Source organism: Salarias fasciatus (genome assembly GCF_902148845.1).
Source record: "Salarias fasciatus chromosome 7 unlocalized genomic scaffold, fSalaFa1.1 super_scaffold_4, whole genome shotgun sequence".
Lineage (NCBI taxonomy): Eukaryota > Metazoa > Chordata > Actinopteri > Blenniiformes > Blenniidae > Salarias > Salarias fasciatus.
Window position 1 is genome coordinate 10,495,849 of NW_021941229.1, and position 288,358 is coordinate 10,784,206.

General features: G+C 40.6%; 1 protein-coding gene across 1 annotated transcript; it reads right to left on the reverse strand.

The window, feature by feature from the left end:
- Positions 1-103,774: 103,774 nt before the first annotated feature.
- Positions 103,775-219,688, reverse strand: LOC115383032 (leucine-rich repeat transmembrane neuronal protein 4). The gene is made up of 3 exons (XM_030085040.1): positions 218,861-219,688; positions 208,504-210,065; positions 103,775-104,151 (listed from the first exon to the last, which is right to left on the reverse strand). Exons 1-3 carry the CDS (start codon positions 218,862-218,864, stop codon positions 103,828-103,830), a joined length of 1,890 nt encoding a protein of 629 aa, XP_029940900.1. The 5' UTR covers positions 218,865-219,688; the 3' UTR covers positions 103,775-103,827.
- Between the last annotated feature and the right edge of the window lie 68,670 nt (positions 219,689-288,358).

Consider the following 288,358-nt stretch of genomic DNA (forward strand, 5'->3'; position numbering starts at 1 on the left):
ATGTATTAAAAGATTTTAACAAGAGAGTACCTCTGATATATATATTTGGATACATCTACATACTTACAGTTTTGAAAACCTTAAGTTTTTGCGGATGCAGACAATAGAAAATGGGAAAAAAATCCCATCACCACCTCTGTTCCTCATCTCCTCTTCATGGAAGTCATTGCCTTTCTGGCAACGATGCGTAACACACCCATCATGAAGATGACTACTTGACGGCTTGATTAGTGGGCTTTTTCTATGCTTATCATACATATTTATTAATATGTCCTTGAAGTCAAGCCTTTTCTTTTGCCCACATTGTCTAATTTCACAGAAGTGCTGATTGCACAGATTTGTGTGGCATCTATCTATATGTTCATGCTAAAGCATCAGTACCGCGTGACACCCTTGGATAGATTGTACTTTTTTTTTTTCTGTGTTTGCCTTAAAGGAGAATTTCTACCTCCCTGACACAGGGACAATTAATTTGATTGAAGATTGACATCACCTTCATGAATTGTTAATGGCGCGCAGCGCACCTAGATTAACTGTCACGGTTTGGACTGGAGTTTAATTTGCACCTCCATCAAATGATAATGATACAAACTTTTGCCTTCAAAAACATGCAACAGTCCATTACATGTTTTATTAAATTTACCAAGTAAATGCGTTCATAATGGGAAAATGAAGAATGAATGGCTCAAAACCCCACCAAAAAAAAAAAAAAAAAAAAAAAAAACTTGCATGCAAATAACAAAACCCTGTGTGCAAGAGGTAAAGCAGATTTGTAACAGATGTTGAATAAAAATCTGGACGATGTGTGACTCAACTAATTTTCTGCAAAATAATAATCAGTTCACCGTGTTTCACTGAAGATCATGTTGTCCTCCTCACTCTCCTCACTTCCAAAAGAAAGAGAAATGGTTGAAATCTACTTTGGGAAGTGGATAAAGAGAACTGAGATGTACTGGAGCCTCGGCTGGTCAACAGTTCCTTCTATAAAATATGATGCACTGTCTGTGGGACCTGAAAGGTCAAGGACAATCAACAGGTCCATCAATGCTCTATTGCTGTCAGGATGAGTTTATGAAAACATTTCACTCCATTTTGCAAGAGAGGATATCATTAGCGTTGGCTTTAAGATGAGATTGTGTTGTTTCTCCTGAGTAATTGTGAAAGTAGATGTTTATTGTATGCTCTCTGCCACAATAGAAAAAAAAAAAAAAAACTTCAAACACCACTTTCCCGGTCTGGCCCACTGTATGTGAAATTGGTGGGTGTGTGTGCATTTCTGTGAATTACATGAAACAAGATGATGTAATACATTACGAGTTCATTTTAGTCTGTCCTCAGTCCATTGACCATGGATGGATGCTTCATGGATGTTCTTCTTTGCCAGAACAACATGCCAAGCCAGCACTTGAGCTAAAAGCTAAAGCTAACCACAAGGAACATAATCGCAGTTCTGGGAGTTGTACAAAAGGCAGCCTAGACACTACAGCGACTGTCACACAATGCACAAGGGCAATAGTAATCAAATTGAACAGACTGTACCTGTAAGTACATTTCATGGCTCGCAAGTCAAGGACAAATGAATTGCTTCCCCTTAGCTCCATGAACAACATTAAGGGGCTCTTCACAGTCAAATGCAAATGTCTGCTTCTAAGAGCTGTTTTAGGAAATGCTTGACAAAGTTCTTGTTTGCCTACACGTTCTCAGAATTAATCTCCATTCAAAGGGCCATTCAAGTAATGCAATGTGGTCCAGCCTGTGCAAGATTTCCAGTTAAATCCCCACCTGGGCATTAGAATGCTAATATTTGCCGCCGCTTTCTTCAATAAAAGACTAACAAAAAAAAAAAAAAACAGTGGAGAGTAAAAGGCTGCCCCTGCAACAAAAGCAGAACTGATATTACAGCAGTGGTACCAAAATTGCGCAGATATTTCATTTTCAGCATAAAATCAGGCTAGCTTGAGCCTCATTGACCTTGCACAGCTAAAACTCAAACACCCGTTCATTTGGATATAATACATACATTTCACACATTTATTTCCTCCCTCTGAGAATAATTTATTTAACTGAGATATACTGACCTTCACATTAGAGATTAGAGTCCATCTCGATTTGGCCTCTGCTAAAGTTCAACGAGAGCCAATGCTAATCCCATCACACTCTGCTAAGTCACTAAGAGTCATGTGCCTTGGCACAACAGTGTGTGTCTTTGTCCGACTCTATATGTATGTCTGTGCCGCGGAAAAGTCCAGTGGCAGTGATTTAAGTGGGATTTAAAAGCATCAAATCTTTACGTCTGAAAACCAACGCCTCGGGAATTTGCCACCTGTCAAAACATTGTGCGGGACTTAGGTCCTCCAGATGGCCATTTCTGCTCTCAAAGGACCTTTCAGAAAAAGAGGAGGAAATAAAAACTGAACAGGGCACGAGAACAAAGCCGGCCACAAGTATATCCCATGATTCCTTCATGTCAGACCTGCCCCGGCTGAAATCCGCGTGCTCTGCCCCCCGGTGATCATTCACTATTCCGTCATATACAGTGCAGAGAGCGAAGGGGGGCAAAAGCGCAGCTCATGCATCCCTGCCATCGAACAGCTTCCCAGGCACTACTACATAATCATCCGGTTCTTTTTCTGCCAAAAATACCTCATCTGCATTGACTTCATCACAGCTGATTCATCTTATCTTCGCTGAATTGATTTGCTTTGAACGGCCGGGGATGGTACCTCTGATATAATCAGGCTTACCTTTACTAAATAGGCAGGAAGACACGATGCCTGAAGTAAAACATTCGTCATATGATGAAAGTAATTCGGTGAATTGTTTTAATGACTGCCCACTGGAAGCAATTGTTCGAGGATCCTTGCATATTTCATAATCTAATATTTAGGTCACCTGCATTGAGACCATTTAAATGTGGATTTTTGGAGTTGCAGCCGGTTACATTAAATAATACATAATGTTTATTGTGTGGGAGGATACATTTTGCATTTAAATTTGAGTCACTGCAAGTAGGACGTTCAGTAAAATCCACAGGGTGTCATTTATAAAGACTTTTGGCAACTGTCTTTGCAGCCAAATATCACATGCAGACGAAAGACGATTTCTTTGTACCACCAGCCCAGGATGGTTAAAGGGTGTAGATAGGGCTTGTTTTCTATTGTTAGAAGCCATGTAGTTATTTCCAGCAACACTGATCTTCTTGTGAAGCCCCTCAAGAAAAGATATACCACTGAAACCGCTTTGGATGTCACTCCTTTTGTGTCGACTTTTATAGCTTTTCAGCCGGTGCATATTTTCAGCCCTTTTTAGATGTGCTGCTTTTGGAATAACTTTGAGATTAATCTATATCATCGGTGTCACAAGGATTCCATTGAAGCGGCGTTCGTCTCTTTAAGCCGTTCTCTCTAAAGCGATGTGTCAGGCCTTATTCCCTCACCCAGCAGGTTGTTGTTTTTCTTGATGGCTCACCAACAGGCACGTCACCAGCCCTGGTTTGACGCCGTCATTGATGTACCGCCCCCGAGCCGTTGCGTTCCTCTGTTCACAGTTCCTCACAGTGTTATGCGTCATGTAAAAAGGGCGTACACCTCTTGTCCGAGCCGGCTCCTCGGGGACCCAGAAGGTAAAGTGTGGAGGGGGGGGGCGACTGAGAGATGGAGGCGGCCCGTCTGGTGGCTGTCCCCGGGAGACGGATGGGCCATGGTCACCCCGCGACGTCCCCAGACATCCGCAGATGTTCCCGGACCTCATGCGGCCAGAGTGGCTTGACAGGCCCGAGAGACGCGGAGTCACAGCGTGATTAATCGCCACACACGCTGCAGCAAAGCAGCTTGGCGCCCGCTGGCCCCCTGCCGAATAACTGCCCCGCTGCACGGCAAAAACATCCCCACCGTGCAGCGTGGGGGGGGGGGGGGGAGAAAAAAAGAGTGAGTAATGGAGAGATATATTTCATTTGAATTCCTGTCACTGAGATCTCTTAACAGGCATAAAAATCAGGTCACCAAAAACAATCTCGAAATTCAAGAAGTATATTAACAAGAAGGGTGAAGGGGGGGGGGGGGATAATAATTTCAAAGCATTTCTTAAATGACTCCCTCCCTCTTCAACTAATAAACGCGACAGAAGAGTCTTGAAAAGCGATGAGCGCATGTTTCAGTGATTTGCACTCAGAAGTGGCAAACACATTCACGTCCTTTAAATAAGTAGGACGATGGATACTCGTGTGCAAAAGGATTATTTCCAGTAATACTGATTTGACTCAGGCCCTGTTTATGCAACAAAGAAGTGTTGCATTTACAAAATGTTTCAAAAGAAAATGCCTCGTTTCTGCATTTTCCTTTCAGGAAAGTGTCGGATTCACATCACAACATTTTGAAAAACATGCATTTACACGCTAACAGCTGAAACAATGAAAAGAGTATAGCTTCAGTGTTGGGGTGCTTGTGGATGCTGTTGTTTGTGTTTTCACTTGAAAATGGGGCTAAAATTACTTTAAAGGCGAGGTCCCGCCTGTGCTACTGGATTCTGATTCCAAATTTTGAGAACGAGGCAAAAACTATGACTGCAGGTAAGATCATTTTAACAACAGTCAAACACAAGAGGATTTTTTTGTTTGTTTGTTTTTTGTTGTTTTTCTTTTTTCTCTACGCTTTGGACTCAACAAGTTCCTTCCATGGTTTACTTTCCCTGTTGTTATGCCTCTCAAGTAAATGTATGGAGGAAAACTTAAAGCCACCAGAAAATAACTGTTGAATCTGAACGGTGTAGATTTTTGAAGAACTGTATTTTTTTCCAAGCTTAAGTGAGATGTTAAGGTTACAGTCAACAGTGAAAGCACTGCTATGTGAATTCTGTTCATATGAATGAAATAGCATGATACAGAATGAAATAGCACACATTTCAATTGTCTATACTAAATCATCCCTTAAAAAAATATTTAAAAATATATACATTTAGATAATGATATGGAGTGGTTGTTCATGAAATGCATTTTCGTCTGCATTAGTAAAGTGTATCAATGTTCAGAAAATTGGCACATTCCCGTTTCTCCTTTTTTTTCTCCTCTAGACTGTACTAAAAAGAGAGAGAGAGCTCAGGTAAGAACACCAACTACTCCAGAGAAAACGTTCCTGACTTCACTGATTATCTTCCAAACTGCACAGCTGCAAAGGTCACAAACTGTGACTTGTACATTTGATGATGGAAAGTGACAGTGTCACACAGACCTCTACTGTATGCATTTTTTTGTGCTCACTTGATGCTGCCAGCTATTCCACATCCCCTTCAAACACGTGTGGGTGGTTTAAGCTGTCATTCCATTTCAGGGGGCAGTTTGAGGTCACGGAAAAGTGAGCAGAACCGGATAGAAAGCTTGAGCAAAGTGTTGAGCGCTCGCGGACGGTCTGATGCCGCTCGCCTACTCTGCCGGACTTCAATTGCTACTCTGTCAGCTAATGAGTTTCTTCTGGTTTATTGGCTTTTTGCTTGTCAAAAACCCTGGCATTTGCAAGGGTCCACTTTAGAGGATAAAGACAAAATCTGAAGAGGTGACATGATGATGTGCTTATTTTCGAGAGTTCGTTTCGAATTACTCTCTGAAGGGCTTCAAAAGCTGAAAATATCATTGGTGTTTATCTAAGTACAGTACAAATGCATTATTTAAATGTGCATATCTTGTAACCCTACAGAAAAAAATCTATAAATTTAAATGGATAAATGTAGAGAAGAACATTCCTCTGATTCTAAAATCCCTGCAATTATCTCTAGAATTACGAGTTAGGCCAAAAGGTTGTTGTTTTTTTTTTTTAAATCATAAGTTCTCCCTGGTAACATGACAATTTGATAAAGCAAAATTAGTTTGAAACCAATATTAATTTGGATTAAACATATCTTTAGAACTGAATGCAATGATTGTCGAGACAGATTAAAATGTAAATTCTAAATTATACATTTTCACGTAGATCTTTTCAGGAACGGACCCTGTATATATATTTATTACCATACATTTCTAAGTTGCAGGTCAACTTTTACATTTTTTCAAAGAAAACATTGTTTGTTTCTTTGTTTTTTTTAAATCTCACCAATGCGTGTAATTTGCCACCTGCGTTTCCGGGCTTCACAGTGTTAATGCATTTCACTTTGCTTCAGAGAGAAAATCCCCAGCGGCAGCCCTGGTGTTATCCTTTTTTTCTGTCATTACTTACATAAGAGCAATTGTTTTCTGCCTTATTCTACATGTGGTGCTCTCCAGAGGACTGTATAATGTATGGCGAGGTGATAACACATCATCTGACAAAACAAACGAGCCACAAGGAACAGAACTGGATCTGTAATTGACAGTTCAGTGACGGCTCATTATCCTGTTATTGGGTTATGCAGTATAAGATGCTGAAGAGAGACGGGCTGCTGCGTTCAGGGTCTCCCTGCCCGTTTGTCCACTGACTGCAATTATAAACAATCACATGCAAATGTCTCTGAGCACCGCATTGTGTTTTTCAGTTCAACGCCACTCTTTCAATCTTCACAGGTCTTTGTGCGTACCTGGGTGACCAATTTAAATGGGTGAGGAAAAAGCTGCTTTTTTATGTTTTTGAGGATATTTTGAGGATATACTTGATATGTTTCCTTCACTGGATCAATCACAGAACACGCTGTAGTGTAAAAGCTGCATTTTATACCATGTGCAGGGAGCTTGAATCCTCAGAAATGTCTGGAGGGTTTTCAAAGAGTTGTGTTTTTCAGTGGCTCTGAGTACAGTTGTCATGTAAATAGACGCCCCAAAACATTTTTGATTTCCCTGTTGCCCTGTGAATAGGGCATTTGTGAGGGCAGCTTGATCTTTTTTCTTTTCTCTAACACCGAGCATCGACGTGCCAGTGGCCTGCCGTAAAAGGATCCTGTCGCTGCCATGTATCTGAAAAAGTCATCCATATGAAGGAAAAAAAAAAATCCAGCTTGCATTAGAAAATAAAATTGCCAGTCAACATTGTGCTTTGTCCTGTCAGGTCACTTTAGATATGTGCGTGATAAAAGGTCAGCCTGACCCAGATACCACTTTAGGATGAGTGAGTGGAAGAAGTGGAGTTCACAGAAATGGAAAAAGCAAATGTGTCAGAGTGGAAAAAAGAGCAAGAGACAAGGACGTAAACGGGGCCTGATGTCCGCATTTTGAACCATCCTGGAGCCATTCCAGACCCTGACCCCAACCAAAATCTTATTGGCTCTTTCCAGACTGAGATGTTGGATGGCCTGTAAATACCCTCTTCTTCTAATTTGGCCAATTTAAGAGGAGAATGTCTCTGACAGAAGTGCACGGAGCTTTGACATGGTGGCAGAATATCTGTTCCCACAAACATTTCAAATAAACCACTGGGGGAGATTACTATCATTTCACATGTCTCAAAGAGACAGATGCAATCTGCAGAAGAGATAATGCCTCTTAAAGGCAAAAAGAAAAAAAAAAGAAAAAAAAAGAAAGATTAACATTGTGGATGTGTGTGGGGGAAAAAACACTGATATTAGTTCACCACTATTATTTACTTTCAAAACACATTAGTAACCACTGTATACAGGAAACATTTTATAGGATCATGTGTTTTGTCAACAAAATGTGTCAAAAACTTTTATTAAGGATATCAAAAGTAGATAACTCAATGGCAGCCGGTGCAGTGAACTATGTGGTGTTCCTAAATTTCTGCTATTCTGAAACTACATTTAATCATTTTGAATTGGAATTTGTGTTTTTCTGCCTATTTGTTTTTCTTTCAATATCAGGGAGCATACAGTAGTTGTGAATAAACCCCACTTTTACTCCAGTTTTTTAGGTTCTGTACGTATAAAAACGAAGCTCTGCTCAGTTTTCTTGAGCCTCAGTTTAATTTTTCTGTCTGCAATTGATTTTTGTCACAATTACTGCTTGACTAATGCACTGAAATTGATCAATTCTTGAAAAAAAAAAATGCAAAGTTGTACTTTAGTTGACAGGCCGTACCGGTGATTTATATTTGCTGCTCTTCCCGTGTGACTGTGGCCATGGCTGTGGCTGCTATGATTACCAAGGCTGTGACACATTTAGCTTACAATGTGGATTCCACAGGGAGTCTGCGCTTCGCCGAGTTGAGAACACCATCATAAAAGATAACAAACACTGACAAAAACATTTCAACGAGAGGCCCAGGATAATGGACAATTTTTCTTACAGTGACAATTTCCACAGAGGGGGGAGGTCGGGATGGTTGAATACATCTACGGAACATTTTCTCTTCTCATTCAAAGGAATGTTGTTTGTTTCCCATTTCTATCTGGAAGAGAGCCCTTGTCATTTTGAAAGGTTCGACCGTGAAGTTTCTCCAAATTCCTTCAAACATCAAGTCAAATAGAATAAAAGATGTTTTTCAATAGCAGTTTGTAAGACGCAAAGTATGCCGCCTCGTTGAAAGACGGGTCAATTTCGCCCTATATGAATCCAACCCTTGGGATTTGCTCTTCACATGTTAGGCCCATCAAACACTTCATCCTCTTTCAGCGTCTCATCTTGTCGAAATAAAGTTACTTTCAAAGCAATTGCAATTTCACTTCATAAGGTAATTTAAACCTTGGTTCGCTTTTCTTTCTTCATTGAAGTTTGCATAGTTATCATGCCAAGCTCTGAAGAGCCCTTGAAGACCTTTTGGAAGAAAGGTTACGCATGCCTTGCAGCTTTGTAAGGGATTTAGAAAGATGTCTAAATGTTTTGAAACGTGTTAATCCTCTCTGAGGAGACTTATCTTCTCATGTTGAAAATTCGAAACAACTGACAATTTTCCAGGGCAATTGCCTTGACAAATTCAGCTCACAAGTCAACAATTTGTTTGATGCAGAAATAAGTATCTACGAACCTGAAGCTTGTATATGAAGATTGCAGACATTTGCCCTGCATGAGAAGCCTGCTTTGGGGAATAGTATCGTTAAGTATCCAATGTTCAGATGTATTCAAATATTAATGTAGGGAATAGAGGTTTTAGTTTCTCTGACCTGCCTGCTTGGAAAACACTCCAAATAGAAACAAAAGTGACTGAATAAGTTTCTTTGAGTCTTTTTGGTTTATTTTCATGCAAAAAAGAGTGAGTTTGGATCAATAAGTGTTTGTACTTTTATCTTCTACATAATCTTTTACAGTGATCAGTAATAACATCTTGCTATTACAGTTTATAGGGTTTTATAAATAAATTAAAAAAAAAACTTTTTGTGGATAAGCGCAAAAATGCAAATAATGAAATAAATCAAAATAGTATTTTATTGAATTTAAACTTTTCTCTCTAGTGTGATGGGTAGAGGAATTCTGAGGTCCTTCAGCATATCGTTTTTGTTTTTTTTCAGAATCATGAAAGGTATATGAAGGATAAAGAACTGAATAAAAGAGGAAATTCAATGCAAGAGTACAATGATAAAGACACAGTGTAATATTTGGTAAATTGTTTCAGTTCAAGGCAGCAGCAAATCGGTCTTTCAAACATTTGATGAAAAAGTGTAAGTTGTGTTTTGGACCTAAGCTGTTCACGGTTAAAGAACCGACACTGAGGACAAAATGTGCTGCAAGGTTAAAATAATATAAAAACAAAAGAATCACAGGGAAAAAAGTCTGAAGCAACATGGCAGAAATGAAACAGGAATACACAGAAAAACCATCAAGACAGTAGGCCAGACTGAGGGCAGAAATAGGAGGCAGGGCTTGACCAGACACTCTGGCAACAATCAAAGGTAATCAGGTTCAGGACAAGGAGCACAGGATGGAGCAAAAATACTCTAAATCCAGGCAGGGAGTAAATGATCATATCACAGGAAACATTAGCGAAATAAGGGAAACAACAACAACAACAACAACAACAACAACAACAACAACAACCAGGCAAAGCAGAGAAATAAAAACGAACTGATTCAATAATTGTCTTATTGACATTAAAAAAGGTAAAATTGTAAACAGGCTGACCTCTTTTTGGTGGGTCGGTTGAAGCTGTGAAGGGATAAGTCCTTAGTTGTCTCACTCTCAAAATCTTATCAAAATGAAACTTTCAGCAGTGGAACTGGGGGTGAAAAATTAGCAGCAGTCCAGGCGGAGGATGTGAAGGTGAAGGAGGCTTGCGATCTGAGTCCTGGGATGTCCACTCTGGTTTCAGTGTGTAATCAAGCCACATAACAATGCCTTTCTCCTGCACTGTTAATTGGCCCTCTGGCAATAAAATCTGATCTGAAGAGATATTTTACAGATTTTGTCTATTATTGATAATATATATATATATGTGTATATATATATATATATATATATATATATATATATATATATATATATATATATATATATATAAAATGCTCCAAATCCCCAGTTGATATTCTCATTTCCACACAGAATTTGTGTGCCTTGTGAAAAACCTGTGATTTGTAAAAAGCATAAGAGATGCATTCATATTTATAGCTTTTCAAGATGGAATGATTGACACCAAAAAGTGCGCAAAAAAGAACGAATGCATTGTGAAAGACTTTAAAAAATTAGACCACCTTGACCGATTTCACCAAGGACTCCAGACGGCAGCCTGAGATATATGACGGATAATTTAAAGGTTCTTCATGACCTGCAGGCATCTCGGTACAGCACTTATCCTCATTTTCCTTCTTTGGCGTGTCACTCACACACAGTGCAACATCTTTTCAGGGAGCTTGATCAATTTCACGGTCGTCTGCGGAGTTCTCCGAGAGGAAGTTAGTTTGGGGGGCTGATAGCATCGGGTGTCCCCCTCCTCGCCCACGCCGGGGCTGTCTAATCGGCCCTCCAGCTGCATCCAGCCAGATGAAGGGAGCCCTGTTGACTCCTAATCTGTGTCGCCCGTGATCCGTTCCCCACCTCGGCGGCGCGTGGAGCCACTGGGCTCAAGCCGAGAGAGTCGGGGAATATCCGTTTGTTTTCTTCTTGTCATCGTGGAGGTTAATGGAAGCAGAGGCATGAACCGCTTGAGGAAACAGAAGATAGAATGTTAGGTTTCACTTTGTGCCTGATCTCTTTTTTCCAGTGGTCTCCTCCACCTCTCTGCATCTTAGATTGTTTTTTTTTTTTTTTTGGTTCTCATTTCATTACTAGATTTGCATTTCTCATGTGTCACTCAGATTTATCTCTTCCTTCAGACGGAGGGGGAAAAAAAATTGCATGCAACCATTTATTTTGCGCTTAATACGAAAGTGAGGCTTGATTTAGCCTCTCCCTTTAATCATTGTGCATGTGCAACTTTGAAGTCAATGAATTCAGCCAGCTGTTCGTGTGGATGATGGGGGTGGTGACTGTTATTTCAGCAAATCATGGAATGATGAATATGTCATAATCAGTTCCACTTTGGTGCACTAATTAACAAAATATGTTTCCAATGTTTCACGGCTTCATAATGAGAGGCGCGCAAGGTTGAATTCAAGATTTTCCAGCATTTGCGCAGAGGATTAATCACTGAGTCATGAATTAGGCGTCAGCATGTAGCATGTAAAACATCAAAACATTTTTAGCTCGCTTCATTTATCCCACACTTTTCCCTCTGCTCTCAGTTAACTCATTGCTGTTGTGTTTCCATATTTATTTCCTCGTTATCTGCATTATTTTCAACACTGTATTCTGTTCTCCATCCAAGTTAACATCATCATTTCAATTACCTCCAGTACAATTTTGCACATTGAAGAACACTCAACACTGGTCATTGTATTATTCATTTGATAAGAAAGTGTTTCATTATCACAAGAAATCAAATTTAGCTATTAGATTTATATAAAAAGCTTTTTAAAAGCTTTTGTGCCTCTATTGGAAGTTTTGAAGTTTTGAAAATGGCAATTACTATGTTTTAGCTTGTGCATAACTATCACTAAAACATTATTGTTGGAATTATTAAGCTAATTAGCAATGCAGCTTTTTGGGCAGACACACAGTTTGAAACCTCCCTCAAAGTCCTTATGTTCTGTTTATTGGTTATTTACAACAAAAGAAAGAAAGAAAAACAGATGCAGGCTGCTGTAATACGCTGAGATTTTACTGTAAAATATTACTGCCAGTGACGTTCTAAATGAGGTCTTGACAATAATGAAAAAGAAAAGCAAGGAATGATTTTATATTTTCTAGTCAGAAGAATGCAAGGCCTCAGTTCAATCTATGCTGAAGTGCTGTCTGACTTTGAGGACCTCAGTCATTTTACCAGCATGCTGTGAGTTCAGCTGTGAAAGCATGACCAGCAGGTTACATTCAAGCGTCGATTCAGTAAGGACAAAAAAAAAAAAAAAAACAATGTTAAAAGAATCCTCTATTTCTAATGGGGAAGCAAGAATAAAAAATAAAAAAATCAAAAAGTCAATGCAGTTCTTTTTTAAGAAATAAATTAACTAATTTCAAGAAAAAATTAAATCACATCATAGTTGTGTGAAACAGATGACTATTTTTTTGTCAGTGTCATCTCCAATCATATAGGCATTTCCCCCACATTAACACATGAAATAAATCCCGATTCCAAGATAATCTGCTCACATGACATCATCATTGCTGACATTGCTTGGTTAAACCAGGGTCACCATACAGAGCTAGTGACTAAAGTAGTTCTTCTCAGTCAAACTTGGAGAGAGCAACATACTGAAATTGGGTAAATCCTGCAGAATACAGACTTTATGTACCTCAAATACATTTTTGCTTAAGTAGATAATATTGCAAGATGACGCAGTGGTTAGTGCTCTTACTTTGTCACAACAGGATTATGGTTTTGAGTACTGGCCAGACATTTCTGTGTAGTGTTTGTATGTTCTCCCTCTGCATGCTGATTTCCTCCCACAGTGACCTTGACTGATGTCCTTAAGTTGCCAACAGGTATGAAAGTGAGTGTGAGCTTGTCTGTCTCTCTGTGTCTGACCTGCGATGTTCTGGCAGCCTGATCTGGATGTCCGGTGTCTCTGTACGGCACTTTGGCGTTCCTGTTGTTGGCCAGGACATCGTTGAAGGGTCTGAGAGACATAGTTCAGGATGGACCTTAGTTTGGACCACTTCCTCTTCTCTGAGACCACCTTTGCTGAGTTACTGAGCACTCTTCCTGACAGGCAGTCCTGCAGGCACATGTCAGTCAGGTAGTCGACATTCAGGGACACGAGGGGAGGCATCCACCTGTGTCGCGACAGCTTCTCACCACACAGAGCCACCCTGATGTTGGAGAAGGCACTGGAGTTGTCAAAGGGCATGAAGATGATGGTGTCCTCTATCCTAAGTCGCAGTCAGCAGAAGAATTGGTGGGGGCTCAAGTGAGGTTTGGAGAGTGATCTGAAACAAGTCTATGCAGGGTTTTTAATGAGGGAGAACATCAAGTCACTGGTCTGTTGTTATTCAATGGTTTATCTGGCAGAGAAACGATGCAGGACGTCCTCCACATCATGGGCCCCTTTGAACCTTGTGGCTCACATTAAAGACATGCTAAAGGACTGCAGAGCTGAACTTCACAAGTCTCTAGGATGCAGTTGGGAACTGGCAACATCAAGCCATAAAACACTGAAATTGTATTTGATGTCTTATGAGGATATTTACAGGAAGACGTGTATTCCTAAACCCTAATGATGTACTACTCATACCACTTTAATTCTCACAAAGAACGAAGTATCATTTTAACTTTTGTTTGTGGCTGCTATCATGAAATGCTTTGCGGGTATTTGTCGCTTGTTAATTAAATTGTTTGGTATAATAATTCTTTTCTACTGGAGGCAAAGACAAGCCAAACACAAACCCACTGACTGTGTGGATATTTGCGGCTAGAGGCCAGGCGGACAGAAGTTTTAATTATGCGCAGCGTTTTTTTATTTGCTTATTTTGTGCAGCTGTGAAGCGTTGTGTGCCTTTACTGTGTTCTTTATAATACGGATCATAATTTTACCATTTTAAACATGGATTTGTAGATAGGGTTGGTTCCTTATTCAGTTTGGTGGTCTTCATATTGTGCTGGTGCTTTCACCTACCAGTTTTTTTTTCATATTCTAAAATATGCGTGGAACACTCCAAGACCCTTCTCAACTGCTGAGGAAGTAAAAATACAAAACTAGTAAGTCATTTTTGACTCATGCTTCTGTTAGGCACAAATTGATTAAACACCAGTAACTCCAAGTAAACACCAATCTGCATTTTTTTTTTTTCTTGCTAAACCCAGACCCCCATCCAATCATTTTATCAGGAATGCGAATAGAAATGTGGTTCAACTCTGGAGTCCATCAGAAGACGAAAGACAGTCTCGGTGACTCCAAGTTAGGGCACTATTAAAATCAAAAAAGCATGTTGTGGGATATTTGATGGAAGCTAAAGCACCTTGGAAAACTCATGTAAGTGCAAAAGGAACATGAAAAATCCACATCAAAAGGTCAAATCTTCTCAATGACTGACAAATTACACCCACTCTGGTAATGTGCCCTTCATTGTTACTTTTTAATAAATAATCATGTTCTAATGAAGGGATTCACTTTTGTGGTGCTTTTCCGGTACTTTATTGGCCCCAAAGGTGCTTTAAATTGGTGACAGCTGCCGTTCAGGGCATTCAATCCATCCATTGGGAGCAATTTGGGCTTCAGTATCACCGTCAAGGACATTTCGACATATGGACGGGGGAGATGGGGGCTTGACCCTGTAACGTTCTGATTTAGAGCTGTGTTGTATGTACACTGCAAAATTACAAAAACAGCAATAAAGTGGAGCATTTCACTAAAACAAACTGAACAAGGTGTGTTTCCTTTCGAGCGCCCGGACTGTCTCGTTTGACACAATGGACTTCTTATCTCCACAAGCGTACACAGATCTTAGAGACGAGATAAAACTCCCCAGTTTTACACTCTTTCACTGGGTTACTTTCTTTGTTGATGTTTAGCGCATTTCAACCACACCGGTGCATCTCCCATCACTCTGGCCCTGGTCTGCTAACTGATTTCACTGCTGTCAATTTGCGTATTACATTATGTAGATTTTTCTCCTAGTTAATGATCTCCTCTGGGGTTTCACTCTTCCAACAAAAAGTTAGCTGTCTGCTTGTTGACTGACAGGTAGATATCTCTTAGGAAGATCATGGGAAAGCGTATCATGTGCAGAGCAGGTCTGCTTTTGGGGACTACAGCTATAACTATATTGCCTGCTCATCCAAATTCACAACATGGCATCTATGAAAATATATATTCCATGTTACCTTATTTAATCTAAATAAAGAGCAACTCAAAGCAGGAAAATGTATCAAACACTCTTAGATCTTAAGATTGTAGTCTGGCTTTTTTTTTTTTTTTATCTCCCTCATTTATTTATGTGATAGGCTGCTAATTGAATCACAGATAAAATACAGTCTTGTTCAGACAGAACTCAGCCTGCATCTTCAGAGACCAAAAACCTCCATCTCTCTCTGTCCTTTCCTTACATCTCCATCCATCTTTGTCTTTATCCGCGTCCTCAAAATGTTCTCCTCTTTGTCTTTGTTCTTTACACTGAAGGGAGAAATGTCCCATTACAATGTTTAACAAGGCCAAAGGTTCACAGCCTTGTGAGTACATCCTCAAACAAACTGAAATAGCACAAGTACAGCAGAGAGCAAGAGTACAGCCTGAGCTCGTGCAGCTCGGTGTGATATTGAAGGAGATCAAGCAAAGCAGATTGGCCGGGTCTGTGGACGACAGCATCGCAGCATTCAGCTCAAAGGCTTCAGCTCCGTCTCTGTGGATAAACTCACTCTTTCTCTGACAAACTTGGGAATAACACAAAAGACAATGTATTTAAAACCACATGTAATGATACATGCATCAGTGTGTCTTTTTTCAGTTGTAGCCTGTCAGGAAAATTGACTCTCCGCTGTTTGATCTAAGGCATGTTGCACAATCCAGAGCTGCCTTCTGCAAAGATTTCATTAAGAATGAAATGACCAAACGTTTCACTATAAATTATTCTGCTGCTGTACACAGTGCCGGTGATTGACAGTGCTATGGAATTAGTGTTCCAGTTTCCTGGCATAGGAAATCGACTGAATGAAGAGTCGCAGCTAAACAAGAAAGAAGAAAGAGGACACATCACACAACACCATTCCTGCCTGTCCCTCACTTTGTTTCCCGTTTATTGAGCGCCATCAAAAGAGCCATTTCGGCGTGCTGTAGCTCTGAATCCCAGGCATGGAACTGGCTTTCAAACTGACTGGAAGCTTTCGTCTGCAGCTCTATCTAATAGTTCATCTTTAATGAATGTCCTCTTTGCAGGGTGTAGAGTCAAACACTCCAATCAAATGTATCACGGTAAGCGTGTGAAAGGGGGGAGTTTCAAAGTCTCTACTTCAAAGTACGCGAGGGTGGAGGTCGTCAGTTGACACCGAATACTTTTCATTTGTGAGATTAATCCCAATTGATGCAACACATGTATTGGTCCAGCAAGGGGCAGGCTAATTGGAAACTGTCGGTGGCATGTTCAAGCACTTTTTAAAATAGATTCTGTTCTCAGATCAAAGTGTTGCTGGTAATATTAGCTGACAAATTGTGTGGGGTTTTACTTGTTAAAAATTGCCTCAGTACAATAAGTGATCATTGGTCATGGCTCTTCTTGGTCCATCCATCTTTCACACCGCTTAAGTCCTGTTAAGGGTTGCAGGGTGATGGAGCCAGTCGAAGCTAACTATGTGTGGTTCACCCTCACTGGTCCATCACAGAAACATAGAAAGACAGCAAACCACACACACACACACACACACTCATATTCACATCTAAGGGCAATTTAGTGTCAATTTTCCTCAGTGGGAGGAAACTGGAGTAGCCGGAGGAAACTCAGGTTCACACAGGGAGGCCTGGTAGGAATTTGACCCATGACACGTCTTGTTATGTGACAAGAGTACAAGCCACCAGATAAAAAGCTGAGCAGGGAGGGCAGGCCGCACGGTGGAATGCTGGAGTCCTCCTTTGTCAACCAGAGAGGGCAACGCTACACCACAGTGAATGAAAGAAAGTCAAATGCTGGAGCAAGAAACAGACTGAATACACAGTTAAAAGGAAATGTAAGAACAGCCAGTCCTGCTGTTGAAGTAGTGTGTTGTGTGTAGTGTGTTGACCCTAAATATTGCATATTGGTAAATCTTGAGTCATTTTAGATAGAAGACAATTTCGTAAAGGAAAGAATATCATAGTTGTATAAACCTTAGGCATTACCTTAGGCATTGATGGAGAGATATTCTTTGTGAAATACATAAATTCATTATAGTGTGTACTGATTCACAGTGCTTAATACATTAGTCACTGAGGGCCAGGGCTGGTTTACTGTCTGGCTTCTGTGTGGCCACCCTCATGCCCAGTGGTTCTCAACCTTTTATCGGTGATGTACCCTCTGTGAACAATTTATTCATTCAAGTACCCTCTAACCAGAGCAAAGCGCTTTTGATTGAAAAAAGAGATAAAGAAATAAAATTAAGCACTATCTCATTGTTAGAATCAATCGCAGTGCAAAATATTGCTCATTTGTTGTCGATTTTATTGAACTTTTTGGAAGAAAAATATAAAAATGACCAAAAAAAAAAAAAAAAAACTAACCATGATTCAACAAAAAAATGAAGATTTGTACACATAGAAGTAATCATCAACTTAAAGTTTCTTCTTTTAGGATTATAAGAGAGAACCATATGGATTGATGAACTTAATGATAATGAACTTAACAAGTGGAACGTGCCAGGTTGGGTCACACCATCATGGTATGGGGTAATCTCTGGGTTTATTGTAACTAAATGGAACAGCTTACTTTATATGAAATTCAATTGATGAACTCCATTCACATTTTATAAAGTATTTTTGAATTGCTGATATTTTTACATTAAAAAAAAAAAAAAAAACTCTTGTACCCCCTGGCATACCTTCAAGTGCCCCCCGGGGTACTCCTACCCCCATTTGAGAGCCACTTCTCTCGCCCATGTGTCCAACCTTTGAGCACCTGGACTCTATCATTCCAGAGCCGTGTTGTTGTTTTAAAATGTGGCTGGATATTATCCAGTCCTTTCATGAAAAGATGTCCTCCCAATTGCATCCAAAACCTGCCAATATTGTCCACTATTCATGGTGCTTGGTGGACAAATTGGAATAGTTGACAGCCGCAACAAGATTTGTGCGGAAAGCAATGGCTTTCTGTGTCGAGTTGGCTCGGTCCCTTTGTGCTTGTGTGGGTTTTTTATCCAGTCACTCTGCTGTGTAGGAGGAAGCCAGAGACATCTCTTTGGGGTTAATTAATGATTCTTGATTGGATTGATAGCTGAGAATATGTGCGGTTCATCGCCTGTCTGTGTTTGCCACTTGACGGACTGGCATCGTGTCCACGGTGACCCAGTCTTTCGTCCAGTGTCAGCTGGAATTGGCTGAAGCTCCCTTGACCACACTCAAGATAAAGTAGGCACAAAAGTTTGACAGATAGCTTGTGAATCGTGCCTTAAGAAATGTGCAAAAGTTGTGTATACTTCACTCACTGATAAGTCATAACAAATGCTGAGAGCTGAGTTGTGTGCCGGATGTTTCCTTCTGCCCACAGAACACATCAGTAAAGATATTAAAGTTTTATATATCAGACCAATTTCCAGGCCTCTTTTCTGACTCAGCACTTCTTAAATGAGCAAAACACTTGACAGAATACTTATTTTTCGGCATGTAATCTATATATGATTTATTCTTCTGATAATCACCGAGCTCAGTCTGAAACTTTATTCGTAGAGGCGTTGAAGCCTACATGCTCTGATTTCTGTGTCTGTTTAAGATGGAGCGCCGACGGAAGGATCAAAAGTTCGAAAAACTTGCATTTATCAACATGACACGTTCAAACCTTTCTGGAATAACTGTTGCAGCTCGCTGCTCATACTAAACAGTGTTGAATGCCTTGGAAACTATAAAGTGTGGCTTGTGGTCTTTATGAGAGTGTTTAAATGCAAAAAGGGATTTACTTAATGAATCAATTAAATGGAATATATTAACGAGGAAAGATAATGGTCAACGGGGCGCTTTAGTGTGGAAAACATTACAGAGGACTTCCTGCTTAGAAGACACACAAGTTGTTTTCTTCCTGTAAAAATACAAACAAAAACCAACAACAAAGATATTGATCATTAAAACACACTTTAATGGCACAATTGAAGGCAAATTATCTTGTCACTCTTGTTCAGAAGTCCATGTTACGGTTTAAAAAATGTGGAAAGGACGGTCTGCTGAAACACAGACAGTCAGCATTTCATTCGTCCTACACCTGAGAATCTACCGCTGCAAACTTATGATGTGTATTTAGGCTGAGGACTCATGTAGGACAATTCCATGGTAAGTGATGCAGAAAATAGATTACCATTCTAATGCATCAACTTGTAGGCAACCCAGTTTAGCTCCGCTGAGTAGGGGGAAGACGGAGGCGGCGACTATTTGCATTTTCATAAATCATGCTGAAAGGAAGGCAAAGGTGTAGGATTACATCTAATCCATATTAAAATATTGATAGTCTCTTTGTCACAAATGTGTGGTTGTCATGAATGGTGAGTGGTATTTGGGAGCTGAGTCAATGCCAGGAGACGGACTTGGACGGAAACCCAACCTTGCAACCACATATTTGCTTAGATTGACTGCAAGATTTATGATCTCGTGGTGTAACGCCGAGATGATACAAATGTGCAGTCAGATTTATTCTAGCTCCGAGCAGAATGTTCTTATGTAATCACTTTGGTGCAAATACAGCACATCTTGGTTTTTGATTTAGTGGGACGGTTCTTTTCCAGTCAGACAAATCACTGCACTCACATTATGAAACAATGGCACTTAATATGATTTAGAGGTTTGCTGAGTAATTAAACAAGTAAACAAAAGGAAAAACTTATTATTTCTCCAGAGAAAAACACAAAGGAAAAAAATACCAAAAACACACAATGAAGATATCTTTTAAATAACTTTTTTGTCACATATTAAATGTTGTTGCAAAGATAAATGAAAATTGTTAAATTATAAGGAACGAATGTTAAATAATAAAAATACAAATAAATGAAACTGCTTATTTGAGCCTGTTATTAACTGTTTGATATTGGCAGACTGTACATTATGTTTGGTCAAAATAGCCAGATGAGGGGCGAAAGCGAATTCATATAATACCAGCAACTTCATCAGCAGTGACATTTGAACCGGCAGGGTAATCCCGATTGTTGCTCAGTGGATCCAGGAGGATTTTGAGGGGCTTGTTTGAAGCCATAACCTACACAAATTTTAATGAACCCACTGGCAGTGCAACCTGCAAAGATTGCAGAACTGCTGTTGGTAAAAATGTGTCAACAAACTTATGCCTGGCTTCCTGAGATGGAATTTCTCAAATTGGTATTTTTAAAATAGCTTTAAAAGGCATTTCTGGTGCCTTTACACATGATTTGATCTTTTTTTCCCCAACAGGTCAAATGAATAATTAAAGAATAAGCAAGTTAATTTTTCACAAATTAACTTTTCAGTTTTGTGGTCCTAAATCAGTGAGATCATAAGATTTGGCACTAAACAAATTGATGTGCGTCATTTAACTCATGTCTGGTACTTTAATTAACCATGGGCGGGTAGCATGAGTGGGACCGACTGTTAGCTTTGCTCATCAATCATAAGTTTGTGTTGTAATTCCAAAGCATGCCGTTATTTATGAGGGAAAAGCAGAAAGGCATGACAGAGCATCACAATTTAGCAAATAAACCACATCTGAAACAATGTTTTCTGACTGCAATTAACTTGCATAAATATACTACTGAATTTTGAAATGTGAAATTTTGAAAGAAGAGCTAAACGTCATATGTTTTTCATTTGTTTTACTGCCATGATGGCATTAGCATGTATAAATCTTACTTGGCAAAAATGATGCAGGAGCATAAACGTCCAAAGTCCACAGTGGGTTTTAAAATCTTTGTGCTTTACGGCCGTTGATGGACTGTCAGGTTGAATGGAAATGTGCCGCAGCGCCCAGTTTGATTAGTTTATATGCATTCTTATTCAGCATTATAGTGCGCACGGGGTGATTAATCATGGAAGGAACTGAAATAACTCAGTGATGGTCTATCGGATTTCTGGCCTGTTTTTTCTGCATAGATGTATTCAACGATTATATAGAGACCAGTGGACAGAAAATCAAACTACTCTCTGCTCACTTTTCTGTCAGCTGCAAATTGAATGAATGAACAGAATCTTTTCGGAGAAGTGTTGGCACGATCTTTATTCTGCATTAGTGTCAGCATCCAGCAAATTAAATGCTTCACAATCCACATTTTTGAGGGTATTATCTGCTCCGGGGCAAAAGAATCATCTAATGAAGTTAGCGTGACTGTTACATTATGTAGACTCATTAGGGCGCTCAAACATTTTTTTTTTAAGTTAAATGTTTTCAGTAAGCAAATGAGTAAAGTATCTCTGCCAGTCTTTGAACTCCTTTGACCTCTGTCCCTACTTAAACTCGTATAAATACATGAAGAGAATATGAGAGTTGGCAGCACAAGCAGCAGACACTGAAGACTGGAAGTTTTAATTAAGATGTGAGTGAGTCTGCTGTGATTGCCTTTGTGATATGGGTGTGCAGAAACATCATTTCCTTTGAGAAGCTCCTCAAAGACTCTGGTAACTCTTGACTGGGACCTTTTTTTTTTTTTTTTGGCAAGGCTCTTTTTCAATAACTTTGTTTTTTCGCCCTTTTACTTCTTTTTCCGATAACTTGCCGTCACAGTTACTCCTGCAGGGAAACTGCAGTGACTTTTTGAAGTGGGGGGCGCCCTCGATAAAGCCGTACTATTTGGCTCTAATTTCTTCTGGACTTTGGCCCAGGGGATGAGCTGTACAGAGTACAAAGAAGGAAAGAAATCCAGGATACCCGTGTTACATATTCCACAAAATACAAAAAAAGATGAGAAAATAAGATATGTGGGAGGGGGGAAAGGACAGAGGGAGACAAAATCCATTTGTTGAAGCTAGCAGAGAAGGATATCTGGGCAGGTAATCAATAGGATAAGAGGTTATTAGCTGAGAAATGTCACTTGAAGCATCGATCATCATCTCCATCGACTGCAGGGACATGTAGACACACAGGGTCAAAGCAGCTTGTCAGCGCTGATGGGAAACCAGTGAGAAGTAGATAAAGCAAAGCATATGCCGGGTTTATATAAACATCTACATCATGCCTAAATAGCAAAGGGACCCTGGATTTTTTTTTTTTCCTTTTTATCTATATATGGAAATTCAGTTGATTGAAATTCCTCAAAGTGGTCGCTGTGCTTTGACAGCAGCTGTGCTCATTCTCGGCAGTATCCTGACCAGCTCCAGGAGGCAGTCAACTGGAATCCTTTTCAATAAACAGGTGTCTCTTTTCAAAAGTTCCTCGAATTCTTAGAACGAATCCAATTCCACAAAAGCCTGGACGCTGTCTGAAATGTGAAGATGCTTCAATATCGCTCACACTGTGTCTGGATGCTCGAAGGAGTGTCAGGTAAAATAGATGCACCTGAACAAGACAGCCGAGCCGGGCCTGAAATAAAAGGTTGGATACATCAGTTCTGCAGTCTTTCATTTAGTGAGATTAGCTTCTGTTTGTAATTCGAATCTAATTGGCTCAGTTTTTCTTATCATGTTCACTCTATTTCCACTACACCACTCTTCAGACAAACCGGGGGGTAACAGCTCAAGAGTGGGCAATAGAAGCTCATGAAATATAGATAAATATCAGAGTTCAATTGGGTAATTGCTCAGCAAAAAAAAAAAAAAAAAATCATCAGAATATTAATCTCATGAAAGGAACAGAGAGCATAATGTCAAATTATTAAAATACGGCAGCACTGAAACTGCATCAAGCGGGAAAAGGCAGGAAAAATGGACAAAGCGGCTGATGGAAATGGAGGACGAGTTTGAATCACAACCAGCCTGAATCTAAGCTATACTCAGCTGCAGTGTGTGTGTGTGTGTGTGTGTGTGTGTGTGTTTCCCGAAGGGGGAGAGGGAGAGTGAGGAGATATGCAGACAGCCACTAGCCATGCAGCGCTGAGCAATGAGGTAGAATAACAGGGCTACCGCTAAAATAAAATAAAATAAAATAAAAAAAATCAGCTTAGACTGAGAATTGAATGCACCAAAATAAGCAAAAAGTCGTGCACAAAATTTTAATGTGCAAATTTGAGTGCAAACTTGTGCAAGACATGTTCAATACAGTCATTTCTCATGAAAATATTTGCAGTCCTTTAAAACACAAATACAAGTCAATAATGACAAAAACTGCACAAATCTTCTCCACGAGCCACAGATTCTGTTGCCTTCAAATTACAAATAGCCGCTCCACTGAGATACGGTGGTGAAAAACTGTCTGTGCATTCAGTCTCTGGGGGAAAAGGCCGGCGCTGATCTGAGATCGACTGATTCCACCCCAGCAGAGAGTTCATCAGAGAATACGCCACATAAACCACCTGAAAAACAGACACACATGTTTGGATTACTTTAAACACTCATTCTTCTGTCTCTGACAGCAGCAAAAACCACCACTGGATGACAAGTTCTAATGGCTGCCAGATGGGGATATACTGCCCCTAGCTGCCCGCTTCACTACAAACACAGACAAAATAGACTTTCAGGCACACGATTTCCTTTAAGTGTTTGTCAGTGTGTGTCACCCATCCTGGTCTATGTCAATGGAGAGCAGCAGTCCTTGACAATTAACATGAAGTCCATCAAAATTAAGGCATTGGTTTCCAACATGTTGATTTGTCTTGACACCTTAAGGCCCCAGGAACCTGTTCTGACCTAAAGATGGTAAATCTGCAGCGTCATTCCCGCACAACATCAATGATACTCCTTGATCATGGCCTACACTTGTCCTCCAGCTGCTTTGAAGCCTGGAATTGGTGCAGGCAATTATCCCGCTCAAAGGCATGAGTCATGCTTAAGATCATTTTTGATCATCTTGATCCTCAGTGAGCAAGATGGGAGGTCTGAGTCTCCAGAGCAGCTGACAGAGGTGTTTTAGGTTGATCCTTAGGTGTCTTTTGTTCTGTGGGTTCATTTTATTTTCAAGACCACAGATTAGTTGCATTGCTTCTTGTAGTTCTTTTCACAAATACACTGAAGTGACACATATCAAAGGAATATTATCCCATTCCTTTGCTTTGTAGCCGAACTTTGAATAACATCAATAATGCTAAGTAGTAAACTGTTGATTGGGAGGAAAACATGCTCGATTTACATCCTTTGAATGAAAAAGAGTTGCTGTTGTATTTTAGATCCAACTGTCTTGGGATTTTGACTTTTCATGAATTAATAATAATCATAATAATCAAACTGCAATCAAAAACTCCAAATAATCACAGTTGTAACGCACGCCGACTCAAGAACAAAAGGCCACCCCTCAGGTTTGAATCCTGCCTTGCTTTAAGGCACCAGTGCTCCACTCTGTCAGCCACATTTTTGTCGTCCTTTTGGGGGCGCTGTGCCCGCTGAGGTGGCTCCAGTCAGACCAGAGGGAAAGTCTGCGGAGGGTAAGTTCATTAGCCACTGAATTGACCCGCGGATGTCGCCTCAGATTACAGCTCACATCATTGCCTCCTTCAGTTCAAGTAGCGAACACAGCTCAACATCAGCTGTCTGCAGGACGCTCCCTGATCCAGCTCCTCATAGATGAACCGCTGCAAAGAAGTCAGTTCTGCAAATGACCAACACAGTAGAAGGGAAAACTGCAAGCAGCCCAAAACAATCATATCAGAGCGAATAGAAAATTTGGTGTGATGTGTGGAAAATTAATCATTTTGCATCAAAGTTGTTTGTCTTTGTGAGACATAGAATTGGCTTGTCATTTCCGTGCAGTTAACTTTTAACTTGCATCACAGTTACATTATCATAGCAGGGGTTGTATTATGGTCTGGCACTGCCTCTGGGGAAAAAGACATGAAAACAAAAACATGGTAGCTTTTATCATAGTTGAATGTATTTTATTTTACAATGCTTTACTTCATTTGTTTCATTGATTCATTGACTTTAACTTAGATCATCACATTTTAGCCTTGCTGCTTTGGAAATCCATGAATCTGTGGCATGAAATGCAAAAACCCTCAGTAAAAACAATTTAACACTTCATTATCTTTGATGTTACTGGACGATAGCTGCAGAGGACAGGCTCCAGTATTGTAAACATGACCATTGAGAACTAAATAAATAGTTTTCGTGTCCATTAATGGTTTTTAAGGAAGCAACCGAGTATGTGTGTATTATAATTTCTTTGCTTTAGAAATTATGCATACTGTCTTAAAAAAAATAAAAAATCCTGCTGACAATAGCCAAAAAACATTGGAAAGAATATCCATACAGCGATTGCTTCATTTACTCCTGCAAATGTTTTCCAGCAGATAATATTCAAACATTTTAATTACAAACTGGTTTTTTCCCCATTGGCAGGTTGATTAGCTTCCACAAGCAGTAAAGATGAGCATTACCAAATGTACAATTTGAAGGTATATCACCGAATGAACATGTCATCCAGCCAATCAACGCTGGGATTTTCTTTCCCCCTGCAGCGAGAATTATGGTACCTACAGCATTTTTGAAAAAAAAAAAATATATACTGCACTTGAAAAGTTTTATGTTGCAACCCGGACATATCTGAATTAGGCATGCTGTGGAGTTTTGCTCACACTCCTTCCTACACATGCGATGGAGGGAGGGATCTATAACTCATCCCATAAATGAAACTGGCTCGTAGAATTGAGTGTCGTGTGGGAGTTTAGCACCACCCTCCGGGTGTTCGGCTCATCCACTCAATCATGAGCGGCAGAAGAGAGGAGAAGGAGGGGAAGAGATAAGGAGAACATGATGGGGAGAAAATGTTGCAGGCACATTTCATTTATACGTTACTTAAATGAAAAGAGTGCATTAGATAAATGGAAGGAGAGTTTGAAAGGAGCATGGGAGATGGTGATAACAGGGAGACAAGAGGGGAGCATTTCCTGAGGATCATTAGAGAGCAGCAAGTGTACTGGGATTCATTAGCATGAGGCATGAAGGGAGAGTCCCGCGCTTGATAAATGTTCCTGAGGAGTTACCAAGAGAACAACGGCTTTACAAGAGATGGAGGCAGATAGCCAAAACCAAACGTGTATCCCGCAGACGATTCAAAGTTTAGCTGGATTTTTTCTTTTTTTCTTTTTTCTTTTTTTGCCACAGTCACTTGCAGTCACAGAGAAAGATGCAGCAAACTACAAGAGGTCCTTCTCCAAGGCCCGGTCGATCCATCAGACCCAGAAGTGTGCCATGGGACGGGGCAGTGCCAGTCACCTTGGACACGGGGTGTAGGCCGCTTTCACGGCACGCTGGACATTAATGCTCCTCCCTCGCTAGAGGTCAATAACTCGGCACACTCCATCACGCTCACATCCGAGTGTGCATATGCTCCGCACGCAGCCATCACCGCGCTCACCTTTACATTCACAGGAAGGAGCAAGAGGGGCGATGCGGACGGCTGGAGAGAGAAAATCACCTTTTAATGGGCAGCGGTCAATTTCTGGGTTACAGCCGTGCAAACTAATCGCAAAATGTTAAAGTTGTGTCTTATTGTAATCTTCTGCATGGCTGTTGTTCTCCGCCCCATGTGGACTGCAGTGACTTAGCCTTGGCTTGTTGCTAAATATTGTGACCCACATTACCGCAGTGTAATCCATTCTTAGATTATGATGTGCAACGCTAGCCAAGCGGGGTGCTTTAATCAAAGCGAGCCTTCCATTTCCTCTGCCGTCCATCTGACACGCTAGCAAATCAAGCTGAAGCAGTTTTTCACAAAATAAGAACAAAAATCATCAAGAAATGCTGAATAATAAAGAAACAAACTGGACATTCAAGAGGATTCAGCTGTAAATTTGCAGCGTAAAACTCTGGCAACTACTTATGTTTTCTCTCAGTGCAAATGTTTACAATTCAGAAATTTCCATTTCAAAAAGCATGAAATCTGCTGGAAGGACAGACATGAATTGACTTGTATTCAGTCAGTTGTGTGTTACCTTTTTCATATGGTGAATCGGTGGAGTGATGCAAAGTCATGGTTATAGAGTTGAGGAGTGTGGGAGAGAAGGAGAAATAAAAACATAGTTCTTGAACCTGTGCTGTGTGATTTTTTTTTTTTTTTTAACCATGACCTGAAATATAATAAATTGTGACTCCAGCATTACACTAATGTCAAACAAAGCTGTTGATGAAATTCTGGAGAGGAGCTTGAAGAAATTCTTTGGACTCAAGGATGATGGAGAGAGTTTATTTCAGATGAAGTTCATCTTAGAGAATTCTGAGAGAGCAGCACTACACAGAGGACTCGCTCTTCTAATTCTGAAGGGCTGGCCATCGGGGAGCGTATTCATGAACAGACCTAAAGCATATGAAATTGGTGGAATTCAGATCGTGAAGTGTTCGGACCGTGTGCGGATGCATTGTCTCAGTCAGGACATGATGACGTGTGGAAACTTTTGACCGTTTATACTTGTTAAAAAAAAAAAAAAGGATCGGTACACAATTAATACCTTCAGAGCCAGAATTGAAACGATACACATTCAGTTCAACTTCGTCTTATTCCGGGTTAAATGAGGACCTGCTAATATTGGAGCTGTGGTGAATTTTAGGCATGTTTGTTGCATTAATTTACAAGTGAAAAGGTATGACAACATGAATAATGAGCTGGATTGTGACACCGTCCACCTCCACCGCATCTCATTTCATTTTCTACTTTTGGTTACTCGGCGCTCTTTTCCATCACTCTACAGTTAAATGTTTCCATTTCTAGTTGATCATTCCTCTATAAACAGGGCCTAAATGCATGCAGAACCCTCATTTGAATAATCCTGTTTATCACTTGTGGTGTTATTCTTACGTGATCACACACGAAATCTACTTGTGTGAGCATGCAATTTAGTACACTTCATGCAGGATCATGGGTAATGCCTCAGACTATAGGCCTGATTTACTATTTCCACATGTATTCTGCATTCACTTAAGAGGCGGGGATATTTTAGACAACAGCAGAAAGTCTACAGTTTGTGGTATTTATGAATAGACAAGCAATATGCAAAGGCAAAATGGAAAAAAAAGAAGTGATGAAATTATCTCAACTGCGCTTGCATCCGATGTGCTGCATCAGTATTTACTGGCATTCGCTAGCTGTGTGCTGTGCTGCTGTCCTCAGAGGTAGTTCATTTTAAGGAATGAAAAGGGATGACATGCAGTCGTTCAGCCTCCCAAAGATGGTTTATCCCAGTTAGGATCTATGGGCCTAACTGTGATTTTGAAATATCGGGTTGCCAAACTCGGTTTTCTACTGGTATTTCACACAAAACCAATAAATCCTCCCTTTGGATCACCTTTAGATGAAAGAAAAACAATCACCTACTGCCTCCGACCCTTGATGTGTTGTGTCTTTGATTACATTGAGAAAATGCAGTCAAACAAAAAGTCCAAGTCACACAGGCCGTTTTAATGTTAATGTATTCGGTTCAGACGGGAAAATAGTAGGCGATTCTTTAGCAAGTGTGGCATTGGGGATCGATTTTATTCAGCAGTTTTCTCCACACCTAGGCACTCCTACACAGTGCAGTTTTGAAAGGGTCAGGAAAGGCCAAATCACAAATAAACAATATTTTTGCCGTCAGTGGTATCTCGCTGTGTTCATCCTTCATATTTTATTTGTTGAGCGGTTATCTCCAAGCTGTCAAACCAAAGCAGAAGCCAAGAACAGAGAAGATATTCAAAACCACATCAGACTCTTACTTTTTTAACTCGAAATAGATTTTTTATGATCCACAGAGACAAGGACATTGTTTTTGAAGAAATTAATTGCTCTTGAAAGCCTTTTTGTTGTCAAGGTTGTTTCACAAATAATTGGACCACGACAAACTAACTTTGTGATTCGTGTACCACAGAAGTTGGAGAGGGAGTTTTTCTTGTGGGAGGCTTCACAGATCTGAGAAATTAGCATGGAAACTATTAAAATGGGTCAAGTGAGTTGGTGTAAATCAAGATTTGTGTACCATCTCACAGTGGACAAATCTTTTTGGTGTCAAGTCTCAAGCAGCATACAAAACACCAAATGATTTTTCTCGAGAGGAGGTGGAATTTTACGATAATATATACATATATATCCTTTATTCGTCAGCATTATAACACACTGTACACACTCCTTTTTGAATAAATGTCGTATTTGGAAAGAAGCAAACAGAGATGAGTAGAATCTTTACCGCCACGAACAATAGAACCCATTTTTTGCTGTTGCTTAATGGCTGCTTGAGCTCCAAGTATTCGTTGCATGGCAGCAGTCCTGACCTTCGCCCCATCGACCAGTTTTGAGATCAGTCGGAGCTGCTCTCCACAGGGTGACCTCCACGATCATGCCGGCTGACAAATACTGGCAGCAGAATGGAAAAGCAGTCCGCAGTGGTGAGTGGCCAACAAGTAAGCGCCACGAAGAAAAACACAAATAAAATAATATTTAAATAGCTAGTCATCATTAAGTTGTTCAGAAAATCATGATCTTTCTTCTATTCTCTCTGACTCAAGATGCTCCCGCTGATCTTTCTTTTACCCAGTCATGTATGCAAACAGCTACAAAGCACCGGGCTGTTTAATTTAAGATGCGCGGTCCTGGCGGGGACTTGTTAGAGAGCAGCCCCTGCTTTCTACAGAGGAGACAGTTCACAGCTCTCCACAGTGACTGAGGCCTTGTCCTTGTTCTGTTGTTCTTTTCAACAAAAGGCAGTAATCCATAAGCCTGGTCAGCTGGATCAAGGGAAGGTGTTGCACTGAGACAGATTATAAAGTGCTAACAGGATGAGCAAAGGTGGATGAGACACAGACATAATAATGGAGAAAGGACCTGCTATATTGATTGTACCCCGTTTAGACCGTTCTTTTCACTGGACACTGGGTGCCTGGTGCCGTTGTTAGCAGAGCAGATATCGTCCCTTTGGTTTACCTATTATGATATTTTCTTGAAATCACTACAAAGGTTATAGCGATCATTCAGGTGAGAGGAAGATGACATGAGTCTCAATTGATATTAAAGATTAATGTATTTTAATTAAAAATAGTATCATGTATGATAAAGGTGTTAGCAACCATAGCAACAACATTTATTCTTTTGGAATTATTTTCAGCAAACCAAATGATTTTTTTTTTTTTTTTTCAGAATCCAAATTAGAGATTTATTTTATGCACAATACCCTCTTGATAATTATGTTTATGTAACAGAGTTTGGTAAGATGCCAGCATTGTGGCCTTTTTAAATTTGATAGTCTAACTTATGGTTTTACAAAAAACACAATGAATAAAATATTTACCATGAACTGAATGTTCATCTCAACAAAGAACTGTGATACCTTTACAGTTTGTAGGGTTTTTTTTCACTTAGAAGTTACGGATTTTCTTACAATTTTATTCATAGTGTGGAACAGGTTTTGTGACTTGTATTGCTGGTGGAGACTTGGTGAAAGGGGACAAATGGACAAAGGCCTGGACTTTAACCAACCCATCAATGAAACCAAATGTAGAGACTCTGAAGTGTATGCGAGTAAATTAACGTGCAAATTGTAGCGTTAAAATTGATCCAAACCAAATCAAAGCGATGAGCACTCCATATGTTGTATAATGAAGAAAGTCCTGGATGATGCTGACAAACCAACACTTGATGTGAGCTAAAACACTCGTCTCTTCAGTCAAATAAGAGATGAAAGTTGGAATTCCTTTCCCACATGTTTGGATATGTGAACATCATATGTATTCAAATGACTCCTCCTTTTCAAAATGGCCGATTCTTTTTTGCAGATAATTATGGACAAGTGTTTTGTTTATTATTACTATTGAGCACCTCTTCCCTTGAGATAATAATCTGATTTGCTGTCGTAACGGAATACCAATATATCTTCCTTGTAGATTCATTTTAGAAGTGTGCAAAGCCCTCCAACGCCTTCACAGAAGGCATTTGATGTTTCCATTTGTGATTGAAATGCCTCCACTACGTGCCTGGTTTCCTTTTCCACGGGCTGCAGGTTCAGATGTTGTATGGATTCCTCTACCGCAGTTGGCTTTCAGCCCAGGTTCACCACACCACTACCGTTGGGCACTCAGCATGCCTTCTAAGTTCACCCAGAAGGCAAATGGGTTTTTGTCTGTGATCAAAAGACCACCCTGAAAGCCAGTGAAAGTGCGATCACACCTCTTTCTCTTCCTATCTGTTGCAATATTTGGACATGATACTAGTGAATGTGGAGCGACTGCAGCTGCAATTCGCCTGTACTGGTCTGAAACTTCAAGTTTAGAGAAAACAGCTCCTAATTTAAAGTCATCCCATGTGAACACTATGAAATACAGCAACATGCTTCAAAATAAAGTTATTAAATGACATGTCGATCTGTATAATCACCAAGATAGGCACATTTCCTTCTGGATTCTTGTTCAGTCAGCTTCCATTCAAACCAAAATTAAAATGATTTTCTGACTGTAGAGGAAAAGTCAAACCACATTGATAAAGTATTCTGGTAACTCGTAACTTTGATTTAGATAATTTCACAAGCAATCAAGTTTGCTTTCAGCACTAAGCCACAGGCTAAGAACAGAAGCTTTGTTGTCGTCCCTTTGGTTTTGGCAAACATCACTCTCGTATTGACGTTTTACATAAACAAGTTGTCACTCAAGTCGGCGCTCGTTGCTAATTAGATTCTCACCGGCTTAATTTAATGTGTGGGACGCTTATTGGGCTGCTGCATTTAAATTCTCATCAGAGTCCTCTGAGGTGCTAAACCCAGAGAGAAGAAACATTTCAAAGTGCCGGTGTTTAAAGAACCCTGCTTTCATGGATTGATTCAGCACAATCTTGGATTGAAGGGATTATTGTTCACTCGGAGGATGACAATCAACCTGAAGAAAAAATAAGCCTCAGTAACAAAAGCATTTTTTAAAAATTTGCCCCAGCTTTCTCAAAGAAGTCCCACTGAGCCTACTGTACATTTTTGTGGAGTTTTCAGAAATGCTGAAAGATAAAAGTCAACCTCTGAATTTTGCATGGATTACCTGCCAAAAAAAAAAAAAACAAAAAAGATGAGCTGAATAATTGCTATGGAAACCAGGAGTGAACTGCTTTGCCCTTCCTTGTTTGAACTCGATATTATTCCACTTGTACCAGCAGGTTGTACAGCAGAAAGCACCTGGAACTTAATGCAGATGAGGAATCATACCGTTTTTTTAACTGCATGCTCTTCACCCACGGTTAGTACTGCCCTGCTGGGTGAGCGTTTGCAAGTGTGAAGATCTTTTTTTTTTTTTTTTTTTTTTTAGCACACTGACACACTGAAACCAGAGGCTTTTTGGTTTGGGATGGTCTGTCTTGCTTTACATATTCCTTAATACTTTCAAAACACTTTGTAATTCTCTCAGATTTATTTACTTCACTTCTTAACAGCTCTTCAGCCAAAACTCAAATGTATCAGCTTGAGGTCACCTTCTTTTAAGCATGACGATAGATAGATGGATGTTTTATTAAACCCCAGGGTAATTCAAGAGAAGTGATCACAGGTAAAGGTCACCAACACCTCCTATTTGTACCATTTTTCTAAACTCAATATCTCCTGGAAGTCTGCACTTTTCATGATACTTTTTGAAAGCCTCCCTAACACATGAGTCCAAACGGACATAAATACTAATCCATTGACTGAGGCAAGGTGGTAATTTTAACCTTTCTTCAGTCCATATATATATGGGGATGATATGTCTGTGTTCCATCAATGTCCATCTCTCTCGGTGAGAAACATAACACTGCCCCTGTATTGAAGATAACCCAGAGAAAAGTATCTGTCAAGCAATCCAGTAAAAGCAATGCTTGATTCACTCAATTTTCCACTGGCATCGCCTGAGTTGCAAGGCCTCATTTTTACCAACAACTTCTTTATTTATCTTTGGCACGGAGGGAAGTAAGGTCAAGGTGTTCCATTAAATGGTAGCAATTTAGAAAAGTGGATTGAGCCTGGCTTTCTGATGGCCCATGTGGCAAGAGGGAGCTACGGGGGAAAGTGGCTCAGACTGAAATTCTTACTCTGTGGGGGTCACCTTCACCTTCAACCTTATTGTAAAGAATGAATGCTGCCAAAAATAAATAACAAAAATTAAAAATATCCCCTCTCAGGAGTTTGCCTCATGCTATAGGCTCATGAAAGATTTTCAATTTAAAAAAAATTCTTGAGTGTAGAATGTGAAATGTGTCTTTATCATCAATCATATTAATTAATTAATTATTTATTTATCTATTTTAAAAATTTGCCATTACGTCTACAGGGTATAGAGAGTTTGATTGACAAAGTAAAGGACCCAACAATGGCCGGTCAATTGGAGTTTCTGCATTTCACTTTGTGAACAAGGCAGATCTGTGTGTTACTGACAAAAAAAGCATAACTCTGGGGTTTCTATCACGCATATCAAAGTAGTTATAGGAACAGAAGCATAGTTTAACAAAGATCTGCTGCGAAACTTCTTCTACTCAACTATAAAAAGAGAAATATTAGAGTAGATCAGACACTGACTTTTTGACTTGTTTTGTGCTTTTCTTCTCTCCTCTTAGGTGTCCTTCTCCAGGCTTTTTATTGATCTCACTTTTTTTCCACTATTGCTTTTTTGTGGCTGCCAATCTTTTTCATGTGCATGATTTTCTGAAAATTTACCTGAAAGAAGAGAAAACACAAGAGCAGCTTCCAAAACAAAGACATGTCAAATGCACGAATGCTGTGAGGGATTTTTGATATGGAAACTTTGTCACTTTCCAAAACAAGTCCTTTTTGGACTATTTGTCACTTTCCATTTGTATTGGCTCGACAATCACAGCAGATGAATGAAAACCAAAACATCACAAAGCTACAAAGCCAGAATCAGGTGGAAGGGATGAGAAGAACAGCCTTATGAGTTACTGTTCATTTTTTTTAGAAAACACCTGAGCAAATTGGTGAAAAACATGTTGATCGAATATTTTACACAATCATTTTTTTTTAATCGATAGATGAAGACGTGTGTCTTCTAGTTGCCAGTTAGAACCTGTCAGCCTATCTGACTTCATATCTTTAATAAAACTCTGCCCTGCTACTGTTATCGTCAGATTATCTCAGAAAAAAAGTAGTTTGGAATAGATTTTATTAAATGTAATAGTAAATGATTCATAATTCACTTAAACTTGACTAAACACAAAGGCATGATTTATCCTCCACACTTATGATGTCAACTTTCTTTGTTTCTGAAACAATGAGACTCAACCTCACCAAGGTAAGTGTTGACCTTTAGTCTGGTGGATACAGGTACAAATACGTGAATACTGATGGACACCCAAAACGGGACAAAATTTTTCTTTTTACTTTATCTCACTAGATGTTTTGCAGCATAACGCAAACATAGACACTTTGTAGTGTTGAGTTTAGATGTTTTATTTTTAATTTTAAAGCTAATCTGAGTAGAGCTCCTATTGCAGGCAAGCACAAGTAAGTTACAGTGAATAACCACAACTATCAGTGACTTCAATCATTTGGGATTGACCCAAACCAATCTGTAGCCTTTCTCAGTGAAGTACTCGCTTACTCACCATCTTTCCTTTCAATGATGAATGCATTGCTTTTTCAGACAGAAAACACGGTGCGGTCGGCAAAGTCTTAAGCAGGACCGGTCCTGAGTGGGTCAAAACCTTTAGATTCTCATGAAAGTAAAGCAATTTTACACTGAACCTTAACCCTAATGCAGACAAACACCTTTATTGCATGGCGGCTACAATATGGCTAGACCTGGTGTCCCTGGACAATTTTCCCAGCAAAATATAATTAGATCGCTTGGTGCTGTCCAAGTTGACCTTTGAGAGCTTGTGAGGACAGAATCAGGAGTGATAGTTTTTTATATATATATATATATATATATATATATATATATATATATATATATACTGTATATATATATTGAAAAAACATGCAGTCAACAACCAAACTTTGAAAACAATAATAATAAAAAATAAGCTTCATTCAGAAATGTCACAATAGTCTCAGTGATATTGTTGTGAGCTTTAAAGGCCAAGCTAAACTCATCCATCAGTGTAATATCCTTGATATAGAACGACCGATTAATGAATTTTGGACATTTAGAGTCCAGCGCTTTGTCCAGTTAATTGAGGCCTGTCAGTGGAGACTCAATTAATCGGTGTCGTTCTGCACCACTGGAAGAGCGAAGATAACCCTAATTGTATAAGTGGGATTATGGAAGCCAAGGTAATATTAAAATCAATAAAAAAGGGAGGGGAAAAAACACCAACAAAGCAAAATAGTCTGATGTCCGACTTCTATAGGCTCATATTGCTCCTAAGAAAATCCATTTAGGGACCTTGGGACGCATAATAATTCAAAACTGGGGGGAATTATTTCCTGCGTGCTGTTCTGGCTGAGATATACAGTCCTGAGGCCGTGCATAGGTCAACATCGTTTTTTTAACTACCATCTTGGGGGAGGACTGAAGCCGACGCAAAGCTTACAAGGCAGTCATTTTCACCCCACCGAGGAAAGGTTGGTCCCATTTACTGATAGCAGCTGCCAGTTTGAGGATCCAGGGTAGAAAAATATGCCTGAAAACACAGCAGGCGCGATATCAAATTGTATTCAGCTTGGATACATCTAGTCTCATGTGAAAATGCCAGGGGTAAATGAATGCAGAATAATCACAGATTGGCCGCTTGAGTAATATCTCCATCACGGTGCAGGCAGCGGATGAAGTTGGGCAGTTTATTGCGAGACTTTATATGCTCACAGACGGCGGCATTCGTAGTTAATCACGCCACGGAATTAATGCAGAGGTAGGGGTTTATGATAAATAGGATAACCATACGGCCTGCATGCATAAATGCGGTTTAAGTATGTATTGGGTCTGGGGATAAATTACAGCACTGTAAATTGGGAAGAGGTGCTGCGTCATGCTGAGGGGTTGCAGGCGTGCAGCGGCAGTGAATCCTCCTTCACAGTGGAAACACACCTGCAATCTATCTGATTTAACACAGCCTGACAAAGTAAGAGCGGAGGGGAAGAGGGGCCTTGAGAGGGGAGCTGGGTGACACTGTGTACGCTGGGGGGGAGGGAGGCCGGTCTGGATAGGCAGCCAGATAAAGGGAGATTGAGTGAAAGGGTGGAAGAGAGTCCTCTTGGAAGAGGGCCGACAGCTTTCTTGTACAGGAGAGAGGAAGTCAGTGAAGCGGAGGAGACATTGTCCCCTTCCCTTCTCCTCCTGGAGCTGACACCTCTCCTCACAGAAAGGTCATCCTCCTTTTCCCGCTTTCCCAACTAACTGACTGTCACTCACAGATGTCTTCTTTTACACCGCCTGGCTTGAGCTGAACTGTATCTTCTTCTTTTTTTTTTTTTTTAACTAAAGACGACCCTTTTCTCACATCACTTTGATTAAGTAATATGTTTTATTCATATCTGGAAGCCTGATATGGCCTCATGTAGAGATCGCCGCCATATACTTGAGGAGGGCCCTTTACTTTTGTTAAAGTTCATTTAAGGTTACTGAAACACGTTGTTCTGAATATCTGAACAAACTGAAGCAAAAGTTGAATTAATCTTCCCCAAAATTTTTTATGAAAGCTAAATTCTAAAAATGATGACTCAAAATGTAAATGATCTCTGACCTGCATTGATGTTTTTACTCATAAAAACTCATAAAATGACAACTGAGAATATAAAAAAATCCAACAAACATTTCTAAAGACCGCAAAGTAATAGTAATTATGTTATCAATATGTTCCAAAGTTATAAACCCACCATGACCCTTCCTGCACATGGTGCTAATAAGAAACTCAATGAGAGACGTCTGGTTATTTCAAATTGTACCATAAATGCTGCACGGCATATCAGAACAGCTTCAGGCTCAGTTGGAGCAGTTTGGAGTGGTGATATACTGCATTGAAAATCAAGCAGGGTTTCATGAGTGAAGCCTAAAGACACTGAGACTGAACCAGCAGTAAGAAAAGGGGAAAACATAGATACAAAAAAGGGTCAGAGGTTGTTTTCATTGTAACCTTTTTCTCTGTCTTTCTGATTGACAGATCAGTTTGCCCTTATCATCAACTCAGAATAAAGTGATTACATTGATTTGCAGGTTTATTAAAACTAAGAATATCATCTGATTCTGTCAGAAGGTTTTTCCTGTAATGCTTTATACTCTGACGCACATGATCCGCCTGAACACCCACCGGTACTAAAACTGGATTTGTTAACTCGATTAAACATGTTTGTTGTGTTTCTTTTCAAACTGCAACATTAATGGAACAGTTTAGTTCATAATTAGTTCATAATTTGATCAAAAAGGGACAAAGACACAGTGTCATTAGGTCATAAACAGGTTTAAACATCCTCCAATCACATTATAATATCAACAAATAGAGCCAGGCTGAGCAGATAGAAGTGTTCACGTGGGGATTTTTTTTTTTTTAATCGTATCAGCGTTTATTCAGATTATTTATTGCCCATGTAACCACAGCTATTGACGACCAACAGAGTTCCATCCATCTTCCATGCTGATTATCCAACTTCTGGCTGCAGAGGGCTGGAGCCAAGTCCAACTGACTGTCAGCAAGGCGGGGTGAACCCGGGGCACATCAGCTGTCCACACAGGGAAAACCAGGACAGATCGTCACAAACATTCCCACCTACGGAAAGCTAACTAACATTCAACATTCAACCTGTGCTTTTGTGCTAAAAAACAAAAGCATTCAGTTGCAGCGGTTGTTCAATTTGCAGACTTTTTTTTTGCAGATCTCAGCTTGCAGACAAAACTCGGCACAACACCAGCTGCAGCTCGGTAATATTCATTTCTGCTGCACCAAAGAAAGCTACTTTTGATTAAAATGAGTTCGTTGTCCATCTCACATTCATGGAAGAGTTATTGATGATGGAAGTTCGAATCTGTGAATCGTAGTCAGAAAACTATTTCATTCTAAGAAGATACAGCTCAGAAAAGTTCTTTGTTTCTGTAGATTTGCTTTAATTTTCAAAGATAATCCAAATTTGACCAGCCTATAACTTGGACCTGAACTGTGTGCCAGCCTTACCTCATCCCCATACACCCTTGATGTTCTTTACAGTCATTGTGTCATCCGCCATCGGCATGTTAACCTCACTAAACCAGATGTTGATAACAAGCAGGATACAGTACTTTGCAGGGAGGTCAGTGGTGTATTATTCTTGTGTTAAATAAGAAGGTAAAGTTCAAAGTCCTCTGAAGAGCAAATCACTTTTAGCTTTTAGCACATTCTGTCTTGTCCTCTTTTGGTGGAGCATGTAAATTCACTGTGATCTCCATCAACTGCTTATGCAAAAACAAGCAAACAGAAAAACAGGTCAACACACAGGGAAGGTAAATATCACCTTAATAGTGGTCAACAAAAAAGGAGATTGCAATAGATTCTGACTTTGTTGTCTTTGTAGCAGTGGCAGCTTTGAAGGAATCTCGTGACTGAAGTCATTGCAGAGAATAATCGATCAGGATCTACTTTGGCATGTTTGTTGCAATGACCTCAAGAGCAGATGACAGAACAGCTGCTTGAATGCTGAGTCTTCCCAACTCATTGATCTTTCAGGTTTGTCCGAGTGAGATCTATGGCCCCTGCCGTGACTCCGAAATATCAGTGGCTCTAACTGTGCAGAGTATTGATTAATCACATTGTATCGATCAATGCTCCCATCGGGCCACCTCGCTGCTGTTAAACAGTACTGTTGGATCACCATCCTACATCACCTCTCCTTTATCTGGAAGTGGTGCTCCTCGAAAAAGTAAACTGTCATTTGAAAGCAGAATCATCACAAAATCAAGATGATTGGTTTAAGAGTTACAGAATATATTCTTATCAATCCAATCTTAGTAAACTACTAAGCAGGAAACTACTTCTCCTGAAATAGACATTTTATATTCAAAAACCGTCACACAAAAGCATTCTTGCCAACAAGAAAGATGCAATCTGTCGCACATTATAGAAGAACAGTAACAACAGGAGCCAACATAACTAATTCCTGTCTATGAAAACTGTCTTTAGTTTCCACTGGGTTGTAAACTTTTTCGCTGCTTCTTTAAGTATACCTGTTTGTTCACTCAACGAAGCAAATCAGCCAATCACAGGGCAGCAACTCACTGTACACTTCCAACAATGTCAAGATGACCTGCTTGGATTCAAATTCAATAAGAGATTTTGGAAGAAAGGTGATTTAATTAACTTTGAATGTTGTTGCTGACAGACAGGCTGGCCTGCAAACTGCTGATCGGCTGTCTATGCATATCAGGGGTATTAAACACATTGTAGGTCAGAGGTCATATACAGCCCAATTTCATCTGGAGTGGTAATTAACTTAAAAATAAAAGTTTTTCTTTGTTGTGGGGCAGAGCACAGGGCTTTTGTTTGAGACTACTGAAGTATATTGTTATTTGTCCTGGTAGTAGACGAGTACACATCTCAGAGCAACTGAATCAGGTCAGCTGGACTTGGTCATATGTCTCAGAAGACATTTTCCCCTTTATCAGCTTGTGCTGTTCACTTGACACTTGGAAAAGTGAAACATCTTCCAAGACCTATGACCAAGTCTAGCTGACCTGCTTTGAGATGACTAGATGTACCTAAACCACCCACAGGGAATGATCCCATTCAGAGATCAGTTACAGCTCAAATATGTTTTTGCATTTGCAAAGTAATAATATTTAGCAATTTTTACAATTATCAATGCAGAAAATAGATGAGAAAATATACAGTATCAGTTCTCTTGGTGAACATGCCTGTTGATGATAGAGGTCAGAGGAGAAGGCCAGACCAATTTGAAGTAATAGAAAAGCAACAGGAGCACAAAAAGCCTGGAGGTTGATGAGCTACAGCATTTGATGACCACATCGGACCCCCCTCCTGTCAGTTACAACAGGAATCTCTGGATAAAATGTGATATTGGAAGATTTCGCTTTGATTTTTCATTTTGCAATACAGGCCAATGCTAAAGGTGCCGTGGCCTCCTGGCGCACGACAAAATCAGGTTATGCTTTATTTATTTATTTGTGTCTTGGTCTGGATCAGAGCTTGCAGCCTGAGTCCGCATTGTTCCGGACCCCAGTTTATGTCAGAGGCTGGACTGTCCTGCATGTTGCCCAATTCCTGTTTGATGGGCACAATGTGTTTTCTATCATTGTACTATTTTGCAGCTTAAATAAGTTTCTTGGGCTGAATGCGGCTGTTTGATCCCTGGTGGCGGTACAGTCTTCACAATCCCCATTTCTTTCTATTTTGATTTTGTGTGCATGTGTGTAAATGTTTGTTGTTCACTACTGATTAATTTGTAGGACCCCCGTTTAACTTTTGGTTGTCCCAATTGGGAGGTTGTTGGTTCGATTCTCCATCTCCCCCAAGACACTGGACCCCCAACTGCTCCCAGTGGACGGATTGAGCGCCTTGCATGGCAGCTGCCTCCACTGGTGTGTGAATGTGTGTGTGAATGGCTGAATGTGATAATGCAGTGTAAAGCGCTCTGGGCTCTGTGCAGTGTAAAAAGTGCTACATAAGTGTGGTCCATTTACCGTTTTACCATTTACCCTGCGACATGGCAAGCCCCAGTCCTGGTTGTCCTATATAGGGACAGAAAAAAAAAAAGATTATCTTATGTATCTTATGTCTTGTAAGATTATGCTATAGGATCATCCTGTAGTGTGAGGAGTGTTTTTGTCCAGATAATCGACTCTGAAACAGGTCGGGGTCGACAATTGTAGATGTTAAATTTGTTCAATATTTCCGCTAAAAAATCTTTGTAAAATGTGGGGAAAGTCTACGACTCCCGAGTTATGATGTGGAACAGAATGTAACCAATCGAGAAGCGAGCTTCTCAGCCAGCTGGGGTAACATGGAAGTAAACAGCGTCAATAAAAACAAGCATTTTTTTTGTTAAAATAGTCCCCAGACCACCATCATTACATTCTCTCCCTTGTCCTCTCCATGCTGCGTGTTGAGCTTTCTTGTTGTTGTTGCTTCTGTTAGATGATGTTTGATCGTGCAAGATTTCTGGCTTGGAGGGGGTGAATCATGGTGTGTGTGGTCCGCTGTGTTGAGATTATCAGAGCACGCCACACACAGTACCATCAAAACTGATCAACGCCTGATTTTTGATCTTCATGTGTGGGGTTGGGCAAAACAGGGGTCTGGAAGAGATAAAAGCTTCTGAAACGCTTCAGCATGCATCATGCTTTAATGAGGGCTTTCTGGGGTGCGACTCCCCAGGTGGCATTGTCGACTCCGAAAATTAATCCAATTACACCTTGCTCTGGCCACATTCACGTCAGTATTACAGTACACATTATTATTAATACTCCATAACTTAGCATTCCCACATGCCATATTAACCTCTAGTGTACTGCTTTGTTTTCATCTGATAATTGACGTCTTGTTGTCGTGACAATACATGGTACATTATATCCATTTGCATAGTCAACAACATGTATCCATTAGGGTTTTGTCTGCCTATTCCATCCAGCAAAGTCACAGATAAATTTTGTGTTTGTCGAAACCTTTGGCCCCATTTTACACGACACTGTTTCAAATAGAAACATATCGTTATGTGTTTTCATTCAACCAAGTTTCATATTTAAATGGCAACATTTTGAAAACAATGTCCATATACATGGAAATGCTGAATGACCATAGCATGGCACTGTTTTTTTTTTTTGTTTTTTGTTTTGAGAACATGGACCAGTGTCATGACACCAGTGTTGTTCTTGTCCATCGACTCATGCAGGTGCAGAAGAACCATTTACTCTGACCGTGAGATAGCGGCAAATTCATAAATTTGTGTTTTTCCCCTGGTTACACTGAGATAGAGCATTTTTTGTTGAGTTTTGGTGTTTCAGTGGTGAGCCACTGAAAGCAGAAATTTTACATTTTCTCTTGAAGATATTGTCATATAAATGGGGCTTTAGGAAATAAGCTAAAACTCCTTTAAAACTGATGGAAATTTGCAGGTGTAAAGTATTATCAGACAGGAGAACAAATAATCAAAATAATCATCTCACTGTTGTATAAATTATTTGTTTTTAATTTGGAATGACCAAAAAAGGCCTCATAGTCTGTGTAAAGAAAAGGCCTCACAAAAGAAGGTGCAACTTTGCTTTTGGGCTGGAAATTTTCTTCCGCATCTTCCCACAATTCCATGGCCTTGATGTTGGGTTAACTGGTGGTTTTTAATTTCCTTTCAACATATGTGTGGGTTGGCCATGTTTATCTCAGATTAAACAAATGGTGAACTTTTCCATCGTACAGCTTAGTTTGCTGCGACAGTGTCGAACTCAGCTGAACCGATACAGCAACCGGTTTGTTTGAAAAATATGACACACATTTACCAAAATTACGAGACAATGGAATCCCAAGCAAGCTGAAATTTGACTGCTAAATAAAGATCTCGTATTCTGACAGAGAAATTTGGCATGGAAAGGGTAAAATCCAACCTTTGCCAGCATTTTCACATTAATGAGGTAAAATGCAGGTGTTTGCTCCTTGTCATACTTATTATTATTTTAGTAGTTTTAATCTGCAAATATTTATTTTTGAGCAATAAAACTCAAAAGATAGTGGAATGAACATTCAAATAATCTTAATTATTGTTGTTATTCATTCTGAAAGGAAAGTTACAGTGGTGAATTCAGTGACAATCTGTCCAACATTTGTTGGGACACTGAGTCCAAAACAATAATATCAAGCACATGGTGGCAGCAGAGGAAAAGGCGGAGGGCCACAAACTCCATCAGCTTTACTGCCTGGAAGTTATCAGGATTCATTATCTGGACGCTGTAAATATCTGCACCAAATGTCATGGCAACCCATCCATGACATGCTTCAGTCCGTGCCAAAGTGACGTTCAGAGACTGACACTGGCATCACCCGCTTCTGCGGCTTGAGAGGAGGAATGGAAATGCTATGTGTCAAACAGGAAATTGCCAAAATAGCAGCACTTGCACTGCTACATCATTGGTGATTGTTTTGGAAGTTTGTTTTCAAGAGTTGTTGGCCAAAAGCAAGGAGCATTTAATTAAAAATGTCATGCTTTACTACATTTAAATTATATTTTTGTCTGAGTTCAAATTGTTATGTGGCGGAGAGTATTAGGAAGTGACCAGAACGGACGACTCAAGGCTTTTAATTAGTTGAGCCTTCAGCTATATTCCTGGATGTTCGGTTCAGGAATGAATTTTCTGACATGAAAAAAGTGTAGTGTGTGTTCAATCACGTTTGATTGAATGTGTGTGGAGACACCAGGTGGTAGGAGGTTATTTACTGGATTTAATTAGATGTATTTTGCTTAACATACAACCTCTTGCTGAGACAATTTGTCATCTTGTTTGTTCACGTTACAGAGCCAAGCCTCCTCCACCAGACCAGCCAGTCCAAATGTTGGATCGAGCTCGAGCAATCTGTTCTTTCACTGACCAAAAATAAATAATTAATGCATGGAAACTTGTATTTGCAAACACTTCACCTTGGAATCTGATCTGAAATCTCTGAAATTCATCATTTAATTTGATTCCAAAAGGTTAAGGCCAGTTTTCATGCTGTCTAAACTGGTTCATGTTTTCTTCTAAATTCTAGACAGTCAACAATAAGTTTGCACACATAACATGGACCGTTTTGTTGAAAGAGAATTTTATTGTGATTCAGAGAAGATGGACAGCAAGCACTGATATACATTTTGGGACACTAAAAGGGATATATATATATATATATATATATATATATATATATATATATATATATATATATATATATATATATATATATATATATATATATATATATGTGTGTGTGTGTGTGTGTGTGTGTGTTTGTGTGTGTATATATGAAGAAAGAAAGAAAGAAGAAAGCATATATTTCACTACACAATCAGCAGAAATATTGTTTTCTGATTCAACATGGTCATCAAACTCTCTGAAAATACCAATGAGCTTGGGTTCAGTTCCTGTTCATTTTTCCTGGACAAGAAAATCAATTAGCAGAGTCCTACAGCCTGCTCAAGATGGATATGCATCAGTCACAGCTATGTATTTGTCTTGGTTTCATTTTATCTGTCCGAGCTACATGTTGCTCAGACGGCAGTACAGTCTTGGGGGGCTGTTTTGGAACAATCCGTGCTCTGCATGCAGGGACACTTTGACATTCACTGTTTTAGGGTGACGCGTGGTGCTGCTCTGTCTTCACAAAATCACATTTGTGTCGTTCTCCTTTGGTTTGGCAAATTTGCTTTGAAGAAAATGTAATGAATAGTTATCTATGGCAACATTGGTTGTGAATGATCACACAGATCACTTGAATGTGACCTGAGTGGAAACGGACTTGGATTTTTGATGGAAGAAGTTTAAAACATAGTACAATGATCGGGTTTAATTTTCCAGTTTCCAAGCATGTGTATGAATAAATATGTCCCTTTGTCAGAAGTGATTTAGTTTTTGCATACGGTGGTCATAACAAACATGAATGCACAATGATTATACATGGGAGTGATTCTTCAGAATATTACCTGGAGCCATGAGGCTCAGGTGTCTCAGCTGAAACCTGCAACACACTCTCTATAGCTTCACGGTAACATTCGATTTCCTGTTTGCTGCTAACATGCTTTGTGTGGCATGGAGCATGAAATTGACAAATAATTTCTTTTTTTTTTCCCCTCTCAATTGATATTAGTGACACTAAGATCAAAGTTATGCTCTTGGAGCTCTGCAGTGATTCATGCACATTTAATATTCACTGATTTAGAAACTCCACTCGGTCTCTTGGAAAATAGTTTTTAACTGCATGATTCTACAAACCACGGATGCAATTAAATGTAACATTTAAAGACATGAGTGCTTTCCACTATGCCGTTTTGTCACATATCTTTGCAGTAATTAACACTATTGTCTCACAGCAAGAACAGCCAGGACTGTTTCTGGGTGTTAAAAGCCTTTCTGTGTGGAGTTGGCATGTTCTCTAGGTACCCAGGTTCCCTCCCTCAATCCAGAGATTTGCTTGTTAGGTTAACTGCTGACTCTAAATTATTTCTTGGTGTGTGTGTGACTGTGTGTGTGGCAGCCCTCTGAAGGACTGGCAACGTGTCCAAGATGTGCCCTGGCCTTTAGCCCAACGTTCGCTGGGATCGGCTCCAGCCCTTCGCAACCCCGATTTGGAGGAGATGGATAAATACTTCATTTATTTACAGCGCAGAAGAAACACTCCAGTGGCCGTGTTACATATGAGAAGAAAACTGCTGGGAGAGAAGAAAAAGAAACAGGAATGTCACTGTTCTTTGTCTCCTAATGTCAAAGTTAGCAGTCTAATCCCCGAGTTGTTTCTCATGGTGCTCCAGCAATCTGCGTGGCAGCTGTTTCCTTCCATGAGCGAATGTTTGAACATGAATGATGATGTAAAAAGCTCTGAAACTGCTGAAGCAGTAAAAATGAGCTATATGAGAGAATTTATCTATTCCTGGCACTGAAAAGTGCTGCCAAGTGAGAAAACTTATGTAAAAATTTGAAAAGACGGGCATAGTTATTTTAAGCCGAACTGCGGCCTTTTCTAAAAAAAAAAAAAAAAAATCATTCCCACATTGATTTGGTGGCTACAGTTTAGATGAAACCACGGTTGCAGCCTAATCTTGAATAACTTGGAGGGTTTTACGATTTAACCCTGCATTTGTTCTTCAGTAAAATGACACCAAGGATGTAATGATGGCTGCAGGAAGTAATGGAGGCATGGATGTATTTCATAGTTTTAAATTGACTTGGTAAAGCTTAATTAAAGATAAAAACAAAAAGATTGAAAAAGATTGAAGTTGAAGAAAAAAAAATTCAACAGACAATTTGAATATTCAAGGTTATTAAATTATTAAAAGCCCACACAGTATAACACGTGGATCATGCAGAAATACATTGTAAAAAACAATCAACTAAGTAATCATGAGCAAACAGAATGAGTGATGCTGAAGTGGTGTGAGGGGTAATTAACTATGGGAGCTTTTTTTTTTTTTTTTTTGAAGTGGAATGAGGTGATTGTTAAAGAGGTGCAGGTCAAGTGAATGCTGGGGTGGTAAAGGGCTGACAGCAGATCTGTGGGTGGTGTGGTCTGGCATCATGCTGCAGAATGTGAAGGCAGAGAACAGTCACACAAACCAAAGAAAATAACTCCCGGAACTGTTTTTACACCATCAAAAAAAAATTAGAAGCAAAAGTTTTTCCCTCATTTCTCTCAAGGTCAGGAACGATTTTGCTGGATTTTATTATCTTTTAAAGTGCTGCTGTCATTATGTCCAATCAAAGTTTGTCTGCACAAATGTGCAGGCATGCATATGTATTTGTGGGAACGTGTTTGTGTGTCCGTGTGAATGCAAACGCTGTTGTGGCCTGTCAACCTACACCTTCCCTGCTCCCTGTCATCTCTTCAGGCGTGCGGGCGCCGGAGCGTGAAGGCGAGCGCCGCTCCCCTCCTCATTGAGGATGCCAGTCGTCTCCTCCGGTGTCCTGCAGGCACAGCGGCGGCCGACAGACGCCGAGGAAGAGGGGGGGACGGAGGAAGACATCCAACTTATAACAACAACAACGGCTGCAACAAATTCGAGACGCGGGAGGGCAGGAACGCGGCGGCCCATCGAAATCACTTCATCCCTTAGTTTAACAACATTAAGGAAAAGGGGCTGTGAGCTTCTTTCTGCATGGAAACAGAGAAAACATTCAAAACAAAAAAGCAGAAAAGGAAAGAGGATGGGGGTTCAGGGAGCTGGAGTAAGTGTCAGCACCCACTGAGAGTAAAGGATTCAGCTAGCTTCTGCCCCCCTTTTTTTTTATTAATCATCTCTGCGACTTTCCCCTTGGAGATCAGGAATGACTAATAGAATTTGGCTGACAACTTGGGCTCATCTATTTGGTAAGATGAACCAGGAACGAGAATCACAGCCGCAATATGCACTTTGATAAGATTCCAAAAGGAATAAGGAAGTGACAAAAAGCACCCAATTGCATGTAAGCTACTTATTATGAGCACGAAGCTGGGCTAATTCCATTTACAGTAGTGCGATACAGTGAAATATAAAGTTGATTAAAGCATCAGCACATTTAAAAAAAAGCAGGCAATTTTTGGGGTTTTTTTTTTTGCAATTTTTAAAAACAAAATATATGGAGATGTTCTCTGCTTATTCAGAGTGGATATTTCTTTGCTCTTTCAGTATATTAACACAAAGATATCTTTGTTCCCAGAGCTGAGTCAGGATATGGTCTGACCTCGTCTTGACACTAAGCTCCAGTAGCTGTGAGCTGAATAGAAAGATTTGGACTGTAACACTCCTGCTTTGTGACATAGACAGTTCAATTATACATGATTTTACAACCTTTACTTACTTGTATTAAACTTTGCATTTGCTACTTTAACAGATAATAATCTAGCAACAAAGATGGCACATGATTCAGAAGCTATCATTAACTCTTTGGACTATCATGTCTGTTCACCTTTAAGAGTCAGATGCACTATAATTTTCACCCATTGCTACTTTGAAGGAAAAATTGAACATGAAAGGCTTAATCCAGCAATGGGAGACCAATTTTTCATAAGTAAACAGTCAGTGAAAGTAACTTACAATAGACATCATAGAACAGACAACCTATTAGCACAAACACACACGTGTTCACACAGTACCCTAAAACAAACCTGAGGATATGGAAAACATACACAGAATGAATTGAAACAGACACTAAGAAGGACTAAAAGCTTCTTTCAAGTGACATAAAAGGAATCAAACAAACAAAAAGAAACCGACTGTGCTTTCTATATGAAATAAAGAAAAACCCAGATGGAATTGTATACCTTCAGATCCTGTCCCTTATGTCCATTATGAATGGAAAATGGGCATTACATTAGTAGTTTTTTGCTGCTTTAGCAGCTTTGTATGTATATCACATCCACCCATCCAGTGCAATGTGTTTGCACACCATCAAATTGGTGTTCACTGTCTTGTCTTCAAATCTCACGGTTGGAAGATTGATCCCACATCAAGCCCCGTCCATGAATCCAGAATCATTGAGTTTTGTTCATTTGTACACACTTTTTCTACTGTGTGGGTGCTGGATTGGAAATATAAATCTTTTATCTATTGTACTGCAAAGGATCAAGAAACGAAATGTCTTTCTCTTGTGTTTGGAAATTCACAGAGAAAATTACAAATAAAATCTTTGACCTTTGACCCGAAGTCATTCAGCGAACTCGTCCACTTCTCATCTTGCTTCTTTTGGCTGAGTATAAGACACAGTTCTTTGTCAGTAAACTCAGTGAATTTGCAATTTACCTGTCCGCTAACTGCCTGACTAACTACACTCGTACATTAGTTGAAAGGAACGTTTTTATTGTACTCCCCCTCAGCAACTTTATCTCAAGCACACATGGACGCAGGCAGAGATAACAGCAATGAGGCAATACATTTATTTCCCTGCAGCCTGATATTCAAGAGATATTTCCCAGTAGTTTCACTCTGCATCCCACTTCTCTCTCGGCTCTTGGAAGGATCAGCGTAACATGCCAACGCAGTGTTTCTGCATTGTCTTTGTTTTCTCACTTCCTGCTTTCACGTCTCAATCCAAAAGGAGAGAGCTTAGTGCTGTGTGGGAGCTGGGGATTGTACCTGGCACAGGACTTTAATCACTACAAAACAGCTTCAGCTGAGTCCATTTGTCTGAATCTGATTCAATCAGCCAAGCCTGGTCATGCCAGACAAGAAGACAGTTTTGCCATCCCTCCGTAGTTTGGCACCGTGGTGTAATGCTGTCTTAGGATAACAGTGCTCAATTGATATCCGATTAAGCAGTGGCTACGGCTCAGTTGCTGCAGGAAGACATCTTCCAAAATCAAGGTTGGGGTTTCAATCCCATTCTCCATCTGTTACGGTATCCTTGAGCAAGACGCTGAACTTCAAGTTGATCATGAGGAACTTGAATGGCAACCATTGTCACTGATGTGCGATTTCAACACATGACCTTCGCAGTGTGAGGTCAGAGTGCTACACACTGCATTATCATATTGTCTGTCACATTCATGCACACACATGCACACACACATACACATACACACAAGGGGCTCAGTCCATCCTATGGGAGCAGTTTGAGTTTGGAGTTTTGAAGGGCATGACTTCTTATAAGTTCTTTCTGGAATAACACGTAGGATGAGTTTTTATCCATTTCCTTCTCAAAAATTAGCTTAAAAGAGACTTTTGCAAGGACTGGCTTCACTGCACTTTCTTTCAGCATCTGAAAAGAAAGCAATAAAAAATCTCTTCCTGGTTCAGGCAGAGGTGATATTCACATCCCTGACCTATCCACATGTTACTTGGCGTCCAGAGACTTCGGGTCACGTGGAACCAAACCAGGTCAAATAAGTGAACCTTTGAAGGCTGCTTTTAATGTCCCACAACACTACTTCCCTGCAGCTGTTCAGTGTTCTATTCAAGCTGCTCACTGTCTTTTGAATGTTTTTATCTACCATTGAGGTAGTTACAAATGTGCTTTACAACTTGTTTTTTCCAAAAACTTAATTTCAAAACATTGATTTCCTCCCATATAGCGCTGAAATACCCTGGTGGCTGCTTAGTGTTACTTGAATGAACACGTATTTCTTTCTCTTATGGTAGCATTCTCCTTTCAGACCTGGTTTTGTCATTATATTTAGATCAAATCAAGCCTTTGTTTTGCTTTTAATTATCAAGAGGTTTCTTCTTGCTCTGCATGAGTAGCAATGTGGACGCTGTCAATAACAGACAGGTGAACCCTCAGGTAGTGTGTGAGCAGGTTGCATGTATAAATGGGTGGATATGACTAACAAGTGTCATTAAGCAGTGTGCAATTTGATTCAAATCAATTTACCAATAAGTGAAACTGTCAGGGCAAACAGAGAAAATGACTACATTTATGCCACACTATAAGGCAACTCAATGATACCTGCAGCACATTGTTTCTTTTTTTCCAACGTGACAGTGAGCTAAAGGTATTGGGCACAAATGCCGAGAATGAGACGGTGATGTGTCTCGACTGGTCACATGTCAGATATAATACCATTTGCGTATCAATTGCTGATATACTTTAAGACAAATGATACATATTTTGTTGATTCTGACATTGTCTTTATGTCCCCTCCTCGTGTCTGAACGCCGTTCCCCGCCCTCATGTGTTTCGCCTGTGCCCGAGTGTGTGATTCTCTTTGGTGTGTATTGGGTGTCTTCTGTGTGTTCTGGCTGTTGGTTTAGTTGCTCTCTGTGTTGGCAGCTCTTCAGTGTCTCAGGGCCTTGTTTACATGGCAATGAGTTCAAGTGAAAACACAAAACTTTTGTTGTCATTTTTGTGTCCATTTACACTTCCGCTGTGGTTTAATCACAAAACAAACAAACCACACTAAATCATGGTCCAACTTAAGAACTACGTGGTTTTCAACATGTGTGCCGTTGCCGTGCAAATGTGAAAGTTTTACTGAAATAAAAACACAAAAATGATGCGTTTTTACTTGAAGGGTTGTGCAAACAGTGTGTGCTCTGCATGTTTACTCTTTCCAACATCTCATCGTGAGCTCAAGGACTTTGCGGCTTTTGATTTTGATTTTTGATTCTTGGTTTTGTTTTTGTTTGACCTTCTGCTCCGACGCTGACAGTGTCTGGCCTCCCGAGTCCTTCTCCAATCCAACCTGAACAAATAATATACTTTTGACATCTGAAAAACAAATTGAAGTCACAAACTAAAAAAAAAAAAAAAACTCAAAAAACAAGTTTTCTTCCTCAACATTTCGTGATGAAATAAAGCCTTTGTTTTATTTATTGTCGAGGGATGAATATTGCATCATTGCATCCAAGTAAACTGGAGTGCAAAATAGCAGCAGCCTGAATGACACTGAAAATGAGATTATTACATCCCTCCATGACAAAACCATGCAAAATGTAATAACACTGAAAATTCATCATGCAAGTCCACACATGTGCCGTGCATTCATCATATTAGATGAGACGTGAACGAACCACAATGGTCATAAAAGTGTTTTGCTCCCAAATACCCTATGGTATTCATGACACATAAAAAAATAAAATGAAATTGTGTGCAAAAAAAAAAAAAAAAGCCTCATGCTAATTATGTGCTCTGTCTTCTTGAACGAGATCCAGCATCCTGAGGTCCTGTGGATAAGTGTTTACATATTCACATATCAACTTCCATCTGCCCTTACCTTCTGGTGCTTAGACATTTACAGTGTTTCTAGCAATACATCACACATACAGTATCTGACTGAAAGCGCATCTCCAACGTTCGCCCTCATTTATCAGATGACATGTAATTATGCAGTACAGTATGGCTGAACAATTGCCTGCTCAAAAAAAAAAAAAAAAGGCCAGTGTCACCAATTAGTTTTGCAGGCACATGTGTTATTAAATTATGTGCTGTTAAAACATGAAGTTTATCGTTTGATTTGAATCGCTTATTTTGCTCTTGTCTTTAAAAAACTAAAACAGCAAGGAAAAAAAAACTTGTTTGGTAACAGAATCACAATTATTTTTGTGGTCGACATTATCTTGAAAATATTTTCCTGAACGATTTCATTTGAAATATGAAACATCCATATATTACAGATTTCACAAACTATTATATATTTCTATATTTGAAAATGTCTGGCTTTTTTATTTTGTTTATTTAAACTTAAAAATCATGAAAATATGAAATAAAGAGATTGAAAATATTTTAAAAATGTCATAGAATTGTAACTAAACAATTAAGTTTGTGTTGGGATTTATCTATAATACAATCCTAAAAAGACATAGAAAAGCCTGCAAATTTCAATCCATTCCCACCTGAAGTCAGTAAGTAATGTTCCTCCAAAAAAGGAAAGATTCAAAGGACTTCAGAAAACAACATGATGCAGAAAAGAAAACACGGACATGATGAGGAATCAAAATGTCACCAAAACAGAAAAAGCTGCACAGCAGATTATAAAGCAGTAGAAAATGTGGACAAAGACGCGGGATGAAAGTTTGGAGGGTGCAAGAAAAAAACTTACACTGAGGAAACAGAAGAAAATAAAGGACAAAATATGGCGACCAGAATTTGAGAGGCAAATTTTCAGATGGTTCCAAACAACACCTCTGAACATTTCAATTTTCCCTGATCATGAAAAAAAATGCTTATGTATGTTTTTCCAAGTACCCTGTTAACACAATGTTTCCTAGTGAAAGAGAAACATTTTTGGAAAACTTTCATTTTGAAAACAGCTCCCGCAGTGGAACTTTTTTTTAAAATCCAAGGGGAAAATGTGGACTCCATCTAAATTAAAATGAGTTAAAACACAACTTGCTACTGCGGACCGCAGCCATTGGATTCTTCGCCCTGTTCTGCACATGTGCAGCAGATTTACATTAACAACAATGGCGGCCTCCAGAGTGTCATGATTCTCGGTCCACATTCTCCTGCGGCTTGGTAGTTTTATATTTGAGAATCACCTGTAAACATGTTTCAACTTTGTTTTCTGTCCATAGAATTGTCAGCATATTCACCATTGTTAATGCACAGCACCAACTGGTGGCCCTTCATGAAAACTACACCATTTTCAGCATTTCTGCCATTTCCGTGTAAACGGACATCGTTTGAAAAATGTTGCCATCCAAATGTAAAACTTTCCTAAAATGAAAAAGGCCAAAAAACGATGCGTCTTCACTTGAAATGTTGTGAAAATGGGGCCCTATTGTTAAATTGTTGATACTAGTTAAGTTTGGCTGGGTCATTGCAGGTTAGACCTTATTTCACCTTCAACACTATGTATTGACTCGAGCAACCGTGTGTGTGTGTGTGTGTGTGTGTGTGTGTGTGTGTGTGTGTGTGTGTGTACTTTTGCAAGCTTGTTTTACTGTGAATGTATGTTTAGCTTTTTTTTTTCAGCTTTTCCTCACAGAATGGTTCACTGATTAATATTAATATTGACTCTAGTGATAAAAGGATTGTTTTCCATGTAATTTCCATCTGCCCTTCAGCAGGCCAGACAGACAGCGAGCGGCCAGCACGCCGGCTAATCCTCCCACCTCTCTGCACAGACCTGCTTGTTCAGGTGATGGCATTATTTAGGCCAGCTGACATGGCTTAAACATTGTGCTTCCAACTACTACACCATAACCAGGTCATTCCAAGGTGAACATCGTGTGTGGATGCTGTAAAAAGCTTGTGAAGGGGGGGACGTCACTGACCCCACTGGCCTTAAGCTGTCACTTTGAGCTCTACATGTGCAGAGAAACGGGGTGCTTATGTTCCTGCTCAGTTTGACTGTGTAGTAAAATAAAGTCGGCTATTCATGCAGCGCTTCATCAGAAATGACCTCATGGACAAGAGTGACCTCCGGGATCGAAGTGATCAGAGTAATCACACAACGATAGAGCCAAGCAAGACCTTGAGTTAGAGAGCAATGACAGTCCTGCCTGATAAGCAAAAATCACATCCTATCACATGAAACGATACCGGGCTGTATTATTGAACCATATAGTATTTGTGTCCTGTGTCTAAATCCTGAGTTTTCTGTGGCATGTATTACATTTGACATTGGGTGACCCAGTGAAACTGCAATCTCAGAACATTTTGGTTTGATGGGAATGAGTCTCCAAAATGTTGCTAAAATAATGTAACTATTGTGTGAAGCAGAGCCATTTTAAACAACCATTATTATATTGTAAGATAATGCCGATTACATATTTATTTACAACAATGAATACCTGAAGTTAAGTCAAAGATAACATCATATATACAGTATGCTGTTTAGGTTTTATTTTGAAATATTGATGCTGTCTCTGGATTCAGGCTCCTGGACTTTCCTTACTTGTGTCTGATTGCTGATCCCCTCTCTGATGTGTTTCACCTGTGCCTGATCGAGTGGTGATCTTCGCCTGGTGGCTGTGGTATATATTAGGTATCGTCTGTGTGTTCTGGTTGAGCGTTCCTCCTGTGGTGTGTGCTCCAGTGTGTCAGTGTTAGTTTCTGTGATCACCAGGATTTTGTGTTTTTGGAAATTTTAATGTTTTGGATTTTTTTTTTGCTCTAAAAAGCTCCTGTCCTTCCATTGATCGTGTCTGGCATCTTAACTTTACAATCCAGTAAAACATGACAGACAGAGAGTAGTATTAATATAGAAAAAGAATTAAATACTGATTGAATTGATGGGGTGGCTGGGTTCGATCGCCTCATGCCCACTTCAACATGTGGACAGAGATGTGAGGAAGACACGGAACCCCAAACTTTCCCAATAGATGGACTGAACGCCTTGCATGGCAGCCACTGCCTCCATTTGTGTGTGAATGGATGAATGTCATTAACAATGTGAAGCACTTTGTGGATGCAAGAAGTGGAGAAGTGCTATATCACTAAAATCCATTTCCCATGATGCCTTTTTTACAGAAGAAAAAGAAAATCAAAATTTAACAAAATAGGAGCTGTATTTTCAAGTCCTACCGTGGAATAAAAATGTGAAGCAATGATCTGAATAACTAAATCCAGCTTTACTAACAGGTCTCTGTTTACTCATTGTGATACTGCCAAAAAAACACTCAACAACCTTGCAAAGACACACAGGAGAGGGAGAAAAAAGGGACTGCAGTGCATGAAATGTCCAAACAGCCACATTTTAGGACTGAAACTGAGGCTGAGGCTGCAACCAAAGGATTTGCTGCCATCGCTTGAAACACCATTACGGCTCTCACCAGTAGAAAATGTGAAATATTTGCATTATACTGTGTATTTACCTTTGAAAACATTGTTTGTTAAACGAAGTTCACTGTTGAAAAATCATCATTGCAGATAATTACACTTTGCTTTCTGGTCTGTGGGGCGGGCCGAAGGTGAACTCCCCCCAAATTGCTTTCTTGCCCGAGACGTCCAGATTCTCTGATTGTGAGCATGAAAGAATCACGCATAAGGCAGCTTTGAGGGGATTACACCACAAGTAACAGATGATTGTATTATTCTATTACTTCAAAAGCCTGATTAAAAGCAGCTTCAAAAACAAGTGCTTAACTGATGCAAACCAGTGCTTACTTGGTGATTTAACTTAAACTCACGGCCATCTTTCGGATTATTTTGGTAGATCAAACGCTTTCCAGTGTGAGAATACTACAGCCCTGGGTCAACCTAATTCAGGATTTCAACCCTACACATATTGGGAGTGACTGATGAAGAAAGCATAACTTGGAGGAATCTTCAGGATAAGGTAATTTGTCATTGTGTCAAGGGGGTTGAGTTCACATTAGGCCGGGCAATTATTCTAGTCATTAGGCCTAATTGTTGGAGACCCAAATGAAAGAAATGTCCAGAAGATGTACTGAGTTCTCTCTTCCAAGAAGGACGGGCAGACACCAGAGTTTTGCACAAAAACAAGACTTTTAGTCAATATAGAATCAGTAATTTACCGAAGACGCGTGTCTCATAGAGTCTGTGGCAAAAAGAAGCTCGAATGGGAATAGAACAATTCAAATCCACACTGAAATACATCTGACAGAATGAACATGAGCCTTCTGCTATGAGGTGACATTGCTAACTTCTGAGTTAATGAGTCTCCCTTGAGATGATAGATGGGATATATTTTCAGAAAATCACCATCTTTAAGCTGCATTAAAGCTTTTGTTAGTGCAACTGCTGTTGCTACAAAATACCATGCTATCCTTAAATAGGGATTTTTTTTTTGTTTGTTTTTTTTTAATCCTTAATGGATATTTTTCATAAAAATGCTGAGCGAAACGCCACAGTCTCAGTTTCACTTCCAGACGTAGGGAAAATAGAGCTCCCAAGACAACCAGTGAACTTTCTTTAAATGCTATAAAAGGAACTGTAGTTAATTTTGCAGTCACGGAAACATTTTTGTATATATAGCTAAGACAAATGGCATTTATTTCTGCGCTATTAAGAGTAAATTTCTCATGAGACAAGATCTGGGATAAACAACATAATGCACAGCGGACTGCATAATAAAAATGAGATTTTGGGGAGAAAAGTACACACTCGCAAAAAAAAAACAAAAAAAAACGAGAGAGAGAGAGACAAGCGACCAACGATAAAGAAAAAAAGCAATTCATGACGCAGCAGTGACACTGGACTTCAATGAAAATGTTGCACCTGCAACCACCGCCAGGTATAAATGTTGTCTTTCCTCGTTCTCAGATGGGACCCAGACGTTGACCTCCACATGCAAACCCAAACAGACGACACTCGATGTGTGGAAATGTGCAGAAATGGAGAAAAACGGCCTGTTTAACCGAGTACCCAACGGCTGAGTGTCTCACTTTTATCTTGTTTTTTTTTCCTCGGTTCAGTTGTAACCACAGTAATTATTTCTGGAAGAGCAGTTTTGGTTTTTTTTTTGTTGTTTTTTTAATATAAATTCAGTTTGCTACCCTCCCCTTTTATTTCCTCCCAAATGTTTTAACATGGCTTTGTGGGCGTCGGTGCTTCCGATTCGCTCCGCTGACTGTTCAGATTATTGCGATCCATCATTTGTTTATATTCTCATTTAGAAAAAGGAGGACGCTTCCATTATTGCATTATAATTTCCTGCCGAGGTTACAGAAGGCCAGACTAGAGCCAACTTTTTGCTGCTCTCCTTTCCTCACAAATGCTTCACAAGCTGGCATAGTTTTGACGAAAAGTCCAAACTCCCTGTGACTGAGTGTTCCTCAGATTTCTTCATTTCAAAAAGCTGCATTAGAGAGACTGACAACGAGCGGGGCTGATGTTACTGTTGCTTCAAGAAGCAGGAGTCCAAAGAAGGCAACTCTTTGTTCTTTAGCGCTTGAAGAGCAAAACAGTGAGAAGAAAAACAAAAAGCTATTTATACAAACGGTTCAATCATTGCTATTTGTATTTGAAACTCTGTTGTACATTATATGTCCATTTTGATGTGATTTTGTTGAAACTAAAAAGGTTGGGACAGTCGCAGTTGCCCCAGTAGCTCTTGTTGACAATACTCTAGAACAGACCTTTTTCAAAGTGTGGGAGGATTAAAAAAAATAAAAAAATAAAGCCCTCCTCACGGAGCTTGAACTACATCCCGCCCTCACAACTCTCGCTGTGCTGCACATGCCTCTTCTCACGCTGAGCTGTTTGAATGTTGGACTTCCCAGTATACTCTACACACTAAGATAATATTGCTGGAATCCATAATCATTCAAATGCATGACTTCTCTGGCATCCCTTAGATCCTTTTCTTTTCAATGCAGTGTCTCACTGTCGAAACTGTTCCAGTGAAGCTTAATTTAGAATTTGACATGATCACAGTAACAATACAGTCAACTGTAAAACTGTGCTATGGAAGGGATCATTAATAATTTTATCCATCCTGTACCATCCGTCCATCCATCTTCTGTCCCGTTGCATCCTGTGCAGGGTCGGAGTGGGCTGGAGTCAGTCCCAGCCGAGCATGGACCAGGGCAGGGTACACCCCGGATCAGGTCACCAATTAACCTCAAATGCATGTTGTTGTCCTCCACTGATTTATTCTCATCATGATATTCTCTGAAACATTAATAGGAAAATTAATGTTGAAATAAGGCCTCCACCTGACAAGCAGCAGTTCTTGTAATCGACCAGTTGGGTTAAATATTCTGCATGAGAAATGTCAGTCGGTTGGTGTTTTATCTATTTAAAAGGCAACAAGTTGGAGTTGTACAACCGTCAGACGGGCAGCTCGGCTGCATACGACGGTAACTGGGTTTACTCCAGTTTTATAACAATGCTGTCTGAAGTTGAAGAGATGTCATCCAGTTAAACCAATATGCTTTTCACGGCGTTCATTAGAAAATGAAACACTGTGGCTGAGTCAGGAGGAAAAACCACATTAAAGACAGGCATTTGTAGTCTTGTAGAACTCCAGACCAGTCTCAACACCACATTTCATAGATATTGTTCTTGAGTCTGTCTCAGCCTCTTAGTGTCTGAATGGATCTTACAATGTGTGGAATGTTTTCAGTGGTTGACACATCTGGTTTAGTCACTGTTTAGCTCAACACCTGGACAGTATCGCCCTGCTTTTACTTCCTAAGAAGGTCACTTGACAGTACTTCACATGAAATAAGTAAGGTCTGACCTGGAAAAGACATCTGGAGGGCAGAATATTTTTAGTTCAGCAGTAATGGTTTATAATAATGATGTGCTCCAAATGTGAACTAATCCATCCTTGCTCCATAATAAATGCAACGTTATCAGCTGTGTGCTGATATCAAGCCGGGTGACCCATCTCCTCACGAATGCAGTTCACTTATAGATTGCTTTTTTTTTTTTTCTGATTTAACAGCCCACCTAAAGCGCTTTCCAATACTGGCTGCATTCACCCACGCACACACCATGTGAGGAGACGTTTGGGGCTTGAGCCTACATCCTTTATAGGGTTGTTTTATTTTATTTTATTTTATTTTATTTATTTATTTTTTTTATACAAGATTATTGGCTGTTTGCCTTCAATCAATCCTTCTACATCTCCTTTGTCCAACTTGAGGTCGAAGGGTTTGACCCACTTCCAGCTGACACCCTGGACTGGTTCCAGTTGTTATGAAATGCAGAAAATTCAAAAATGAGTCTAATACTCTTCATGCAAAGAGGCACGTTCATCTATAGATCTCAATTTGTCCAAATCAAGAGCAAAAGAAATTCAAATGAAATCAGTTTTACTTTTGGTGCATCATCCCAATTTGATTCATTTTCATAATAATAGTTAATATTAGTTAATTATTACTTATTATTGCACAGATATTTCCCTCTTTGACAGCGTTGCAGCTATTTTTTATGATAAACAGAAGAAAAGTGAATTAAATATTGCACAAACACCCACACATGTTTTTATTTATTATTTCATTGGCAAGCGCATTAATCTTTTCAAAGGATTATTGATTAAAAAGTGTAAGTAACAGCTCCACTTCTCAGATTTTTATATTTGTCTTTGCTCAATTTTTGACAAAGCCTTGAGCTGACATGATTTAGCATTGGTGCATTGGGGTTTTTATTCTATTAAACATAACATCCTGTTTTTTTCTGGAACTAAGGTTATTCAGAAAAAAGAAAAAAAAAAAACCTTGAAAGAATATAAATAAAAATCTGAATGATTTGAAGTGGAGCTACTGTACATAAAAATGAGGTTAAACACCTCACATGTACCTTGCAGCGACCCAAAGATTAATGCTTAACACCATCTCGCTCCCGGCCTTTCAGTGGGAGTAAATATTTTGCCAGCTCATGACCCTGAGGAGTACTGTCGCAGAATTATGATGCTCTGCACAGCCCTGATACTGGGCAATAACATCACACACCTGTCACGGCGCCTTCCAGAGGTGACTGTATACGCCTTGTCATGTTAACAACACAATAAACGTGATGCTAAGAGACCAGGGTGCTGCTGGGTAAACCGTGTATGCTGGCGTTGCTGTGGAGTCGCCTTGTGTTAAGTCTTGCAGGCCGCAGCCACGGAGGCTAACTTGTTGGATAAACGGCGGCGCCGGCCGGCCGGGAGGCATGGCGGGGTCGTGACACTGTCTGCCGAAGCCCTGTGGCTGTGTCAACACATTCACTGTGGGGCGCAGTGTTGTCCTGTTGGAAACTGAGCTCTCAGGTGCTTCGACTCTTCTTTTCCGTTTTGCTGGCTTCTCATTAGGGCCCCCCGCGGGGACAAGCCTCTGGGCAGCTCTTCTCTGCCCTGCCGTATAATAATGTAGATCCTCTAGGCTTCCAGCCAAATCTAAGAAATCTTCTATACCTGGTAAGAACATCATAAGCATATCGACAATCGCATTATCAAGAGAAATAAGGCCAGGCAAGTATTTTAAGGGTTATCCAAGCTTAGTGCAGCAGTAGGCATACGCTGTCTGATCTGTCTTGGGGCAATATCACATCATAATAATGAGGACAGATATACTCCAGCTTTGGAGACTCTGCAAAGCAATCTTTGGACATCTTTTCTTTAACTTTGCAGTGTAATTCATTCAGTAACTGGCAGAGGACAATTGCACATCTCAATATCAGTGTACGTTAAGGAGGAATTACTTATGTGGGATCACTGGGGGACCCGTTACATAATGTCCAACCACTTGAAGTAAATCCCTGCAAAGAAATCTGTGAGACTAAAGGTCTGAAAAGAAATTTTCAGAGATTATTTGGTAAGGCCATGACAGCAACTGTGGTGCTGAGACAAGATAAGTTCTACTCTGAATAGACTATAGGCATGCATCTATTGATGCATAAGTGTTGAGATATTCAGAAAAAGATACTGTCTCTCAGATGTATTTTTATGGTTCCATCCGATGAGCTATCAATGGAAGAAACAAGTAATGACAAGAAAGTGACAGCCCTGCTGAATAAACTAAATGGAATGCAGACTAAATGAAATCCTAAATTAACCTGAAATACCTGCTGTCATCAAAATAAAAACGTCCAATTGCTTTATTTTGTGATGCTTTTGATGCTGAAAGCTAAAAACAAAACAAAAAGAAAAGAAAAGCTTGTGCAATATTGTCCTTTGAAATTATTTCTGTCTCCTCTATGCTTGTTGTTTTATCACCCTGTTCTCCTGAGCTAATTGTTTGATTAATTTTCAGTCCGATATGCCATTTGGAAGCATCCGGTTTAGTTCCGGTCATATTTCATCCAAACGCCCATCCGAAAGGTGACCGGCAATTGTCAGTGTAACAAGTTGTTGTTTGCCCTATTGATCTGTTGACGAATGTCAAGGAGGCAGATTTTATTAATACAAGCCTATCGGAGGGTGAAACGCAGACGGGAGGGAGATTAATGTAGAAATGCGGGAGGGGCGCAGATAATGAAGGACTCTTCTGCCGAGACCAGATAATGGCTAATAAATCTCATCTGGTAAGTATTTGGATTTCGCTTGGCTTTGTGTAAGATTGTAAAGGAGCACTTTTAGCACAGTGTGTTATTTTATGAGCGTCTGGGAGACAGGTGGCAAGGAGGCAGTGGAAGAGTGGAGAATACTGGGAGCTATTTAGGGCCTGTGTGCTTTGTTATTTATCAGTAACAAAGCAATTTGGTATATTTTCCATCAGACTTACATTTCAGTTCCTAATGCATTGCAGACGTGCATATAATAATCATCTCTCTTTGCTTCTTCCATGTTTATTTAAAAATCCACTTTTACTTTTTTTCATGTTTTATTAGAGAAGTTTCCACATTTAAATAATTTTTTAAAGGTATCATTAATGCAATGCATTCCCAAGACACCATTCCATCTTCATTATTATTGTATAGATACTACTCTAGCCTGTTTTAAACTACTTACTCCAGCACTTGTTTTTTACTCAAACTGTTCACAAGAAGTAAACATCTATGGATAAAGGAAGCCAATAAAGTAATGTCCATCCAAGAACAGCATAAATTTTCAAGGTGAACATAGGCCCATTAGCATTTGTTCATTTTGTATTACAAACTTAAAAAAAAAAAATTACAACAATTCAAAGTAAACATACCATGTTATTTATGGCATGCTTTGTTTATATTCCATTGATCTATTCTCTATAACTCTTTATAAAGTTCAGAGTTGCTGGAAATGATTCAAAATAACAGTAGATGAAGGCAGGGGAACTGTGAATAGTTCATTCCATCACAAGACAAATACAGAAACACATAAATTTCGCACTGACAAACAATTTGTGGAAATCTACATTTGCAAGAGCAGTACATGTAAACTCAACACAGCAAGGCCTGTCCAGGACTCTAACCTCTGACGGCATACTGACAAGGAGTTTGCAAACCACCAAATCATTGTAAAGACTTGTCACTCATTTTATAAGTGTAATATTTTTCATAGCAAACATAACATTTCAGTTAATGGCATGCTGGCTGCTTGCTCAGCACCAAGACCTCATATTGGTCAAACATTAAGCACAAGCTCGCATTACCTGATGCCTTAGACTTCATTCGCTTTGCAGTTTAACACATTCGGTCATTTAGGCTTAAATAAAGAAAGAAAGAAAGAAAGAAAGAAAGAAGCTGCTGGGGTCAGGGAACCAGCAGTACTTTTGTCATTTCATGGGAAAAGTTTTTTGCTGTTGAAAAGCCTAAAATTTAGCTCCTTCATCAGAGTGATTTTGTTGCTTTGTATGAAACCTGAAAGCCTCAGGGGCAGCCTGAAAGGCTTGGGGGCAAAGATTGCGTCTCTGAAAATTTCTCAAAAATGTACAGACTGAATATGCACTTCAGAAGCAGCTCAGTCAGTCTCGGCATACCTTTCTCAGGGACTACATTTTATATAAGCCGCCGTTGAGCTCCATACAAAGAACGAAGAGAGAGAGCAAATTAAATTTGACCTGACTTTGGTGCACAACTGTAAATCCACTGCCATAAATAAGGAAAACAAGCAGCACCTTTTTAGTTGTTTTGGATCTGGAGGTAGATATCGAAACTCTGGAGACGTACAGGCAATGCACAAACTCAAATTCAACTTCGACCGGGGGACATGCAGGCTTCTGGAGTAGCACAGATGTGTCGGGCACCTTTCAGTCACTGTGTAACTGTATGAATGTTAAACAAGGCATTGTTGAGAGCAAGTCTGCATGCTCAGCAAACCTTCCCTGAATAAATAAAGCTTAAAATAGAGGGAGGAAGACATGTGACGAAGGTCATGAGACAGATTCCATGATCTTGCAACTTCACATTAACACACCGGCTGCCTGCTGAGACACCAAGGCAGCCCATTAAATAGAATTTAATATAAAGACAGAAACAGTATTTCAGGGGCATAAGCCAAGGCTTTGGCAGGAAGGAACCGCATTTCACAGAGTGCTGTGCAACTTTGTCAGGTAAACGTGACTGTTAGGGACAAGCGAAGATTGATGGAATCTTTTTTCCCCTTGGCTCAGCAGTCTTTGATTTCCACAGCGCACGGGAGAAGGAAGGGGAGAGGGAATAGCGGAGGAATGATAGATAGGAATTCATGTCATTTATATCCCTAGGTCAGTCTATCACAAAACTGAGTGAGAGAGAATGAGAGGCGGGGAAAGAGAAGGATGGTGAAGGCACGGCAACAGTCTTAAAATATGAGAAACATCTGTGTTTTCAGCAGCTTCCTCTGCCATAAAAACCAGTGTATGGATTCAAACATTTCTGCAAACATAAGTGCAGCGATTCATTAGCATCTGTGTGCTTTTGTCTGATTGAATGAAACAACTCTGTTCCAGTCCTTGAAGCATAACCGTGTAGTGCTTTTCAATTTCCACCTATTGCTTGCCTCGCCATCTAACATTTACTCTGAGGCGATGCAGGAAGATGATTTGGGTTTAAAACAGAAGTGCTTCTCGTGATAATTGCCTCTGTGGAGACACTGATTGATAAAAGCCTTTGGGGTCTCCAGACTAGACTGACTGACAGGTTTCACCAGAAACAGAGACACAGTGGCTGTTGGAAAATGTCACTGCCAGTTGCATTATACTGTATTTTTCATTGTAATTCGGTTTGAGTTGGTGTCAACCTTTTTGCTCATGTATACGATACATATGCATTCAGTGATGGAGTTAATTGTAGCTTTGGTCATGCTATGCTGTGTTACTGATAGGGTCAAAATCTCACAGTGAAGAAAACCCTCACTTTCTTAAACTATTGTAGACACAGCAGCAATTTGTCATAGTCCGTCTTCTATATCCAGCATGAAAAATATGTTTCCATTTTGATTTAAAAGAATAATTTTTGATAATTTCAAAGATAAAGACTTAACTCTTATCAGTTTAAGATATGTGAATAATTTATTAGAAAATAAAAAAAACACATTTACTTTTATCACTTTTATCAATGAAAACATTCAGATTTTCTATATATGAGTCAAAAATGTTTCTATGATTGTAGCAGTTGTTGATATACTTTGTTAAATACAATACAGTGTATATTTTTTAGCAAAGAAGCAAATCAAACACTTTAAATGATGAAATAATTTGAATGCCTTATGTTAATGAGTATTTTTAGAATCAATGGCAGTTTCTCAATCACAGGCAAAAAAAAGGGCATTTCTTGTAGAAACACTTACCTTTTTCTTCATTAAGTTTGTCTATTCAAGTACTTCTTCACAAAAAATAGAAAACTAGCAAATCATTTGGCAGCAACCCAGGCGATTTAGACATGCAAACATGGTCAGAATGAGCACCTGATGCTCAAACAGCACAGGAAGAACATGCAAATCCCTCCTCAATAAAATCTGCTTGAACTGACTCTGACCTGCTGCTATTCTGGCTGAGAGGCAAGAGCAAAATTATAGAATAATATTCCTTTTAAAACTTTTGTTGCTATAATTTCTTGCTCTTTGATTCCCTGCTGCTGATTTTGTGCCGTAGTCCTGGCAACCATCCTCAGACTCTCTGCATCCCCTCGTCTCTTTCACTCCCTTCCTCTCTTCCCCTCCATTTCAGTTTCCATCGCTCTAAATTTTAACGTTTACCGGCAAAATGATTCTCCCAATTCCAACTCTTGAAGAGCCGTTACCCCCAAAATCAAATTGAGACGAGTATCACTCAATTGCTTTTTTTTTTTGTCTCCCCTCAAGCCTTGTTCTCCCTCTCCTGCTCTTTGACTCCCCGTCTCTTTCTGTTCCCCCTTTGTGCCTCCCCTCGCTCTGTTTATGAACCTGCCCGACTTTCTCTGTTGAGTGACATGCCTCTCAGTCTCTGATGGATTTTCTGTGCCTCCTGTCTCCCCCCCCCCCCCACTTCTCTCCTCCCACACACACACACACACACACACACACACACACACACACACACACACACACACACACACACACACACACACACACAGAAATTTGAGGTTGTAAAAGCTGCAATTGTACATCTTACCACAGCCAGAAATTGCTTCCACGCTGTTACCCATCCATCCCATTCGCAGTGCAAACACGGGATGTGTGTGTGCCACCCGTCCAATTAATCGGCCATTTCCTCTGTGGTTTGTTCGTGACGATTTACAGTTCGCAACCAGAACGCCCAGGTTCGTATTTACACAGGCAAACAACTGCCACATCGCTCCGCAACATTACAGCAGCATGTTAAATGACCTGTCAATTGGGTCTCTGCAGCCAAATCCTATAGTTCCCAAAGCCAGGCTAATTCTGTGTAAGCCCATCAATTGGATCCTGCTGCGGAGGAAAAAACCCACGAGCTGCTTCTGCACGTGCTCATCCACAAGACGTATTACTCATCTGAGTGTTCATCCACATACTGAAAGCATCAACCATTTCCCATAAGTGAAGAGTTTGTTCATATGCAAATGCGCCTCTCCTAATCCTTATTATAGTGTATTTGCATGCAGCTCCGAAGATGCTTCAACATCCCCCCCACCTGTTTTTCATCATACAAAACAAAGGTGTTTACATGAGATTCAAGGCACTGCAGAAATGCAAATTGGACACCAGTGAAAGTCTGTAGAAACTAATCCATTTTCCATGCATATTCACATTGCACCACCTCTTTCACGAATCCGAAGAAAATGTCAAGACATGATAAGACCCCGGGAAGCTTGTTATGTAGGACAAATGTCCATGAAATAAACATCATGTCATTGAATCGGTTTTACAATAATTTAATGACCACACAGAAATGTTATTTGATTTCTGGAGTCAGATTATATTATTGTTCACTCATCAACGTGTCAACATATGTGAAAGTTACAGTCTCCAAACTGAATAATAAGCTTTTACCAAAGCATATGGTGTGAGTCCACACATTTTGATCAAGACCGGCATCATGCCAAAGAACACGCCTGATCTTTTTAGATGGAACCAATAATGAGCGTGGTACTGAATTTGCAAGAACCTTAGAATCAGTTACTGTTTGTATTTGTGAGCAATATCATTCTTATGTTGAAGCATTAAAAAAAAGGAAATAAAAAAATGGAATTTTCATTTTGAAAATGTGAGGTCAGGCACAAGACACCCTCTGGTGGCTGAAGCAAACACAGCCAGAGCACAACAATGAATAGATTATAGAATATATGATATTCTTCAATGCAATCTACAAATGGATTTTGTTATAATAATGTTTTCTCCACAGGAGAATATCACTGGATTAAGGGTAGAATCCTTTGAAACCAAAAATCATTTTTTTCAGGCTTACAGTAGTCAGGTTAATGTCTCCCATTTCCTTGTCTTTTATGTTTGCATTTATCTATGGATTTATTCATAACACCTGTGATTGTTTCCTTTGTCGCACCTGAGACACGAGTTGCATTTAAACCTTAAATAAAGCTCAGAAGTAATCTGTCGCTCGCAATTGGAATACACCGCATAAATGTTCTCTGCATGGCAGCTGTTTTTCAGAGCTGCGTGTGTCCTCACCAGTAACATAGCAACTCCATCTGTGTACACTGTGTTTCTCTTTGATAACACCTGCCAGTGCGTCTTGATTGGTGAACCAAAGCAGATGCTTTCAGATTCTGAGCTCAGACAGACGCCAAACTATGGTGAAACATCTCGGAATATTTTATTTCAGGCAATTCTGAAATTAACATTAAATTAATATGTTGTTGAAAGCAAACTATACTTAAATGAAGTCAAATCCTAGATGGAGCCCTCACATGGTACTATGGATGCTATACACCAAAAAGACCACATATTGATTTCAGGCCTGAACCCAACCAAACAGCTACAAATACCTCAACAATGCAATCGTGCTCATAATTATTATTATTATTATTATTATCATTATTATTATTATTATTGATAACATGTCAGTGAAGCTCGTGCATAGTATTTTGAAGAAACCTCATTCTCGCCGAATGTATTTTTTATTAAGTTTCAAAGCAGCAAGTAGAACAAAGTGTTGCAATTTTGTACCATGTATAAGCTGCTCATTAGTAATTGCTCATTAGAAATGTTATTGCCAACCAACTTATCCCAGAGCCCCTTGCCTGATAAACATTAATCACATTAAAGAAAAGAAAAACATGGCTAGTTGTTGGCAGGATCACTGGTTTTTGTTTTGGAATCACTCAATAATTCAATTCATTTTAATTCTTTTTTTTTTTCTTCCAATTTATTGCTCAGGGTTCTAATGTGGGGAATCCCCTCAAGTGAATCACATACCTGCACTCATGATGTTCATCTCTGGTTGAATTTGAGCATATATGAGAGCTGCTGAAGTTTATATTAATCTAAATTAATACATTATATAAATATGATTTATTGATTAACATAAATTACCTCTCAATTCAAATAGTGAAACAATTACATTTAATAATGTATCATGGGCCTCCAACAACTTGTGTATTCATTGTGTATGCAGAATATTCAACTTGTGCTGCTAGTTTAAAACCTGCGAGCTCTTGAGTGGCCTTCTTTCTTGGATGGCCTCACTATTCACGATAAATTGAGAAGCTCAAAAGCATGTGAGCAAAACTTAAAGCCGAGGCAATAAACTTGAGGAACCAGCTGAGGGGTTTCTTCTCTGAGTGGGATGCCCTCTGGTTGTTTCCCATTAGAAGTTTTCCAGGCATGACCAACTGGGACAAGGCCCTGAGGTCTGCTCACAACCTGCTGGAGAGATTATTGACCTGATTTACTGAAAGTTTGCGTGACTAAAACCCCATGCAATCTAGACAATGCGACAATGGGCAACCTTATTATCTGATTATCTGCGTGTTGCCCTTATCAGGCAGGCAGTGTTTCCACCCTACCGATGATTTTGTGTACAGACTCAGGTGATTCTTGACGTTCAGTTTTAATCTGCCGTGTAGCCTTAGTTAAATTGTCAGGCATTTACGCTGCAGTGTGAGCTGTCTGTGTTTCCTGGACCTGTGTGTTTGTTCCACAGCACAAGGAGAAACACACAGTTTGCCTGTCAAGTACAAAATGCGTGTTGTTCAAGGGAAAGCTTCAGAGGTTTGATGGGCTGGTTTCAGTCTGGTTTCCACAGCCATCAGAGTGCAGAAACAGCCCTCATCAAAGTCACCTACTTCCTCCTGATTACATCTGACTGCGGTCTTTTATCCATCCTCCTCTCCCTTGATCAGAGTGCAGCTTTTGACACCACCTCCCACTCCGTCCTCAACAGATTAGCTTCCACTGAATATTCAACACACCCCTGGACTGGTTCAAATCATATCTCTCTGGTCGCACTCGGTTCATTCAGCTAAAATCTTTTAGATCCCAGGCATCTCCGCTCTCCTCTGTTGTCCCCCAGGGCTCTGTTCTCGGCCCCATGTGCATCATTGTATGTCACTTCTCTCGATCTACAGCTTCATTGCTATGTGGATGACACTCAGCGCTATCTGTGCACCTTTCATGCAAGCACTAATTGTTGTTGGTCAACTGCAAATTCATGATCTTTTGAAAGTTACTGACATATACAGTATTTGCTTGTTATTCAAGATAGCAATGGTAGTTTAACGAGCATGTGTACGGTGTTTTCCGTTCTGTGTTAGCATCGAACTGGAAATCTTATTGTTAAATGTTGACTTGGCTATTTGATACCCACATAATGACATGACGTAGAGCTATATTATGCTGTTTATTGTGTTGCATATTTGGTTGAGCATGCAATTTGGTGTGCAGAATGCATACTTTCATTTCTTTGTGTTTTGTTCTACAGTGCATGTAGGGATAAAAGCTTTTGTCTATTTAGAGAATTGTTTACCAAACTACACATCTCGAAGGGAGGGCAGAATAATCTGACATGCACGGTTTTGAGCATTTATAGTCTTCAATGAATTTATGATATGCTATTTTATTTGCCATTACTCAAACCGACTGTGCTGCCGTGATTTGCACAACACACTGGAATCGGGAGAAGCAAATCAGCTCACCTTTCGGCAGAAACCACGGATGTTACTGGTTTAGGAGGGATTTCCGTCAGTGATGACTTGGTGACAGATCATCTATCATATTTCTTGTTTTCCCCTCAAGATTCATATTTTTCTCGCTGTAGCTATTCAATGTGCTCCAAGCAATAACACACAAAAATCCCTCATTTACATACTCCTGTTTATGTGTGTTCTTGTTCGTTGTTTATCACCTGCAAAATCGTTGAAAAGGAAAGTGAAACGTGTTTGCATGAGCACACAATTTTGTGCTCTTTGGTTGGGATCGGAGTAAATTAAGGTCCAGATATCGTGGTTGGTCAGGGAGGGTTTTCAGTCCCATGAGTAGCAGTGAGCTGGAAGAAAAAAAAAAAAAGGGTGGCTCATCATCTCTTGTTTCTGAAATCAAAACCGTGAATGGCAAAAAGTGTTACGTCCCAATTTAATGCGGACCGACGAGCAAGCTGTTGCCGTGTTCATATTCCCCCCATGTCCTGCTCAGCAGGTGTTGCTGTTTGGAGCCGCAGCTTCCCGTCAGCCAGTTGAAAGGAGAACACTTGACAGAGAGAAAATATTCACTCAGCACATTTGTCACCTTTCTTGTTCCACTCATCTGACTGGGATGTGGAGGCGAAGGCGGGTGGTGGGGATAACTTTGGAATATCTGTTTAACATCCTAATTGGAAATGACAGGCACAGTGGCGCGCTCAGCCCTGCAGGGGAGATCAAAGAGCTGGAGCTCTGTGAGACGCAGCAGTATGGATCGGAACCAAACCGATCTCCTCTCGCCTCGACTAATTAACACCTGGCTGCCACTAATTAGCCAAATCCACTGACAACCCACAAACAGGCACCTCCTCCAACACACAAAAAAGCAGACAACTTGCCCCGTATGAGATTTACAACCCGGCGTTGGACCTCAGTTAAATCCCCAAGGTCCCCACCTGTCTGTGGAAGCAAATGCAGGAACAGGTGTTTTCCTCCCCCCTGCTCAGCCACACAGAGTGGCAAATAGCGCTAAAGTTCGGCATTTGGAAATTTTCACTCGAGGGTTTTCGATCGCTAATGTCACCTCTTAAGTGGTCCCACTGGTGCTTTGCTCCGCTCGACGCGCATGACAGCTTTCGTCAAAGTTAATTGCCGGAGTCTCGGTAGTACTTCATTTTGACAATGACATCGTCAAACATGTTTATATTTTCCACTCTTAACCGTTACAAGTGACTTCAGGAATCCGAAGTACATTTACCAAAACTGATTAAGTCTCCAAAGTAGGTTTGGATGTAACATTACTTTAAGAAGCAGGGGGGTTTGTTTACGCAAGCAAAACCCTGAAAAATAAAAATAAAAATCATTTTTTAGTGACATACGTTAGAAAAAAAATGAAAACTGCAGCAGCAGAGGCATGTCTGTTCGGATGCCAAGACAACAAGAAAACAACGTTGTATTAGTTGACCCCTTCAAACAATACTGTCCTCCCACGTACGACGACTGGAATACAGGAAGAAAGAAACAGAAATGAGTCTACACACACTGGAAAGTGCTGACTTAAAAACACTTTGGTTCTTGCATTCCCAGCTATCAAAATGTTATATATTAGGACTGGCTTATGTTTATAACACATTATATGGGTTTCAATAATGAACCAAAATGCAATATTTTGTGGTCTTCCACGATTGCACGATTGAAATAGTTTTCGTGTTGAAACAGTTTTTGCTCTTGCAATAGACTGGATTTCAGCTTTTGTTGCTGTCTTTATTAAAGACTGGCATGACTGCTGGACGGGACCAAGGAAGAGAGGACGAGTCAACTTTAGCAGAGTTACACAACATCAAAAGATTTAACAAATGTCAGCAGTGCATTTCAGCAGAGCACCAGAGGAAGAACACAGGAAAGATCGCCGCTAGCTAGCAGGAGCCATGAGGAGCAGGGACACCGGTCAGTCTTCACTGGGAACATAGTAAAAGCTGTAGCTTCCAGGCCAGGTGACTGTTAGGCGAGATGTTTTAAAATACAACATGTGTGTGGACGTTCAGAATGGTTATGATTTCTCCGTGCTGATGGCGTTGGAAGTGTTTCAAACTCTTTGGTCTCAAGAAGCCTTTTTCAGTAACTCCAAATTCTGATATTGTGCAAAAAAGTAGACAAAAAGAAACAAATGTGTGTGAGTTTAACTTGAAAAAGTAGTGTTTTTCTATTTTTGATTTCCTCACGCTAAACCTGTGCTCGTTCATCATATTGATTTAGCTCCAACCCTGATTGTATCGGTTGCGTTTTCTACCTCCTGAGCCTCCCAAAGCATTTGTTTTTAACTATTTAATTCAAAATCTTAATGTTTTTGCAAGACATCTGTTCATCCACACCTTTGTTCAGCTTTTATATAAGCAACAAAATGCCTAAAAAAAACATTTTTTTTCCCCAGATTTACAACAACAAAACTCAGGGAGAAAACACATTCGAACCCAACATGGAGTTAGCAGGTGTAATTTTGTAATAAGTAAATAAAATGATAATTATTTAGCAGGTTGGTTCAAAACTCCCAGCCTCGTCATTGTAAGGAAACTAATTATTTGACACTTTATTTGTTAAACACGTTTTAATAAGCTATTCTAGAGCAGCAGAAGTTCAAGGTCGTCACAGGTCATCCACACAGAAAACGCATTAAAAAAAAAAAATCCATTCAGTCCAGCATTTTAAATCCCTAATTACATTAATAGAAGAACTCAGCATTTTTTCCAGTGTACAAAGAAAAGTGCACTGAAAGCTTCTTCATCTAATCTAGTAGCCTCCACTTTATCCTGTTTGAACTCCGGGAGATGGTGACAAAGAAAGAAGTGATATCCAATCAGGCCCACATGTTTTTTTTTTTTTTAAGACTATTTTTCTTCATTGAACAAACGTCATCCTGCGACAAAAATATAATCTAAACTCAGTGACCTCATTCATTTTGTCGGTTTGGAGTTTGTCAGCTTGTTTCTCTCACCGGGTCCCTTTTCCATAACAGCAGCCGTTCAAAGTTAGAGGTAGCGTCTACCCAACTGATGGAAAGTGACTCGGCTGTCATTTTGTGCCTTTGTGGAGGAAGGCGCAGTGAAAAGACGCTTGGCTCTATCAGTGACAATCCAGGTAATGAGCTTGAGGACCGTTCTGTTGTCTGATTACGGGGTGTAATTAAGACACTGATCCCACAATTATAGGCAGCAGCAGGTTTCCAGTGCTTGGAATCCATATTTTTCTATTTCAGTAGGAAGGCACTTACACCAGTATTGGAATAAATCACTAACTACAGGTTATCAACTTTGAAAACAACACTCTCTTCCTCGTGCTACCGCCAGATTCTGAATTTTGGCTGAGTCACTCGTTGGGTTTGCAGCTTTCATCTGTCCCTCCATCCCCGGTCAATCTGTTGAGCTGTTTGTTTGTCTGTGTCCGTCTTGTCAGCCTCATCCTTCCACTAATCCTCCGTTTCCTTCCCGCTTTCATCCCTCACTTCTTTTCTCCTCGGCGGTATCCAAGACAACCTGGCCTGGCTTCGGGGGCTCTACCCGCCCAGGCTCGTCGTCTTCGGGGCCAATTTTCACCATGTCAGACATTTGAAATAATTCCCGCGCCACCTCTACGGAGACAGAGCTTCATGCATCACGTCTCGGCTCAGCTGAGCGTGAAGTGTGGAACTATAAAGAAAATGTCACTCTCAACACACTGTGTAGTACTTTATCATTTGACATCTGAAGTGTAATAAAGAGCAGAATGTGCATTCGGGCTGGGTTTGAACTGAACTTCACCTGCAGTATTACATATTCATGTTTATTGTTTGCACTGTTTTCTCATGTATACTTTATATCTCAGATAGTAATTATTTAATCATAACAAAGATATTGTAAACTGTTTTAGTATGTTGCTTCCTCATCAGGATGGAACTTATAACTACAAAGCTCTAAATTTTCCATTGTAAAAAACATTTTTAATTCATGTTTTACTCCTTTTATTTCATTTATGTCTTTCGTTTCTGTTAAAATCTGAAAGCACGCTGCAAATGTTAGGTTGAAAAGGTTTTCAAGAAGTCAAGTGCGGATTCAGTTCAGTCTCCAGGCACAAGTTTCATATCTCAAGTTTTTGGACGTCTGACTAAATGTCAAGAGTTACACAACTGAATCAATAGATCATCTCTCCTCAACTGAAACTGTCCATCAAGATTTTTAATGACTTTATATACAATAACTCTTTTAAGGGAAATGCAAAGTTTGTGTGTGTATGTGTTGTTTTTTTAGACCTTCTCAAACAAATAAAACTGCTGTTGTGTAACCAGGTTAAAAGAATGTTTATTGTATTGTACTGTTAAAATGAAGAGGAAATAGTTAATACATGTATGAAAGTTGACGAAAAACGCCTTCAATATTTAGAATCAAAGGTGACTTGAGTTTTTTCTTAAAAATACAAACTTGTGGCTTAAATTTGAAAATGCGTCCTCCTGGTTTTAGAAAAGGCAAATTTCTTTTTCAAACTTTTACCGTTTAACCTTGGTTAGTACAATCATAGAAAAGATGGTTTGGCTCAAAAGGCTGAACAAATATAATAACTCTGATTTAAATATGTAACTTAAATTGGGTGCAGAACTGCCAATCATCCTTTCAGAAGAATCCTGCTGCTTGCATGCGCTCAGTCGCCCACCTTGACTTCACTCACCTCCATGCAGACACTGGATGAAGGCATTCACCGGGACAGTTATACAGAAATATAAAGGAGTAAAGGCTGAGAGGATACAATGTCGTTAGTGCCATAAACAACTTAAATGCTACTTTCGTTTTCAGCTGAATGCAGCAGAGCTGCTTTTGTTGGCTAATCACTACTTGATTTGTAAAACTGAAGTGAGCCAATTTTAAAAAAATACAATGTTGGCATATGCACTGAAGTCTTTTCTAAAAGTGAATAATGGAAGGGAGCAAATCAATTTTCTATTGCATGCAGCCAATACATGACTTTTACATGAATTTTTGTGTGTTTTGATAGAGATTTGTTTTTAAAATTTCTTGGTTCAGGCTCTTCTTATTGAGCACATTTTCAGTAAATGTTGCCTTATGTAGTTGAGAGATGCCATCTAAAATGAAATATCTTTTTTTTTTCTTTCACTATGACACAACAGTTAAAGTAATTGGAAAAATTTGGTACATTCACAGTTCACAAGCACAACAAAGCTGATTACTCAAGCCAGTCTCTCTTGGGAGTGGGATATATTAAGATATTATTTGCTTTGACTTCTGAAAACCTGCATGCATTTTTAAATATATCACAGATCTGGAGCGCTTTGTAAAGTGTGGCTTGTCCAAATAAGAATCTTTTTCTTTCTTTTTTTTCGGATAATGGTTTGCAGTTTGACTTTGCAACTGCTTTAATAGTGAAGGGATGATTTCTACTTGTTACTCTCTGGAGGCGCCGTCGGGTTCTTTAGAAGTTAGCAGCCTTGATGCAAACAAGAACTCTACCAAAAATAACATGTCACGACCTATTTTTCCAATTGAAGTTCAGGTCTATTTCCTGCATTGAGCTCTTACATCCGTAGAGATCAGAGTTTTTTGATGGCTGGGGAGAAGAGAGAGGAGCACCGGAGAGCTACGACGGCTCAGACAGATTCAGGACGATCTGGGATTTTAGTTCCTTTGTCCTTGCAGATGACCACGAACAAGTTAGAATCTGCTTTAAGGAGCATGGCAAGATCACAAATTCACTTGGTTCCAGATGCGAAACACAGCGTTAGCACTGAACTTGAACTTCCATATTAATCAGGTTTCACAATGTACAGTGTGAATATGATTGCGCTGTCCGGACCCTGCAAGAATCCTGTGGTCAGGAGTCATACAGTTTCAGCTTCCTGATTTTTTTTGAACAATTTTATCCCCGTCTGGCTATTAGACCCCTGCTGGTATACTCTCAGCCCTGCAGACACCAATGTTCCTTGATAAATTGTGTCCATTATGTAGATAAATTAGTGGCCTGTTACAGCTCTGAACTCTGCTATCTGGCTGTTGGCTCAGAGCGAGATGACTGTCATCACACTGAATAAATGCCATTTCATAAGTCAATCTTCTTTTAACCCCAGAAGGAAGAAAGAGGTGGGAAAAAAAAGAGTTTGAACATGAAAAATGAAGGAAATTAACTTGACCAACAAGACCACAGGCATCTGAGTAAGAGTTTTGGGATTTTATTACCTGGAATACGGCTTTAGATCTGAATAAAGCAACTGAATTGAAACTAAACATATTCATTTTATATTGGGTTCATTATCTGGGTCATTTCGTGTCGGAGTGAAGTTTCAGCTTGATGATTATTCATGGTTGCTGTGCTGTTTGTGCGATTCATTCATTCATTCGTTCATCTTCATTCTTGGCTTTTATCCAGCCCAACTATCTTTGTTGCTCCTCTGAGAAAACTGAGGTAGCGTCTTTATTGTCTGATAGAAAAGAAAGTATCGTAAACAGAGCATGAATAAGGAATTTCTGGCTGCAGTGTGGCATTTTGCTGGAATTCAATATTCAGTATTTATCACATTATGCTTCAGAATTGCTCACACAGGGCTGCGAAACATTAGACTGACACATTCCTCTTCCTGGAAGGAGAAAACCAGCAACAAATAAACATGCTGGTTTCCTGTTTAAGAAAAAACAACACATGCACCTACAATTGGCATTTTATCAGTCATACCACCACAGTTTTGCACTCGTGCATATTTGCAAATCAATCTGTTGTGTGTGTGTATCAGTGGTTGTGTGTGTCTGTGTGTGTGTGTGTTTATGTTTGTGTGAGACAGAGAGAGCAAATCAGCCCAGTCCCAGTTGTGTGTGTGATCAGTGGGGGTTTGGTGCCCGTTCTACCATGAAAACACAAACAGCAGAGGATAAAGCGGGTTTGGTGCCTTCGTCTGACCTCTGGTTCAGAGTAACGCTTCGCTGCAGTGACAGAAACATGAAACCACAAGAAATTAGAGTCACATGATTAAAGCAATGTTTACATTTAGTCCTATTCTCATTTCTATTAATGCCAAATATAATGGGGCTGTTGTTTGTCCTGAACTATTAAAACAATTTCTCCTTTATTGGTTATTTTCATGCACAGCTTGCTTCTGTGCTCTCAAGGACCCTCCTCACCCTCATTATGTTGATCATTATCAGTTGCATTAGCAGAATTACTGAAAACATGTTATTAATTACAATTCCCAGTTGGTATCATCAGCAAGTGATTCACTAAGTTTTTTCATTGCCGGAAAATAAAAGTGACATTTTCTTTCCTGTCAGTTTTTGTTGTGTAAATCAATTGGCTGTAATTATTCAAGCGAAATAGCTCTGTGCTCGCAAGGAAATCTATTGGAAGGATACATTTCACTTACTTTCAACAAAGAAACAGCACCCAGTTTGGCGGTATGAAATACTCAATGGGCAGACAAATTATCCAACCTCTGAAACTTGAAACACTATTGACATATTATGACTCAAAGCACCAATTTCAATCGAGAAATTTCCATGACAATTTCAGGCAATGCACACAATGAGGTTTGCTGATTTAATAACACTTTCTTCAGCAGTCAGTGATGGGCCAGACCATCACTAAAATGAATACCACCTTGTAACTTTTTTTTTATTAATTGCAAATATTTGGCCTTCCTCTACACTTTCCATTCAGACAAAAGCCATTTATTCAAATTCCACTGACAATGGAATAAATATAATAATGTCAGTTTTATTGTTTGCCAGTTGCTTGATTGAGTTTCACCTTTGATTTGCCACTAAAATGTCTCAGTGTGTTTGAATGTGAGTGATTGTAATACAGTTACATTGGGAACAGCAAAAAGTATTTACTCTAAATAAACTATTACTGGAATAACTAAATGTCAGATAGTAATGTTTTTAATTCTTAACACTACTTCAATTTAAAGTGAAGTTGCATTTTCTGTGCAAGGTTAGAGTGGTGCATAGACTTTTATATGATATAAAGGGATACAAGGAAATATTCATATCTTATTAACATAGAATTATTTTCAGAACTCTTGCGAGTTCATGTTTTGTACATGTGTACAGTGCAGTTCAAAGAAATGTTAACCCACACATCTGGCACACACAAGAAGCGCGTCAGGCTCCAAGGATAAAACTAAAATTTTAATGCACGCGCCAGATAGGTCACTCATTAAATTCTCACTGTGAGGACCCCACTAAACTCCGAATTGTAGTTTTCAAATATTCATTTCACTCTTGAGGCTTCAGGGAATTTCATCTTACACCAAGGTCAAACTTTTATCAAAAACCCACATTGAACTGGATCGTGTTGGGATTATATCTGCTCCTCTTCTTTCCTTTCCCTCGCTGTCCTGTGCCTTGAACGGTTATCATTTCATTATCTAGAATGCAAGTCAAGTACCCTAAAGACAGCTTTTAACAATTAGCTTGATTTCAGAGTGCTTTATAGATGCACACGATAAACAGCAACAATGACAGCACCCTGCCTACAGATTCACATACCAATTCAAAAGACTGGCTTCTTTTCTGAGCTAGACTTCCTGTAAATTCTCTTTCCAGTCACAATTTGTCCCAGCACAATATTCTCTCAAATATTAGACAGTTATTTGACGGGTATGCACTGTGAGAAATGTAACTCATTTTCCCCAGAAAATTCAATTATATATCAAAAGTCGCCACTGGACACACAGTTTAAATGTCCTAATGCACTTAAGAACATTGAAAATAGATTACTGCGTGGCCCAGAATGGCTCCAATTTGGGTGAAAGAATCGCTAATCCGTCCGTGTGTCTGTAATTTCCCCATTCAAGAGTGCACACACGTGTTTGTGCACCGTGTTGAGTCCGGACAGTAGCTCACTCAATTAGGAACGTTCAACTCCGGGTACATATTTTCTTTCAACTTTATCTGAAGTGGATAAGTGAGCAGGAATTTGGCGGTTGTCCAGAGGGGACTGAGTGCGATTCAGAATGAGACTCTTTTCTTGCCTGCATCATATTTACCCGTTACATTCCTATTAAAAAGCTGCTCCCTCGTCACGCTTTAGCATTGCATTCTTGCAACGCTGTTATACTCACAGCAGACTGTAAAAATGAAGATGAAATTTAAAATCAATGCCTTGGTACCTGAGAGGAATACATGCCGACATGTCTTGCTTTTCCCACGCTTGATTCTTTCATTAAAAAAAAAAAAAAAAAAAATCTATAGCTCACAACTCTTGCAGTTGATATTTGAGAGTGTTAGCGGTATCAGTTTAGATAGCCTCAAGTTGCTAACCTTCAGCGGAGATGAAGAGGAGGAAGCAGAGGTCTGGTTGAGCTGTCTGGCCTCACGTCCCAAAATATTTTCATTTATCCTTTTCAAACAGGAAGTCTTGAGCTCTCAATGAAATTCAAATGTCATCATTTGATGTTCTAAAATCTGCTTATTTCACTCCTGTTAACTCTGAAATAAATGTGTAACATCTCTTAACCAATGACTTTTCAGTGTTAATAGGGATTTACAAGAAATTTAAGAGATCATAAAACATGTTCATTCATATTGAGTGTTGGCATCCGTTGTTTGCAAAAACTCATTGTAGCTGAAGAAATAGTAAGCAAACCACAGGCAGACACATCAACATTCACTAACTTTTTCCTGATTGGAATATTTTTTTCTATATACGAAAAGCTTGTTTGGTCCAAACATATCTTTTGAATGAACCACTTCAAATAATGCCCAAGTCATTTTTTTCATAAGAATTTTTGCATTACAATATAAATACTGGTGGGTTTTTTTTCTCACAAATTTGTCCAAAAAAAAGGGAAAAAAAAGGAGAGAGACAGTTCGGTTTGCGTGTGTTCCTGTATGCGGTGTAGGACTTCACAGTGGTGATGTGAATTTCTCCATCTCTGGATGTATTACACTTATATAAAGTCCTCTGATTTTCCAGCTTTGATTCTAAAGCTTTAGATGTCTGTGTCTGAATCCTTAAATACGTAGCAGACAGACTACACATGGTTTTACTTTTACCTTTAGACTATACGAACCATGTATTATTCAGAATGTCAGGGATTCAGGATCAGGTCACGTCTGCTTTGAATGTGTTTTGAGGGGTATTTTTATATATTTCAAGGTTTGGTCACATTAAGATGTTTTTTTGACTTTTGGGGTCAAGTCTAGTGTTTTATCGCTTTCATGTTAAGTTTATGTTATGTTGTGGCTGGTGTGTCTGCTTTCCAATTCTCCTCTTGTTTGGGGTCTTGTGACCTTTCGTGTCGACTTGCAGCTTCAATTACCTTGACTGTGTCAACCTGCATCTCATGAACTCTCAGCATTCAGAGAACACAGATTCCTTCACGAGTTTCAATCAAGAAAAAGGGAGAAACTCCAGAGTTCATGGTGTGTGTTTTGCTTTTTAAAGCCAAGTGTAACGAACAATAACTCAACTTGCATCCAATATTGTTTAACTCAAACTTATCCTCAGGAGCTTTACCACCAAGGAACAGATGGAGAGGACGGAAAGCACACACTGTATTCTAAAAAATGGAATTAAACATTGGAGGTGCAGAAGAGGTAGCGTCAGAAATGCTTTATGTTGTGAGGCAGCAAAATTACAAAATTCAAAAAGTTGAGCAGATTGTGATTAGAAAACATTTTTATGGCATTCTGGAAGCAAGATTGATGGAGGATATTGAAGGAGGACCCAAATGTGGAACCACTTCAGTTTAAAGACATGTGTTTTCCTTTCAATCCAAAAGCAAGATAGGTGAACTTAGAAAGTCCAAATGCAGAACTGAGGGCAGGGTACAGGGCAAAAATGACAGATCCAGCGAGTGACTGAGGGACCCTGTTTGCACGACAATGTTTAAAGTGAAAACACATTATTATTTTTTATTTATTTATTTTTTTTATTCAACAAAAGTTTCACATTTACAGGGCAGCATTTTGAAAAAGGTGTCAGTTTGATGCTGAAAAGCATGCAGTTTTCATGTTGAGCCACTAATGGATACTGTTTGTTTTAACAATGAAACCACACACAAGGCACAGAGAACAAAACACCATTAACATGTATTTCTGAACTGTTGGGTGAGGTTCAGGTGTATGAAATCCCCAAAATTATATTTATATATTGATGGGCCAGCAGCATTTGTGTGTGTGTCAAAGGGATTTAGGATGGAATACGAAGCCTTGAACTTGGAGAGTTGAAGAGTTTGGCATGACTTATTCTCTTATAATTTTACTTGCCAAGGAATGGATGTTCATGAGTGCAGACCAGGGCACGGTGTATAGTCCCTGCTGCCTCAGCTTTATGAGCGCTCCTGTTTATTTCCCTTTGTCAGTGTCTTGGTCAGATCCTATAGAGAACTAAAGACACTCTATCCAAAGTCTCTGGGCAGGTAAATACTGGTGAAAAGATTCTTTGTGAGGATAGATCAATGATCAAGGTCCTGATGTCCAACATGTGGAACACAGATCACAGAAGAGTTTCTGAATTCAAATTCCACATTGACTCATATTTTGTGTCGAACTTACAGACACAGTCTGCAAAATTATCAAGTATGTTTTATAAATGAAGAAATCAGTCATTCAAGCGGATTAGGAAATCAGTGTGTATGAAATAGTAAGTGTGGCAGTCTCATAAGAGAAAAAGACTTAACACAATTTGGAGAAAAGGGGTGTAGAATAGGAGAGTCTGAGATGAATGATAAAGATTGACTATGGTTGAGGGTACAGTCCACCCTGGACAGGTCACAATTCTATCACAGACTAAACACAGAGAGACACACAGCCACACACACTGCCGGTCAAACTGGGGACAACTTAGGATCTCCAGTAGCTACATGTTTTTGAATTGTGAGCGGAAAACTCGAGAAACCTATGTAAATAGAGGGAAAACATCTACTCTACACAGAAAGGTCATGGGAATTGAACGTATGGTTTTCTCACTGTGAAGCATGAGTGCTAACACCACTCTAACACAGTGCCGCCCTTTGCATCTTTTTTTTTTTTTTTTTTTTTTTTTTTTTTTGCCCTTTGCATCATGTACAGTGTGTATTTTGGTGTTTCTGACTCTAAAGAAGATCAAAAAATGAGAAGTTGGTTTCATGACAAGTTTTTTCTTTTTTCATTTGCTACTTAAACCCAGGCAGCACAGTAGTTTGGCTTCGCAGAACTGACTGAAGCTAACAGTGGCCTCTACCAGTAAAAGTACAAAGATGTCACATTTGCCTCACTCACATTGACAAAGTCAGATATTCTGAAGTGTGTGCACACTGTAAAACCCCCAATCTGTTGGGGCCAATTAGAACAATTGGGATGAATCCCACTTGCAACCCATCATTGGATATCCCGTGACAGGTGTTTCTGAAGAAACAAACACTGCATTTCAGGGGAAACTCCTTCTGTTTGCCTTTGCGTTTTACACTTTCCGGTCGTATTGATTGAATGTTTGCTTTCCTACCCCAATGAAGTACTGGAGGTTTAACATATGCAATGTGGCCCTTCTGGGAAAACTACCTTGATTTCAAATAACTTAAAAAAGAAAATTGCACAGTGCATTCAGATAAGCCTCTGTACATCAAATATGGCAGAAAACCACAATTTGATATTTTTTGCGCAGGATTTTAACGCATGGCCTGGAAAATATGAAGCTTCCTACTCAAAGAAGGAATGGTTGCATCCAAATGGAAGGACATTCTCTTTTTATTGAAGTTTCATTGTCCTTTCTCTGTGGTTCTATTTGTATTCTGGGTTGGTTCATTGTGTGCGTCTGCAACACTCACTAAAACAGGCTGGACAGCTGTCTTGAGATAACTTTTATAACTTCTACAACAATCCTGAGTAAGGGACTGAATGCAGGGCATGTGAAATATTATTGGTGGCATTTTTACCACCTAAGAACTCTCTAGAAACAATATAACTTCATTGTAGTCGGAGCTTCTGACATGCACACAAATTTGAGTGTAAAAGAACAGAATATGATGCTTCTGCCGGGGCCTGTATTTGGTTCAGGACGCATTTCGGCTTGACTCAAACTGCTCTGCAGTTTGGTACCAAATTGAGACTGTTTTTCATACTGATCTCAGATACGGACAAACACAAGCAGAATGTGGACAGAACACAGAGAACAACAGATTTATTCAATTTATGGACAACCAGAAGTCCCCTCATGAGTTATATCAACATTTTATTTCGAAATATCGTTAAATTACTGGCTGAGGTTGTTACTGTGTTGATGGACTTTAGCCTGGTTTAAAATCTTTTATAACTCATATCACGCTATTACACTTTAGGACAACCACAGATGTTTTGGTTTACAGGATATTATTAAACTATGGTTTTAAATGCAGTGAATGTGGCTGTAAGACGCAAAAGCAAACCCAACACAGCAAAGCTACAATTCTCTCTTATCTGTTTGGTTCCCTTCTCTTTATTTCAGATTTCATGTCTTTTTCAATCTAAAGGTACTTTATAGCAGAAGCTGCACAAACTCTGAATATACCTGTCAAAAATTACGATGGAGGTTAAAACGAGCATTTTGTTTGAAAATATTCTCTCCTTATTGTCGGAAACATCCTCATAGCCTAATACTGAAAATCCATAAAAGTCAAGGTTATCCATCCATCAATTGAACCTTGAATACCTAATGCCTGTCAGTAGTGTGATATATGCAGTGATCTACCGCACCGACTTGCTGTAGAATGCTGACTGCAGATGGACTTCATGTTCCTCCAACAGAATCCAAAACCCCCGCCGTTTTGTGGCTCCGGTGAACTTGCTAACCACCTCATTCTTTTTCCTGCTTTTCATCCACCCTATAAAGGCCCGACTATTCATCAGCATGGCAAAGCAAACTCACACAGCATAAAGAAGTCCATTGGTCCTATTCAACAAACTTCAGTGCTGCTTTTTCAAGTCAATATTTTCCATAATACACAAGCTATGCGTGTCCTTGCTATCTTGATATAAATACTGGTGTAGATTTTTGTGCTGGCTGTTTCATCACTGTTTCATTATTGCAAATCACTCACTCCAATCAAAGAGCCTTTATCTAATACTGAAGCAATATGCTTTTTTTTTCCTGAATGCATCTAACTCACATTCAGTTTTACTGATTGATTAATGTCACGTTTATGCATTTAATTAATGTAGCATACCATCAGTCTGAGTTTCTGCATTTTTTATGAGTTGTTGGCTTTTAATAACTAATGGCTGTAAAGGTATCCCTGTGGAAACCAACATTAGATTGTTGGCAGTTGTGCCGCAATATTGCTATTCTTCATTTAGTAATTCACACTTTTGTGTGCAACAAAATATTGACATGTGTTTTATATAGGAAGATTTTAGCATAGTTTTAACGAGTTAATGTTATGTTTTACACCTGTGGAGTTTATATGGTTTTGCTCAGTTGAGTAGAATCATCAAAACATAATTCAGTGTTCTGCTGCAGGAGAAGCCATTGTTCCAATTTAAATCCTCTGATACACTTTAACGCACCTGCTCTTCATGTACATTTGTGGCACGTGGAAAAATAAAAAGAAGTGAAGCATTTGACCCAGCTTCATCATCTAGCCTATCACAGCAAATAATGGACAGAGTAAGCATACACCCCGTGTAAGTCACCACTTCGTCACAGGAAACATAAACTGACATACAATTGCACACCTACAACCAATTTAGGGTCACCAATTAGACTCAAATGCACGCTTTTGGACAGTGGGACGAAACTGGAGTGTCCAGAGAAACTCCAAGCAGGCAGTAGTAAACACTAAAACACTGACTGTCCACACCACCTGCTTTTTTTTTAGTTTAATCAACCAATGATGCATCACCTCTCAATCTAAGCACAAGCTCAGCTCATCAGAATCTTTGTCGTTGTCTTATAGATGAGCTACAACCTGAGTAGAGGTGACATTTCATCTCCAATTGGTCCTTTACAAGCCAGAAGGAGCTATCTTTTGAAAGAAGGTGAGTAATAGTGTTAATCAGAGACTCAAATTTTGTCCGATGTCAGGGAAAAGTTTTTGCTGGCGTTTCTCAAAAAACTCACTCCAAGGGTGACGAGGACCCGTAATATATCAGGATTCTGTCAAGTCTGTGTGAATGTAAAATTTATCAATATTTTCTCACTTTTTCAGTCTCAGATTAAATTTGGGAGTCTTTTTTTTCTAGATGCCATCCTGCCACACGTCGCACTTAGAAAACACAACAAAACAGTTTATTTTCTCCACAAGTATTCCTCCCACAGGGTGCCTGAGTAAATGTCCAGGAAATGTGACTGCCATATCACCGCTGGCATTTTTCTTAGCTGATTTATTTATTTATTTTTTCCAGTGCAGAACACTATGTGCACATCAGTGAATCAATCACACACATTTTGTGGCATTTCTCCAAACCAAGCTGTCAAACTCACTGTTGGCCTCGAGATCATGAAATGTTCATCGCACTCTTTCAATTGTGTCCAGACTGCGTTGCAGCCTGAGAGCTGCCTTTTGAAGAGGCGTCGGCACCGGCGCATCCTTTCCTGGCTCCCCTCTTCATCTGTGTCACTGTAGCATAGGCGGGAGGCTGCTGATTAAGCTTAAGCTCATCACTCAGCCTTCAGGGAAGCTGCGTGGCATGCCCGCCTTCCTTCCATTACACTCTGCTGCGCCGGGTTTCTGGTAGAAATAAACATCTGTCAGGTTAAAGCTGGAAGATTTTGTCCAGAGCACCTTTGTGACCTTGAATGGGCATCTTTAAATCTGTCTGTGTCTGAAGCCCAGCAGCCAGGCTTTGCTCCGCTCTGTCACAGAGGGGACGGACTCTGCCTCCGCCGAATCCTTTAACGGTGGGTTGTTGTGGTGGAAAAACCCGGCTTAAATCTTCCCCGCTGACATCCAGCAGTCAGCTGTTGCCCTCCACTCACTGTTTTTCTTTAAAAGGAAAACTTGAGCGACAACAACAAAAATGTTAGCCAAATAAAAAAATAGTTTTGTTGCACCTGCACACTTCTTTTGATAAAATTTGACCTGAGTTAGCACAGGAAATCTGAATTAAATTTTGGATAATGATCGTCTTTGAACTGCTTCCAGACTGTGAGCATAACATTGTAGCAATCTCCCTGTAGCATCGAGTCTGTCTTCAGTCCAACTCGCACTTTCAGCATTTTTTTTTTATCTCACTCTGCTGCAATTTATGATTTGTGCTGATGAGCATAAAGCAAGACTGCACAGACATACAGCTACAGATTATCTTCTGATACAAGTCTATGTTGAAGCAACGCAACACAAATAACACGTAACACAGCATATTAACAGAAAAACATTTTGATTCTGGTTTTTGATGTCACAAGTTTCCTTTAAAAAGTGAGTGTGTTTGCAGTGTATGATACAAAATTACTCAGACTTTCGAAGACAGTTAAAGCTGAAAGACAATATACAAATCCAAATTACATACAGATATCAAAACACATCATTAGTGTACATTTCTAATAGATGACTGGTAGTGGTGTCAATGTTTACAATGTTTTCTACACATGTAACTGGGACTTCTAACCGACATGTAACCGGTTACACGTGAAAAGTCAATGTGAGATTTGTGATATTGTTCTATCGCAGTTGTGCAATATAACCACTAGAGGGCTCTGTCTCCTTTGAAATATAGTACGTCTTTATCCCATTAAATCAAAGACATTCCAGTAGTTATTAGATAAAAGGGCTACAATTTCAGCTATTAAGTTGCTGATATGGTAACTAAATATTTTTTGTCATATTATTTTGATCTATTGTATGGAAAATCCCTCATGCTATCTTGTGAACTGCTAGTGATAGCTAACTGGCTAGTGATGCTAGCAGCAGCGTATCTCCCTCCAGCTTGTTGGGGTGTTTCCATGGCACCTGGTTTCTCCTGGACCCCCGCTGCTGTAGTAGACCAGCTTTGCCTGACACAGCCTCCACCCAACAGTATCTCCAGTTTGTTAGAAAAGCTGCCACACAGCACTCTGCACGTTGTTACCTGCCATTGTGTCCTCGAGTCAACTTGAACACAACACTGGCTGTGGCTGCGGGTTTGTTTTATTTTAATCAACGTAACATTGCGCCGTATGTATCTATTATATATGTGATAACTGCACTAGAGGGAACATTTAGTTTGTTCATTTATTTTCTGAAGCTTTCAGGAAACATCTTTACCCCAAAAAACATTACATGTATTGGTCAAGAAAAAATCAGAAGGAAGAGGAGGAGGAGGAAAATTCCGTGTACACGTTTACACATGTAGACGTTGACATCACTAATGACTGGAATGTTTTTGGTGACTCATTGATTGATTTATTGTAGTTTTTTGCATGGTGATATCTGTCACAGTGAACATTTCATATTTAATTTTAAAGTCACATAACGTGTCTCATTTCAGGTTTCTCGAATTTCGATCCTCGACTCTCCCATCTCACGTCTGATTCCTGCTCCTTCTTCTGGTGTGTTTTGCCTGTGTCTGAGTGTGTGATCATCTCCGCCGAGTGGCCTATGTTCTCCCGGCTGGGACTTGGTAGTTTTGTAGTTGAATCTTCCATAACAGCAATGCCACTTGTTTGTCAGCCTCTCTACTCCCCATTGTTCATTTTTATAGTGTATTATTCTCTGTGGTGTGTGTGGCTTGATCACAAAAACATCGCAAAGTTGTGACCTGGCATGCACATCTCCATGCAAACGAACATCGTTGTCAAAATGCTGCTGTGAAAACAGGGCCGAGTCTACGCAGGGGCCTGGCCCCCTCAAATAAATGTTGTGCCCCCTCAAACTAAATCCCCCAAAATATATTAGCACGAGCACGCACCACACCATCCTCGCTCCGAAGCTCCATGCGGACCCCCACCCCCCGTATGCACATTTGTGCCCCCCCATACACTTGATATGCCTAGGGTGACCAGATCCCAATTAACCACATGTGGGACAGAGGCTATATCTGAGTGGGACAATGTGGGACACCAAGATGTCGTGGTTGTCTTCAGTAATTAATTTTAAAAACTTTACTGGTATTCTGCTCAAGTATATGATATTTAATTTTAATGCAACGTTCCCAGGTTCATGTAAGATAACAACCAAACCTTCGCTCAACTCCAAACACCACAACATTAAAGTATTTGTTCTGAACAATGATGAACCACAGATGTGGGCTCCTGAAGAAGGCTCCATTCACCTATAGGCTCAACAAAATAAAATCCAACCATCTGAATAAAAAAATGCTGCAGGGAGCTCACCTCACTCATGCAGTTCAGAATAGCAGACTAATTAGACCTCTACCAAATGCATTTTAAATGATGTATTAACCTATTATTTACTGTGCATCGCCACATTTTATGCCATGCTCTTTATGTTAATTGTCATTTATTTCAGAGGAACCCCTTGAAAACGAGACAGTGCATCTCAAGGGGCTACAATGTTGAATAAATAAATAAACATTTTGGTACTGAAGGCACAAAACGATATAAAATACAAATCACCACACTATTAAAGTGTTTGTTCTGATAGAACAATACTGAAGCTCATATTCAAATAAGACGTACTGTAGCTTACTGCCACAGTGCTCTGACCTGTATGAACGGGAGTATTGTACATCATGTTAGACGGTTAGTTTAGCTGCTGTCACTTTATCTGTGTTCGAGTTGTTTGGGTTTCAGCAGAAACGTATTTATGGAATGGGAACTGCCCTTTTGAGCCACACGTTTTTTGAGTCTCGGACTGTTGGTGTCGTCTCACATCATATTTATCTCCATTTGAAATGGAAAAATTGCTCTGACGAACATCACAGAAAACTGGTGCAGTCACCCTGCACTGTTCTTACCCAAGAGGAGTAAACGGTGTCCCACTCTTTGCTGCATTTTCTTTCTTTTTTTTTTTTACGAATTTGGTAGACTGTGCCCGGTCTATGCACGGTCTAGACGAACTGACGGTGGACTGTCGGCGCAAGAAGTCAACGGGGCGTGTCCAGAACATTTTGCGATATTCGTGAAGGGGTGCAGAGCGGCGCAGTCACGCCTCCATCCCGCCCAGCGGTGCAGGTGGGGCAAGAGACAGGAGAGAAAGTGGGTTTAACCCAGCTGAGCATAATTTGACCAATCAAATGAACATCTCTCCTCATTTTTAAATGCATTGCAGCGAAGCTCACTGCTAACTTGATTAAATACATTTTATTTCCTGGCCGCTCTTTCACATCCCAGACTGTCTGAGGGGAATTAAGCTTATTTCTGCTTCTTTGTGTCTCAATTCAGGTTCAGATGCACAAAATAAATGAAAAACTATCTGTCTTGTACCTTTAAAGACTTAATGACTTTATTGTATGCATATGTGTGTGCAGATTATTTATTGATTAAATACAACCCGCACCCCACCCACCCCCACTCAGAAGCAGAAAAACAAAACAAACTCCAATACTAAACCATAAACCAACGATGCATATGATTTTTTAAAATATATATAATTAATTTCTTGAAGCGCTTGGGGGGTTGAAGCGAAGAACTCCGAGGCCACGCCCCCTCACGCAGGGCCTGGCCCCTCAAATAGATGTTGTGAACCCTCTAACTAAATCCCCTAAAAGATATTATCACGAGCACGCACCGCACCATCCTCGCTCTGATGCTACATGCGTACCCCGCCCCCCCCCCCCCCCCCAGCTGAACGCACATCTGACCCATCCACTTGATATACCCCCCCTGAGACAAATCTGTAGTGACCAACTGCTACTCTGCACGTCAATGGTGGATTGGCTATTTCAGCACCATGGACAACACCTTGGATTTATTGGTAAACAGCGACCCACTGTTAAACTTCACCCCAGCAGTCAATTGGCTATATCAGCAGCATGGACAGCAAATTGGAATTCATCAATAAAAAGAGACCCATTGTTAATCTTTACCAAAACGGTGGCTTGGCTATTTCAGCACCATGGACAGTGCCGAGGATTTTTACTCATACAGTGACCAACTGACACTCTGCACCATAATGGTGGATTGGCTATTTCTGCTCCATGGACAGCACCTTGAAATCATCATGTAAGAGCGAACTACTGATATTCTGCATCACAATGGTGGATTGGCTGTTTCAGCACATTGGACAGCAAACTGGAATTCCTCAATGAATAGAGACCCAGATTTGATCCCAACCGAAGCAGTGGATTGGCTATTTCAGCACCATGGACAGTGCCTTGGTTTTATCTGTAAACAGTGACTTAATATTCATCTTTACCACAACAGTCAATTGGGTATATCAGCACCATGGACAGCAAATTTGAATTCGTCAATGAATCGAAACTGGCAATCTTTACCAAATCTGTGGTTTGGCTATTTCAGCACCATGGACAGCGCCTTGGAATAATCATGAGAGAGTGATATTCTGCACCACAACAGTGGATTAGCCATTTCAGCACCATGGACAGTGCCTTGGATTTTTACTGATACAGTGACCAACTGCTACTCTGTACATCAATGGTGGATTGGCTGTTTCAGCACCATCGACAGTGCCTTTGATTTATTGGTAAACAGCAACTAACTGTTGAACTTCACCACAACAGTCAATTGGCTATATCAGCAGCATGGACACCAATTGGACTTCATCAGTGAATAAAGGCCCACTGTTTATCTTGACCAAAACGGTGGGTTTGGGTATTTCAGCACCATGGACAGTGCCGAGGATTTTTAATGATACTGCAACCAACTGATACTCTGCACCAAAACGGTGGGTTGGCTATTTCAGCACCATGGACAGCCCCTCGGATTTATCTGTAAACAGAGACTTAATATTAATCTTTACCACAACAATCAATTGGCTATATCAGGACCATGGACAGCAAATTGGAATTCATCAATGAATCGAGACTGACAATTAATCTTTACCAAATCCGTGGTTTGGCTATTTCAGCACCATGGACAGCACCTTGAAAACATTTTGAAAGAGTGAACTACTGATATTCTGCACCACAATTGTGGATTAGCTATTTCAACAACATGGACAGCGCTTTTGATTTTTGATGATACAGTGACCAACTGCTACTCTGCACGTCAATGGTTTATTGGCATTTCAGCACCATGGACAGAGCCTTGGATTTATTGGTTAACAGCAACCCACTGTTAAACTTCACCACAACAGTCATTTGGCTATATCAGCAGCATGGACACCAATTGGACTTCATCAGTGAATAAAGACCCACTGTTTATCTTTACCAAAACGGTGGGTTTGGGTATTTCGGCACCATGGACAGTGCCGAGGATTTTTAATGATACTGCGACCAACTGATACTCTGCACCACAATGGTGGGTTGGCGATTCCTGCTACATGGACAGCGCCTTGGAATCATCATGTTAGAGCAAACTACTGATATTCTGCATCACAATTGTGGATTGGCTGTTTAAGCACATTGGACAGCGAATTGGAATTCCTCAATGAATACAGACCCACTTTTGATCTAACCAAAATGGTGGATTGGCTATTTCAGCACCATGGACAGTGCCTTGGATTTATCTGTAAACAGTGACTTATTAATCTTTACCACAACAGTCAATTGGCTATATCAACACCATGGACAGTGCCTTGGATTTATCTGTAAAGGGTGACCTAATATTCATCTTCACTTCAACACTCAATTGGCTATATCAGGACCATGGACAGCAAATTGGATTTTCTCAATGAATAGAGACCCACTTTTGATCTTAACCAAAACGGTGGATTGGCTATTTCAGCACCATGGACAGTGCCTTGGAGTCATCATGAAAGAGTGACCCACTAACATTCTGCACCACAACAGTGGATTGCTATTTCAGCACCATGGGCAGTGCCTTGGATTAATCTGTACACAGTGACTTAATATTACCCTTTACCACAACAGTGATTTGGCTATATCAACAGCATGGACAGCCCCTTTGATTTTTAGTGATACAGTGACCCTGGGCCGGGTCTCCGCAAGGGCAAGAGGCAAGATATTTAGTAGCTTTTTTGCCACAGATTGTAACTTATTTATGCTGCTCCACTCTGGTGTCAAAAGTAAAAAAAAACAAAAAACAAAATCAATCAAACAAAAAAAAAAGTGAATAAGCTGAATGATTATCAAATGCTAAAATTATAAATTTCACTCTTCTGCACTGTACCATTTAAATTTTCTGACACTCCTCACAGTCTGCACTGCGTGCAGAGACATCCTCCATAATTATTACAAAAGATGATTTAAATAAAATATATAGATATATGCTTCAAGAGTGATTTTGTGTATCTTCATGACACTGACAAGCTGTCTGTGAGGTTCTCTCAGACAAATTATCATCTTCCCTCCCCTGCCTGCACACTTTCTGCATGAAATTATCACTGTGCCCAGCTGATTCTGTCAACACCTCCCCCTGGTGCGCAGCCACGCCCATCTTGGCGCAAGTGCAGCAGAGCGGTCAGATACCCTTTGACGAAAATACGAATCCGCCTCTGCCGGTTTGCGGTTCTCTGCGTTGCGCCGTGAAAATATGGCACTTTATCTTTTTCCTCCATGTCTGCTGCTGCATGCTGAAGCAACGCTGTTGTTGTTTGTGGCGGGGCGGGGTCAGGCAGTGGGCGCACACCCACGTCTGGCTTGATTGACAGATCATCCCACAGCCCACCCCGCCCCCTGATGACGGCTCTCCCATGTCCCGACAACATACACACAGCTGTTTGATCAGCACCAGATAATAGCCTCGGTGAGACTGCATTTCAAAAAAATCAAGTGCCACTGTCAATGCGGGACATTATCTCAATTTGCGGGACGCGTGAAAAGTATTTAAAATGCGGGACTGTCCCGCACTAAGCGAGAAATCTGGTCACCCTAGATATGCCCCCACTGAGACTGATATCTGGGGATGGGTCTGTGTGGAAACACGAAATTCTTCTGAAATGATAAAGCAAAAACAGCAAAGTGTTAGTGGAACCTCAGATCCAACCCTCATCTGCTCGACCACCACTCCAGTGCAGTGCTCTTCACCTCTCTTCTCCCCCTTGAAACTCATTAAAGAGAACGCTTTCCTCACCACCTGCTGTGTCCGGCCTTTGAGTCCACCTTTCACTTGTGGCAATTTCCATCCCTTAAAGTTCTGCCATCATTGAATTGCATGTTCCACATACTCTCAAAAGAAGACTTTTCGTGCCAGTGCACTTGTGGTGGAGCCAAAACAAAAATAGACTGGAAATGCAAACTTTTTTCCCTGGTGTTTTTATTTTTCTTCTTCTTTTGTCCAGTCAACCTCTTTTGTGGTAAAGCCTTTAACAGTTTTATCAAAAACCTCTGACAGGAACTCTATTTATATTTAGAATCACTGGAAGGAAGACTGAATAAAAGCACAGAACCCAAAAAAATGAGCAAGTGGAGCAAAATGTAAACTCTATTTTTAAACGTCGGTTGCTCAATTCAGGTCAAGGGGAAGACATTGTACAGTGTGCAAAGAAAACGCCAAAGGGAAGACGAAAAGGGCCATCCACAGTGGCTGGATTTTACCCAAGCTGAATCCAGACAGTGGTGGGAAACAGAAAAGCCAATGCAGGCTGTATGAGGACAGGACCTTTTACATCCCTGAGGTGTTCCATTACTTACAGCGGACGTGGAGCTAACAGAGCCTCAGAAATCCTTCCCTGTTTAAGAAGAGAGGGAGAAAGAGAGTGAAATACCAGTAAAAGCCACAAGAAAATAACCTCTGAGTGTCTCCAGCCAATGAATTGTCCACTCACCTCCAGTAGAGAGTTTTCAACCCCACACCGCCGTCACATTACTTTAAAGGTCAGCGCGAATCAGACGCTGCATGCTTAGCGAGCCTCCTGACCTGGCCAATCAACCACCAGCCACGGGCTTTTTCACACAGACTTAGATGAGGTGGGCTGTGTGCAATCAGCTGAAAGAGGCTGACCCCTCAGCCATGTCAGACCTTTTTTTTTGTTGTTTTTTTTTTTTAACCTTTGCGATAAACTGTGCCTATTGCAGAGGGGGGGAAAAAAAAACGTTTTAAGGCGCAGCAAGACTGGCGTGTTTTGATATGACGCTGATCAAAGCATTTCACTGTGGATGGTCAGGAGAAGAATCCTGGCTAATTTATTTGTTGCACCATGAAAGTGTGCCAGAATAAACCCCCTATTCCTCACAGTGCTAAAGATCCCTGACTAAATATTCTCAAAATCATCATATGTGCAGACATTACACCTCTGCATCTGCTGATAGAAATTCAAGTGACAAACCCCTTCTGCTAATGGTAACTGAACATCTCCATCATATTAAAGATATTATGATATAAGGAGAGATAAGGATATTTTGCAAAATCCACTCACAAAGCCCCTTGTCCACATTAGAAACTCAAGCTTCCTGTTGGGAGGTGACAGTGCCAATCACCTCTCCATGACGCTCTCTTCCAGTGGTGTCAACAATAAGAAGTGTGGGCCAACACTGGTTCACAATAGGCTAAAACATCAGAAAAATGGTGAAATTTCTTAGGAAAAAAATATTTACCGGAGCAGTCACAACACGATATTGAGACCCTGAGATCATTCTGAGCAAACAGCATTATTGTATTTTACACTGAAAGGTAATGTTAAAATTGACTTTATACTGATATTGTTGCCATTTTCAGTTTACTTTTGTGAAAACATATACATTTTCATCACATACACTCTACTTCACAACAGAGAAAACTTTCAAGTTTTAAATTAAAAGGTTATTTTAGCACTATTTTACTGGTCCAGCCCACTTGAAGTGAAATTGGATTGTACTGTAATATGTGTTTCATGCCCCTGTCCTCTTCATTACTATTACTATTACTATTACTATTACTATTACTAGTATTTCTCCATTTGGACCTTTATAATACAGTATTTTGTATTTAAAATGTGTGTTTCCAACCTAGAAAAAAAAACAAAGCATTAATTGTGTAATTGGCTTTATGCACAGTATGCTTAGTGTCACTTTACTGGGGGTCGGGTTTAAACGCCCGATGAATGAATACTGGACAAATCTTCTGACGTCTGCGTCTGTGTTTTCCCAGCGGCAGTGTGATCACTGGAGGAGAAAAGTAAAAGATAGCAAGACCTCATGTCCCCCAAACTGCTGTGAGCTGGACTGTGAGGGGCCCTGTCATGTTCCTCCAAGGCAGTGATGGCATGATGTGTGCATCTGAAGTGACAGCAGGCTGAAGAAAACAGATCTCCCGTCTCTGTGACGCCGACGACACACTCCTATACTGTGGGGATTCGGTTCACCTCCAACAAATCAGCAGCCACACGCGCCAGGTTTACTTCTCCATTGTTTGCATGCCAGCACCATCTCTGAAAAGTTTGTAGGATAAACAGAAGCTCAAAAATGTAGGTTATCTGGCCGCTGTCTATGCAGATTTTTCTCTTTTGCAGGTTCCTCCTCAGTGTTTCAGTGACTCACTGCACGCTTCAGTTAAAACAGAGGGAATCACTGGAAATACAGTGAGGTGTTCTGAAATTTTAATGTTAGCGTTGGTTTTGTTCTGTGCCATGAAGAATCTTTCCTCGTTGTGTCTCCTTTCAGACGTCTGACCCATTTCGCCTGGATCGCACCTCAAAAGAGCCTCAAATTCACAGAAGTGTAAATGTAAAGTGAGTCAGAAAGTGTTACTGTGTTGAAAGTCAGTCTTTGTGGATATTTTTAGGTTTTCTTTTAAGAGTATAGTCACGTTTAGATTAATCTTCTGTAAATTTCAAATCCCTAGGTAATGTAGGGAACTGTATTGCATACCATTTTCATTCCAACGGAATAGTTCATTTGAAATAAAAATATAAAATCAAAAGTCTAAATGTGTTCAAAAGCAACTGCAATATTTTGAAGCCCTTAAAAAATCTTTAGATGTTGGTACAGTGTTGCCAGAGACAAAAAACAGCAGATAGCTGGGAGAATAATTCAAGTCCCATTTTAAGTGGAAATGCATACGTAGTTTTCATTTCAGAAAAGCTTCAAGTTTAACAAGACATTGCCATATGGTAGTTTTTATAGAAAATTGAATGATTTAATGTTCAATAATTAGCTACATGTGTTGTTTAGTTCCTCTCACCTATAATATTAAAGCTCTGCCCTTTACATGTTTGAAATTTGGATTTTATTCTCTTCAGCTCTGACATCCATCTTATGTAATTATAATGTTTCTGTTGCAGCACTCACTCCACACACAGCTTGCCTTCACAGGCAGCAGTGGACCAGTGATGAGCCCGAAGCATCGTCTCAACATGTTTGCAGGTTTCTGAATCACCGGTGTATCGTACACGGGGGGACGACAGCCTCCTCTCACGTCGTCGGGGTATTGTCACAATGCGATCGCGGATCGCACTTTTGTCTGGAAATCGCGGCGTGCGTTTGGTGTTCTCATGGTGCTCTTTGTGGATTGTGTTGCTATTTTGAGGAACCCCCAGTCAGACTAACCACAGGCTGTCAGAGCCTGCTGAGAGTGATTTTGTCCCTTTATCTGGACCCTGTGATTGCACTCCCGCAGGTGGTGAAAACTCCAGATTACACTTATTACAGGGAATTTGTTAAGAACTTTGGATGATTGTTGGTTGTAACTCGTCGGTTCCAGAACAGCCACGCACAAATCACCTCTCTGTGTCTTTAGGTCATTGCACCATAAGATTATGCTCCCCAGATAAATGTCTATTGTAGTTTACTGTGGAAATTCTGATCGCAGTAAGCGGACTGAATAAATCACTGTATCGAGTTTAAGATGTTTAAAACTGAGAGAGCCAAAGCATGAGTCTCTGTAAAAAAACACGAAGCTTGTAAAATCTGTGCAGAGGCTACAGAAACAACTGCAGAATGAAGTGACGAGACGAGTTTATTTTTACCATCACTGTTTTCAGGGTAAATAATTATCAGCTAACATCAAACGCCGGCTCTGTAAAACACTTTAGTATTTTGATGTTGCTACTAGCCTGAGCGAATAGAAACCAACATGGAGCTCATGCACAATTAAAACCAAAAGGCTGCAGCCACATCAGGTTCTCGTGCCTCCTCCTCCAGAGGAGAACAAACTCCTCTGCATAATTAAAGGAGGGAGGGAGGAGTATGCAGGCTATTCACATGAGAATCATCATCTGGATAAAGCAGCCTGAAACCATTTACCTGCAAAACTGGATTGAAACCACGTTACACTCCGTTTTCGGAGAAGGAATCAGTCATATTGTTTGGAACTTTGCAGAGTTATTTGTGTTTTTGTTGCTCAATTTTGCACCTGAAGACCAGCTATGGATGAATGCTTGAAGGGCATTAATTTATGCTACGAATTGATCCTATTTGAATAAATAAATTGGTGTCTCTGTGATGCCAATACACCCCACATTTTGAGGAATCTGGGTCAGTGACAGGTTCACCACATATTCTTTGAACAGAAAACCAGCTGTAGTTCGACAAGACACAGAGAGAGAGAGAGAGAAAAAAAAAATCAAACTTTTCTTTGTTTGAAAGACTTCAGTCGCTCAAAAGTTTCAGGTCTCTTGTTCTGCTCTTTGTTTTCACTACGTGATGAGACTTTGTTATATATCGAGTCTAGTTTGGAATGTTTTTTTTTTTTTTCTGAATTAAGCAAGACCTTTCATGAAGGAAAAAGGAAAAACATCGTTCAGCAATAATGACACCTTCACAAATGTGAGTCAATACTCGTGCTCCCCCACACCATCACTGATGCCTTTTGAACTGTGCGAACTGACAATAAGCTCTGCGGTCTTCGACGACACACACAGCATTCATGAAACAGGAACATAATGTTTCTAACTGAAGGATATGCTGATCAATCACTTAGTTGTCTTGTCTTTGATGAAATGTGGCCATAAGCAATGGTTTTCTGGAGTATGTTCTAGAATCAAATATCAAATTATGCTTGTTTTGTGAGGAAGGTCCAAAGATTCTTATCAATAAATATGCTTTTTTTACACTTGTGAATGACACTGAAAGATTTATATGGACTCTCTTCTAAACATTAGCCTTGTTTTTTTAAAAGGTAGATGAGAAATTCTTTGAGAAATTCACCATTTCTTAGCTTGTTTTGGTTTTTATTTGATTTTATACGTTGGATTTACTCGACATACCTGCAATTGATGAAATATGTTCACAGATCGAGTCATACTGTCTGCTGGCATCAGTAAAATTCTAAAAAGTTGTACCTCAAGCTCATACATCATACAATATAAACAAGGCCATACAGCTCCCATCTTTAGATGTTTATTTCTGATATCATCATCAAAATTTTTACAAAACATTTTCTGACAATAATATACTCAAAGAAGAGCCATATTTTTGCGCTTGGACCAGGTCTCCACAAAAATGCTTTAGGTCTGAATACAGTTAAAAAGAACCAAAAATCCAAATCAGAAGAAAAGAAATCAAATCAAATCAAATCAACAACAAACCAACTACCAAAGAAAACAATGCAGCGCATATTTACATCCTGCAGAAAGCGACGCTCTCTGCAGGAGATGGATGTGAAGGAGACAGCCGGGGATCCCAAGGTTTCATACGGAAAGCATTTATGAGGCTGTGAGAAAAAGAAAAAAAAAAGTGCTTGAGCTTGCATGGAAATAAAGACTAATTTTGATATTGCTTCCTGTCAGGATTTTTTTTTCTTCATCTTCTTCTTTCATTCTGCTGTCTCACTGTGCTCTCCAGCCCACAGCAGAACACACTGCAGCCCATTTGAATAAAAACCTTTCTCTCTCTGGCGCTCACGTTAAATCCAATTAGGGGCCATAAACCGTTTTGTCTGACAAACGAAAAAGTGTGTGTGTTCCCCCCACCCTGCCTCCCCGACAGAGGTTAATGATCATGCCTTCTCTTTTCTGTGTCCCCTCTGACATGAGCAATGGCAGAAAAACAGAGTCTGGACAAAAGGGGGTCAGAGGGTAAAGACTTTCTGCTAATGTGAAATAGCACGGAACAATAACGATCAATGGGGACCGGGCGGGCCGGAGCATCGGTGATGGTGACGTCGGTTCAGAGGAGGTAGAGGAGTAGGTGCTGCTATAGATACACGCGCTCGCCCACGCAGACACACACTCACACACACACACACACACACACACACACACACACACACACACACACACACACTCAGACAGGCCATCTGGGCACATGCAAGGCAGCGAACTCACACTCGGCTTGTTTGCAGTCTCTCATTACCGTGACACAGTTACTAATTCTCGCTGTTTAAAGTCGGTACACACAGCAGTGACAACACTTTGACTAACAGAAACTCAGATTTGATCGAACCGGATGAGGAGAATTAGCGTTTTATCCATGTTTATCCATGCTGACTCTAAAGAGTGAGGACTGTGTGGGTTAAAACACAGATGTATGACAGAGGAAGAAAACAGCTGCAAATTCACATCTGGCTGGAATTGAATTTAACCATATTTATTTACCAGGTGATGGATTAAAACCCGCTGGACTGTCGCAGATGGCCTTGGGTGAACTTGAAGTGACAAAACACTGAGTAATTCATCATTTCTCATGACACATATGCTGACTATGTTCTTTTCCTTTATGAACAGATGCATAATTCTGTTATCAGTTAACATCAGGATTTCTTTCATTAAAAAAATAAAAAAAGCATCTTGTTTGAGTGCATGCATACCGAGTTCAATTTATAAGATACGAGCTCAACTTCTGTTAAATATGCGTGTCGTACACAGGGGAGGGTGTAATGGTGGCGTGTGGTATTATGAGGTTTTAATTATTTTTGCCTGTTGCAGCTGGAGTTTTGTGAAACTATTTTGCTGGTTAAAAAAAAGAATATCATTAAAAAAGAGAATGTCACAGTTTGAACCCATGGCATTTTTCTGTTGATATTGCCATCAGAATGATTTGCTTTAGTGGTTTGTTTTCTTTTCTTTTGCAATTTTCAACATTGCAAAGTAACTTTCTTTTAACAGCAACTACAGAAGCTAAATTAATTCCAGCCTGAACAAAACAGATGTTGCACATGTTGTCACAAGCACCTCCTGTCCGTGTCAAAAAGTTTTATGCAAAATTGCAAATGTTCCAGAGAAATTCAAGCCTCCAAAAATATTGCAGAGTTAAATATTTTTGTAGTAATTATTGAATTTCAAGTTGTTAGTTTCCTGAAAAACAAGCAAACTAATTAATGATAATAATAATAATAATAAAAAAAAAAAACACTGTCAATATAGCAAACCTTATAAAACAGACCAGTTGCTTAACTGGTTGAAGAATATCAGCGATGTGCAGTTTTGTGGTGCTTTTAGTTGTGTTTTGATCAATTATATCTGAACATATCTTTTCAAGTAAGTGTTGCTTGTCCTATAATTACTTTGGAAAATATCCCTGTTTTCGTTAATTTCCTTTAAGTGACCAGGGGTGTCAAACATAAGGGTCTTGGGCCCAAACCAGCCTTCAAGAGGCTCCAATCCAGGCTGGTAAACAACCAAACAAATTGAGAAACTTCTAAATAAAACATATATTTTGTAATAAAAAAAAAAAATCACATATTTATTAAAAGTAGCACACAAAAAGTAAGGCTCAGACTCAAGCTGCAAAATATGCGTGAAGGGCGGCAACCTTGTTGCTCAAAGTCATTTTGTCAGCAAGTAATTGTAAAACCATGCAAGTTATTTTGGACATTTTATTGGATTTTGCACCAGAAGTCATCATTATAACTGGCCTTGTGTTGAGGTTGTAGTCATTTTCAGTAGTAATTGTTCGGACTCCCAGAAAATAGGGATTTTCACAGTATATACAAAAATACACCACAACAAGAAAACTTTAAACTTAATATTAAAAGATTATTTTGGCACAATTTTACCAGTCCAGGCCAGTCAAGCTGAAAGTGGGCTGTACTAAAATGTGTTTGACACCCCTGATACGACCGTACTGCTGAGTCTCTAAAAAAATGAAACTGAAGATTTAGTCAGTCAAAACAGAGCCATAGCCTTAAGCTACGTAGTGAAATTCCAATGCAAATTACAGAATATGTGGATTGATTATAACAATCTGGGGCAGAAAATCAATGCCAGTCTCTGGGGGACGATGAAGAACAATTTACTTGGGAGAAGATGCCTGTCCGACCTATGACCTCTGCCTTTTTCTAATATCATTTGACCTGCCAGTCTGTTTGGCTGAAACTGTCTGTGTCACTTCTTAGAGTGGAAATAAAGCTGCCCGAGACATTCAGAAACACCACAAAGCATTCAGAGAGTATCTTCACAGTTCCTCATTTGTCCCTCCATGTCCTCCCCGTCTCATTTCCTTCGCTTCCCTTTTCCCCTCAGAGATGTGCGTTTAGCTGTTCCTCTAGCATAAACACTGATATATGAAAGTTTTCGCTGCAATTTTTCAGACCTTTGTTCACCCCACCCGGAGCAAAAAGAAGGAGGAATTTTTCAGTCTCTTTTTTTTTTGGGTAAAGAATTGTTCCCAGTGGGGACTTGAGCCCCAACTCAAAGATTTGAAGGAAGGCTGGGACGCTCGGGGTGTACAAAACCATAAACAAACAAAGCAGAGGAGAAAATAAAGCCTGTCGGCGTTGCGGGGCTCGCGCAGACGGTCCTGGAGTTCAGCTCCAACATGCATCATTAGCATGCAGCGCTTGTGCTTCCAGCTCTCTGATGGCAAAAGAAACGGACAAAAGACTAAATAATTACTGGCAGCAGGATTCGAACGTATCTGATAATATCAGGGAGATCATCATGATTAATCGATCATTTATTAGGGGCTGATTTAATTGTGAACATAGAGATTTTATTAGCCTTTTGTAATTACGCATGAAGGGCAAAGAGGCAAAGTGGCTTTCTTCAGAGTGAACTGAACCATTATCACTGTTCTCAAACCTGAAGTAATTGATATATATGGAGTGCTGGGTTTTTAGTTGGAGACTATTAAAGGGAAAGTATGTCCCTGGAGTGTCTGCACACAACATCGGCCTTCTTCTGTCTCTGCTCAGCGGCTTATAGTGCCAGGGAATTCGACTTGCGGCGGGACGAGAGGGCAGGAATGGGTCAGTTGCAAATGAAGTTGGCCCGTGACACGTGCCGCCGCTTTGAGGGGCACCCCAGACAGGAAGTAGCTCTCGGACTGTTTTGTCTCCGGTTCTAAGGGCATCATCTCCCAAAATATCAGCATGCGGACAGAAATAGAACATTATTAAAACAGGTTCACCCGAGTCACCAAGCGACAGACATGAAATTCAGGCCAAGGAGTTATCAGGGGTGATATAGAGCAAGGCAAGACAATACATGGATAGAATTGAGAGAGCTCCCGTTATAAAGACATTGGCACAGCTGCTATTACAAAGTAAACTCCACCAGCACTATAAAAGCAACCGTACTGAGCGAATCAACTGCTTTTTTCTGCAATGTCCTGTACATGAAGGGGACCGTAAACCCTTCTAGGTCGTGATACCATGAAGACTTGTGGGTCACTTCTTGCTTTTCGGGTCTGTTTTTTTTTTTTTTTGTTTTTTTTTTTTTGGTAAAAAACACTTAACAGAAATAATGGCACATTGAAAGTAAAAAATAAGAACAAAATCTGTCACGAGAAAGTCTTAATGATAAGGAATAGCACACTGATTCTCCCCGTGTAGACCTTGAAATGGCAGATATAGTGTTGGAACTCCTAAACAAGAGGAGCGGATAGGGACGTAATAAACAAGACGCCGTGCAACTGAAACCTGCAAGACGAGTTCCCAAACACATTTGATATCACATCAAAAAATATGAATCTCTGTAAGGTCTGGCGCTTAATGTACATCACAACAACAGGGCTCCAGTCTTCCCCACTTCATGCGATTTAGTAAAATGATCGGCTCTGAGAAATAACCTCAGTAACATAATTTGTGTTTAATGGTACAATGGTAGAATAGTGACGGGAGCAGATAGAAAAATATTTATCATTGAAACAACAAGAGCGTTACAGTAGGAACCTCCTCACCGAGTCGTCTTGGTAATATATTCCCACTGGAAAGTGAATAAGGCTCCTCTTCTGTTCACAAGCAGTTTGTGTTTTAGAAGAAGTCAAGTTCATATTTTTTTTTTCCTCATTAAAGACTCATTATTTACACGATAAATAAGTTCTATTTGATTTTTGTCCTTTGATTAGTCTCATAGAATATCTTGACATCATCTTTGATCACCTCAAAAACTGTCTCTTTTCCAAGCCCAAAGGACAAATTACTGAGAAAAAAAAAACAAACAAAAAAAAAAGAAAAATTCTTGTCTTGAGGTTGCGCCCACTATTGTGGGGATATTTGGCCCTCGCAGTCTCACCTGTGGATCGATCAGTCGCTGATGTGAGAGGACCAGAGCACGGCTTTCCCAACTCCTGGGCGTATGGCCGCTGACACGGAGAAAACAAACCCCGGCGCGCTGCTCGGGATTAAGCCGGAGACGATGTTTGACGGGCCATCGAGGCCGTGCAGCTCAAGTCCTCAACGGCTCCACAAGTCAGTCGGTATCGGCGCTCGACGCAGTGGCCGAAGGATTACCAAGTGCAGTGAAGTCCAGGACCTGAGGCACGCTTTCTCAGACTCCCCCCAAAAAGAAGGAAAAAAAAAAAGAAAAAAGAAAAGCATCGGGCAATAATCCCAGAATCGTCCACGGATTCATAAGAGAAGTTAACGTGCTGGTCCAGCATGCCTCCACCGGGCACGGCTGTAGTCTGTGGTTGGAGGGGAGAAGACAGGAACATCGGGGCCTGAGCTTTAGCCAACCCGGTAAGATGGTGCTCGTCGAATAGTCCAGTGAGATGAAAGTCAAACATTGACTCACCAATGTTTTCAAATGACTGTTTGGGGCAGTGAGAGTGGTTCGACCTTCAGTAGAGTGGACCTCTTCAATAATATGTACAGTGCCTTTCATTCAAACCTACTTATTTTCACAAGAAAAAAACAAAACAAATATCTATGATTGGCTCTTTAAAGCATGGTGGCTCATTCAGCTGGGATGTAATCATATACACTCACTCGCTGTCAATTGCCCCTGTCTGTTTTCAGAAATTTACAGTAAGATACAATTTATCTTCAAGATCCTCGACAGCCATGGACCTGGCGTTGGATGAACCACATGAGATATGTGAAAATGAGATGGATTTCTTTCAAATTTGAGTCACACTACCCTATTTCTTTGTATTTTATCTGTAAAGATAACCCCAGTTTATCTGAAATCACCAGAGGATTTGGTGAAATACATATGAATGTAAGCGAGAAAATGCTACCTTAGTAGAAAAGTTGACATTATAAAGATCCCCTTTGCTCAAGTAGCCTATGTGCACAAAAGAAAAAAAAAAAGAAAAGAAAAAAAAACATTAGTAAGCTCTTTGGTTTGACATGCACATTAATGGAATTCTTTATGAGATACAACATCCAAAGGAAGAAAACAAACAGACTCTTTGTGTAACGGCCTTCATGAAATAATGACCTAGGTTTGCTGTGGTAGTGAGAAGAAATCTTAATAATAATCACAGTAAGAAACGTCTTGCTCTTCACAGGATGTCTAGCTGCATCTCCTACATTTTTGATGTCCCTGCTCCTCCTCCTTCCTCTTCTTTGTGATCGAGAACTTGTCTTTATTGCACTTTCCCTTTCACGCCTGACTCATGTCGAATGCTTGTTGCTGTGAGCAGGCGCCCCGTGGTGCTGGTATGGGATGCATGGCGGAGACCGCATTTCAAAACAACACTGTGTTTTTGTTCATACGCAGAATTACCTCCCATGAGTCACTGCCAAGGGGTTTTCCTATGAGGTGCTTTGTGGAAAAAAAAAAAAAAAAAGCAAAATAACAATGATCGGCAAAGAATGACTCACCCTACTGTATATCGGTGAGGCTGTGTTTCACATAATCGAATCTGTCTCTCTCTCAAAAAAAAATGAAATAAAATAAAAAAAAGTAGTTTGTATACTTGTGATCTAAAAACAAGGCCCCACTGAACAACCAGCTCACCTGCCCCTTCGGTTTAAAGTCAACGTTAATCGGAGGCTCTTGCCTCCACCTCCAAACCAGCGGACTCGCTAGCGTCCGAATTTGAGCGTGCCGGTGCGCTCGACTGTGGGGAAGGGATTCGTGCCGGGACCTTCAGTGGGCGGTCTGAGGGTCGACGGTGGGGAACGAGGCCCCGGCACGGGGGCGCCCATGCCGGTGGCGGAGGGCACGGCGGGGAGCGCCACTGTCTGTATAGTGCCCCGGTCACACGGCCCCAGGTCCTCCAGCCCCTCCAGGCCCTGCGGGGGTCCCTCGTAGCCCATGTTGAGCCGCAGGGGCTGATGGGCCTGGCAGTAGTCCACAATGGGCTGCTCGTAGCGATAGAAGGTCAAGGCGCCCATCTGGTGGGGGACCTGTTCGGATGGACGGAGAACAAAGAGGAGGAGACAGGGTGATGGAACGGGGGGAAGACACATGGGAGGAAGTGGACGAGAGTGGAGGAAATGCAGGGAGACAAAGAGAGAACAAAGGGGTGGGGGAGGGAAGAGAGAAAAATAGATTAGTTAGATTGGAGGTAGACACTCCCAATACGAAAACTGGTTTATCTTAAAAAGTTAAAGTAAGCAGAGTGCTTTGAAATGAAGGATAGGGCTCAGTTAGATATATAGCTGGACTTCTGAAGCTTGCAGCTCACAGCAGAATCCCTGGTCCTGTGGAGTCACTCTGTGCCATTCGATGGTGAAGTCTGTCATTCAAGGTCATCTTTGGTCGAGTCATTAAAACCAAATACAACAAAAATCATTGACTTATTGCTACTTTTAACTCAGAACATGGCTAAAGCTCGCAGCTTTTCTGCTTTACTGCTCTAGACATCTCATGGTAACTTGTATTATCAGTCCAGTCCATTCAATCCAATTGACAGTCAAATACAACACTGCCAGAAACTCAGTCTTAGCAATGAACAGGTTTTAGTCTCAAAACACTCTCTCTTGAAAATGCTATCTTCTCTTTCTCCAAAAATGCTCCCTGCGACAAGACTCACATTTCATAAATAATAAAGAAGGGCCTTTTGCAGTCAGTAAATAACTGGAATGATAACCTCCAAGAATTCAGGGAGTTAATCAGACAATAGTGGAAAATATGCGTATAGAGTTATTACTGTGTATTTCTTCTGAGCTCAAATGCAAATCTTCTGAGATTGTCAATGTTCCTTCATCAGATATCAAAAACCGGGTTTATCTGGCCATGCAGATGCTGTCTGTGGCAGTAAGATTTATTTGTGATACTCTCCAAAAAAAAAAAAAAAAAAAATGTCCCTGTGTGACTCCAAACCTACAGTTGAGTTACTTTGCCATCTCACTGCTGGCGCTGCGTAGTCATCCTCACATGGTGACCACCTGAGCCTCCATTTATTTAACCCCTATCTGATGACCCTTTGAAATATGTGCTATATCCCATCTGGGACAACTATCCCAGATGGAGGGGGATAAGTAATAAGAAAAAAAAAAAAAAAAAAAAAAAAAGAAACATCTGTATTCTTATTGGGTTCAACTTGTACCATAAAGCTCGGGGTGGCTGTCAGAAAAGACAGGGAGGTGAACGTGGACGGGTGCATGCACGCGTGACACAATTACGCCTCAGATGACAAAACCGCAGATGCTTTTTTTGCGATGAGGCTTTTTGGTACGAGAGCCGGAGCACATGAGCCCGTGCTCTCTCCGGTGCCATGTCACTTGTGTCACAGCCAGCAGCCACTCATCACATCTGGCCACGGCGTCTGGTCCCGCTCCCTCTGCGGACGCCGACGCGGCGCCAAGCAAACAGATGAGACCGGCGTGACACTTTGTCTCCCCAACTTTAAATCACACACTTATTCGCCAATTAGGAGATTTTCCAGCGGGCCGTGAAAACAGCGGGGTAAAGATGGCAGCTGACCTGGATTAAACGCCGCAGCCTGGCAGAGAGACAGATCAGATCTGTACATGCCGGCGACAAGGAGCGCACGACGGCCGCGGGAGCCGCAGATATGACACCGACACGGGAGCCATGAATAATACAAGCCCGACTCTTGAGGAGGCGTTGGAAGCGGCGCGACTGTCGCGGCTGCAGCGTTCTTCATGTAAATCCTTGACGGTTTATTTTGAACCTCATCAAGCGATCAAGACGAGAGCTTCAGAGCAAAATCTCTGGCAGCGCTCAGCTAAAGTGTCATTTTGAAGAGACTGTAATGCAGTTTTTCAAATCGTTTCACTCATTTAACAAATATGAATCCTTTTCTTAAGTAAACATTAAATGTGTTGTGCAGACCGAACATTAGGATCGCTAATATTTCACTTCAGCTCAAAAGAGACAGATTTAGATTTCTGGTCTTATATAATGATAGTTTATCGTTCAAGAGGAAAAATTTTCAAATAAACTGTACCTGTGATAAAACATTCATTTGAATTGAGTGCGAGTCACTTTTGAAAGAGAGAAGATTGGAAGCTGGGACGAAATTAGAAATTGATTGGAGAAAGAGACACACATTCCCAGCAAGCCTGATTCCATTTTTAAATCAATTTATTCCATTTTATCCCAGTGCAATACATTTCCTTCGAACTGTGAGTTTTCAAACCAACCAAAAAAAAAAAAAAAAAAAAAAGATAAGAATAAGAGAAGAGCAATGATGTGAAACTATTAGTGTGATGGGTCCGAAAGTCTTTTGAATCAAGTATCTCATCATCATGGGATAATGCTGGTGACTGCTGCCATTCTGGATGTCAATAATAGACAAAAAACACATATATCCAAACTGAAAACTGGTAATTACCATGAGAAAGCTGAGCATAAAGGTGATTTTAGGGGTAGATATACCAAATTTGTGCTCTCAATATAAGCTAGCAGCTGTGCTAAAAGCTGCAATGCCTTTCCTGGAAATCTCTGAAACTGTGTGATACCAACAGAAAAGAGCTAAAATGAGTCAGTTATACAAATTATAATAAGTCACTGAAACATTATCAAGAACATAGCTCTGATATGAGATATGAAGTTTCAGGTGACAACTTTACGACAGGGGTTTTTTAAATTTGTGCCAATGAAACACAAGAAGAGATGAAATCGTGTGCATGGCTGCATGCAAACCTGCATTTGTGTCTGCATGCCTGCCTGTGTGCATGCATCCCTGGCTGCACGGTTGTAAACATACAACACACAGACCCGGTTTGAGTCACGCTGTTAGCGCGACTTATAATTGTGAGCAACACGTCACAGTCATCCAATCACAGCCCTTCTTTCAGCACAGCTGCTTCTGCACCACCACCACCACCACCACACTACCTACTTTCTATAACTTCTTCCTCCTCAAATGGACTCCATTAAGCGTGGCTGACTCATTACATTATAGGCACTCAGTGGATTACTCTCTTCATTCCCCTCTCAGTTTAAACCCTCCACCAACCCTCCACCACCACCTCATCTCCTGTCACACACACCTCAGGCCACTCCAACTCCACTTCCCGCTTTCTGCCCTTGGCCAATGAATTAATTAATCGAGATTAACTCCTGGCCATTTGCGTAGGTCCTATCAAATAATCAGGGTGTAAATCTATGTGTGTAAATGGAGTTAATATAAAAAAATGAGAGTTTAGCACACACAATCGCATGGATGATGAAAAAAGCATGGACCTATGAGAATATAATTTATTTGTAGTTCTACATGTAGCCTCAACATAAAAAACAATGGAGGGATTTGGAGAGAAGTGGGGGAATGAATTTACACAATATTTAATATTCACTGCTGCTTCAGAAATAAATCAGGTGCCCTTCTCCTCAGCTCCTTTGAGCAGAAGGGAAAAGTATCTGTTAGGTGTGCTGTAAGACTTTCTTTGTGACTCAAAGCTTTAGGAAATGAGTCATTCTGTGCAATCAGTCATCTGCCGTCAGTCAATAATGCAAATGAATAACATCTGGTCAAACTAAGAACATAACAATACCTTGGTTTTTGTTCCAAGTGATTCCACACAGACGAAACTCATTTAAATCTGCAAAGTTTCTTTAATTAAAAAAAAAAAAAAATCACATAAATTCTTTGTTTCATCCATTATTAATCACTCGTATCCTCTCATCTGAGCTCTTTTGACCTTCTATTCACTAGTGACATCCGGGTTTCTGTCTATTAGATTAGCTCCTTTCATATTTTCAAGAAAGTCACTGAAAAACAATTTGACCTCTGCATGAAAAAGAGTCAAAGGCCAATACTTTCAGGGCTGCGGATGATAATTTATTAATTTATTCCTTCATTATTAGCTCAAAGTTATGCACGGCAACCGGTTTCTGCATGTATCTTTAAAGTCCTATCATTTTGATTTCACCTTATTTTGCAGTATATAACTTACAAACTGCAGCTTCTTAACAGCATCCAGGTGCCGCGCAGTTCAAGCACTTCTCTTTTTCTTTTTCTGGTTTCGCAGTGAACTACTTTGAACCTTCTCACACATTCTGGGTCTGACAGAGGGAAGCGCACTCGCTAAATCTGTAGCTCTGGGGCTTGTCGAGACCCGGGCACATAATTTACATATTCGACTCTGAAAAGGCACCCCAATTATGTTGCTACTATAAGGAGAAAAGAGTGGATGAAACATAGCAATTTCTGATGCTTGAGTAATTTATCTCCCTCGAGGTGCCACTTTTTTTTTTTTTTTTTTTTTTTTTTCAGGAATACTTGCATGATACAGAGTATTTACTTCTCCCCAGAAAACCGTGTTTCTCTGTTGGACATCGGGCTCTCTGACTTCTTCCTACAGTCTGGAGAAGTGTGTGCTGGGTTAACTGGTGGCTGAATTGCCTGCAAGTGAAAGTATGCGGTGTGTGTCTGGGTAATTGTCTTTCTCCCTGAGTTAGCCTCGCGTTGAACTAAGAACCTGTCCGAGGAGTATGCAGTGCTGACTGGGGACTCCTGTTGTCACACATGTGCAGAAATACTTTTCACCCCTTTCTGCTAACATAAGTTATATTATGGGCAGCTTGACATCCAACTGAAGTGCCGCTGAAACGAAAGGTCAAATGTTACTGTGAGGTCTATGATGCCGGCCTGATATTCATAAATTAAACAGCTCTTCATAGTTTACATCGGTGTTATCTCACTTACTGTAGGAGGGAATTAATCTACTGCAGACATACTTTTATTTATGAACATGGAATCCATATTGAGAAATGCATATTTCTATGGTAATATAAACACATTTTGCCCAGTTTGCCACTTAAACATGCACAACAGAATTTACAAAGGTTCAATTTAAGGGGGAAACAGTGAATCAGAGCTATAAAACAGATCAAAGGGCAGATTTTAGGGATAAAAATAACTGGTCTCAACAAGAAGATAACCAGGTGGAGTCAGAAAGACGAAGCCTCAACTGATGCTGAACCCAGCAAATATACAGTCCCCAAAATGGTGAAATATTCCATGTACTGTTGTTGAATGATACCACAATGAATGTAAACTTTGATTTGAATCTGTTATTTGCTCTCCTTCCAATCAAGCACACTAAGAATCTGGTAGACAGCAGCCAATTTTTAGAAAGTGAAGGTAGGAAACTCTGTGTATGTAAGGTATCACTGTAAACTCAGCTGGCATTATCTTTACAGAAAACAATGGAGTTTGTAGAAGATCCTTTTCATTGTGCATTGTATACCGTACCTCCAGAATGTCAGGCGGCTTTAGCATTAAAACAAACGCACCCCTGGAAGGATTTGTGCTCCTTTGGATCCCCGCCACCGTTCCCTTCATGCATGCGTTTCAGCGGACAATGACTGGCATCCCGCCTCTCGGTGGATCTTTATCTCTGAAAGCCTGAATGCACTGTAGGGTCACCTCAGACCCAGCAGCTCTGACATAATCTGCCTGAGGAGATTAAAGCAGTCGCTTCAGTGTCATCTTCCAAATCTTTTACAAATTTGTTTTACTGTTCATGTCTTGTTTTTCTCTTTTTGTGACTGACTGACAGCCTGTTGATAATATAATTTCTCCAAATGCTGTTGAGAAAAGACAGTTCCTATGTGGTTTCTATTGTTAGTGTTTAATTTTTTTTAATGAGATGGCAGTTTTTAGCGTGCTTCAACTCCAGAGATTGTAAAAGATTTGATAAGACAAGATATTCGATTCCAGTGTTCCTTTCTCATGACAGCTCTAATTTGTCAGAGGGGTAATCAGCGACTCCTAAAAAAAAAAAACCCCAACAAATTCTGTATATTTTTTAAAAACAGCATTCTAGTGCCCCTTATAAGTTTTGTTTCTTCTTGCCGTTCATGCTTTCATGAGCAGCTAAGGAGGCAGTAACAGCGCCACAGGCAGACGATGCAAATGCCTCCCTGGGCTTTAGGAGCATTACGGTTCAAAAGTCTGCCGCTTTCCCAGCCAAACACTTTGATCCTCTCAAGTCACAGAATTGTGGCACACAGAGGCATAACAAAGTGAAGAGGAGGTGCAAAAGACTCCCAGTGAAACATTGCTCCAGCTTGACTTCTATTATATCACATTTCTTTTTTTTTTTATTCTATAAATTCATGCTGAGAATTGATATGAACAGCTATTTAACTGCTTTGTTTTCTTTTGTTACTCCTCATCCTTGTCTTCCTTGTAGAAATCTGGATATAAAGCAAGTTAGCATAATTAATTTGGTTCCTTCTGTGTCTGTGATGTATAGTTGATGTAAAGATTCACTCTTAATGCATTAAGTGTTCCAGTACAAGTGCTGTTTTGTTGTATTGCAGCTGAGAGGAATATCACATTTCTCATTTAATGGAAAAAGCTATGAAAAACATGACAGCGTACCAATAATGTAACATGATGATCTGAGACCTCGAAGTCTTCTTCATTGTGCAAAGACCTTGATTTCAACAACCAGACCTTGAAAAAGATTCAACCTCATAGCTTTCTTTCTTAGAGAATTCTTTAATTCTCAAAATGTTTTCAGCACTGTTTTTATTTCTCTTGAAGTCACCGCTGTGTAAACAAGGAAGTAATGCTTTGCATTTATTCAAGCAAATGACTTTCATTAGTCTAATGCAAATGTTTTTCTTTTGAAATTGTTATTATAATCCATTTAAATAGATAATACTGTAGTTCATATGTTATTTATTGTCATATTTTTGAGATTCTGACTCTTTCTCATTTCAAGGCTCCCTGATTTCCCCTCTTTGTGTCTCATTGCCGTTAACTGTCCTGATGTGTTTCACCTGTGCCTGATTTGATGATTATCTTCACCTGGTGACTACGGTATATACTGGGCTCCTGCTGCAGGTTTTGATTCCTCTGCTTCTACATGAGTTGTGTTGCTGTGTGTTAGTGCTTGTTTCTGTGAGCTCGAAGTTTTGTTTTTGAATTTTTGCTCACAATTAAATGAGCACATCAAAAACAACATCAATGGTGGTGTACGTCACAGTGAAATTACGTAATACTTTGTTTCAATTCACAGCTCTATTTGCATAGAATGTATGTCTGAAGAAAATGAGAATAAATTCAGTAAAATCAGATTTAAGAATTACCAAGATGGATAAAAATTATACACGCTGTTTTCATTCAAACTGAGAAACTTGGGAGTTCTCAAGATGCCACGTTCAGTTTATAATATCACTTTTACCACAAGATGTTACGGGTTACTCCCAAATAACCACTGATTTCATTTTTCATAATGTAAAAAACCTCCCTCACAAGCTCGGGCTCCTTCCCCGCCAACGAGGTGACATTCCATGTCCCTAGAGCCAGTCTCTGTGTCCGGGGATCGGGTCGCCGGGCACCCTGCCGTCGGCTGCCACCCAATCCACACTGCACCCGGCCCCTACGGTTCCCTCGGTGGGTGGTGAGCCCACCGGAGGTCAGGCCCACGTCGTCCCTTCGGGCTGAGCCCGGCCGGGCCCCGTGGGCAAAGACCCGGCCACCAGGCGCTCGCTTACGAGCCCCAACCCCAGGCCTGGCTCCAGGGTGGGGCCCCGGCTGCGCCATACCGGGCGACGTAACGACCTTTGTTCTTTTTCTTCTCATAGGGGGCTGGCAGGGCTCCGGCAGGGCTGCCCTTTGTCACCGGTTCTGTTCATAATCTTCATGGACAGAATTTCTAGGTGCAGCCAGGGGCCGGAGGGGTTCCGGTTCGGGAACCACAGGATTTCATCTCTGCTTTTTGCAGATGATGTTGTCCTGTTGGCTTCATCGAACCCGGACCTACAGCATGCACTGGGGCGGTTCGCAGCCGAGTGTGAAGCGGCAGGGATGAGGATTAGCACCTCCAAATCCGAGGCCATGGTCCTCGACCGGAGGAAGGTGGCTTGCCCCCTCCAGGTTGGTGGAGAGACCCTAGCCCAAGTGGAGGAGTTCAAGTATCTTGGGGTCTTGTTCACGAGTGGGGGACGGATGGAGCGTGAGATTGACAGGCGGATCGGTGCAGCGGCTGCAGTGATGCGGTCGTTGTATCGGTCCGTCGTGGTGAAGAAGGAGCTGAGCCGAAAGGCGAAGCTCTCGATTTACCGGTCAATCTACGTTCCCACCCTCACCTATGGTCATGAGCTTTGGGTCATGACCGAAAGGACAAGATCCCGGATACAAGCGGCCGAAATGAGCTTCCTCCGTAGGGTGGCTGGGCGCTCCCTTAGAGATAGGGTGAGGAGCTCAGTCACCAGGGAGGAGCTCGGAGTAGAGCCGCTACTCCTCCACATCGAGAGGAACCAGCTGAGGTGGCTCGGACATCTGTTTAGGATGCCTCCTGGACGCCTCCCTAGGGAGGTGTTCCGGGCATGTCCCACTGGGAGGAGACCCCGGGGAAGACCCAGGACACGCTGGAGAGACTATGTCTCTCGGCTGGCCTGGGAACGCCTCGGGATCCTCCCAGAGGAGCTGGAGGAAGTGTCTGGGGACAGGGAAGTCTGGGCATCCCTGCTGAGACTGCTGCCCCCGCGACCCGGCCCCGGATAAGCGGTAGAAAATGGATGGATGGATGGATAATGTAAAAAAGTGAGGCAAGCTGAACTTGTGCCCATTTCCAGTCAATGTGTGCGCAATCCATGCTGTGGCAATGACTATGAAGTGCAGACAAAAACATTCTTGATAATACTTATTATAATGAGAAATTATAAGTTGTATTTAATTGAATACAATACACATTTGTACAAAACAAAGGGCTTTGTTCATTAGTTGTGTATTTTAATGAGAAAAGGACTCGTAGTGGAACTGAATAGATAAAGCACATGAAGGGATCTGGACACCTTTTAGTAATGAGAATTTACTATATTATTTGCTAAGTAATTGTGAAAATTATCATTAAATGATTAAAAAATACTTTAATTCTGATAGTAAACTCCATTCTCTTTTGCAGAAAATAGCAATAACTATGTGTTTGGGGGAAAGTTGCTCGGAAATGCTTAAAGCTCCATGAGAATCACCCATTTACTGAATCACTATTGTCTAGTCTGTCACCAATCTAAAAAAATAAAAAGACCAAGGAACATGAGCTCATTCTGCAGAAATGAACACCTTTTACAGAAAGAAAATCTCATCGCAAATATAATAGCAATGAAGAGCTCCATGTAGCATAATACTAAACAGTGTCTGAGAGATTTGTCATTCCTTAAGGGAAAAGTTGCTTCCCTAATCAATACTGGCTTAGCTTCCATTATTGCAAACAGATCTTGAAATCACACTGCTACCATTGTTTCAAATATTTTACAACACTTCACATTTTAAGTTACAACAGCTTGGCGAGTCTTAGAATTCGACAGGATGCTGTGGTGCTCTTTACCGAGAAGCACAGAGAGTTCATGCCAAAGTTCAAAAGTCTTGCAGTGCATCTATGTAGTGCTGGATAGACAGCGATAAATATGTGCATCTTAATAGGTCAACTTCTCAACTTTGATTTTTAAATCTGCACCAGAGCCAAGTTATCAACAACACAACTAACGACGCTGATCGTGCATGTGCTGAGGCCCCTTGTTTGTGGGGTTGATTGATCTCAGTTGTCTAATGACGTGCTTTGTTTAATGCTGGGAAGCATGTGTCTTTCTTTAACTGTCTCTATTGCTCGGTTGTGGCAATAATCCAGATTGGAATAATGAGTCAGCACACTTCCCATGTTTTACTCCACTCACCACGTGGGCTTTGGTCCAATTCTAAGCTTATTTAGTCACTCTCACTGCTGTAGTAGATTCATGTAGTAGGATGATAACAATGAAAAGCCCAAAAAAAAAGGAACCAGAAATGCATTGTTCCGTAGCTGTCAGCAACTTATACTCAGCCAGACTCCATTGTTGAAGCAGAAATAGCACAAACCCTCCTCATGTTAACATACAGGGAGTGTAAAATTGTGCATGAAGAGCCTGTGCATGAGCATGAACAGGTCTGCAGGCCTCGCTGTTAATTATGTTTTGAGCAATACGACTTGTGTGAAATCATGAAACAGCAAATTAACTCTAAAAACCCCCTTTATTAATCCAAACAGCTCAGCCCTGATCACGTGCCTGCTGCAAACTGGTACTCTGTGAGTGCATGCATGTGCAAAGGCCTCATGTGCACGAGGCCGTTCACACGTGTGTATCTGCAGACGTGCGTGACTGCGCCGCTGCGTGGGCGAGTGATGTCTCTCAAATGTATGCTGGCCGGGCGCGCGGGGGCAGGCTGCGCAGATGTTGTGAGGCGGGTATCAATGACACGGAGCCCACCAGTCAGGTTTTCAGCAGAGCAGTGTGCGTGGACGTGTCTGAGGAGGTGTGAAGCTAAACACCATCAGTTTGTTTTCAGACAGCACATCCCGGGAGGAAGGCTTCCCAGCTGCATGCGTGAGCCTTTGTGTGTGTGTGTGTGTGTGTGTGTTACTGTAAGACACCGACGAGAGCATAGCAGTGCAGATCAGTAGTGTCAACATCTGCACGATAACTGGAATAATCGAAAACTGCTGAAAAGAAAAAGAAGAAAAAAAAAATCTCAGAATTGCATCCTGCAATTTAATGGCAGAGAAATGGACTGAATTATCACACTGATGGGACATTTTTAAAAAACACATTGATCCTGTGCTGCATGCAATCACACGCATTGGTAATGAAATACGTTTCCGAGCATGTACCTTGTAAATACATGTACAGAGGTCGAAGGAGTAATGGAAATTTGTAATAATAATAATTCCAACTATTGTTACCCTCCACATACCCACAAACCTGCACAATTTGACACACTTCACTTTTTAATTACTGTTTTGTTGTGTGCCATATATATTATTTATTCATTCTGTGTTATAATCGCAAATTCTCTGGTATATTTCCAGTGACTAATGCTGCTGTTTTTATTATTTATCATTGTTCAAATTCTTTCACTCCTCTTTTATTACTCTCCACCTGCTGCTGCAACAATGAAAATTTCCCCATAATGGGACAAATAAAGGATTGCCTGATCTTATCCTATCCAATCTTATCTTATGACTTCAGTTCTATTGGCAGATGGTGAATGGATTTCACTTATACAGCACTTTTCTTGTGATTTAGCAGCCCCCAAAGCTCTTTACGACGTTAGTCACATTCACCCATTCACACACAAATGGAGGTGGCTGCCATGTGAGGTGTTAGTCCATCCGTTGGGAGCAGTTTGGTGGTCATTGTTGGAGGAATTGAGAGATTGAATCTGCAACGTAGCAACTCAGAGACAACCCGCTAGTCTTGCATTAGCTGCTTTTAAATTGCACTCAAATATATGACCAACAGCAGTGCTGGATGTCAAATTCAACATTACAGTTTGAAAATACTTTGTAATTTATTACTTGCTTCGTGTGCATGTGTTAACGTTGGGGATGGGAGATGTGTGTGTGTGTGTGTGTGTGTGTGTGTGTGATTCCCAGCCATTCTTATGTACCATTATATTTTAAGACCTATACTGTTTGCTATAATGTAGCTCAAAAAATTGTCAGATGGGAGATTCTGTCTCATCCTTTGAAAAAATTAAGTTAAAAAGTAACCCATAACTTTCATTATCAGAAATAATGTCCTTTCTTTCTTTTAATGAGCCACATGCAAAGTTAACAGCCTCTGTGAGCAGAGAGAGCCGTTTATATCCATTGTGAGTCGTGTGTTATAACAAAGTTTTGAAAGACATCCTGAAAGTTCCCAGAATAAAACGACAGTGTGTGTGTATGTGTGTGTGTGTGTGTGTTAACGCTGAAGCCTAATTAAAACCACCAGAGGTAAAAGGCTAATGTCAGGCTGACAACAGGCAACACCGCAGGCCCTGGGTTCAATCTTAACACCACAAGGCTGAAGTCATTTAACGATTTCACAGCTTACATCTTCACACAACTTCAACTGCACTTTAAACCTACATGGGCAGGTTTGGATACGCAGCGAGAGCAGAAGTATACTGTACATGTCAGTTTTGTGTAATTAGTCAATATTTAGTTGAAAGCATCAATCTTTACATCTCACAATTATATTCAAAGCTATAAATGAAGTTAGACATTTTTTTTTCTCTGGAAAAATCAATAAAGACAATAGCTTATTGTGGGGGATAAATGCTTATTTTCAAGTTTTATTAAAATTTCTGCAGTGCTTACTTACTAGCTGTTTCAAATTTGTTTAATTTCATTATGTTTCTGTATTCTTGTCCTCAGGAAAGTGTTCGCTTGTGAATCCCCATTCTGAATGTACAGTGAGTTCAAATTAAATGTTCTGTAACAACGTACCGTAACTACAAACTGTGAGTCAGTCACTACTTTTTAAGTTGCAATATGAATAAAGAGGTAGGCTCTGGAAGTTAGTTGCCTTTCTGGATGTGAAAGAATCAAAACAAAAACAAAACAAAAAAAAACCCTGCAGTTTTTAATCCGGTGATTACAACCTTTTAAAATCACAATTTTCAATACTACATCCCGTTTTCTGCCAGAGGCTCCTGATGATTCTTTCCTCGTACACTTCCCAAAAGGTCAAATGTAATCCTGAAAGTTTGACCGCATCTTTCCTGCACATCAGTCTACTTCAGAGGATAAAGATGTTCTCACTGCAATTTTATTTATTTATCTATTTTTTTTTTTTTTTGTGTGATTTCCTTATCTCCTAGACTCCTACCTCAGCTGAGAGTCCTTCTGGAACCGGACTGCTGTTTGACTCATAAAGATGTACAACCTTGACGTTCCCTCTCAGAGAACCGTGTGAGAAAATGAGCCCACATGTCCACGTTTTCAACTAATTGATTCCCTAAACAAGCCGTTAGCCTCCCACTAATTCCTTAATGACTGGAGGTCCCTTTATGCGCAGTGACTCTTGATTACAGGTCTCTGACAACACACACACACACACGGTCTGACACACAAATACACATACAGTTCCGAAAACTCAGGGAGCAAAGTGGGGGAAAGACGGTGGGATGGAGGGGCCCTTCACGCACCGATGGGTGCCCACTGTCGGCTCATCACGGCCTCCTCCCACTCCATGGTTCGTACAGTAAGAGAGCTTCTGCAGACCACAGCAAATGGGCCATGAAATGTTACTCAATGCTCAACACGTTCCTCAGCCTGGTTTGCTTTCGCGCACACTTCCAGCACAATACACAATTACAGCAGCTAATGAAAGCGGGGGCTGAGCGTCTCCACGACTCTGGGAATGGGACAGAAAAGCTCGCGGCATATGGTACGTCCTTGCTGCCGTTACTGTTTGTTCCAAAGTCTAGGGTTTTGCCACTTCTGTCAGAAGAGATTAGGACGGCAACTAACAGTAATCATCATTGCAAATTACTTTCTCAATTGTTCTGTGACTGTAAATGACAAAAATAAATAAATAAAAAAATAAAATCTGACAGCCAAACATGACTTGAATACTTGAATAGTTTGTTTTTTATACAAACTGTTTGTAATTGAAAATGCTTGGCTGTTTCTATTCAGTAATTCTCTTGAATTTATGGAAAAAACAAGTCTTCAATAAGAAATTGTGACATATGAAACATGAAAATATACACACATCAATTGTTTTCAATTGAATCATCAGACATTTAATCCTTGCAGCAGTGCAGTTAGTCAAAGGTGACCATACATTAAAAAAAAAAAAAAGTCATTATACAAGAGTTTTTTCAACCCTGATCAGACTGAAAAAGTCATAAAAGTGATACTTGGATGCTAACTATTACACTCCATTCAAGAAGTGACAAGGTGAGTAAGTCTTATTCTAACCTCTGACACCGAGTGTTTGCTGTTCTCTTTTGCAGCTGAAGTGCCTGCTGTCACTGTGCCAAGATCTGAAGAGTTCTCTCAAAAGTCTTCAAAGACAGAGGATGCCTTTGAGTCTGACCAGAAATTTAGAAAAAGAAAAAAAAAATGAAACTAATTATTTTTTACTCAACCATTTGACTGTGATAAAAGCTACCTCCAGGTGGTGTGGAATTAAAACACCAGGTGATGTCTGAGAAGTGTTTGATACAAGAGTATGGATCAAGAGTGCACAAATGACTTTCGTTTGAGGCAAGCCATAAAAACATTGAGTGGAAGCTGCCAATTGCCACACAAGAACCATGAAAAGACAACTTTCCAGGAGATGATTAGTATACCTGAAGCAAAGCATGGTGATGGAATCCTTCTGGTTTGGGACTTTCTCTTGACTTCTTTTGAGAATGGAGAGTTTTCAGGAAATGATTCTCTGATTTATTCCAGAGAAGTTCAGCAAAAATTGGGGTCATCTGTCTAGATTATGAAATTGAGTACGAAAAAACATCTTCCAGCAGGATAATAAGCCAAAGAACACAAGTGAATCTATGCGGGGGTTAGAGGATGACCTAGTTAAGAGACAAACTGCCTGGGTCTGAATTCTACAGAAATGCTATGTGGGGGGATTCGATACAGGCAGTACCGTACATACCAAGAACCCTCAAGACATCCTGTAGCTAAAGGAATTTATCATGAAAGAAACCAATGTCAGAATGGTGGACAATTATGCAAAACAGGCGTTACATCTGTGAGAGGGAGCTTTGCTCTCTTCTCAGACCAACAGCGTGTTTCCTTTCTGACAAAAGATTCACTCACTGTCTCGTAATTGTGATTTTGATCATGAGTGGTGATCGTTTTCATCTTGGTTATTGTCACATGATGAAGTGACAATTCCAGACCACCCTAAATACGAAAACCTGTCACTGCAATTAGAACCGTGTGCAGTTTAAAGTGTTTGTCATTTTTATGTTCTCCATCTACATGCAAATGATCAAAGTCAAAACAGCTGATGTTATTTCACGGCCTGACGCACAGCCCTCGGTAGCCTTCAGCTCGATTCGTACAGTAAATCTCACTGGGCCCCTGAAGGCTGCCCAAATGCATATTAGGAAGGCAGGATGACTGGACGTGTCAAAGGAGAACAATCTGGAGTTTCGTTTCTGCTCTTCCAATAATGAATCTGAAGTTCCCAAATCTCTTGGCCGTGGATGTCTTGTATTACGCGCCGCTTCCAGTCACGGTGGCACCGGCAGTGTGTGTGAGTAATGAGCATGACCCAACATAAATGCTGTGTGGCCAACTTGGCTCCACACCGGGAGCGTCAGTCGCACTTTAATCAGGGATATTGGGGAGGAGTGTGCCTGGGAAGGCAGGCCGGGGCTTTTAAAGACCTGACTAATAAGACATGTCAAAGGGAGCTGGGCAGGAGCCAGGACTGATATGCAGACCTTCTATATCTGCTCCCCATCCTGCCTCGCCACGCAACAAGCATTCGGACACAGATGGCCTTTTAACAAAGCTTGGATATCAGCAGATGCAAACGAACAATGCAAAGCTTCTCAAAGCAGCGTGCGGCCTTCATGGGTAATCATTTCCTCCCTTTCTCGGTTGGCTCTCTTCAGATATTCTACCCTTGTCTGACTGTTTTCAAAGTTAAGACGGGGTCAAAAACTTTCGAAACCGTTTCAACTTATCTGATCAACAAAGTTTGAAAAGTGAATGTGTGAAAAAAACCTTGCTTGTTTTAATTATTGCCTGGCAGCGTTCCCCTTCTTACTCACTCAATCATCAGTCTCTGGGTGATTATTTTGGTAAGAAGTGCCTCTGTTATGTTTCAGCAGGCTTTTCTTTGGAGGGATGAAGACGGACGAGGCACACAGGGAAATGCACTTCCTGTACAGTTATGATTGTTCTGTCATATTCATCACTTCAAAAGAACAAAAAAAAAAACGCTATAGAGTGATATAAGATGCATTATACTTTGTAGGATGATTGACAGCCTTTTGATTAGTGTTTCAGATATATCACATGGTGTAATGATAGCTTGCTTGTGGCTGTTAGACAGCTTGATATGAAATGAGAAAAAAAAAACCTTGAAAAATGGTAAACTTATCACTTATTCTTGAAATTACAGCACTGAGAATGATTGGCATTGTCCACATGCGAGTAATTCATGCTATACATTGGATAGTTACGTATTATGTTTATGTAACTGATATTTTCTGCATAATCAGTGTAAAAAAGTCTGTAATTAATATCTGAAATGCCTGTTCAACAGTGTGAAAATTCTTTTCTGGCAGAATCACAGTCACTCACCGAAAAGCGATAACAATAACTTTATTTGGCAGTAATTATGATAGATTGTCGGGTGTTGAATTAATAAGGAGGCGTATGTTTTCATCTGAAAAGGTAATTAGCCATAGGGCTTAAGTAATCACAGGAAAATCCAGGTCGCTGCAAGCGTTCCCCATGGAGGTGGTTCTGCATGCAATCGCCAGCAAGCAAATCCCTCAGGAGGGAAGGTTTTCACTGAGAAACCCTGCCCTGACAGTTCCTTTTGAGGCCAGGACATCTCCAGCCTGAATTCTTATGAGAAGCAGTGCAAATGGACGAGAAATGTAGCGAACAGTCGGATCACTTTACCATTGTTTGACAAGTGCAGCCTCAGATCCATTTCAGTTGTTTTTACTTAATTTGATATTAGAAATATTGTGATTTCATTAACTATTTCATCTAAGTAACCTGGAATAGAGCTTATTCTATTTAGTATTTGCTCAATCAGCAAGATGTAATTCTTTGTAGACACATGGTTTCTGAAAAAAGTGGCATCCATCAAAAGGAACAGTAAATTTATTGATAGTTTAGTGTTGCCCATGTATGCTGATGACATGAAGATTTAAATTTTGATTAAAAAAAAAAAGAGGGCAAATGTAGCTTGAGCGATGGAGCCATACTAGACACTAGAAAATAGTGCCGATTGAATCAAACTCTAATTTTCCTTTGTGCAAAACCAAGCTTTTGGCTGAGCAGACAGCCGGATTTTAATGAGACAGAAGCCAATAAGTTTCTTTTGTTGTTCAGCCATGTTCTTCGACTCGTAATGCTCACTGAAAACAGGCCACAACACGTTGCTGTGAGCAGAGACAAGCAAACGCTGAATGACAGAACCGATGGCTCCACGGCGGAGCTCGTGAGCCGCCTGTTTAGCAAATGCTAATTAAAACCGCCCGAATCCTCCAATCCCTGATAAATATTTCATCAGGTGGCGCTCAGTGATTGCTATTGTAATGGAGCAACAATATTCAAATTGCCTTTAGTGAAATGACTGCAACAGCCCTATCAACACCCCCTCCTCTTTTCGGCTCTCCCACCCACTCAAACGCTGCGGCGCCTGCGCATTGGGTCACAGATGGCTCTGTCCACCAGCACGAGACCGCACACCCGTTAATGTACTGCACAGACACATGTAAACGCAGTGAATAATGGCACTTGTCATGCTTGTATCCAAACACCCGTTCACACATGAGGCTGCCGACTACTGCAAACAATAAACACTTGTGGGAGTTTTGCATATTTTCAGCGAAGCTTCAATTTGAAAAAAGTGTTTTTTTTTTTGTTTTTTTTTGCTATTACAAACAAAACTAAAAATACTTTTTAAAAAATCCAAATATGAAAATAATGTACATAAATTGAGTTTATACTGATGCAGAACAAATCACATAACTAGAATGAATAAAATAAATGAAAAGACAAATCTTTCTTTCTAATATTGGAGTTATTTTTCGGTTCTGATGCATCCAATGAGACAGGGTCATTGCAGGAGTTCAGAGCGCTTCTGTTGAACAGATGAGGCTACCCAACCAGAATAGCGTGATCCAAGGCAAACCCAAACCTAACAGATTTTTAAAAATAAAAATATATAAAGAGCAAAACACTCCAGTCTGGTGCACTTTGACCAGCACTCTGTCCAAGCCTACAGCAATATGTTTCCCTGCACTGTCAGGCTCCCCTGTCACTGTGTTTTGTCTCACTCCTACAACACCTAGATGCTCTTTTATATCTCCGGTTTCTTTTTTGACGATTGCTTTTTGCTTTTCCTCATCATGCTATAACACTACTATTAATTCGGAGGATGAAATTCAAGGGATCAATCCTCATTTTGGACAGGCTGTTTACAGGTGTGGGAGACCTGAGCCAAAATTGCGTTCTTGATTGATAACCTGATGTAAAGGGTAGGAGATGTGAACCAAAAACAATTCTTTACCATCAGAAATTTTGGTGAACCCAGCGACCTCTCCCCCTTCTCTGCACTGTAGTTTGCAGTCTGATTCACATTAAACTTGGTGTCAGCTCGTTTGAGTTTGCACTTAGTTAGCATATCACTTAGGTTGTTAAAAAATGCTATAAATGAGGAAAATCAGACAAAGGAGACACATTTGATGACCAAATGCTGCTCTTGTTTATGCAAATGCACTCAGGTCCTGCAGGAATCAGGCTCTCAGTGCTGGACGGAGCAGTAATGGCACTTAGTGAGCTTTACAGAGGTCCTATTGAGAGCAAGTATAATGACATAAAGCAAGCATAGCAAGAGGTGCCATGGATAAAAAGCACCACTGTATACATGTCACCATAGTTTTTAAATAAAGACCAGATCTCTTTGCAAAAACCAAGACTTAAAGGTGTAATACAACATTTTCTCGAAAAGACGAAGCCCCACGTCTGTTACTCACTTTTTGAACAACGCGCATGCGCCAGACCATCCGCCCAGCTCTCCTGCTTCTCCCAGGAAACGCGGAAGTGTACGAGCGCGATCTCCTCTTCTCCGGACGTGCACGGCTCTGTTTACAGTTTCTGCGATCCGCCTCGCTCATAAATAAAGCCTTTTTTCCGAAACAGTTACAGTTTCATTATGTCAGACTCACCATCGGTAAGTACAAGCTCAGAAGCTACATAAACACTCTGAATGCGCATGCGCAAAAGGGAGAAGCTGATTGGGCGCAAGCACGTAGAACCGCCTTACGAAAGCAGCTCGTCAGAATGATTGACAAACGGACCCACCAATTATTTAGGTGATCCACCCGGAAATCAAAATGTTGTATTACACCGGAGTTCCCAAGAAAACGTTCTTTGAAATGATTTTAATTTTCATGGTGATTGAAGACTTTGGTGTCAAGACTTTGGGAAATGGAGATAAAACAAAGCTCTGTGAATGCTTTTTGGAAGTTTAAACTAAGCTTTTAATACAGAACAAACCCAACATAATGATCAAAAATGATATTTTTCATAAATTAATCCTATCAAGTATTGATTTTGAACTCCTCTGTCTATCACAGTTTTATGTGCACCGTGTTTGTGACTTATTCCCTATTTACTTAATGCTATTACAAAAATAAAGGCCTTTTTATGTTACAACTGTGTGACATAAAATCAGGTTGGTGCACTAATTCATTGTCATGCTCAGTTGTTTCTTCACTCACTCAAAATACATCAATTACCTCCATTCAATTAAACACACACCAATCATTTAATTGTAAACACTGAAAATAATTTAGTGCTTATCTTTCATGGTAAAATTATATTGCCTAAAAAAAAAACACAAATTGCCCTTATGGTTTTCACTTTATTTCAGATGTTTTAAATCAGTGTATTACTAAGATTCGTGTCCTCTCGCAAAGTCTAACCACCTGTACTGGCTGCTGAAAAATCAAAACATTTCCTCATGCCTTCCAGTTAACCAAGGATTCCAGCTGACAGGCCTGTTGATGTTTCATTGGGAGTTAAACGGTTCTGGTGATTTCATTTTCTCATCTCAAATAAATTGAGGACAAACCAGACAGACCAGTCCTCCAGTGAGCAGCTGACTAATGAGCACAATGGACGCATTGCTCAGAAATGTATCAGCAACTCCAGTAAGTAGCTTCATCCGTAGCTTGCTTGTCAGTAAGCTATGCATCAGTTCTGTCTTTAGGCAGACTGTATTTTCATCTTTTAAAATTCCACCGAAAACAGAAATAACAAGTGCAGGGGTTCTGATTTTGCATGTGTTTGTATCATTGACCTGTAACTTTCAGAGCTCCAGTCAGTCGAATGTGCCGATGATTGGCAGGTCCCCCAACTAAATACAGACACGCCAAGCAAGGAACCTTGATTTGTATCCCAGCATGCACCTCAGCAGAATTTAAAGCTGACAGAAGTAAAATCACCGGCCTGCTTCTGCCCCAACGACTAAATCAAACGTCCTCTACATCCGTTCTGCAGAGCATCTCAGGAAAAAGCACTCTTGACAAAACAGGTAAAAAAAAAAACCTGGCAGAAATATGTCACAGAAGACCTCGGAGAACCTTCCTGCCCTCGGTGCAATTGGTTATCTTTCTGCATTGGCATCGCCGACAAATTCCTGCTTTTTTGTGATATTAGAATAAAACAAACCAAATGAACTGACACAGATCCCTGTTTTAGAGAGCTGCCCGGTCTCATCTGAGTCTTATTACGAGGTAGCATACTGGAGCAAAGCAAAGAATTGTAATACTTATTTTAATCATTTGGATATTTTCCTCAGAACAGTTTGTTATTTCAACAAAAAGAAAAGTGTTCCAGTTTTGTCTTGTTGCATCACTGAGGCCTGATTTCTGTGTGATTCTGTCTTCAAGCCTGTTCTCATTCCTGCCCTCGTTACAGTTCCAGTGCAAATACAAAAAGTTAAATTCCTGATATGGATAATTACAACCCCCCCCCCCCAAAAAAAAAAAAAAAAAAACTTGTGTATATCAATGTACATATGAGAATTTGACAAAAAAAACAATGAGATCTCTGATGTTTCCCAATTTTTTGCAAGCCTATAGCACGATACGACACCCTGTTGTTAATACGTTGTTTTTACTAGACATCGATCAATATCAGTGATGCAATATTTCTCATTGTCACGAGTGGTCGTCTGTGTTTTAGTTGTTTCTTTGAGTTAACTAAGGTTTAAATTTTACTTGATACTGTGTGACTTTGCTGACGGATGCAACATGAATAGATGGGTGTTGATCAAACTCTGCAGTCGTCAGCTGACCAGCCGTTTATTTGAGTTGAGCAAATCAGATTTCTTCAGAGCAGCACGGTGGTTCTCCAGGCCGCAGCAAAAAAATACAAAAACAAGCTTCACTTTGAAATGACACTCATCCTGTGATATCACTGTATTGTAATAATGAATTTCTTTCATCTGTTGACTCTGGGGTTTACCTTTATCTCTATCTTGCAGAACAATGCCAAGTGCTGGACTCAGTATAATTGTGCGATTACTGTGATGATAATTTTACCATCCGAGTATTTCCCAAGCTCTCACAAATTGCATGACACAATAACAAATTCGATTACATTTGATAATTTGCAACAAATCCGTGTTTTCCACACCTTTCACAAGGCTGTTTGTCTGAAAATCCACCAGCCGGCACTGCATGTCCAAAACCCCTCGATGAGAAGCTCTTTGTGATCACAAGGCTTAGGTTGGCTACCAGTATCGACAAATTAGCTCAGCTGAAGGTTCCGTTTGATTGAGACAAGCGCTTCTACAATTGTGCAAACATGAATCCTGTCATTCACATGAGCGTCAAAACCATTTCAGATCTAACTCGTAGTCAGCTTTCAAACAAACTGGTGCAGATTTATTCAAGTATGAATGCAGCAGTGATATAATGCCTTTGAGCAAGCAGCCTAAAACATCAATCACAGCACAGTTTGTTATAAGTCAATGTAATTAAAAGTAAAGGGTGGAGGTGTGCCTCAGCAGAGGTGGTAGAGGTTAAAGGGCACTGACGACAGAAATCCATCCATCCGTTCAATCTCTGTTACGCTTAACCTGACTTAGGTAGAGGGAAGCTAGAGCTTTTCCCATGTGACTTATGGACTTAAGGACTTATGACGCCATTAAAATGAAAAATTACCTAATGGCCAAATTTCCTACTGGGCCATATGGATGTATAAATAAGAACAGGCTTAAAAAAAGGATTCCAGGAAAAGAAAATCAATAATTATGAGAAAAGTACATGATGTAAGCAAGTGCCAATCCCAGTGCGTATTGTAACCATAAACAAAAAGACCCTCAAACGAGGGAACCGGAGATACGCGCCAGTCTCATCAAACATCAGCGACAGCTGTGTGTGTCTGACATTCTGAGTGTTTCAGTTTAACTGAGTACGGAAAAGTGTCATCGTGGACGGCCGATGCATCAGCTGTCTGCTAGGAATTATTAAAACTATGTATCTTGTTGTGTAAGCTTACCAGCATGGAATAAACGGATGCAGGTGCAACACAGGGAGAAGGTATGCACTGAAAGTTCCAGAAGACCATTCAATGATGGGAAAGCTCCAAACACAAATTGCAGCGACAACTACAATCAACCGGACAGCATGCGACAGAATTCTGCCAACGGGGAAGAGATATATGTATTTGATACGGTTCCTTATCGAACGCCAGATCCTGGCTGTGTTTGAAGTGAAGCTTGCTGGTGTACATGACATTCAGCGTACTGTTGAGTTTAGAAAGTGTCTTATCACATCTGAGAGCCTCAAACTGCAGCGCACGAGTGAAAACAAAAGAAACAAAAAGATTGAGGACTCTTCCTTCCTGTTAGTGCAGACAGGAAAGCCTCTGCCTTTTTTTACTGCGTTTTTCCCGGGGTAATTGCAGCTTCTTCCTTACTTTTAAAGCCCCGCCAGTCTGCCGGAGCTAAATGACAGCCTGGCAGTAACTGAATTACAGGGAGGAAAGGGAGCCAAGAATCACCTTCCTCCCGACTCGCTCACTAAGTGGTCTGATTGCACGGTCATGTCCCGGGCATTAAGACACCCGTTTCCATGGTAATTTCTTTAGGCAGATATCAAAAAGTTCCTGCGAGCGTCTGATGCAAACCCAGGTCGTTTAAAGCTCGGCACAAAAAAAAACAACCTAATTTCTTCTTATCTGCACAAACAAGTTGGAAACCATATAAAACAAGACTCTGTGCTTAAAATGTTAGCATTTAATACCATTTAGCTTTAAGTTAATGACAGTGATCCGATAATGAAACGCAATCATCATTTGTAAAAGTGGAAAAAGCATTATGTACTTTTAATGTCTTTAAGAAAAATCTGTTAGGTTCGGGGCGAAGGAGATTTTTCTCTCATCTTGCCTGGATGATTTGTGGTCGTGGCAGTGAAATGACAATTGAAATTAGAGGATGTGGCACCCCGGAGAGATTGTCATCATTACGCTGTTTATGCAAAGGAAGTAATGCAAATGATCAAATCTGGCTGCTTCTAGTGTGTCTTGAATTTTCATGCCAGACTTGAAGAACAATTTAGCTGCTCTGTTTTGCATAAAAAGGCAAGTCAACCTCCAAAAGTTTTAAATTGTATCTTTTTTTTTCCTTTCGTTTACTTTTTAAACATAATTTGACCTTTTTGAATTGTGAAAATGACTTATAATTTTCTTCCAATAGCAAGGAGTTGATATTTTTCCCATAATTGTTTGATCTTCATGATAAAAAAAAAAAAAAAAAATTGTTACAAGAAATTATTTATACAAAATGAATGAGACACACCAGATTAGGTGTAAAAGACGGGTGACACCTATTCTGTCGCTTTTAGGGTCCACTTTGTTTAATTTTATGTTGTTGAAATGTGTTTCTTGAAGCCTTCAAAAGAAAGTAAAAAAAAAAAAGAGACTCCACTGTGTGTGAAATTATTTTCAGATAGTATAGCTGTCAAATAGCTTCTCACTTCCCTAAGAAACTGAGCCCCAGAGCAGAGAGAATCCCTGCATTTTGAAGATGTGGAGGTTTGCTACTGATGGTGTCGATGTGTGATTCTCTACATCCAGAGAGAGAACTAAACTGCTTTTCCCTTTTTATCCCAGAAGATGAAAAGCTGAAAAGTCATTAAGTTAAAGATCAGAAGCTGAAACAAAGACTGACTCTGTGACTTTATGGTGACTTGGGTCTGCAGTTCACTTCAGGGAAGAAGTATGAACCGAAGGTGGAGACCCACCCTGCAATTCTGTGCTTGTTACAACCCAAAGATGAGCAATCATGACAGCATCTGTTGCAATATAACTGCTCAGTTTCTGGTTGACTATTTCAGCCGTAATTCCTGAGGGCACAAGGAGGGTAACGTGAACCAGTAAGTCACCATGTCAGTGACTTACCAGGTCATGTTGGGATTTGTTTTCGTCTTTGTGTAAACCGGTTTTCGGCTCCAATTTGGAAAGAAAAAATAAAAATAAAGCAATCACAATCCACACGACGCAGGGCAGCCGGCAACAAAACACTAAATTCCCAGCCTGTAGCCTTTATAGATGTGATTGCTTCACTATTTAGTCCAATTCCTCTCTATTTTCTTTCCTCAATGTAGTAAAATATCACAAGTGTTTTGGGAGTTTTGCAATCTTCCACTTGACAGCTTAGTCTCTTTACTTCGTGACAAACTGGAGAGAAGGCAAAACATCTGTCTGATAGAAATCAACCAAGAGAATTAGAATGAAGGAATAAGCCTGGATATGTATTTATTCAAGCATAATATAAACAACTGTGCACTCTAAAACTAAACACTCACAATGCCACTAATCCCAAAGTCACCACAATGGAAAGTCAATAATTTGGGGTTTCACACTAAGGAAGCATCACAGTGGAAAAAGTTTAGTGAGCCATTGAACCATTACACCATTTTCTTAAACAACAGTAAAGCTCAGGTAGTTAAAAAAAAAAAAAAAGTTAAGGAAGAAAAACAAACAAAACTCGACAGTGTTCAATGAAGCATATGGTGAAAAACTATGAGCATCCAACAGCAAAGGTAGGTATACCTGACCCCAGGGGGGCACAGTCTCACACATGCTCTGAAATGTATCTCTTGTAATGACATTCTCGCTATCAGCTTTTCTGCAGCGCTTCATGAAACACACATTTCATGAATGTATGTATGTTGAAGTGGAAATGCATCGAACCCCTGCAGGGTTTGAATGTACAGCCCATCCGAATCAGCCGCTGTGAACCACACCGCAAGCAATCTGTGGCTCAACATCCCTCCGATGCTGCTGTCTAAGCATTATCACGATTGACTTCAGGCCCCGCATCAGTAAAGTTTGGGTCGGGGGCCTGACACTTGCAATTACCTTTATTTATATCAGATTTAAAACATTGTTTCTGGAGCCAATGCCGACTGTAACTGGTTGAAAGCTCAAAGGCAGGTCTTGAGTCCATCACAAAGCTAACACAGAGAGACAGGCGCACACACACACACACACACACACACACACACACACACACACACACACACACTCAATTCATGTCTGTGGGAATAAACTGCAGTACCTGAAGAAAACCCGCACACAAAAACTCTACACAGTAAGACCTCCAAGTCAAAACTTCAACCATGATAACTGTGCCCTGGAGGGACAATAGCAGCCACTCCACCATGACATAACACGTGTTGAACAATGTGAACTCTTCCTCACACACAATGCTTAAGTAGTTGTTTTAACCCCCAGATAAGACATGACTGCAGTTGTTGGCCCCTCCATGTGTCGGTCTTTCAATATGACATAGAAAGGGTGCATGACAACTTCAGCCATCTTTATGCAGTAGACTGCGGTACTGGGTGACTATCTCGTAAAATATCTTCATTACTTTTCATTGGTGTTCACTCAAGCAGCTTCCACATAGTCGACACCGTCATTTTTAATTTTAAGGATAATATAACAACTGCATTAATATGACTGCGACTGGATTTTGATCAAATGTCACATCTTATGTTTCAGAAATTGATATTGTAAATCCATTCTGGTGTCAATCAAACCTCACAAAAGTTAGTTTGGAAGTAGACTGATGTCGAGGGAATCTAATGGAGTCATCGAGGGTCAGCCTACAAGAATCATTAACACATAATGTGTTTTTGCAATTTTTCCAGCAGGTCAGATCTAATTGTCCAGGACCAAAGCTCCCACTGAATGACAAGATGACAGCTAACATGACAAAAATTATGTGTGTGTATATATATATATATATATATATATATATATATATATATATATATATATATATATATATATACATATGAAGAAAATAATGACAATCCTGACTCACTCGGGAGGACAGGGGAGGCATGCGCATAAAACCCCACTGCAGAACTAATTTGTGCCAATCACACCATAATGCATTACAGTGTAGGATCATAACATATTATTATAATCATTACCCACAGATGTGGCCCTTTATTTGTGCAGTCAGTTGTGATTCCTGGAAAAGTGACGTGGCACACTGAACTATAAAGATGTCTCTAACGATTCTGCAGGGCATCAAAGCTGCCGAGATGACGGTGGGAAACCAGGTTCAGGGAGCAGTGATGACAGGGATCTGCACATTTCAGGGTTTTAATTGGAGTACAGCCTTTCCAGTCATTCAATAACCCACATTAAAATTCCATTCTGAAGTGGGGGGATGAGTTCCCTTTTTGCTGACGGGTGCATAACGTGAGATATGCCTCACATCAGGCCCGCTTCTCTGGATGTCAGATTTGATTTCCAATCACAAAGGGGTTTAAGTTGAAAGGTTATGCTGGGAACATTTCTTCAGAGGCAAGCTGAGGACGGAACTGTGCTAGCAGTGGTCGTATTTTTCATATTTAATTTATTTGGTTTCATAAATTAAATAAAAGAGAAATACAACAGAATAAAATAAAAAACAATGAAATAAATTGGGTGTTGTGGTAAAGTAAAAATAATACAATATTTATTATTATTGGTGTTGTATAGAAACAATGTCAACGGGGCCCCGAAAAGGGTGAAGTGGGATAGAGAATGGATAGAAACAACAATACAATATCATAAAGCTCCAGCTGCCAGTGATAAACTCAGGATATATAGAGAGCAAATAAATAGAAACCACACCTGAGGAGTTCCAAATATCTTTTCACCTAAAAAAACAAACAAAAAATAAAAAAAAAAAAAACAAAGTGAAGAGAAAGAGCCAGAATATTTTATTCTGTTTACTTGCATAGGTGGGCAGCACAAACAGGTCTGTATATTTTTCTTCCAAAAAACTAAAACTTGTTTTTTGTTGTTGCTCTCATTATATTTCTTTAAACACACATTTTTACATCCAAACTCACTGCCAGTGTAATGGAAATCAATTCATATTATAGAGTAGGCTTCAGTGTAAAGACTGGCATTACTTTTACTTATATTTGTGGAAAAATATGTTGGATGCTTTCAGTAACCACTATTAGGTATATGCTGTGTAAGTGGGGTTGGTGGGGTTGGTGTGTTTGGATGGGTGTGGGTGTGTGTGGGGGGGGGGTGTTAAGCTCTGTGAGGGGTGCTCATCCTCCCACCCTTTGAAAGCCCCTGATCTGAAAGAATACGTTTTGGCTTCTCCTCTTTGATAGTCAACTCTCTCCACATGCCACAGAGTTCGATGCATCTTCATGAAACCTTGAACTGGAGTTTCATGTCACGCTGTCATGGCACATGCCCCCCACCCCGCCCACCCCGCCCTGATCCTGCAACTTGTCAGCATCTGCTAACCCCTCACATTTCACCTCCTTGTCACTTCCCTTGAGCAGGCCAACCAGTTTTATGGGGAAACACAAATGCAGCATGCTCAGAGGACATGTTTTTTTTCAGCGTTTTATCACACAGTAAATATTTCACAGAACTCAAAAAATATTATATTAGTAGATTATCCCGGCGTGACAAAAGCTACAAATCTGAAATTGTTTCCTCAGTGGCTCTCAGGTATCCTGAGTGATTTTCTTATTCAGACAATGACCCAGTAAGCTCAAAGCGGTTGGTTAATGAAGGCTTTGTGATAGATTCCCTGAAATCTCACAGTATTTACTTTAAATGCAAATGCAACACATTTAGAAAACCACATCTGCACCTATGTCTTGAGGAAACTTCAGCTACTCTCCTGCTTCATTTTGCATGTTGAAATCCGGATTTTAAAATTGGAACAAAAGAGATTTGTGGGAGAAAAAAATGAGGAGGAGGAGATTGATATGCAGAGGAGTGCATATGAATGAGACAGTGAGGGGAAAAAAATGCAGGGGGTGAAGGAGGCGGAATCAAGATAAATTGGGAAAGGCAAAAAAGACGAGGAGAAAGAGAAAGGAGAGAGAAGGAGAGGACACATGAGAATACAGTCATGCGCCTACTGGGCCATGGCGCTCATGGCTGGGCTGTGGCACTCATTATTGATGTAGTAGAAAATTTGCGCTGACAGAAAACGAAGATGCCAGCTGTCCCCCCCCCTCCCCCCCCCCCACGATTCCTCCCCCACCACATCCCCCAACCCCCTCAACCACACGTTATGTCATTATCTCAGAAGGATGGCCGACGGCGGCAGTGGATCCTACCGCCCGAGCAACCCCACTGACGTGTCCAAATGAATACTTGGTCCCAAGGTGCACGTGGGCACGCGCACACGCACAGAGGTGAGCGGAAATACAAGAAATCATAGTCATGCACTCATCCGACACACTCAAACACATGGATACTTTGTTGTAAGCATTTCTCCGCAAATGAAAATTTCACTATCAATGGAAATAAATTGCATTGGAATGTAATATGTGATCTGAAGCTACGTGTTTTTTGCTGCTATTAAAATACTGAGCTGAAGACAGCAGAACATGGACACGCGGCATATGGCAAATTTGCTGTGTCGAATGTGCTTAGTCTGTGACGTTCCTCCAGGAATTCAATAGATATTGACTGATAATGCCATGGTTCCAGCGTTGTGCAATTGCAGAAGGGGGTAAAAAAAAAAAGACAACGTAAAAAAGAGAATCAGCCTGCTTAAGACAGCCAATGACAAAAACACAGCGAGCAGTCAAAAATACGAGGACATGCCTGTCCATTGGCAATAAACTGAGCAATTTCTCAATTGCGTTTTCTGAAGGGGACACCAAAGGTGATGACAAACCTTCACAGCTCAAAGACCCGAGTGGAATTAACTTTCTCAAAGTTGATATTAGGCGTTCTTAAATCAACTTTACGGATGGCAGTTAAAGACAGGTTCACTCCACTGTATTGTTTTATGCAGGAAGGATATATGCTCCTAACATGGGTTGAGTCAACCGTCTGTCAGTGACACTGCAATCAAAAGTGTTACACATTATTTACAGCAGTGAGAGAGAGGCAACGCAAAATAAGTGAACCAAAGCTAACACATGCCTAATTAGATTTTATCATCCCGGAGAAGCAGACCTCCAATGTTTTGCTGTCAGTGCGTAACACACCAGAACATTATGAAGCCTGCCAAAATCTAAATGAATATTTTACCATAGTGTTGATTGTAATTATATCTTTCATGGATTTAAGTCATCTTGTATTCCACAATTATCTAAAGACAAATTTATCTGACTTGCAAACCTAAAAAGAAGTAGCTCAGGAAGGCGAAGTACAAAATCTCAGGTGTACACTCACCGTAACTAATTGTGATCCTGTTATATACATGAATTTGTGCAGCAGTACAAAACTAGTGACGCCACGCATATTTTAGAGCTTCTGCCATGTTTGTATAAACGGTCATCAAAAATGATGCATTTTCATGGGAAGCGTTGTCCTCTAAACAGGGCTTACTGTCACATTTGTCACCAAAATCTACACACAATTGTATAAAAGCTTCAGGAAGCCACTGCCTAGGAGGCTGGAGAGCCAGCAGGACCCTGCATTGCTACACTCGGCTCTGCTAAAGCAGGTGACAAAAAACCCAGGAGCTGTTATGTAAGTGACGACGTGATAGTCTCATCCATCCATCATGGACACATCCAGACAGCTGAACAGCTCCCACAGGCGCTGAACTCCCATATGTGGAGGTTCAGGGGTTGTGAGCAGCTACCAGACCACTGCCGGTTTCACAGAGGGGAGACACTGTTGTTCATGACCTCAAACAAGACAATTATTTACCTAAAACAAACACATTTCTCATATCTAGTACCATTCTAGTTCTCCACAGCAATTATTTCAAACACATTTTGGGACGGTTTCTCAAAAAGTGCCATCACATGTAACTACCAACCGAATTTTGACAATTATGAATGGTACAAAGAAAAAAAGCAATATTCTTCTTTCGGAGTACAGCGGATAATGATGTTGGATTCCTTGGCGGCGGCGTTGTGAAAGCATGAAAGTGAAAGCAGCAGAGTGAGGGAAAATAAAGCTGTCACACCGGGCTCCTATAGCAGGAGCGATATTAAGGCATCCAAACAACTCCTGGCTTGCCGTGAATACGCTGTGATGTTTAGCAGGTGAAGCAAAAAGCAAAGCCCTACAACCAATTTTCACGTGGGTGTTCTCAGAAGGTGAACGGGAAGAAATAAAAAATAAAAAAAAAATAGTGGGCTGACTTCCATTTTAATGCTAAACATTGTATAAAGCTGTAGAGAAAAGAATGATATGCACATAATAACAGCAGCTCGGACGGGGAGGGACGGCACGCCGTTTGCCATGTTATGTTTTATGCACATTCTAATGAGCCTCCCCCGTGCCAAGACCGTGGCGGCGACGAGTCTGTTTATGGGCCGTCCTCATTAAAACAGAAAGGCGGATGGACTTTCCTGGTAGCGTCTTGGCAGCGTCTGCTGGCTGTTCCTGCGTACACGCGTACAGGTGTCGCTGACGCTCCGACGAGAAACAGACGCCCTCAAAATGTTGACAAAAATAGACCTGAACTCCGTCCGGCAACCGGCAGCCGCTGCAGATCCCTGCAGCGAGCGGATGCTACTGTCGCGGGGCTAATTCCCTCCAGTCAGGGGACGCCGGCGGACAGGACGCACGAGACGGCGCCAACGCGAGTGAGAGGCCTACTCACCGATTTAATGCTTGATCCCTGTGAGCGACCTCGGAGATTATTTTCCTGGATTATTCTCGACTTGAAATAAATCGCAGTGGGCTCGTATGCAGTTTATGTTCAAAACAAGAAGAAAATACTGTTTTTATGATACTGAAAAAAAATGAATTGGAAAACATCTTTTTCTCCCCCTCATTGCATTATTTCTTATCACTGTCATCACCCTAGGAAACGAGAAAACATTTCCCCTCATTAAAGTTTCTTACTACATCTGCATCGCCGTGTAGTGACTTGTCGGAATATCTTCGCTGCGCTGCCCGCTGAGACCCGAGAGTTGTGCTCTTAAGTGCAAAATCTCGTCATCGCTGAACAAGGAAAAGTCGTGGCTGACCCCTGTAGTGTGAACCCCCGCGGTACAATACAAGGCTGTCAGTCTGGCTTACAAGGCAAGGAACACAGGAAAACACCACTGTGCACTTCTTTTCACACACACACACACACACACACACACACACACACACACACACACACAGACACACACACGCACTCACACGATCCATTCATAGTAGTGGGTGTGGAAGAGTTTGCGTTACAAGACTTTGCCGAACCATCTTATCTTCTAGTTTTTTTAAACTAATATCGATTGACATTAATCAAACTTTTTTTGTTGAAACAGCATCCGTAAAAAACAGAGCCTATTTAAAGTCTCAAATGTATAGTTTAAGACCTTTTCGTAACAGTGAATATTTGGAAATATTACATTCTAATAGCTGTGGTAGCTCTGTGGAAATCATTGTTTTCTTCTTAGTGGACACACTGATAAACCACGAGGGTCATTCATGTGTTCATCAGAAATGTTATAGATTGTATAACGGAGAAGACAACAAAGTTGGATTGATATTTTGGTAGGTATGGGTTGATATTGTCAGGTTCCAGGAAAATATGGACTGGCAGTCATGCCTCTTTATTGTTATTGTTCATGCACTACAGCCACGGTGAGCATGTGCAGTAGAAATATTTCAGAAAAAGTTGTGTCTTCCCATGTTTACAGGGAAACAGTTGAAGAGTTTTCAAAAAGTTGCACTTTCGGGGACTCAGAGTTGTTAAATTAATTACAGTAGCTTCATGCATGGACTCTAGTTTTGTAAGCCCGCTGAAGTCACTTTTCCAAGAAGTCTAAGTTAATATTTGTGGCTTTGAACTGAAGACGCGAGTTGTAAGTTTGTTTCAGGAATGAATATTTGCATACATTCTTTGTTCAGCCTCACTGGGATTCAGAACAAATTAGGAAATGTCATCATGTTAAATTTGTTTGGTCAACATGAGAAATGTGTTGCATGTTGTGCATGTCAACACGCAGACATCGACATTTGGTTAAAAGCTGTGTTGTGCCTCCACAGAGCTGCTTGTCCAGCTTGAGCTTTCACCTTGTTCCCCTGTAATGTGCGCTGTAAACGTCACAACAGCAGGTGTTGTTCTACCCCACCCCCCCTTGACTTTTTTGAACTCCTCTGCTCAGCGTGGCATGCTCTATCGGCGTGTTGAACATGTGCCGAATCCCAAACGCTTCAGTATTTTCTAATCATGCGAAGGAGTCGCTAAAGCAGCCGTAAACACACAAACACACACACACACACACACACACACACACACACACACATACACACACACACACACACACACACACACACACACACACACCATGTGTTTAACCTGAGGAAACCGAGGTTTCGTGTGAATATTATCCAATAAACTCGACTCACATTGATGATGTTCATATGCTAGAAGAAAGATAAACAAATAAGTGCAATGAGAAAAAAAAAAAAAAAACAACTACTGCTGCAGGTTTAATTTTCTGTATGTTATTGGATTCTCTTGCTTCTTTGCTTGCTCTCGTAACTGCCACATTACATGTAGTGCAGATGTGCATAATGAGGGGAAAAATGGTGCATGTGAGCGGAGGTCATGTGTTTGTTGACTAAACAGATGCAGTCATGTAATGCGCTCTTTCAGCCACAAACAGGAGTATTTACAGCTGTTTCTCAGGGAATTTTTCTCCAACAGGAAAAAAAAAAATAATAAAATAAAAAAAAAAAACAAAAACACTGGGGTGGCTTTGAGTTTTCCTGCATTAGGAAACATATTTCACTTTTTTTTCCCCCCACAATGCAACTCAGGGAGTTTCACATGGACTGTTTTTGACTCTCTTTCACCCCCACGTTGCACAAGAGTGCATTCTGGAGGTCCAATGAATAAAAATGCCATGTCAACTTGGGAAGAAGAAAGAAAATCTCCACTCGGAGCTGTCAGTGATTTTTTCCTTCTCGCCTTTACTATGGAAAGCTAGTAAAAAGTTCACCTTCCTCACATAAATTGGCTGGGAGATTTATTTCTCCCCTGACATTCTCTCTGGAGATGCCACCGGGAACCTGGGCATCTGCTCTTTGGAGAGAGATGACAGGGCTATTGTTAAGGGCGGCGGTAGTCGAAAGCTATTCTCCTGCCTCTTCTCCTCTGTCTCCTTCCCTATTTCTATTTCTCACTTCTCTACTGTCGGCCTCCTCATGAAACCTGTCAGGAAAGCAATGACAGCCACTTAAAAGGCAAAGGCCAGGGCTCACATCTGTCTATTTCACCTTATTAATTTCAATATCATTCTGCTTTATCAAATTTAGAATCCAGAGAGACAATCCGGCCAAGTCATTGGTGTCAGGGAAGAATGTGCATTATGACAGATTGCGAGGTTGACACTCCCTTGGGTTGGAAGTTAATCTGAATAGTAATTCTCTCCCTTTAACGCCTTTCCTGTGTCTAAGAAAAGTGATATGGAGGAAGAATAAGTAGCAATCCCTTTATGACGGCTACAGTTTAAATGCAAAGCTTTCACCAACTGCTGCTGTATTCAGGAATCCAGCTGTCCGGGTCAAACCGAGTCTGCTACTCCGTCGACGCGTGCGGAGACATCTGGAGGGACGGCGTGGGTGTCGAGGCGACCGGGGACTCGGAGGCGGACGTCATCGGGGGCGCCAGATTAGGCCAGTATGACAGAGCAAGACCCCTAATCCATCATCTGAGAGATTACAGGAACATGACACAGTGCACCGCCAAATCCCTTTAATCATACAAATGTTCCATTTTCAGCCAATGGCATGACTGGAAGGAACAATGACGGCTTGAAGGAAGAGGCCGAATATTTTCTCATGCCGACGGGCCTCCTCTCGTGACACTCGCAAGCAGCTTAGGCTTCAGCAATGTGGAAGAGCCACTCTGGACGGGGCGAGTCAATTAAGCCTGACCAGTATTTTTATAAGACGGAGGATATACGGACGAGCAGACGATGCTTGTCTTTGATGTCCCATGGGCTGTGCGCACAAATCCCTCTGTTGCAAGAGAGGGCAATTAGTCTGATGAAGCGAATGTGTCATCTGAGTCAATCTTATTACACCCTGAGAAAACAGACTGTCTCAATCATTTTCCTTCAAGAAGAGATAAGGTTCGGGAGTCACTTCAAAGCTGGGAGAAAGTGGTTTACATTGTGAAATCCAAGAAATGGGATAAACAGCAGTGAAGGCAGCAGTTGAAAAGAAGTTTTTAAGCACTGATGATGAAAAAAGTGTTTGCCTTTCTGACTTTAAACTGCAGCAACCCCTGTTTCAGAGAAAGAGTCTATACAACACAGAAATATTCAATTGATGTGTTGATTACTTCCCACCCAAGACAATAATGGGTCATTGATATATATGTATAATAAATGTGAATGCTGCTGAAGAAATCACGAGTTTTGAATTATTTTGTAGTTCTGATGAAGCAGTTCTGTTAGATATATGAGAAACCAATGCCAATAGGAATAATTTACCTTTACAGTGGGGAAAATGAGTTGGAAAAAAAAAAAAATCATTGCTGGATTTTTTTCAACTCCATCAGGCTGACATGAAGCCACAGTTCAGTTGAGTTCAGGCACAATAATTACTGGGATACATAATTGAGGAATATAATAATAATCTGATATATTTAATTTCTCTTTGTTCATATTTAGTTTCACACAGGAGGGTAACACTGAAGTTAGAATGAGTCATCTCAGTTTCCTCTTCCTGTCTGACATTTACATTGTGCCTTTGCTTTCAATTTGTAATGCTAGATAAGGAAAAAAAACTATCAAGTGAAGTTTTATCACTGAAGTTTTAAAATGCGACACCTACAAAGTGACTACATGTTATCACTAGTTTACCCATCTGGAATGGACCAAAATGTTTACTCAATTTTTCTCTCTAAAGTTAAATTCGACTTTAACAAAACAGTTTTCTTATGAAACTTTATCAAGACGTGGTGTGAAAACCACAATGAGCAATTCTTCTTCTTTTTTTTTTTTTTTTTTTTTTTAAGGCATTTCAACTCAGCAGAATTAATGTATTAGAAACGTTTTTTTATTGTGAACGCTATGGGGACTCAATACAGAAGGCCTGGAAAAGCTGCAGGTTGCTCACAACCATGTATTATCCACATAGGTTCATCTACTAATTACATATATCCAAATATAATATTGTGTGAGTAATTGCTGAGGGTATACGTGACTCCATAGGCGCAGTGTATCTCCTCTAGGTTCCCGTGCAATATAGAGATGCGTCTTGACTGATGAACCTGACTTAAATATATTTCTCAGAGGGGAAAAAAAACAAAGAAATCTAATTTCCCCGCCCCGGTGTCCTTGCTGGAGGGGACTGTGGCTCAGCGTTGAACCATGACAACCTACTCAGGGCCTTGTCCATACATCTATTCTGTGTTTTTAATTGCAAAGACACTGAGTTGGAAATGGTTTAATGTCACTTTTCACTGGATGGCGGTTCCTGAGAGTCTTTCCACCAGTGGGCTTTCTCACAGCCATGAGACGTATGGGGAATATAAAAAATAGACTTACACTCTGAGGGTAATAAATACCCAATGAAACTGAATTGTTGTAACTGTCACTGAAACATTAAAGGCGGTATAGCTTTTTATTATTCCTTTTCATTTTTCATTCTTTATTTTCAGGCTTCTTTTTTAATTCATGCATTAGTCTGACGAATTATTACGCTGAGAATCATTCCAAATTCTGAAAAGAATTATTTTCTTCATAAATGATCAACCTGCCATTCTCTTTTGCGTTTTGTTTTTTAAATAATAAAATAAAGAGAAGAAAAGCCCCCGTGCAACATTGTTTCCCCTCAGCTCCACAGTATCTCACTCATTTCACGACGCCATATGCATTGCCCTGTACTCCGCCCTTATCCTCTCTCTATTGCATAAATTAAATGCCTCCAGGAATACAAGGTAACACATGCAGGCAGATATCTATTATGCTTTGGTTCTATTTTCGAATGTGCACCTTGACAAGTAATGAACTCCAGGCACAATTTTATATTTCAAGCTTATCTCTAATTCTACACCCACAATCCACTCAGCTCCACTACTAACAATATGAAACATGCATATATGAAGCTGGGAGTTCATGAACATGTCATGAGGTTAGCCAAATGAAAAGTTAATGCTTGAATATCATCAGCCGTAAATATGTTGCATTTATACGTTCCTTTTTATGTTTCACACCAATTAACTCGACACATAGCAAAGCAATCCACATAACTGACAAATGGGGAAATCTAAAAAGGTATACCCCATATCTACGTATTCCCATTTGTAACACAGATGAAACTATCTGAGACTGGAAACAGCCATCCAACGCAAAGCCGACAACAACAATCGGCTCCTCAAACAGGCGGGCATTCATCCAGACAGGTAGAAGGCAGCTCAAAGAGCAAGTCTGTTTATGAATGACCCAACTCTTCTTTGAAGCTATGTAGCAGGAAAATAGCACAGTGACCTTTACTGCTTTTTTCTCTGTAATGGGAAAAAAAAATCCTGTTTGAAGTAAATGTTTCATACAGTAACGACAATAGGGGGAAGAGAGAAGAAGCTCGGGGCTGAGTAAAGATATTCCATTGAATGTAGCCGTCTGCACCCAGAATAACATGTAATCTGAAGTTGGCAAGCCGACCAACGAGCTTCAGCCGGTCTGCGCGTTGCAATATAATTTTGCTCAGAAAGTGGGTTTCATGTGTTACTGAAACATCTCTACTGTCTTCAGTCCAGTCAACAGCAAACTAAACACCAAGCTAACAGAATTAGGAGCAAGAGAAAGAGCACTGTTATTTAGATGACCAAATCAAAGTAAAAAGATATTAACATCTACATAAGGGTTTGCATTTATCACAGATAACAATATTGCTGCAATATTGTACAACATCATTACATATTCACTTGTTATTCCATCGATTAACCTTTTCTTAATAATTTTCATTGTAATAATTAAATTATGTCGATTATTATTTACCTGCACTATAGACGTTGTAACTTTGTACAGTTTTTTAACCTTTTACTTGTGTTGTTAGTGCTTTGGTAAGATGTCACGCTTCTGTTGATTCAAACAAAACTGCCCAAGTCATGAGATAAATATTTCTGGAAAGTGTACTGCTGCTGCTGCTTTGAACACACTAATTTCTGTCTCCTTGGCTGAGTCACTGCTTGTGATGAGCTAAATTCGCTGCTTAGAAAATCTTCTTGACACACTAAATTACTTCAAACACATTCTAAAAATTCAATAGACCCGCATGAATCTTTAATTTGGGCGTTAAACTGAAAATCACCAACAGAGATCAGCTATTTATGTTCCTGGAAATGTGCACGCAGTTTTGACCTTTTGCTTCTTTAATGTATCTGCCAAATATATAGACTCCTGAAAAAACCTGATTCATGCAGTGGGATATAATTAAATTCACATTTGTTGATAGGTGTTATAGCTTTTAAAGTAATTTTTTAAATGTATTTATTTATACACACTAGCAATCAGAGACGTTCAAGAACACTGTGTCTTTATTCAAAGACACTGAGAGGAAATACATATTTCCACAGTGAAGCCAGATGTACACAAGTGTCAGACTTTTTTTTTTTCCATATTTTCAAACACACTGAGTGTTCAGGTGTCCAGCAGCAAGTCAAACTGCCTCGACGTGTTTTCTTCCAGCTGTCAACAGAGCCCAACACGCTGTTGCTGCTTCCAGAAGCCGCGGCGCTAAAAGAAAAATATAGACTCCTACAGCTCCGCGCACGGCTATTTCCCAAGAGGATGACTCTCTCAACCGCATAATTACCTAAATGACACGTCCGCGTCGTGACGCGTTATTGTTTTTTCTTTGTCATATGGTGGAAGGTGTTGTCGGCACATATCCTGTGGCAGCCAGTCAGATCGGCTTGCTGAGATTTTGTTGTTTCGTTTTAACTCCCCTGACATGTTTGTGCAGAACAAAACACACCGATGAGGCTGCAGTGAAAGAGTGACTGTCAGGAGCTTCCATCGCATCTCTCACCTGCAATATGCAACAGCTGTGTGAGGCAGAACAAAAAAAAAAAACACTCGCAATCTGTTTTATCAGATACAATAATAGTGTACTCACTGAATTAACTGCTCAAATCTAAAGAAATGAATGCAAAAGGAGAGAAACTACTCTCAATAACTTGCTGGAAGTAAAATTGAGTTTGTTGATTCAGCTTCTATTTCGCTGCTGCTGCAGCATTCTCTAGAAAGCCATTTCATTTTTGTTTTAGCTTGAACTTGGAGCTCACTGCACCTCGTGTCACACAAATTCACTAAGCTGGGTTTCCAGACTGGATAGATTGGAGCCGAGCAGAAGTGAGGGGAGATTAAATTTGGCTTGGTTTTGAAGCGCAAATGTTGCTACAGTTAGTGAGAAAGAACAAAGTGCGGGCAGTCGGGCACCCTGACCTGTCGACGGAGGCATGCATGCGCGCCTCCGATAACACAGCTGGGGCCGCCCGCCTGTTTTTTTTTTTTGTTTTTTTTTTTCCGGGGATGGGGGGTGGGTGGGGGGGGTGGGGGCAGCTGGGGTGTCTTTGGCTGGCTTTCATGCCAGAGTGTACTCGGATCGCGCCGCTCTCACCCGGCCGTTGTTTGTGCAAGACAATGCGCTTGTGAGAGCGTGGGCATGCGAGGGAGTGAGACGGAGAGGAGGGGATGGAGACAGAAGGAGTGAGAAACTTGAAAGTTAGAAAAGAGATGTGCACGCATTTTCCCAATTTCAGTGCATGATTATGTGTCTCTGTGGAAACACGGTATAAAAACAGGAGGATCTATAGCAGGGAAACGAAACAAGTATATGGAACTAGATCTATATATATATATATATATAGATATATGATAATGTCAGCATGTACATTAATGGCCTGATGGTAGGTTAACTAATGGGGAATGGCGTGTGTGGGCCCCGCAGTGCCATGTGACAGGGGACAATCTGCACACCTGTGCTCTCATCTGCTCCACTGTGGGAGGACTAATATTAAGTCATTACTGCAGGCGCTGCCAGCACACTCCGATTGCGCACATGGCTGCCAGGGTGAGCGTGCTGCCATTGGATCAGGCTGCTTTCTCATCAGCCCGGTCTCCTGAGCAAACAATAAAGAAAACAAAACTGCTGTCGTGGGCACTTACAGAATATATAGAACCTTCAGCTGTGGAGTAGCCAACGGAAAATACAGAGTGACACAAGGAAGTGATGGTCGGCAGGCAGATGTTGGCTTCAGTCAACCAACAATTGATCAACAAAAGTATATTAAAGTTAATCTTTTTTTATATTTAGCAAGACACAGTTTGCCACAGGCCATCACACACACATTGTTTCCACCGTTATAAATCACCTATCCATGTTTCATCAAAGGTTATGGTGGACTGCAGCTAATCCCAGCAGACTATGTCCAAAGGCTGGCTACACAACAAAAATCAGACAGAGAAAACCACACATACCAATCTGGACTATTTGAGGTGCTGGGGGAACATGCAGACTCCCTCTCAGTTCAAAATTAAATCAACAATGCTGTGAGATAAGAGTTTTTAAGAACTTCCAACAACTTGTGAAAATCGTAGATTTTTACCCCCGCTTACTCAAGCATCCTGCAAATTCATCCGTCCATGGATGTGACATGAAATAACGCCTTTATAGTGTGAGTGTGTGTGTGGCACGTAGGCTATAGGTGTAATACAGCATATGCAAGCTAGAACTACCTCCTCTGATGCCACTCTGGAAACAGTAATTGTAGATGATGCAGAAATAGAAATGCAACTTTTTGTAAACAAAAATGCTCCAACTCCATCTCCATGGAGACAGCTAGGGGAAACGACCACAGATGAAGTAAACAGTTGTTCAGCACATACACAAGTAGATGGACAACAACAGCAACAGCCTCCAGAGTTACCTGCAAGTCATTACAGTGTGTGCGTGTGTGTGTGTGTTTTTACTCCAGCTGTGCCACCTTGCCATTCACATAAACACCTTCTGACCTCTGTTGCAGCTTCATTATTACACCAAAGCTAGTTCACAGAAGCTTCGCATCGAGCCACCATTCTGCTGCCGCACTATTCACACACATGAAGAAGACACATACAACAACCCTGAAACCAGCGGGAGGCAACACAAATGTACATGCACACACAAAAATGCATGCTTGAGCCTTTGCAGCACTGTGTTGGGTGCTAAGTTATCCTGTCGTGTTTTTGGATGTAATTGTTAAACAGCGAGGAACTAAGTAACGTGGGTGACTTTACAACGAAAATTTGCAATCAAGGTCTGCAAAAACGAAAGCTGATTACAATCATTTGATTCCAACTGACTCACCGCGTTGCCAGATGCAATCAGGCTTAAGGAGAGGATTTTAAGGTTGGGAAAAGTGCCGACAATTACAGGGTGAGCTATGAGAGCAGCACATGCCATCCAGCAGAGCAGTAAAGGTAATACCACCCACTTAGTGGATTTAAAGAAGAAAAAAAGGCTCTCTTAAGCAATGTGTTGTCTATTAGCTGCACAAAACTGCACTGCAAGGCACACTCTGACATGACAAAAACACTAACACCGCAAGTACTATGTTCTGCCCTGAGGCAAAAGATTTCAAGAATCATGATGACACCATGATGCCATAGCTCCTCTTTCACAGATAGATTACACCACGGGCCATTGAAAAGCAATCACTTTCGGGATTTGTTTCAAAAATACTTCACGAAAAGGAGACATTTTTGAAATACCAAACTCCTGAAAGTGAGCCAGATTTGTGAGCAATGTCAGACATACAGTAATGTGTAAAACCAAACACACCCCAAGGGAATAGGCTGATCCTCTTTGAAACAGTGCATATCAATAAAGAGAAAGCTGTCAAAAAATAATTATTCTAAATTTTTTTTTTCCACTGAATTTTAACCTAAGAGCAGAACATTCATCCACCCGCACGATACCTGACTTATGAAGCCAGTCAAACCTAACAGTAGGTGAAAGCCAGGTCACAACCTGGGCAGTTTTTCAGTCCACCACAGAGGCAGCCACCCACACACACCTACTGGAGACAACAATTACCCCAACACACGTCTCTGTGTTCTGGACTGAATTCTGAATATCCAAATGAATGCACAGACAGGAAGAACACGCAAACAAAGTAGAAGGAGAGCCGCAAGCCCAAAATCTGCTAACCGCCAGCCTTCATCGTTCAATACAATCCGCAGGTATTGTTTCACGGTATTTAGAATGCATGGATCCATAATCCAAACATGAACATATGTTCACTTGCTAATTCGACTGCCATAGTATTTTTGGACAACAAAGACTTTTTTCCTGGCATGACACCAATGCAGGCCCAATTTCACTATTTTCTTCATTACAAACAGATGTACATCAATTCTCCCTGTTCTTTTTAGATTTTAATGAGAAACAACCTTAAAATACGTTTTAATCCTTACTTTGTACTTAATTATATTGTGCTTGCCATTTTCTTTATTGGCACGACAGCAGTCTTTCTTGGAGACTCACAACATGTTGACCAAAATATGTCACGAAAACAAGAATTTCCCTGGGCTGCACTTACTTTTGCATGAGGCCGTACTACATGTATCATAGAGGTGTGGAAGCAAACATATGGACAAGCATTCATGCACACACCCAAAGTGAGAAAATGTTTCTGCAATTGCCCCAAGCTCCCCGTTAGAGAGGTGTACTCTGAGTTTACAATAATTGTGCTTCCTTTTTCGACGAATCAACCTCAGGCCATTCTGTTCGTTTATTCATGAGATGGACGAGGTGGGGGGGGGGGGGGGGGGGGGGGGGGGTTTCAGAGGAGGGATGAAAGAGAGAACATGATGCACAAGCTTGAGGAAGAATTCCTAATAGATATTATAAAAAAGTAAACACAATCCCCTGTTATTTTACTATCAATCAGGCCGGCATGTCTGTGGGAGAAGAGGCCTAATTATGGTCCAAATGAACATTGACTGTTTTCTAATGGAATTATTCAGACAGACTGTTATTTCATATGCTAGTCCTTCATTTGCTATTCTCATTCATTAAGACTGCGCATAGGGGGGTCATTGGTGAATGATAAATACACCCTGGATAGATTGCCAGTCCGTCACAGTGCAAGCACACGGAGACAGACGATCGCTTATCCACAGACCTACGGGTGCTCTGGGAGGAAACTGACATACTTTGAGTAAACACATGGAGAATATGTAAGCACCACATACAGAGGCCTGGAATTGAACCCATGACACGAAAATCTGGGCATCTACCAAAACGCAATACTTATGGTGAGGCTCCTTTTGCCTCCCGAGTCCTGAGAGGCGACCGTTCTGCTTTACTTAGATTTTAAAATACGTTTATCTGATGTGCTTGCTCCGGTCCGCTAGTAAAGTAGCTTCAATCAGTATGCAAGGGAGATGCATTTTATCCCCGGGATCAGAGCAGAAGGGAGGGATACGTGTAGCAGAAGGAGGGTAGATGAGAGGGTAACTAAGGGTAATGTGCAGACAGTGGGATGCGCTTGCCCAAGAAATCTGGGTTGTGTTGATGAGAGAGCGCGAGAGAGAGAGTCAGGAGCAAGAACTCCAACATTAACGAGCTGAGGAACGTGAGTAGGAGTTGCAATCTGTGGACTTCTGTCGCTATCGCTGCAAATTGTGCTAAGAATCAAACCTGGAGAGGACGAGAAATGGAGAGACGCGGCACGTTGTGCATGTTTGCACAAATGACAGCCAGACAAATAGGAAGGAGATATTGAAATCTGGGAATCCGAGGCCTCATTTGTGCCTCCAGACTCCTCGGGCCATCGCTGCCAACTGAGTACATCCTTTATGCATACGGTAACTTCACTCTGCGAAATGACCTCCATTTGAGTTATTTGAGGAGCAGTGGTATAGTTCAAGGTGGCTTGAGGCCATGCTCCAGTAAGTCTTTTGGGAGCCACGCTTTTCCAGCTGCAGCGCAGCATCTCAAATGATGCGTTTGGGCACAGGAATTCATCGCCGGCCGAGCCACGCGGCGTTTTCACTCGGAGTCGGCTGGGCTTTGTGAAGCTTGATGAAAGTCATCATTAAAGTTGCATAATGCCTTCTGACTGCCAATGACAATAACTTATGACATCTGTCTCAGCCCTTCATGTTGGCTGTCACAAGCAGTTAGGAGCTGGTTGTTGTGCTAATCACTCTGAAGATGGATTACCGGGGATTTTGGAAGCCACTCCTACATTGTTTGCAGCCATACGGCAGGGAGATTTAAATGTTCTGAATAGAAAGGTAACGCCGTCAGCTTAGCGAGACGCTAATGACAGCGGAGTGCAACGATACCTTTTGATCAGGGCTGTCTCACACAATTTCACGTGAGGCAAAAATGTGTTTTGGGAGATTTTGAGTGTGCTTTTGGATTATTTATGGAAAATTATGACTAAGAAAAGCAAGAGAAAAAAAGTGGTTACAAGGAAACAGAACAAAACATAAAAACATGCTCTGCTTCAAGGCATAATATTCAGTCTTTCTAGTAGAAGACCATCAAAAGCAATATAACCTGACAGCAGCAAGACAATCTTGTAATACCATTTTGTACCACAAAGTGGTCAGATGGGTCACTTTTGCTATTATCTGCAGGTGCTGATCTAAGGGAGGAAGCAATCTGCAAATTACTAGAGCCAACTGCCAAAACTCTAAATAAGGTTAATATACAGTGTGATTTTACACTGTGTCAGATTTAAGATTTGCAATCTTGACAGTATTTTTTTTAAGACAGCAATCTTTTGCTGTACAGTGAGAGGTGCTTCCAGATGGCCATTGTCACTGTATGATTACTAAAGATGTTCTGCCATCATCTTCTGACTATTCCAGAATTCTTTTTCTTCACTGTACCACAATATATGAATACTTCCATGACTCATGCTGACCAAGAAACAATGCAAAAAAAAAAAAAAGTGAAGTTGATGGATTTCAGTTAGGTTGATATTAACTAGTCAACTGTTATATGTAAGTTTATGAACTCCATGTCTCACACAGTATAAAACTTAAAATATTGCTTTTGGTGTGCATGCAGAGAAGTGATGTTTCTGAAAGGATGTGTTTTCCAACGTACACACGGAAATGGAGACAGAACACCAAAAATACAACAAAAGTCATCTTTTGTCACTTATGGAGCCTTAATCCTAAAACAACTAATAATCAGATGAGATAATGAATCAATCTGTCTTTTTAGTTTAGTCTCAAATTGGAAAGAACAAAGTAACAGCTAGTTAGTCAGATGAATGGTTTGATTGGGGAAGCAAAACATACGCAGAAAGAACTTTGCCATGAAGAAAGGTAAATCTATTTACAGCGACACTGTCTTGGGAAATGGAGGAGGAAGAAAGTGGAGAGGAAAACAAAAAAGGGCTTCAGGAAGGATTTCACCAATGTACAAGACAAACAAACAAAACAAAGAACACAGATGAATGCAGCCAGAGCAGAGCTTCAAAGCCTTGCAGGTTGATTTTCAAAAAGAAATTCATTAGCATGTTGCAGACCGAAGGACATCCATATAAACACACGCACACACACACATCCACAATGGATTGCATGATGAAACCAATTACACTAAAGCAATGCCAGTAACACAATTACCTTATACTTGAATGATAATGATAATTAAACAGAAGCCAGCAAATCATATAGCTATCATGCCAAATATGCTGGGCTCGAAAATATGGATAACAGAATTCATATGCAGATAAAGCACACGAGAGGCACTTAGTTAAATCATTGACACTAGATGAAGAAAAGGCCCGTAGCTCATTGACTGAAAAACAAATCATTCAGCCTCCTCTGGAAATAATTAAGGACTGTCACATCCATGAAGATAAATGGTACACAGTGATGCTGTCAGGTTTATGGCCTGAGACGGCAGCTTCTCTGTGTTTTTCCCCTTTCAAGAACCCGCAGCTCCTGATTCTCCCGTTTGCTCTACATGTTTGGGCTTTACGGGCCCTTATGTCTCATTTTAACACCTGTCAGATGTGTCGGTGCAAGTGTTGCAGATATAGTGGAGCTGTCCTCTTCTGTTGGTTACACATCCGCTTAACCCGCATGGCCTGGCAAATTAGGGGGAGGGGAGGGGGGGGGGGGGGTTGCGAGTAGACCTGCATGCAATTTCGCTATGTCGGAGAGATACGGACCAGAACAATTGCAACTTCTAACATTTCCAATCTCCGAATGAAATGGTGTCCTCTCTTCTCATGAAGCACCTGTGCGAGAAGTGACTCTCCGAGCGTTTTGGCAGATGTCTTATTCTGAATCTATCAGCGGGTAATATCCCAGAGCAACTACTGTATATCTGATAACTGACGGTGCACAACCCCTCACTTCCTCCTCTATTTCCTGAGAGGAAACCTTCAGGGGGAGCAATGCGGTGCTGATAAAGCTCGCACAGTCCTTTATTTGCCCCGGTAAAAGATTGCCAGAGCAAAGAAGCATTGTATAAGCAGACGCCTTCTCTGGTACTGAGGCAGATGTCAGAGTTCTTTGTTCGCACCCAGAACATGGTCCGGACAATGTTGTTGTTTATTTATTTATTTATTTATTTATTTATTACAGGCAAGGCTGGAAAAAGAATATTATTGGATTGGATCTCGACTCAGAGCCACGTTTTCATGGTCAGCACTTCACTTTATATACACATGAGAATGCTATAGGCGAGTGCAAAATGGAAATATGTATTTGGCAGGAACATGTTTTATGCCTCTGCTGACTGGAATGCATTATGTTTTGATGTCTGCTGTGCCACTGTTATAATGGATCTTTGGACTGTCTCAGCGCTATAAATCTTTTTACTGTCACTCAAATGTTTTGGTGGCCAATGTTTCAACATTCTTCCCATTTCTTATTGGTTCACAGGACAGTTTCCCTCCAATATGAACTTTTTCCTTCTGAAATCACAAGATCTTGTTGACATTGTCTTTCTTTGTGTGACATTGTCATAATGTAGTCAATTCTACCTCAAAGATCGACAAGCCATATTTTTGTCAATAATCCCAATAACAGCAGTTGACTTGAAACTACTTTTTTTCTCCACAAAACACATACTTCAGCTTCGTCAAAAGGTCAAAGGTCAAAGTGACCCCACACACGCCACTCCTGTAATACAATATTTTCAAATCCTACATTTAATAACCCCATGAAATTACAACTAAAACACTTTCTGACCCTGACCTGCAGGACAATTGTTTATTCATCACTTCATTTGTTCCACATTAAAAAAAAAAAAAAAGATTTTCACATGAAATCCTTTAGTTTTTCTCTAACAACTCTGAAATCTTGCACTTGAACGTGCTTTATTTAAGATCCTACTACTGCAGAACAATCATGGGATGGTTGAATTTCAGTCTCATTGTAGATAAAGGCAGAAGGCTCAGGAAAAATAAAAGAATACACATGCATAGGGACAACATGCAAACTCAAACCCCTAAGTATTCCAGCTACCAAATACAGGACCTGAAAAGAGTCCTGGATTGTTATTTTTTATCATCATCATGAGTAGATGAGCACTTTCTGCCTTGTTACCACCCAGAAGGCCAGCGACAGGGTACAGCACCCCGCTACGCTGAAATAAATACCGTAATGTGCCATAGAAGATAGATCAATATCACTATGACAACTCAGCTGCTCTTTTTTAAACGGATTATCGCATTACTTAATGCTCAGGCATGAAACCGAAAGGCGTCATTTCAGGTTGTGTACAGTTTAAAGAAAAAAAAAACCCCAAAACAAAGCGGTGCCAACTTTAACAGATTCAATATGCATCCACTTGAATTGCCGCTGCAGCCAGCTACTGTTAACTGTCTTGTGAGAGTGAGATGGAGAGGAAGGTCTCTTGCAGAAAGGATGGCAGGCGTCCGTGTGCACAGTGCACAGGAACCAATTTTAGATGAAAACCCGCACAGGGCAGGGAGTTTTCTTTTTCTGCGCGCTACATTTCCCTTTGACATCCTAAAAGCCATTAGTTCAGCAATGCACACCAATGCCTTGCACAGTAGGACTTGGAAAGCTGCCTTTTAGACATTATACGGGGAACAAACAACAGAGCACTTGCATGGAGGGCTGCAGAGAAAAGACGATAAAACCGAAATACATTAATTCGGAGTGGAGCGATTCAGGCAGGGTGGTGGGAAAGAGAAAAGGGCAGATACTTGAGAAAGTGAATCTTTGGAAACACAAAGTCTGAGGGATTTGTCCTGGCTAGCCAAATCCATTAAGCTTTAATAAAAAAGACCATCACGAAGGCGATAGCTTCAGAGAGTCTGTAAACTTTCATTTTGTGGGCTCACTTTGTTTTTGTTTTTTGTTTTTTTTCTTTCAAGCATTTAACAAAATAATATTGTGAAATTAATATTTAGATGGAAACTTCAGTTATGCATGGAAAATATACAAATTTGTCTCCCCTCAATATGCACTTCCTTCAGAATCCATACTCAGTGCAGGCAAGCAAAATACCCTTAAAATAAGAAGGAAATGAGTGGACTTGTAAATTCAATTAATTGTCCGTCTGACACCAAACTGCTTCCAGTTTTAATGTTACGACACTATTTTCTCAATTTTACCACTGGGTAGATGTCATGGCTTCCTTTTGTCTGACCCAGTTAAGAGGCACATTATCAGTCACTCTGAAGTATCCTGCACCATACTTAAAATGCATTTCTCTTCCAAAGTTCTTTTCTTTATGCTCCCAGACTTTCCGATGAATAATTTTCAGTTATCTTACCCCTGTGTTCACTTTCTCTTTCGCCCGAACTCTTTTTTTTTTTTTTTTTGTCTCTATGTAAATGGTTGCCCTAGATAGGGAAGCTTTTTCTTTCATTCGCAGATATCAGGTTAAGTCAACACAACATGGAGAGAACTAAGCAAAAAGTCCCATTTATAGAGTTTAATCTGCTAAACAGTTGCCATATTCCCATTTTTTGATGTTAAACCAGACCAATGAAAAGATGTCTACCTTGAAGGAGTGTGTTGCTTTTTTTTGTTTTTTTTTTTTTTTTTTTTTGTAAATAGATGTTATAAGACACCTTGGAATTAAATAACAAATTAGAAAGAGTAAAGAACAACAGGGCTTTAAGTTACTCAGTCAGAATCACTTTCCTGAGATAATCTTAAACATTAGTACAGCTGTCCTCCAGATAATCTGTTTTCCCATCTGTTATGTGGTTGAAACTGTTCTGACCGCCACAAAAAGTGCCACTAACTTTAAACCTGAAAAAGACTACATCACTGTAAGTAGCCACTAAAAGCCTCCAAAAAACAAAATGTTGAAGATTTCTCAACTCTGTGCATTAAATGACGAAGGAGTATGAGTCAGATTAGATAACAAGCTCTTCATTTCCTGCCATGAAAAGATATTGACTTGATCTGCACATTCCCTTTATGGGGTTTTAAACCTGCTCTTCTAAGGCAGTTAAAGCTAACGAAGTTACAAGAAAGAAAGAAAGAAAAAATTGCTCTTGTCAATTTGCATACTAGTCTAGGTCAGGGATCAAGGATTCAGTGTCTGATTTGTAGTTTTTGCTTTTATTTATTTATTTATTCATTTATTTAGCTCAGTCTGGATATGTGTTGCTTTGGCTGATAGTTCCTCAGGTGTCATGCTTTTTCTTACCACTTCCTACTACAATACATGCATCACAAGAAGGAAAAAAAAAGCTCTGTCTTCGAGGGATGCACGAAAACACTAACATCATTCTTTTCAGAGAGCACTGGCTTGGGGGTTCTCGGTTCTTGACACATAAACCTGGACACGGCTTTTTTTTTTTTAATGATTGTGTCCATCAGCTATGGCGATTGGTCAACAATTTGACGTGGGCTTGGTTAATGTAGAAAATGAATCTTCTGTATGTCCACAGCACATCCTCCTCTGAGTTTTGAACTTGTTACGGTACGAAATGTCCTGCCTGAGTCGAACCTCTTTCTTCCCACCTTGACAAAATAACTACTATGTGTGTGCGGATTAGGTAAGTGTCATCCTCACTGTAGTCAGTTGCCAGTTCGTCTCCTGTCATGCCATTGTTGTACCCTGTTCAGTGTGTGCCTCAGCCGTTTAAGTGGCTTAAGTTGCACGTCCAGTTTTGACCTTAGTCTGTTCAGGTTCATGTTGCTCTGGATTACCTTTGTCAGCGGTGGTGTACTGACTACGTACCATCCCTTGCTTGCTAGTCACAATAAAGTAGCTGCACTTCAATTCAAAAACAAATGTACTTATATTGTATTAAAACCATCAAAAAATCTGTCTGCTTTCACCCTTTTCTCACACACAATTGGTCAAGAAAAACAGGAAACATATGAAAGCACAGAACGAAGTACAAGAAAGAGTGGAGAAGACTTGCTGTAATTGTTGGCTACAGGATGAGTTTGAATGCAGGGCATGCACAACTCAGCATTCAGCAACATTTACCAGCATTGACCAGGCGGCGTCGTTTGATCAGCACTTAATGACACTTAACGCAATCGCTTCAAGACAGCCCTGCTTATTAAGGGAGGAACAGATGTTTTACCAAAGCGATCTTGCAGTTTTAATTAGCCATTGATACTAAATGCATTAGCGCTAGCAAACGGTGCGGTTTGAAATATAGCCGCGTGCCACGGGTGCCGGATCCTTGAGAAATTTACAAGGAGGAGTCGTGGGATTGGGAGGCGGGGATGACTGAAGGAAAAATCATCAATGGCGGTTGTTAGGAGAGCAAAAATTGTGGGCCCCTGTCACAAACAGTGATTTGACCATATACCCGTTCTGTCATTGAGGGTTGAGCGGCAGTTAAGAAGATTCACGACGGAATCTACAGCGCTGAAACATCTGGTGGTTTATCTATAGAGTGGGCCTCATGCTGCGGCTGTGGAGAACATCTCCAGGAAGGAAACAATCACCATTTCTTTCCCCCTATGACGCCGCTTAACAGCGCAATATTGCGCTGGCCGTTACTCATTCAAACAGGTGCACTCATGAGCCCAGTTCGAAACTCAAGAGTACAGATGGCTGCGGTTGCAGGAATAAAATTCAAGTGTCATTAAGTGCGGGATTGGAAACCTATAGCTCAACGAAAAACAATTTCAGAAGAGCGGGATGCCATGAGGTGCAATACACTCAAAACTATCAATTTACAGTTGAGAATTATTGACTGGTCTTATGCTCGACACCTAGACTTTATTCTAACCGCGACGAATTCTGAGGGGATTTTCCAATAGATGCCTGCTGAGGCTATAATACCAGTCCATCTACAACAGCACACTCCAGCTCCCCTGAAAGCAATTCTCAGTGCCATACACAATTCCATTCTCTGACTGATCCCCTTTTCACCGGTACAGGAGTGTGTGGATCATACACGCACACGCACATGTGCACGCGCACACACACGTACAAACAAAAGGGTGCACAAGGCTGATTGCCTTTTGTCCACCCCTGAAAGGCTGGCCACCTGGATCCCGCTCACCTTCAATGGGCTTCGTTATGGCCGCGGTGCACCCGTCCAGCTGCTGCTGCTTAACACTCAAAAACATGGAGGTGCCTTTTTTTGCCCCCCGCCGCCGGCTCGCCGTGCTCTCGCGGCCCCGAGCCCTTCACCTCGCGTTGGCCTGTCATGCCACGGAAAGACCTCGGGGTTCTTTCCCAGCACTAACTGGCTTGCCCCCTTGTCTATTTCTTGTCCTCAAGGCCATGTGTTTGAGTAACATCACAACAATAGCCAACCCTCCTCCCTCGCTCTTCCGGCTCTCAAGATCTGTGTCTGTAAATTATATATGGCGGATGTGAACGGTACCCCCCCCCACCCACCCGCGACTCATGAAACGGCAACAGAAATGAATCCCCTGTTAGAAATTACTGTGGCATGTAACAGCCCTTGAGCGGCCCAGTTTAGAGGGTTTAACAAGGTTAAATGACTGTGCTGGGATGGTGAGGAAATGAGGGGGTAGTGATGGCGGGGCGGGGGCTTGACGGTGCTGGAGCAAGAGGGAAAGGCATGCGGTCCGGAGTTTTCATGACTGAATTTATAAAAGCATGATGATGCATGATGAGCCTTTATAAACTCATAAACACAGCCCTGTCTCCCCCTCCCCCCCTCTGCTCGCACCGCCGGCCGTAAAGCCAGGGAGGCCAAGGGAAAAAGACATTAAACGCAGCACAAACAGGCTTTGGGATAGGCCGTCTGCATGTAAAAGCAGACATAATAGAAAGCTTTTAATCTTAAATGTCCCTACTTAAACTTTAATCTACCCATGCATCGTATTAACTGGACCTGGTAATGACTCGGATGGAGTAATGCGCGGGGTGAGTATCGCAGCACGAGTCGGACAAAGGCAGCTTGCTCCCGTGGGTTCACTCAGTGGTTGATGCTTTGGTCATCATCATCATTTTTCTTTTCTTTTTTTTTTTCTTTTACCCCCCTTCTGCTTACAAAGATTATACTACTTCAGCTCGACTGGCTGAGGAAAAAAAATGCAGATTTGAATTAGCATTTTCTCGAGTGGTGTAAATACACAACACATCTCAGCTCCTCTACACGTTTTTCTTTTCATTTCATTCTTGCTGTCTGTTTCTTTTATGCATGCACCATACACCAAAAAAAAAAAAAAAACAACACTGAGGTAGAGATATTTTTTCACAGTTTTATTTTTTTCTTTCTTTTTTTTTTTTAAAGCAAATCCCTGGGAAACCCTGAAATATTAAGAGTGTTTTTACAATCCTATCCAAGAAAAACCACACTCATTCATGAGCTTACTCAGACTCCCCTACAGGAGGATGAAATAAATTAGCTTTCCCTTGTAGTCGCACTGTCACTTCTATTAAAATCTAACTCACAATTATTTATGAGCACACATTTGTTTGTGTATATGTCTTCAGGTGAGTTGAAAGACGCTTGAAACCCCCAGATTCAAAAATACAGTTGACTATGCACAGAAAAGCAAATGAATGTTTATTTTCAATTAACTGGCCGAAGTTACTAAACAACAGCGTCAAAGAAAATGAAGACATTGAAATGCACCCTTCCAACATCTATTGGCGATAATTAGATCAAATTACATCGAAGCTAATCCAATTTACATGTGCTTAATTGTCACTGTTGACATGACCTGAATCAACTACGAACCACTGTTGACGTTGAATAAATGTGTTTCTCTTCTGCAGTGATGAACAGAGGCGAGCTGTCACAATTCAAATCCTTAAATAACACAACAATCTCAAAGGTTCCAAAAGCATACAATGTTATCAGGAAGTTTCACAGTTTAAAAAAAAAAGTGTTATGATACTTCTGGGAGCTCCGAGGAAACTGAACGAGAGAAGTGTGTGAAGACTGGCAGGAGTTTGGGAAAACACACCCCTCAAGACGCCGAAAAAGCTTCAGACTGAGCTGGTAAAATATGGAGAGGGGGTTTCCGGCTATGGACAAGGCGGACAGTACTGTTGCTAGGAAAAAAAAATGAACTTAAAAAGTGCGGAGAAACTTCTCTGATCATGTTTTATGAGCAGATAAAATCATTATAAAGTTCTCTGGAATGCAGCACATCAGTTTGTTCTAATGAAGTGAAGCCCAGAAGGAGAAACGTAGCCACACCTTGTTTTAAACAAGGTGAAAGTTGTATGATGTGAAGGCCTGCCTTGCTGCCTCTGGCGCTGCAGGTATGTATCAAAGGAAATGATGAAATCTGATGAATAATAAGATATTTTACAGGGGGTGGGTTAAGCAGAGTCAGAAGTCTTGGTTTGGGGAGAAGGTCTTTAATGTTCCGCTGTCAGCTGGAGACGAAGACATGCAATGGAAAGCTGAAATAAAGAGCTGGACTGTGAACAAAACACATATTTCCCAAACTTATATTTTTCAACGAGCTGGAATGCATCTAAAAATAAAGTATTTCAGAAACTATTAGTAGATAAAATAAATATAATTAAGAAAATAGAGCCTTTTGAGAACAAACCGTTTGCAACCACACATTAAAAAAGGATGCCAACTTAGCTTTTTTTTTTTTTTTCTTCAGATTATTATGGCAAAAAATAAATTTGTTGCTTTTGCTCTTTAACTTCAAACATGTCGTTAGATATTCTGCTTGGAACGAAACTGGTTCATTTGCTTGCATTTTTCAACATATTCCTCGGTGAAGCTCTGCGGAGTCAGAGCTTTTGTGCTCTCATTTCCAATGCCTAAACAGCCGGGGCGGCTGCCATGTTAAGATCAACTACAAGCCCGCATAATGGGAGGCAACAACATTGCTGGAGTCCAGGTGTGTGTGTGTGTGTGTGTGTGTGTGTGTGTGTTTTCCTCCACTGAAGTGAAGCTAAATGGAGACAGCAACTGTGTGTGTATGTGTGTGTTTGATGGGGACTGTGATTGTATTTTCCTTTCTCCTGTCCCCTCAGGAGGTGACATGGTTGGTATTGTAATTCCACTCTCATTTCCTATGTTGCGGCGGCAACTGCGGACTTGTCACTCAGGAGCTGCAGAGAATAGGACTGTCAATCAGTCAAGGATCCATTACGGGAGCGGGGCCGGGAAATAAAGCCGCATTTGCCCGGCTCCTTGTTAGCATAAGTAAATTTTAACACTTTTGGTCCAGCTATGATTAGCGGATTGGCAACTACTGCAGGAAAATAATTGGTCAGGAAAGAAAAAAAAAGATGTTAAATGAGAGGGTAATTGGGTGAATGTGTTACAACATTAGATTGTCTTTGTTGAGAGACAATAGGGCAAAGGAACGAATGTTAAACAGTTGGGAAGTTTTCGGGACTAACAATAGAATGCAAAATGAAACCACATGTAAAAATAAAGACAAACTGTGAAAAAAAAAAGGAGGGAATCACAGCACAAAATGTAAAACAATGATGGACTGTCTGTGGCAGGCAGATACAGAGCGGAAAGACAAATATTGCCAGGAGAGAGTGAAAAGCAGACAAACGGGAGGGGAGCTCCAGTGAGCTTAACTTTAAAAAAAAAAAATAGAGAAGGGAGAACAGGGAGAAGTAAATGTAAGTAATCCATGGTGACGTGAGCAGGGTGCGGTGGGTGACAGGTAGAGTGGGAGGCGTCAGGGTGCGTCTGCCCCCGCTGGGCGCCTTAAACAGAGCAGAGCTCTAACCAGAATACCATCCATCACGCAGCCAGTCACAAGTGTGACATGACAAGCGAAACCGCTCCCTGTCAAGGCAGGAAAAATATGAAAAGAGAGAATGGGGCGGGAAGAGGCTGGCACCAAATAATAATAATAATAATAATAATAATAAAAACGAAGGGAAAAAAGTCAAAACAAACTGAAAATTAGTTTGACAACAGCAATGCTCAGCTGATGGTAATTGTTAATCCAACAATTCACAAAGAAGTATGGAACAACATGCTATTATTTAAAATTTCTTCAGGTTTTTTAAGTAGCCTTGTTTTTAAATTGAGTTCATTATTATTACACAGTCACACATTAAAACACATGAATTACCAGTGTGCTTTCTTAATTATAAAACCCAAGGTCAAACTAAAACTGAACAAAGTATTTTTATTTCATTTCTTTATTTTTCACGTACTGTTTGCACGGGATTCATATTACCTGAGGATCTCTTGTAATTTGTGAATTACCAGCCTCACATGTCTTTGTTTCTTGTGGTGAATTATAACGCAATAGATCCACGGAATGACCAAACTCCAATAAATAAAATACCTCCCAATCACTGAGGTGCAGATTTGCATAGAATGGTAAAATATGGTAGTTAATTTGGAATTTTTACTTTACACACCACAGACATGGCACATTCGCTCAGGATCGAGATCATAGATGCATTCCACCATTATTACAAATCACCACTGGTCCTGAGGTGATACTAATCCCGTGCAAGTAGGGTTTAAGGCACTACAACATTTTTCTTTTAATTGTAATGAGATACTATATATGTCCATAGTAACAAGTTTCAGCACACACATCAGAGCTAAATACATATAACTGACTGTCAGAACGATAATGTATCGTTTGGAGGATGAATGAATTATGTCTTTATTAGTCCCACAAGGGGAAATTTATACCATTTTTGTTGAATTTTAAATGCAAAGATCAATCAGTGGATATTGGCTGATTTATCAGTCTAACCTTGTTTGATAAACAGCCTTTAATTCAAAATGAAAAGAATAAAAAAATATAGGGACATACTGCACCTTCCTGTTCTCTATCTATCTATCTATCTATCTATCTATCTATCCATCTATCTAATTAAAAAGCTGAGACCTTAAATTATTCCGATGAACTGAAAATTATAAGATCAAGGAGAGAGTTCCCTCGATATCCTCAGAGAGTTGAATCTGAATTTCAGATGTAGTCACGACAAACCTTTAACTCATTAACACTAAATATCCTAAACCACATCAAGTGTCACTCTGTCCTGGTTTGTAATCTCTGACATAAACCAGTGCGTACCCTTCAGTCAGTTATCATTCAGCTTTGTCAGACATTTTGCTGTGTTATCTCATGCAATTCTTTTCCGGGCAAAAAACTTATGTTTAATCTTATTCTTATGCAAAACAACAACGGGAACAAAAAACAAGAAAAAAAAAAAAAGAAAGAAGAAGAAGCAGACTTCGTCCTACTGTCAACTGCACCCTGGAACAAAGCACACCAGCGAAAACAGTTTATTGCTCCAAAGGCCCCAACAATTATCATTCCAGCACTGCGATGAAACACAAGACAAATGTTACCTCTATGCTCGCTGGACTGAATGAGGCCACATGTGTTGGAAAGTCCCAGTTTGTTTGTTGTACTATAAAGTACAAACAAGCTGCTGTTGAGATGAGGAGGAAATAAAGAGGAATCAAGTGTGTATCTCCCAGGATCTGGGGCGGGGGTATGGTACAAACTAGCCCTCTTGAGTAGAAGCCTCAGGAGCCATTAGGGTAAAGAACTGAAAAACACTTAACCCTTTCATTGGCCGGATCTCATTCATCGCCTCCATCCATTTTTGTATTCAGCTCGCCGCTTCCCTGCCTTCACATTACCTCTCTCTGGAGGGTTAGTCCCTCCTCTTTTTCTCCTTTGTATGCTCTTTTCTGCTCTCCCTCGCTTTCATTTTCCCCCTACTCGTTCTCTTTGTCGCTGCAGCTCTGTCTCTCCATCTCCCCTTCTTTGCTCTTTCTGGTGCTCGGAGGAGAGGGCTCCGGTGGGGACCGGTTATCGATTGAACTGAGTCAGCTATGTCCACTTTAATTCATTAAACTCCCGCTGTCAATGCCCATTGGGCAATTCCAATAATGTAGAGGACGAGCCAGAACCTATACGTGTTGGGGTTATACATAGGTGTATGTATAAGGACCGCACGCCAGCAATAATTGCACATATATATATATATATATATATATATATATATATATATATATATATATATATATATGAAGAAAAACACCGCTGCTTCTCTGTATATTGTGCCGGATAAATGAAAATGCATAAATCAATGCACAGCAAGAAAATCTAATAATACTTTCCTCTAACTTAAGGGGATAACAATAATTGAACTGAAGTAATGTATGTGCTAATTTACAATGTTTTATGTATTTCCTGGTGTGCATGCGTGCATGATCACTCATGAAAACACACACACACACACACACACACACACACACACACACACTTAACCATGCCCCACCATACATGAAAATTACTCTTCACCACCAGACAAGCAAGACAAAATGCTGATGCTTGGAAATCAAGTTTAGTTGACAACAAGCTTTTATGGAGGGAATTATTATGCAAATGCATCATTATTTTATGGAACATTTTGTATTCCAGCTGGAGAGGCGACGTGAGAAAAAAGTAAGAGTATATAAGAGTGAGAACAACAACATAAGCGGCGCGGCGCAGCTAATCAGAGCGGATTTATCTCCGATCAAGATGCTGCAGTGTTTCATCTCCTCTTTGCTCAAAAGGGCGAGTGGTATCACAACCACCCCGATCCTACTCACGAGCTGCTCTCCCCGCTGTGTGAAAAGGAATGTCAAGAAAATAGAAACAGAGCTGCGTGCATGCAATCACATTACACACTTGTCAGCTTAAAAGGTCAACGCATTCGTTCAAAATGACTTGAAAAAGTAGTTTCCGGTGAGTCAGGGTAGTCAACTCACCAGTCATGTTTCCAGCCATATGCATGTAAAGACCCAAATTTCAAACAGTTTTCTTTATTTATTTTAAATCACCATTTGATTAACATGAGGAACTGAGTGCCACGTAATGGAGTGAAATTGCATATAACAACAAATCCCCATAAAGTTTAGACACAAGCAACAAGATGAGAACTAAGTGGAGCAAATGAAAACAGGTGGAAAAGCATTTTGCAACCAATTTTGGCAATTAACTCAAAGAAGGTATAATTGCAGGGTATAAAAAGAAAATTGCGTAGAGTCTCTGAGAAGTAAAGATGGGCAAAGATTTCCATTCTGCTAGTAGCTACGTGTAAAAAATGTAAAACAGTTTCAGAAAATTGTTTAACCACAGCACATATATATCTAGTATCTGGGAAAATACGTGCCTTAGTGACAAAATCACTGCATGAGTTCTGGAAAAAAATAAAAAATAAATAAAGGCAATTGTTTTCAGTGAACACAGAGAATGTTCAAATCAGTAGCTTTATTTGAACCAACTCAAAAAATATCCTGCTGTATTCTCTGGCAGAAAGCTTGTTTGAAATTATCTGAGGCTAAATGGAAAAATGATCCATGGTCAGATGAACACTTTATATTCTTTTTGGAAACCATGAGCAATGCATCTTGCAGAATAATGATGAGGAGGATCATCTAACTTGTTATCAGCACAGAGTTTAAAAGCCTGTGTGTCTAATCTTATGCGGTTGCATCGTGTTTCTGGTAGTGGACGGTTACACATCTGAACAACATCTGCTCCATCAGTAAGACAATGCTAAACCACATACCGCATCTACCAGCATGGCTTCCATGAGTCCAGTAGAAGAATCCAGAGTCTGTCAGGTGCACAAAGTAAAACCTCCATCCAAGACTTGGGACTGTGGAACAGCTAAAGTCCCACAAAACACACAGGGATGACATTTCTAGACCAAGACTACAGCAAATGAGCTGCTTAGCTTTTAAAACTTACCGATTTTTGGTGCAAAAAGAAACTGTGTTGCATCACAGACACAGTCTAACTCCAAATTATGCTGACACAACTATTCCAGTGTAGGTTTGGGACAAACCATTTATTTATATCCTCATTTTCATTATTTAAACATTTTTAAAACCTTTTTAGAATCAGAGGGTTTGACTAGATTGACAATGGCGGCCTCCAGACTGACATGACTGCCAGAACATAATTTCAGTGTTTTTTTATTTTTTTTTAATCTATTTAACGTTGAGTCACCAGTAAAAGCAATCCAGCTCTGTTGTCTGTCCATACGAATGTCCGTGCATTCCCGCCTTTGTTAATATTTATAGCCTGTTCTCTGAGTGCATGTGTGTGCGTGATTTCATTCCTAAAACAAAGAGCACCCGTTAGCATCAGGGCTATTTCAAAATACACACACTGAGAGTTAGGAGGGGGAAAAAAAAAAAAAAAAAGATCCTACACACTTCACTGTGGTCACATGCTATTCCATAACTAGAATCTGCTGATTTTTATTTAATTATTTCAACCCAAGAAACCATACTGTGATTCTTCCAGCCCTTTTTTTTTAACTGTCATGATACACATTTCGTTCTTTTTTTTAATCTTATAATTCTGACTCTCACCTCACGTCTTATTGCTCCTTCCTGCCCTGATGGGTTTCACCTGTGCCTGACTGTGTGTTTGTCTTCATCTGGTGGCTGAGGCAGATATTGGGCATCTCCTGTGTGCTGTGGTTGTTGGTTCAAGCTGTTTTATTATGTATAGGGTTCGTTACAGTCTCTCAGTGTTTGTTTCTGTGATATCCAGGATGTGTTGCTTTTGGACTTTTTGTATTTTGAACTCTTGCACCATCAACAGTGGTCTCTGCTCAGAGAACTCAAGATGCCACACACACTATCACATCAGCTATTATTGACACTAACAGAACTATATCAAAATAATAATAAAAGTCATAAATGTAGACAAGTATATCTTGAAAAACTTTATCAAACAAAGCCTGAAGGTGGAAACTGTCCATTTCCAAATATTCCAATGACATGCCTGTAAAGGGTTACATTAAATGGCTGTGCTTATTTCCATGTGTGATTCTGATTGAATTTTGAATTGATTTAAATATTTTTAAATAAATACACACTGCCAATTTTATCTCTCACTTGTTCAATAATGAAACTTTTATTGACAGACACAAGAGGATATTTAATCTTTAAAGATTTCCATTGGCTGTACTTGCTTTTGCACGTGGCTGTGTATCCTCCTGTTTAATTAAATCAATGGCACAAAGGGAGAAAAAAAAAGGAAAACAGAAAAGAAGAAAGTCACATTGCAAACTGGGCCAAGTTTCTACACGGAGTCGCTTTACATTATGTTTTGACACCAGATGTCGCAGAGAGCGAGGAGAACTGCAACAGCGATGCAATGAGCGCACGGCAGCAAGGCGGCATCTCCGCCACTTCCACGCTTCAGATCAATAGCAGAGAAGCAGGCAGTGTGTGTGTGAGCATTATGTATGAATCCTGTTTTCATCTGCATTGGTCAATAGGAGGGAGCAGTCATCCATCCGCGTTACTCTCCAGACGAGCGTCTCCTTCCCTGAAGCAACCACCTCCGGATGCGACGTGTGTCTGATGGATGGCTAATGTAAGCCCCGCGCTGTTTCATCTCCGCGGCCGTCCGCCCGTTCACAAACCTCACCGTGTTTGACACGTGAGAACATGAAAGATCCACTTGCTGCACTGTGGTGGACTAGAATAGTGTTACAATGTGGGCAGGGATGTCACTGGTGGCCTCCTCTGCCGGCTAATTTACCATTTATGGATTTACATTTTCAGTAATTTAAAATCCACAAAGCATTATCAGGTGTTCCTTTGGATCTCGATAAAAAGTAGCATGTGCAGTTTTTTTCTTTATTTTTTTTGTTTTCTTTTATACACACTGTATACACTAGAATACCTCAGAATGATTTGTGCCTCCTTCGGCCTCTGTGTACTTTGTACGCATGCAGCCGAAGATGTGTGACTGTGTGTGCTCGGCTTCCCTGGGGGATGAAGCAGTGGTATTCACAAACCCTTATTAAAATGCCAGTCTGGCCTAACAGAGTTAGGAGAGGCAGAGGCGGCTGTCCTTGATTTTTCTCATCACCCTCCAACCCCAACACTCATACACACATACACACTCACACACACTCACACGCGCACTGCACCCAACCTTCACACTCAGGCTGCTCCTTCACCCCAGTGTTAACTTCACAGTGGGCCGAGACCTGATGGACTCTGTTGTTTTCTTTTTTTTCAACACGCCTCCCCTCCATCTTGTACTTGCACTCTTTGTCATTGTCTCTCCCTCCGCACAAAAAAGAAGGTGAAAGGCTTGCCAGGGGGAATTAATAACCCTGCTTAAATGAATTATATTTGTGATGGTGTACGGTGACTCCAACATACTTCATTTACATGATAAGCAATTCATTTCATGGAAATCCATCATTTTCACAACCTATCTGTCAAGAGTGTGAGCTATTTAAAACTGCTGAGGATTTTCTTCTGAGTTGCCAGCATTAATTCAAATATTTATGAAGTACTATCAAGTCCAGACAGTATCCAAAGATGCAATTTCACACAAGTAGCACACAGCGTTAATATGTACATGTCAGATCACCAGTACCCACACGGTAAACTTTTTCAGACTTCTAATGGCTCAGAAATACATATTCTGTCACATTTTCTCGTTCACCCTGTGCAGAAAAATCTTCCACCTACTTTTTTCCCCTTCGATTTAATCCAGTCTGCACTGCACGTTTGCCGTCTATGCTCAATTAAAGTCATCCACATGACTAAATAAAGTGCTGCTTGAGACTTGGTTTGTTGATGAAGAAGTCACAAAGACACAATACTTTGATCTGCACTTCCTCCTTTAACCATGTCCTGAAATTTAGACCAGTAACTCCCTTTGAAAAATATAATTAAGCCCTACACAACCTGAGTCATTTTCCAAGAAATCCTATTGTTCTCTCTAAATAATCACCTGAAGCAAAGAGCTAGCGTCAAACACAGCTAGTTTAAAGACAATTTGAATTGACAAGAGTGTAAGCCAAGGCCTTGATCTTAATGAAGAATTTTGTATCTGCACTTGGAAAAAAAAAAAAAATGCAGGTCTGCTATCTCTGGGCACACTGGGGACATTTTAATTTAACAGTTTTACAAAGAACAGATGCATCTATGAATTAATCTAAACCTAAATGATAAATCACTGATTAACATTTTAATTAGTGATTTTCTGTTATTTTGGGGAGTGCGGCCATCTCAAACCAGATAGAGGAAAATGTGACATGTTTGATCGTTGCTCGAAATCCGTGGCATGAGACAGGTGTGCGATCATGAACATGTGACGACACAGTGTCGGGGAATTTCACGACCATCGACTCGCTGCACCACCCTGCTTGAACACTGCTTGACCACGTTTTGGGCCAATACATTTTTGATAAACTCAAATTAAACATGACATTATTAGAAAATGCTATGGAAATACAAACAATAGCCCGTATAAACCCAACAAACTCAAAACTTCCTGTTCATTCCAGCTTTTTCTATTAGTCCTTTGGCCATTTAGGAGGACGATTTACGTCAAACAAAAACACCCACAGAAAGAGCCACTGGGAACAGTCTCCGTTCCCCCAGACATCTCTGCTTTGATGCCCACTACAAGTACATCAGCGAAGGCGTGGAAAAGTAATAAACACGCCACAAGAAATAGTTTGAAGTAGCTACTGAAAGTGCACAAAAATCTCCCCCGGAGAACGTCATCAACACACCCACACACTCGCTGTGAAGTCTCCAGACAATGACCCGCTCCAGTCACGCATGGGCTTTAATCGGACATCACACTGACTCTGCACTGTTGAGCCAGCATGCCGAAGTCCGCCTAATGTCTGCTCCGACTGATTTGGACATTTGCTTTCTCACATAGACCTCCAGCTGTTCATGTGTAGGTAATCTTCAGGTAGTGTTGCATGTGTGAAAGCATCTGTTAAATAACTCTAACAGCAGTGGGAAATTTAGTGGGTTTTTTACATTAACAGATGGCATTTACATTTACAGATTGGTGCTAAGAACCAATGACTGCTCCATTGGAACACATTCAGATTAAAAGAAACGTAAACCCTAATTGTTATTGCCCTGGGAGTTTTAGCTAAAGTTTCTACCTAAATACTGTTTAATCTCTGTGCATTGTAACTTTAAAGGCAACGTTATGTCTTTTCATCACTGCCAGAGGCACCATTTCTGACATCTGGCTGTCTTTAATTACTGAATCTGTTTCAAAAGGATGCGTGTACCAAAATGAAAATGAACCCCGTGTATTCATAAACCCAATTTAGTCGAAGATCTGTGGTGCATTGGGACCATATTTACCTTTGTAGAACAATAATGTACATTATTCAGGATGTTGGCATGTTAAAGTACATGCGTATGTGTTTTTATGTAGGACTGTACAGCAACAACCTCCTCTAAGCTCCTGGGACCCGTGGCTCTCAAGGGACACGGCAGGGCAAGGCGGAAACATATGTGTTTGCAGATGCTCTGCACTTTCTGCACTTTTGTTTACACAGCGTCTGCTACTCTGCTAGAAGGACTGTTGGGCATGTAACTTTTGTAATGGTGGCAATTCCTTCATGCTTAAGAATAAGCTAATAAAGGGAAACAACATCCTTGTTATCGTTGTACTGGTGCCTATATGAGGTGAAGGGACAGCCACCGGAGCTAAACCCAAACGGTCAGGTCAGGTAAATCCAGTTTGTCCTAAATACAATAATGAAAAGGCAGACTGAATAGTAAACAACAACAAAGACTGGAGCTCTTGGTAATTACTAACTAAAACACAATCTGCCAGCACTGTGACAGAAATTTAAAAGAGCTTGAATGAAGACAAACTGGGTATTACAGTGGCACACTACTGCAGCCTAATGCACAAATATAGAACTGTTTTAATTTTAGATACTGCACCTTGAAAGGAATTGGATATTTATTATGTTTATGAGTGCTGACATGTAGAAATAATATTCTTTACATTGCAGCACAAACAAATAAACACGAGACAAGGCCACTATCATCACTGCACCCCGCTTGTTGATGATTTATGCTTTTCTATGAAAAAAGCTAGTGTTTAGTTTTACCAGGCAGACCCAGGGACTGCTTTCTTAAGGACTTTCTCTCTTATTTTCACCACGTTTCTCCAACAGCTGTGAAAATAATCCACTTCTGTACCATATCAGCTGCTGATGAACTGCCCATCGCCATCTGAAATAAACGAAGAGGCCCATTTGCATTCCATGATGCCTGTATGTGTAAAGCAGCGCTACAGTAAATGGATCTGGATGAGACCTGTTCCCTTTTACATTTTTTTTTTTTTTTCCGGATTCATAAGCACATAACACGAGGGGATTGGTGCGCCGGGCTGTGCTCGGCGCGCGCCCATACAAGAATGCACTCAAATGTATTAAGCAACATTTTAGCAGATAGGAAGCCTCCACCGGCTTGTTCCACATTCATTTATAACACTCCACATCTATTCAATTCACTTATACAGGAGAAGACAAGTGCCTTTAAAGCACCACATCCTCTCTGAGCAGAGAGCTCACCTTCATAGCCTAATGAACATGTTGAAATTCAATGAATTTTAATTTGCCGTCATATTAGGAAGAGAGATAAAAGCGAGGGAGAATTTATTAAAGGGAAAATTAAACCCAGCTTCTTTAGTTTTTTTCCAACTTCTCCTGGAAACACAACAAAAGAAAAGAAAGAAACAATTAGCTTTGAAGCTATAATCTTTATCTTAATGGCTGGAGAGGTACTTAAATGGGAGTCTAAGCTTATCTTCGTCGCTCTGTTCTTCTCATAGCCTCTAATAAGTCTCAGTTTGCTAGGTAGTACAGTTCATATAAATCAAAGGGAAAAAAAAAAGAATGAGGGGAAAATAAACAATGGAAAGGTAGACTGCAAGGTTCTGACAGTGTTTATGTTTTGTTTTCTTGGCCCGCAGGGTAATCTTTCTGAAAGGATGTTTTGTGAGAGAAAACAAGGTCATGGACTTTACAACAGACCAGACTTGACAGGTAACAATCTGCTCTTAACTTCCTTAAATTTCAAACACAATATAGAGTTTTAATTTTGAATTCTGTTTGAAGTAAATACTCGTTTTCTTTGTTTTGTTTTGTCTTACAGCTGCAAACTAATTTCTGGGAAATCTAGTTGTGATGAAGTCAGGTACCAGGATGCTGTTTACACACAGACATGCGTTGCACAGTCAAATACTCACACACTCACCGCCTCGGCTTTAAACACACACACACACACACGCTCCGAGCTTAGAGGTGCCCCAATGTGCTCTTGTGCAGCGTAGCGTAGTTATAATTAACAACTGGCCTAGTAAATTCTACCCTGCAACTGTGCCCACCAGGCACACTACTCCTACAACACAGATGGAAATCAAAACCAATGGGTTTGGCTGTGGCTGGCTATGAGACATTTTTAGAAAACACCCCACTTTACGTCTACATGGGAGAACTCTTCAAAAGTATCCCTGCAAGGAAACACCAGCATGTGGCAGGAGGGTTATTTATTTATATATTTATTTATTTGCACTGCAGAGGATATGAAGCTTGAGCCGAGCAGAGGCCGGGCTGCGGGTATAGGAGTATGTCTCCTGCTATAAAGCATGGCTTTGTCATTGGGGGTGTCAGCATGAATTGTCACCTGTGAGCCACATCCATCATGTGGAACTATCAGTCGGAGTCAGTGTCTCATCTCCTTCTGTGGCCAACTTCTCAGCGTTGCACTCACTGCCTTTCTCCAGTGAGAAAAAAAAAAAAAGAAAAAAGAAAAACAAACCAAAACAAAAAAAACTAGTGGTATTTAATGTATCGGCTAGATGAGGTTTTATGGTTTGAAACAGGTTACACGATCAACAAATCCAACAGTAAACTCCAGCAGTTTCATAGATCCACCCAAGTGAATGAATAAAGTCTGATTGTTCTTCTAATTTATACTCCATACGCAAACAATCTGCGAAGGCTGCGTGTTGCTGTGAACCAGCGCAGCACAGCTTCTGCGTCAACATGACGCTCAACTCCATCAGCTTCTTCATTCAGCACGGCACAGAGCGCACGGGGGAGTACACAGACCTGGAGGGCTGTGATTGATCCGCTCTCCCACGTCATGGGGCATGTGAAGAAATGCTACAATTCCAAAAAAATTGGTTGAGTGATTTGCACACCTGGGATAATATGGACGACACTGCGAAGGAAACTAGCTTGTAGCTCATCGTTGCAGCCTGCTGTCTTGCACCTGAAGCCAAAACTTTCAACTTCACTGGCAATCTTAGAGCCAAATTCATATTGATGACCGGAAAACAGACACAACACGTTTCACAACCGATCCTAGTGTTATGGTAGTAAACTACTTCACAGCACTCACAACGCAGGACTTCCAGGAGTGAATTGCTATTGTTCAGTCACCACTCTGAACCCATGTAGACAGAAGCATCCCGAGGCGTTGAGAGGTAAGAGAAATATATAGTTCTAGAGTTTGAATCCCACCACTGCTCAGAGAGCACTGTGGGTCCCAGAGCAAGGCCCTTGACTCCCATCTGTTTTCCACGTCATCTGGCCATCACAACTCAACAATAACTCATGGAAGAGTGTTGTATGCTCTAAATCAGGGGTGTCAAACATGACGCTTGTGGGTCAAAACCAGCCAGCAAGCTTCTCCAATCTGGTACACCAAACCAAAACGCAAATGTGACCATTTTCAAAGGAAGCAGATAAACACATTTCTTCAGAGTAGCAAGAGAGATTGATTTGTAAAACACCGTTCAGACACAACGCAACACTGAGACCTGAGCTGTGAGCTCAGTGATGCTGTGGAAGCTAACTAGCATGAGCTACAAAAATTAGCTATTTGTAAACCAGCAATAAATCAGACATTCTGATTAGTGTTATTAAAGTTATTCTTTTAGACAAGAACAAGCTTATAAATAATAGAAAAAAAATCAAATTGGTAATTGTAATATGGAGATGAAGAATAAGCAATTATTAATATTGGTAAGTGGATCTATAAATTACTGAAGATCAAATTAAGGTACAACTTTTGAAACAAGTGAGTATATATTTTCAACTTCAGCAGGTGCACTTATTTTACTGCCAGTGTAATAAATTAGCACATGAGTGTAGAGTGTACCTGCACACACACGTGCAGTTTTCTTCACACTATCACTTAAAAAAGCAAATGGGCTATTTTATCTGAAATGTGTGAAGTGAATTGGGAGGCTATAATAGCTTCTGCTGAACCGTTTACCTTTCTTTCCACCGACCAAACCCTGAGGAATTGTATGTTTCTGTTGAAAATAAGCAGTGACACTGGTCTTTACAACAGAAAACTGTAGCTAAAACATTCATTTCTTCGCAGAGGCCAATATTATCGATGCTGTCATTATTGACAGATGCTGTTTATTGTCAGCTAATAGTTTGTGCTGCACACAAGAGAATTTACTCTTCGATCTTGCAGCACAGTAAATGCACCAGTGCATGTAACTGTTGAATAACACATTGTTTCCTCCCGCTTTCTTTTGTCCTTTGAGGGCAAAACAGACGGAGGAAGTTATCCAAATTGCTTGAGCTGCCGTAGGCATCATCAAAGTTGACACCGATGTTGCAAAAAAATTTGAGCGGCGGCGTGTGGGGTGAGCAGGGGCATTTCCATGTACTGTAAATACTGACCTCGTAATCAATTCTTGCTGAGGCGGGTTGCCTGTGAAGTGGGTGAAGAATGGGTGTGATGTGTTCGCAGGTTTGTGTCAGCACTGTTTGGAATTTATGCAATTTTTCGCCCGGTGTGGGGTGCCAATGAAGACACAAGCTGTCCATCATCAAAACATCAATTTCCTTCCGGAGGGGATAGCATCACTTTTAATGCAGAATTGTGTCATTGGGCGGCTTTATCGCAATGGGTCTCTTGTTTGCCTCAGCAAAGTTAGCTGGAATTGACTGAATCACATTTATGCTCAGTTAGAATATCATTTCCTCTATTGGTGCTGAGGATAATGACAGTCAGGTCACCTGCAAGCAGCCTCGAAGGATGTGCAACGATATCAAAAGGTCAGGGGAATGAGAAAATGAGATAAAGGTGAAAAAATATCTCGATCACAGCGGGGATCTTTGAGAGTCATCGCCGAGCATGGCATGTTACATTTGCGGGGAGAAAATAATTGAAAATAACAGACAACTATGTCCTGGCGAAACAAATCATAAAGCTAAAACCAATTAATGCACCCTTGTGGCTTTTGAAAATAATTATTTCTCGAAGCTGTCATTATTTCTTTTCCAGCAGGAAATCTTGCTCCGTTTCTGTGGCAACTCCATTTCAAAGCATCAGCACTGAATGCCAGACATCACTGGATAAATGAAGGTTATGTAAGCCTGATGCCCAGAAATTATTGCAAATGCAAGACTGGTGGGCAGAGAGAGAGAGAGAGAGAGAGAGAGAGATGGAGAGAGGATGACACTGTACAGAACACAAGCAAAGTGGATGCCACAAAACAATGTGGTGCATGCACTTACAGAGACAAACATGCTGTTCTAACTAACTCTGCAGCTGTATTTAATTTATCTCAGTGAGGGCTGCTGTACATCGATGCCATCAACCTCCACCTATATGTCATCCGCCCACCCTCCCTCACTATCCCGTCCGTGGCAGGACACCTCTCCCCCCATCCCTCCCGCTCTCCCGCTCGCCCTGTTTGCTCCTCACCCACTGGTAAACATTTCATCACTCCTCAAGGAGAGCCATAAAGCACGACTCAGCGGATGATGCGGCAGGAATCGGCTCGCTCCGGCCTCCTTTAAAGGGAATGTCCGAACACACGGGTGCTCTTATCCCCCCCCAAAAATGTTGAGTGTGAGCCTTTTTCTTTTAAAAGTTAGAGAAAGAGGGAGAAAACAGAAAACAGGTGTTCCCTGGAGCAAAAAAAAAAAAAAAAAAAAAAAAAGAGTTAGCCAAGGAGAAGGAAAGAAAGTGAAATGCAGTGAGGTTTTCTAGTTGCCTAGATACAGGGAGAAGGGTGGTCATCTTCTCCTACTGTTAGGTATCTAATGCTTGAATTAAAATGCATTTCACAGCTGACTCTCCTCATATCAACATTGCACTCGTGTACTTTAGGTGTGGCGTCATCATTTGAACTCTTGTTGCTCTTCTGGTATCATTTTCTTGAGGTGTGCATCAAATCTGCAGCTTCAAGAGGCTTTTTTTTTTTAAGGATTAACAACTTCCTTGAAACAAAAAATCTCGTTTTCATCACCACCACGCCCCCCCCCCCGCCACATACAGAGCCCCTCAGTGATGCATACTTAGAGTGGGAGTCTTCTTGCAAGCCTCTCTTACTCGTGTGTGAAGTGCTGAATTCTCGCTGCAGAGCCCAGAGGAGAGAAGGAGCTCATTACGAACTCTGAAAGATTTACGAGCTATTACAGAATGACTCCAACTGTTCATTTACTTAGATGTGCTTTTATTTGTTTGCTTCTGTATTAAAGCATGGATTAAGTGATTAGAACTAAGCGTAATGAAGGTTGTTGTTCCTCTCAGCGGGGGAGAAGAAGACTCGCTGTGTACTTTTGTACCTTGGCTTGCGAGGAGGTGGGATGTGAAGCCAGTGCGACAGCTTTATGGCCGGAGTAAAGCTGTACAGAGAGAAAAAAAAAAAGGGGAAATCATGTGCTAAGCCGTAAAATTAGCATCTAAAGTGGCCGGTCTTAATTTCTCACTGTCAGACGGAAATGTCAACAGTGATAAGGCATGTGGAATCTCTCCGGGATTGACTTCTTACCTTGCTTTGAATTTATATATCCTTCTTTTTGGATTCTTGTTTAAGCTGATCAGACGCATCTGTTTTGCTGGCAGGGGTAAAACTGCTTTGTAATTTGCCGGAATAAAATTAGAGTTCTGATAAACTGCCGTTTGAGTGTCCAGAGGGATGTCCATTTTCATTTACCGTAATTGTTTTTCAGTCATGTGTAAAGAAACCAAGCAGCTAAATGTCCTTGTGGGACACCTGAGACTGCAGCTGATTGGGTACATGTGATTTTATAATCAAGGCTCACCACCGGCTGAGAACAGATTTAGTTGTGGGGAAAATTGGAAAAGCTTTTCTAACTTAACACTATATCAAATGTTTATGCTTCCAATCTCTACAACCTTTCTCACATCTGCAACGGCTGATAGTGTTTTTGGGCTTAAAGCTAAGTGTGACCAAATAATTTAAAATCCAATCTGTGGAATACATTAAAAAACATTTTTTTGGTTTGTCTTTTTCAATGAATAAACAATTGAAAATTTACTCAGGAAACTGCAATTTTCTCTGAAAGTCTGTGATTGTGCAACTAGTTCTGCACATGTGTGGGTCGATGGACAATAACAATAATGGCGACCTCCAGAGTAGCATGGCTTCCAGTTCAGATTCTCCCGGGACTTAGCGGGTTTGAGACTCACCGGTGATAACAATCCAAATTCTGTCTGTCCATACGAATGTTCATGTTTTCGCTGTTGTTATTCTTTGTAGCTTATTCTCTGAGCCCGTGTGTGTGTGTGTGTGTGTGTGTGTGTGTGTGTGTGTGTGTGTGTGTGTGTGTGTGTGTGATTTTATTACAGAAACAAATAACTCGTGCCCTGGCATGGAATCTACATTATTCTCAGAATTTCTGCAACTTCTGTGGAAACAGACATCATTTTCAAATGGTGCCATGTAAAAGCACAACAGAGCTTTCCCTGAATTTTCACAAAGCAACAATAATTACACCATTATTTTCAACTTGTCTGACGAAGAGCTAATGCACCATCATCCTGAAACACAGTCATGACCTTGGTACAGTAATGAAGGGACATAATCCTTCATTTTTAATGTTTCCTTTACTTTTGTAATGATATATCATACACCAATGCATATCCAAAGCATTAAAATGTTTCAATAAAACCCTAATTAGACTCCTGGGATTAGAATTTGGAGGCCAAAGGTGAGGATCTCTGAATTTACACATGTGCTACTTTATCAGAAACGCACTGAAGCCATTTTTCAAATGACTCTGGGAATACAGTAATAACTGCAGCTTTACTGGTTGGTGAAGGACTGTGAGGTGGTAATTCTAGCTTTTATATGTCACTAAATTCATATTTCAAAAGAGTTTACAACGTGACAGCACTAGTAGTAAAATAAATTTCATAAGAATTTACTGTCACATGTATTACTTTGCAGTACCAGTGTAATATGTAATACGATTCCCCCTGAACAAAGCCTGCTGAGCCTAAAAGCTTTGACCTACATAACGATGTAGCAGTACAAGACAAATGATATCAACAATGGAAAGTGACCACGCTTCCTTCCATCATTCTTCTACCTCCTTCTCTTTTCTTGTATAAACCATCAAAGATTCGATATATGACATTGGTCTTGCAGAACTTGTTCAAGATTCATGCAAGGAAAAACAAAATCTTACTTTTGTACTGTTTAAATGCAGTTTGGCAAGATGACAGCTTTATTGCTGTGCTGAGTATTTGTTTTGATGCAACATTTGAATGAAAAGCACAGGTATTAGTGTGTATTTCAGGACAAAACTGGTTTCATTCAAAGCAATGGTGTTCATAATGTTAACAGGGCGCCTAGCTTTGCCCGCATGCTGTGTTATCATTAAGCATCAGATCTCAATGCATTTATCAGAATGGCCGAAAAACTGTGTTGCAGTCCAATTACATTGAAACAAGAAGCTCAACATACTCACAAGCTGAAAAATAATTGAAAGTCACACTTTTCTCATTATACTGGTGGTGTGAATTAGCAGAAGTCCAGATGGGATAGTGAGAATGAGTTGGTCTGATGGAATCACAGAAAACATCAAGACTTAACAAAGTGTTCTGAATCTACGCGATGTGAGCAGTGTCACTGGAAACGATGATGACTCTCACTATGAACCCAGCACCTGAGCTAAAATAAATCAGTTATACGGCGAAAGGGCAAACAATATCCGATTGTTAAAAAAAATGGAGAGGGAGAAGGGAAAAAAGGAGAAGGATGAGTGGCAAGGAGAGGAAGGAGCAAGTGGGGAGGAAAGAGTGGGTAGAAAGAAATGTTATAACTCAGACCCGCTCTCTGGGGTAAAGTCTCTAAATTACAGTGAGATGTGGACAGCTTGTCAATGCCTGGGACTGAGCTAGAGCTGTGGAGCTCACTGCCACACATACACGCCAGCCTATCCATCTATCCATCTATCTATCTATCTATCTATCTATCTATCTATCTATCTGTCTCTGCACTGGCTCCAATGTGAAGCATCAGCGTGGGGCCAAAAAGGCGTCACAGCCCATTCGCACAGTGAACGCCCACAGACGTGTACCAGAGCAGAACATTGTGCAGCCCATCCAAATTTCACACTTTTATGTTTTAGCCGTTGCAAAGAAGCATTCTGTCTGCAGCAGCAAAGATCCTCCTGCCGCTCGGCCTGGTATATATAATGATAAGTGGCTTGCGTAAGAAGTGACTGGGATCGGGGGTGTCAAACATGAGGCCCGCAGGCCAAAAATGGTCTACAAGAAGTTCCAATCCGGGCCGACAAAACACAAAGCAAATTGTAAGAAATTCAAAGAAATATTTACTGTTTTCAACAAATGTCTCAAAATTACACAACACAGAGACACAAGCTGAGATTTTGGTGATCCTACCTTGAGAGCTAACTACCTTGTTGCTATCGAACTAGCATCAATGTAAAGTTGTCTGTGTGAGTTTGCAAAAACATGCACAAAGCAACAACTCCAGGATAAGTTTTGATGACATATAATCACATTTTGCACCAGAAAGTATCTTTAAAATTGGCTTTGGGTTGGGTAATTTTCCGGTTTTACAAGAATTAAGCCATTTTCATGATGTATACTCTGTGCTACAAAAAATAAAAATCAAAAATAAAATAAATCAATGTTATTATAGTACTATTTTGCTGGTCCAGCCCACTCAAGATGAAACTGGGCTGTATTTGGCCCTTCAGCAAAAATGTACTTACTAGCCCTGGTAAACAGATTTAGATCCTCCATCAAGCCTCCACCTTCGCTATTAATCTTCCCCACCCCCCGTTTGAATCCAACATATCAATTTGTCTTAAAGATTTCTCAGTCACACTGTACAGAAACATGACAAAGACTGTATCTTCTTGCAAAATCAATTTCAAATGCAACTCTCTGTGCATGGGTTCAACGAACGCCATTTTTTCCCATTCAGGCGGCTCACAATGAATCAATAGAATGACCTCTGCGCAGACATTGTGCATCCACTGCAAATTAAAATGGATATTCTGTTTGGGTCAAATATTGTTTATCAGCATTACTCAGGGGACTATTCAAAATGTATTGAAATAGTCTTGCTCCTATTATCCTCGGGCTCAATAAGTTTGTTTTTTAAGTTCTCTTTATAGAAGAGGAAGTTTTGAAACAGTATCAGGGATTCGGTCAGTGTTGTCAGGGTCCAACTCTTTCATTTCAATTTTGTTACACAAGTATGAATAAATAAAAAAGAAAGCATGTAAAAATCAGCTCTTTAACTGAGAAAAAAGTGACATAAGTAACATAAAGTAATGTCAACATTTCTTTTTTCTCTCTCTTGAGAACTAGTTTGAGCTTTTTTTCCTCATGACTTGGCACAATGAAACAAACCTACAGCAGTTTCTTCTGTAACTGTCTCTTTCATCTTGTCAGGCTCTTTTTGCAATTCAGTCTTCACCTCAAGCACATGCCTGTGTCTTATATGCCACATTATTTATTAATAATTATCAGGTAGGAGAAAAAGAGGAATAAAACCTCTTGATGCAATGTAGGAGGGCAAAGCAAATAATTGGAACATGTAATTTAATACATGGCTGATTCTGCTGCTGTGTTCAAAAGTACCACCGGGCCCTGCTGTTTTGCTGCAGGTATACATCTCTATTTGTTCAATAATTCAAGTCCTGAAATGCTTTATTTAGTAGACCCCTTCAGCTCCATCTAATTCTAAAATCTGCCTTTTGCAGCGTGGAGACAAGTCCTCGCAATGCCAGCCACGATTCCCCACAGCCGGGGTGATTCCGATGGCAATTCGCAGCATCTACATCTCCATGATTATGGAAAAGACAAAGTGAGAATTGACTAGCCGACTGACTAGCGCCCCTGCCAAAACATTCCGACGCTGCTCATCACACTCCCCGGTTCTGGAAAGAAAAATGGGAGCGGGCCACGAGCCTGCCGTCTCTTCCTTAGCCAGCCATCAAGCAGCTGCAAGACAGTCAATTAGCCTGGCGCCTCCCCTCCCAGCATGCTCCCAGTTCCCTGAGTGTCAATCAATGTGGAAAGCTGTCAGTCACGTACAGAGTCGACGAGGAAAAGAGAAAAATCCTGGTGAGTCTCACAATGCTCCTGCTGTGGCTCAAGGCGGTGTGAATGATTGGAGATGTTGAATCAGAGAGTCTGGTCTGAGGCCTGTTGGCTCCTCGCCTCACCCAGCCGCCGCTGTTCTACGCCCGCCTGTCTGCTCCCGTGCTCATTTACAGTCTGCATGTGTTTTTTTTTTTTTTTTTTTTTTTGTGATCCATTTTCACCAGCCCTGCCACAGGCTTCTGCAAATCTGCCGTCCAGCTCCCGTCTGAGAGGAGGAGCTGGAGACAGATACCTGCTGAGTCGAGCAAAGCTGCTCCATCACGGGCCTGATTCACCATAAAGGACTGCAAAGGACGCCCAGAACCTATATCAGCCTCTCAGGGATCAGGCTTTGTTGTTTTGACTAACAAGAAAGGACATGATAGAAAATTTTCTAAGCGCAAAAAAAGTTGGAAACAGTCTTGCTTGGCATTGCTGTCCTTTGAACAAGTTTTGAGCTTCAGGAAAAAGAATACTGCACATGAAAAGTGTTTGATCCGGCACAAAGTGCAAACTAGGCTTAGTCAAGTTAGACACTAATGGAAACAGTTTTTTTTTTTTTTTTTTTTTTTTTTTTTACTAAAATGAAAAAAAGAAATATCTGTGCCTTCAGAAGCAAGAAACAATGAAAAAAAATAAAGCATTAAAAGTTGGTTGGACATGCTGCAGTACTGCTTGCCAACATTGTGAAGAAGGAAGAAGAGTTGTTTCACATCACTTCATTTTTGCCAACTTTAACGACTTTTTTTCTACTGCTGGTAGCTCAACTTCACTAAAGTAGAGAAACCTCAGACTGAAAGGTTTGTAAAAGTGGACAATAATTGACAAGTACCTTCATGAACTTGAGAAAACATTGAACATATCTTGTATTTCCACCAAACAGAAACAATCAATTGCATTATATTTTGTGTGCGACTTAACTTCTACACAGGAACCAAGATCAGTGCAACTGTCTTTAGTAGATTTTTCCTGCCTGGCAACCACACTGTTAAAAAAGGAAGATTAACCTGTGCGAGTGCTGCTCATAAAATGAGATGTGGTGCAGGGATATTTCCAAGTTTTTCACATCCAGCAGTTCGAACCATTTACTTGGACGATGCACATGTCCACTTCACATATATTGAACTTTACATCTTGTTAAAAAAATTATACATTCATTGGAGATAAGCTATGGAGCGTGGATATTGAATTAAAAGAAGCACATAAACTGAAAACTGAACATAAATATCTCTTTGCAGTTCCATCGTGGTTTCATAGCTTTTTTCACCCTCGTGTCACTCAGTGGTAGTTTAAAGTGCCAAGTTCTGTACTGGCTGCACAGACATATTAAATGTCACTTTTGAAGATAATAAACTTCCTAATTCAATTATGTGCAACAACAAGCTTTCTTATGTGAATCGAGGTGGCCAGTAATGCTTGAGCACACAAGTTTGCTGGTTCAAAACCCCACTGCTGACGACTCACCACTGTTGTTTCCTGGAGACCAATCAAAAGGCCATTTCACAATTCCTCAAGGAAAACATGCATTTGGTGCAATTCTATTTCTAATGATGTTATCTGCTAAATATTTGATAATAATCATTTTCTACTGATTAACTGCTCAAAGTGATATTTTATATCTAGCTCAAATAGCATATATAGTTTTTTTTTGACAGATCACCCGATGTTTTTAGCTCATGATTCATCCTCCACCCCCATTTGGAATACTGTAAATAAATAATAAAGCTTCTACTCCCTCAATTGTAATCATTCTGAGATCATGCTGCAGGTATTTTAATAAGCCCAATGGAAATCCTTCTACAAACAGCTGGAGGCAACATACTTCAGGTCTTAATGAAGTTCTGGTGCGTGTAGCAAGCGACACCACCCACAGGTTTATAAAGGTGCTTGGGGATGTCAACCTGTAAATGAACAAATTTTGACAATTTTTATTCTGGCAACGAGATAATTGATCTCTCCAGTTTTAACAAGGGTAGGCACTACCAATTATTTTCTAGATGTCGTGGGTGAAACATAGCTGCGAGCTCAAAAATTGACGATGACAATGGAGTAAATTGCACATTATGTTGCCTTGTGTCAGTTATAGTTAGGAATTTCATCTTTTAGCTCATCCAAACAGCCTGTATGCGAGGGATTCGTGCTTCAGCTGTGTTTGGTTGACTCTGTTGCAGCAGTGCAACAAGAGAAGAGCGGAATTCTTAGAAAAAGAAGTAATTAGTATGCTAGTATGGCATATTAGTATGCCAATATGCCTTTAGATCCAATTATAACCCTGTTTCCCTCTCCTCCCTTAACAACTCCTTTAAAGAGGGAAAAACTTGAATTTCTTAGGCCTACTTCCATCAAGCAATTTTCTGGAAAATATGCAGGGATTTGTTCAGCTAAGCCACGGAGGAACATGGCAGAAATTCTAAGCAAGCACAGAGAAAGAGAGGAGAAAATTAGAAGGAGGTGGAGGAGGAAGGAGAGGGAGAAATGTGGGACACGTCACAACAATAGACGGAGAAGCCAGCTCTCCCGAAAAACTCCTCCGAGCAGTCGAGCGCCCATTCCCCCGGAGAGGAGCGGCTCAGAACCTCCCGTACAGTTACACAAAGTACACCTGGGGAATAAGAGGACCGCTGAGACCGTGTAGTGAGTGAGCGGAGTGTCAGACTGGGACTCTCACTTGCGCGGCAGATATTATTATGAAGGACAGAAAGATGAAAGGAGAAGGAGGCTTTAGCTGGATGATCATTAAAAAATATCTTAAAATCGGAGCAGCTAGTGACAAAAACAGAAAAAGAAACCCTAGAAGGAAAAGCTTTTAGCTGTTGTTCTGTCAGTTCCCCAATTCCAAGTTAAGCTCAATCCAGAATTTGTTTGAATAACAGTGTCATTGGATGCGTATATATTTCGGTATTAATGAATAATAGCATCACATTACCAAAGCACATTCTCTCTTAATATCTTTTGAGCCTGTCACATGAGGCCAACTGCTTTGGATGAAGCTTAGTTAAGATCTTTTGAAGCTAATGATGATACGGGGAGACTAAAAATGCCCAACAAAATGTGACTCGCATCGGAATCTGTGAGTGTTGGATTACTGTGTGCCCTGCAGAAGTGCTTATCCCATTCAACTCCCACTCCAAACCCAGATTTTGATAGAGATGACTCAAGTGACAAACTCTGTGTGTAACTGTTGGATGCAGTAAGATACTTTAAAAAAAAAAAAAAAAAAAAAACCTAGTCTGGATGGGTCTGGTTGGGAAACCAGGCTAGAGATGTAAAATCTCTCAGCAGCCACCAGTGTTATTAGAATTTCCTCGGGCAGGAAGAGAGAGGAGATGCTCCTTGCACGGGCACAATTTACCAGGGGGCTCGTTAGACGCACATCAAGTTTGAGCCTGTCATAACTGAGCGGTGTGCACCTCTCGGGCGCCGGGGGCCTGGGGCCCACGCCGTTCACCTCACACCTCGCTAATGGCCATCTGTGGTCATTATAGCCCACCAATGAGTCATACCCACGCTCCCGAACGCAGCCTCTGCTACTCGAGGGCCGCTGCGACGGGCTTCTCCACAACAACCGCGACTGCTGCAGCTCCCGACGCCGCTGCCGCTTCATGATGTTTATTCGCCCATTCTACCCTCTCAAACACACCACGCTGACCCACCAGTAAGCCTGCAGTCATGCAAGGCGTTGTTTATCTGCCAGCAAGATGGGTGAGATACACACACACGCATGCCAAATATGGACTGTCTAATGGAAGATCCTCTCACGCTGTTTCTCCTCAGAGAGTATATCCTTTTCATTCTGGTTCAATCCCCCGCTCTTACGCCGCATCTCCTCTCCCCGGCTCCTTCAATCTCTCTGTCTTTCTGCCCTCTCACTTGTATATCAGCCGATGTCTGAGCCCAGCTGGATTAGATCGCTGTGGGTAAACCCGTAGCCGTGTTCCATCAGGGCCGTGAGTGGTGGGACGTTTCATCAAAAAACTCATTCCTCATGTGAGAACTAATGCACTGCAGGCGAAGACCCGACTGTGCCAGGGCCGGGATATGTGGATTCAGCTACTGCTACCCCCAGATAAAAAACCCCAGCAGCAAAATAAAACAGCACAAACCATAAAGGGGTGTGTGTGCATGTATGTGTGTGTGTGTGGGGGGGGTGGATTTATCGGCCTGCAGTCAGGACCAATGGCAACTTTATCTGTTTGTGCGCAGGGGCGGACAGCTACATTTTCCACAATGTGTCTACATGCCCCACTGTGTGAGGATGCATTTATATGAGTGTTTTTAAGTGTGTTGGGTGCATGGATGGTCGTGTCCAATCATGTGTCAACATCAGTGCGTGTTGATGCATTTTTTTTGTCGCTCCCAGTTCAGTGTGAAAGGCCAAAACTAGGCTCAGTGTCATGCATTGAATCAACCTGTACTTATTTAATCACCTACTGTCTTTAGCAGTGAGGTAATATTCTGAATTTTATTGAACCACAGAAGGTATTAGCAGCTGACTTTTGACTTTTGCTTCTTTCTTATTGGAGCTTGGTTGACTCAATGCATAATCCTGCCTTATGAAGTGGAATTATAGCGTGAATCACAACAAACCCATCGCTTTCACTGATATCTCCTTCATTTATGCAGCAAAATGTATAAATATCTTAGAACAATGCTTTGACAGGTAGGTTTAATCTGTCACAGTCTGTCTGTGGGTTTATCTGGGTTCACTTGAGGTTTTTGGGGATATTTCTCAATAAAAAAAGAAAAGGAAAAAATAAATATATGCCTTCAGATTTACTGGTTTAATCAGCTGCAGGGTGCTTCCTGGCAAGGTTATGATCCAATCACATGTGTTTCTCTTCCTGCTCACTCGTGGGCAACTCCCTGCAGGTTTTCTACAAATTTTGTAATGCAGCCAGGATCCCCGTGGCTTCAATAATTACGCCACCCATCAGGACAGGGAGTGAGAAAGAATATCAATGAGTGGGAAAGGCTGAAGACGACAAAGCTGCCACAATAGCCCTGATTTATATGTGCCTGGATAAAGCCTGGTCATATGCAAGGCGGCTAATTCCAAAGAATGAAACCACCTTCAGTCAATGGAGAATAACATCTATTCCATACAGATACAATTACACAGCGTTTAGCTATGGGAGATAGGGAAGTCAAAAGGCATCCATGACGAGAAAACTGGATGTCAGATGAAATTTGACGGACAGGACTATTTTTTAATCTCATTTACTCTGCACAGTTTTCTCATTCCGCCCCTGAAATTGACAATTGTGGCATGTAGCCAATTTTGAGGAGTTGAAGATGTGAACAGACATTGTATGTGGGGTGACTGCAAGGATACATCCTGTCACTCATGACAGTTCAGAGGGGATCTACTCCTCGCTGTCAGGATGGGAGGAGCCGAGCGAACCAGTGGCGAACGATGAGGCAGCAATCATACAGAACGTCCATCTGGCTTAGGCAACTTTGAGCGCCAAGGCCTGTTGGGAGAGTGAAAGACTGAGCTGAAGTCTTCTACGACAGGCCATTATCTAGACCAGATTCTCTAACCTTCTGGGCAGCACACGCAGTGATAGCTGCCATCCCAAAGGGAGACGGGAAGACAGAAAGTGAGACGCATGAAACTCGGGGTGAAATGAGAAATCTGCATCCCTACTTGGCCGCGGCTTTACAGAGAAGAAGTTCTGTGTTTTCATTGATAAATGACTGCAGAGAGAGTGAGTGGGCATTGTGCCTCACTCTATCATCCAAACAACAGTATCTCTCTCAGGGACTCCTTCCGTTTCCAAACCACCCCCACTGGCTGTGGCTTTGGACGGATCTGCCAAGCCTTCTTGTCTGTCGCAGCCAAAGACAGAATTACCCATCGCTTGCTCCTTCCTTCATTTCCCTCTCTGCCTCACCTTTTCCTATGACTCTCCTTCAGTGGGATGAAGCTACTGACAGGCAGAAGGGCAGATGGGGATCGACAGCAATCCCTGGGCCGAAAGCTAATTGAGAGGGACTGGAAAAGGATTTGGAATCACTGAATAGTCCTGACATGATGAGAAAATCAATGCACACTTCCACTGTATTTGCATCACGCTAACCGGGAGGCTGCCGCCTAATGCTGTCTCTGCTGGGAGTCATTAGGAGTTTTGTTTCAACTTTGACCCCTCGATGTGACTGCCGAGCTCGAGACTGATCGAATCGAGCACGACTGGTCATGTGGGAGACAGAGAGCAGAAATATCCAGCAAATCAGTGCATCTCCTCAGACAGCCTAGCATGCACGCTCAGTGGACGGAACTGCTGGGAGTTCCTCCATGCCTGTCACTGACAACGACTGCAACGACTTATTTTCAGCACAGAAGCCTGATCTGTGATTCATGCATGTAACACAGACGTTCTATCTTCACACAGAAGAATTGTCAAAAGAATATTCAAGTACTTTGAGTGTAATTTTGTTTTCATTTGCAGTGAACATGCTAGCTCATGTTGAAATGGCTTTGCCTTAAAAAATGGCTAAGCTAATCAAGCTAGGAAACTAAGGCCCCTTTAGCACAACTCTTCTGAAACAAAAATGGTGTCTCCACTTCACACATTCTGTAAATGGGGCCTAAAACAATTTCTGCAAATATTGGGAGAGCTGTGCACATATTATTCCCCAAAATGGATTAATATACAGACGTGACATTGGTTTAGTGTAATGAATTGTTTGACAAAGCTATTTTCTTCTAGTTTATTTTTTTCTTGAAATATATAACCTTTTAATCCAAGGCAAGAAAGATAATTAAGTTAATAAAGACAGAAGATACATGTATTTGGAAGAAGAACAAAAATTATTCAGTTGAATTATCATGTATAATGTCTTTAGTTGGATAAAAATTAAAACGTGTTAAAGTCGTCAGGATACTTTTTCAGTCATACTGAATGTGCTAATGCATGTTAGAATAGATAGAATAGTATAGACTTTATCTCACAACAACGGAGGAACTTACAGTTACAGAGGCTCATAGAACACAGGGCGGATGCGAAAAAAAGTGATGAAATTTACATATAAAGAATAAGAATAAGTAATTGTGCAAATCATCATAAGAATGAGAAAAGAAAATATCTAACTTTATATATATATATATATATATAAAACACGGGAGCTATAATATATACAAATATATATAAGTATGTTTTAGTGCAGCAGAATGAGTGGTATAATAAAGTGTCCATGATTGCTTATGGGGTTTATAAAGTGACAATGATTGCAGGATATTATAATGTCCAGAGTCTAGCACAACTGACAACTAATGGAATATTTTAATTAGCATAGGTTTCAGCAATAAATGGGATTCGTAGTGTAGTGAACTCACACTTGACTCTGAAACCACAAAAAAAGCACACGTTCCAGTGCAATGATTTATATTGCATCTGTTTTTACTCAAAGTTCCACAACAATCAGTACATCTACTCAGTAAATAACACAATATAAAGTTTGAAGGGTCGTGTGATCAAAAAAGCAACGTCTTCTTTTCATGTTTCGAGGAGGAAATCCATTACATTTTGGAAAAAAAATGAACACATAAAAAGTGACAAAAGCCATAAAAAATAGACAAAGGGACAAAAAATTAACAAATTAATCTAGGGAATGAGTAATGCTTTGGCTTTATATCAGCCTGGGCTTAATTGCAACCGAAAATTAAAAGAATTAAAGTGTTTTGGCAAAGAGACCCAGTGACTTTTGCTTAAGATTGAAAGTCCTGTTTTGCCAACAGAGGCTGCACGGTCCACCAAGTTTCCAAGTTTTTCAGAGAGGTCTATATTGAGCATCTAGATAAATAAAGGCCATTTGCGGAAAAACGTTTAACTGCCAGAACACCAATAATTGCAAACGCTAATGAAAATGTGCAATGAGAATTCAGAGCTCATACATGGTGCACGTGGGAATGGGTGTTCAGCCTCCGTCCTCCATTTATTCCAAACATCCTGTTTCCCCACAATCGCTGCACTGAAATCCAAAACGTCTCTGAAGAGGATGATGACCTTCATCTCTCAATTTTTTTTTTAAATGCACCACTATTTATTTGCCACAATGACATTTCAAATGTTATTTACTGTTGTAAACAAATGTGTTACCCAAGATATGACTCCAAAACTAGAGTGCAATGCAGTGAAATAACATGCAATGATCTGCTTCACTGAAGGTGAAATGAACCTGCATTACATTACACTGCAGCAATGCGGGCCAGGGGAAGTCCGGAGGTACCTCGGGACAGAGGGCCAAGTGGGAATGGGGAAGTTGGGATGTGTGTTTCAGAAAAGCCCACCTGCAGCTCCCCCAATGAGAGATGTTGGAAAATAACGTAAACGCACTGCCTCAAAAATCTCAAAGCCTACAGGGGACTGTCTCTCCCTGCGTGGGACGGATTGGCCTCATCATTTTCCAACGGCGTTTCAGTGGAAAAGTGGCCTCTGATTTTGATGAGGACCGCTTTCGCCTTACAGCAAATTGTGTACAAGCCACGGACCACCCAGCAACTTTGTACAGTGTTACAGGAAGGAGCACATGAATCCTGGTGTCACTAAATCAGAGCATCAAACACAGCTGTAGTACTACAGAGTGCACTTGCTTTCATACCAACGTTGATATCTCAGATTACAACATGGCAATCCTTGTTGTTTCGGCTGAAGGTTTGAGTTATTTGATATTGGGTTTTCAAGGAATTAAAAATACCAGCAGATTGGACCAAAATAAAGAGAAAATCCTTAAAATTTTAGTGGAGCAGGGCTGCCAACTCTCACACACTTCACACATGAAACTCACCATATTAAGTCTAAAAATTAAAGACCAGACATATTTTGTCTCAAATTAAGTATTTTTGGCAAAGTGCTGGATTCCCTGTATTTTCACATGAAAAAAAAAAAAAAAAAGATAAAGCTAGAAATGGATACTTAGATCCATTAAGAAATTAATGAAACAGTGGAAAACCTCCTTGTCGGCTTTTTATACTATTACATGGTGTATGAAAAGTGCTACTATGCACCTGTTATTTTGGACGAGAGTTTATTTTTTTAATTGGAAAGTGTCTTTGTTATACTGTACGTACATAACATTCAGTCCTGAGATGTGTGTTTCAAAAAACCCTCCACCAAGCTTTATGAAGTGTGTATCTTTTCACAACGCCACACAATAATCACTGAAACTAACAAAATGCCACTGCCAGGCTTTTCACACTTTCAGATAAGAATGAAGCGGGTCCCTGCTTACTGATTGAAAATGAGTGGAACTTCACTTAATCTGATTATTCATTGCAAGACGTGTCTTCACACAAAATTCCCAGTTTGCTCTGGATAATCCACAAATCTCAGGGTTAATAGTTTCCCTCAGATGACTTTAACCAACTCAGACGTACTGAGAAAATCCCCCTCTGCCAATGGACAATAGAATTTTGGAGGATTAAACATTTTCTTTTTAATATGTATTTTCTTGAATCTCTGAGCCGCCAAAGGGATTCTGAGTCGTCTTCGTTGTGAGTGGGTGGCACAATAAATCTCAGAGATGAATATTGTGAAAGCTGGGGATATAAATGCAACATGGCCTGAATGCTTAGATACAGCATTTTTTGATTTGACTGAACTGACCTTTCCCACACATGCTAAAAGCAATGATAACTTTAAGCGCCGGGTTCAGGATGTATCTTCCCCCCCCCCCCCATATTTATTAAATCACTCACATGAAGTGAAGCAGTGCTGTGCGTCGGTATGCAGCGGGCTCCTTATCCTGGATCACGGGGCTGATACATTTCATCCCAGGGGATTTCATGGAGAGCGAAGCAGTCCTAACGCTGATGGGTTGTTGTTGTTATCTTTATAGAAATCCTTGGGATCTCAACCTGTGCACATGTTGTCTCACTTTGTCAAACAAACTTGGCAAGAATTCAGATCGGATGCAAAAAACATGGCAACTTGATTGTTTTGACTTTAGTCAAGATGTTAAACACGGACGCAAGATAATAGAGGAGCCGTGGCACGACAGGCTATAAATTTACTTGCGCTGCCAGTGTTTTATGTAGAACAAGCAGAATGATGATCAAAAAGGCGCAGCTTGATATGAGCAGAATTAAGCAGACACGGAGAGATACAACGCCGCTCCTGCACGGATCAAGCATCCTTCTTCTCATTTACGTCCTTTGCCGTGCGCATCGACTCTTGCTTTAACACTTTATCCCATGAAACGGTGTCGCGAGCTTCAGAAAACGCGAGGGAAAATATTCCCAGTTGTCATGGAAACATCTGCTGTCCTGGTGACATTGCCTTCACAGTGACAGGCCCTTCTTTTAACCACGACAGGTGAAATGAAAAAGACAATTCTCATTCTCTACCAGTCAGATATTATATATGAACCTTGCACCCCCCCCCACTTCCTCGTTGCTCATCCATTTTCCATCTTTTTATTTGTTGCTCCCATCTTAGGAAGACAAACCTCCATGTCTATCTCCTGCTCGCTCAAAGAACCCCCAACACAGACTCTGAGAAGTTGTTTATAGTGTGCAGACAGCTTCCTCCTGGGGTTCTCGTGTCCCAGAAAGCCTTGCAAATGCAGAGAGAGATTAGTTTTTTTGAGATATTTCTACCCCCGCCAATCTTATTCCCCCCCACAAATATTCAAGAAATAAATGCAAATGTGTGAATGTTGCTCATCATTTGCTTTGAATTTTTGCATTTCACACTTCAATATGGATTATTTTCCATCTATGTAGGAAATATTTTAAGTAGGAATACCCAAACACCCTGGAGGGCGAGTGTGTGTTTGTGTGTATCCATGTGTGTGTGCATCTGTGTATAAAAAGAGAATAATGGATCGCTCGACGCTGAAAAAGTGAACATATTAGGTCTTAGTAAATTGCAATCCAACAATCACAGTAACTTATGTAAATTAACTGTGTCATTCATCTGCCGCTGTTGCACCGACATGCAAGTTTGCCCTGTTTTGGTGGCTGTATTGAACACATAAACACAAGTGAAAGAGGGTTTGGATCTGCAATATTGTTTGAAATGCTTCCCTTCCCTCCCAGTCAGGATTAGTGCAAAGAGCTCTCATGAGAAGCAGGTCTCTCACTCTTTCACTCAAAAGTTTGAGAGCTAGAAAATTGACTAGAATTTGCAACTGACTTGTAATTTCACGTCACAACTAATTCCCACCGCATTTCTTCGGAAAAATCACATAAATACATTGGCATCCATTATGTATGAACTGTGCATCTATGCAGTAAAGGGCATAAAAGCTTATTTCAACATTAGCACTAATCAGTCAGGAGTCAGAAGCTCCATGTGGTGCAGTCATGATTCATGTCTCGCTTGCATATTTTTAACATGTTTTGAGGGATTCTACAGACATAATAAGCACAAGGGGAAAACAAATCATGGATTTGCAAGTAGCGGCGCAGATTCCTCTCAAGTGAAAAAGGCACAGCTGTGCGATCTTGACTAGACTCAGCTGTTGCGCGTCTGAAACTCAATTTCAGGAAGCGTGACAGGTGGAGGCAATCGCAGACTTTATGAGAGTGACTGGTTCAAGAGTTTTACAAACCTGGTGGGATTGAGTCAAAATCCTCAATTAGCAAGATAATCTATTTACACTTCCACTCCCTTTGAATTCTGAGGAAACTTATAATGTGTCACTCATATTAGTTAAACAGTTGGCACATCATCCATCTAGTTAAAAAATCCATCTTCTTGTATGAAAATGAGTGTTGCGGTTGCTGGGTCTAATCCAAGCTGACGGTGTAAACCGATGATAAGGTGAATCACTAATATCAGCAGTAGAAGTGTTTTAATTCCGCAGGACATAAGCTAAAAAGAACAGCTCTGACTGAATTAAGTGTCTGGATAGGAAAACAAAAGGTGTATTTTAGTGTGCATAGGTGTGCAGTTGTTTGCTCGAGCTCACAAATGGAGGTATGGTCCTGGATGGAAAAACAGGCATTATAGAGATCAAGACTTAAGTGGATCAGTTCATTCTGGACATCCCACTGTTAGCCACGCAAGGGAAGTATTTACTGCTCAAGTGTCTACTTGTGGGTATTAACCCAACCCCATACGGAAAGTAGGCCATGCAAATGATGCTGAGCGGGCCTTGGGAAGGAAAGAGAGTCAGTGTGCTGAAGAAATGAAAACGCACAGGAAAAAAAAATGTTAAAAAAAAAAAAACATTTAAAACATTTGCACCAAAAAATATTCTAATCGTCCGAGAGCCGATGCAAACCAGTGAATTGCAGCAACACGGAACAAGAAATATGGGAAGGAAGGAGCTGTAAACCGGAGCAGACTAAACAGATTTATGCTCACTGCTCAAGGACTGTGGTGGTTAAGCCTGCAGACTGCAGTGTCGTGGTGAGTCACTCCATATACCAGTTAGAGTGCAGAACCTTGAAAGCTCCCAGATCTCAGGCCCACACATCCTCGGAGTAACCTGGGATTACAGGCAGGGTTGAGGAGTTAGAGAAACACTCTCCAAGCTGTTACACAGAGACCGCAGAGAGCTGAGAACTCTGGCTTGTGTTCTGGCCACGTCCCCCCCTCACAGGGAAATCCCCATCCGAAGGAGTTCCCATGGCTGAATCTGCACAGGATGCTCCACACTAAAGCAGAGGCGAAGTACACAAGCCGAAATGTTCACATCTCAGTCGTGAACCTTTAAGTTTCCACATGAAGTCTGAAGAAATGTCATGTCATTTGGAATAACCCCAAGACTTCTTTTTTTTTTTTTTTTTTTTTATTTCATCTGTAAGCAGTTGACTGCAAAATGCCAGCCAAAGCCTCATAAAATATGGTGAAGGCAATCAGGACTAAGGTTTGACATTTGAAGAATTATTGCGGCGGGGCATTGGAGGGAAAGAATTTTTTACCTTCAGAAGTGTGAGAAACAACTTTAGCCCAACTCTTCTATGTCAGAATTAGACTACTCGTACGTGAATGTAAATATGCAAACACTCATCAGAAATGTATAAACATTTGATCAATAATGTGTGGGACCTTTATGGAATCAGACACATAGTTGATTCATCACTTTTCCTTTATTTGACCACTTTGATCATCACTGACCTCTAAAGACTGGGAACATTCACAAGAGTTGTGGTTTTGGAGATGATCCGACCCCGTCACCTAACAATACCCCTTTCACTCTCGAGATGAAATATCCTCCCACAAACATTAGCTATGACAAAGAAATCCTTGATATTGATCCGTTGTTGGGTGAGAAAGTTAATGTCACTGTTCTGCTGATGTAAAGTGAGGATACAAGATGACCTTGATCCACAAATTGCCCATTTTGACAGGCAAAAAAGGCAGGGGAAAAAAAGAAAGATTTCTCTTAAGATATTTATCACATTATGGATCATTGGCAGTAAGACAGATATGCTTCAGGCAGTTATCACCTCCTACTCGGCCATTTTTCATCATTTTTTTTCCCTTTTTTTGGGGATGATAAACGTTACGAATAAAGTGACTCCTGAAATGAATGTGCACTGTGCTAAACATCGCTGAAGCTGTGGCTCAGTTCAAGACGTCGGGTCCTTCTCAGACTGCAGAGGACAGGATTTCTGCAAACATTTGCGGGTTCTTCCAGTTTTGCAACCATCAGTTCAGTGACACTGAACTGAAGTTGGAGGGAATTGGACTTTTGGTGACGACTCGTGTCAGGAATCCCCACATACCTCCCTTCACATCACCGATATCACACAGATGTAGGTTTTTTTCTCATTTGATTGTGCTGAAAGCCAACTCTTGAAAGTATTTTCCTCTCCCGATTGTTGGTTCTTGTGAAGGTCTGGTAACTGAATGTCGAATGGCCTTCGGAAAAATGTTGGTAATGTAAATTATGACTTTGCACGATGACTCTTGGGATATGTGAGGCTGTGCTGGATACATCTGTTGGATACACTGTTGCCTTGGAAACAGAGAACACATTGGTGGGTTGCAACTGGAGAATTTTTTGAACCGCTCCTGACGTGGTCCCAAAATGCAGCCTCTGGTTGACACAAACATTGATTTGATGGTTTAAAATTAGTTTCCAAGTCAACGGCAACCAGTTAACAAACCTAAACTGTACACTCCACAAATGTTGAATCTTAATTTGTAAATCTCTGCCTTTTTAAAAATTTACTTCATTGAAAATATTATTTTTAAAAATCACAATGTTGAACTGTTGACCTCTTCAACGTTTAATCTGACAAAACACAATTTTCATTGTAGTTCATGACACAGGTGATTTTCCCAACGTCACAACCACTTTTTCTTTTTTTTGTGAATACATGGCCCATCTGATTGATTGTGCAGGACTACAACCTAGAGATTCACCACAAAACGGTCTTGAAAAATACCAAAGTGGATGTGTACTCTCTTTTTTCAGGGTGAGTGAAATAAACTTATTTATTTATTTATTTATTTATTTATTTATTTATTTATTTATTTATTTATTTATCTATTTATTTATTTATTTATAATTCAGTTTATTTGTTGCTTGTGCTGCCCCTCAGCAGGCTTCACTCATCTTGTGTTTAACTGTCATTGGCTGTGTTAAAGACCTGACCGGTCGCATGAACGTGATTGGCTGAAGAGAAAGCTTGATTGAAGAACCAGACCAGCTGATTGGGAGAACAATGGATGGGTGTGACAGCTGTTCAGCATCAGAGAGTGAATGACAGCCTTTTTAAAGCCCCTTAAAGCCACACCCCCTTTTCCAAGGAGCAGACAGTGTTGGTTGCTCATTCTGAGTGGTTGTCGGTCACTGTACTTGTGCAGCACTGTTGAAGCTGAAAAATACAGGGGGAGCCTTTTGTTTTTTTGTAACACCTTAATTCCCATTTGTTTGTTCCTGATTATTGCGAAGATTTTTTCTCAGCTTTTTCTTTTTAGCATAGCATAGCATAGCATCTGTCTTCAGAGTCTCCTTTAGTTCTGCCTTCGATCCTATAGTTGATATAGTTAAGTTGTGTTGGTTCTTTTTGTGGCAGTTTTTTCTTGACATTTGTAACATTTGAGCATTTTGTAAAAGTTTGAAGAAAATAATTTTAACAAGGTTGTAAGAGTTTAAAAACTGAACTTTGTATTCCATTCTGTTTTTTTTTTTTTTTTTTTCACCTTTACTCCTCTTCTCGGCTAATCATCAATGCATCATTCAATATTTTATGAAAAACAAAACATGTAGCCTGAGTACTAAAAAACATTTTTGCAAAAAGATGAGACAAGGGGAAAAACAAAAACTTTCAAATAGACCAACCAACAAATGCCAAAGATGAAGCCTCTATCTGAGCATGTTTCCTGCTTTGATGGTTTTGACACTTAAATGTGACTATAAAACCCAAAGTACATTACATTGATAATCCCGATAGTTCCGCTGAAGTGCATTATCTTCTGTGCAAGAAAGGAAAAAAAAAAAAAAAAGATTCCTGATGGGTTAATGGTGCAGCTCATAATGAGGCCAGCATGGTGCATGAGAATGTCAACAGTTAGTCTTGATCAGTATTCACAGTCAAGTCATTTCCAATGGCCGCTGCCACTGGTGGAATAACTGCCTCATTATTCTGGGCACAGACTGAGTGGGCTGGGCCTGTTCGCCCGCCGTCATTAAAGCAAGCATCTTTGAGCATTGCAGGCTTGGCCCCGCTCACAGGCGGCGCCGCGGCCGTGCTGGAGAGACGCGTCCGCCGCCCTCCTCCGTGCCAGTGTTTTGCGGATTACTGTGGTGATCTCCAAGCAGGAGGGGAAGTGCTCGGGGCGTCGAGCCATCTGAGCCACACCGTGGCCACCTGCATTGTTGAGGCCCTGTATATCTCCAAAGACAATGCGGTCGCCGCTGCCTACAGCTGGGTCTTTGTCTGGTCCTCTAGTGGCAATACAGGCAACGGCAGAGTCGGCCGTAGCTTCGCCTAAGCTGCCCTCTGCAGCAGCATTCGCTTGTTTATCACCTCAGAACATATTGTCACCGTTCGGGCAAGCTTGGAAAAGATGGCAGAGCAGACAGTGCAGGAAGGGACGGAGAAAAGATGCTAGATGGAGAAAGAAAGCGGGGGGGAGAGAGGGAATACAAGCGAGAAGAGGAGGAGCAGAAGAAAAGAAGCAAGGCTTCATAAGATTGGTGAGTGCGTCACGGACGGAAGAGGGACTAATTAAGGAAGGCTGGATTAATTAGGCTTCCAGTCTGCCTGCCTCTCATACTCCCACTGAGCTTCATGCCAGCGCGGTCCACAAACCAACTCCCCAAAGCCAGCCCCTCCATTGTTCCGCAGATTTCCCATTCATTCACTGGAATGTGAGTTTTCACTATCAATGCGGGCCACCATGGGTTTTCAAGCCCGACTGTAAATTTAGTCAATTACAGTAAACTTCCCAAAAGGAAACGCTGTTGGAGATTGCGCTTGCCTGTTTGCATGAAATAAGCCGGCCAGCAACGTTCACTTAACAACACCTACATTTCCATGAGGTGATTTTCCTTTAGTAGATGAGTTTATTCTACAGAGCTGTGCTCTCCAATTTACACTGAAAAGCTCAGCAAACATTTTTTTTTAACTATAAGAAGCAGTCAGGACTCCTCAGCATAGCAGTGAAGATGTATGAAATATATTTGCAGTTCAGAAATTGTCCCTTTTAATGTACAGATCCAAGAAACATATGTCTACATTTTTTTTGTAAAGACTGGGTGTTTTGTAAAGATCAAGCCAAAGTGGTTTTTGCACAAGCTTTTTCGAGAGGACAGACGGAGCGTTTTCTCCCCCTCCCACTTGAAAAGTACTTTTCTTCTGTGAATATATTGGAGACTTAATTCATCACCAGGGGTAGAAGTGTTTTCTTTTTCCTCTCTCCCAAGTGTATCTTTGATATTAACTTTGGTAGATTGCGTAATCTTTGCTACTTCAATGAGATGGAAGGTTGAAGATGAGTACATCCACCATTTGTCTTCGCGTTCAAATCGTTTGATGTAAATTTCCATAACCAGTCAGATCCAGTTAATGACGAGCATTTGATGAAAAAGCGAATTGCTTTTGTTTGTATTATTCTGTGTCTGTGAATTATGCTTTCAATGTAAATGTTGTACAGAGGTAACTAGAGGTAAATTGAATTGGATGTCTGCCAGCTTGACAATGCAATTAGTTTCAAAATTAAAGAAGACTTTGAGTGCTTTTTGATTAAAATGAACTTGTAGTCGTGCAAGCTTAAACAAAACGTGAGTAATGTCATAGGGGAGATGAGTTTTGCACTATGAATCTTGGGAAATGATAAGGTTCTATAGCCACAGTGAATTAATGATTTAACCAACTAATGCATAGTTGACATAAAATGGAAAAAGCTCAGCAAGTGGTGGGAGAAAAGTCTTTGTCATCTTCTCCAAGCTGCATTATCCACATTGCTGTTGCAGAAGGTTATTTCTTAACATGGCGTGAAGGAAGAGATCACTTATCTATCACAGGGCTAACAAAAGGAGACAGCAAGCACATTCACGTCGAGAGGCAAAGCGGGGAAACCTAACCAGCATGACTTTAGATATTGGAAGGAAGCAGGAAAAAAAACACACATGCAGGTACCATGCAATCTCTGCACCATCGGTGTAAAACCAATACATCCCAATTTCATCTTAAGTGAGTCTGACTGGCAAAATAGTCTTTAAAATTTGAAGTTTAAAGCTTTTCTATGTTGTGGTGCCAGGTAGGCCATAAATGAAGACAGTGTGGTTGAAGAAACTGTGTCAGCAGGCACGAGCAAAGCAACGAGAAAGCACAGAATCAGGGAAACTGGGTGGAGATGGCGTGGAGGGCTGGGGTTTTAATGTTATTCCTCGTACCACTGGAAATCCAACCTTTCATGCAAACCCCAAAAATGCTCCACTCCTCTGCACTGACGACAGAGACACCCCCTTCCAAGCTGGAATGTAATTAAAGCCCGCCTTTGGCTCTCCTTCACCTAATATCCTTGGCTCCTCCTAAGGTGGAATTTGACGGAATGAATATTTATTGTGGGTCCTTGCTCTGAAGGGCTGCCCGAAAAGCCTGCAGAAAGGAAAAAAAAAAAAAAAACAAAATGGGAGGAGGGGGACGAAGCTGGTTTTGCCATTTCTGTTGAGATTGACGCTCCAGCTCGCAGCGAGTAATTCATTCTGAGAGGGAGGCACAAGTGCCCCGCTCCTTCTCCCGGCACAAGTTTATGATAATCCTAATAAATTATGATGCGCTGCACAGACATTAAAAACTCTGATTGGCACTAAATCAAACAGGCTGTGCCTCTCAGGTCAGAGAGCTGAGTGTGTGTGTGTGTGTGTGTGTGTGTGTTTGTGTGTGTGTGTGTCTCGCTCTCTCCTCAAGCTATCAATTTTTCCACTATCCTTAAATCCAGCATCACTCCTGGTCCACCTACCCATTTCTCTCTCTTTTCTCCTTTTGTCTACCGCTGTCTTTTGGCTCAACTTGTAATTTTCCATTGCTTTTTTTTTTCTGTGTCCTCTGTACACACACCTTTCTTCACAGCTGACTTGATAAATGTATTTGACGGCGTAAAATGTTCCGCTGCAGAAAAAAAAAAAAAGAAAGTCTGAGAAATGGAGTAAGGCCCTTGTTACCCTGTGCGATGTGACTGTACTTTCCCTGTATTTGTCATAATTCCTCACATTGGGCTGCTGTGTGTGCACTTTCATCCTCTCTGCTTCTGATTTAACTCACGGTTGAATAGATAACCAGATTGACACCCACGACTTTAATCTTACTCAAGCACTCATGTGCGCCGCACAGATTACTCTACCTCCATCGAGTATCGCGGTCATAGGTCCAAAACATCAATTTGTTGACGCAAATCTGGTTAGTCTGATGTTGATTACTACCTGCGTTGGCCTTTGCTGTGGTGGAAATTAAAAAAAGAAAAAGTCCACATGCATTGATTAAAAAGAGTGGACAAAAAAAAACTATCTGCTTAACTTTTTAAATTGTGGAGAGTTTATTGCTTTAGAAAAATATAAAAATGCTGAAAATTCTGAAAGGTCAAATACAAAACTGCTGCAGCAATGGCTCTGAACAGAGCACAAAGTTGGGATGTTTTTTTACACATGAAAAGGCTTGACTGAGATACCGATCAGATGTGTTCGCTTCGTACGTTTTCACTCACCATTCAAGGGATCAGAATCGAGTGAAAGGCGAACGTTAGCCTGATTAAAATCTTCTATTTGTGTTGATTGTGATGCACTTTGGAATACGTCCCAATTCGAGGGTCCGTGCTCGACTGGAGCGTTGAGAGAATTTATTTTGAATGATGAATGTGGCAACGCCGAGGCCGGTGACCCCATTCACTCACAAACAAGTCGGCTTGTTAATGGTTACACTGTAAAGCAAAATAGCTGCGGGGATCATATCTGAAATGCTTAATAACAGACAGGATGGAATAATGACACGGGGGAAAAAAAAAAAAAAAAGCTTATTTTGATGGTGACCTTGAAACCAACTTACATGTTCCATGAAAAACACACTGAAGATAAAGGAGGAAATTATGAAGCCACAGATATGCATGAATCGGTGCAAGAACGGCTGCATTGAATATTTATTCATGTAATTGATAACGACCAACAGCAGTTCCACAACAGCGGCAATTTTAATGAAGTGAGGTCAACCCAAGATGCTGTCAGTGTTTATTATTCAAACACTGACAGAGCAGCAGCAGAACTGGTTTTACAGCACAGAGAGGACTTCTTACTGCCCTTTTCAAAGCACTCTCAACTCTTTCATGAGTCATTACCTGCAACATAAGCTCCGAAATCCATTTTTAAATCTTAATCGCTTGATTATTTTTAGTGTACAATAAGCTGACTAAATCTCTCGGATGACGTATGATTAACCGCTGCATAAAATGCTTTCACTCATGCATCCCATTGTCCAGGATTTCTGGAAATAATCATCTTTAGAGGAAACAAAATACAAACAGAATAGGTGCATGGAAGCAGTACAATCCTTACTCAATGCTATTCATTCTTACTATGAGCAAGGGTAGACACAACGTACACAGTTTAATGCTTGAATTTAATGTAGCCACCGGCTACAACTGACCAAGCCAAGCAGCAGGATGAATGGAAGGTTGTACTGTAAAAAAAAAAAAAAAAAAAAAAAAAAAAGACCCAGGAGAGGATGTGAGCTCAGAGTACCTCAATGAAGTCAGTGAAGTGTTAAGTTTAAATGATTTAAGTATGTCAAATCAATTACTTTTAAAATAATGGACAATATTGTAAATATATATATATAAATTTTTTTCTTTTTTTTCTTGCAGCAAGGATATTTTTTTATCTTAAGATGTATCAGATAGTAATTTTCATGTACAGCAGCTACAGTTAAAGTGGGGAATTTATCAGTATGAGTGTCTGTAAACTAAATGACTACAGAAGAGATCCAAATCATTTTCAGTAAAATTCACCCAAAAAGGGAGAGAGTCCAGTCCCCCAGTAGAATGATTACATTTTATGTAAGGGTACATTTTAATATTAAAGATTAGGGTAACGTTTAGGCTTCAGCATGCAGTGGTTGCAGAAAAATTCCACCATAAATTAATGTGAGTGAAAGCATGAGGACAAAAAAGACTAAAATACACAGTTATGAAAACTGGGTATGTTTTTGGTTTTAATCTCTAATCTAGCAGAATTTCCTCAGACCAATAGAACGCTCAGGTGTGCTTCAGTTCTCTCTTTCATTCTGTGTTTTTACGATTCTCATCACCTCTGATCACGTCCTCGTCTCAGAATATGTGTCGATGAATACAGGACAAGGTCACGCTCCCTCTGTAGCCTAACTTCATGGCACAATCAATCCCTGCCGAATCCACTGTCATTTTTATCGATACGGTGCTTTTATTACCCAGCTAATTCAATCGATATGAAGGAACATTATATTTTACTGTTAAATATGGCTTCAATTTATATGACATTGGCTACCACGTTGCGTTGTTGGCAAGATATTGCCTGAGCGGAGTGTATGAGGAGACCCAGCATGCCGCAGCCCCTTGTTCTCCCCTTCTCTTTTCACAAATATCTCCAGGTGTCATTCTGTTCATGATGGAACGCCGCGCGTTAGGGAAAAAAAGTGGCCCTCGGATTGGGACTTATTCTTAGAACATGTGTTTGTGTTGCGTCCGCCGCAGCCTGGACATACGAGGCCGAGGCGCCAAAGCGAAGGTGTGGGGGGGGGGGGGGGGGGGGGGGGGGGGGGGGGGCACGAGTCATCAATCACAAAGAGGTGTACATTTTCCTGCAGCAGAAGACAACCTGCATCGGGGCTTTACGCAGCGAGGGCACGGTGTGGGATGCAGGAGGTTGACAGAGACAGGTAATTAACTAAAAATAATATGTGCTTGACACAGCAGAGGAAAAAAAAAAAAGGAGGGGGGGGCTGTAAAAAGAAATGGGAGACACAACGGAATGAAACCTCCGAGAATAGCCGAGCCGGGGAGATGAAGGTTACTTTGTATGCCGACATGAGTGGATGCTGCTCATGAGGGCGGCCTGCTCCAACACCTACATGCTGGTGAAAGATCAAAACCTGAAAGGCAGTGGAAATTTCATTAGGTTTCCACATCAATATATCTCACTCACCCACACCCATCACAAGAGTTTTATATAAGTGGAGACTGGCAGCACATCACAGCACCATCACTAATGATGTCTGACTTCTTTTTGCATACACATTCGACTTTTTGATGGACCGGTGAAACACACGCAGGTGATATTGCAAGCAAGTTTTTCTTTTGACTGTTTTGACATTTGACTAAAAACGTTTAATTAGTTTCGCAACAGATTTACAGCGTTGACCAAATGGCGTTCAATAAATGTGTTTAGAAGCTCCTTAATTGAAAACTGGCTCTCATCAGCGTGAAGTGAAACTTCACTGAAATCTATTCAGGATGATAGAATGGCTCGATGAATGGTCCAAATCTCAAATACATATCTATTTCGAATTCAATGATTTCTTTCATCGTCGTTGGAGTTGCAGTGTGTTAAGTCACACTCACCCCATAGTCTGACGTCAAGTCACACACTTTTTTTTTTTTCAGTGATTCTGAAGAACTTTTCATTTGACCACTGACGAAAACATGCCAGTCTCCTGGGTGTTGCCTCAGATTTATTATCCTATTTTGAAGCAAAGAGACGAAAAATCTTTGAGCCATCACCGATCAGAAGACCTGGACAGCTGTCTGTGGACAAAGGCCTGTGTGTCTTAGCGGACGGACAGCTGCCAATCTAGCTGTCGAGTTTGGATGACCGCCTGATTTCCCTGGCTTTCTAACCGCTTCTCCTGTCGGCCTGTCGACTGCTCCATCATGTCGAACGGGCCTCTCTGCCAGGTCGCCTCGCTTACCTGTCTCCTTCCACTTTAACTCCGGCCTGTCTCTCCCGGCTGCTGAACTGGCTGGACAGGATGACTTTAATAGTGTCAGAACCAATGAAAGAGCAAACATCTCCCCTGCTCTCCAGGGCACAGTTTAGTCAATGGGTTTATTGGAACTAATGTATTCGCATTTGAGCGGACTCTGGGCCTCGCTTTATTTAGTGTACTCAAACATAACACAACGAAGCACCTTTAAATGATGAAACTCAGATCTTGCATGAACAATTTGCCAGCTGCCGCACTTTGTATGGCTTTCATATTGATGTTAGAACTGCTCTGAGGCCATTGTAATATGATTATATTGAACCAGTTTTTGTTGTTGTTTCTTGAGATTCCTGTCCAACTACTCCTAAAAGTCTGGATGGAAATGTGACTGCCATTGAAAAAGAGGAATTATACATGTGCCAGTCACTCTCAGGAGACACTTTGTGGCGTACGAGGAGGGCGACCTCATGTAAGAGGCCACTGCTACAGTGGAAATGATGAAGACGTGTGTTTTTCAATTCTAAAACGGTGCAAGAGATTCCCAAAGAGGTTCGGGCGAGTGTCAGTCACGGCACGAGCACCTCTGAGGAGACGGTCTAATCACTTAAAGTGGAGACGGGGGTGTGCCGAGGACACAGCAGAGTGTTCAAACCTAAGTAGACATACTGAGATCAGTGAAAAGACAAGATTTGTGATTCCAGCAGAATCTATAAATCCAACTAATTTCATGGATGTGAAGAAACCACTGCATGACACATCAATAATCTTGCTGAGTGAGCAGCACATCAAAAGTTATAAGGGCACAAATCTCAGTGATCTTTTTTTTAATAATTTAAACTCTATTCTTCTCCTTAGAACTGCAAAGACAAAGCTTCCACCCTTCTCTTTTTGGATACTCTACCCTTTAATTACAGTAGTTAGTTAATTAGACTGAGCAACCAAATTGCATAACTCTTTTTTTTTCCCAAGTAATGAATTCAGTTTGTTTCCCTGGAACGACGCGGCGAGGACTTGGTAACGCAGGGCCCTGTGAAACCTATTGAGATCAAATAAATAACTGACTCTCTGGAAAGCTCAAGTACTTTCATCTGACAGTAGCGTTATGCAAGTATGATGGCCTAATTAGACCAGAATCATTGTCAATTTAAAAAATAGCACATCATTTTCTTGTAAGAGTGAACAAATCTGCACAGCCTCATCAGCAATGTGTTTTGTTTACTGGAGCGCGTTACCGGGAATTAAAAATAATAATAAAGTGCCGGTTACAGAGATTGCTTTGGCTGCCTTCTTCATTCCGTGGCACTTTAGGCCAATTCCGAGCTGCTGCAGGTGCTGTGCAGTTGTTTAAAAACACATCCATGGATGACTCATTTTCATATTGCCTCTTACATGCAGATTTACAGGAGTTTGAGTTTGGTGACTAATGGACAAGGCAGCTTTAAGGCTTTGCATCCTCAATGAAAATGATCATGCGGTTAATTAGAAAATGGAGCAGTCCGCTGGGCTGATGCTACGCTGGTGAATTCTAACCTTTTTATTCCTTATAGCAATCATACAGTTTAAAACAAAACATTGACTATGGGGATAAGAGAGAGCATTAAACTTGTTTTTTTTTTTGTTTTTTTTTTGGATTAGGAGTATTTCGTTTGTCTCCAGACTTAAATTAACAATTGTAGGAACAAAACTCTAATTCTGATCTCTATCGAGTTGTAATCCAACTATCAAATAAAAATGTTCCAAAAAAATGTTTCACATATAAAATACAATTCAATTAAAATAGTACAACCAGGCATAACTTAACATTCTCAATGTATGTCAAACAAAAAGTTTACTGTCACTACTGACAAAATGTCAACATGTTTATTGAATAACAACTGAATCATTTTATAGAAGAGCAGAAATGTTAAGTTTCAAGTCACATTATCAGCTATGAAAATGAATAACTGTGTGTACTTTAAATATGGACATACAATAATAAGGAAAACTGTTGCTTGTTACATGAAAAAAAGCTTCAATATAGGACCACCGCAGGATAACTATCACCTTAGTGCTCCAGAAACACTTTTTAATTGCTGATAAGTAAATACCATGTCCGAAACGAGCAGAGGGTCAAACACTGGCCATCGGCAACTCCGGGGTCCTGCTCTAATGTGATACTTCCCTCCCGGCTTTTGTTCATCTTGGTAATGGGAGCTTGTTTTATGAGAACAAATAGCGGGCCATTTTTGTTCTCCTTTGTCCTCTTTAAAGCACTTACAACGTGTCGTTTGACTTTCCTCATTCATACAATGGGCTCAGTAGGAGACGCTGTATGGAGCAGCAGCATTTATTTAGTAGATAGTGAAGCAAGTACAAGGTGGTAAAACAGGCGAGAGACCTTTGTAAAACAACTGAGCACAGCCTTGAAAAATGGCTTTGAAAGCAAACAGACCAGTGTGTAGAAAACAATAATAATTGCCAAGCAGGTCGGTACAAAGCAAGTACATCAGAATCAAATTGTGAGAGACTGTAAGATGAGCGTCGACAGAAAGGTTGTAGGAAAAAAAAAAAAAGAGGAGATAACAGACAGAGCGTATCAGGAAGCTTAGCATTAATGATGCAGTTGGGCTGTTTCGTGAAAAACTGTGAGGAAAAAGAAAAGAGTCAAGCTTCTTTGCCAGGTAATGTAATTGCTATATTGGTGATCTAACACCCTCATTAAGCATGGATCAAACAGCGGTGCAGAAAGCGGCAGCATGGAACCAGAGTGTGAAACAGACAGGATTAGCGGATGAGAGAGATGTTCTCTCACGCGCTGTGCATGTTTGAAGTCTCCCACTTGGCTAATTGTCGACTGAAGACACGAGCATCGAGAAGTTCAGGCTCCCCACTGAATTACAGATAGCTTACTTGCCCTTGGCTAGCCTCCCAGTGTTTGTGTTGATTTTTTTTTTTTTTTTTTTCTGAGCAATTAACAATCTGACACCATGACCTTGGACTCTGGAAAATGGGACAGTGAAGCAGTCAGCGATGGAAGACATCCCATACAAATATTGCTGCCCCTTGTCAGGAGTTCATGACACCTTCATGTCATTTTTCTCTTATAATACAGGATCAGAACTGGGATCTCTGACTGAAAGTGTCCAAATATGTGATGTTCCATGAGGGATTTTAAAGAGCGATGTGAGCAATTAAGTTTGAATGAATAATCCAACATTTGGGGAAAATAGAAATCCAAATACGCATTAAAAAAAGAGTCATTTTGAAAAAAAATTCAACCTTTTACTTAGTTATTCTGGCCAGCAAAATCACTGTAAGAGATGTTCAGTTGTGATATTCAAGTGGTATCTACGATGCATGTTTCCTGTTTTTTTTGTTTTGTTTTGTTTTGTTTTGTTTTTTGTTTGTTTTTGTTTTTTGTTTTTTTAGTGTCTGGAATGGAAAATAAAGCTAAAATTAACTGTTATAAAAAAGCTACAAAAACAGATGAAGAATTATATCAATGAAGGTAGCAAAGACATCAACAAACTGTGCAAGAAACTACTGGATATAGAGAATGAAACACACAGGCCCCATTTCACCTACATGGCAACATTTTCATGTGAAAACAAAAAAGAAAACTTAGGTTGCAGATCAGAATCTATTTCAATGATAACAGTCCCTTATATAGTCCCTTAAATATGTCAAGCTCAACACAGCATAGCCTACCAATAACAGGTATTGAAGTCTTTATTGATTTGGTAACGATTAACAATTCCCGTAAGCTCTGTTTTTGATTTCATTCATTTTGGGTTGTAAGTTCATCTGAACAGTGACATAAAAGAATAAAGCTAATCAGAATTTTACTTCTTTTCCAGATGTGTGCGCCACAACTACTAGGCTAAGTTCAGTGAAGTAAAACAATTTTGTTCCAAAGCTCCAGCTGATGAATAACTTGCACAAGGAGCTTCAAATGACTACTTTTACATGGGATCCACCGGTATCAAAGATGAAGATCTTCCACTGAAGACTGCCTCTTTTCAGACACTGAAACATGAAAACTATTGTACATGTATTTGTGTGTGTGTGTGTTTTTCGGTAAGCACTTGTTTCTAAAAAATTATGTCAATTAATTCAAAGACCACAATATGAAGTGTGACATTATGGTAAGTGGATGATTGTGGTTTAGAAAAGGTCAGCGGCAGCAACGAGAGAAGGATTAAGGAGGTGAAGTCAAAAGGGCATGAAACTGCAGTCCTGCAGCCAGAGCCTAAAACGGAGGGAACTCAGCGGCGCGGTTCAGTTTGCCGAGCATCGAAACAAAGTCTGCATTACTGACAATGAGACAAGGAGACATGTGGACATGTAAGTATGTGGACAGTGTCCAGGTTAGAGGCCGTGCTACAAAACAAATGCCGTGAAATGAAAAGGTGACATGAGCCTGGAGCTGCAGTGAAGTCCAATGTGCAAGTCAGAAGTGCTCGTCGAGAATGGAGGAGATCAAAGAAAGATCAAAAAGAATGACACACACGCTTCTAATCCTCTCCACAGGACAGCCCAAGTGACGTCGCAAAATAAGGACTGTGCCATTTTCAGGCATTTGTTCAGGCAGCCGAACTTCCATTTATGTCAAGTGGACCTGGGAGATGATAAAGGACAATCATGTGAAGAGGACTGCAGTTATTCCGTAGACATGGTGCAGCTTCTAAATGAAAGAAATGGCAGGAGTGGAAAAAAAAATAAGAGAAATAAGCAATTCTGGCTGCGAAGGGATGAACAGACCCAAGCTGCTGTGTCCTTAAGCCTGAGGAGAGGAAGGTGGGCAGAGAGCAGCAGGTGCCGCCGCGATCTGCCGGGTGATTTATGCTCATGCGAAACCAACAAAATGTAAAAACAGGATCGGAGCGCAGTCTGTGATGAACTTGGGACTTTGTGTACTGTTGACTGATAGTTCTGTCTCCTGTCACGAATGTTTCAAGATGAGACAGAGGAGAGGATGAAACAGGGTGGAGGAGGCCTTTTCAAGGATATCTCCCTAAAAAATGACAGCGGAGTTGGAGATTGTAACAATAAAATGAGGCTTGAGCGAACAGAACTGCTAATGTGACAGGAAATGATAGATCACCGACCCCTGACTTACTCTCCCTACATATATTGACACAGATAGTTTAAACAGTGTTTGTGGAATATGAGGAGAGCCTGCAGCTCGTGCCATGAGCAAACTGATATTTTAACAATTCCAATACCGGACAGGTATAACTGTAATTAGCTGATGACATATATCTAAACTATGAATGCAAACTAATCGCGCCACATGTGCTACTCCTCACACAGCCACCTTGAGGAGGAGTATACTTGTATCGAACTAATGCTTCATGAAAAAGTGTCTAAAGCTGGCTCCAACTCAATTTTCGATGCATCCCTGCCAAACACACACACACAGCCTAAGGTCAGTTCATCGATTCAAAGTCATCTTTAAACATGTCTTAGGACAATAGAAGGAAACCAGAACACTCGAGGAAGACTAAACATTTAACTTGTTAATGATCACATCAATGAGAACGTTCTATTTAACGTCATATCAATGTCTTTCAAAATACAGCAGCACCTGACTCACTGTTAGGTACCTAATTTTGTCAGCTTTGTTTTATGCGCTTTTTTTCATGGATTCCAACAAAACAAAATATTTGCTTTCTCAGTGTTTTACATGTGTCTCTCCTAAGTTTCCCTCCATGTGTTCACTTGTTGATTCATAAGTGTTTCCAGGTTGTTACACTTTCCTGGCTCTCTGATGCTAATTTGCCTCTTGCCCCTCTTAGTGTGGGTTAATTCCAGCTTTATTTTTGCTTTCAGGATGAAAGACTCAGCTGAACTGCCAAGTTCAGTTAAGTCGAGATGAAAAGGCTAATGACAGATGCATTGATTTCAATAGCAAATGGCAGGCCGGCTTCCAGTTTTCACAGTTGGGAAAGCTTGTGAGGTATATTGCGCCGGGGTCCCTTAGAGTGTGGGTGGAAAGCAACCTGTCATAGATACTATCTCTCATGGGGCCTACCCAGTCTGATAATAGTCATTCCAACTGGCAGAGATTGTGGAGAAAAAAGTGTTGACAATGAAATTCAGCCATTTTATCCTCCTGTGATGTGACATATTGGATGGCAACCAATGAATTTTTCTGTTTGCTTTCACCTAGTGTGACAGTGTTGCCTCCTCCCCAAGGCTCTTAATTCCCCCTGATCCTCTGTGCAATCGTTTTCTATTGTTTACCTCATATTGCTGCTGCTGAAATTAACAATTCTCCAACAAATACTGGTAGCATATGGTTTTATGTGCTGTGATTTAAATTGCCAATATAAAGGTCCACAAAACAGGTGGGTGGAAGATAAGTGTAAAACCCCAAAGACAGGCGTAGGATTAGTGTAAAACCCTAAAGACAACCATGTAATTTTGGCTGTATCTCGAATGCAAGAACAGACTAATGAAGCCTGCTCTGTTTTTACAAATGAATCCAGTCACATATAAATAAACTGACCAGCGAAAGGTCAAAATTGGAGACATAATGTCTGTTTTCAAAGTTAATCTCTCTTTGGCAAGTATCATTACACCATTTTCATACCAGTAGGAATTCAGGAAGCAGCTGTCTCCGACTGTGTGCAAATTAACAAGATAGGCATTTAAATGACCACGTACAGAATGGAGCACACCTATTAAAACTTACCAAGTGCAAAACAACACTCTATCAATTTTTACAATTTGAGGCTTTATATATATATATATATATATATATATATATATATATATATATATATATATATTTTTTTTTTTTTTTTTTTTTACATTTTAAATAATCAGCCTCTGCAATTGGTAGATGAACTGCAGTTTGAAAGAGAGATCATACTGAGCTCATGCCCTTGTCTTGAACAGAAGCTCTCATTTCTCACAGCATGGCACGCTGCCTTAAAACAACAGAAGCTTCAAAAAAAGGCCCATTTGGATGAAAGGTCACCTGGCATCGAATACAGCTAAGCATGTTTATCCTTCCACAATATGATTGCTAAGCAAGTATTTGATTAGAAAACCTTTCAACATTAAACAGAACAGTGTTCTGAGAGGAGTCAATCAAAACCCATATGTGATAGAGGGAAGGGCAAGCAATAACAACATGTCAGTTATGATTTATACTTCCTTTTCACAATCAAACCAGCCAGAGCTAACTCCAAGGATTACATATCATTCAGTGACCTGTCTTCATGAATACCAGACGGTCAATACCAAGAATGGATGATGGAGCCCACCTTTGTGTTTCTGAGATGTCTGCATTCCCAATCTTTACACGTTCATGCGTGTTCATGTCATGTTTATGAGTGCGAGACCATTGTTAGCCATTTCCAACTGTGCTCGTTTTTCAGTAATAATGAATACACACACGGATAAGGAAGCAAGTTTGTTTCAACGTATCTTAAAAATAACAGGAGATACTTTGCAGTAAAATCAAGTGTTTACCCAGGAATGGTGTTGCATGTCTGGCACACATGAGTATAACAGCTAAAAGCGAGAGGGGACAAGTGATATTCCCATATTGTTGTAGTCTGTAAATACTGTTTGGAAGAAAATCACTTTCCAGCGTACAAAATGTTTCAAAGGATTCCCTCTCCTTCCGGAACTATCAAAGACTGCCTCTCTCAATGCTGTGTAAACGTGTTGGTGTGTGTATGTCACATAAGCGCATATTTTCACTGTCTCTCTGTGAGCTTGAGTGTGAGTGGGTAGTGATAGTATGCGTTTTGATTTTTGCATGACTAATCAATTAAGGAAGTGAGCAATGAAGTGAGTAAGTTCTGTAGATCGGTATGAAAAAAAGAAAAGGAAGGAATGTTGGGGCTTTGTGAGATAACGCATTTCCCAGCAACTATCTTGAGTCACAGCAATGTCAAAAAAAGTGTGAAGTCATCAGCTCAGGGGAAGCTCCTCTCAGTGACAAGAGGCTCTATTAGTATTCACATCCTGTGTCCAAAAGTGAATCTTTGCGCTAGCAGTCAGCTATTCTCCCAACACAATGGTGTTCATCAAAACTCAACAGCGATAGAGCAAACATGCACAAAGTGTGTGATATGCAAGCTGAAAACAAATGCCAAAATAACTACCTAAACAAGCATTAATGACTTATCGGGAAACAGCATAGATCAATCTCACGATTATGCGGAATAGGCTCTCTAATCAGTCTCATTTGTCTGTAGTTTTGTATGATTTTGCAGCAAGGCAAACATTTACATCTGAACGGAGATAAGGCTTTATGCCAATATGCAAACGCTCATGTGAAAACAAAAGATACCTTGTCATTCAAAACATAATACTAAAGCCACAGATGCACTGCTCTAGTCTGATCAATGGAAGGAATTAAAGTATTGTGCTTTTTATCTATCAAAGCAGTATAAATAATTACCTCTGGTTGGCTCGCTGTGGACAGAGTTTTGTTCAGGACGAGTGGCGGTGGTGTGTGTCATACCTCGCATTCTCGGGAGCCTGAGATGGTATAGGTGCACGGTCCGGTCCCATTGACAAGCACATCCATGGCCTCAGAATTGGTGGGCTTGTAGTCCACATAGTACTCCTGCAAGGGGGAGCTCAGGGTGCGCTCCGTCTCTCGAGCTTTCTTGCGACGTTTGCGTGCTGCCGCCGAATGCTCCTGCAGCTGCTTGACGCTGCTCGGGTAGCGCTTCCAAGATACATAGATTACCAACAAGATCATTGCAACGGATAGAAAAAGGGCCACACTCCCGGCGACGATCTTATGGAAAGACACAGGTTCCGCGTCTTGCCCCGGGGGAAGTGCCACTGGTGGAGTAACCGCTGATGATGTGGGACGCCGAAGAGATTCCTCTCCTCTCTTTCCAGAACCAGTTGGGGAAGCCAGAATGGCTGGGCGACGCTCCTTCTGCACTGGGACACTGGACGGGTTTGGGGGAATACTCACTGTGAGTGTCGTCACTGGGTTTGATTGACAAACACCGAAAGCTTCGACAGCATCCATCACTTTCTCACCCTGGGCTTTTTTAGGGGAGGCGCAAATCATGGTGGTTTCTTTCGCTCCTCTAAAGTTTCTCAGCCAGCCCACCAGAGGACAGATGGCAGGGCCGCAGTCCCATACATTCCCAGCCAAGCTAATCATAGTCAAAGAGATCCAGGCATCAACTACCTCTTGTGAAACATTGGTCAGTTTGTTGGAGTCCAAATTGAGGGTCTGCAGGTTGGGCAAGCATTGGTAAACCACAGGATCTACCTCTGTTAGATCATTCCCTGACAAATCCAGCTTTTGTATGGAGGCCCAGGTCCAGGTCAGCCCCTGGCTCATCGAGCGAATGCGATTCCACTGCAGATAAAGAGCCCGCAGATTGTAGAGACGAGGAAAGTGGGAGAAATTGATCTTTGAGAACTGGTTGTGCTCCAGATGCAGCTCGGTGAGTTTGACGAGGCCTGAGAATGCATTTCGGGTGATGCTGCGCAAACGGTTATATCCCAGATCAAGGAACTCAAGATTCCTGCAATCTTGGAAGAGACGCATCGGGACAATTTTTAAAGAGTTTGAGCGTATGTGGAGACTGAGAAGCTTCCGTAAGCCCTGAAACTGTCCAGGCTGCAGGGCTTGCAGTTTGTTGTATGACAGGTCAAGATTACGCAAATTAGGGACAGGGTGGAATGTGGTGTTGTGAAGCGACGTGATCTTGTTGGAACTTAGGATCAACTCTTTAAGTCTGCGGATGCCCTGGAAGGCCATCCCATCCACAGAGGCGATGTAATTATGATCCAGGTAGAGCCAGATGAGGTGGTTGAGGCCAACAAACTGGCCAGCGCGAAGACTGGCAAGGCTGTTGTAGCGTAAAGACAGACCCTCGCAGCCGCCGGAGAGGTTTTTGGGGACATCACGAAAGGCGCTTGACTCACAGTAGACAATTTTCCCATCGCATCGACAACTCTTTGGGCACGGGCGTTCACTCAAAGATGGATTTGCCGCTAGCCACACCTGCATGAGGAGTTGGATCACTAGCCAGCGACGGCGCAGAGCAGAGCCTATAGTGAGAGGAAGAGAAAAGAGAGAGCAATGAGTGGACTACAATTTTTTTTTTCATTTTCTCATAGCGCTCTTTTCCTTTAAATGCACGATAAAATGACTTTTTTTCATATCCTTACTTTACCTCTTCAGTCAGATTCACATAATCAGTACTGATTCATATGCCAGTGGTGATGGCGACCAAGTAAAGTGCTTACAAAGCATTGGAAAACCTTAAGGTTCGGTCTCCAGGGACAGATGAGGGATCAAAGATGACCCTTATATCCTGATGTCAAAAAAAAAAAAAAAATTCTATATGCTGAATCAATGTCCAAATAGCCACATCTGTAATCCTGTTCATCAGCATTTTCTTTCGCAAGCTTTTTTTTTTTTTTTTTCCAATTTACTTCGACCACTTTTTGAAAGGTGTAGCCATCTGTCTTTGCAGAGCTGTTTTAGCAGTCATACAGCTTTCTTACTCATATCGATCGATGCATTTTATACAGATTATGTAGTTCCGTTGACTCCCCTTCCTCTAAGATACATTCAAGCTCCTATCCGGTCTGCTGTATGTGAAGCTGTCAGTTTCATCCATCAACTCTGTGTGGAATATGGTTACCAGCCACTTCTACATTTCTCGGCCCCTCCTTCCACTAAACTGTCACAGCAGTGTTGTGATTCATCCATTTCATTTACTCGCTCCAAAGTTGTATAACTCAGTAGTAATACTTCCTGTATGTTCACTCATATAATTGTATCACGTTTCACAATGCCTGAGGTGTATGTGCTTGACATAAAACCATTACATCTGGAAACTGACAGCCTACATATCTGCCGAGGTATAATTTCTCACCCAGTACTCATTAGCATGTGTATACCAATTCAAGCAGATATCCATGGCCCCAATCATGTGACGGTGTGAAATAATTGTGTCGAGACCAGATGCATAGGTTGATTTCCATATCAAATATAAAAAAGAAAGAAAGACAAGCTCATTTATTCAGCCATGTATTTCAGAAATAGCCAAGCTAGAGGTTTACGTTTTATAATCTCCTCAGTGGTCTTGTCACATCCTAGTCTTGATGAACCTTTTAAATATCTCAGATTCGACAAACCAAGGGACAATTATTCAGTCATTAAATGTCTTTATTTTAATGAATGGATCACCATGAAGTGCCAAAGTGTATTTGGCACTCTGGAGTAATGATGAGGATAAATGCTGTGGAAAAAAAATGTTGATTAACTCTTTTAAGCTTATAGAAATGTTACAGTGAATGAGATAATCACACTTTTTCAACTGTGATAAGTAAACAACCACACATCCAATTCTTCTGTCGATGCAATAGTATCATCCCCAATCAACAGAAAACCTGAAGCTCACATCCAAATAAAGGGAGAAAACAAGGCCTTCTGAAAAGCTTTGATTTCAGCTATGCTAGCAAATAGGCCTGTCACGACAACAACATTTGCCAGGCGAGAAATCTCCTACAAATTGGTGATAAACGATATTCATGATATTATTTTGAGACCATTTTTAATTGCATTTCTTTTGCAATGTAGTGAACGACACTGTCTGTGAGCGCACACCACTTTGCGCTGCTTTGACTAAATTTATTTTGCTAAACGCCTCTGTGAGCGCCGACTGTCGGGCTGAAGGCTCTGCTGCTCCTGGAGTGGCACTTTATTTCCAAGTTGTGAAAACTGGACAGGGCGGTGATGTTTCAGGTGTGCATACATGTTTGTCGTGTTCTCCTTCTTCGTCGCCACTACCTTGGAGCAAATGTGACATATTGGCTGGTCTGTATTGATAGGCTCACCTTGTCCATTTTGTTTGAAACGGAAATATTCCCACACTGGGGCTGTGGCATTTGGTTTAGTAATCATTTCTTTTGTCCCTTCATCCATATTTGCTCTCGTTGCTGCTCACGGCGCTCACTCGCAGTGCTGTGTGTTTAAGGTCCTCGCACCGGGACAAAGATAGGTTGAGTGACAGGAGGGCTCACTCTGTTGAATCCGCTACAGAACCAATGTGCCCAGGTGTTAACACAAATATACAGAGACAGAGTGAACTCTACTCTCATTCAGCCTATATTGTGGAGAGATGGGAGGAAAACAAATACACGAGCACGTCAATTTATCAAGGCCAGCAAACTTACTGACTTGGTTTTTTATTATGGTGTGATTAATTGATTCATTGGTTATAATGACAGACTTATTAGCAAAGGACAACTTCAGAATCCGTGTTAAAGCATGAATCTATGAAACTAACTTTCCACCTGCAGTTGATGGTTTGGCTGTGATGGTGATGAATAGCAATGCTGAGTTTTTATGTGAACTCTGTATTATTATTATTTTTTAAGTGGCCAAAGTTTAGGTTATTCACAACCAGTTTAACATCGTCACAGTAATTTAAGTGAACACTTCTGTAATACTAACAAAAAAGCAGCTAAAAAAAACTGTTGAAATGTAAAACTGTTTCAGGATCTCAAAAGAATGCTTATCTCAGTATATGAATGCGTAAACAACACCCAGAAATGCTATAAATTGTTTTTTTTCCTCACCAAAATAGTGATTCAAATTAATATATCTGCCAGCAGGTAGTGTCTACAAGACTCTATCACTGATAATGACTTGCAAGCATTTGTAAGATATTCGTTTGAGTTAAAAGCATCTAATTTGTCTAATCAACACTGTGGGAATTAATTCAACAAAGACTGAGCACTACCAAAAGTATTTTACTTGAATAAAAGATCATGTTGAAATGAGCGTGCTTGTATTGTCTGTCCAAGTATCGCAACCAAGTCCATAGCTGAAAGGTTGACCTTTGTTCCGTGACACTGGACGAGCATGCGTTTCAAGCTCATCACTGCAACTTAAAAGAAGGTTATAACGAAAAGCCACCATAAAGAAAGCCACATTTATCATTTAATTGTGCACCAATTTAGCTTAAGCTCGAAAAATTTTTTGCTAGTTGATGATAAATGGCCTTATTACATTGTTAATTGACACATTCGACATGTGGATTCAGTAGTGTATAACAGCAGTCTCCTGCATTTGGTTACATGATTTTGTTAATCCATCCGTACCCAACAAGCGTAATACCATAATGATGTCAATTCAGCTGGCTACACACTGCATTAATGGGTTTAATTGTTACTACTGTGACTTTGGTGAAGGTTTTCAGAAAAAATGCGAAGCATTTATTATGACAGATACAGTGAATACTAAGTGACGATAAATGCCAAGCATGGAAAGTTATAATTCACTGCATATATTTGTCTGTATTTATATTCAGCACTTCAACAAGCAGCATCGTGCCAATTGCCAAAGCAGATAGGTCATGAAGGGAAGCCTGCACAGAACAAATTAACATTCACAACAGCTGATGGTTGTGTATACAGTCCTGGAGGCGTTTCAATGTAGACTCCAGCCATTTCATGTTGAACCAAACGAAAGCAATACAGATGCAGTGTGAATCATCACTTCAGCCTTTCCACGGGTCCAAATAAAAAAAAAAAAAAAAAATCACTGGAAAACCCGGTGGAATTACACAACTCATCTTTAATGCAAAAAAAAACACAAAAAAAAAAAAAAACAACCACATGAATGCCAAGTGTGTCTTTGGAGAATGACTACCTGCATCTTAATTTGAGGCGGAGAAGAAGCTGTGATTCAAATAGCATCTTCAAAGTGAATAAAAGTGGCCAGTACCTTTATGTGATAACACTCCTTGTTCTGAGATGAGACAGAGTTGTTTCCATTAAAACTGTTCCCCTTTACAGGCCCACTAATGATCTGTCATTAAGATACATTGATTTCCCCTTGAGGAGGTACCATGAGGGGATCCACTTCTTATGCTTGTTTCTCAAGGCAATATCGTCAAGTATGGATTTTATCACCATCGTTGCGGTGAGATAAGATTAATTTGCCAGAATAGAAGTAGTCCATGCATTAATTAGCTTAAAAATGTATTATGTGTTGGCAGTCGAGTCACCAGAGTCGACTCCACTGCCTCATTAAAATGAATGTGTCATATGTATGTGTGTGATGCGGATGATTAACTTGAGCAGAAAGACATGGAATCGGGGGACTTTGGGGATACTGCTGGTGCAGTTTCAATATTTTTGTAATCTTCACAGAATTTGTCACAAATAAGTGCTTGACATGGACTGGCTGAGAGGCATCATACAACATATGGTATCCAGCACAGCCATTTCGCTCCTTGCCAAGCATCTGCTGATCCCATATGGGTATTGTATGTGTATTAGTCGGTGTCTAAGAGTGTGATGGAGAGCGACACACTTACTGTTTGTTTTCAAAGGAATCTTTCATCTTTTCTCGCAGATGGAGGGAACCATGAGACTGTGCAGATCATTTGTGCTGGCTATTGATTATTCCAACAGATACATCAATCATGTTTCTGCAACTTGAATCCAAGAATTGTGAAACTTGCGCATAAATACTGAGAAGAGGGGAAGGTCATGATCACGAGAGTGAGACTTGAAAGCGTTTATTTGCTGCTTGTACTTCTGTTTCTGAACCCAACTTAAGCTAATTTGCTAACAACGCCATGCCTCAAAGACCTACTATAAGTATATTAAAATAAAAAAAAGCAGGTACAAACAACAGAAGAATACTGATGCAGAACAATGCCCACGTGTAATGTTCCAAGAGCATTCAAAGCAATTTTAATAGACAGCACTTCTGACTGGGGAACAAATCGTGTGGGCTGTTAAACATGAATGCATGTTTTCTAAATTTCCTCTCTGACTCGTATCCCAGGAGGCAGCAGAAACAACCCCCTACTGTTTTTTTATTTCCCGTGTGCATAATAGGCTTGTATTATGAGAAGTGACTCCGCCATCTCTTACAGATTGAAGCTGCCTCACAAGTCACCTCACACCCCTTCCTGACACTGCACGTGGTTTAATGAGTGCTCCATGAGCTAATGCCTCTGTAGGCCATCCCTTTCCCCAGTACTCCTTTAATCTTATTCACGAAGGAGCATGAGTTACCCTCTGAGGTGTCACTCAAGGGGTTTACATCTTCCCGGTGTACTTCTCTCCATCACTGTTATTTTCTTTTTTCTTTGTATCTGATAACATGAAAAAAATCCTGCTCCATTTTCCGTTATGTTGAAAATATGGTAGTTTTTTTTTTTTTTTTATGCCCTTGAACCCTGCAGTCATCACAATGTTTTCAGAATGTGGAGTTTATTTTTAGGTATGTGGTCAAAACCTTTTTCACAGCCCCTTAATGCATCCCTCTTACATTTGTTCCTTTCATTGGACTTTCTTTAAGTCCTGCTTACCTTAGGAACTGTAATTCATGATCAACATTTGTTATGTTTCTAGACCAGGGTTTGTGATTTCCCCACTCTCACTCAATGCAGGCGTCTTTCCAAACCTGATGTTGAGAGAAAAGTTTAACTTTTTTTTTTTTTTTTTCCAAAGGTATGCGAGCAATGTTTAGCTATGTAGCAGAAGACCCTGCTGTCCTCAGCACCAGAAAATAGCTATTTCTGCCTCTCAACCCTAACACATAGAGAGAGTAAGTGCACTTTACTGCTGACCTAAAATAAAACCAAATGTAGCTTAATAACTTGGCAAATGGACTCGCTAACTGGTGCACTTTGAGTGCACACAAGTGGCTCATTGCTATTTTGCTGCCTGTCATTGACAAAACTGCTCCGGCCTCAAGTCTTGACTGCACACACAGGCTGGACAGCAGCCGAACACAAAAGGAAGGACGTCCCCCAAATAAACCAAAGCCATCCTATTAGTCTCCAATTATCTTTGAGATGATCGCAAGGCCTGCCAAGTTAGGCCCATTTCAACAGTGGCTGGAACACATTGTGTCCTGGTATGCCTGTCTTGTATTTGTTACACTGATTAGGTAGAAAAGCACTTTGGGGAGTGCTTCCATGAATATTGTGGACCAAAACAAACACGCATACATATATGCATGCATGAGAGAGCGATAGCAGGAGCGAGATGGAGGAGGGAAGACGGAGACTGTTTTGTTTTTTACCCCTTGTCTGAGTCCTGATTTCCCTTGGTGGCAACAGTTGCATGAAGGTGGATGGAGAATAAGCAATGAGCCCTCACCCTTTACTGTTCTGCAGTGGAGTGTGTCTATAGCCATACCAAAACTGTGTTCTAAGCACACTGAAACACTCATGGAGACAGTGGAAATGCCGCGTTTTGTTAAATGTATCAGACATTTTCCTCCAGTTGCTAACAGACAGCGACAACCTATACAGTAAACGTGCAAGTCAAGGAGAGAGGTACTCAGGAAATTGGCTTTTCTTGTTCATGATTTCCGAGCTAAATAATGGTCAGAGAAATGTGTTTTAAAGTATGTGATGGTCTACTGAGCTTTTCAGAGGCTGTGCTTTGTTTTTCTTTCTACCATACTGTCCTGTAATAACTCAGACATCCCCAAAATAAAACATGTTGGTCAAATTGAATCAACAAATCCACCGTGAGGGAAAAGGAGTGCAGAAAGGGGAGATACACTCCAGATCATTTCCTTTCTTTGGAAGAGAATTTTTTTTTTTTTTTTGCGAGCAAGTGTATTAATCACAGTCCAGGCCACTTGAAATGTTTCCTGTATTTGATGAATGCAAGGTTCAAGAAAAGGTTTTACCATCCAGTAGTGATTCTTAAGAGTTTGAAACTCAAACAGCGGACTGCCACCTTTACCATCACCACAAACACTTTTCTTTTCCATATAAAGAAGGATGTTTGAAGTCCGTCAGACTGAACTGCATGTGGTCTAACTTTGTACCTACCCTGTCAATTCTAAAACAAAATATTTAGAACAGTTTGACAAGCCCTTTGTCATACTGTTGTAGGAGAACTCCTACTTGCTCATATTTGTTGTAAACAGGATAAGTAGACAGTGCATGATGGATAGTTGATTGGCAGTACCTCTGTTTTTTTTTTGTTTTTTTTTTTTACTTCTAAAAGATGACAAATGTACATTGGAGAGAAAAAAAAGAAAGAAAAAGAAGACGGATATTGCCCCAAAGGGCCAGTTGATCCTTTCTGTTCATCTGCTTCACCTGACATTTCGAGAACACCGCTGGTTGGTTGCTGCAGGGCCAGAACAAAGTCATCTGTTGCCTATACTTTGCTCCTCTGAACTCCCAGCAAAGCCATGGAAAAAAGGAAAGTGACTATGCCATCCTCTCTTTTTATGAAGACTACACAAATATTCTGCAGATGCAGAAAAAGTGCAGGCATGTTATTTGAGTCTGAATCAACCGTTTTCCTTCTTTTTTTACTATCCCAGCTCCTTGATCCTGTTTCCGAAAAAGCAGATATCTAATGATATGGTCCGTGAAACATAAGTGCATTGCATGCTGTTAATGAAGAGTGGCACAGTTAGCTTCACTGGTAGATAACTGAGACTACAGCTCCATGTAATCATCAAATAATTGCGGGCAGATGCATAATGCCACACGGCAGATGAGACTTGAGGTTCTGGGCTGTTTGTTCACGTGTGGATGAGTCCTGCCAACATCGCTTATGCATGCATAAAACGCAGGTATTCGCTTATTAAATTATTAAAACGAAGAAAAAAAAAACACCCAAATGCCTCTGAACCCTGCAGCCTGCAACTGTAAGGCTTTTGTGTGCAGCCGTACCTTATATCGATGTGGTGCAGTAACCCACTGTGGGTCGATACATCATGTGGTTTCACAATTAATGGCACAGCACCACCACTGAACTTGGCCATCTGTATGCCGGTTAAGGATGGCTGAGGAGATTAGGCCAACTAAGACAACGATACCAGGGACTGATGAGGTGGAGCAGAGGCACGACGCGTTTGGAGGGGCATAGAAATTACACTAAAGAGGGAAGAGTTAAATTCTAAGAGGGGAAGACAAAGTGAAAGAGGTGGCATGAGGAGGAGGAGGGTGTGCGTAACTGCGCACGCGTACGGAAGCAGGACGGGAGGAGGGGGGGAATGGTAAATTCTAATTAGAAGTGAGATGGGAAAGCGCGTGCACGCAAGGAAATATGAGCATGCGTTACTGGAGAGAGGGGGAGCGCGCGCGCACGGACACTCACACACACACGCACACTGTATCGACGCGTACGCGCAGTATCATGCTCGATGTGGGGAGCTCCTCGTGAAAGCAGATGCGCCAGGCTTCTTCAACACAAATTAAATCTCCTGAGCAACAACATGAATCGCTATAAAAACGTGTTGCCCAGAAGAGTTTTAGGAGAATGTTTCGCACTGAGCTGCAACCGGACAGCAGACGCTGCGCTTCCAGCTCCCACTTCTATCCGGTGGATCATGCAGGGCCATGTTTTATAAAGTTGACTGCCTTCCAACATTTGCCGCGATTAGCATTCCGGTCCATGCCAATGAGCCAGCCACTCTAACTTGTGGAGAAGAAAAATGAAATGGATACTCCTCACCGAGGCTCGTGTCCCTCTTGCTCGTGATTTTTTTTTTTTTTTTTTTCCTAGAGCAAATCTTTAATCGAATCTCTAAAGATGCCGAAATAAATCTCAGTCGTTTCTCATATACTACACACACCAAGGAAACGGGAGGAAACACACACATTGCAGCTCTGCGTTTTACAGGCACAGATTTTTTTTCTTCGCTTCCAGCCACATTCCACAAGCTTCTGTAGCCACTTAATCGAAAGACACCACATCTAAGATTAGATGCCTTCAACTGCGCATTTCGAAAGGACACTACACAATTCGGAGCTGTCTGAAAATGTATATTCTACAGTGTATCAGGAGGAAATACTCAAGCAACATGAAAGGATGAGAACATGAACAAAACTTACCCATATCGGCTTATGTGTTTGCTCCAGCCTACAGGTTTTAATGGCTTCTAGTGCGCGACACCCGAGTCCGCATGACGCGCTCTCCACAGACAGGTATCGTCCTAAATCCACCAGCCCGGTCTCTCCGCGCAGCCGCTGACTCCAAAGCGCACCTGCCCTTTACTTTCCCGGACCTGGATGTGCGATCCGGTTCAGTCCTGCATCTATAACCGTGCAACTGAAACGGGGCGAATGTCATTTACGACCAACTCCGGATTTTTATGTAATTATTTTTTGAAGGTGTAGGTTATAGATCCGGGTTTTAGAACTCCTTCTTTATATCTTCACAGCTGAGGATGCCTCTCTCTTTTTTTCTCTCTCTCTCTCAAGTAACAGCCAAAAAGAGTACTGCAGTACGCGCAGACAATAACGAAGCCACATCCAAGTAAGTCATGTCACTCTTACATGCGCGGAGACCTTCGGCGAAAATCCAGTAAAAGAAAGAGCCTCACAAATCAACCGGCATGATGCAAAAACATCGAGGAAGAGTAGATTTTTCCGGCGAAGAAGTCGAGCAGCCCTTAGATTCCTGGTAAACCTCTGCGTCTCTTTCCTAAAGGATGCTCAGTCCGATCCGCGCATGGCGCACAGAGGAAAGTGACGATAGGTTATCCCCAAGTCTCCGCGACAGGCTGTCAACGAGTGTCACTCGATAGGCAAATATCCCAAATATACTCCTTTTTTTTTTTTTTTTTTGTTGATGTTGTTCCGGTTTTCCTTTCGATCTCGCTGTTTCTTTGCTCCGAAGCGCTGCACGCTGCTGTTGTTAATCACGTCTGCATGTCAAAGCAACTTTGTCAGACAGAATCGGAATGCCCTCTTCTGGCGAGACTGCCATTCAGGATCGTGTCCGAGGGTTTGTTGCATCACGAATTAAATGTAAGGGTGGCACACACGAAGCGGGGTGAATCTTGACAGTGAAGCCAAATATCACAGGAGAGTTCCCCTTAAAAAAGAAGAAGAAGAAAAAAAAAACAATAAACTGAAAACTGCACATATAATTAACATGTCACAGTTAATTTTCATAAATGCGTGACAGTATGAATGAAATAGATTTATGTTGCATTTAGCAACATGTGATGCCTGAGTACATTAAGTGAATGAGAATTTTTCTTTATAAAGCGATGGCATTTTAAACACCATAATGGACATTTAACTTGAGTCATGTTAATTATATTTAGATATTACTGCAAGTGATCATCTGTGTTAAATAAGTAAAGGAGATGCATATACATTGATGCAGAAAAGATTAAGTGAAAAAGTACAGCTCCAGCTCCATTCTGAGCTGCAGAGCGCTGTCCATGGTGCTGAATTTCTAAGCTCATATGCCTGAGATCAGGCTATCCGATTCTCTGAAGCGTTTCTGAACTCCTGTTACTGTGTTAACACGTCATGAAAACCCAGAAGTCAAAAACAGATTCCTACTTTACATTCTGCACGGAACTTGCATTGGAATTGCAAGGGTATTTAAATCCACAGTGGCCTCCCTCTGCTTCACCCCAGCTGCACTCCTAAAGCTCGGGTGTATTTAAGGAAGAAATAGGCAGCTGAATTTTTAATGTGCATGGCATCTGCACTGGGTTACTAATCCACATGCCCCCCCTTTTTTTCAGGTATAGCGAGTGAGTGGCATCTGCAGTTAGAAGGCAATCCAGAGAGTACTGGTACATACAATGGGGTTGCTGAGTTCGTTTTGAATTAATGAGACTGCGATTTCCCCCACCACTTTTCCACAAATAACCCATAGGTAAAAGTAGTAACAGGAAAACATCGAAAGCTGTTGGTCTAACTAATAAAAAAGAAAAAGAAATCCACTATCTCTCATTTGCAAATCACAGACTGTTGTCCACATTGCAGCTCGATGTACACTTTTTTGCTTTAATTACTCTCAAGATGAGTGAGGAGTTCAGTGATGGCAGACTGAATTAAATGAACATGGTTTAGAGAAGGGGTGTGAAACATATTTTTGTTCAGGAGCCACAGGCAGCCCAGTTTAATCTGGAGTGGGTTAGCCCGTTTAAATTAACCTTATTTTTTATTTCCAAGCAAGGTGATAAAAATGTTAAACATTATGCATGCTCTCACAAGCTCACTCTAACAGTGTTGCTTGGTGGATGGTGTGATCACATTGAGGTACATCTTTCATGACACGGTCACCAATATCTCAGCTCAGATCTCAGTGTTGTGTCCACCACTCATCAGCAATTTCTTTTAAAATCAGTGTCCTCTTTGACATGTTTACAGTTTGCATGGTTCGGCGGGCCAAATTCGAGCCTCTTGTGGGCTGGTTTTGGTCCACGGGCCTTATTTTTGGCACCCCTGATTTAAGGACTCATGCTTGAAAAATTCAATACACCACAATCTACGGTGTGCGTCAAGTCAGAAAGTCACAACGAAGTCTGAGGAAATTCCTGTAGATTGTTATTTGAACTGCATACCTGCACTGTTGAGTGTGTCACCGTTGTTTCGATACAACCCCACTCAACATTTGGGAAATTGAAAAGCAAAAACATAAATAGGTTAAGCACATTGGGTGACGAAACCAGATCACACTCAGGGATGTGTGTCTTTGTGAGTTTAGTAAAGCTACATTAACCACTAGCCTATCTCAGAATTAACAGTAATTTTTGACAGAAGAGAGATATTCTGACCACCTATGTGGAAGAATAAAGGCTACAGCTGAATACTATCTAGTGTAATGACAACACTTTTAGCCAGAGGTCCAGTCATTATATTTGTCATCCACCAGGCTCTGCGTTTCACTTGATTAATAATAGCTCCACTGTGAAGCATGGTGGTGGCAGCATCATGCCAGAGGTGCTTCTCATTGGCGGAGAAAGGGAGACTCATCGGAGTTGCAGGGTGATGAATGCCTCCAGAAACCCGAAAGTTCTGAAATGAGGGGGGGAAAAAAACAGCGACAGAGCACACACAACCTCAGACTGGCGCAATGGTTGACCTCTCAACCCATAATGACCTGAAGCATGCAGCTGAGATATTGCTCGAGTGCTTCCAGGCCACGTCGCTGACTGTCCTTAAGTGGCCCAGCTCGAGCCCAGACATGGAACATCTGCAGAGGGATAATGCCAGTTCAGACACCAACCATCCAATGTCATGGAGCTTGAGAGGATCTGCCAAGAAGGATGGGATAGACTGCCCAAATCCAGGTGTGCAAATCCTGTAAAGATTTACCCAAGAGGACAGAAAGCTCTAATCGTAGCCAAATTGGATTCAAATGTACTGAATTTAATCAAAATTGTAAAGTCTTGAGTTTGTGAGAATTCACTTTTCGATTTTCAGGATTTGGAATTATTGAACTTTTTATGGAGACTCAACTGTAGAGACAAAAATTGAGGAAAGGTGCAAGGCAGCTTCAGGGATGTGACCCGATGGGAACTGATGCTATACTTATGAGTAAATGTCATTGTCATTGTTATGGGGACCAATATTTGGTCGTGTAATCACAAACATAGACCTTTTCCATCATGTGAGGTCATAATATGACTACAGTTAGAAATATTGAAAGAGTTTCCTGTTAAAGTAAGAGGCTGGTTCAGGTGACAAATTCCTCTGGCTCAGTTTGACGTAAATCAACAGGAAATGAAGGCAAGTCAGTGTTAGTGTGTGTGCCTGTGCGCGTGTGTGTAACCTACTTTTAAACATCTGTCTTCAAACACTCCCCTTCACTTGAAGCCACAGACACTTAAGAAATGTTGTAAATCACTGCTACTGAGACAGTCTGTCGATGATAGTGCACCCTTGACAACTTGGTTATTTTTTTTTAAAGAGTGATCCTATGCTGGTAATTAGAAAACTGTCCAGACATGATAGTTGCCGAGTATGAGCATCAGCTGGGTGTTGGTTACCTGAAAGGAGTCAGACATTTCCCAAGCAAGCATCTTAGAATTCAGGATCTAGCATCGTGGCTCAGCTTCTGTATCTGCTCCCTTGCAATTTGGCTGATGACTTTACTTCTGGATCCAGTTCAACAAGCAGGGGCCATTCTGCTGACGGCGCTGAAACAATTAATACCCTGTGAAGTTATGGAGATACAGACAGTGCCAGCCCACAGGCTACAGCAGTGATTTCTCCTCTCAAGCAACAGAAGTATATAGTTTACCTTCACCTTTTTACTCTGTCAATGAATCGCTTGTTGACTTAAATGGGTTGGTGGTATTCAACACTTGAAAGGTAAAAAAAGAAGAAAAAAAAAAAGGAAGAAGAAAAAGCCTGCAGCTGGGAACAGAAAAAAAATTTTTCACTCTCTTCTCATTTAAAATTGCTTGTCTTTGTTTTGACAACATACACCTGAGCATAGCCGGTCACTATCATGAGCAATTGTGTCCTCCTCGAGCAAAGTATAGTTTTAAAGGTTATAGTAGACACTTTTCTCTGGATGGAAGTGTGTTTGTTGCCCGGCAACATTCACATGTTGAACAATCCTTCAGTCTCAAATGTGTAAGCCTTTGGTGATTTTAGTAGCATTGCTTTTCATGTTTCCTCAGGAGAAAACATTAGTACTGAAAATTCGAATTTGTTTACCTGATTCACTGTGACGGCAAACCAGGACTTTTTACATTTATTACCTCCGCCAGGAGGTTATGTAATCACGTCGGTTTGTTGGTTGGTTGGTCTGTTAGCAACATTACGGAAAAAGTAACGGACGGATTGCAATGAAACTTTGTGGAAAGGTGGGTCTTGGGCTAACTTAGAATTCATTAAATTTTGGTGATGATCCGGATCACTGTCTGGATCCAGGAATTTTTTTAAAGGATTCTTTATCATTGAGAGATAGGGCAGTCTTTCACATAGTTGGCCAGGCCCGCCGACAGGGGGGGACAAACGCCTGGTTCACACAGGACGTGCGGCGCGCGGAGGCGGAAGCGCCGCGTACCCACTTTCAGATCGGTGCCCCTGTTAACCTTTATGATGGTTCATACAGGAGACACGGGGCAGCGCCGCGCGCATAGCGGCTCGCGCCGTGGACCGCCAGTTGTAAAGCTGGACAGAGCAGATCGCACCAGACAGGAAGTCGGGAACGGAAAATACGACAGAATCCGGTCAAATTTTCAAATTAAATTGAAGTAAAATAACATAAATTATGTTGCTTTTCGGTTTGCCTTTTCAGATAAACACACACACACACACACGGGAGAGAGGGCGCGAGGGTGAGAGAGAGAGGCACCGCACGTCACAGCGCAGCGCTCCGCTCCGATCACACCTCCGATCACAATGTTGTTTTATTATATATGGTGTTCTTATTGTTGTTGCTGACTGATTTGAGCTGTGACGGAGGTCTGCGCTCTCGGAGTGCCAATTTCTAGTTCCATTTATTATTCATTTAAATTGGCATGCTTTAAATTAAACATAGCATGAAACGTACCATAAAAATCAATAAGTAAAAGATTATTGAAGCACTGCGCAGCCATGACAGTCGAATTTATTTAGTTCTTTCAGGCTTTGGGGACATGTGCTTTGACAAAAGTTACATTCTGAGAATAACAGAATAATATTTTGTCATTTTTCTCGACCTGTCTCTGCTCAAAGGTTCTTTGTTCAGGTTGAATTTAGTGGCGGAGTCTGTGCAAGAGGGCAGGGGAAACATTTGTTCACATAGTTCATCTCACAATGGAAAGAGCTATTTCTTTATTTTTTGTGATTTGCAAATATTTTTCAATGTCAAACACATTACATTCTTCCCTTATAAGCCCTTGAGGAAATTTTCAAATTAAAGCATTATCACTCCGCACTTCAATATTACCGGGAACTTCAGACTTTAAATGTTAGATGTACAATCTTTCATTTTAAGGGGCTAAGTAGTCATTTTATTGTTTCCAGCGCCTTGTGTTTAAACAGTACTATTTAATGTCTTATCACTTGTAGATTCCTTCAAGTTCCTTGTTTCATTTTGTCACTGTCACTTCATAATGTTTCTCCGAACTTCATTTCAGCAGATTCATACTTTTCCATGCAGTATCTGACAGATCGCCTTGTTTCACACCTACTGTATGTCTTGCCCTCCTCCCATTCCTTAATGTGTTTCAATTTTTTTTTGTGTAACAAATAAAACATATATAACTATCTCATGGCACAAAAAGTCTGAGAAAAACCCAACATATCAACAGTAGTTCAAGGTGAGGAGAGAAAAACTTTTATTAACCAGGCAGCAACCTGTATTCAGATGGAACCGCCTTCTGCTGCCGATGTTGAGGCAGAGAGGAAGAGAGATAGATCCTTCAGGCGAAGGAATAAAAGACAACAAACAAGCTTGTTGACATGCTGGGACTCGATGGACTTATCATCAGCTTTGGATTTTATATTCATAAATGAGGCAGAGAGTCAAATCTTCAGTGAACACGCAATACAAATGTCACATCAACACAATTAAAGTGAGAAATGGAATGAAGATTGGTGCATTAAAAAAAATTCCTATCTAGTTTTGAAAGTGCAGATTGGATTAGTCTCTGAATTCAACTGGGAGCTGGTTCCAAAAGACTGCTGGAAGTTCTACCTGCCTTTTTTTTTCCTTCTTTTTTTTTTTTTCAATGTCTTGGAACCTCCTGCAAGGCAGCACTTTTACAGCAAAGTAATCCACTGGATTGATATCGGAGTGACAGCTCTCTAAGATCCTGGGAAGCCTGGCTGTTAAGACCTTTGTGTGGTATGAGAAGAATTTAAAATACTACTCTGGATTATACAGGAGGACAATGAGAGAAATGCCCATCCCTGCATTCCAGAGATTCGCATTCCTTTGCCAAGAAATACAACTGTAAAAGATGTGTGTAAAATGCATTCTGGTAGTGTATTTGCTTTATGCTACAAGCTAACCCACAGTTCTTTAAAAAATCTGGTCACAGATATTGAAGGATTCTGGACGGACTTGTTGAATTAGGTAACCGGGAAAAGATTGCAGTCTTGATGGTTTTGAGCTTTGGAGGTTGACTGAAGAACACTGAAGATTTTTTTCATTGTACTTTACATCTTATAAATGTCACAATGCTTGACTGAGTGACTGAAAATAGACATCGGCATTTTCAAAGTCGGTATGCTTTCTAGTATATCTCCTGAGAGTCAAGAAGCAATGACTTTATGAGCCAACAAATGTCCTGCCTACAATAACTGACAAATCCTTACTATGATAAATATTAAAAACAAAAGAAATGTTTTCTGTTCCATGGATTGGATGATTAATGGCGCTCCCTTACCGAACAGTCTGAACGCACGACAGATACAGATATGTACTCAACAACCCCGGACGGCTGGATGAAAAGCCTATGGATGTAATTGCATGGCCGTCACCGGTGCATGTGTACCGTCTAAGTGATTCTGACAATAGGAGATATTTTCAGGCTTTCTCCAAGTTGAGAGACAGCCTCCCTCTGTCCTTCCCGTGTTCACATTAGACTGGGACTTGTTCGCTCTTATGTTCTTTTCTTTTTTTTTTTTTTTCCCATTTCCTCTGATCTTAAGCCTGGCAGAATCATTTTAACCTGCCTCAAGGCAATTTTCAACCTGACACTGAGTTTCTCGGGTTCACCCATGAATGTGAATCATCGCACAAATATCCAGGGACAGCTCATATGGCGCACGTGGAGCCATGTGAAAAGAAAAGTTCCTCCTGTAAACCCTACTTTCTTTTTTTCTGTGTCTCAAAATGCAGTTTTTGGTACAGAGAATGTTACAACGCCAGGGTTGACGCAGCAGATGTGAAGCTGGTAAATCTCGGTTTTGCAGGTCGTTTCCATTAACCTTTACCCCAAGCTGGCTTACAATCTGGAGCGTGTTGTTTCACACACTGCAGCTCAGGTTGGGGCTGAAGTGTGTGGACTTGGGTGTACATGATACCAGACCATGTAAAGTGCTTGAGGCATGTTGAACAGGCAGGATAAAGGACTTTTTTTTTTTGTATCGATCGAAACAAGAAAGGAGGAGAAAACCACCTCCTTGGGTTGGGCATGTTTTTCCTAGTGGGTAGATAAGTCGCATTTTAAGCAGCATATAGAAACATTTCACAGCAATACAGTTATTTTCTAAATATTGATTAGTGAAATCATTTCCATGCAGTGCCATAAAGTGAAATTAAAGTTTTTAATGCGAGCCGATTTTTGGATATCATTAATTCAAGATGTGCTTTTCTTCCCAGATAGCTGATTTGCATCTCTCTGTTATATAATCTTTGATTTTGCAACTTTGCAAACAAGGATTTTATAATGAGAAGTGTTTGAAATGAGGCATTCCAAAGTAATGTTTCTTAAATCCCACAGTGTCTGGCTTTCATGAGCAAGACAAATAATTACTTTTTCCACTCACGATCACGATCATAATTGCTAAAGAGCAGCCTTGTTCACTGTTGTACAGGAAAGTCACCTTGTTTGGCTTTTCTTGATTCCTCTGTTAAGACATAAAACTGATGAGTGTGGGGAATAGCTCAAATACAGAAAGATGGACAACATAACAGTGTGAAGAAATGTGCATATGAACACAGTCACAACAAAAACAAATGCAAGAAAATGACAAAAGGGTGAGAATCGAGACTTGCAGATGCAAATCAGCCAACAATCATGAGGACAAGAGACAAAGAAGTGGCAGAAAAAATGAAACCGTTCATAAATGTTGATCCAGGGTCTTTTGTGCCTGTGAAGGTTCTTTCTGGCAGGAGTTTAGTAACTCGTTGCAGCTATATTCATGCATTTGGGAATTGAGGTAGTCACTCATTGGGGAAATCCCACTTTTGAGTTCATAAAATTGACGTGACAATCACAAACAAGCGGCCCGTCCGCCTCCATACGTTCTGCTTTATTGCTGTTGTCAGAGTCCAAAAAGTTTATTGCATATATCCACCAAGAGGGGGGATGAAAGGAAGCTCAAGAGGTACAATTTATCTAACGCGATGTTTATACATGTTTGCTGTACAGCTGTTACTTTATTTCTCATTTTGCTGGGGGGCAGTGTCATAACTTATTAGTCCCATTGAGCCTTTGAGTGCGAGTATGAGTAAAAAATAAGATTAAAATAGGATTCATTTTGCACAGAGTTAGTACATTTTAATTTTTCTCAAGGAAAGTTGCTGGAATCCACATTACACTTGACAGAAAAACATGCTTTATTCACTCAAATGACTAATCATATAACACAGCTGAATCAGTCGTCATTACATTCACAGCAGCTTACGAATGCATCATGGCCGCATTGAAATCATGCAGGGTGCTTCCTGGGAAGAAAATTGAGAAAGATATTTTTTCAATCATGCAAAAGTTTCTTTGTGAAGCATTTCATTTTTATATATTTTATTTGCTTTTTAATTATTATTTATTGATAATAATAAATAATGCATGAAAAGAGAAGACAGTCATGAAATTAGAGGAGACCAAACACATACAGTAGTGCTGATTAGACGCACTGCGTCCCTCTTTAGTGTTTCTCCCCCAGATTTTGTTCAACCAACTGCTTGATCCCAATGCCTGCTTCATGTGTTTTGTCTTGGCAAAGATGTGGGAGATAAGAGGTGGGCATCTGTGCATGGCCGTGCCACGCCATCTGTCCCCTGCCCATGGGGTCTCTGTGGACATAAGCTCACATGGGCAGAACACGGCTAGGCGGAGAGAATCTCCAGTTAAGCTCCGGAGATTTTTAGCACTATTTTCAAAGATTAAAGTAAATTGAAGAAAAAAAGACCTCAATGAAGATTTAGTGTCATGGTCAACTTGTGATTTCTTATTGGCGTTACTAGATTGAAATAATATGGAGAATAAGCATCGTCTTACATGTCTTTTCAGGGTTGTTTTTGATTTTTTTTTTTTTTTTTCCTGTACACAGAACCTTTCACGACTGTGCAGGGTCAAAAGTAAAAGACACAAGGGATGGCCGCTAATGCTCTTGCAAGAGGGAAGAATTTACATAATGTGAGATGATAAGGATCTATAAACCCAGCAGATCAATGAGGTCCAATTACAGGCCAGTGGAGTTTCTTATCTGCTTCAGTTTAACTTTGTGCTGCCTGTGGTCCTCCACTTTCATTAAATCCCCAATGTGATTAGGCCGGCTGATTGGCACAAGTTGAAGATTATCGTGGAATGCAATCGCTGTTTGGCTGCTTACTTTTGTGTTCAAAGACACAAGAAAAGCATCCTCAAGGACACGACTTATGTCAACGACGAACGGCATCCTGTGTTTCTGTAAAGGTGAAACCATTCGTCCATTATCATTTTGTTTTTTCACATTTTTATGATTTCAATATTGTTTTTATTCGGTTTTCCTCAATTTGCATGTTTTAGGGAGGGTCATTCGGAGGGCCGTGAACCGCAGGGCTTCACCTGTGATTAAATGCATTCACCTGTGAGATGGAGCCACAGCCATCCAGGTTTGCTGTCTGGAGACATACGGCGAGCAACTGTGCACACACACATGCTCCTGTGGCTTTCCTGAAAAGTCCAAAACACATTTCTATCCGCACAGCTTTACACTTGTATATTTGTGATTTTACCGCGTGTGCACTGTCGAGTCATTTGTTAGTTTGATGTCTCGTTTTTTTTTTTTTTTCACCCCTACTTTCATCCGAGTTGAATGTATTGCTTTTGACAGTTGGAGGAGAAAAAGTCTTTTCATCCTTTCCACCAACTTTATTGTTGACTTGTGGATTACAGACTCAGCGTGCAGCATCTCTTTCTAGTGCTGGGGAAAAAAAAAAAAAAAGAAAGAAAAAGAAGCGGAAAGGGGTTTTTTGCTGCACTTAGTGTTTATCGTGTCACGGTGACACACTGGAGACACACAGATTAACAAGGCTCACAAGTGCACTTCCATGTGACTCAGCATGTTTGGACAATTACTCAGCACGCCGCCCGCTCCCTACCCGCCCCCACCCTCCTCGACACACCCACATTGTACCTCATCCTCGCGGTGGCAGTGGCTCGTCTGACTCCGTCCGTCCCCTCCGCCGCTCCTATCCCCCTCATTCCTCTATTTTTGGCATCAGACATTCTGGGCACGTAGGCCTCAGCACAATGTAAATTATTCAGCCTGGCTTGCCAGAGGCTGGGAGCGAATCATAAATCGCAGATGGTCTCGGGCTATTTCATACGGGTGACTGTGGTTAAACACCAATGCACAGAATCATTTTCAAACCCCACACAAATATAAGGTTTCATTACTTGTAGCCCAGTGACAAAGTGTTTGATTTTGAACTCACACAATGTGGCCCTTTTTTTTTTTTATTCATTTCACTGTATTCAGATGTGCACACTGTGTTGTGGCATGTTGCAGCACCTCGAATATCTGGCCCAACTTCAAAGAGTTTACAGATAAACTATCAGTGAATGCACACAAGTGGTTTTTTGCTGCTGCTTTCCTGTCATGCATTAAAGCCTAGAAACATTTTTTTTTTGTCAACCCTGGTCCTGGAGAGCCCCCGTCCTGCATGTTTTAGCGCTCTCCCCGCTTCACCACACCTGAATCTAATGAATATGTCACCACGAGCTCCAAACAAAGCCCAGTAATGAGCCTGTCATTGCAGTAAGGTGCGAGAAAACAGGGAGAGACCTGAAACACTCAGGACGAGGGCTCTCCAGGACCGTCGGGTACACCTGGCACACACTGATGTCAACGAAAACGGCTGTTTAATCATGCATTACATCTGACTTTATTTGTTATAATTAATGCAGAATGTACAGTGGAGCAGTGGTTAGCACTTTATCCTCACAGAGAGAAAAACATGGGTTCAAATAATACTTAAAAAAAAATCTGTGTGGAGTTTGCATGCTTGTTTGTGTGGGTTTCCTCTCACAGATCAAAAACATGCATGTGAGGTTAAAGCTCGGGTAGACAATGTTGTCCAAAAGCACTTTTAGTCATAGTGATTGAAATGCTCCTTGCCCTCTGGGAGAAGTCAATACATTATGTGTACGGAAAAAGGTGCGGAAAAAATCTGACAACTGTAGCGGCCAAAGGACAGTAAAAACTCCGACCAATCGTATCACGCGGACCGCTCTTCAGGAAACAATCAAATCCCTTTGCCGTTCTACCAGCCCCCTGCTAGTACATTTCAATGGCGTGCACTGGCCCTGGTTCAGAGCGCGCGCGCGTTGCCAAGGAGCTCTCGGCGCTCGCGGCTAGCGTGAAAAATAGAATGAAGTGGAGCGGGTGCGCTGCGCTCCTATGCGCATTGTGTGCGGGCAGTCAGAAAGGTTAATAACATTGGAGGCCATCACAAACCCCGTGCGAGTGGCGCTGTCACGCACGCGCGCACGCCGCTTCCGCATCCATAAAAAATCTAAAATTTTGGATGGAAGTGCATCCAAGAACCTTCCAAACTCATGATTCGAGATATTACAGCTATGTTTGATTTGCACTGGAACAAAAAACAATAAGAAAAAAAACAAACAAAACAAAACCAAAAAAAAAAAAAAAACACTTAACTTTCTTGACTCAAGAGCAGAAATGGGAATTTGAAGGCTTTGGCTTCTGTTTCGTCTCGAGAGTGGGCACGTCCTTCAGTCTTTCAGAGGCTTCATGGTATAAAGTTTGAGAACCACAGTTCAAGACATATCGACACTTTCTGCTGCATGTAAAACAAACTGTGAAGCGTTGTTTATTGTGAATCAGTATTAACTCTGACAGCAAATGGAGCTAAAGTAGCTCATCTTGGTCATCTTTTGGACATAAGTTCACCACCACCCCTTCCTCTCTCCACTTTCATTAGATACACACTCTGATGGTGCAGTTGTGAAGTTGCTCTTTGTCAGTTGTCAAGTAATCACGATTTGGTCCTTGTCAAACTCTCTGAAATCTTCACACTTGCCAATTTTGTGCTGCTTCTAAAACATCAACTTTGAGGACACACTTCCCTCGCAGTGATGAAGCTGTCCATCATGTAACTTCAGTCATTCTCAGCTGGGATAGGCTCAGGCCTTCAGCTGAGGAGAGGAAGCTTAAGCTGAAGAAGAGATCTGGGTATCCCACCCATGAACAACTGTGATTCATCCATGATCAAGAGAGAATCAGCCCTAATTTGTCAGTGATCAAAATGTTATGACGTCAGTTTTCAAGAAACTGTAAAATTTGTCTTTTGGATCAGTTTTACTCTTTCAAAACATCTGTTGTCTCACCCTAATCACTACATTAAACTAGTGTCATTGAAAAAGTGTTTTTTTTTTTTCTTGATAGAAAAAGTTGGATGTATAAAGAAACACAGACCATTTATCCCCATGTCAATACCATCCCTGCTGTGTGAAGCACGGTGGCGGCAGCATCATGCTGTGGGGAGCAGGAGACTAGTCAGGATAGAGGGCCAGATGAATGTAGCAACGCACAGAGACATCCTGGATGAAAACCTGCTCTTGATCTCAGACGGGGGTGATGGTTTATCTTTCAGCAGGACAACGACCCGAAGCGCACAGCCAAAATATCAAAGGAGTGGCTTCAGGACAACTGTGTGAGCGTCTCTGTGTGGCCCCGCCAGAGCCCAGACATGAATCCGACTGCACACGTCTGGAGAGAGCTGAAAAAACCTGCGCACCAGCACTTCCCATGCAGCCTGATGGGGCTTGAGAGGTGCTGCAAAGAGCAATGAGACAAAGTGACCTAAGATAGGTGTGCCAAGCTTTTGGAATCATATTTTAAAAAGACTTGAGACTGTGCAAAAGCTGTGAATACCTCTGATAGTATATTCTACTTTTTAATTTTTAATGCATTTTCAAACAGTTAAAAGAAAAATTTTAGAAATAAAATTAATTTACTCAGTTTAGGAATAAGGCTATAATATAAAATGTGACAGAAGTGAATCGCCATATGCACAGTTCGTACATCGCGTTGGAATCAGTGCTTCCTTAATAACTGCAAATGTTTAGCACCTTGTTAAGGAGAGACAGACGGAACCTTTCTCATTAAAGCCGCTGACATTTAGGTTCTGCTGTTCTCTCTGCTATTGAAGTGTGTGGTGTCATTATTCAAACATTTTCAGAGCTCTCCAATACCATCAGATGAAAGGTTGTGGATGCCTTTAGGCATGCAAAGGTTTTAAAAAATACATACCACTTTGTGCATATTTATCTGATTCCAAACACTTGTCGGTTCCTCAGAAAGTTCAACTCAAGAACAGGCCATCTGATGCAATATTTGCCAAACGTATCCGAGGATCTGTATGTAAATCTTTCAACAGCTGGTATCAAAATGCAAGCATCAAGAATCAATGAGAGATTGCACTAATTCGGCTTGCATGGGAGGCATGACCGAAAGTCTTTGCTGTCAAGATACGATATTAAACATAACAGACACTGGTTTGATTCCTCTGAGAGCAGCGGTCCTGAATATCAGACTGTGATAAAGCCATATTGGTGAGGTGGTTTGCAAACTTCCCCCACATTGAGAATATGGTGTGAGGAAAGTTTTCTTCATCAGGGACTCCTGTGTACTCCTACAGTCCGAAGATATGTGCATCAGATGACTGGTGTCTTGAACTGGACCATATTTGGGAACGTGCGCATCTGTGTATACGTGTATAGCTGTTTGTTTCTGTTTGATAACATTACCTGCAGTAGTAATAAGCACTGTTTCACAGAAGATCAGATGATTGTAGTGAAAACATCTTAAATTTAAAAGTATCTTCAGCAAAAAATAGATTTCTGCATCAGAAAATAAATTTACATTGTCAAACTGTAAACAAATCTCCAGTAGCTGAACTCAGGACCTTATAAATACCCTTGTGCAAACTGAAAACAACATCAAGCCACAGCTGGCCCTGGGTTATCATCCATATATATTTCTCAATGGGTTTTACTTTTATTGCATATTTTCCACTTTTTCAGCAGTCCAAAAGCATTTTACATTGTCGGTCACTCTCACCTATTCACACACATGCTGGGCCTACATTGGGAAGGTGAGATAGAGGATTGAACCTGCAACGGAAGACAACACATTGTACCCACAACTAGATCTCTCCGTGCAGATCAAAAATGTCTGCATTTTGCTTCAACATTTCCAGGTAGCAACTTTAAGGTGGCATTTTCACTTGGATGCAATAAGGTGAAGAAGCTGGAAGACTCAAGGGAACAGTAGTTTCTCTCTCAGTGCTGTTGTCTTTGACATTTCATGACATTTTTTTCAGACAGAATACGTAAACCTCATCTTCAAAGGCTGCTGTTTGTTGCTCTCTAATAACCGGCGCCTCGCTGTTCTCGTGGATACAATCTAATGAGGAACTCTGAGGTGTGCTTCTTCAGGTGAAACTTTGCTTTTGTGTTGTTCCAGAGTTCCTGACTTATGACCTGTCAGGGCAGCGGCGCGGAGCGACTATCCTCTCCCCCCTCGGTTCACTTGTTGACTTCTTTGACAGCGTGAGGAGTGCCATGAAAGATGGGCAAAGGAAGCCGGCCTGGTGTCGAGCACAGATGCCAGAGCGAGGAGGCACGCAGTAGGGCAGCTCCGTGTTTAGTGAGGCAGTTTGCTGTTTAATTACACACTGTGGGAGTCACCTTGCTCAGACCTCAGAGTTCAGACGCTCAGGCCAAGGGCGCAGTGTTCGAGCTTTAATGACCTAGATTCCAATGGTTTGGGAATAGACAATGCAAATACACACACAGATACACAACAGTTTAGCTTTCTTTCGAAAATGATTTATTAACCTAAATATGTTCTCTAGGGTCTACTTTAAGCTTTACTAATGTCTAACTCTGCCTTTATTTGAATCCTGCAGCATTTTAAAGACTTATGTGGAGGACGTTTGGCCAGAACATGAATAAATGAAATGTTCTCTTGAAATGTAGAAACACACAGGGACACATGGATGCACAGACACACACATAAAATACTAAAACTGAGCTGAACTTCAAATCTTTGACCCTCCATGAAAAACAAGTTGTGATGGTCTGATTATGTAGTTGGACAAAATCTCCAATAAATATTGACTATTCACTGCAATTTCCTTTTTTTTCTCTCTCTAATTTCATTGTTTCTATTATTTTCTACATGAGACGTTTCTTTTTTTTAGGGAATGGCAACCAGATTAGGTATTGAAGCAGTAGAGACTAATATCTGAAGGTCATATAAATGATCTTTTTTAAATAATCTGGACAAATGATGACACACTGGTTGAAAACAAGAAAGTTTTGTTTTTGCAAAAACAGTTGACTGAAACTCTTATTGTTGTGCTGATACTGAACTCATGTGTCCACTGCATGTTCTCATTGACCCTTTCAAAGGAAAAACTGTAGCATTCAGTTGGAATCACATAATAAATATCACTTCCTGTCACTCACTGCTATCCAGACATGGTCACTGAGTTTTCTTCATTACTTTTCTTTTTGGCTTTTTGCTGTTGAACAGATTATTTACTAAAAGCAAATGTAAAGAGAGAAAAAAGCCACTTCCCGCTGTGCCTGGAAACAACTCTGATGAAAGCCGTCATGGTAAACCAAACTTAGCACAAAGCTAAAAAAGACAAAACAAAACCAAAGCACCCCATGTAGCCGAGGGAAAGCTTCAAGTTGTGTGATAATTATCTGTAGGTTTTGTTTTCCTGATGCAGTTCGCAGGGTTCCCATGGTGAATCCATTTGAGGTTGCTAAAAATGTCCACTTTAGTGTGAATGAAACACGTTGTAACTTTCCAGAACATGTTTAGAACTTTTCCACGTTGCAGTCAGTCTTCTATTTACATAAATATAGCGTCGAGTTATAATGTTGCTGTGGAACAGCTGCTGTGTTCGGCATAAGCAAAGCATGGAGAGTGTGACAATTTTATAATAGTGTATTATGTATAGGCACCTTTAAACAGAGTGGTCACAATTTTTCCCTTTGGGTTGAATTAAAATGAATCAGACACAGTTTTATGTTTTTCTTTGTACCGGAAAACAGCAATCTTGTCTTATATAAGTGCTGTAGTTTGTATTCTTCTATATGTGTGGTATTACTTGGAATAAGCTCTTGCATTTATTTGCTCAGAGTCTTCAGCCCAATATGCGCACCAGTCAAAAAAACCTTGAAACCTACAGTAACAAGATGCTTCAGGTCGCAGCTGAGAGTGGTTATTAAACTGTGTCTCCTCCATTACATCAATGTGAGACAGACCTCTGAAAAAGCAATCTGTGTAGACAGAAGGTGCAGCAAGTGCAAGCATTCAGGGAAAAAAGTGAAATCAATTGGGTGCTGAAGCACAAACCAAGATGACAGAAATGTGCCCTCGTAATACACAATTCAAAAATGACTTTCAAACCCTAGTCTGTTCCCTAACGGTGACACGTTTGCCTCCTTAGTAAATGGTCCGCCGTGTCCTTTGTCTCTCATTGTCATATGTGGCTCGTTTGTTATGGAGAGTGACTGTGCATTTTGCGAGCCGTCTCTCACTTCCACATTCTCTTCACGCGGCAGCCACACTCCCTCCGTTCGCACTCATGCTAATTCCCACTAATGATTAGTCAAGGATAAAGAAACGATGGGGCTTTTCACACATTGCTAACAAGTCGAAGGCTCTCACCCCACAAAGATTAAGGGCAGGCTCTTTTGTGCACTGTGGAGCGAAGCCCAATAAATCCTCATTGATGCTCTAGCAGTGTAATTATCACAGGACCCAGAGGCAGAGATCAGATCACCGTGTGCTATTGACAGCATGGCTTGATACAAACAGGTGTGTTAGATCGGGGCCACCAGAGGCACCACTGAGGGGTTTATCAGTTTGACTTATCAGTCCTTGATAGCTTTAAAATCTCACACCTCTATTTTATCTGTCTCTGTAGGGTCTGGCCGTATCCACTGTGGCCGATTGGAACATATGATTTATAAATGTGAAAGAGATATGATGCCTGAAGTGGTCCACTGAGACACGGCCGGGCTGGTCAACGAACAAGGCCAATCTGACGGAGCATTCAAGGCCCGCCAGACCAGCTGGAAACCCGGATTTTACGTAACATATAAATGTAAATCAACACATTCTGTCACATGTGAGTGTTCATTCAATTTCTAAATAAAGGCATTTTATGAAAGTATAGAAAGATTATATAATATACTCGGGAGAGGGTTATTAGGATTTTGTTGAAAAACAGCAAATTAAACTCATTTTAGACACCAGTGAGGACATCATGGTGGTCTGTGGATCGCTTGATTTCGCTGTTGTTGTATTTCCGTGGTCATCCACATACTTCTTTCAGTTCTCTCCTGCAATTTTGTGTGACCCTTTAAACAGTAATGTGCTCAAAGGTTGTTTTTTTTCTTTTTTTTTTTTTTTTTTTAATATGCAGTAATTTCCAGAAAGTTGGCTTCTTCTTGATGTATTCAGTTGAAACAGCATGAAGGATCCTGGCTGATCGGCGAGGGATGCATGTAGACTTTGTCCTTGTACGAATAATAAATACTTTGACCAAAACATATTTTAATAATTTGTCTTTGAAATGCTTTAGTTATCTAAATACAATTAAATTTAGAATTTGCCAAACACTTCCAGTACCAGAAAACAGTAAAGTACCCTCTTGGCAAAAACAAGAGGCTCTTTCAGGTTTTATTGTACAACTGTTTCCTAATCCCTACAAAATTAACCCAGAAAGGCAGTGGCATCATTGAGGGACTTCTTGCAGAAATTAGTTTTGGATTTTCATGGGTTTCTTGCTGTTGAAGTGTTCCCCTGGGACTTCACTCACAGAGTTTTACTTTGTTGCAGGTTGAAAGCACTCCTCCAGATTGCTCCAGCTCAGCCTGGAGGTGTTTGGGTGTTTTGTCCAACATTCACACTGATCCTCACAGATTTGTCCCATTGAAGGCCTTTTTAGTGCTACAGAGAAGAAGCATCTTGACAGTTTTATAGCTGTGGAGCGTTATGATAACATCTCAAACTGTTGAAACTGGGATCTTTAGATGTTTGGCTGTTGCCTTTCTGCCTCAGGGCGTGTTGTTTCGATAGTAGCACTTCAGTCACCCGCAGAGACATCTAATTTTTATCCACTGTTGTGAAAAGGGAAGTGTGTCTTTTTTTTCTGTTGTAGCTGTTTATTTTAATGCAGGCTTTGGACAATTTAATAAATAATTGGATTATTCCCCATGTTATATATTCATTTATGCTTCACACAGCAATGCAGTGTGAGAGTTATCCACGGGTTTTGATTTTTTGCATTAATGCTGAATCTATTTGTAAAAACACAGCTGAAAGGTTTTGAATGACTGCTTTCCACACAAATCCCAGCTTGATGGGGTTTGCCGCTGTGGAAGGAGAGCAAAACAAGATAATCTCTGAATGGCATGAAATATTGAGGGGTGGGATAGACAGGGAAAGATAAACACACTTGGAAAAAGAAAAGGGAGCGAGGAATTCAATCCTTCCATCCGGTCTTTCTTGCAGTGTGGCTTGACTGCTTTGTAGGCTATGCATTTCTGTGCCTCCACGAGAACCACTGTTTGTGTGCACACACTGATGATTTTGACAGCCGGGCTGTATCAGCAAAAACAAGGCCTATAAATTGCAATGGTTTCAGATGCCCTGTGCAAGTATTGACTACTAATATCATTGCTGAGCCTCAGTGGAATAGCACAGGAACAAACCAGACACACAGAAATGTGTGTTCTATTGAAAAGATACTATAGTTCATTATATATAGTGCATATATAGCACACTGACTCTTGCATCTCCAGCGTGTGGAAGTCACTGTGTTGCTGAAATCTGAGACGCTGCTTTCTGCTCTTTTCCTCCACTAAATATTCACCAGTTCTGCACATTCACCAAGGCTCCTCTGACTCTGCAAAACACCCCCGCCTTTGGGAACGCCTAATAATATGCATGTTTGGAAGATTGGTTAAGCCACTTATGCAGCATTTTAAAATGCACCGCACAAAAAAAAATCAATCATGATTAAAAGACCAACACAACAGCTGCTTAGGTAAAAGTGCATCTGAGCAATTGACTTGTTTTTACTCATGAAAGACTGGAGATCCTGTTCTATATATATAAAATAAGAGTCTTGCTAGAAGGAAACAGTATTGGCATTATTCTGAGCCAGTCTGTAAATAGCTCATTGTTGGTGAGACAAATCATTTCTCCACAAATCATTTACATATAATCAGGTGTGCATTGAAAGCAAGTGAAGGAAAGGCTTTTTCATTGGAATCAGTGCAATCAAATGGTTACAGTTAGCTCCCATTGTTTCATTCATACATGTATAGCCTCAGAGATCCTCTTTCCTACAACAAAGGCGTTATGGCCTAATAATCACAGTTTGATGTACTGTATACAGATTGCTGTCATGAGTGTGGTCTTAAATAAAATGTTGTTGTTGTCATACAGTTGCCATTTAATTAGATTTAAACCATCCATCCATCTTCCACACTGGTAAAACAGCTGTAACTCACAGGTGCCAGGAGCCAATCCCAGCTGCTTTTGGGTGAAGAAAATCACACAGGTACACTGAGATCAGACACACAGAAAGAAAAACCCAAAACAAGGATATTATCATTGTGAGGCAGCGACTATGCCACCATACAGGCCATAAAGCTACTGTCAGTTGGGACAAGAGCCTCACAACATGTTGCCAGTTTTGTCTGTCAATCAGTCATTTCAAAAAGTTTCACTTTGGGAGCTGTTTTCAAAAAAGTTTTATCACTGGCTCCGACCTCCAATGTTGTATAAATGGATATAAATGCAATGAACGTTCCACTTTTCTCTTTAAAACGTCATATAAAGAGGACATTGTGGAGTCAGACTTTACTCACTTTGTCATCTATTCAAAAAATTTCACCGACAAGTCAAATTGGAAATCAATATTTAGGTCACTCTGAGTTGACAGTCCTCCTGCTGCGAGATACCAAATGCTTCTCTTACAATCCGAAAACATGCGTGTTAGCTCGATTACTGTGTGAGTGCATGTGCAGGTGATCATATGTCTTTACGTGTTAATACTGCCATGGTCACCAACCGTAAGCTGTGATTGGTTTAGGCTCCCTGCCACACGCTTTGAAGGAAGGAGGCCTTTAGGAATGATGCCAATCTGAAATGCCACACAACAGCACAACTGGAAGAACTGCCCAGAAAGAATATTCTTATTGGGATATTTCAGTAACACTGACAGACTTTGTCCAACATGGTCTGAAATGAGCACATGAGAATTACTCTCAATGGAGGCAATACAGTCAGAAAGACAGTAAGTGAAATGTATCTACCTTTGAACCCAGTAAGACTAATCTTCGAGGCTGAGCCAGGTTAAGAAGCTGACGATCCAATCCATGTTGCAGGGATCACGACATTCCAAGACATCCATTAATGCTCATTAATGGGATTCTCACAGGCTTAAGGCCGAGGATGATCTCCTCTAGCGGGTGTTGCTTTCTCTCCGCAGCCTTCCGGGCCGACCAATGAGCGCGTGATGAAGCAAGAATACTGCCAAGGTAGTTCATCAGAAGCTTGGCCCACGTTTGAAATTTGTTTTTATGAGACAGAAATACATCCCGGAGTTCATTTCGTCAAGTATATTTGGAAAATTACCGCAAGGTGGTTTGATTTATGCTTGAACTTTCGCTCTGCACGAGCAGACACTGGCACCATCTACAAACACGCTGACAAGATTTTGTAAACTCCGAGCGTCACATCTATCTGTGTAAATCTCTCTAAATGTATTCTGCGGTCGGCATCTGAGTGTTGAAAATACAGTTGCTGCCCTCTATGTGTACACGGTGTGCTAAAAGCCGGTCATTAATTTTCATTAAGTGCTGTCAGTAAGGACCATTTACCAGGGTGGAGAATAATCACCTCCCCAGAGTGGTGACCCCTTTACAGCACAGGTAAGGGTTAACAGAAACAGCCCACCTTCGATGTAACAACAACGCAACATGCACAGTCTTCATTGATGGACCATTTTGAATTCCAAAACTGGGAGAGGCGGACTCTAAAAATAGCAGGAAGCAAAAGATTACACACATAGCTTCAGGGTATCTTAACATATGGTGAGGTTCAAACATTCAGAGGATAAGTTTTCCCATCAGATAAATGAACAGATCAAAGCGTTAAGTCCCACAAAGGTTGCTCGTGTTATCTTCCTCTGACATTATTTGCATTGGATCAATTTGCCTCTATTGGAATATCCACTTTAGTATGTTGTCCCATGCTAACGCCTAATAGTATGACCTTAATCTACTGGATAAGAGCATTATCGCCTGTTCTTCACACTACAGCTGTGATCACTGGGATTACCGTAAGCATTATGGAAGCACTTTTCAAAAACATCTTTGAAGATTCTGTCTTTCCAGTCACAGCTTCTCTGTGAATCATGTTAAATAGTTTTTCTTTTTACAGCAAGGCCTTCTTCTTTCTTGGAAATATTAGTGAACATTACTTTTGCACATTAATATCCTCTAGTAAAGTCGCAATATGAGGACCTTATACACCAGCAACTACAACCAGCCACACCGTATAACAGTAGCTCCCCTCTTATTGATCCGACACTCTTTGTTACTAAGCTCGATAAAATTTAGTAGCTACAATAAAAACCCCAAGGAAAAGGTTAATTTTATTTAGGGTTAACTGAAACAGAGACAACAAATTACCAGCACTATATCCCTTTGTTCGCAACCTTTAGGGGAATTAAATCCTCCACTTTTCACCATGGCTGTTCTTCTGTCATTGCACGTACTGCAGCTCACTGCCGGTTTACATATGTGGCATTTTAAATGAATTGAGACTATTTTTGAAACGTGTTGTGAAAATTAAACATTTTCCCAAGAAAGATAGATACTGGTGCCAAAGCTGGCTCAATGCATCTGGGGCTAAAAATGTCAGGATGAGGAAGTCTTGGGGATTAAGGCCAGAAATTAAACAGTCTCCCGACTGCTGTCTCCTCGATAAAAATCTGGTGTTGTGCTCACCCATTGATGCTTCAATGTAAACATCTGTCATTTTTTTTCAGCCTCTCATTGGAATGACTGATCCACCAATACATCTAATATCTTCAAACGTTAATCTTTCTGAAGAAAATCTGTCGCGGGAACACGGTCGTTACCTCTCTGTATGGAGTGCCTGTGATAACTGAGGAAATATTTATCTTGCGGGTTTTAAACCCTGGTAATCTCCAGCTGAGGTAATAGAAAACTCAGATGAGAGAGTGGCTGGGAACAGAAAAGGTCAGGTCTCAGTGAGAAAAGAGGGTGGCATTTTCCAGTCACAGTCTTGGAAAAACAGCAGACGCAAACTGAAAACCACCCTTTACCTTTCCACATCTCGAGAGTCTTCTTTGAACTAATACAGTGAGAAATGAGAATGGAGATCACGTTTGTGGATCATGGTTTAGAAGGAAGACCTGCACCTTTCAAGAAAGAGCAGGAACTCAGCTGCACACACTGCAACAAAACATGAATATCTTCCCTTTTAATATTTTCATTTTTTTATGCATTGAATCCATAGTGTCCACCGAGGCTGTAACTTTAGCAGCAGGCTCTAAAAATAGCATTTTTAATAATACGTTCCTCAGTGAAAACATGCTGTGGAGATATGGATTACAGGATTTAATGTTATATTCTTTTGTGGCAAGTAAAATACACCAACAAATCCTTGAGCTGTGACACAAAATAATGCAAGTCTTCCTATGGCAGGAAAGATTACTTGACTTTAAAGCCATCTATAGATGTATAAATCTCCTCCACAGACAATAGATGCAACGATATTTACTTCTCACTTGCAAAGTGTGGCATTACATTGATACCCCTGGGTTGCAACAGTAATTACAGGCTTTTTCAAATCACTCTAAATCTGAGAGCTCCTACAGCGAGGAACAAAAACACAGAGATTTTTTAAAGCGTGAGGTAAATCACAAGTATTATTCTACACCCACATGGATAGAAAGGTTCAGATTTTGATGAAAAGTAAAATAAGAAAAGATAATCTGAAAACAATTTAAAGCCCAGATCTAACTGGGAACAGTTCAACGACAATGACATAAAGCTGAGAAAGCCAGCTAACCTATTCCAAATTTGTTGGAGCATTTCCCAAAAGTCGTTTTGTTTGTGGCTCTGAGCGCCACTGTCATGTAAACGGACCCCAAGGCACAACAAACATTGACACACTGAATGAAACAAGATAACGTTCTGCTTCTTCATGACAGTATCTTCAAAAAAAAATCTGTGCAATTCTGGTTTCTTTTGCATGACAGTGTGGCAGGTGGCTCGAATGTGTGAATAAAGCAATGATTTGTGTTCACAGACAATGGTTTTCTGGACCTTTCCTGAGTTCAAGCACTGACTTGTGTTTGACCAAATGTTACCAAACATCTTGTTTTATATACTTTTACTATACTCTCCAAACAGGGATAATATTTGCCTGTGATGTTATTCAGTACTGCGCTATCAGTTATTGTTGTCTTTTGCAGAACATTTGCTTCAAATGCTTTCTGTAATGCTGTTTTTACATGCAGTCATGCAACCCATCTACTGCCAACTAATCTAATTAGATCATGCATAATTGTATATTTTTTTGCAAAAGAGGTTAAAAGCATTTCACAGATGCTTTCACAGATTTCTTAACTTCCAAAATAACTTCTCACCGACTCCTATATGCCTCACAATAGGCATGCTTAGGAATCATCACAATACAAAGACTAGATTGCAGCCCGGCACATTCTGCAGGTGGAATTCATTCAATCAGTGAATGCAGGAAATGAATACAGTGCACCTGCCTATTCTTCAGTGCAGATTATGTGCAGTCGACCGTTTCCACTTTTGGCTTCCACTGCAACAAGCTGATTTATAAAGTCATTGGGAAGGAAAAAAAAAATGGTGAGCAGGAGAGACAGAGGAATTAAAGCTCAAGAAGCCACTGGGAGCGAGCTGCAGATGTTTCACACCCAAGAGGGTAAACAGCATTTGTAGGGCATGAAATTGATTCAGCGCTTTTTGATGAGGAAAAGAGAGGAAAAGGAAAGAGGAAAGAAACATCTAGGTAAAATATATGAGTTCATTTCAGGGTAATTAGAGAGAAAAAGGGAAGGATATAGGAGGCATTTCCATCTTTGTTTACATGTGGGATGATTTTCCTCGAAAAAAGAAAAAAGCCGCTGATCTTGGCGGTTTGCAGCGATGTTAGGTGATCCCAGCAGGCATCTCACGTTTTTGTCTAAAGGCCTGGGGCAAGCTGTGTGACACATATTGTGCAATTTTTCGTAGAACGCCTTTGGTTGGAGGGGAGGTGACATCTCCTTAAAGCACGGCGAGCTGTCAGGCCTAAGGCTGTGTGAGAGTATATGCAGCATTCATGTCTCGCGTTCCCCCCACCTCCCAGAATCTTCTCAGTGAGACTGAAAAACAGGCCGACTCATCCCCCTGAATGCTTCACTTTTTGTTCTTTTGTATTATAAAGTTAATGCTGTATTCAGATTTGAAGAAAATCATCCAATCGAATCAAAGAAGAGAATAAGAACTGGAAAAAGGCAAACTTTTAAGAAATGTCTGTTACTCATGGTTAAACCAGGCCAGAGGTATAAAACAGCTTTCTGATTTATTTTTTTTTTTCCACACTTCAGGTTCAACCTTTTTCGGTCTTTTCAGTAGATTCAGCAGCAGCATTGACTTCAGAGGCCTGGACCACCTCGGGCTGCACCATGAGCTCTCATAGGCCAATCACTTAGTTCTCTCCTCAGCAGTCCCTGTGTAATCCCAGATCAAAGGTCTCAGAAAATCTGAACAGATTCTCTTGGGTAACAGACACATGGAAGATATGAAGCTGTATATAATTTTTATATACTTCTCCTCTTTATTTAAATTCTGCTTCTGGAGCTCTTGGAAATTTTGGAAATTTGCATGTCGGGCTAATTGATGGTCTCTTGTCATGGGCTTGCAGCATGTAACCCAACTCAGTCCCTACGCTTGATATACACACACATAGGCATGCATGCACACACTCACTTTTTGTTCTCATACTGTCACAGTATCTCCAAACATTCTTCAATCTTGTCGTGGCACTGAGATGGAGCGCATGCATGTCCTATTGTTCTGGGTTAGTTATACAGGTAGCCTGTCCTAGGAATGCCTTGGGTGCTAAAGCCACATTCGGTCGTGGTTTTCAAAATTAGATATGCACATATGCATGTCAAAGAAAAACCAAAATGAGATACTTTCTAGAATCAAAAGCAGACCTGGGAAACTGCCCCAAGCTTTCCTTTTGAAGGCTCCTGCTTTTGCATGTCAGTTACAGCAGGGGCATTCACCGGTGTTCGGCTTCACTGTAATATTTTGGCAAAGCAAATGGATATGAATACAGAAGTCAAGATGAGAGCTCTCGTGCAAAAGGACAATTTTACATTGTTGTTTGAAAAACTCCCTTGAATTAATCTGCAATGAAGGTTCAAACATAGTTAAAAACATAGGCCTCTGAAAATGCATTTTTTGTCAACCTTGGAAAAAGTCTCCTCCAAAACTTTAATCTCAGAATCATGTTTCATGAAGGCCAGCATCTTTTAAATTTTTTATTTAAAAGAAAATAAAGAAGTAATTGAGATTAGGTGTAAACTTGATAAAAGATGTTACTGTTCGTCCACAGCAAGGTCTACGTTTTGCACTGTGGTCTATTTCCAATATAATATCATTTTCCAACAAGAGGTCATATTCCTTTGGTGACTGTCTTGCAGACAAATGCTGGTGTTGGAATTTTTTTTTTTTTTTTTTTTGGTCATTGTGCCCCCTGAATCACACCCAATCCTTGTCATTATCTCCTAACCCCTTGCCAACGCTTCAATGCTATTTAACAGGTTTACTCAGCTCAAAACCTCATCCAGTCTTGCTCGCACTGAGCAGTCCCAGCACCTCTTTTGCCAGCATTATGGTTCAGTCTGCCAACAACCTTGCCATTTGAAAAGAAAATAAACAGCGTTCCTTGCAACTCCAACATTTGCATGCATTTGCTGTGTGCAGCCTGATTGTCACGATAATAATACACCAAATCATAGTGGCTTGCAAAAAATGTCAGAAATGTCTCTGTTAGAGAAGGGGTGCCAACAACTTCTCCGATTTGATTAGACATTTCCACTGGACATTTTCCATCTGTATATAATACAAACACGAGTTTGCAGCCAGTCCAGTGGCGATGTAGGGTTGCATTTGGGTAAAGTGTTGCCTTGAGTCAAATGCCAGTGCCAGCATGCTGACATACTCAAAATGACAAAGTTAACTTGCTAACATTCAGCAGGATTTGGTATCATGCTTCAAGTCCTTGGCAGAGGAAATAGCTGGTATGAGGTTCAACATAGCAAACGTCTGAGATGTTTTCCATTCATCCATTTTCTGTCACTGGAGTCATACCCAGCCTGCTGTTAGTGGGGAAAAGTCACCAGTCCCTCACAGGACAAACACAGACACTCACAATGATGGGAATTTATGGCCATCGTTAATCCTCACATGCACATTTTTGCCTGTCCGAGCAAACCGGAGTCACATGCACAGGAATAACATGCAACCTACACACAGAAAGGCATACATACTGTGCACACTGAAAGGAGGAGAAGGAAGTGATGAGGAAGGAAGTAAAGTTCATGCATTTGTACTTTATTTGAGCTTTTTCCTGATCACTCTTCTAAGGACCTTCTACTTTTACCTCATACTTTTTGACGCAAATATCTGTAATTTTTATTCCTTCCATTTTTAGAGGTGACTTGTTATAGTTTTCAACATTACACATGAAGAGTGAAAGTAAACCTCGGAGAAAAGGTGTTGTGTCATGTGAACAGTTTGAGAATAAGAGAAAAACACCATTGTGTAACGTCAAAGACGTTTCTGTATTCTGTTTTTAAACTCATTGTGAACATCTTGAGGCATTCGGGGAAACTTCAGTGCTGGTGTTGCTGGAGAAATTTACTTTGGCACAGAAACAGAAATTATATTGGTAATTCTGTGTTTAATGGTTACAGCTGTCTTGACTATCATGCAGTTTCAGTTCTGTTTTGTAACTTTTGAGTTATTTTCATTGCATTTATGATACTATGTTTACCAAAAATGCTAACTTCTAAAACTGCATGAGAAAATAAGTTTATTGATCAAACTCAACCTTTAGGAAAAATTTTAATACAAGCATATTCATCCTTACCTATCGTTTTTACAGTGAAGACCTTAAGTGTATTTTTATGTAAATATGTGTGCTGATTATTTCTTGATCTCTTACATCTTTTAATGTCATGAGATTGGTGACAAGGGATAAAGATTATAGCTGAAACATGACTCATGTGAGGTTAAATCTACGTATATGTTCCCCATCAGCGTGGGATCAGTGTGACTTTCACTGAATTCCCAGGCTGTATTGAGTCGGACCACTGGCTGAAGACAGCAAAGTGGTTTGTTGACCGTTCAAAGTTGGAGATGTGTGCGTGGGTGGAGAGCGGTTGCCGGGCAGACAGCTTCATTTGGTTTCTCCTCAGGTCCTTCTGTGGCTCTGAGCAGATGTGTCGTGCAGGGGCTATATTTCTTAAGTCGGGAAAAGTAATGTGACGTCCTGTGCAGGAAATTCCTGAGCTTGCCAAACACACAAACTCGCACCACCCACGTATGCACACACACACATACACATAGCACCAACCAACCACCATAGCTTGTTGTGCTGTAAATCATTGCCCTCTCTCTGGTCTATTAAGATATGGAAAGCTCCACATGGGATTTATACAGTCAATCTATTTTACTAGTCTTTGGTCTGGGTGCTGCCATCAGGTTTGTTCCTTAAGTGCCTTATCAGTTAAATGCAGCTGTGATAGACTGTGTGTGTTGAGCTGCAAATGTGAATGTGACTCTAGTATGAGTAGAAAGCTCAGTGTATTTACAGCAGATTCTATATGAGTGCACAATTACATACCAACATTGTATAGAGATAGTTTGGAAAGTTATTAAAATTATATGTATCTTTTTAAAATTATGTTTTAGGATTAAGCACTACAGAAAACACACTTAAGATTATGTGATTAATTTTTTGATATTTTGCATTATATTGAGTATAAATGTCATTTTCATGAAGACTGAAACTGAGTTGTTGTCAAGTTCTTCTTGTGTTTGTGCTGCGGTGTGTGCAGAACTCGAAACAACCTGGATAGCATCGGAGGACTCAATATTTCAATAATGATGGTTGTCTCAATGACTCTTAAATCTCTTCAGCAGTGCTGTGTATGTTGACAGTCTGAGATCTTTTAAATATCTTGTCATCAACAGTATTCAGAAATGGGATTTTCTTGACTCTCCTCGCCTGTGAAGGCTCTCCCAGTCTTTCTTCTATCTGTGGCGTTTTCTCTCTTGTTTCCACTGAGGATGGAGAGAGCTACCGACTTGATTCTCACAATGACTACTGGAGGTGTAACTGGTGTTGTCAGTACCGTGCCATATCTGCAATCGTCCGCGCTGACACAATTTCAGCCTTCTTCAGTTCAAGTCTGCAGCTGGTTACTTATAGAACCTAGATTCTTCCATGCAGGACCCTTACTTCTTCCTCGGGGATCCGTCGTTCCCAGGCAGACCGGACTCTGGTGGCCTCATGAGTCCTTTTCTCCAGGAGATTCAGGTCCGCCTCATAACCCTCCATGAAGGCATCATCAACAGGCAGGCGATCAGCTTCATCACACTGTCTCTGCTTCCTGGATTGCTGTTGTGAGTTCATGCTGGTCATACCTCAACCACAGGTTCTCTTGAACAATGACTTTCCTTTCTTCATTCCTCTGTTCAGCCTCGGCTGCAGTCGTTTCAGTGTCACCTTCTAATGTGTCCCTGAGGACTGTGTCTTCTTCATCCCTCTCATCTTTGGTTGCATCAGCCAGGAGCCCCATTCTGTAGTCATCACTGGTTTCAAGAATCTTTCTGAAGGGGTTGGTATGATTACTGAATTCCTCTCTTGGTGGTCTTCTCCCTCCTGATCTGCTTTAATGTCGTCTCCAGGATATCTTCTGCCATTCTGCCCTGGAGGACTGGCATAGCATCTTACCTCTGCGTCTGGAGCTTCTTGCTGTACGTCTGAAGCCTTTTACCATCTTGTCCATGCTGTGCGGTGGTTTGCAACTGCAGAGTTGTCCTTGTGTTTGTACTTCAGTGTTTGCAGAACTCAAAACAGCCTGGATGACAAAGGAGCATGTTGGAGAACATGATTGTATACAAAGAAAAATGCACCACAAAGGAAAAAAATGGTGAATTCTAAAAATAACTTAACAGTTGCTTTGACAAACCCATATTATTGATCCAGTTCTTATCGTGATAACAATAGCAAATCCTTTCCATCTCTTACCATCACTTGTCAAGCGACTTTATGTTCTCTCTTACCTGGACATGTTCTCCTTTTTGCTCGTCAATAGCTGAAAACAATGCAGGGGTCTCAAACTCCAAGCTTCGAGGGCTGGTGTCCTGCATGTTTTAGAACTCTTTCTGTTTCAACACACTTCAATATAATGTTGGTGTCTTCATCAAGCTTGTGAAAAAAATAATTAGCCCAGTAATGAGTTCCTTCTCGCAGTCAGGTGTGTTGCAACTGGGAGACACCTAAAACATGTAGGACACCAGCCCTCGAAGCCTGGAGTTTGAGATCTCTGAGTGAGAGCCATCACTTGATTTTCGCCAGAGGACCAAATTAAAAACAAACTGAAACTAATCAAAGAAGAACTGGCAAACTGATCATAGAAAGATCTCAACCCAGGACCTTTTCTTGAGGTCAGCTACATTACCTAAACTGCTTAAATATGACATATATATAGGTTTTTGTCCCATGACTACGTGGTATCTCTAACATGGGTTACATCTATCAATTGTTTTGCATGATTTACCAAAACACAAAATTATAAACTTAGCACAAGAAACAACTTCTGCTCTATATGTTGTTAGCATGAGGCACACTAATTCTACACTGTAGCTCAGACATCAGGGATATATGTATATTTCTGTTCTTGGTATGATGAATGGTAGTTGCAATTGGAAATATTATCATTTAAAAATAAATTGTCATTTCTATAGTGCAATTTAGTCTCCTTGAAAAGATTAATTTTAAAAATATTTGCATATGTCTAACAAAAAAAAACAAAAATGCAAGAAAAAAAGACATAAAAAACAAGACGCGCTTTAAAAAGTCATTAAACACAGACTAAAGAAAGCCGACAAGTAAAATCAGAGCAGACATCAGAAAAAAGCATCAAGCTCAGCAGCAGTCCTCAGTGCAGCCGTCCCCAGGCCGACACTCCCCACTGTTCAAAACAAAAACTATTTCCAAGTGCAGCTCATCTTAGCGTGCACACAATAGACTGCTTTGTTTTATGTACCAGAGAGACTCACGGCTCCAATGGCGTGAGGCGTGTAACATAACTTCATAACGTCGACCAGAATCCTGGGTAAGGTCTGCTCCTTGTCGTTATGTGTTACAGCATGTAAACACTATAGGCAGGCTTCTGAACTCTCTATTGCAAGTAAAGCATGAAGTAGGTCTGATGGCAAAACATCAAAGAAAACATAAGATCAGTAACATGAGTGATATAACTATTTTCAGGTTCTGATCCCAGTGTTGCACACCGGTCGGCTGTGAGGCTCAGCTCCACCTGCCAATGTTACGAATTTCGAACGTCCATTATCTACAGTTACAGTAAATTTACAAGTTTAGTGTCTTTTGTAAGTCTTATTTTAACAACTGCTGTTACCAGCATGTGTTTACAGAAATCTGTCACTCGTTAACATAGGAACGAGTTAATCCAAAACACCAGCCGGGACGTCCGCTGGTAGTCTACCACGGAGCTCTTTGAACAACTCGATGTTGTACGATTTGCGTCCATCTCTCCTCTCCAGTGTTTGCTCTCTCGGGGTTTTTATTAAAAAAAAAAGTGTTTCTCAACCATTGTCCAGTTCTTCTGCTTGTTTTTGACTTTCCTGCTTCCCGTTCACTGCACACATCATCACGTCACTACGTACAAGGGAACACATGCGCGGAATGAATAATCCACCAATTTAATCCGCTTCGCTGTCGCCTGCTGTTTATATGAGGCACGAGCGAAAAATCGATCGGCATAGACTACCTCGTGCGATCGGATCCGAAATATAATGCGCTCCGAGTGAAGCTGCGTTTGTATGACACATTTACAATCCGCTTCACCTTACAATCCTATTATAGGGAGGATTTTTGAGCCCATGTAAATGTGCCTACTGTTTCTAAAAGAAATACCACTCAATGACAACATGTAAGAAAGTAAGCAGAGGAAAGCATTGTCCCCTCAACCCCATTATGACAAGAAACTGACCCTAAGACGTTAACCTGCCTTGATTGTGACTCTCAAATTTGCATGTTCATGCAGAATTTCAACAAAACAGCAAAACTTTGATCGGTGCGTTTCAAGTCGATGTCAATGCAGAGTCTTATACGGCAAAATGCTGTCTATGCAGATGCATTAGTCTCAGTGTGTGTTGTGATGTACTGCTGGGCCAGATGATTTTCAGAATGGGTGATTTTTATGGATACTAAAACATAATATGAGCCTATTGTGCAGCATTTGTCAGAAAAACTTTAGGTCTTGGTATTGTTTAACACAGATGGGGAAAAAAAGCCCATTTATTCAACTTCTGGAGTGTCGTGATTTACAAGGTCAACAAGAACATACAGGAACACATGTCACAGATACTATCATTGTCATTATATGAAATAGAATTGTTGCTCTGACTCTTAAACCAAATTTTCTTTTTGAAGAAATCTGACATGAAGGGTGTCTGTATTAGTGGCAAATGAGACACAATGATAGCCGCTTTTCTTATTCAGTTGAATAGCTGCTATTTTCCATGCTGCATCACACTGTTGCTGCAGTAATAAAGATTATGCCGTGGCCAGGGCAAAAAGCCTATTACACTTTGATGTGCATTAGTGAAATGCACAGTAAATGTACAAAAAAAGAATACCTAAACCTAATCTCATTTCATGAAAGGTTGTGGCCGCACTGGGTTGTGTATTCGTACCTGGTGCAGTTTCTCATATTAAATCAGTAAATCCAGCAGAGCAGAAGTGAGCTCCTGGTTGGTTTGACTTCAATATTATCTTAAATAGATTTATACACCTGGGCATAACACCAAGGTTAATGTGACTTTATACTGTGGACCATCATTTCTTTAAACAGTAGAAAACGTGACACAATTTCTCCCTTGGAGAATTGACATAAAAATGAAATATTTGGTGTTTTTTGTTTGTACTTCTTATGATTATTTCATTAATTTTTTTTAATAAGATTGTTAACATTCTTTGAAGCATGCATTAGTATATCTGAAGGCAAGCACTCCTCCTAAATCTTGCAGACATCACTGATTTAACAAATAATGTCACCAGTGCTTCTCCTCTCCTCCAGTCCTCTCTGCTGACTGCTCTGACCACAGCAGCTTTACTGAAGCATGACATTACAGTCTGTTGGATAACCACTCTGCCATGCTCATACCCACTCTGGTATTGTTCACTGCTTTTTGGACATCTTTTTTCAATTTTAACACATTTAACAGATCTTGAAGCTAGCAGCCAATATCCACTGAAGATATTCCTATTTCCCACGTCTTGCTGCTTTTTTTGCTACTCAGGTGCACAATTGTTTTAGCCAGAAGAAACAAAGCACTCAGCATTATTATATTACCTTACGTAACTATATTAGATGCGCTTCAAAGGATTACATAAAGTCAGAACAGAAGAACAAACAAAAAGTACCAACGGAGGATGTGACGAGCTCATCCATGAAAAAGATGATACAACAGCTTTAACATTTTCCTCTCTTGTTATTTTTTAATAAAAAGACCTCATGGATCTTGACTGTGACATGGGAACGGACATTTAACTCATATTCCACTAAAAAATGCAATGATGGGGAAACCAATTTAACCCCAACCTCAAAAGTGGTACAAGCAGAGGTGATTCGTTAGTTTGATGAGGAAGTCTTCTATTTGTCTGCCAGAGCACCAGACATGAACAACTGGGTTGAGGCATCAGGATTTGTCAATGAAATATACAATAAATAAATGAGAGTTTCTTGGTTGGTATTTGAGCAACTTCAACATCTAATTCGGATGCTTCCTTTTACCCTGCCATTGTAAATTTACCAGACAAGACCAACTGATAGTAAACACTCATTAACATGATGATATCTTTTCATTGTGCCATCCACCTCTTGTTTTTCAGGCCAATTTGGGAGACAGGCAGTTTTGCACAAGGTACGAAAAAATATTACTTATTGGTAACTGAAAACACAGAGTGTCGCTGAGCTTTGCATGAAAGAATGTGTGTGTGTGAGAGATAGCTTATATCCCTGTGCATTATCATGGGGCTCTATGAGTTGATGTGATGCTGTGGGACTGATCTGTGTATGCTTGTCGTAAAAGTCAAATCTCAGCACAGAAACTGTAGACATGAGAAAAAACTAAAACACACCAGTAAGATATCAATAAAATTCCATCAGAGGAGTTGTTTTTACTATTTCTCAATCTAAGTCTCAATTTTTTTAAACATGTACGCAGGTGTATTCAGAGGTGCAGTTTGTGTTGTTTCTGTGTTTGTTTTGCGTGAGTTCACTGTAGAGTGAGCAGATGGAGCACCCCAAGCACAATGGTAAGTGTGACACCATAGAGTTGGTCCAGTCCGTGAAAGAAAAAAAAAAAAAAAAAAAAAAAAAAGAACAAATGTCGGTGCATTACAGAAAATAACTGTGCATTTAGGAAAGAAGTAGAAAGAGAAAAAGGAGAATTGGAATGAATGGGGAAAAAAATCCAATTGGAAAAAGAAGAGCAGTCGAAGAGATTCTGAAAACTTTGCAAGACCTAATGTGTATATCACAGAAAACCCTTCATGAGTAGAACATGTGATGAACCAGCATCTGACAGATGTTCACTGGAGAAGAAAGTTTATGTGTATATACAGTCAAACAGGTAGGTGTTTTAAATCATACTCAACAGCACTTAATTTCAATCATGGTTGTATTAAAGCATTTCATAAATAAAGGTGACGTGGCATGGTGTCCAAAAGGCTGGGGCAGCAATAGTTTTAGTTTTTTTTTTTTTTTAATACTTGGAAAATCAGGAAACCAGTCAATGTAGTTGTAAACATTCTTATTTTCTGAGTGGGAGATGTCTCCAAATTGGTCAGACAAGCATCCAGGGGCTTTCTTTACATACCGTAACATTGTGGTTTTGCACTGTCTTTTGTAAAAAATAAAAGCTAGATAAATGACATAATCTGGATGGCAGCATGAGTTGCTTTAAATCTTGCATAGATAATTGAGGATTTGTTCTTTCTGCAGACAGACACAGTGGCAATAATGTGGCTTTATAATGTCCCAACATTTCTGGAATTGGAATTGGATTTGGGAGGTCATCACTGAACATATAAAACAGTTTATTCAGAGCTATATTCTGCACATATAAACATAAAGTGTTTATCATGACCTCGATCTGATCCTGTCTGATTCAGTTGCTTCATTCGTCTCTCAGTCTGTCTTGACCTTCGTCTCACTCTGTGAATGTTACATCAAAGTATTACCTGTCTTAGTGTACTTACTGTGACCCCACAGCAAACCTCAACCGCTCTGTGTAGAAACATGAAATGAACATTAAAAAAAAAAAAAAAAAAAAAAAACACTTGTGATTGTTGGAAAGCTTTGGGGAAAATTCATATATTTACAACGAGTGAATCAATAGAGAAAAGTGGAATTCAAATCAAATCACAGAATGTGAAACAAGCAGCCTTCTGAAAACAGCATGTCATGTTGGGGCCATTGATCCCATTCTCCCATGCTATCAAGTCAAACTTGTGCAAGTTCCCAAACCTGTTTTCTCCAAAGATGATAAACTGAGCGGAGGACAAACAGAATGGAGCCCGAATCAATACCTCCATTTACAACATGAAAATTACCTGTGGATCTAGAGGGAGAGGAAAAACAAACCGATAATCTTCTGACTGTCATTCCCCCTTGTGCAAGGGGAAATCAATCACTGGTTGAATTTCATACAATGTGCACCTTTTGGAAATCACAATCATTCATCACAATGGGAACATCCCCAAGATGGGCGCCATGGTAAACACACAAGCCATAACAGAAAGCACACAAAGACTTTTCTTTATGTTTTCTTCCTGATAACAGGTTTTCAGATCTGTGATTTTTTTTTTCTTTGACGGAACATCTAAAGTAAAGAAAGAAAGTGGAAGGTTCCACCCCCATTTTACTACCATGAGATGCTTTTCATGAAAGAATGTACTGAAGTATGTATATGTTTTGGGTAAGCAGATAAGGGGCATTGTATGAATGCTTAAATTATGTTAATGAACAATTTGAAAACAAAAATTAGGTAAGCAAAGTGGATAAGTGATAAGCTCCCTAGTCTCAATGGTTTATCTGTGTGGAGCTTATATGCGCACCAAGCATCCACACTTTAACTCCCCCAACTCAAATATGTTTTTCTAAAGCTAATATGGGAGTCGAAATGGCACGATAATCTCAAGCACAAAAAAAAAAAGAAAAGAAAAAAATAACTGTGTCTACCCCAAGTAGGAAAACAACAGCATGCTCCAGACGGAATAACGACATGGAACGTGAGGAGGGAACATGGGACATGAAACATCACGGGGAGTTCTTGAAAATTTCAGGTGACTCTTCAAGAAATATTCCATCTCCATGTCTTTCAAACCCAGACAGATGGTTACATCCAACAAAATCGCACACTTCGCGTTGTGAAAAACAACCTGCTGCCTGCCACACAGTGTAATGAACAACGTGTTAGTGAACCACTGAAACAAAGGCATGGTCCTCCTCGGAGGGGCGACTCCTCAGATATGAACTACTGTCTACTTACACCTCAAGGAACCGGTGCTCTCCTTTCAAGAGAGCATGGTATGAATTTATGTACAGAGAATCTTGGTGGTTTGAGGGACGGGCAAAAGAAGCCATTCACAAAAATGGAAAAAGCTTTCCTTTAATGGAAGCAACAGCTTAAGCCACAATCCCTTCTCACATTCTTTCTCTTTCATCAATCATATAATCTTTAATTAGACCTGAAAAGGTCAAGGTTGGTTCAGGTCTCTGAACCCCAAATGACCTGAAGTGACTCAATCGCATCAAAGATTAGACTCTTCAAACGAAATTTATCCACAACCTTGGCTTGATGGCAGTTAACATGAGAAACTTTGGATCATTAACATATAAAACTGTGACTGACACAATTGAAGAACTTTAATAGCCGAGCTCCCCATTCAGTTGCACTAACGTTGTTTAGTGAACATCATTAACTGATGAAGTCAAATTGTCTTCCCAGGTCATATAGCCAAGTCCAGTTGACTTGATTAAATTGTTGAAGCATAAACACATTTTTTTTCTTTTTTTTCAATAACACAGACTTGCATTTTGGTGTAAGAGTACTTGAATATGTTGATAAAAGGGTTTTAGTGTGAGCTGATACAGGCAGATCATAGCGTCAACAATTGCCACAAAGTGGCCTTTAAACCACTAGATAAGGTTCAAAAATTATTTAATTGACTTTATTTACTTGACCAACACACTTGCGCGTGTGCAAACTCACATTTTTACCCAGGAATGAGAACACCGGCTTACCACATCGAGGTTTTGAGCTTTGCTGGAGGTCAGCAGTAATCTTTTCTCCAGCCACCTTTGAAGGGCCCTAATGACCTGTGGTAATTACTTTGTCTTTCAGAAACATACAACCTCTCTCAAACTTGTGGGTGTATGTGTGTGTTTGTTCCTTTCATATTTACAAGCGATTGTGTTCTGAGCTCCGTGCGCTCGAACAATACAGGAGATCTGCGACAAAGTAGTGTGCCTGAACTCCTCCTTTGGAGACACCGACGGAACATCAGAGCTGCTTTTACTTCTCTCCTATAAAGCTGCTCGTGCTACACCTTCTCTGTAGACACAGTGTGAGTGTGCTTTGAGACTGTATTTAACTTTCATAGCTTGTATTTCACTCTGCAGGGCTTTTACCAGCGGTTCATCTATATGTTACACACACACTAGTCACCTGAGACTTTTAGTTCCCGAACAAATTCCCCGAATCTCACTTTCCTTTCTTCATGATGGGTGGTTTATACAGTTGTGTGCGTGCGTGCGTGGGTCCTATGTGTCTCTGTGTGGGAAAACATTACAGAGATACGGATCTCATCGCACCGCGGTCCTTGGCTCCATGACTCAGAGACATCCAGTAGTAAGCCCGTGGCTTCGGGGGCCAGTGTCATCCGCAAAGCCAAGAAGAATAGACGTGGCGTGCCGGCATCACAGGCCTCCCACTCATCATGCTTCACTGCTACCTCATCCTAACTTCCCTTCGGTTAATGACCATCCTCCTGTCTGGTCTGCATATGTATGCGCATGTGTGTGTGTGCCCACTCACAAAGAAAGAGACAGAGAAAAAGTGGGAAAAGACTACTTGAAGTGCATTTGTTTCTTTAGACAGAAAAAGTTTTGAAAAGAATTTTAAAGAAGTTTTGATACTGTTCCATATCATATCGATCGAGTTATTACTTTAAACACAGAGTGGGAATGAAATCTTAACCTATTTCAATATCAGGATCAAGTTCAGGATCAAATCTAATTCCTATGCCTGTCTTTAAACACTCACTAAACATTTGTTTTTAAGTCTAAAAGTCTAACATGTTTTATTTTCATGTGGCTGGGCTGGTATAATGATATGATTCCATGATCGGTCAGGTCTCCACTGGCAGACATGCTTGCATGTCTCAGTACACCATTTTCTGTTCTTCATAAAATGGAGATGTTTCTTAAGTGGCTGGATTGGAGTAAAAAGTAAATTACTTTTCCAAAAAGTATGGAGTTCCCAAAATGCGCGCAACATTTGCAAAGGTTAACAATTTCCTCACGTGATTCCAGGATCTGTCAAACGCTTCGCTTGAATTTTGAAAATAAAAATGCCAACTTTTTATTCCCCTGCAAAATCGTTTCATAGACGTTGCAGATGTCTCAAGGTATTCTCCTTTCAGTTTGGAGGATGGGAAGGTATGAGGAATCAGAAATGAGCATGCGGCCTGTCAATGTGGTTTCATTCAGCTTGAGTTGGTCCAAAAAGCTCTTTCTTGACGTCCGATGCCAAAAAGATTGCTGCAACTGAGGAGAGACTGCATACGTTTCAGAATCCTCCATTGTCTTGCATAATACCGTGGCATTTGTGTATTCTTTCTAAGGTAGTCACAAATGAGTAATGAGAGCAAATGTTGAGAGAGTCATGCAACATCTTTTGCAAGATTAGTGCAAGCAAAACAAAGCACCAATTCAGTGCAACTCCAAAGACTCCAACTGGCTGCAAGTTGCCACAGGCCACTGAGATGTGTTTTTTTTTTTATCGTTAACTTCAGTAACAATCACTGCAGCACCTCAAATTAACGTCTCAGACATTACATAACACAACATCAGGGATTCACTGCAGATGGTCTCAGAGCATTTGTGCCTAATTGGAGAAATTTGAAATGTATTGTGCTTTTCACATTTATCCCACACTCATCCATCATATTTAATACTTATATTACTCTTTGAACTAAAATACGAGGAGCTGTGCTACACAACTACAACATTAATCAACACTGACAAAAATGAAATGCAACAGTAGGTCCTGATCCATCCACACCTACCACCAGGATAATGGAATTTCTGCTGCAAAAACTACAGCAGAAAGTGAAGAAATGCCGAACATTTGTTTTTGAAATGGGGAATGACAATTTCTTAATCTCAAACGCATGTTTTGTACTGTCACAATAAAGATCCCCTCACCTCAACCGACTAGTTATTTTAGCCTGGACCGAAATATTTTCCCAAATCTAGCCAGGCTGTTTATTTGTACAGGACTTACCAATTTATCTGTGTGTCCTTCTGCCACCTTTTCCATCCCGCAGTTTCACATTCTGTCTCATCTGAAAAACAGAGAGAAAGAAGCAACATTTCTTACTAATGGTGTTTGCCGAACAAACCCAGCAGCTCTGACACTCCGCCTTTCTGTGGCCTCCCCTCTATTTTGTGTTTAATAAGGCAAGTTGATATATCCTCTCCCGCTGTGCCCGGGAAGCTGGGCCCAAGAAATGGCTCACAGAGGCTGAGGACGATAAGATGACATGCTGGCTGGCACAAGAAAAAAAAAGAAAAAGGATGACAAGATAGCATGTGAGCTGATAATGAATAATTGCATACAAAGAGATGTCAGAGACTTGGCAGAACCGGTGTCGTTGCTCTATGTCTGTTGTGGCCATCAGAGGTGTTAAAGGATGAGTGTGTCAACAAGGGCATTTCACAAATAAAGAAGATTATCATTTCCTAAACCACAGCAGTTTGCAATAAATCACTTGCGATGCTCTTACATAAATTTGCAATGGATCAACCTGGCCTGACATTTGGAATGACATTTAGGTATTATAATATAATCATGTGATTTACAGACTCTATCGTGTCATTGGCAATTGTAATACTGAAAGGAGATTTTTTAAGTTTTTAATTGTGTTAAAAACAAAGTCTATAGCGCTCCCTCATGGAGAACAGATAGTTGGTTCGGTGCAATTGGTTTCAGTTTCAACATGGCGGCCTCCAGAGTGGCATGACGCCATGCTCACATTGTCCTGGGATTTAGTAGTTTCAAAGTAATAACAATCCAACATTGTCATCTGTCCATGGACTCATCATTGTTAATGTTTGTTTGTAGCTCTCTGCTCTCAAATATGTGTAGTTTCATTATAAAAACCAACAACAACATCCCTTTGTGCCCGAGATGAAAACAAAATAATTTTCAGTCTTTCTGTTTTGTGAACAACAGGCGTCATATTCAAACTTTTTGGAAACGAAAAGCAAATGCAAAAGTAGATACTGATTGGGATTTCTAAAGAAACAAAAAGAGAGAGAAAGACAATCATAGGTGCTCAAATTCCCAATTATAGTTTGGGTTTCAAATATTTTGGGATATTTGAAACCCCGAAAAAAAAAAAAAAAACTGTATTTGCTTGCACAGGGAAAACATTCGAATACCATGAGAAAAAGCATAGATTTGGTTACTGGATTGAGGATCTTCTCATTGTCGAGGCATCAGTGCTATGCTAACATATGATGATGTGTAATCCACAAATATCAGATTAGGATTGAAATTACACTCCTGGAGAATGAATTACAATATTTATCATGAATGGACAATGTCATGCATCGTTTCACTCAACCTCCAAGGCCAGAGCAAAGTCAATTTTGTATAATGTGTGATAATTACTGATTATTAAAAACCCATTGAGTGAACGCATTATAGTTGTCCATAATGATTTATGACATTATGTACTATTTCTATGGATATAATACCTAGACTGAAACACAATTTAAATTTTGATTGCATACATGCTTGGTTTGCAAAACAATGTATTTTTTTTAGCATTTTAATTTAAATAAATGCACTGTTACTATCATTTGCTGTGTTTATAGTTATTTGACTGTTTGGTTAAACTTTATTCTGAGTAGGCTCATCGTTTGCTTCTAAAGGTGTTGATACAGTAGCATTGTTTCTGAATAACTGCATTGAATTGCCCTCCTGAAATGGTTCTATTCTTGTTCTGATATTCTTGTTCACACCCTTGACTTGACAGTGAGAACTGTGATGAATTTGTTTTTTTTCTGGATTTATTCCAGCGGATGGAAACTACATGCAGCATGGAGCAAAAAGCCAGTGGAAGACCATCCTCTTCTGTGAAGTTAAGGCTTCTTGATTTAAAAAAAAAAAATCTTTTTCTTGCTGCCTGCAGGCTGCGTTTGTAGTTCAAACACGGGGTTTTTGGTGTAGTGTTCCTATAATTTGTATTCTTGTCTCTAGATGTGGATTCTACTGGGTGGTGATTGATTTCATCGAAAAGAGATGAGGTGGGATTTCGTGCCGGCTCAAAATGGACAATGCTGCAGAACAATGGAAGCAAAAACCGATAAAGAATTGTTTAGCAGCGTTAGCTCACAGTGCATACTGTGAGCTGCACATCCACTGAATACTATGCTGCTTATCCAGCCTGTTTCTCTTTCAGTGTCCTCTTGCTTCTTTGTCCTGGAGTCAGTCCATGCACCCTTTTATTATAACATGTTTTCAAACCTTCTGCAATTTGCACAACCCCGAGATATGATGACAATCACATCATTTCTTTTGTAAGAACTTACATAATTCTAAGCTCCTCTTTCTCACACATTTCGTGTTTCACCCACTTACGTCCCCATTAAGCCTTTTCCCACCTGATGTTCTGGATCAAACTGATTTCAAATGTCAAACAAGGTAAACTCTCCTTTGGGAATGAACACAACTTCCTTGACAGTGACAGTAAAGGGAAGAGCTTTTGATACTGAGAGAAGCTAAATGTCATATAAATACATATTGACTGTTTTTAGTCTGTTGTGCCTTTTGACTTGCATCAAACAGCTCTTGTCAAATAATCACATTATTATTTTGTTTGTTTTTTAAACCCCATTGCAGCCTGGCGTATTGCCTTCGACGTCTCTTTTGTTCACTTTGCATCTCTCAGCTTCCATTCCAGGAAGCTTAAAATAACTAATATAAAGGAGTCACTGCGGTAATTTTCATCTGTGGTAATACAGGAATTTTGTCATATCTGACAGTGCTGAAAAATCAAATATCTGTAATTAAACCGAGTTGGGATATTGCTGACAAATGTCTCACTTTGCGTCATGAAAACTTTACCCATCTAGTCATCAACAAGCAACTAAAAAATGCATAAGATTTAGAACTAGTAGTGAAATACTCTTGAAAATGACAGTGTCTTTCGACTGTATTCCAAAGTCATATATTGTAATGACAGTTTGCATGACAAGTCGATCCCGCGACCTTCCAACTGTATTTCCCCTCCAAAATACCTTCTCACTGTTACGGATGAGGCCGTTGAGATTTCGAAAAATAAAAAGAAAAAATGCTGGAAATCTAAACAAAACACCATTAACACCGCCCTTGTCTGCTCCCAGCAAGAAGCCATATTGAGCTTTCGGAGGATGGTCACAAAACACAAAGATGCTATGTTTTCAACTACTCTGCACAGCTGTTGGTGAATAAAGGAATGAAGCTAAATGGTGAATTTGCATGACTTGTGAGTAAACAGCTGTTAAATCTAATGTGGCTTTACTGTACAGCATTACTGGCAAGGTTAATCTGCTGGAACGCTGAATGGAGCTAATAAATGACAGAGGTCCTGGGGAGCACCGCAATAGGTACAATAAAGAAAAAAAAAACAATACTATATGGACCTCCTGTCTGTGAAAATGCTGCTATGATTAGTGTCTATCCATCATAAAAAAGAGAGCTTCACGAGAAACAAATGGGAAGTTTTGCTTTAGTCTTAGCAATTCATATCATTAGTGCAGCTAATGACACCACACACTGTGCAGAAATAGCTCTTTTAGCAGATGTGTTTTTATGACTGTATTGTTAAAATCCTAGCTCAGTAAACTAGAAAATAAACTATTGTCTGATGACACATGAGGGGATTTTAACATATAAGTATATTCTTTTTCTCACTGAACTTGACCCAAACACTTTTACTTTATGAATATCATTATAACAGAAACCAACTAACAGCAAAATACCAGAAAAGGTGCTGTTGAGGTCCAGATACCATCAGCAAACACACACACACAGATTGCATAACGCCTATACACTGCATCTTTAAATGCCGTCTGTATTTACAATGCTCTTTGCATCTCTTATTAAACCTGTTGAATTCATATTCATACCTCTCCCATTACTGCCGTGGGTTTAGCGGAGCTTGACAGTAGTGACAGCTTTAACAAATTAGTTTTATAAGTCGCTGTAGCACCTATGGCAGGTAGCAGCTTAGGAGGTGTTCTTCGCAACACACTGGAATTTGAATAACAAATACTCTTACTTGCACTTTCACCTCAATTTATAATGTCATATTCATCTCCAACTGCTTACCGCCGCACTCGCACTCAGACCATCCGAAGACTTTTAAAGCTCTAAATAGGGAGGGATGGGAGAGTTGATCACGTTTATTAAGTCTGCTTGGCTTCATGCGCGGATTCGTGCTCTGCAGCAGCCTACAGGAATGGTGTGGCGTGAGGCTGAGTGGATGTGAAATGTGGGCACAAGCTGTGGGCGAGATCCACTTCCTCTGTCTCCACGGAGATGACAGGGAGACAGGAAGACCCTCTGCACACTAGGCCGTCACTAATTCAAGATGGCAGTCACAGTCAGAAGAGCTGGCATCAAATGATAATGTGTCTGAGGAGGTCATTGCTGGTGACAACAGTGCAAAACATCTGTTTGTAGCTACTCTGTGAAATACCTTGTATCATTTTCTGCTTGATAGAACTTTGTCCTCTGCCATCTGCCCGTAATGTAACATTTATCAGTGACATAGTTTCCAAAAAAAATGGACCATCTGTTTACGATGATAGGTCATTTGCCTTTATTTGCTCTTTATTACAATAGTGTCTTGTGGCCTCACAGAAAAACGGCAGAGCTGCTCACATCGAATGACAAGTATTTAGTTTTTTTATAGCAATGCAATGTGAAAAAAATCTGTAATCTGATTGAGAGCTCTAAAACTAACAGGCCTCGGAGCTACTTTTTTTTTTTAGATCTGTGAGACAAGCAAATTCTTGGGAGAATAATCACAGTCTCTCGGTGACAAAGGAGAAACTAGAAGCGTTGTCAAGGGGTCTGTACTTCAAAACGAGTGCTTGACAGATCTTCAAACAATGTCTGAACATATTTCCCTCAGTACCTTTCCGAGGTTGGAACTGGAAAGGTGGTGTCCAGTAGTTTTTTTTTAAAGCCTTACAAAACCACCAATTATCCCTGCTCTCGTTCTACAGCCTCTGAAGAGGGCTGGAGACAGAATTCAAATGTTCCTTAGAAGATGTGTTCTTTCTTTTTCTGCCACCCTGACTTTGACTGACTTTATGTGTTGAAAAATGAGCACAGCTTTAATAAATACCTTTCTTGTGATAGTTGAAAAGCATGTTCCTTCGGTCTGAATTGCATCGTTTTTGCACTGAAGCTGCAAGGACTGGAGAAGGGGAGATCAAGCAGGCAGTCTGACATCGAAAGGAGGAAGCTCTGATGGGAGTTTTCTTGCTCACATTTCACTGGAACCATCTGAAACTGGAATAAACCCTTCTGGCTCAGTATCTGACCTGCTAACCATCATGTAAGCTTTTTCACTGAAAAGAACTTTGAGCAGATCTGAGGGTTGATGAATGTTGAGCTTCTTTCTCTGAATTAATACTTTCCTCTCCTTTCGTAGGATTGTCATTCAAATACTTGTAAATAGACATTTTTTTTTTTTTGTCATAGGTTTTCATGACAAGGTTTTCACAAATGCTGGGATTCCAGAAGCAGGCTCCCTTATCCACATTCTGCAGCTCTCCGTCATCAAGTGAGTTTCAGAACAAGAACACATGGGAGTTGCCAACTGTAACCACTTGTTTCAAAAAGGTTTAAATAGTGATTTACTGAACTATCTCCATGAATTAAAAAGCATCTCTGATTGGAAATTCCATCTTTCCAATACAGGTTTGTCGACCCATATGGGATTTTTTGAAGTCCTGAAAAGTATTTTGGAGAATGAGACAATCCTTAGTGGCACAACCTCTTTGATTATAGTCACGTTCATGTCTCAGTCTCAGGATGCAGATTTACTAGACGTTTGAGAGTCCTGAATAACACGTTCTGATTTGCCTCCTGTCTAAACCAGGAGTGGATAAAAAAACTGTGATTTCTAAAAAAAAAAACTCGTGACTCAGACCAGGCCGGTGTTCCATTGTGAAAACAAGAACTGTGACATTTAGAAAAAATATATATATAACGTTTGGTTGAATTAGTTTGAGGAAAACATGATGTCTTGAGTTAAAAGAAGTAGGCTCTTAAATGTTGCATTGATTTGTGGGGATCAACACACTTTTCACAAGGATTTGACAGCTCTATATCCTGCATTAAGTAACATTTTATAAAATAACATTGTGTACTTTGTCACCCAGTCTCATATAATTACTGTGTTCATGAGAAACCATTTCCCCCTTAACTTCTGGAATTAAATAAGTAATGGTCCCAAGTTGTTGCCATTTATTTCATCCAGGATTTACAGAAACATAGATTTTTCTTCAGGTTAGTGGGCCTTCATGACCTCTCTTTGTTACAGAGTCATCTGGGTGTTGCTGTCAGTGGATAAACGAAGGAAAAGTGAGGTACCCGTGGCTCGACAATGCCCTATAGTCAACTAAATTGTGCAGAATGCCTAAACGCGACATGGGCTATTCCTGTCGACAGCAGTGGCATATATGATCCATGTAGTTTACAATTGGTATGAAAAAATAATGCGCGTGTTTGTTAAGTTGAGGGCTTGCGTCTCGGAAGGGCTGAGAGGTCTGTTCTGAATTGCGGTCCTCGGCTTTCCTCTGCAGCGGATGTTTTCCATGTCTCCCTGCTCCCACGCACCCGATTCAAATAGCAATCAAGATCTGCAGCCGCCTGATAACGGCCTGTTCATTTCATTCAGGTGTGCTGGAGCAAGAACACATCTGAAACCTGCACCACAGGGGGACTTCAGGACCAGGGCTGGGAAACGCCGTCAAGAAAATGTTTCATTCATTTCAGTTTCAGCTTTAGAAAATAATCAGCTTATATTATTCTATCGCAGGGCCTATAGTGTGCAGTTTTAAAATGGGATTTTTTTTTTTTAGCTCATACATATTTCAATGTAAACCCCAACAACAGTCACACTTTATGTACTCGATGTACTCTCACGGTGCACTTACACTCTGTTACATGCACTGCAGCTTGATTAAAGGTTCATTTATGCTCTATGCATGCACAAAAATGCCACTGCCTTTAAACCTGCATGTGCTCAATGCACTAGAATCAGCATTCAGTTTTCAATATATAGAGGGAGCTGCTTTAAAGCAATGTACTGCTCAAATACCAAAAAAAAAAAAAAAAAAAGTAGACTCTCCTTCTCAAAGAAAAGAAAGAAGCTGAGTTGAAGGCAGTGAGGCTGTTGCACAGCTCCGTGCATCATACGGCCACTCTTTACCGTCACCATCCAGGATACCACATCAAACACTGACCCTATGAATACGGAGCATGGATGAATGGCTCTGTGCATGTCTGGATGCACATCTGACTCAGAGTATACCCGACCCCGAAGCCATTTGACCTGCATGCTGTCTTTGTCCCTGCAGACATGCACAGGAGTGTAATTGATCTCTTGTAGAAATCTCGCCACTTCATGAAAGCGATATGAACTATTTTAGCTTGTCACTATCGAGTCATTTCCAGTTGAAACATCGGCCTACAACAGTAGTCAATAGTGGGGAAAAAAGTGAGAAACCTAGAGGCATTACAATGGAAAACATTTCAAATTTGTTGATGACAAACATCATGCAACTTTTTGGATAGATCAACACATAATCTGATACCTTTCTGAAATTTAAACAAAAATGAACGCAACGTTAAAGGTGCCTTAAGGAGTTTGCACGTTTTACGCGAAACAGCGCCCCCTGTAGGCCTTGGGCGCAACGCAGCTTAGTGAAAAACTCGTCCCTGTGGCTCCCGTGCACGGAAGAGGAGGACTCCGTCTTCGCTCGTTTAGAAGCGCTCAAGTAAGGTTTAAGTTTCTTTTACCTGGTGGAGTCTGTGCTGAGCTGTGGCAGTGCTGGAAGCCAGTCTTTTCTTACTTTCTGGAAGATCCTGTTCAGTTGTTGTTCACTGAGCATCTGGCGGAGTAATGGCGGACAAAATGAAACCTAACCAGCCGGAGCGTGCATTACGTCATTCCTTTCAAATTCTCCCCCAAAAAATGCTGGTGCCGGACCGGCACTGCAACTTTCAAGAGACAATTTAGCGCTGTTAGAGGTACTTGTAATGAATATGTCAGGGCACATTGTACACATCATTAAAAATGTGTAACATATTTATGGTGGAAAATAAGTATTTTTAAGGTTGTAAAACTCCTTAATGCACCTTTAACTTACAATTTTGTATTCTCTGTTTGTGAATGCCAGAGAAATTGCTGCACTTGTAGGTGAAAAACATAAGTAATTGCAGGGAGTATTTTTTGTTGTTGTTGTCAATATTAATGTCTACTGTATTGAAGTACTTCCTTATTAATTGGTGTGCGCATGAGAGAAATCCTGGTATGTCCTGGGATACCTTTGGATTTCTATCTTCTTTTTACCATTTCATTTAAAAAAAACAGGCTGCAACATGAAGCAGGCACTGGATCTAAAACACTACCGCTAATACTTGAATAATAAACGACACTGGATATTTTGGGCTGACTTTTTCTCGGTGGAGACACATCCATCTCTGAATGCAATTAATGACAAGAGCAGGAATGGAAAATTTCTGAAATTCATCATCTGCCAATGTCAGGCAGGTACTGACTGTAAGTACAACCAATTCACAAAATGTGAGTGCCGGGCTGAATAGTTGACCAGATGTTGGACTCAAGTGCTACATCCAGAGAAGGACGCCCCGCAGTGAATCTGGCTCATCGTGAACCCGTGTTCAGTGACTGGCTGTCACTGGCTTTTATAAATGGACTTTTCCCCTCTCACTTGTGCGCTGCCAGCCGGCCTCCCTGCTTTCCACTCATCTTTGTCTCCCAACATCAAAAGCCTACAGTTTCCTCAATAAGACAAGATCAGTCAGTGTATGAGTTGCTTTGATCTTTATGAGATTCCAATGGGGAATAAATCCAGGCCCTCACATTGCCTATCAGCATGTCAGAGAAGTGTATATTTATGTGCTTGACCTTAATAGCTGTGATTGGCTAACCTCCATTTAGCCCTCTTCCAACCTCCTGTCAATAAGTCAAGAGTGAAAAGATAATGGTTTGACTGTTCTGGTCCAAAGAGGCCCACCACCGGGAATACAGGAATGGAAACGCTCTGTGAGTGACACATCTTTTACAAATCCTTTTAGTCAAAAAGCACTTTAACATGAGTCATCAGAGTGCGTGACGGGCTCAGTCGATACCGAGCCAACATCATTCACCTCTAACTGATGGAACTCGGTTTTGTGATGCTACTCTTGCAATTAAGCCCGAAGGAATCCAGAGACACACGGGAGGGAAGGGTTCGCAGGAGGCAAAGGACTGGGAAGGAGAAAAAGATGAAAGAAAGATGCAACAATGGAAGTAACTCATGATAACAATGCTGTGTCTTTATTCATATTTTCTCATTTTGAATAAATGAATCATGGTTTTACCAACTAGCCAGCTTAACCGAAGCATGTTTCTTCCTGATATTTGTCATTTTCACTGAAGCAGCCTTAAGCACACAAACCAACCTCTTTATTTGCTGAAAGTGAGTCTGCCCTGAGTTGCATACATAATAAGGTGTAATATCAATAGGCTAGTGACAGTTTAAATTAAAAAATGAAAACAGCGACTCAGAGAAGCTGTATCTTGTTTGAGGTTCTCTAAACTGCAGCAAGTTCTCCATGGGGCATGGACAAACTGGATGGCCATTGTCATGAGTTCTGGCAATAAACGATGCTGTGGATGAGTTGCACATCTGTGAAGATGATATTAATCCTAATCGGAACAATGGGAATTTGTAGGGGTTGCATGTTGTGCAGTTTGTTTTTTTCTGTTATTTCAATTAAATAGAAATCTTCAGCAGCCCCAAGGTAACAAATGTTTCCACCCTCATGAAACCATTTACATCCGATCGGATCCAGAGGGACAACATCATGGAAAGGTTTCATTTTATATCGTCAGAACTGCAGTCTGCTGGTTAATTAAGCACAAAATACCTTTGTCGGTGCAATTCATCAACATGTAGACAAACAGGAGTTCGTCTTTGTATTACCTATGCATATCATCAAAAAGTTTGAAAGCCTGTTTAATAAGACAGTGTAACAGAGGAAGTCACACCAAACATCATTTGTGAAAACAAATGTGATCAACTGCTCCAGTCAAAACATGTAAATGAGGATAAGCGCACCTACATAATGCATAGTTCACTGCCACTTGAATTTAATCGCCGACACATGCTGTGAACAGAGTTTGCTGAAATAATTGTTAAAGAAGATCGGAAATGAAATTCAATGTCGGGACCCAGAATCGCAGATGCGCTCCTTCATGTTGATGAGCAACAGGAGCCGTGAGGGAGCGAGACAGAGGCAAAGTGAGTCTGTCCCACAAGGCTCGCGTCTCTGCTCTCTCTTCCTCAGTCCATGTCTTTCTAATCCTGCGCTCTCGCTCTTCCTCCAACAAATGCACACAGTTCCGTTGCCTTGCGGAATAGAAGAAAGAAAAGAGCAAGGCACAGAGAGGAGGCCACACAGCGACATTTTTATCTTTGTTGCGCTGACTCGGCTGAACTCTCCCTCTGAGAGGCTGATGAGGAGGAATGGCCTTGTGGAGGAACCAACCGGGTGCATCCATAGCTGTCATCATCATCTGAATCCAGGACTGCTGAATCGGCAGCTCCGGCCCCCTGCATGGATGGGAAATGACCTGTCTGCGCTCGCTTGACACTCTCTCTGTCTACAGCGGAACCCCCTCATCCTCCCACTGCAACAACATGGTCTGGATCAAGCTTGTCAGCGTGGGCCGATGAGTTCTTTTCAATGTATGGACTGTCGCAGGTCATGCTTGCAGCTTGCAACTTCATTTTTCATCCAGACTCATGGTAGTCCGCCACGGGTGGCAGGCCACTATTCGTTCAGGTGGGAGAGCACATCCTCTTTGAAGAAATACAGTAACTAGAGAGAACTGAAAGAGAAAGAGGAAAAAAATCAATAATAATTCAAATGATTTCATTTTGAGTTTCAGGACACGATCACTGAAGCCAGTGTTCCCTGTTCATGTTGTTGAACAAAACTTTTGTACGTATTTCAAGAAAATGGCATATCCCAGATTGGTGAACATATAAAGAAAGTTCTTGCAAGCTGACCAGTCTCATATTTGGAAAAAGTTTTCTAATCCACATCTTGCCTTTCTAAGGACATGAATTTCAACTTCTTGTGTTAAGATATTAAAACACAGAGAACTGAACAGCAGTTTACACCAACATCAAATATTGCTAATGGGACAAGGACGCACACAGTATTGCATCCACAGAGACTTTTTCAGATGTTTCCTGGTTGTTAACACTTTTATATACAGTCTCCAGTTTCATGGGTCTATTTCTCACACAAATCCCGTCTCCCACGGTGCTTCATCATCGCTGTGATTGCCTCATCAACAACACCGTCCAACTCATGGAGTTTAGCTGTCATATCCTGGTATGATCAGCAAATCATTGTTCAGGTGTTCATGGACTGCATCCAACAACGGCATATTGTGATGCTGCTGATACACACAACTCAGCGTAACAGTGGGAGCTGGATATTAGAGCCCACATATAGAACCGCCACACTTTTCAGACCTGTTTCTAGCAAAATAACACAATCTAATACTGTATTCAAACTAGTACACAATCTTGTGCTGCTATTCAAAGTTTTTTTTTTTTTTTCAGCTTCCATATGTTTCCAAGTGTGGTGAAGATAATATTAAGATGATATCATATAATCAAGTCAAGCATCTGTTACGAAACCTTTTGAATCTTTTGTTTAAACTCTGGCAAACTTTTAATAATTCTGTGGTTGAACAGAAATGCAAGCTGAAGTCGTGGATGTGGTTCACTGGAAGTCACTAATTTGTGGTGGAGTCTGTTGTTATGCATTGCAAATGTTCAAACATTAGCCTTTCACTTCTTGTAATTGCACTTACCTTTAACAATTATGAAACTGGTGCTCAGAACATTAGCTTGCAAACCAACAAGTGCAACTCCACACACCTGAGCACTGTTTCATTCTGAAATTAATTTCAAATCAAAAGGGAAATTGTCCTTGTGGTTGAGAAGACCAAGAGGACATGTAATGTTGGGTTAGCTCGACAAAATCAGAAGACCTCTGGAGGTTTGCTGATCAGATTTTAATTTATTCAACAATCTGAAATCCTGAAGTAGTAATTTGATTATTGAAGGAACCAGCATAAAGTTTCTGAGATGGCTCACAAAATCATCTAAACTTTCCTCTTCTATCCTTAAAACACAATTTCTACTTTTCAAAATCAGATTAATATAAATGTAATTCACTGAAATGAAAAATTGTCAATTAATTCCCCTTTCACAATTCATAGCCAGTGATTGAAAACTTCACTGTAGAGCTGGAATAGACCTAAGTTTTCAAAATCTTATGCTTCCAGTGCCACCATTTAATTGAAAACATGTGAACACAACAACACATTCTTACACCAAAAATATACCCATAAATGTATTAATTCACTGTAAATAAAAGCTGTTTTCCTAATATACAGTCCATGTGTTGAACAAGCGGTGATAGTGGAAGCTTCAGACAAACTGCATCATACAGTGATATAGTGAGTTCTGCAGACAGTGGGCACACTGCATATCTGGAAGTTAGATCGGCCTTGTCAGCTCGCAGCAAGATGTAGATGTCACCATCCTGGGAAGCATTGCTGTAACTTCAGGCCACGCTGGGCATAACACAGAGCCTCGTCCTCTGCAAAACCCACGTTAGCGGTAATAAATTCACTGCTCCTTGCCAGAGGACCCAAGTACAGTTTCTGAAAAATCAGGATAGCTTCACTCTGACAAAATGTGTCAGATAAGCTCTGTGGATGTTTCAGACATGTACAGGCTTACATGCAAATTCAGCTCGCACTTTTCATATGTCCTCTTGCTGACATTACAGAATTGGCCCACTTCCACACAGTCCGAAAACAACACTAGCTATGCTCTGGAACATTCTCAGATGGGACTGAGGTTTAGTTTAACTGCATGTGTGATAGCACCACTTCCTGTGCCAGATGATCGATCGCTACTGCACATTTGTTTGGGGATTTTCTTAAGAAGCAGTAGAACTCCTCAGAATAGTGGGACCTTTTGCTCAATTTTACTTTTTTTGCAGGATTTTGGCCTAAATAGGTTACATATTTTGAAATGCCAGCGATGTACCCAGTAGCCTTCACTGTTGAAAAGAGCAGTTGGGAAAGAACTCTACCAAAACATAAAAGCGCATTAGAAAAACACAGAACATGACGAAGAATGAACAAGGACAAACAAGAAAAACAACACATTAACACATATATACATTTTTCTTTGTTTTGCATTTTCCCTGTTGAGATGGGAATGCATTGCTCTGCCTGAATGCTCGCTGGAAAAGAAAAATCTGCCAAATTGTTTTCTCATTTACTGTATTTTTTTTTCCCACTGTGAAACAAAAATGTTGTGATCCCTCACAAATGCTAGCGCTAGTAGCCAATTTGCCAGACATAACGAACAATGTAATAATTTCCAATGAAATGGGGGAAAAAAACAAAACAACTATTTTTGATGTAATAAAGTCAATAATAATAGCAGTTTCATTTGATTCTGGGCCGTGCAAGCAGAGCTTAAAAGCCACATATGGCCCGAATACTTTGTGATACCAAGGTCTGCTTTAACAGCTGGTTTTTGTTTACAGGTTTTTCATGTTTTAAATATTGCATGACAAGAAGCTTTCTTTTTTTATTTTTAAGAGGAATACAGTAACCTGTTTCTTTGCATTCCGAAAAAGAACGCCATAGAGACCCATGCGATTTGTTCATGTTGTTGACAAACTCGGTTTATCCGCTCAAACTGTTGCTCATAATCAACCTGCAAATGTTTGCTCCATGAAGCTCTCAACAACAGCCAAAGCACAAAGTTTCATTGGTTGAGTGCTCAGTTTGAGAGCTCTGGAACCTCTTACTGCAGTTCTGCAAATCGCAAGGGTTACAGACAGGTGACTGCAGTGTTTACTCCGCTTTCCTCATGCATCTTTTATCGTCACGTTCGGGGATCAAACTCGTGTTTTTGCATGCTTTGTCATGTTTACTGGAGTTCATTTCAAACGCATGCTGCAGGCAGTGACTCCGCGGCTGACACTGACGGTGTGCGGTGGCGCCTTCATTTGCTGAAAGAGCATCTTGTTTTTGGGACTTGAGGGGTTGTCGGCAGAACGGCAACACTTCAGAACGAGGAAAACAAAACCGTTCTTTGTCATAATGTTGTGATAATTTCTGTTAATTGTTGTCACAGTCGACACTTTTGAATACCCGAAAACAATCGGAGATGCTTGTGCATTTGTAAATGGATCCAAGGCTTCGTACCACAAATTCATTTCTACCACATAATTACACTGGATTTGTATGCAGGGTGCGTTATTGTGCTATCTGTGGCGCGCGCTGGTGGAGCTGTCGCTACAAACTTGCACGCCGCTCGCAAAATACAAACGTCAAGCTGAATGTAGGAGAAATTTATAGAAAATGACAAAATGCCAGAAGATTTCCTTTTGATGACACATTCAAGATAAACACATAATCTCCTTTGAATTGACAAAAGGCGACGTGCTGATTCCCTGTGGAGAATGTGGGTGCTGAAAGATAAAAGTCAGTTTTCAAAAGGGAGAAAGGTGACGCGCTATAGAAGCTGGAGTTTGAGTATTTCTCCCAGAGAGAGCGTGTCTTTTATTGAAGACTTGAAACAAGGTGACACTACCAGTGAGGAGCGCTGATGGAGATGAAGAACAAGCACACATAAATGGCTAAAGTGCTCGTTAATGGGTTAAAACACTGTCTTTCATTTGCACAGGTGCGCAGGTAGATTTTTCTTTTTGATCTGTGGTGCTTTCATGAACCTTTCAGTTCAACTGAGCCTGAGATCGTTAAGACAGCTAAGGGTGTGTGTGCACTGACATGTGCATGCACGGCTCACTTGTTATATCATTCTTAAACTACAAATGAAAAGTCAGAGAACAAACCACATTGCAGTTGCAGACATGAGAAATGTGGATTAGCTGAAGACCACAAGAAGGCCGAGCTGGTATGTGTATTGACACCGGCAAAATATGAACCTGTGATTTGTGAATCCTTTGATTGCGATTTGAGTGCCCTATTCATATTTATGGATAACTGTCAGCACCTTTTCCCTTCAGTATTTTCTGCCAAACTGTAAATCACATCTTGTCATTTTGTGGCTCCTTGGCAGAGCACTAAGCAAGTACAATGATATGCATTTCCGCAAAATGTTTTTACTGCATGCAGATATTTGAAACACTTTAACAGAGTTACAGTGAAAAAGGCATATTAATTGTTCACAGTTAACTGCTGCGCCTCATGGTAAATCACTACACCATGTAATGTTACCACAAACAGCCTTAACGATTAAACACTCCAAAGCAAAACAACACAAACTAATGAGTATTGTGATTTAAATTTCCTTAATTATATCACCATTCTTTTATTCTGACTCCGATTACATAAGCTTCACTTTTTCACTGCTCACCCAATTTGAAACTGTGACCAGTTTAATTCTGCATGTCTTTTTAACTAATTGAAATGGGATGAAAGGAGACCATCCAGAAAACTGGGTCATTACATGAATGCGGCTTGTACGGCCCATTGTTGCATAACACCGTGACAGTTCCTGCCCATTATGCAGCATTGTGGGACGGTAATTTGACACCAGCATTATTGTCTTGACAGCTTATGAGAATGTTGCTCCTTTAGGACTGTGCAGCTCGAAACCCACACTCGGAGAAATGGTATGGAAAATGGTTGGATAGACATATTTCACAGAAAATACTATGAGAGAATAATATAATTTAAAAAAAAAAAATTCAACATCACTATCAATCTCATTGTGACTGATCAGTCAGAGCTCTTGTTACTTTATTTTAATTGATATCAAGTGTTGTTTTTAGATGAGTTACATCAAAAACAGGTAAAGAATCAAATCAAAGAATCATCATCCCTGAGATGATGATACAAATACACGTTATTCATTCTTGACTCACCATGTCAATTTCTTAAGAGAGAATTTGCCTTTTTCTGCCTAAACTGCACAAGACTGTAAAATATCTCTCCTTTTCATTTCTTCTTTCAAAGGATGGTCATCACATCAGCACTGAACGCTGATGGCCGGTTCTCTGAAGCAGGAGAGGATGTTTCTGATGAAATGTAATTCTAAACTGAACTGATTTCTCAGTCAAATCAAATCAAATTGACAAATTGTTTTCAACAACCTCGACATCATTCCACTCCGTTCTGACGCTTTGAGCAGAAATAAATAGTGACACATGAAGAAAATAAAGATGCCACAGAAAAAGCGAGACTTCATTATTTTCTTCATTGGCATATTTAGATTAGTGGTGTTGATCCAAACATGATGTTGAGGTGTGTCGATCACCCCTATACTCCCTACGCTGCGTCATTATTCGTTAATACCCCAGCAGAATTATTTTTTTTCATAATCCCTTTTGATTCTCAGATAGATGACAATAACTTTTATCATGCTCAGATAAATAAATAAATGAAAAATCTCGAATCCAGCCAAAGCGCTTGGCACAATGAGGAGGTAATTCATAAACAAACAGGGCTGCATAACTGATTACCCGAGAAATTGAGAGTTTCCCCAAACACAAAATTACCAAGGATTTCCTGTCGTCATTGAGTTTTATTCCTATCCCTTACTGGATCAATTCACAATTAAGATGAATTATTTAGAGCTTTACCTTAAGGAATAATTGCGGCGCGGCAAATGAGCTGGAATGATATTGATCTCCCGCTCCCCCCATTAATCCTTATCAATCCCTTCAATTACTCAGCAAATCCTTTCATAACTAGCAGAAGCCAACCCGATGCCACTCTGTGCAAAATATGATTTGGGTTTGGAAGATGAGAAGCTTTATGCAAACTTAATGATTTGGCTTCAAAGCGCGCACTCTGCAACAGTTTCACTGGCTTCTATTGTGTGACTCACCACATTTGAGAAAATTCTTTCCGGACTCCAAAGTTCAATAGATCATCAAGTATTGATAAAGTTTGAGAATTGTACAGTGGTGCATTATTAAACGGGGTGAGTTGCGTGGATGCGCTGACTAACCATTGACGTTGTCACTGTTTGAAGTCCTTGCAGTATCTCCCATAAGCTGTGTCTACGGCTGCTTTCGCTGTTTGCAGCTTTGGACAACGATCACATGATCTACACGCGGGAGTGTCAGTCTATTGAGTCACCAGCCTTGGAAGATGATTTTTTTTTTTTTTTTTTTAACCTTCATTCAAAGCTGAAGTATCTGTGTTTCAATTCATGTCGCTATGTTATAAAACTACCTTTGAAATAAAGAGAGTCACAGCATACACAGAAAAACAAAGCCTTAGACTTGAATTTATCCAGCGAGAGGGATAAAGGCTTTGTCATTGTTTGTGTTGAATTCATGCACGCAACTGCCACCACTCATCTGCAGCTACAGCTTCAAGAGAGCACGAACCCATTGTTCTTGACAAAACATACACATGAGCTGAGAGGCAGCGTGACGCCGAGGAGGCTTCATCTCAGATGTATGGCGAGAAATAAAACCCATGACAGCCGAGACGCCGAGAAGCCGGCGTCGAAGTGTGACTCCAACAAGTCCTCATCACTTTCCATTACTGTGGTGTGTTTTTGCCGCGTGTTTGTCGCTGGTGTTTGGACCGAGCCGCGGGGTAATTAATGGCCCGGGTCGGGCCGGAGCAGACGAAGGCCAGCCAGATGAATAAAGGTGAGGGATTGGGCTCTCTGACTCTGCAAAATCGAACTGGCTTAAACGGTTATCAGCCCACAGATATTGATGTATTTCACCTGGGCACAAATGACGTGAGATGCTTCGCTGAGAGCTGCTCCCCAAAGGATTCGCACAGAGCTTGTATGTCACTTTGGCTTTATGGACCACAACACTAAAGATCCTGGAAGATTAACATCACTGTGTGGCTGTAAAACTTCAGAATGGCCACATTTTTAGTATTCTCAGCATGTTTTACCATGTAATAAACCAGGTTAACACAATGAGAGCTGGGCTCTCTGAAGAGAAAAGATTATATGACACAGTTTTTTCTTTATATTTATCCATATATTTCTCTATATATTCATCAAGGTGTTTATCAAAGGTGCTGTTTGTGAGTAAACAGTTGGTCACCCAGTGTCACTTTTATGATGCTAAAATAGACTCCGCAGTCTAGACATCCATGAGAACTACTGGCACAGCTTTAATCCACCGCCGCCATCACTGCTTGCATCTGGATGCAAATCCCACCGAAGAAAACACAAAACACTTCAACAGCATTAACAGCAAAGCTGACTGTGCAGACATGGGCAGAAGACGGAGTTGAATTGTAATTATGCAACATTGTTATTCAAATCCAACATCAAGCACATGGCTGAATCTGCCTTCATCAACCTTAAAGATATAATATCAGTCTTCTACATTGCCACTGAAACCCTGACTCACGCCCATCGACCCCGGACTCCACGACTGCAACGGCGTCCTGCACGGCTCATTATTCAACGCGCTGCAACATGTTCAGATCGCACCTGTCCGCCCACTCACCCGTTTAATTGTTCCCATGAACACATCAACCCCGTCACCCACAATCTTCGCTGACTCCCGGTCCGAGAGACCGTTTAGTTCAAAGTGCTGCTCGTCACCTTGAAAGCTCTCCGTAACCCGCCCCCCTCCCACCTCTCCGATCTCATCCATCAGAACAGTCTTTCCCACTAACTTCTACTCAGACGATACCAAAATGCCGCCGCTCTCCTCCCTGTGAGACGTACCTCTTCATCACTGACTATAATAACATGATCAGTTTCAATCATCAGTTTAAAAGCCGTCTCTAAGCTCTCCTCTTGAGAGAGTTTACATTGTGATTTGTGTGCTTGGTTTTAGAATGTTTTGTTATTTCAGCTGTCACGGGGCTTATCATTGTCCTTTATAGTGCGACTGGTTGTGGTCAGGAATATTGAAAGCTTTAATGAGATTTTTTCTTTACATTTTACGATCAAAGTGAAAATACACAAGAAAGTTCCTTCTTTGTTCAAACTACTTTTTTTTTTTAATCAAATCTGTATGAGATACAAAATATAAATATGAAATATTCCCCGTGGATACACACAGTTATCATTTTTGAATTACATTAAAAATGTATAGCATTCAAAAAATAATAATTAAAAAAAATGCATATAACTGCATGTACCAACAGCTTCTATAAATCAAGGACGGGAATTCAAGCAGTAGCATGACAGTAAAAAAGAAAAGTGTTTTTGTGCTTGTTAGTCAATATAGAGCAAGGGTGGGGAGTCCTGATCCTCGAGGGCTGCATTCTGGCAACAGTTTAGATGTGTCCTCAGTTCTTTATCAGTCTATCTTCATGATGCATTCATTAAATTCATGTGTGTCGAAGTGAGTGAACGTTTAAAACATGCAGGACTGCAGCTCTCGAGGACCGGGATTCCACCCCCATGTTAGACAGTGCATCTAAAGATATTATCATATCACATTTTATTTATATAGAGAGATACAAACATCTACACTTGGTATTTTTATGAATCATGCATTCACTAGATAAGGTAGACTTTCCCTCCGCTAAGGATATACCTGCATAAATAAGAATCAGCCATATATAGAGATATATTTCTGTAAATTATGAGTCATCCTCCTGTGTATGGACTGATTGACGAGGCTGTCGCAGATGATGCCATGTTGGTCAAAGCAGACAGACCAGCACATCAACACGTGGACACATGGCTGCCGATGATAAATGGCACATATACTCAACCAATATCTGTGAATTCATCTTTCCCATACAGCGCCGCAGCTCTCTGTTGTTTGGCTGGCCAGTCTGACAGCTGAATGGTGTCAGAGGTCAACAGAAAAAAAATAAAAAAGACGTATCTTACATAATAAGTAACAGTATAAACGAATCTACTGATCATAAATGTGTCTTCAGTTCTGTGAGAACATCAAACAGACAAATAATTCTCTGTAATTACTTCAGCTGAATCGATAAAAAAACGTTTAAAGTCAGTTTGGGATGAAACAAATTGAAAACACTGAAAAATACATTTAACAGCCATGTTGCTGGATGATGGAAGCGCCTGAACCACAAAGCTCATCGCTATCTGTCACATTGTGTATCGCAGTATCTATTATTACAGTAGAATAGCATTGAATAGAATGGGGTGTTGTGGGGGGTTAATAAACAGAAGCTAAAATAAATTATATTAATAAAAACAGAAACAAAAATATCGATTAAATAAAATAAATAAAAAGATAATAATAAATGTTAATGTTTCCAGGGCTACGCTAAGCAGTGGCTGGTGTCAGCAAAAAGAATTAATTAGCATAAAAACTAAACAAAATGATGAAAACTGAACCAAAGGATCAATAATGAAGACATGAACACGAGTGCGCTTTGCAACGTCGCTTTAACATCAGTTGTGAGTATTGCCAGTTTCATTATGAAGAGAAACACATCTGTTGACAGGACCGCATGTCTTTTAGCACAGGGGTGGCAAACACACTTCACTTCAAAACCAAACAATTACCGCCAAAAATGAGCTCCAGTGCAAAATACAGAGAAAACCTCCAATAGTTGTTGCATTATTTATGTTTTCATGTTATTTTTATTTTTATTTTTAAACTCTCCCTGACAGCATGGCTTTGAGCAACGAGGTAGCTAGTTCCTATGTGTCTGTCTCAGTTTGGGTCTGCTATTCTTAAGAATGTTTTTATTTATTCACTTTGTAAATTTACGCCACATGTGTGCTGGTTTGGCGGGTCAGATTGGAGCCTCTCACAGCCCGGTTTTGGCCCATGAGTCTTATGTTTGACAACCCTGTTTTAGCAGATTTTGCAAGTCAATAAAGCATCAAAGCTTCTGCCTGCTCAGTTTATGACAATATTTGATTAACCAGTTTTTTTTTTTTTCTTTTTCCATAAGACTGGGAAATAATGGATATACCAAAAGAAAAATAATCAATTATAGGTTATTCATTCAAAGCTTGACATCAGTCCCTTTCTGATGGAACGACCCGTATTTCATTGTATGTGGAACCTGAACTGACACAGATATTATAGATTAATAAAAGCACACAGTATAATTTTTTGAGTGAAAATGAAGACAGATCACTTCAGAATTCACCAAACTATTTACTTCCATGACTTCCCCACATCTGAATCAGAAGGTCATCGACGAGTCAGTACATCAGGGTGCTCATGTATTCTACAGTATGGTTCTTCACAGTCCTACAAACGTGACTGTAATGGGAAGCGTCACCCTGGGGCTTAAATATGCCCCACCAGATAAAATAACAGAGTTGATTCCCCACAGATGCCACACTTTGTACTGTTAAAATCAATATTTTTAGCACTTTTGTTATTACACTTTGGTTCTTGAGGAGAAACAGTCACGTAAAGGGCTTTTAACGTGAAACGAACCCTGGGTGAAGGTTTAAAGCCCCCGAATAAGAGTCCTAATGACGCCTTTGGCACAGTTCTGTCATGTAGACATACTGTATGTGACGCTTTTCATTATGTGATATGTGACCTCCAGAGGTCAGTTTCTGCTTCACTAGTGGTGCCCGAGGTCCTGTTTTCACAACATTTTTGAGTGAAAATGGAAAACTTTGCATTTTGGGTGTGAAAAATGCTACTTTTTTAAAAATGTGCACGCACACCACCACTGTAGTAAATAGTTCTGCATTTGCACAAGGAGATCAACAATAACAACACTGGCTGCCGGTCCATTTCCTCTTGGGAATTAGAAATTTTATAGCTAGAGAGAGAAGCAGTTTTTGCTGCTTCTATAAAACATGGACCTGTTTTTTCAAAATGCTGCTGTTAAAATGCAAACTTTTCTGAAATGAAAATGTAAAAACTTTAAGTTTTCACTTAAGACACTGCCGTGTTGATGGGGTCTGAAACAAATTGTTACGACCAAGATCATTTAAAAAGAATCCATGGCTTGCTGAGATTTAAACACAACACATTTTCTTCACCGCGGGGACAAGCAGGCCCTTGAGTGTGTTGATCATATCAATGATCTTCCTGACTGCTTAAGAGTTTAACTTTTGCAAAATGGAGAATCTGCTAAGAATTGGTTTTGGTTGCCAGTATGATGTTGCGAAAACTGAATCAATATACACAAGGGCACCAGACTACAGGCTTTGAGAGAATTAATAATCCAAATGTTCAACCCTAACACCTGCTGGGATCCCTCTAGACACTGTAAGAGCATTAAATTCCAGTTTTTAAGTGAAATAGCCCACCTAAGTATAGTCCCCCCCCCCGACACCGTCACTATTTCACTGGAATGTACTCTGCGGTAGAAAATGAACAATATGATTAATTAATGAACACTGGCTATTAAACGGACAGCCTTTTTTGTCAGCTTTGCTCTCATTTTCCCTCGGTGTTAGAAGTGATAAAAGAAAAAAAAAACAATACAAAAAATAGATGTGTGAGAGCAGGAAAAAGAAAGTGTGTTAGGAGGATTGGGATTTCAAAGGGGGTGGGAAAAATGCAAGGCCATGACAGATGCAGGAGTCTTTTTTACTGTGTAGATGCTGCACACAACAACCATTTTTTTTTCTGATTGTTCTCCCGACTGTAAACATGTGGGAGGGAGTCTAGTGAGGCTGGACAGAGCTGTGTTAGTAGGAGCTCACGGTGCAGGGGGAGATGAGCGGACCAGATGGTGGAGAATTCTCTGGGCTTATTTCTGGAGAGTTCAGCCTTTACGGCTCATATACTGACTTAATTATGAGACTGAGGGGAGAGCGGACCCCTTGAAAGACGGATATAAAGAGACAGGGAAATCTTCATTAAGCCCACAAGGAGAGGGTTGCATCCGTTGAAATGACTTTGCCGTCTCATCAAGACTATAGAGGGCAAACGGAGTGATGATGGGCGGAGTCGCACTTGGTCATGTAATGTTTGCTGTAATTATGGAGCAAAGACTGCAGAAAACATAATTATCAAATCTCTGGATGGAAAAAAAAAATCCAAATTGTTTTGATTATCACACAACAAGCTTCTCAGTTTGGTCTGTCTGACACTGTTGGTTGAATTATTAATATTTTTTTTTTCCAGCTTCGCAGTCAAATGAGTTTTTAATTACAAAAATAAAACAACGAAACAAATAAATAAATCGAACAACCTGCTCATGCTGAAACCTTGTTAAATCAAATCTACCATCTTTATTCCTCTCCTGTTTATGAGTATTAATTTTATAAATGTTACGAGTAAGATGTAAACTAAAATCATAATTAAAAAAAAGAACATTTCAACAAAGGTCAATTGTGTTTGTTGATTTATTTATTTATTAGTCCCTTGTTAATATATCCTTGTAAAAATCTCTGTACCGAATTGAACGCCACAGCGTGGCTCAGAGCATTCTGAGGAAACCCACTCACAGAACATGCAAACTCAGTTTAAGCATGTTGTTAAGTGTATGCCACAAGTCTGAGCCTTGAAAGGCTCCCATAATCCAATGAGTCATGATCAGATAAATTTAAAAATGCACAGCTGCCCAAAGTACAAGAGGTATGCTGTTTTCTTGTAGAGGTATGACAAACATGAATACATGAAGTCATGTGATGTGTTAAAGATTTCCGATCTGCTGTCTGTAAAATAGAGTTTGTGATACGTGATTGTCCACAGAAAAAGTGACCAAAATCAGTGTTAAAACAGGGCTCTGCCGTCTCTTTGGTCCAATTTAAATGATGTTCATGTGAAACACGTGAAACACACAAAAGTTTTGGTGTCCGTGAACATGAAGCCAATGAGAATGTAACCTGTTGATCAAGTACCGAAGGTAGAAATTCTCTAAAATGCTTCGTCTCCATGTAAACAAGGGGAAACACAACTTTTTGAAAACATGCCGACTCTATCTTTGTAAGTATTTGGAAATTTTTGCTCAAACCCTTCTAATAAGCAAGACAGGCATAATAAATAGTTCTGCCCATGCATGAATCATTGGGCAATAACAGTAATCTCATTCCATATTGTCCTGGGACTTGGCGGTAGCTGAGTCACACATAATAACAATCTGACTTTTTTGTCGGTCCATAGGGATGTCTGCATACTCACCATTTATGTCTATAGCATATGTTTATGGCATAATGTTCACATATGTGTGTGGTTCCCCCCCGCCCAAAACAAAAGTGCCCACTCATGGCTGTAAATCCAAACCACATTGTTTTCAAGTGTTTCTGCCATGTCTGTGTAAATTGAACATTGTTTTCAAAATGTCAAAACTTTTCTGTAAAATGCAAAAAAACGTTTTTGTGAAAACATTTTCACCTGAATTCTCCCATGCCAATTAAGACAGGTTTTGAAGCAACATCGGCCACATAATACTGCCTTCACAGGCACTGTTAAAAATAAATGAAGAATTGGCTTATTTGTGTGATTACAACATTATTGGCCATTCATCTGCAGATTTTAGATTTTAGACAAACCTTATGGCTGTTTCTTGAGCAGATGTGAACATTCTCAACTGGGAGATGGGACTTTCCCTAATAGTAGCCTTCATGAGTTCCCAGGTGCATCAATGCAATGCTTAATAATACTTTCAAATGACTAGAGAGCTATCAGTCTGATCCCCTTCTATGTCTGTCCTATATAAATTAGGGTTGCTGGTTGCTGAAAGCAAAATTCAATTGCTGCTATAGGCAAGTTTCATCCCAGACAGCTCACAAATCTTTCACAGGACTCACTGGGGCCAAACAGGCACACAGCAAACCTAAAGGGAATTTAAGGTCTTAGGGAAACAAGCCTGTATTTGGATTCTCTGAAATATTCAGAGAGTAAATCCAGTCAAGTTGAGGAAGACCATACAAAATCCAAAGAAAACCCCAGAATTACAAAACTGGGTTATTAACTGTGAGTGCTAAACACTGCGCCGCCACACATTTCGATCTTCTTGCCTTAGCTAATGGCATAGCAGAACAAATTCTGGAAAATCTGGAGCAGTGTTTATTCATGCTGACACAGCAAACAGGTACCGCAGGGTAGAATTCACCAAGTAGAAATCAATGAAATGACTCAGGAACAGTGTCTGTGAACATGATCCACCATAAATTCAGCCTGAAACACCATAATCACAATTTTTTTTTTTAAACATGCAGCGACTGACTGGCAAAGAGAAAAAGTACCTTGTTCTCTAATTAATCAACACTCATTAATTCCGATTTGTAAATCCTGCTAAAAAGAAGAGCAAAAAATGTAAAAATGCAAACATACTTTGCAATTTGGAGTTTTTTTGGAGGGGTGTGGGGGTGGGGGGGTTCCAGTGAGACAATGCTAACAACATTCAGCAACCACAACAACAAGCAAGCAGTTTCAGTGTCCGGAGGCCAAACTGTCCGGCCTGCAGTGCATAACCGTCACCCTCGGAAAACATTTGCACCATTATGAAACAAAGCATCTGGCAATTTAGACCCTGAGCTGTATTATGACCTCTGTCTTCTCCAGTGGTGCACAAGAGAAAAATGTGCATACCGCGTATGCATGGGAGCAAGAGGAAACGTCTGTCCTGGAGCTGTAGCAGAGAGAAACAGACAAAAAGAAGAAGAAAAAGGAGTACACGAGGGTCAGCTTCCAGAATAAGGCCACTGGCATGAAATGAACTACTGATAATCATCAGGAAATTACATCGGTCTGTAATGTATTTTGTGTTATATTTGTCACTTTAAACTGATGCGTGTGCAGCTTTGACTTATGTTTAGAGAACACTTTATATGAATACAGAAAAAAATCCATTTCAAGATATTTCTCAAACTATCCTTGTTCATATATGTGACTTCTATTGATTAAATTGAAATTCCACATGTCATAATTTTGACTCGAAATAAAACCTAAAACCTAAAAGGGCGTCTATCTGATATTATTACAATTTAAATGTGTTTTGTTCATATTAAAGGATATGATTGCATGCCTTTTAAACGATTGAAGGTTTTGCCAGATATCTGCATTGAAGACTTAGGCCTTTTTTTCTTTGGGATAACCACGTAATGTGAAGTTTGAAACTCTAAGAACTTCACGTTGTTTTCAAGGCAGAGTTCAGTGGCAACAAGTCTGCAGAGGACTGGCTGACAGTCTCCTTTTTATGTTAATAGAAATTAAAGTAAGATACCTGTGTGAGAGCAAAAAAATAAATAAAAAAAAATAACAGAGGGATTTTTTAAAGGAAAGTTTCATTAAACACCTCAACGCTGTCTCTGCTCTGATGCTTCACCAGGCACTTCAGACGAGATGCAAAGCAGCGACAGTCTTTTATCTGGTTGAGATTTTCCGGCTTTAAGAGATGAATCTGTGAGATTTCATCATCCTTTTAACCTGTGCTGACAGAAGCTAAGGATAGGAAAAAAAATAAAAAAGGGAGTATGGGGCAGGACCAGATGCTGGAGGCTGCCCGAACTTTGTGCACTCTTGAACCCTCTCAAATGCAATCATCACCTCACCTGGACAATTTGATTAACATCACCGAGTCCTCCTGTTAGCCTCATGATAGCAGCCCGTCTTTGCTCGATCATTCGAAAGGGTATAAAGAAGAAGTCGAGCTTCAGAGTCAGCATTTTGGGCATTTTATAATATGGGGTTAAATGCGGCCTTTTCTGCTGCTTCTTTAGTTGAATGTCACAGCATGACCAAAGTCCTGATAGAGCTCTGCTGCAGAAGCTTTGGAAAGATGATGTGTTGTGTTGGCTGACATGTTGACACGTTGACGTCACGCGCTGACTGAGACGAAAAAAAAAGAAAAATTCATGAGCTGGCAACAAAGTCAAACAGACACATAAATAGACATTACACTGCAGATGGCTTCCATGTTAAAGACTGTTCATTATTGTGAATTTGAATTTAGCAATAGCATAAACAGGTAAATATATATAAAACTCTGTGGCCATATTTATGCCGAAATCCCAAATGCAGTAAGTGAAACTGACAACCGTGTGCATGAGGACACGATGCAGTCGAGTGTGTCTGCTGACTCTGCTTCAAATGAAGAAAGATTATTCCAATTATCCCAGTCTTTAACTTCAAGTCTGCACTGGATACTTTTCACATTAAACCACCTCTCACTGAAAAAAAAATCTGGTGCATGAAGTGCGCAGCATTTAGAGACAATTTTCTGTAATTTATTACTACTAATTTATGGATGATATACATGGTGGGATGAACTTCCTTCTGAAGAACTGAGTTCAACTGATTTGAACTATACAATACCAGGATTAGTTCAGTTGTGAAATCTAATCCAGACACAGAGGATAGTAATGGTTTGTCACTGGAAAAACAAAAAACAAAAAAACAATGCAATTGACATGACCACACAACAAGAGAAACTTTTTGGACTGGAGTTTGAATTTATGTTTTTAGTATGTTTGGATTTATCTGGGTGTCCCAGCTTCTTCCACAGACATGCACAGGAGGTTCATTTGTGACTCCGAATTGCCTGCAGGCATTCATGTGTGTTTGTTTCACTGTGTTTGATTTGCAAATGCATGCAAATGAATAAAAGTGTGAGTTGAAACAAAATGAAAAATGTTTCAGGGACTAAGTTATTGGTACATATAACACATGATATATATACATTTAGGGCTCCATTTATGTTTTCAAGCGATAACAGAACCCTTTTGTTCCACTTTGTGTGTCAGTGTATGTGACGACGACGCTCAGAGCCAATGAAAATGCAATTTTTAAGAATCAAGGCAGAACTTCTCAAAAATGCTCTGTCTCCATGGAAACAGGGGAAAGACAACTTAATAAAAATGCTCAATCTGTTGTCGTAAATAGTTCTTCCAAACAGTACAAGCTTAAGTAAATGCACAATAACAACACTGGTGGCCACCACAGTGAAATTCTTCTGGAACTTGATAGTTTTAGAGTTAAGTTCTGCTCTTCTCCTGTTTCATCACCTATATTTTTCTTGAGTGTAATTTCATACCGCCTGATTAATTTGATTGATTTGCTCTTTTTTCGTTCAGTGACTGAAAGACAACTTGTGCTTTTGGACAACCATCTTGAAAGATGACTTTTTGTTCCTGAGTCTGCGTTCCGTCCTTGGCTCCTCTCCCTGCTCTCACCCCAACAGGCTTGCAGAAGTGCCTTCGGTATGGGAGGATTTCAGCTCCTCTCCAAAGGCTTTCAATTGGACTCAGGTCAGGTCTCAGCGCTCTCCGGTTTAAAACAGTGTGTCTTTTCCTTTTCAGCCGCTCCTTTCTGAAGCTGGATAGATGCTGTGAGTCAGTGCCTGGTTACGAATGAAAGACTTCTGTCTCCAGTCCAGTTTTCTGATATTTTGCTGGTAAATAATTCTGCATCACATCTATGATACAGTCATTTCCCCAAATACCAGAGGCAGCTCAACATCTGAACATGACGGTGAACTCCTTCGATCATTCTACTTTTGGCTAATTTTCATTTTTGTGCACAGAAGACATAACAAAAAGTGGCACAAATCCAGGGCTGCCCAATGTTCAAACTCTTCCAAATTGCAATTCTGCAAAGCTGGCAGTCACGAAAGTGTCAGCAGGTTACTTGGTTAATCAAATGGATTCACGAGGGTCAAGGGCCAAGAGATAAGAAGAAGCCAAATATTGACACAGGCAAATTGCAGAGGCATATGTTGTACAGCAGTGGCGTAGAAAGCCAGAATTTTTACCGGGCAGAATTTTCTTAAAAAAGAAAATTAATTTGTGTTTGTGCGCTGATGTTGCATCAGTGGCAGACACTGGTGGAGTGTTCTCATAGTGAGGACTGACTTCGGATATGGTGTACATAAAACCAAAGATCAGTGTCATACAGTTGTGCAGATTTGGCGGAACAATGTCAGCTGATCTCATTGATATCTTGCATCGTTGTGAAGAGTGGGCGGATTGATTTTATAATGAAGGTTTTGCCATTGAAGTCCAATGAGTCCAATGAGGCCCTGATTGGATGCGGAAAACTGTATAAAAGGCCAGGGGAATAGTCGCATGTAATACTGGGCGCAGCCCAGTGTGAAAGGGGTATGAGGTGCTGGTGGGTTTGCAATTGGCAAATATTCTACCAAAATTCAATACATTGAGTTGAAGCACTTTCCTGATAACTGGTAAAAAAAAAAAAAAAAAAAAAATCTGTGTCACAGGATGAGAATCCAAACTACATTTCACATTCAAAGAAAAAGGGCAGAGTCATTGTAATTCGATTGGAAATGAGTATTGTCAGACAGGTGCTGGACATTTATCTAAACAATGCCACCCGCATCCTCAGGCTCATCAGTTTGTCCTCACACTAATTGTGGATAATCCCTCTCACGGGAGTTGCATTCCCCCACTTGCTCTCCGCTGGTTGTGACCTGTAACTGCCCTTATGGAACAATAATATATTGTAATGTATAGGAAAATATATTACAATATATTAAATAATATATTTCCATATATGGGCCATTACTGTTTATATTTTTCAGTATATTGCAATATATGTATGGACCATACATGGCTATAACGTATATAATGCAATGAAGACAAAACAAATCCATATATTTTTACATGTAACTTTATTGACACAAGTTTACTTGAAACTGAACTCATGAATTCATCTCTCTTTCTTTGCAAAGTTTTTAATCCATCAAACTTTGTGTGATGGTATAGGTGAAGACCACTGTATCAAAAATGACTAATTTGATTAA

Coding starts and splice junctions, on each gene's coding strand:
- LOC115383032 (XM_030085040.1), bottom strand. Junction 104,152..208,503: donor CAGGCTCCCGAGAATGCGAG/GTATGACACACA, acceptor CCATCCGAACAG/GTCCCCCACCAGATGGGCGC.